The 288,358-nt window shown below is 40.4% G+C and overlaps 1 protein-coding gene and 2 long non-coding RNA genes across 3 annotated transcripts; all 3 read right to left on the bottom strand.

Annotated features, from left to right (window-relative positions):
- Positions 1-7,417: 7,417 nt before the first annotated feature.
- On the bottom strand, positions 7,418-40,267 carry LOC135315364 (uncharacterized). Its single transcript, XR_010374816.1, has 6 exons — positions 36,416-40,267; positions 29,051-29,158; positions 26,730-26,824; positions 23,847-23,963; positions 21,312-21,461; positions 7,418-8,024 (listed from the first exon to the last, which is right to left on the bottom strand). It is a non-coding gene; the product is annotated as an uncharacterized LOC135315364 (long non-coding RNA).
- Positions 40,268-63,118: 22,851 nt separating this feature from the next.
- Positions 63,119-213,692, bottom strand: LOC135315298 (uncharacterized). The gene is made up of 9 exons (XR_010374731.1): positions 213,509-213,692; positions 185,812-185,922; positions 169,871-169,949; positions 146,375-146,460; positions 125,294-125,393; positions 69,823-69,959; positions 67,166-67,218; positions 66,210-66,519; positions 63,119-63,221 (listed from the first exon to the last, which is right to left on the bottom strand). It is a non-coding gene; the product is annotated as an uncharacterized LOC135315298 (long non-coding RNA).
- On the bottom strand, positions 98,421-100,311 carry LOC135315297 (transcription factor SOX-3-like). Its single transcript, XM_064462727.1, has one exon. The coding sequence runs from the start codon at positions 100,056-100,058 to the stop codon at positions 99,102-99,104; it is 957 nt and encodes a 318-aa protein (XP_064318797.1). The 5' UTR covers positions 100,059-100,311; the 3' UTR covers positions 98,421-99,101.
- Positions 213,693-288,358: the final 74,666 nt, after the last annotated feature.

The raw sequence follows: 288,358 nt of genomic DNA on the forward strand, positions 1-288,358 counted from the left end.
AAAATTGGCCTTATCCACTCTTTATAATTTAAGCTGTTGAGGAGACCGATAGGGCCATACTTCGTATGTGTCCTTTTCAAGCGTTCACTTTTCATTAAGTAACTTTTTTTAGACAAAGAACTTTTCACAGGAAGATGAGAGGATCTGCCTGATGAAATATGGGCTCTCCCAATTCATATTAGATTCTCAAGCATCATTCAACAGCTCTAAATTGACTAATGGACATCACAGCAAATGGATTTCCACCTTAATCTTTAGTTCTTGTCTGAATGATATTAATACACATTGTTTATCACTAATGAGCTCTAGAATATGATGTTAACAGAAGCAATTAAGGCCCAGCATAACTGTCTGCAACACTGTGCTGGAGCTGAATATATGGCTAATGAATCACATCCATAGTTCTGTTCCAGTTTCCTCACTGCAAATTGTACTTCAGATGAGTTAAGCTCATCTTAGTTTCCAGGCTGTTGCCTTTATATTTAACTCTTGTGTGCGCAAAAGGTTGCTTATATAAGAAAGAACCAGACAGGTCTTTGGAAGAGCTAGCATAGGGGTTTTTATTTATCGTTCAGTGATAGCAGCTACCTTCAAAGACAGGTATCATGTTTAGACTACCTTTTCCCATACCAGGCATAGATTTAAACTTCTCCTAAAGTGTTTAAGTTCAGGAGCACAAAGCTTGATTCAGAGCACTGTTTAGCCAGGACTGTCAGACCCTGACTTCTTGTGCAGATAACCATGACAGAGAGGTCAGGCACATCAGGGTTCTTTTGCCTGCTTGAACCCCCACTCAAGGCAAAAGGATGTCTCTCTAAAATCTTTGGTGAAATTTTGACTTCAGGGAAACATTTACATGTCACGTGTGGCCACAAAAATTTAAAAGCTAAGACTGAGGTCAAGAAGGAAAGCAAAGTATGATGCTACTCGGATAATTTTTGTTTTGCACTGTTGCCCTGTCCCAGCAAAGGTTGGCCATCCCTGTCTTTAGTGGACTATATTAAACACTGAATTTTCAAGGTACATCAAAGCTGACTCAGCCCTGAAGAGGAAACAAAAGCTGCTACGTGGCAGCAACATTCCCAGACGCAAAGATGAGAATTCCTGAAAGGGTCCAGTTTAATGACTTGGTCCTACACTTGAAACTAGAGAATTTTTACTATTGACATCAGTAGGAACCTGTTGTAGATAAAGGTTAGCTTGAACCAGCTAAGCTTTTTCATATTCTGATACACTGAATAATCCACTCATCTAGTATTGAAGGCAAGTGAAGAAAACTGTAAGCATCAGACAACATGATCATCTGATCTCGTACTGTAAGAAATGGCTGAGACAAGCCAGTTTGAGTTTGCTTTTGTCACATATTTTGGCAGGAGGCTCAAAATCTACCTGAAGGTGCTCTGTCACTCCAAACTGAAAGAAAGTTAACAGCGATGAAACTGTTTCTGTTCATATGCTGTTTCTTGCTTCACTGCAACAGAGCTGGCATCCTACAACTGTGATTTTTTTTTCCCTCAGAATAAACAGTTTTGCCACTAGGCTCACCTGGCTGGCTTGGACTGATTGAAGACAATTTCTGTCTTCACCTACAGGTGTTATCATCACACCTACAAGCAGGCTCTGCACTTTGACATTTTTGATCTCTGACTGATACTTAGCACTGAATTAGTCAGCGGTTCCTTTTTTATTTTTAAGGAGTTATCTATCTAAGGACCAAGATCAAAGCAGCAAGAGCATCATTTCATTGTGTTGACTTGAATCGCAGTGTCACTTTAATTTGCAATCACTGAAGCACAACCTCACCAAAAGCAAAGGAAATACTGCAAGCAATTAGCCTGCGCTCAACTCAGTGCTGCAGGAGTCACGATGCTACAGCAGCCGTGCTACTGAGCTCTGGGATGTCCCCACCGCCCAGCAAAGCCTGCAGGTGAGGGTGTAGCTCTGAAATAACGGAGCTGTGTCACTGGCGAGGAGAAAGGGAGAGTTGCTTCGACATTTTAGAACAAAATGATCTGGAAAGTAACTCAAAGAAGTCAAGCTTGTGATATTTTTTGTTTGCTTGTTTGTTTTTGATATAAATAAATGGGAACTGAAAGAAGCTCATTTCATGCAAATTTTAACTTCAGTAAAAACAAGGTTATTGAGTAACTTCTGGGCTTACAAGGCTTCTTGGTTTACTCAGCAGCAGACTATGTATTTCCACTGGAAGAGATCAGAATAGAAGAACTGTGCTCTAAGTGTTGGAAAGAATGAACATTAATCGCCAGTTATGCACCACTTGTAATGGCACATGCACGGACGAGCTCCCTCTTCTCCACATCCAGCTTTCTTGTGCAGCTCCGTGACACAAGAAGCTGCATGGCTATCCTCCGGATTCTCCAAACCTGACTCAATAATGCAGATCTAAAGGGGGAGGGAGGGCAACACTCACAGACCTTTGCTGGCCAAAGCCCAGTATCAAATGGGCGGTCAGTTCCTTTTAGGGCCCCCAGCAGCACAGGCCTCCAGGACCATCCTCTAGTGCCTGGACAGTTCGTGCCTACACTGCCCTTGTGCTGAGCAGACACAGGTGATTCAGAACAGAGACGTCCCCAGGGCTTGTTTGCCCTGGGGCAGAGAGCTTGAACCCCTTTACAGATCACTGCACCTGGCAAGACCAGCTGCCGCCTCTATATTTACTGATACCTTAGAAAGTGCTGCAATACTTGCAACACCTACGTTTTCAAGATGCCAGAGACCGCGCACCAAACACCCCACGCCAGCCCTCGCCACTGGCGAGTGACCAGGTTTGCCAAAGCAGGGGAAGACACTGGTCCGAAGCAGGGACACCCAAAAAAAGTTAAAACTCCAAGCGACCGTGTGGCCGCCTCCTCCCAGCGGCACCCTGCCCATCTCCCTGCGGCCACGCACCCGCCTCCGCCCTGCCCGGGCCCCTTTGTGGGGGCCGGTTCTCAGGAGGGCCGGGGGGCGGCCATGGGTGCTATATTAGGCACCTGCGGCTCGCACAATGGGCTGTGGGTGCTCGGGGGAGAGACAGATTGATGTATTGTGTGCGGGGGAGGAGGGCTGTCACTTGAATCCATGTGAACCCGGGCTTTCGGGGCAAGGGAGATTGACAGCTTTTGTAGGTCGCAGCTCTCTTTCAAAGCTCTGCTTTATAGACAGTAGGTTAGGGGGCCCGGGCTTTCACTCCCATAATTCGAACAGGGCAATCATCAGCATTGAGAATTTCTTCTCTCTCTCTCTCTCTTTTTTTTTTTTAACCCCCCTTGTTATGCATTAAATGATTTCAGTGGAGGAATGTGCAGCATTAATTAGAATTGGTTAGCAGATACTAAGGGGAAAAGTTTCTTCACAACAACTATAGGAGGTGTCACTGCTACAAAGACGGTTTTGTTTTCGCTCTCCCCCACATTATCAGTGCAATATGTAAGGTAGCGATTCTTTTCATTTAAATTAAGTGGAAAGCTACTAAATCTTGTTTTATTCTCTAAAAAGAAAAAGGTCCTTAACACTTATCTTTTAACTTCTTTTATTTTGTAAGGTTAGTGTTTACTTTTGCTTTCAGTCCTCCCCATTAATCGGCCTGCAAAGATGTGTATCCAGTTTTGTGTATCATTTAGCTCTTACAATTATAGGCCAGTACAACTAATATATAAGGATTGTCTCCTGATTAAAGCAACAACGTTACCATTTAAAATCAAAGGCTTGTCTAGAAGGACACATTGAAATTCAGAAGTGTGGCTCCCTGTTCTCTGCAGGGATTTCCTAGTTTCTTTCAACGTTTCAAATAGAAGTTAAGCTAAAAGACGGGCTTGAGCATATAAAGTGAGAGCTTAGAAGAAACACTCATTAATATATTTATGTACTTTTAAAATTTCATTCCTTAAAAACTTTTCCCATCGACAACATGCAAAAAATACTAGTCCTGACAGAGTTTAAATATTTTCTCCCATCAAATGCACTCAATTATTTTATAAAAAATAATTAGAAAAATAATATTTTAAAAAAATTGAAGTGAGTTTTGGCATTTAACAATAGACACAATCCTATGTGCTACACCATAGGGTAATATCACATTCTTTTTTTTTCCATTTAAGGGTTTGAAATTTACCAAATTATACCACCATAAAACACCATCTCTTAAGACATGTAAAGCCAACTGCTGTCTCCAGAAGTAAATTACTAAGGCAACATGCACTGCAGATTCTCTTGCAAAAAATTCACCTGAAAAGTGGACATATTTATACTTTGCCCACAGTACCAGTCAGCAAAAGCCACCAGTGTTCTTTGTACCAGGGAAAGTATAATTCTTGCTTGTTCCCGCTGAGGGGGTGCTGGAAAGCCAGCCGCAGGCAGGCAGGACCAAGCAGGTATTCGAGAGAGGCAGCAGTTCTTCTCCTGCAGGGCAGGTTCCAGTGCCTAATTTTTGTCTGACCCACATACAGACAGTCTGGCCTATGCATTATATAGTCAAAACCACAGCCTGAAAAATAAGTTTTGTTATTCAGTATCTAGACCGTAATAAGCCTGATTTTATTTTCATCTCACTGATAAATCAGTGGTTACTAGTGAGAGACACGATGCTAAAGCTTGTTTTAACATAGCTCAGCGTTGGCATAACTTTAAGACCTGCATAAAGATGAGCTAAACAGAGCTTGTGCAAAGGAAGAGAGGATCAGTTTCTACTAGCCATGGGATGCAGTTTTCTAAGTAGAGATTTAACTAAGTAAAAGCCAATTAAATATTTCACCTTCTGGCTGGAGACTTTTCCCCACCATTAACAGGAGGAACAAGGATATTAAACATCTGACATTGTCTTGCAAGGAAAACTCCATTGGATATGAAGAGTTATTTTCCATAATGCAGAGGAAGGGAGAAGCAGGGTCTCTTCCCTTCCACCTCCCTAAAACTGCCAGTTCAGCTTCAGTGGCTGGGATGTAAGCCCTGGAGGCTGCACCATAGCAGCACTGAATGCTCTATCAGCAACAATTAATTAATTAATCAGGTGCCAATGCACAGAGGATTCCGGGCAGTCGAGCCGTTTGCTTCCTCAGACACAGAGCAGCACTTCTCTGGGGAGCTGAGGTCACTGCAAAGATTGGTTTTGAAGTAAGCCCCAGCCCTGGGGTTAGTCAAGGCAGCCCAAAGCTTTCTCAGCAGCAGCTCGCTCCCTGCACAGCACCAGCGCTGCACAGCAGGACCAGCTCGCTCGCTCCAGAGATGCAATACCACTGTGCAGGTCACTCTTGCCAAGTCTTCCTGTGTCTCCTGCATCCTGGCCCAAGGGCCGTCTCCTTTTTTTTATTTTTTTTTGGACCACAGTACCTCTCTCAGAATGATGCATCCCTCGTGCATGTAAATGAGAGGGGTCCAATTACACGCGAGGGAGAAAGGGTTTAATGAATCGTGAAAAAGCAAGGGTTGCATAGAAAAAGCCTCAATCCCAGTGCCCCCTCATCCCCCCACTTGGAAACGTGCGTTTCTCGTTTTTGAGAGCGACGAGAGAATGCAGAGGAGTGAACGGGAGAAACCCACAGCTGAATGAATACAACGCTTGTTTGCGTGCAGCCTGCACTTGAAACCGGTGATACGCACTTTTAAAGAAAAATAGTTAAGCAGAGAAGTTGTGTTCGTCTACAGCATAAACAAATGCAATTCACGATTGCAGACAACTCTATGTTCAAGTTCTCCCATCTGGAGCACGTTCCTCTCCTTACACTCCTTTCCTCTGTGTGTATACGTAAGGTCGTATATGAATCTAAAGGACAAAGAACAGGCAGAAGCTGGTTGTTATTTATGAGGTCCTGTAAAATACAGCCACAGGTTGCACAGCCTAAATTGTATGACTAACTTTCACACCTGGCTGACCCCGAAATCGGTTGTTTATCACTGGCTGTTTCAGGTGAATATGAATTAGACAGCATGGGATATCAGCAGCATTTTAAGGCAAACCACACTAAAACAATATTATTAAAATCAAATACAATTTCTTATGATTACATTTAAAACAGACATTATAGTACAGTGATTTGTAAATATTCTGGGACTCTTCAGAGGCCTTTTCCTTCTGCTGTTTGGGTATTTGTTTTCCTCTTTAGCAGGATTAATTATTAGTCACTGACTGTTGCTAAAACGACTTTAATATCTCAGATTATGGTGTAGGAAGAATTCCCAGCACCCTCAATGGGGATTACATAGCATTGTGGTCCCAAGTTGTGAAAAGAAACAGACATAAACACTTGAGCATGAAGATGGTCTCCTTTTCCCAGTGAGGGAATCACAAGTACTGAGCAATTACATCTCCAGCTGAAATGTAGCAGAGCTATTATCTGTTCAATATCTTTAAAATTTGGCCTCAGAGTTTCTTTCTTCATTTGGTCATAGAAATACCTGTGAAACTGCACATAGAAGTGACTTCTTATTAAGGTAGGATGCCACTAGAAAGAACAGCTTCCACAACAACATAAATAGGATAACTCCATGTGTGCACAACTTTACACAGGAGTATGAATAGCTTGTGGAGTTATACCAAGCCTTCTCCAATTTTTTACTAACTTGACCTAGAACCCTGCAGGCAACATGCATAAGCCAGCCAGTGCATAAATTCTAGCTTCTATGAGTGAATATTTCTCATTAGAAGCATGTGGAATAAAAAGAAAGACCTATTGCTTTGGTGTTGCACATTCTTAGTTATTTCTGCATAGGTGAAAGAGCCCTGGACCATTGCTGGGGATCCAGGATGCTGCTCTGGTTAGTTTAGCTACTGCTATGAATAGTGGAGCTAAACTCTATGACCTTAAAAAGAAGTTGCCACTACCCCAGTTGCTCCTTCAGCTTTGAGGCACTGAAGTGCTTCAAGCCAACACAAGCCCCTTGATGGTGAAGAGAAAATAGAAGTGGTGCACAAGAGATGCCTGCCTTTGTGTCTACTGATTTTTCTAATCTTCTAGTGATGCCTTTATTGGAATTTCCATCTGGCAGGGCTCTTGGATATGTTGTCAGCAGGGAGGACATGCTGGTCAGTAACCTCCGTGTCCTGGACACAAGTGCTTCCATCTGCACTACTGGAATCAGGAGGGAAGGAATGATGCCAGCACAGAGAGTAGCTGGAGCAGCCCAGCTCCTTTAGGAAAGGAAATAAAAGGAGCAATGTGGAAATACCACAGGGTAATAAGGGTTTGCCTGTCCCCATAGCCACAAAATCCATAAGCCTACACTCTGGGCTTTCCCAAAGGGACATCGTTGCTGAATCTTGTCAGGTTCATCTCCTGTCATTGGCTCAGATCAGTTATCCTGGCCTCTTCACAAATGTTCTAAAATCCTGAATTATTGACCACATTCACATAGATGAGTGCTATTCCCTGATCGGACTGAAAATGGATGAAAATTTATAAGAAATCAGATAGAAAAAACCAAACTGCTACTTTTGGACTTAAGAAAGAAAAAATTTTCAGTTTATTCAACTAATTTCATCCAAAGATGCTACAGAAAACATCCCAAAGAATACATGTGCTGTAGACCATATTTTCGTATAAATCACTTGTCCTTTAACTTTGGCCCACAGAACAACTCTGTCAGCCAGATAAATAAAACCTTGCTTGGAAACTAACATTTATAAAAGCACAGAGGGGAGAAGCATCATCTGAGATCCACAACTTTCAGAGACAGCTAAGGGCCTGTGCAAATCCTGTGCAGCCTTGCGTTGCTGTCTCCTTTGGTCACCTTTGCTGTGTCACCTTTGCTCGGTGTCATGAATATAGTGCTCCAAGACATCTTGTTCCGTAGTGTTTCTGAGCATCATTCTGTAATTTTTTGTCTGGCTGGGAGTTTTGCTGGTTTCAGGTGAGCGGGAGTGGTGGTGCAAGGGAAGCAGCGAGATTACGATCCTTCTGGCAAAGACAGCTCTTAGTTTGGCTCATCTGCATTGTTGAACCACCAATGCACTGCTTGTGTTTTGCTCCATACAGCTGCTCTCCAAAGCTGTCACCTACTTCATATGATCCTGGCTGTAGCACAAGAGCCTGGGGAAAATGCAAACTTTAGGTTGGGATTTCAGAATCCCTTCTTATGAATAAATCCAACTCCTTTACCCTTGAACTAGTAACCTTTATATCCATTATTATAAAACTATGTCATTCATATACAACTGTCTTAAGGAAAAGATGCATTCTGGAGCCCATAATTGGGATACATTTCATCATGGAAGACAGATAAACAAAATGTTTTCAGTTACCAATTTCATCAATAGGCAGCTAACATGTTACTAGCATGTTTTCATGAAGGACCAAACACCACTTGGGGTTGAAGGACAATTTTTACATTTGTTTTTCAGCAGGCTTTTTAGCTTAAGTTATTTAAGGTCAGTGCTTTCCTAATGCATTTTGGGATTATCTTGCTTTTTGTAAAGCAGTGCAGAAGAACAGTTCTTTAATATAGTATAAAAGTGAAAAATAAATATCAGTACTAAATACTAGGTCACTCATGAGACTCAAGAGACATCTTTTTTTTGTATGTTAACTTACTAAACCAAGATTAGTAAAAAGCACAAAAGCACATAAATGCTCCCTTCCCTTATCAGTGGTACACACCACTACCAGAAGGACCATTTTCTGCATCAAATCATAGACCTGCAGCCTTCGTTTCCCATCAGTTTTTTCCACACGACTCTTTCTCTTGTGCTTTTACCACATTACTATTTCTCCACTGCTCATGCATGGTAGATGCTGGGGTGGTGGTCAGTTGGGTTGGGACAGCTTTCATGGGTCATCAATTCAAAACCTCCTGGGAAGGTGGTGGTACCTTTCTAAGGTCTCTCCTCAGCAACGGGGTGGCAGGAGACCCATGGGGGCTAAGTTCTTGCTGCTGAAGCATACACAGCATTTCACACCAGAGCCTCTAACCAACCCCTTTTTGCCCCATTTACTTGCTAACTCAGTGTTAAGAGCATATACACCTTGCCTTGTTTGTCAGACCTCCTGTGTGTTTCTATGCATGACTGCTACAGAGAAGCATGGGCAGATGAGCCAAAGGGGAATGGCACAAGGTACAAGACACCAACAAGGGAAATAGCAAAGATCTATCTCAGTTTTGGTTCATGAGTTCTGGCACATGTGCCCTTAAGATTTAACTGCATGTGAGTTATTTTTTCAGTAATCAGTTCTGATTTTTACAACCCAGGATTTGAGACTCTGCACAAAAGCATTTGCTTTTATTACAATGGAAAACATACTAAAATACACTTTAACGTTGTTGTAGATTTTTTTTTTAATGGCAAAACATTAGGTAATTAGGGAAATCATGCACCATGCCATGTGGAGGCCACCTGACAAATACAACTTTGGTGGCCATGACCCTGGCCAGAGGAAGAAGGCTGTGATGTCACCTCATCCCCAAGTCCCAGTTTCACGGGTAGTATCTCTGAAAGGAATTGTCTAAAGGAGATTGTTCCTTATGAAAAGTTCACATGATGGAGTCTGAAGGGCTTGTTTCACTTGAAGCCCAGCAGGACAGAGCTGTTTGGAAAGAAGCATTCAGTGTGTTCTGTTTTGCTGAAAGCTGTCACAGTGAACAAGTACTTAGCAAACAGCATGAACAAGGATTTGAACTAGAAAACTAGCAGGGCCCTGACAACATTGTAATAGTGGGCTTGTCTGTTCAGAGCCTGTACAATGACGCATGGGGGCATGAGAAGGAAAACAGGAGAATTAGATTTTTGTATTTTTAATTTTTTTAAAATGTGACAGTTTATCATTTCTCTGAACCCGTCTGTATTATTGTGGTTGCCTTTGGCATCACGGGGAGGGAAAAGCATCCTGGCGAGAAGGGGCGCAGGGCAGAGGCACAGCGCACAGCCCAAAGGGTGAACTGGTTGATTAACTAACAGTCAGTTCTTTTCCTATTGTCCTGGTTTGTAATGTTTTTACTTCTGTTATGATGGGCTGACTGTTTAAGCTGTCGCTCTTTACATCTCTAATCCATATTTAGCAGTGAACAAAAGCTGTCTGAATCCCGGTCCAGACGGAAAGAGAACCTGCCACTCCACACCTTTGAAAACAAGGTGCTCTCAGCCAAGCACCTAGCTGCTGACACCTCACAGGTATAGGACACTAGCACCTGTTAAAGGGTCCCCTCCCTCTCCCATGTCATACAACAGACTACTGAAGGCAGCACAACATTAAGAGACATCTAATGAGTAGGAAATCAGGATAGGATAAACAAAAATTCTCCTTTTAGTTTTACATACTACAACCACATCCTTATTTCTAAAGCAAACCTCAAACACAAAATAATGACACCTTTCACCATGATTATGATGACAGTCATCTAGTTCGTGACAAGAAGAGTTTCAAAAGCTGTCATAAATAACTTTTTATTTATCACTTCTAACATGTTGTGCATTTTCCTAGACGTGGAAAGTCCCTAACTGGTGTCCGTCTTTGCTACAGAGGACTAACGGTCCCTTCTTCAGGTTGCCTTCTACTAAGCAATTTACACAAAACGCGTTTCCCTCCTTCCCTTTACAAGGGCAGAGGACATGCAATGTTTAACTGCAGAGCCCAGCACAGCACCCACCTCTTTCCTTACAGACTTCAGCAGGCTCAGGATGAAAAGCACTTTTCTAGCCTACTGGAAAGCCTGTCGACTTTATGAGTCCTGGGATCTGTTCCTGGACCTGCTGTTCATTCCCTTCACGTTCTCTGAAAACCTCTGAAAATGGCTGAAAACCTCTGGTAATGGTTTGTGGAAAGAGCACTGGTGGAAGAAAATAGAATGAAGAACCACCTGCTCTACCGAAGCTATTCCCGGAGAACCTGATCCTAGGAATACATTCACTGGTAAAATGGATGAGAGGCACTACTTCTCCATTCGTGGTCAGTTACAGTATTATTGTTTCTGTCTGTAAATCAGGATCTTAATTTATAAGGCCAATATACATTGCTTTAGAACTATTACAAAGATTATTTTGTCTGGCCTCCTGTCTCAGTGTGGCCCATAGTAAATCTTGGCATCTGAGGAATATCTTTAATCTGAGGCTTCCAAAACCTTAATGCTAACATTAAGGACTATCCAGAGTTGCAAAGACAGGAATGTTTTTTAGTAATTCACATCATTTCTGGGTAAGTTCTCCACTAAGCCCCTCACAACTCTGCTAAATGGCTAGGTTTAGAATAAGTGGTATTCCAGGGAATCCAGAATTGTGACCACCAAAGTGACAAGTCTGTGCTGGCTTTGTCCAGAACTCAGGAACATGTTTTACCACTTTTATGATACTGCAAATGTATTATTCTCTAACAATTGTGCGGGTGCCCAAGCAGGGGCACAGGCTGCCCAGGGAGGCTGTGGGGTCCCTTCCCGGGAGACATTCACCCCCCGCCTGGACGCGGCCCTGTGCCCCTGCTCTGGGGGTGCCTGCTCAGGCAGGGGGTTGGATGAGATGATCTCCAGAGGTCCCTTCCAACCCCTGCCATTCTGTGATTCTGTGAAACATGTAAACTGGGTATCAGGTGTTTCTTCAGGCTCAAAAATATCTTGTGGGATTGAACTTAGTCCAATGATACTCAAAGTTACTATCTCCCTCTGATATCCGCATCCTTTGATCCTGGTAACTGTATTATGAGTTTCTTATCACTATGAGTAAAACAGAGCTTTTTTCAGCAAAGGAAGTCTCTGTTGCAAGGAGACCAATTATGAACAAACTGTTCTCCCACTGATTTTTCTAACTGCACCCTGAACCAGATAGCAAGTTTTCATTATGAAAAAAAGAAGTGATCTTCCCCTCTTTTTCTTTGTTTTCCAGCCCAAATCTCTTATTTCAAGTATACTACAGTGCAGAAGTTTGAAAGAGAAAGGACTACGCTTTTTCAAAATTGCCAGCATTATTTAAGGACTTGTAAAACTTATAGCCCAAATGCCTACTCAGAATAGTTTTGCACAGAAGCCATTTTGCCCTACCTGCACTGTTCCTTGCAGCATTTGTAACACCACAAAGAGGACGGCAGCTACAGATCTGCTGCTAAAACTGTTACTGATCCATCTGCCTCCCTAGAAAATAACACCAGCAGCAGGATTTTATATCCTTGCAAATCATGGGAAAAATATATTGTTTCTCCCATTCTTCACCCCCACAGATAAACCATATTACTTGCCTTTAAGCTGTTCTCTTCCCAGGCTAGTCTATCTTTAACCCATGCACTGTTTGAAACTAAAATACAGAGCCCCTTTCATGCGGGTAGGGATGTGTTCCTGCCAGGTCCCAGTGTTCTAGGGAATTTGCCAGATCCCTCAATAATCTGATCCTCTGCCTGTTGGCTCCAATGTTCAGAGCTGGCTCTTTGGTCTGAGTTCTCCCAAAACAGGATCTCCATCCCCTCCCATATCATGCTTTCCCTTCTGCTGTCAGTAGGACTGTCAGCCCCTCCACCCTCCAGACAACATAGGGATAGGCAAGAATGAAGGATTTCTATTTGCAGAGTCCCATTTAAGTTTTCTGGTGCTTAGAGCACTGCAGTAAATGCATTGTGTTTTATTCCTACAGCACAAAATACCCTTCTTGGGGCTGCAGGAAGCCAGCAGAAGTGTCAGGAACGAGGAGAGGGAAAGTCATGTAAAAGATGACCCAAACAGGGACTGGGAGGGGACAAGGTACAGCTGTGCTGCACTATACAGTGTCACCAATCACTGTTAGACACACCTTGCCCTAGATGGGGAAGTCAGCTGTACATACCGGGCTTAATGGACAGAGATAAGTCTCCTACCCTCTAGGGTAGCTGCTTGGGTGAGAATTAGAATTTAGGCCAATTAATCATTATGAACATTTCTAACTAAACAGTCTATGCCAGCAAGACTGCAATAGTGCCAACCTGAGGGAGAGGAGGGAGGCTTCACCCTGTTTAGCTGTTATATCACGACATAGACACAGTGGCTGGAGAATATTGCTGCTCCAGACAGTTATTGGCCATCTGACAGACTTCCCTCGCAAGCTCTTGTTCCTTCTTCCAACCAAAATGAACAGATTTTGCAGAAAAGGAATGTAATTTTAAAAGCCCTGAGTTAATCAAATGCTTTAAAAACACAGTGCTTGTGATACAATGGATCAACTTTGTCCTGGGTGTCAGCCCATTCACTCCAACAAGCTTACACCAGAGATGAATTTGCCCTGGTGCCTTTGTCAATAAAATTCTGGATTAAAAGAGACCCTATGCAGAGCCGGTCCCAGAGGTAATTGCTAGTTAATCAGCCAATTAACTGACCCAACGAGTAGGAAAAGAGGAAGGGGGAGTAAGGGGGAAAACAAATCAGTCAAGGTATGGTAGAACGTAATTCTTTAGGAGTTAATATTAGAAACCTTTTCAAAGGGATTACAGCCTACCTTGACTCATTCCCCCTTCTTCTTTCCTTTTTCTCTTCTTCCCAATTTGTAATTGTTGGTTCCCCTAATTGGCTGATTAACTACTTATTACAGACAGACCTGGAGGTATGTGGATCCCGTTAGGCACGGAACTTGATTTCATCTAGTGAAGCAAGGCTGAATGCAGCAAAGCATCTGATTGGGACATTTTTCTCCTACCCAGGCTGATGGCATTTCATTTGAGAAGATTCTTTTTTACATTAGCTTCTATTTTATTTATTTAATACTACAAAGAAAGGGAAGGGGTTTTTTTAAGTCTGTTATGCAAACAAACATTTTTAGCCACAGAATCAGTATCCCTCAAACTAACCTATTTACTGTTCACTGATACATTATCAACACTATCAGGATATTTTAATGAATGAGCTGTTACAGCTGCTTGATGTTACAATAATAAGTAATGACAATAGAATTAGCCTCTATTTTCCTTTGATAGTGTTACCAGGCTGATTTCTACCAGCAGCAATCCAAGGAGATGTGTCCTAATGGTGAAAAGGGCAAGCTGAGAAAGTTACCCTGATTTCCTCTCCTTGGAGTTCTGTGGCAGAAAAGAGCAGAGCTCACCCTCGCGTTTGCTGGCTTCACATAAGATTTATGGTAGGTCAAAAGGGAGATACCAGTCTGTTTTGGTACATCCTGAAACAGCATAACCAAGGAGGAATTCAAAGTTGCTCTCTGAAGCTTCAAAGAGGAGTTTTGCTGCTTGTTCAACATAAAGCAAATCTTATAGCATCTCATTAATGCACTTTTTCCAGCATCATGTAGGCAGAGATGGAGCTGCTACCCTTAAAACAATGACATCATAGCTAGACAGGGCACTAAGTCTGACCTCTCTAAAACAATAGCTATCAATGCACGTGGCTGCACATACGCAGTCTATTTTCTAAAGCTGTTGGATTCTTTTGGTCACTCACTCTTCTGTGTAGATAGTGAATAATATTATTTTTCTCTCTTCATTGCTTGGGCAGCAGGACCCTGTGCAAAGCAGCAACTCCTCTGAGTGTGATTGTACAGGGATGTGGGCACAGAATGGGGTCCTAACGTAGCCTCTATTGCATAAGCCTCTTCTTCTAATTCCACTTCTCTCCTTCAGCTTCAGGAGAGAGTTTGGGATTTTAGTTCTATTTAATATTTGTGACGATTCATTCCTCCTACCCCTCTTTTCTCCCTTAGCAAAAGAGCAGGCTGAGCCTGGGCAGCCCATCCTCAACTGCATGTAAATCACAATCTGATTAGGAAGTGATATATTCATCTCTAACTCCTGCATAAAAGTTATTCAAGTATTTTGACAAAATAAGTGCTGTTTACTTTATACGTTTTCTGCTAATTCTAAAGATTTCTGCAAACCTAAAGGATCTCATGGAATTTACAGGCTTGTGACTTTGCTATTGAAAGTATAAAAGCATGCTAAATTAAGTTGATTTGCCTGTGAAAGAAACACGTCCATTATTCATGTCAGGGCCCTGTCACATCAAGTTGAGGGAGTGAAGAAAACCCTCTTTTTATCAACGTTTAGAAGCAAGGAAAAAACCAACCATTCAGGGACTGAATTTCAATTGGGAGAAAGTCAGTCTGAAAGCAAGGTTAAAAAAAAAAAAAAAAGTTGGGGACATGTCTAATGTTGGAAATCAGCAACGGGTGGGTTGATTTAACTTTGGCTGGAATCTTTCAAACAGAAAGCCAGGATGAAACTTAAATTAGCTAGTACACAGAGTCTCAATGTCTCTCGTGTAAATTTGTCAAAAGTAGTTAAGCTAATTTATATTTAAGTCTTTCCAGACCCCTTTTTTCTTGGTTGGTTCCAAATAATGATAAAAATTGTTGAATAGATAGAGTGTTGCATTTGTGTACTATTAATATTTTTATCCACTGGGGATCACATGATTTAATTCTTATTAGCAGACAACATGTAGGGTTTTTAAAGTCTGATTAGCTGACAGAAAAAAATGAAAAAAAGATTGGTTTCGATATGGCTGTTCTATGGCTGTGCGTATCTGTAACGGGGGGCCGACAGAATCAAAAATACTCAGGATGGTTTCCTGTCCACTGTAAGACACACCTATTACTACATGTAATGTAGCCAGAAAATCTGGGCTGATTTTTTGATGACATAGTGTGGTAGGTACAGACAAAATAAACGGCACATGTGTACATGCCATTTTTTAAATTAAAAAAAAAAAATAATTTGCAGTCTCCTAAACTGTTCCAACATATATAGTTAAAAGAGAAACTGTAAGGGGAATTGTTTTGTACACTGAAATTCTTCTCGTTGCCTGATGATAATTTCTCATGTCGCTTGCTTATTTAGCAAAACAAAAAGCTTACAGTTCCTTCTCACTACAGTTGTTTTTTATAAGCTTAAAACCAGCATGTTAAGTGGCATTTCACAGTCTTCTCCTTAAAGCCTAATTGGTTTAGACTGGACACCTTAGCGATATTCTTTGAAAGAAGCCCAGTTTTTATGTCGCTGACATTATTATACTGTACAAAGGGTAATTCAGCAACTTGTTTGCTTTAAATCATGTTTCTGGGTACCAGGCCTATACATCATTTCTGCATGAGATTTGTTTTCCTACCTTTTGTCTTTGCCTAACCTCGGAGCCCTTGGGTTAACATGTTTTCTGCCTTAAAGCTCTTATCTGAAAGACACTTTACCACCTCATCCAGGCACTCTCTCATGCTTCCCAACTTCAAAGTCTCAAGCTGGGAAAGCAAATCTAAGTCCCAAACGCTGGACTCTGTGGCTTCTATAGGACCCTCCGCTAAAGTTAAGTTCTTGTCTTTAATTGAATATTGCAGCCAGTGTAAATAGGAGTTAGTTTGGGGCAAGCTTGCCACAAAAGGAATTACTTAGTGGAGTGGCCGCATTGGGGTAAACAGAGAGGATAAAAAAAAAAGAAAAAAAAGAGAAAGAAAGAAGCCAGGGGTAAAAGAGAGAGGCATTGTACTGTGGAGGTAGCATCAAGACAAGGATTAATGGCTAGAGGAATTGTATTCTGTGTGCTTTCAGCAACATTACAATCTCCCAAAAGTAAGTGTTACTAATAAGCGGGCCACTAAAGAAAGGCTAGTCTATTAAGGGAAATGGAAAAATCAGGCTCTGTAAATAACAGAAGATTTTCATCTTCTGTAAAGACCAAGCAAAGTGTTGCTGATGTGTTTATTTTCAGTACTTAGCTATCAGCTAATCATCAGCTAATGAAGTTTGTTGTTTTATGGAGTTGACAAGTGATGGGAAGCGGTACATACATACCACACAGGTTACATCTTCTGCCAACTTCAGTTACTTCCATGTACCCACAATTTACTTATTTTATAGTATCTAGCTGGTAAGGAGAAACCCAGTCTGCGTTTCACTGTTGATATATTATCCTGATCTAATAGTGAAACCCAAGCAGCCACGCTGGAAGCGTGCCAGGCCCTAACACACCAGAACAGGGAGAGTAGTGGTGGTGGAAAGGAGGGCAGGATCCCTTTTGAATGCTCAAACCTCTGCTGCTCTGGGATTGTGGTGTTGATACAGGCTCACACAACATTATCAGATCTTCGCGGTAAGTCAAAAAGACACAGCAAGAGAAAGCGAGGAGAAGCCAGTGTGTTCCCCTCCTTTCTCCCACTCCCAGGAGTGGGGGTCAGTTGGTTTTTTTGCTTGTTGGACTCCCTGAAGCGGCTCAGTGAATGGTCAGACAAGCAGCAGCATTGGCAGAAGGAAGTGGATGAGAGGAAATAAGATCTCCCTTTTCAGTGGGAGCTACAGTTTTAGTCACTTAGCTGTGTTATGGAACTGAACCGAGACTTACTAAATTTGGGCTCAGTTCATAGTTCCTTTACTAACTCCCCAAGTCAACCCAAATATATTGTTTGATATCTTAATGATAGGATTCTCTGCCCACAAAACAGGAAGAATAACTTTTTGTTTTCTTCTAAATTCCTGACTTTTTCTATATAACCCCATGCACAGTATGGACATTGTCTTCATGGGAATCCATTCAGCAACTGTGATACATCCGTGTATTAAAATGATTACTATTAAAATGATTGCTTAAGCAAACATACTGACCTCTGTCTTGAGTAGATCACTTATGTCATGCGTCACATCACTCCATAACGATGGAAACAGTTCAGCTGTGGAAACCCTGGATATTCTCATAAGTAACAGTATGGATAATATCGGGCAATCAGACTGTTCCACTGCTATCAGTGCACCTACTGTTGGCTTTGTTGGTTTTTTTTGCTTTGTTTTGGGTTGGTTGGGTTTTTTTGATAATTCATAGTTCATCATATTCAAAAGGAAGTTTTGAATGGAAGCTAATGGAACCAGAGTCTAGTGGCAGTATAACTGAGTTTGTTAATACGTAATGCAGAATTACAGGAAACTAACGGGATTCAGTAAAATATATTTCACAAGGTTTTTTCGTGTTACATAAGCTATTTTTAATAAGATATAGAAGCTGTGACTTTAAGAGCGCTGCTGATACAAAACAGAATCCTGCTGTTTTAAAGTAGGAAATTGCATTTGTTTCTACTAATTTTTCAGTGGCTTACAAATTGCGTCGATTCAAAACTCTCTCAAAAGTTTCTGCAGTATGAATCCATTGGTTGTGTCTGTGAGAAACAGAGCAGATTAAAAATTCAAAATATATCCTAACTATCCACATAAACTAACTTAAAAATGCCATTATTTTTGAGAGTTTTAAAATTACTCAGCCAAGAATTCAGGAAGTCCTCTTTCAGTTTTTCCTCTTGGACTTTGATATTTGCATATTTTTTAACTTTTGTTTTTAATAGTATTTTCCTTTTTTTATTTACTGTTCTATGAAATAATTGAATTGGGCATAGTGTGAGACTCTTTCCATGGGTGCACAAACACAAATGCCATACCTTTTAAACTTGGACCAAAATGAAGTCAGAGAAAGAAAACACTTAGCTTGAGACACTGCCCATTTTTTATTCCACTTACAGTACACACTTGAGAAGTTTTCATGTTCATAACTCAATGTCTCCAGCGCACCATACCTCTTAAAGATATGCAAGTTCATTTCAGCATTTATCTGCTCTTTTCTCTTCAGGAGTTCGACTGTTTTTCCGCCTGATGGTTAGAATGAATTGAATATTTTGAACTCATCCATCAGATTTGGAAATGATCCCTGAATTGATGAGAGTGTTTAACAGTTAATTGAACATTTCTGTTGTGAACTTTCATTGTTTTGAAGTGCAAAAACACTGTGCCCAGGAATGTGGACAAAAAAAAAAGGGGGATCCACGGCACATTCTTGCACCACAAATATTTTTATCCTCTAGAGAGCAGCAGGCATTTAAATAACTGGGGCATCACTCTGGTCTCACTCTTGGATATGACGAGGAACAGTGATCTGAAAAGGACTTTCACAGGACCTGAGGGCTCCCATGTTCTGTAGCAGGAAGTAATTCCACATTTTTCAAATCCATGTTTTATTTGTGCTCGTCTCACACAGACTGACTTCCCCAAACATAGAGTTCAGCTGCCTACCTGCTACCCATGCCTATGCAGGACAGATGTTCCTAACAGCAGCCTGAAATGTTGGTCTGCCTGGCTGACACGCATTGGCAAATAGCTCATTACAGGTAAGTACAGGTACAACACACACATTCTGCAGCCGGCAAGGCTTTCCAAAGGGACCTATTGATGCCAGTAAATATTTAGTTGTTTATTAATGTAATGTAATCTGATATCCCACTGTCTTAGATGACACTGAAAATTCACACCTGCAACCAAGGAAACAACAAAGGAATCTGGATTTTTTCTTCCTCCTTGAAAGTCATGAAAAAGTCTTTCAGTTCAGTTTGCTCCATTATAGCACTTCAATTAAAGAGAAGTTATTTTTCTCCATTCTGAAACTCCACCGAATTGCTTTATTGTACTTCACCTTTCTTCTTTTCACTGACTTTTGTACAATTTTTTAAGAATAAGGCTTGAATTTCTCCTTCCATCTACGGCAAAACCTTAACTCAGTGTCACTGCTTCCTATCATCTATGGCACCCAGCAGGACATTAGCAGCATGTCCCACCTCCCAGACCACCTGTGCCAAACTCCACTGCCTCTTAACAAGGACCTCAAGACCACACTTTCCTCCTTGCGCCTCTCTTAGACCATGATGCTTTTCCACTGCAGAGCTGCCTACTCTGCTTCACTGACAAGCCTAATTCCCTAATTCCTCTTGACCGGCTCCCTTTATTTAGTAGCTTTATTTTTTTCAACACCAAGATCATTCCTCTGTGCTAGATGGTTAATTAACTCTCCTCCCAGGTTCTCCCGGCTCCCACGGTGCGAGAGGTCTGGCCTCAGTCCTGCAGCTCAGGCTAAGTAGTCACGTCCCCCATCCCTGTGAGGTGGAGGTCTGGGCTCAATTTCCTCTGGAAGATTTCAAAACAAAAAGATTTCTTTCTAAACTATATTTCTCCCCCACTGTGGGAAGCTGCTGAACATAGACTTTGTATTTCCAGGGAGGTTAACATTTTTTAGCATAAATTCTAATTCAGGACAAGCTCTGCTCAGCACCAACTGCATAAAAGGCACTTGGCCCAGGGCTTGCTGTGCATTTAAACCAGTGCTAACAGCCACATCCCCCTCTTCATCCTGGGTTCCTTGTTCCCCCTTCATGTATGCGCCTATGCCATGACAGCACAGGCATCTGTGCAGTTCTGTGATGAACCAAGCTGTGAAATTTATCCAGCTGAAAGAGGATTTGCTTTCGCTGGGCTACTTTTCAGCCAGTCTCAGTTGATGATGTGGCTCACAAGCACGGCAGCCAGACAAGAGGTGGAAAAGAGCAGCGGGGACAAAGGGTTGCTTTTCTGCAAGAGTCACTGCTGAATCTCTGCAGAGCACTCACCTCCTGAAGGATCAGCGTTAAACCAGGCATCCTCAGAGGTAACCGTGCTTATTATGGTCCTCATTTGCTTTCAGATGTTGCAAACACCAGTTGCAACAGATACAGCACAGGTATACCACTAGCAATTTGAAATTCATACACACGCAGATCAAACCATTCCCAGCCCCTGGAGTCCCTCCCATTACGTGCAGAGATCTGACGATGTTAGTTAATATCCTGGTGCAATGCACACGCATAAGTGCACAACAGCTCAAAACACCCCTTGGACAGCGTCAGAATAATTTCCAATACATTACCAATGAGAACAGACCCGTGCAAATAGGTAGGGGTAGTTTGGAGGGGATGAGATTCTGTAGTACAGCAATTTTCTGTAAGCTTGAAACACAAACATTCTCTTTATTGTACTGCAGTCAGCTCTATCTGGCTAAACTGTATGTCCCTCCAGGTGTTAGGAGGTCTTTCAAGTAAAAAAAAAAACGGTATTATTTTCGGATTTTCCCTATTGCCCATCCCCTTTTCTCTTCCTGATCTTCGCCAGGAGCAGCACCGCCCGAAGCCACCCCGCAGCGCTGGGCCGGGGGAACGGGCGCGTTGCCCCCCGCTCCCTCTGCTGTACCCGCGGCGGAAAAGCAAGCTCGGAGGCTGCCTCCTGCCTCGCATGACCTACTGTTTTCTTATCCTTCAGCACACGGGCTTGCTGGTGCCACTCCTCTAGCTATCTCATGTTTCAGTATGTATGGTTCTGTAAGGAACGTTTGGGGGATATTCAACCAGGATTTGATAAAATCACCAGAAATTTCATATCAGGTGTGTACATGCACATCCCTGGTTTGAATACATACACAAGCAGCGTAGAGAGCTTTAGCCTACCCGAGATGGTTGGCTAAATGTAGAGTTATCAACAGGGAAAGAAGCTTTTTAACCATGTTGAGATGTCTGTGGGAATCACATTTCCAGCTTCAGTGGGGTGAAGAGGAGGAGCACTTTGGAAAGACTTTGCCCAGTAAAGTCTGACTGACCAACTTACCGAGTCTTACTCTTGCTGCTTTATGCCCACGCTGGCTTATGGCTGAGACTGGAAACTCCTCAGAGCGGCGAATGCCCTCCAGCCCTTGGCACACCGGGCCTTTAAATCTGAGCTGCGTCTTTCATAGCACCAACAGCAAATAGAATGAGCCTTAAGTAAGGAGCAGAAGCAGAGATGGCAAGTTCATCAGTTGGAAGTGACAGAAAAAGGGAAAGACAAGGGTGGGAGGGAGTTTCTAATCAGTCACAGGCCAACAAAGATCGACTGAAGTGATGCAGCTGCACAAAAAGGCAAAGGTGAGCCCAGGACCCAGCTGGGGTGGGCTGTTCACTGGCTGTAGGGAGGGACTGATACCACCACACAGGGCACCACTGCAGCCTCAGCAGATATAAACATGCCAAGGCCTCTTTCAGAAAGTGGGATCCAACCTAAATCCAGTGCAAAGAAATTAGAAAATAAAAGCAGACAGCTTTATGCAAGGAGTTTAAAAGAACTTCCTGCAGATTAAAACTGAAAAAGGGTACAAATTGTTTTTTAAAGAGAAACCATGGGTAAAAATAAGGGAGAGCAAAGGCTACTTCAGCTGAAAGACAATCTGAGCAAACCCAGATTAACTGCTTGTGAAGAGTCACAGGGCGTAGGGAGCTAGCGCTCCATCCCCAGAGAAGCACCCTCATTTCCGTGGTCATTCATTCTTTCTCTTTTTCTGGCCCTAGGAGTTTTCACTCCTTTCTGCCCCTGGCACTGCTTCATTTGAAGCACTGAAGAGGAACCTTATCCAGAACAGCCTTTGGGCACAATTATGTTTGAAAACTTTCAGGATGAGGACCAGCTAAACCCAGGTATTGCATTTGTGTAAAGGCTGTGGCTGTAAGACATTGCCTGTGATCGTACGCAATGACACCAATATTTTCCAGCAGGTTTGAAACTGCACCAGAGAACCTAAAAACAGAGTATGGTGCTGCTCGGCATTGGTGACCGTCACAAGCGCACAACATCACAAGGGCAGAGCTTCTTACGCCGCATTGCTGGGTAGGGACACAGGTAGCATCAGCTTCAAGCATAATCTCGTAATGAAAAAAAAGCTAAGAGCAACAATTCCTCTCCATTTGCAGTTTCACAAATAATAATGAACAGATAAAGTCCAAGATGCTGGTTTACTCATGGTATCGTCAGTATTGGCATCCAAAAATAATGAATCCCACCATGAGGCTAGCTTAAAATTAATTCTTTCAAGGACTGCTTATAGAAATGATAAAGTTTGTATTCTTTTTTGAATCCTACTATTTCAAATACCAGTGTGTATTTTGGTGACAGGACCCAGCTTCCCTTTGCAATTGTGAATTGCTTTTAAAAAAATCTCTCGGAAAAATGCTTTGATTTCATAAGCCAGTTAACTCCTACAAGTTAACAGTAATTCTTCCCAAAATTAACACACAGCGCTTTATACCATATTGAATCTGGATACAATTTGTGAGCTAGTGATGCTAAAAACACATAACAAGAAAATCAATGCAATAATTAAAATTATAAGATTTTCATATTCAGACAGAGTGAGATTAGATGCTTTTAACTCCAACAGCTTCTCTGCTAGCGGGTCTAGAGCAGCGTGTAGGAAGAGGGCAGGAGGTGTTTTGCAAGGCTGCCTGGTAAATGCATTCCTGACACTGCTCTTCCTACCACCTAATGCAAGATACTGATGGGTGGTTATGACACAGTGGATGTGGGAATAAAGGACTTCTACGCATATCCAGGAGCTCCTATAATGACAGAGCTTCAAGTGCTGCAAATATTGTTCCAAGCCCCAGTGTTTTAACAGGCTGTTAGAGGTACTGATTACACAACAGACTACTTCAGATGCCCTTGAGATTCATATCATCTAACAAGATATGAGGCGCTGAGGGGCAGAGGGGCAGGGTTTACACAGTGATGCACTGCTCTATAGGGGCTATTGAGAGATTTGATGATATAAAGACTGTGAGCGGCTTTACAGATCATTTAATGAGAGCCTCAAAAGGTATTCTGTATCTTTATGCATATACAAATATTTACAGATCTTTTAAAGATCAAGACTGTCGTTATCAGTTTATGTGCTTATATATTGGCATTATCCAGTGTGACCTCAGGAAAGCCGATGCTCTGCAGTGGTAATGCGATGGTATGTTCAGCTCTGCTGGATCTCCATAGAGTGGGCCTGGAATGCATTGGTGAACAATACCCAGGACTGCACAGAGCAAAGAATGAAGGGCAGCAGAGTTTGATAACCACATTAAAGCACTACCAACATCTGTTCAAGCCAAAGACAACACTATCTCCAGGAATTAACCTTCTGAACCACTTAATCATTAACCTCCGTGGAGAGAAAGTTAGACAACAAGAGCCTATTTGTCAGTAGCCCCTCAGAGAGATGCGGCGAGCAATATTTTACTGAGAACAGCGTGAGAAGGGCTTGCCCAGCTTTATAAATTTTAAACACAGAATATATTTGTGTGGGAAACAAGGAGACAATAGATGTAAATAAACAGCTGATCCTACCTTGAAGACTTTGTTCATTTATCCTGTTTAAAGTGGCTTGACTGGTTTGTCCTGCATTCTGTAACAAGATTTCCTCTAAACAAGTCGAGATGGCTCAGCTCTTACTCTGGAATATTTCTGGTTGCGGAAAGATTTACAAACGTTACCATGGATGTTACAATTTTAAACTTGCACCCATTTCCCCAAGATTTCTACTGAAAAACAAATCAGGAACTATTGCTTTGCAAGAAGCAGTAGAGCTAGAGAAGCACAGCAGTTTTGTTTAATAATTGCTTATATATACTGTTTGACACGTGAGGTCGCCCATCAAGTTATTCTGCTATAACCCAGCCAAATGCCCTCCCTTCACATGATGATGGTTCTTAAGCATTTTGTTTCTTTTGGGTTTGATTTTGTTTTTTAAAGGAGGAAAGGCTTTGGTTTCTTCAAACTACAGTACCCCACATTTGTAGCAAAACTACACTATGGTGTATTGGGGCTGACAATTTATTTCTCTAGCCCTCACATAATCATTTACCAAGGGGGTGTAAAACACTGCTACATAAGAATGATGCTGTTTAACACCCACTTTGCACCAGCCTCAGTGGCCACACAAGGTGTAGGACAATGCATAACGAGGGCCCATATGTCTGCTTAGATATTGCCACAGTTGGAGGGGGCAAAAAGAAGAAAAAAATAAAAACGGTTGGGAAGATGACTGACTGAAGGACTGCAAACAGCAATCTGCTCTAAACCAGGAGTTATATAATAACAAAACTGGGTTATCCCAGGAACGGGCCAAGGTCTCAACCCATCCGTGCAGGGAACAGGAAGCAAGTTGCAAGGGAAAAACCACTTGATTAAAGTATATAGTCCAGGTGGCAGATTGGTCCCTACTGTCCACATGGGGTACTCCTGTCTGTCACTATTTAAATTGCCATACTTAAGAGAGAATTACGATGTCTCTGTTGGAGGCAAAAGGGATGATCTAACACCAAAGGATGAGAAAGGAAGATCTCAGCCACCTGGTATTTTTTCTGGGTTAGCTTTCTGTTGATCAGCAAATTGAAGTGACTCATTGCAGAGCCTCGTGTATGTCAGAGCCAGCGCAAGGACAACATGACACAATCAGGGACAGAGAACCCCTCTTTCACACAGCAGCAAGACCTTAAATCAGCTAAAACCACAACATATAACTTCCCCTTTATGTATCTGTTTACAAAGTGGACCAGTAACTTCAGCAAAAATCATCACTAATGCTTCAATTTTCAATAAATGGTACAATGTTAACACCCTTGGTAGAAAAAACATGGTTGAATGGGCATAGAAATTGAATTACCCACTCAGGTTAAGGGTCAGACTGAAGAAAGTGTGGACTGCATCTGGTCTGGAGGCACCATTCCTGCCTGTCTTCCCTTACCTGTGCCTGTCCAGACACAAGGCAGAGACACCACAGTCCAACAGTAACCTACATGTCACCTTAGGCGTGAATTATGCCCCACAGCTAACCTGACCTTAATAATTTCAGTGTGATTAGTGGTGTGCTGACAAAGGAAAAAAAAAAAAAAAAAGCATAATAATTACCTATTTTTAAATCAGTAAAAGGTAAACAGTGTCATCTCCCCAAAGACCATCCCATTTACAAACACACTGGGAAGATCCTCCTCTGGTCAAGACATCTTAAGGAAATGTTCCTCAGACAATTAATTTCTCCAGCAGAATTATTCATCATAGTCTATACTCACACACATTGATTTCTCAAGATTTATCATGGTAATTTAATCCTTACTGTTGGTGCTCTTCAGAGGCTGAGCTGCATAACTGGTTTTTAAACCACTGTCTACCGAGAAGACTAAACTGGAGCAGCAGACAAGGCACCCTCCTTTCACTTGGGTCACTGAGCTCATTAACGTTGATAATTAATTGGAGCTTTGTAGTCATCCCTTTGTACACCAACAAGCAAGTCACAGTAGCTGTAGCACCCCCTTCACCTGTGCACTCTTGCACAGACACCTGCTGCTCATAATTAAGATCCATTGCCCAAATTTACATATCCTGATTTCTATCACTCAGCTCCAAGAGACAAAGGAAAGCATTTATTGCAGGGAAATGACAGCTCAAATTATGCTTCTTGCACATGGCTCGCCTGGGCAGCTGCCTATGCTAAGGGGCTCTCATACGAAACACCAGAGTGTTTATATTTAAAAAGTATATGTTTGGCTTGAATTTAAATCAAAGCACGTGGTGATTTCCACCTTAGGGGGATAATAGTCTTTTCATTAGATAACAAGTGTCAAAAGATGCCATAAACTTCACGGCAGGCTTTGTTAAGGCTCGGTGCTACACAGAGCTCAGCAGTGAACTTGTAGGGTTCCCCCCTTCCCTCCCTGAACTGGATGTTCAAGTGTGTGCATCTGGTTTGGGAAGAGCAGGCGTCTCACAAACCACACAGTGACGACCTTACCCTTGGCTCACCTGTGAAGAGGAGGCTGACCCTTGCATCCGCAATTCAGCAAGGCTAATATGGCATGGGAGAGAGATCTACTGCGAAGGCAGTTGACAGTCTTCGAAAACACAGTAAAAAATGCCAGATATTCCTATACAGAGCAAATGGAGCATGCAGCTCCCACCGATACCTCAGAGGGACGCAACTTTTCACGTGCACAACTTTATTGCACTGGTAACATCACCTGTTCCTCAACTTTCTGAGTGATGCTAAAAACCAGAATGAATCTCCTAGTAATAGCTCAAGTTGTTCCTCACTGCATTTTTTCTCTAGGTTTATTAGGTTGCTGCAATGTCCCAGGGCAAGATTCAGTTTTAATTGGAAGCCTTTTAGAGTCTTCACTGGGTTTAAATCAGTCATCCAGACAATTAAAATTATTCAAAATCTGATTTACTCACACACCAAATGGAGGCTAATCCAGAACAGCTACCAGGGCAGAACTTCACTGTCAGTGGGATTTGGATTTACAGTTTGCTTCAGTTCATTTCCAAACCTGGAATTCACATTCAATCATGTTTTCAGCTCATATTCAAGAGAAGGAACGAAATTAACACTATGTAGAACACAGTAGAGTGAATACAGAGGGCCATAGGGTGACCTCAGTACAAATGTCAGTGTATAATGTCAATCCCGAGTGACCTGCAGGAAGTCCAAGGGGTGCAAAACCAGATCAACAGAGACCATAATCTGGATGAGTGTCATGATGCTCTGCCCCTGGTTTGCTCCTTAGCTGATGATCAAGAATGAAAATTGACTTTCATTTCCACTTCATTGTTTGCTCTGTGCTTTATTTACATTTTTATATGAGCTAATCTAACAAGCGATGGCTATGCTTTTTAAAGCACTGTCTCCAAATTCTCCTAGTTCTGCCTAGAAAAATGAGATGACATTCAAGACAGAGGACTCTTAAAAGTCTCATAGGGTGTCTCGGAGATACTTTCCATATCTCCCTTTGAGAAGTATTTTCCCTTTCACTTTTTCTTTAATTAAAAGAATAATCTAGACATAAGATGCATTTTTCTGTTTCTTGAACTTTGAAACAGATAGAGCTTGCTATTATTGGAGCTAGATACACCCGAGGTCTGATCCAGCTTGGCAGTTCCTCTTTTCATGACGAAAGCAAACATCCAGTTCTTGGCATCTGAAGAGCAAAGTTCCACACCAAGTTTCTTTCTTTAAGGGAATGTAAATAAATCTAACATTAAAATTACCTAAAATCCTGTCTGTTTCTGAAAATAATAAAGTGATAGATATTTGATTGCTTATATCTAAGAAAAACAGAAAAGATCCTAATTTCTAATGGAATTAACAGCAACCGAACTTCATTAAAAAAATTAAGACACTTTGGAACTAGACATGAAAATGGTACATTATTCCTTATCTGTGACATAACTTCAGAATACATCCATAGTAGTACCTGCTCAGCAGCCTGTGGCAAATGAAAAAGACAAAGGAAAACATTGCACTGGGAGTCATTAATTGAATTAATTAACCTAGTCACATTGTCATAAGAAGAATTTATCTGGCAACCAGCAGGAGCAGATCTCCAATCATTTCACCATGGCTTCTTCCACAGATTAACAATCACACAAGCCCCTGGCAGCTGGCTGTTAACATCGCAAATTATCAGAAATTAATTAGCCAAATGCTGTGCACCCATGTGGATATTTTTGTTTTCAAGTAAAGATTATGAAGCCCATAGCTCCTCTGATGATTTATTGAGAGAAAACATCATTGTTTAAACAAATAGGTTGCACAGTGGCTTTCTAATGAGAGAAAGAAAAAAAAAGGGGGGGGGGGGGGGGGAGAACTTACAGCAAACCATAGTAACAAAAGCCAAACACTTGTAAACAGGAATTAAACAATCCACTCTGAAAATAGGGACATACACAAATTAATTCAGAAAGGTCTTTTTTTTTTTTGAGAATAATAATAATAATTCCTTTTGCATACTTTTCAGAATAATTAAGGTTTTTGTTTCAACTTATTAAGCTGGGGTTCAACTATTTAGAAGTACTTCTGCAATAGCTTTGTTCACCCAGACAGCAATCACTATATCACATGTGAAAACCAGAATTTTAAGGAAACTGAAAGAGCAACATGAAGCTTAGCCTTAGCATTTTCTGCAACCTCTGGTCAGAGTAACAGGCAATGTAACTATAGCACTTTGGAAAGACTCCTTTGGATACTACAGTGCTTCTTAGGAGTAGTCAAGGACTTGTCTAAAATAAAGTTTTTATCTCCTTGTGATTTAAACAAAAGGAAAACAGATCCATTTTCACTAACGGGTTTCAACTGTCCTCTTCAAAATCTCTTTTACTTCCATCTGACAGTGCTTTATTTGTATGTTTTCTATTTAAACGAACATAGAAAACTCCAGCAAGGAGTTTTTAATCACACAAAACTGACACTTCACAATCAATTGGGAAGTGTAATGCATTTATATTTAACAGCCTACAATAATCCATGTTTTTGGAGGAGCGGGGTTTATAGAATGCAAGCAATAACACATTTAGCCCACGAACGCACAGATTCATCTGGACACAGAGCTGCTGTGAGGGTAAAAGTGTGTCAGGGGGAAAGAGAAGAGGAGAAAAGGAACATCAGAGTGGCAACTAACTTTCTTTGAGGATGTATGGAAACACAGGCGGCCAGGCGGGATGTTGCTGACACTCAATACTGAGGCTCTGTGAAGGCAATCACAGGTTTGAAATAGTACCTTGTAAAAGACCCCAAGGGAAACGTGACTGGCCAGGTTATCGTTCCAGGCTAATGTGATATTCATCCCGTTGGGAGCTGCAGGCTCACGGTCTCAGGTTTCCAGTCCCTGGGGGAAGAAGAGGCTGTGAGGGTCTGTCTGAGGACAAGGCAACTCTGTGAGCTGGGAAGGGGCCTCCTGCAGCAGGTACGGACGTGGAGCTGTCCAAACACAGCCGGGCAGTGCAGGGAGAAAGAATAGGTGATGCTCTCCCCTCTCTCAGTGAAAGCAAAAACATCTGGGCCCCTACCTGGGCCAAGCTATCCCCACCAGGCCTCCTAATCACAGGTAGGGCATGCCACAGACTCACAGCACTCATTTAGGCATGGCTGAAAATAAACCCTTTATTATGGGAAACTGGAGGTTTCCAGCATCTCATTCTATAGGGGAACAAAGTCTGCATCACAGAAACTCCTCTAAACCAGAATGCTCTGTGCCGATGCCTGTCCAAAAAATAGGGATGTTTGGAGCCAATCCATTGGCAAAGAAGGTAGCTGCCAACTTTGCTATTCCCTATTTGCCCAGCTAGCTGGCAGGTTACTTCCACACCAGGTATGAGTTAGGAAATGTGCTTATGTGCAGGCAGCTGAAAAGTCTTGCCTGGAAAACATGTAATGTCTAGAAACCTGAAGTCGTCAGACATCAACGCTTCCAGTGCTACTAAAGCAGTATTAAAAGACTGCTATTTTCTAGCATATTCCCATGCTTCTGCTAGTGGATGCACAGTTACTTGTTAACATGTGTAGTGTTCTAATTTTAAACAGCTGCTTCTCTTCCTAAGCTTGACAGGAGGCTTAAGGGATAAATACTGCAGAAGCAAAATAAAAGCCCGCTTCTTGAAAGCTGATACCTTAGCCAGGCTCAGTTTCTTGCTTCTTGAGAAGCTGCTTTATCACAGCATGAATCTTACTGTTGCGTGGCACAAAGCCATGTCACAAAGCATCAACTCAGGGACTTACAATTAAGCTCCAAACACATATTTATGCAACAAAAAAGGCAATAACTTGATTTTTTGAATATTGATTTCTCATTGCCTGGCTGTAGAAACCTGAACCTTATGCCTTTATGTCTATACATTATATCTTTATATAATGTACCTATATAATGTTCCTACCTATAAGCTGTTGCCTGCTTAACTTCACCAAAAAAGAATGAGGTGCTGGGAAAAGGCTACAAGGAATAAGATGGCTAAATAGAAAAACAGAAACTAGAACCTGTGTACTTAGTTATGGGATAATTTTCTTAGGACCTGAAAACTTCTACTGACAGCATACTAATTTTTTATTATTGACTACCATAAGCATTAAAATAACCAAGATCCAACCTGCCTAAACTCTTCAGATAATTTTTACTATTATATCTTATGGTGTTTGACTTCTTATAGACCCCTTTCAAGAATTTATCTTACAGGGCTGTCATAATGTCAAAACTACGTAACTCTTATAAATCAGTTTTTAAATAAAGCTACCAAATACCATTAAAAAAGAGAACACCATTGCAAAAACAAGCTGTAGCTGAACTCTTCTCAGCATAAAATTGTTGGACGTTTCCAATTATGCAGCACTTCAGGAGAACTGAAAAGCACATTAAGTATAAGGACGAGTACAAGGATTTACACTATTTTTTGTGCAACAGTGTGAGTGCATGGATGCTCAGGCAAAGAAGCAGCGGAAGAAGGCTGCATTTCATCCTGACAATAACTTTAGAAGCTCTGTGAAAATTCTGTGTATCATATCTTGAGCATGGTACTGAGCCAGAAGTAAAGAGAACAACCCCACTGTAAGAAGAGCCTTTTTCCTTAGGTCTATGAAACTCCTGGTTTTATATTTGTCAGTATTCTTGTGCCAGAACTATTTCATGTGAGCACTTTCAGGTAGAAGAAACCTTCCGCATGGATGATGCGCTGCGTATAAAGTTACATAGGTGTCTAATTTCAAAATTGTCAAAAGCCCTCGTGCATACGCGTGCCAGCGTGTTTGTCCTACGTTACAAACACACTTGTGATTTGTGTGACGAGTCTTGTGCCTCTTCAACTTCTCATATCCAAAGAGAAATAATGTTCCCAAAGTCTTTCACTGTGAAAAGACTGCAGGAACACTTTTTGTATAAGTTTTACTGTGCCCAGATGATGATAGCTTGTATTTTTTCTACATCAGAAAATCTTTCCATGTATTTTCCCTCCCCCTACCCGTTATAAAACATATGCTCCTCAGTGCAATGTAAAATAAAACATGGGAAAAGACAGCAGAATTTTCAGAAAAACATGTTTTTTGTTTTCTTGCACTTTCGTGAGTGACTTGTCATGTCAAATAGTGTCAGTCACATCTGATTAGGTGACTTTATGACTCCAAGACATAAAGCTTCATGACTGATGCACCTCGATGCAATGCACTGCAAGATGACTCACCCTCTGGGAAACTTAAAACAATGCACTTTTCAGAAAGCTTAACCCTTAAAGCTCGGAGTCAAATTCCACTAGCATGTTTCCATCACAGTGATATGATAGAGGGTGACCACTGACTTAAAGGTGTACAGAAGAAGCGTGGCTTTTTAGAAAGTGGACTGATTTAGTAAAGGGTCTGAAGAATATGCTGGTGAGTTTTTGACTCGTATTAACATGCCAGACAGTGCTCAATACCCCTTATAAAAATTGTTTTCAGTAAAACAATTTTCTTGATAAATCTAGAATATTTTGCTCAAGATTCACATGGAATAAACAAGACTGATCATTCCTTTGTATCATTTTTCCGGCCTCCTGGTTTGAAAAATGATGTATATGGGTCATACATTGCATCTCTACATTGAAGAATTACTAACAATAGTCTTATGCCTCTGCAAATACTGAGGCGCTACATTTGAAACAACAGCAGGCAGTTCACAGAGTAACAATTTACAAGTCATCATGGCTTTACCATAGCATTTTTTGCACCTAAATGAGATGTTCTGGTAAATTATTAATTGGATAATGAAAAATTTTGGGGGAGGTCATATTAATTGCTACCTATGGTTATTTCCCCCTTTTATTTAAACTCAGTGACAGGACAGAGATGCTCTAAGATATGTTTTTTGAGGAGAAACATTTTTCATGACATTTTGAAAGTAACTTACTGTTTATTTTATGCAGAAAAAAAAGACACACAAAGACACATAGTATTATTCATTACAGATTTCTGTTTTTTTCAACAAAAGCTAGTCCAGATATCTACTTGGATATAATCTAATAACACAGAAATAATTGTGCTGCATTAAAGTAATACAGGTGTTTTACCTTTAGATAGTAACACATTTCAACATTAGCTATTACCATATCATAAAGTAATATTATTTTCTTGCATTTCATGATTATTAGATCTAAAAAAAATATCACGGTTTATCTGCACACTCTTCATTTTAGCTCTTTTACCTATTTAAAAATAATCCACCAGTAAAGAAAATGGAACAGGTTGTAATGATATTATTTTGAGACTTTCATTAGCTGTATTAAACCATGTGGTGTCCGAACAAACAAGTAAGAAATGCTACAGCAGCACTTTGCCTTAGAGCTCATCGTGAGCCACGGACACCCTCCATCTGCCACTTTGGGCCTTTCTGCGAACTTTGGGAGGCTGGACCTCTCACTTGCTAAGAGCCAGCTCCCCAGGAGAGTCAAACAACACAACACTCACTAAAAACAGACAGTAGTAACGAGGAAGGCCCAAAGCTAATCAACATTGGTTTATCTACAGCTTACGCCGTCAGACTAACTCAAAATTAAATGTTTGTGTGCCAGCAGTTGATGAAAAGTGTTTGTACGTCTGTGAGGTTTCATGGGTGACTTCTTGATTAATAAAGAAGATCAATAAAAACCTAAATTACATGCATTAAATGGAATAAAAGCTGTTTAAATAATAGGTTTCCACATATAATTATAAACAGGAATCAGGTTTAACAGCTGTTTCAAGTGCAGGCCCTAAGGATCTGTTCTCTGCTACTTAATATTTCTATCAATGACTTGGGGCAAAAAACCAAACAAAAAAACATTACTGATAAAGAATACAGACTGGGGGAATGATAACTAAAGAAGATGAGACCAATAGTACAAAGTAAGACAGATGACTCAGTAAATTATGCACAATGAGCAACACATGTTTCAGTAGAGCCAAATATAAAATCACAAACCTGGAAATTAAGTATTCAGGCCACAAGAACAGGCTGAGGAATCTATCCGGGGGACAGCCAACTTTTAAAAAACTGGAGTGTGGACAAAAATTAGTCTCCTGCACAACAAAGTAACCAAGGGGGCCAGTGTAACCGTGGGGTATATAAGCAGCAGAATCTCAAGGAGCAGTAGGCTATATTACCTTCTTACCTGGTATTGGTACTACTGTTCCTGAAATCGTGCACCGTTCTGGCATTTACAATTCAAAAAATTATATTGGAGAATCCAAGAGTCCAGAGAAGGGGCACATGAATGAGCAAAGCACGCTTTGTGGTGAAAGACTCAAAGAGCTCAATCGGTTTAGCTCCTTTCAAAACAGATTATCTGACTCGATCATAGCCCCTACACAGTACGAAAGGAAGAGAATCTGACAGCTGATACTGATGTATTTTAGACAGAAGATGCAGTGGCTGGATATTGAAACTTGATAAATTCACGTTAACCACAAAGTTCAGATTTCACTCTGAAGCTGAGCTGGTAGAATAACAGAGTAAGTACAGAGAATCTGTAAATTTTTTTCCTTTATTGTGCATGGATGGTTCTGTAAAGACGATATTCTACTTGAAGCAGAAGTACAGACCTTGCATCAACAATTCATAGGGGAGTCCCACTTCTTAGGTTATTCAGGAAGTTAAGTTAGATGACTGCAGTCATCCCTGTTGACCTTCAAATCCATGACACTAGCTGAAGATTAGACCCTAAGTCTGGAAGAAAAAATAATGCTCACATTCAAGATAGCTAGCCACTAGAAACCACTTTAAGAACCATCTTTAGTGTGTATGTTATTGACCGTGAACTCTGGTTTGTCCCTTACAGCCATGAGTTGGCTAAAAAAATCCTAAGAAAAAGACTGACAGAACATTTTTGCCTCTACATGAGTTGCACAAAAGGCTCAAGAACAACTGTTCCCAGTGGGAAGGGAGAAACTGGAACAAGGGAATCTTATGAACCTTGTACTATTGATTAGCTGCTGTCAGCCAGGACAGTAGTAAATACTGATGGACCGCTGCCTATCACTGCTAGTCAAGGTTGCCGTGTGCACTGGTGTAGAAGAGACCAGAACCATATAACACTTCACTGAAGAGAGGAGAAGATTTATAAATGTATTTGCTGAGAAGTTGCATTGAGTTATTAAAATTCAATCCAATTTTTTCTAGCTGCAGAATTTATTTGGCTCTGCTGTGAGGACAGGATTGAAACCCAGCCGTTAGCAGCTTTCACTTGCATTTATTCTACTATACTAACATGAGAAGCGACTGGGAGTTACCCCAGCATCATGCCATCTGTATTAGTAAAGCCTGCTATAGCCTTATGATATCTGAAAGGAGACATTGACTGATTCAACTGTTCATTACTCCACTACATCAGTCTCTTATTTGGTTGCCTTCTTAAACTAGGAATAGGAAGACTGAGATGCTGTAAGCAGGCAGGCTCCTGTGCAACTCCAGCCTGAGTGCAAAAAGACACTGCATGATTAATTCCCACCTGCATCAAACACTCTTATCTTCTTCCCATTTCTTGTGCCCTCTCTCACTCACCTGGAACTGAACACTTCCCCTTTGTTTTATCTTATCTTGAAAACACGGAAATACCACAAGTTACATGTCAATATGACCTCTGTGAACTAGGAAAAAGCTGTCTAATGTAATGCCTTGTGGCTCCATTAAACCAATTAAAGATGCATCTTGAATTCTAGCAGTGTTGGGAAAAGAAAATATGCTTTAGGCTGTGAGTTTAAAAAATGTAAAGAGACCAGAGATAAAGACTTGTTCTTCTGCTCAGAGATACTTCGTAAGATGAGCTTACACAGGAATTTCCCAAAATTAGCTTTAAACTCTGTTTTTCCATTTATTGAATATTTCCACTTTCTATATATTTCATGGATTAAATTGAAAACATTAGTATTTTAGGCAAGCTGAAGGTTAACTGGGGAAATAAGAAGTAGTCTCTAACAAAATGGTTAGGAATTTTATTTCCATAGTTTAGGAATCAATGAAAAAACGAGCAAGATGAAATATTTGTATTTACGGGATTTTCTTTGCCTTATCAATGTACAAATTCCTTGCCCTGTGGAAGACTGGGGACTGAGTTTTACCTTTAGTTTTACTCTTATACTTCCATATGAGAGTATACTTTTTAACCAGAAAAAGTTAAGATATCTTAAATAATCTTCTAGGTCAGAGCAGATCCCTAGAGGTAAAATTAATGACCGGGCTTCCCACACTGATCATGCTGCAGCGTACAGCAGAGCAGATCCACTGTGGAGGAGCAAAGGCAGGATGCTGACTCTCTCTGAGGACATCTGAAAGGGTTGTGCAGTCCCTGGTCTGTGCAGAAAAAATTACAAAAGAGCTGTCTTGAATGTCCTGCCCTTCTGCAGTTGGTACTTACCTTTGAGTGGAATCGGCACCAGACTAATGCTGTCTGAAGCCAGGGATGGCCAAGTCTAAGGAGCCTTAAGCATCTCAAAGAAAGCTCTAATTTATCTCTGTGTTTGCTAGTAAGGGCACAAGTTTCCTTATATGTGGAGGGAAAAAGTCACTTTTCATTATAACATTAAACTAAGCAAAGTCAAACAGACCTTAAAAACTTCTCAAGGTATTTGGAGAATGGAGGAAGACCATGTTCCTGCACGAGACTTGCCCTACTGGTGTCCAGACTTGATCTGAAGACAGAGGACATTAGATATACGCCAGCTACATTAATACATTTTCACTGGATAAATTAATACAGAAATCTTTTCCACACACAACTGTTGCAGCATGATACACTCTTTTGGTTGGGGATGTCATCTAATTAAATAGATACGTTGGTATGATCTTTAGGATGTGTACCTATATAAATAGCTCTTATACATCAGACCAGTTTTTTTGCCCTTCCTATAGGGGAAAAGCTGCAGTGAATGCTTATAATGACATGTTTGGTCTTTGACTATAACAGCATAACGATACTGGGTTTTAGGAAAGCAGTGTAATTTCTAGGTGCACGTAGTACATCAGTGTCAGAGCAAGATTTGACAGAAAGTTACCTTTGACTATCTTCAACTTAAGTTGCCTTTTATTTCAGCCCAATTTATATCAGGAAGTCATTAGCAAAAATGTATAATGTAACAGGTATTTACAGTTTACCTGAAAATGTTTTGTATTTTTTTAATTTCCACACCACTGCTGAGGTCAAGAAGCTGCTTCCCTGTGGGTCTGTCTGACTGCAGAGAGGATCTGTAGTCCCTTCTCGGCTGCATCTGGAGATACCTGATCTTGGATGAAACGAACTGGTGAACTTTTGATAAATACTTTGGTAAGATGAGGTCTGAAGACCTGCCCTCAGGTGTGACAACAAGATGCTTCTGCAGATATCCCACAGAAATACAGATACTACTCTCCTTAGATGACACTAAACTAGAATTATATTTCACCAGCTTCATTGTCAGTCCCAGGGAAACATAAAACATTTACTACCCTGAATCCAGAGGGACAGCACTGGCAAATCCCCCACCTCATCCTGTCTGTGCAACGCAACTCTCTTCTGAGAGTGGAAAACAGTTCTGTTTCTACAGCCGGTGCAGCTAGTAAGGGATAGAAATAATTTCTCCATGGAAGACAGCTGGGGTGGAGCTCATCTGCTTGTAAATGAACTCAGATCAACATATCACAAGCCACAATCACTGCTTCTGGTCCCGGGCATCACTCTCAAATGATATCACATTAAAATGGGAGGGCCAGAGTCTTACATACACCATCTACCGTCATAGCTTAGCTACTTCATGAGTGTTAGCGGGAGCCGTCGCTGTGCGCTTCTGGCTTGGCTGGTTTGCATCCCATCTTAATGCTATTTACTCACGGTCCTGCTGTGAGCGTTATCAGCCGTGCATGGCCTAGTGGGCAGCCACTGTGTGTTGCTCTGTGCAGCTCTTCAGGTTTGACAAGGATGGATGTGAAAAGAAGTGGAATAGTAAGAAAATGCAGTGTACCAACATCAACAAAACCGACAGAAAATCTGGTAGCAAATGACTGCTTTTTGGTATTGCTCCTAGCTCGGACATTTTCTCTGAACAATAACAAGTCAATAAATCACAATAAGCCAGCTGGTAAAGTGTTTAACTAACTAAACCACTGAGCCTTATCTGTTAGCAGATAAGTGGGAACCAGATTAAGGAGATCACTAACTTTAAAGTCAGGTAGCATGGATAGGAGGGGCAAAAATAGATGTCGTGTTTTCTCTTTCCTCTGGATTAGCACAACAGCAAGGACATAGAAGCAACAAATTTCAGAAAAATGTTTTACTAAAAGAAAAGGATGCTCAACTCAGATTCTCAATCAAATGCTCTTTCACCAACACTTTCAAAGACCACCTAGTTTGCGCCAGACGTGCACAAAAAAGATGACATAAAAGCTACAGCCAGTGTAAAACACTGTGGGTAACAAAGAGTAAGTACGTTATAGGGTTTTCTGTATTTGTTCACTGTTTGAAGTTAAAATTTAACTGTTCTTCATGCTACAGAGGTAGCTCTGAGTAATCACTATTTAAGTTTTCTAAGACAAAACACATAGACTACCTTTCATAAAACTGTGTTCCATGAAGGATCATTGGTCTGGGAAAACATCGAAATGCTTCTCTAACATCAGTGGAAACAAAGCAAGGCTGCAACTATTCTGTACTACAACTTTTCATATATTCCAAAAACCTTTTGAAATGGGAGAATACATATCAGCATATAGGAAATTTTAGGGGAACATAAAATGCATTTAGCTGCTCTGCAGGATGAGTAATTTTACCAACATTTACTCTGAAGAAAAATGCAGGTATTACTTCCTCCTTCTCCCCCCACACCACACATGCAGTAGAGGAAATGTCTTGAGAAATTTACTTTAATATTGATATTTTTCTTGGAATAGAGTCCTTGTTACTAAGGCAGGACTCAGAGCACAGTAGCACATTACTGGGGCTGGAAGGTAAAGGCAGATTGATGTTTAACTTTGTGGTATGGTTTGTAAACTGGGAGAATGGAAATGTGAACCAAAATCAGGAAATGCTATTCCTGGTCATAGCAAAAGGTGGTGGCGTGTTGAGCCTCTTGCACGGGAGCAGCCGTGAGCGAGCGGTGCTGCAGGAGTTCAGCAATCCAGGGCCAGCCCCAGGGGGAGCATGAGGCACGCAGTTCTCTGACCTGCTTCTCACTTACTGCAGGCAGAGGGGAAAGGAGATGTCAGATATTCTTCTGTGGCGGCAGTGAAGCAAGACACCCTGAACAGCAGGCTTTTTGCGCTGGTCGGTGAGGAAGGGCAGGAGAGGAGCTAGGAGATGAGTAAGGTGGCAGCTACAAGTCATTCTGCAATTATTATTTAAGTGTTATAAATCTCCTCCACTGTTTTTCCCAGGTATGTCTGGGATTGTGTTTAGTCAAAGAACTTTTCATTTGCCAGCTAGAGGAGCCAGTGGCAAAAAGTTGGTAATGCCTTGCCTGACCCAGGCGAGCCTGCAGAGCATTCAGCAGATGCTACTTAGAGTGCATGTAATAATACTGCGTAACTGTTTCATGCTCCTGGGAAAACAGCCTTCGTCACATTCCCCTCACTCATTGCACACCATCTGCAATCAGGCCCCAGTTCTGGTTATTGACTCCTGCACACTGTGATTTCAGTGGACTTTTGCAGAGGGAAAGAGAAACAGGAGTTTAAGGATCAGAGCTTTACACTGTGAACTCCTGCGTTGGTCTTCTGTTGTCCTTAAATGCCTTTAGTGCACTTGAAGGTATCGAGAAATGACAGTTTCCCCTGGAAGGGGTGAATCACCAGAGGTGACAACAGAAGGGAAGTTCCACAGCTCAGCAAGGCTTTATATTAATCTGTTGGATGACCTCTCATCACAGCCCACAGTGCCCAGACATATTAGGGAACATTGATAACTGTGTCTCTTAGTGTGTGTTGTGTCTTGCAGGTCACTCAGAGATAGGGATTGGGTGGTTACCGCCTCATTGATGAGTTCTGCCTCTTCTTCCTCCTCCTCTTGTGATGGCCCTGCTTTGGAGTAGCCTGCCTCATCCACTTCTTCCTCCTTCCCCTTCTTAGTAGGAGTTTCTTCCCTTACTAAACAAAGTGACTTTTGTTTCTAATATTTCTTCTTGTGTATGGGGGTGACTGATACCGGCATGGGTTGGTTCTCTGGTTCACCTGTGGTGCCCGTTGCTGGGGTTGGAGTGGCCGCAGTGCCTGTCATTTTATTGTCAGATGCAGAGACCTTCTCTTCCACTTGAGGAACTGAATTGTGTTGAACAGGGCTCAGTAGGCATGGGCCAGGCCCCAGCATGATGTAGTGATTTGTGTCTCTCTGGAATTGCCAGGGTGACAGCATCTTTTTCCAAACATCTTACTAGTTTTTCAGGATTCTGCACTTGTTCAGGGGTGAAGTTCCAAAACTTCACTGCCCTAGGCACTTGCCCATACTACCCCACAGACCCTGTCACTCATAACTACCCAACCTTGGGGCAGATCTCTGGGTACTCTTAAATAGTTGTTTAACCTTAAATAAGACCTGAAACACATTCAGGAGACATAACAATAGGAACATGTTTGAACACCCCAAGGATGCTCAAAATTCTAAAAAGCCATTGTAACTAGCCTGAAGAAGGGGAAGGTGAAAGAGCAGGGGAAGTGGCTCTCCAAGGAGAAAAGGTAAAGAATATAATTAAGTTCCCCAGAGATGGTTCCCAAAGTGCAGAGATAGCTGCAATGCTAAGTACAAATATCACGTTAGTCTCATGACCAGTAATTTTATCATATCATAAGCCAGTGCTACCCAGTACAGCAAAATGGTAACCTTAATCCAGCCCCCAGAGGTGATAAGCAGCACAACAGGGAACATATACAGCAAGTAACATATTACACAACATAACCCTGAGAACAAGCACAACAACTGAGAGCAAATAAATCAACATCGCAACCGTAACCTAACCTAACCCTGAACGCATATAACAAATTTTTTTTAACACGCTCTGGTCATATCTGTTGTTATCTCAACCCTTTGAGCCCCACCTTGGGCACCAAAAAGGACTGTCATGGATCAAGCCAGCATGCAGCTAAACACCACACAGCTGTTCGCTCGCTCCCCCCACAGCGGGGTGGGAGAGAGAATCAGAAAAAAGGTAAAACTGTGGGTTGAGATAAAGACAATTTAGGAGGATGGAAAAGAAAGGAATAATAATAATAATGATACAAGAATACACAAAGCAAGTGATGCACAATGCAATTGCTCACCATGCACAGACCGATGCCCAGCCAGTTCCTGAGCAGCGGTCCTGCCCCTCCGACCAACCTCTGCAGTTGTTTTTTCAGTATGACATCACGTGTTATGGAACAGCCCTTTGGCCACTCTGGGTCAGCTGTCCTGGCTGAGTCCCATCCCAGATTCTTGTGTCCCTTCAGCCTCCTCACTGGCAGGGCAGGATGAGAAGCTGAAAAGTCCTTGCGTTAGTGTAAGCACTGCTCAGCAGCAACTAAAACATCAGTGTGTTACCAATTTTATTCTCATCCTAAATGCAAAACACAGCACTATACCAGCTACTAGGAAGAAAATTAACTCTATCCCAGCCAAAACCAGGACAGTGTGAAAACTGCATTTATCCTCAAGAAACAGGCAACACATTCCCATATTTTTCAGATTTCATCTTAATGTAATTGGATACAGAACCCAATGACTGTTGGATGAGGTACTCCCATAAGATTACACAAAATGAGCATCATATTCAGGGGACTGCTTCAAACTACATCATCCAGTGGTCTCTGTTTCTCTCTTTATCCTCTTGTGCTTCTCAACAATGGTATTTATCAAGTACTGCATGTGATGTTCAATATTACATACACTGAAGTTTTTATTTTTGGCAACAATCAACACATGCTTCTAGCTTTTACTGCTCTGTGATAGGCCAGGTAAGAGAGGTAGAAGCCAATCTGACAAGTGTGAAGTTATTTAAAAGACCTTATTTGCAATTATGAAACAAAGAGAGAAAAAAATCAATTTATATCAAACTCAATTAATATTGGATTTTCATAGCCCTATATTTCTAGAATTAATCTTATGACAGACTACTGTTGACTTTGTGTCTGGAAAGGTTTGGGAATGACTACATGATGGCACTTGTCTTCTAAAGCAGTGTTTTGATGTCTCCGGTTGAAAGCTATTTTTATCATCATGGCCTTGTAAATACACACATGTAAAACATCTAAGCCGTCAGAAATATTTTGTTTTAGAAATACTGCAATACATGATCCACCATCTCATCCAGAAATCACTTTCTTGTAATCAGTACTTTCTTTGTAATGCAGGTATTTATTTCCTACACATAGGAACAATCTTGCCTGTACCGCAAGTCACAAACATCCTCTAATGGTACCAGGCTCCCTAGATATTCCTGTTTCTCAGGGCTCTAACAATTTGGCTGCTCAAAGACAGCCAGTAATTTATATTACTACACAACAATAACCGAACAAAACCGAACAATAGTTCGGTTACTTAGTAGATCTACAACTCTTCTCATATCTGTAGATGGAGCATCCTTGCATCTATTCGGGTATATTCCCTCCTTATATTCTCTTCTGGGACAGCTGTTGCTTTGAATTCAAGGAAAAAAGAGAAATATAACCTGGGACATGTTGCTTAGAAGATTATCCCATTGACAAGTGGCACGACAGTATGTGCCTCCAGAATGAAAACTGAGTGTAGCTGACAGCCATATCATTCTATAGGTCATGAATTTTAATGAGTCTAGAGTTTGTGGCTAGTCTTAAAAGAGTTCAGTACAACTACACCAGTGCTTCCTTGCATTATAAGTTCTTAACATTTATTTCACCAGGGAAAAAAAGATACTTAAACAATATCATTTGGGTCCAGACTTCATCTTGTCCCATTACTGCTCGCTGCTTGTGCAATTAATTCAACGAAATCTTTTAGGAATATTTTAATGTATAGCTATGAGGAGAAACAAATACCCTTCTTGTATTTCATGACATAGTTTAAGAGGATCCTTTTTGGCTCACCGCATGCAAAACTCCTAGTGAAATCACAGAGAAAGGAACGCAAGATGTGGCACTTTGAGCTTTTTATTGTTCAAAAATCTCTCTGAAGCAAATACAATATGAAGTTCCAGAAAGTGACAAACTTCCTCTTTGGCTGATGTCATTCACCATTTTTCTTCTCCTTGCTTAGTCACAATTCTCTAACCACAGATTTTAAGTGTCTCACCTAATGTTTTCACAGATGCGGTTATTCGTAAGGACACTATTCATAATGACCAGTTTCAGCCAGAATACAGAGACGTCAGGAAATCACACAATTATTGTGTTTTGAGAAGCCTCTGATTTTCTGTGGGAAACCTGCAGATTCCTGAGAGGGCACTTAATTGGTGAGGTTAACTTTGGAGAGCAAAATCTGCCTTGACCAATTTTTCTGAAATAATTACTTAAGGCAATAGTTGCCTATACCTACGGTCTTAAGTCCAAATATGAATGAATGAAACAACTTTTAAAATCACTGAATTTTCATTATGACCAACAGGAGGATTCTAGCTTCTCTGAACCTTAGAAAACCTGAGCATTTATTAATTTTCCCAAATCCAGACTTAGAAACCTGATTTTAAGTGATTATATTTTGTAATACCTTGCTATACAGCTCACTGATTTAAGAATTAAGCCATGCTTAAGTTGTTACACTTCCCCTGACTTTAAAAAGTTAAGGCAAAATCTTTTTATTCTGTTCTACTTCTTGTTTTTCTCTCATCACAATATCAGACTGGAAAGCAATGGGGAGCCTAATTTCCTACATCTATCCAGATGGAAAGCATTGTAATAGTCTAAAAATACCCTGGACAAATTAATGCCTTCATTTTGTCCTGGTTTTGGAGGGGCTTCTGACTACTGTTGATTATATTCAGTATGAAAATACAAAGTTGTTTATTTTACAAATTGTAGCCCTTGTAAGACCTACGTACTGAATGCTAAGGTGCAGCGATTACACCTGCTAGTAAACGCTGAGGCACCTCTTTCTTGGCAGACAAAACCAAGAAAGCAGCTCATGAAGCCTAGCGTCATCCAAGCTGCACAGACAAGGGCAACAAACCAGCTCATTGCACCCAGGGGGAATCTGGATCTGCAATTAGACCTACATAGATAAAAATATTTCCTTTCTGACACGGCACTTGGTTTCAGCTGGAACTCCTCAACAGGTTGTGATTCACATTGTGAACATGGTTTTGTATGGACCCAGCAGAGAAGATCCTGAGTCATAAATAGGATTTCTGAGAGCTAAAATAATAGTCATAAATTCTGATCACAGCCACATAACAGCACCCAAATAACCTGGCCTAGAACTAGACATCATCATCCCACTGAGCTAGTAATCACTATACCTGGAAATGTGTGCTCAGCTCTGCTTTAAATCTTTCCTCTTTTAAAATAATCAATCATGTCACTTTGTTCATGTCAAGTACTGTTTTGCTTTCTTAATTTTATAACTTCTGAAAGCTATGGAGAAATCCTCCTGCCTGAGGAGGTAAAACAAACCAAAACTGGCATTCAGAAGTACATTCTACTTCTGTCAGGAAGGGCAGAGCCTGTGATATCAGGGCTATCGCACAAGTCTATCTTCAAGATCAGTTTGGCCCACAGAAAGGGAATATGTAACTTTAAAAATATTTTTACCTTAAAAAAAAAATCTACTAATCTAGGGAAAACATTTTTGTTAACGTTTACAAATCCAGCTTGCTTGCATTTACATTTTACTTGTAATGAATCACTAAAAGGATTAGGAAGGCAGTCAATCAACTAAGAGGAAGAGCAAAGTTTATGCAGACTATTTTTAGATTTGCAAGCCCCATCACGAGGAGGATCCCGGCTCTCAGAACAGCCAGAAAGTGACGCGGTTTTGCATGGTCTAGATATATTTTCAGGATGACTATTTCTCTCCAGCTTTGTAGAGAAAATCAATATCTTGTTTTCAGATGTGTAAATGTAGTCGTCTCTCTAAAGTGCCCCGGTCAGTTTACCACACGTTCAGCAGCTGCTTCTTTCCAGGCTATCCCACGATTCCCAGCCTATGAGGATTGACAAGGCAATGATAAACTAATGTGCCCCCTCAGCTCTGTGCGCAGCCCATTGTTCCGGCAGCTGAGACCCTCTGCTTCTATTTGCTTTCTCCCACATACATTATTCAACAGCCCAGGAAAAGGCCAAGAACCTCTTTCATTCAGGAATTCTGTATTAAAATAATCAATTTCAAACTGAAGCGGGGAAAGGAGGCTTGCTACAGGCGAGGCCTATTAATAAGCCACCAGTCTCTGCCATTTGCATTGGAATCATGCTATCATGAGGTAATAGATTATTATATTTCTTATCCATAAAAGGAAGAAGAAACCTAAGAATACCTCCCCTCTTTCTCAGCAAAAACATTAATTATAGCAACACCTTCCTGTTGTCCTATTTTGGCACTATTTCCGACGTAAGGACCTCATTTATGAGGGTCTACATAAAAGACTACATAGGCTACAACTTGATTTAGAAAGTCTTAGGGAGGGAAGGAGATTTATAGTTCCACAACAGACAGACAAGGTGGATGTTAATGATAAATTGAAACACTTTTTCTGAATGTTTCAGCAGAGGAACCAAAATCCATTATTCTATGCAAATGTTTTCCTGCCATTAGAACATATTCAGTCATGCCAAAAAGATGCCCAACGGTTATGCCATAAACCATATGACATTCGAGTGCAGTATTTCTCCTTACAGAAAGGGAACGTCGGAATAAAGGCAGGACAAGTCATTACTATTGCACATCATGATTTTTTCTGTGGCACATTTCGGGAAAATAAGACCACCGCCTTCAGAAAAAGTTAAAAGCGTCACTTCTACAGCCAAAGAGCTGCATCTCTTGCAAAGAAAAATCCTGCACAGAGGCATTTCTTTATATGGTATTAATTTGGTTTATTTATTGGGGCCGGTTTTGCTCACTCACCAGTTAAACTATCCTACTGCACTGTTGAGTTTTCAGCCTAACTTTTCCTCTCGCTTTTCTGGAGTCATACGCATTTGTGACAGCAGCATTTTTAATTTTCCACTCTTGACATCTTGCAGGTCAATAATATAAAAGAAACACTGATGTCAACATTAAGAAAGGACGGAAAAACTCAGGCCCGTGGCCATGGGTGTTAATGGGAGGCATCTTACTGACTACAAATGGTATTGACCATTGTCTCCTTCTGTAGTCGTGTTTTCCCTTCTTTTCTACCTGAAAAATCATGACAGCTCCTTGGTATGAATGTTCCACCACTATTTGAGGTTTCTGCTAACTAAGTATTGTCAGTATTCTTTAAAAATTATTGAAACCTGGTAAGACTTTGGTGAGGTAAACATTATATCTACTTTATCAGCAGCACCATCAGCCTAGTAAGCACATGAGTGGTGAGTGATTAACTAAAGCTGGTTGTGAACAAGCTCTGCTCAACTTCATTAAAGGGGAAAAGCTGCACAAACAGCAGTCCCGTAGTTTCCGCCCAGTATCTTGGCTGTGAAGTCAAAGTACCAAACTTTAGGCGCTGCTTTCAAAAGCCTGAACTTGCATCTCAGTGGGGAATAGCAAAACAAAGGAATTTGCCTCATTCTGATAGTAGACAGAGGATTTTTTACCAGTCTGTTCTGATGTTGGCACTGGATCTACACATTTAGAGACTGCTATCCTGACAGGAAAATCCAACAAATGTTTGATGTTGGAAACACAGTCTAAAGTGAAAAAGACTAAATGTCCTGGGATTTGTGCTCATGAGTCACTTCCAAAGCTCAAAATGCTCAGTGAGTGAATAAAACATTCCAGAAAGTGCCATGTACAGCATGAAGCATCCAGCTTCAATAAGCAGATGACTTTTTTGCCAGCGGATGAGCAGCGCCACGTAACTATTCAAACTTTTGTTTTGCGCTCGGGAGAGTTTCATTTCATAACCCTGCAAGAGATACGCATGAGACTCACCTAGAGATGAGCCAGTAAAGCACTTCACTGTGTCCAGATTTTCCATGGTCTGAATATACCAAACCCTCATGTTTTCACTGTGCCTAACAAACCAATCTCTCCTGCTTAGCATTTGTAGTTTTGAGGATAGGAAATCATTAAGAGGAAAGCGGTCAACTGCTACCTGCTTGGTGGGGAGTAAGAGAGCAGAACTTTGGATCTTACACCTTTGCACAAACTATTCGCTTGGCAGAGCTGACAGCAATTGGTAAGGAGGGAGAAGAACCAAGCTAGAGCAAATTAAAGGATACTCCAGTCCTTTCCACTACCAAGCCATGGTTTCAACGGGAAGGAAACTTGGGAGCACAAGCAGGAGGACTTGCAGCAGACTGACCAAGTCTGTGTAGCTGAAGCCTGCACTGCTATGCTGCCAGGTCTAGCAACACAGACAGAGTCTAGAACACTTGTACAGTGTGCATTTACCTGTATCACTCAAGACATGCTCATTTTCTCAAAGTCTACCTTTAAAAGAAAGCTATATTAAATTTTACCATGGCTTTTCTCTGTCAATACACCTTTAAGATTTACAAATATCTCATTTTTACTCTAAAAGAGCCTCAAATCCTGAAAATGTTACCAAGGGTTACAAAACTTTACTTCTGGTCCTAGCTACCCACCACAATTAAATCTCTGAAATTAATACTGATTATCTAAAATATAGAAGCAACCCTAAAATATTTCTAACGTAAACTAATTACATTTCCACAGCAAAGCTGGTCCATAGACAATAGCTGGTTTGCAATTCTTCCATACCAAATTTGCTCTCTAGAAATCTTCCAAATTAAATCCACCAGAGTAATAATGCAACTGAGGGTAGGAAAAATGTCAGGAAGTGAGACTGCCTTCCTTGCACAACTAAGGGTTTACAAGAGTGAGATATCTTGTAACAAGTGCAAAATCTTGTAGCTGCTGTAAAACAAACTCTGCTTTTTATTTCCTTCTATTGGAGTGATTCAAAATGTATATTGATAAAAAAAGAATAGAGTTCAAGACTCCATGCAGACAAACTATACAGTTCTTTTTCATAGATACGTTTACCTTTTATAAGTGTCTCACTAAGCTAAATGCTTTAGTAACTGTGGGCAGCTTTGGTTCCTCATTATTAGATCTTTGATGTAATTCTTCTCCAGTATTCAGCGTGTGAATTTATTCTGCAGTTTGCACTCAATGCTTGCAGTAAGCCCAACATGTACAAAGACAAAATGCTGTCAACATTTATCTGCTGCTTTACACATGCCTGGAGCAGAGCAAAAGGAAAGTGGCAACCATTTATATTCCTGAACTCAAAACAAGCTACATTCACTTGAGACAGTGCAGGATAAAAGACAGAGTAGCAGAGACAAAAAAGGAAACAGGAAGTGAAAGAGTAAGGAAAGGATAAGAATCAGAGACAAAAAAAAATGTAATCCAAAAACAGTTCAAAAAAGAAAGAAGGATAAAATGGAATGCATGGTCAAAGAGAGAAAGAAATCAAAACCTTAAAAATAAACTCAGACCTGTAACATACTGAGTTCTCCCAGGAACAAGCAGAGCTCCCCACCGCTACTAAGAGGAGCCCAGTGGCAGCAAAAAGGCAGGTCTGACCACTGCCAACCTGGGCGGCTGCAACCACCACCAGACACAGCACGCAAAGGCAGTAATTCACACCAAGTCCAGTGAGAGTCTCGGCTCCGTTCTGAACATATGAGCAGGGAGTAAGAAAGGAACGATTGTCTGCCAAATGGGCATGCACAAACTTACACAGAGGGAAAAAAATTGATTCTCAGACCTCTGAAAACCCACCAAATTGCACAGAAGATGCCCAGATATCTCTGCAGTATAAAGAAAACATTCAGGTAGAGTTAGGAGTGAGACTATCACAGTAATTTGAAGGATAAGCCATATGGTTCCTGTGTAACTATGGCTAGCTCAAAGCATACTTTTCCTTCGGAAATAGATACATCTATAGTAAAAATCCTAATGGGGATGTACAAGTTACTTTTGTTTTTCTGGAAAAGTGTTGAAACACGTTATTTCTGTAAGGTGAAAGCAAATATGTATTTTTAGAAAAACTCACCAATTCCAAATGCCGAGATTTTTACTTCTTGTTACACATTGTGACAAAGGTTTTGGACTCTCAGAACTTTTCCACAAGAAGAAATTTCATTTTTATTCCTATTCCATTTCCTCCTTCCTTAACAAACAGATTTATAAGAAAGGAAGAAATTAATACAGAAATCCTATGCACCGAACTCGCAGACGAGTTGAATTGCTAATTACGTCTTACAAACCAATCCCATAAGGTGCCAAATCCGCTAAAGTCATCCAGCAGCACTGGGGCTGGACAGTGCCCAGCACTTCGTTAGGAAGATCCTTGCCAGTATTGAAATGAGCTGCATTGTAATATTACATACTTGCTACTAGAAGTGATCCAGAGAAGGGCTAAGTGTTCTCAGCTCTGATTACCTCTCATTGGGAATTGAGAGCACTTGGCAAGATCCAGCCTTAAAGCTGTCTGGCACATTATCCTATTTCAGAGTGATTTATTTTAAATGAAAGCATATGGATAGAAAGTGTCAATGGTGCAATAGTGCTAATGTTAGGTGATGCACCCATCATACATGAGAAGAAATGTTGTCTCTCCAAGCAGAAGATAGCGATGCATATGCTTCTGTCAAGATCCTACACACATTCCCGATGAGCACATTTATGAGCTCCTATTATCATTAGTGGGAGGGGGATGGGGGGCGTCCATGGCTCTACGTGTTTTCTGTGCTAATCTGAGAGCTGGACCAAATCCCAGTACTTGGGTCACTCGTACACAGAGTTCTCATTGTGAATCGGGGGTAAAATGGCAGCCTCTCAGATGTGCTTTGAAACTATGCATTTTTTAAAACTTGTGTATGCATAAGCCTCTCATTTAATGAATGACTCCCTTTGTATTTACATGTTCCACCATCCACAGAACAAATAGGGTTTAGTCGTTTGAGAATGAAAACTTCTAGTCCTCAAGGGAGAGAAGGGAAAGGGGAAAAATAGTTGCAGGTATTCTATGGAAGTGGTAAAAAATCAATTAGACTCTTAGTTTTATGTCTTACCTGATCTTCAAGGCATTCTGTGGACACAAATGTATTCTTTCTTAAGTTACGTATTTCACAGGTTCAATCAGGAAAAAAAATCTGATATAAATGTAATTTATAAATGTAACTGAAACATATTGGTTTCAGTGCAGCTGAATTCAGTTCAAAAGTGGTCGAAAAAGTTATTTTAGGCTGCCCTGGATCATTATCCTAAATTAGAAGGGTCTTACCAGACCTGAAGGCCTCTTAATCTTATGCCTTTTTTAGTCGCTCCTTTAAATTCAGCTGATAAATGAAATATGTGAAATAATAAATAAATTAAAGATATATGGCAGAAATAATTTCAAAGGATTTAGCAGCCAAGATAGGGATGTACTGAAAGCAGCATTTTAAGTTGTCTTGATTTCCAAAAGGAAATAGTTATAAATTAGTTCTAGGGCACTCTGACTCATTTATAAGAGTGGTTCAAGAAACTCTTCAATATTAATTAGTAGCCTGTGAATTCAGCCTATGCAATTATGATGAGACAGTTCTTTGGGTATGAAAGAGCTAACTTATCATATTTTTGAATTCACCATCTATAAGCTTGAATATTTTTGTATTTCCATATTTCTCAAGTAGCACTTAATTTAATCTTATCCCCATTTCTTTCAATAAACCATTGTTGTGTCTCTTAAGCAGCACAGCTTCCTCCTCTAACTCATCTCCCCGTGAAATTGGTTTAATGAAGCAGAAAGGTATGAAGCATTAACAACACTGGAATTCATGTGGTAGCACTTCATTTTTCAGAGGCACTCACATTTCCTACCTAATTTATAAAATCAGCACACAAATGATTTTTATCACAGCCATTACATCAGTATAAATTACTGCCTTTTCTGTAACACGGCAGTTAGTCAAACTGTTGAAATTATATCTATTAGTCATAAAGAGGAGGAGGGGAAAAGAAAAACCTGTAGGAAAGATTTAGTGTAAAATAAGGACTGATAGCAGCCTTCTTGAAACACTAATATTAATTTACCAAATGAGCCCAAAGTGTGGATATTTTGCAAAGGAAAATTAAAAACATACAAAGTAAAGCAAATGGGTCAATTTGTAAGGAACCAAAAAGGAAACTCAGCAAACAAACTATGCTATATCAGAGGCAGTCAGAAATGCAATGAGGAAGAAGTTCCTCACATCCAAGAAGGCAAAACATGTCTCACTTCCAGTCATAGCCCCACATTCCTCCCAAGCTTTCCCATTCACATCATTGCTGCCGCAAGTGTTCGTTCTGCTTCTGTGCATGGTAGCTCCAAAATCATCGTTATCCTCCCAACTTTCTTCCACGTGCACCATTACCTACTTGCATCCTGGCTGTTCCTTTCCAGGCTAGGGGGAATCAGCCCCTACCACCCATGTTGCCACAAAGCAAAAATATAATGATGCTGGGAAAATCTTTTAGTGCTCTCTGCTTTCCCAGTGAGTATAAACTCCTTTTCTAGGACCTACATCCCAATTTGCAAAGTTTAGCCTGTAAGAAAATAAGTGCCCATTCTGCAGATGCATCACATACTTGAAAATACTTTGGTCTTGTACTGCTCTGTAAACAACACCTGTCTCTAGATCTGCTGCTGGTCTTACGAGTGTGCCCTGGGCCTCCTTTCCTGTTTGCTATTCTTCAAGCATGACTCCTTCCAGAATTGTTCTGTAAATTCACTGTTACCTGCTTTGTCAGATCTCTCCTCCAGATCTGCCTACGTGACATAGCCATCTGGTAGGGGGCAGGGAAAAGTTCAGCAGGAAATACTCTTTCAGAATAATGAAGATGCTCAAGAAAATCTACTCCTCCTATAACTTTTATTCTCACTCTCCTTTTTTCAATTATTTCCCCTTGATGTACTTCCTCCCTCAGATCGGATGGGAAATGCTTGGAGGCAGGAGCCATGCCTTCTGGTTTGTCCTCTCACAGCAGCAAACATAATAGGACACAAGGCTTCACAGACACTGCTTGATGTCATTGTCATTAGGGGCACCAAATAATAAAATCAGGTTAAAAAAAAAAATCTGAGCAACAGCATAAAACATGCGAGGTGCACACAGTTCAAGCCACCTTTCCCAGGTGTGTTTTCCCACATGTTTTGATCTCCTCCCGCTTACAGTTTTCATTAATTAACCTTTCCCTCTACATAACATCAGGGACTTTTTGCCTGGCTTTCTCTGTTTCCAGCAGACGTAATACTGATGTAGAAGTGTCTACTGATGGCACCTTGTGGCTAAACTAGAGAAATGCTTGGGAATAGGAACAAGCATGAAGTAAGCCACAAAAATATCAAGAAAAGGCTATAATGTGAAGAGCATATCCCTCCTTCCATAGTGACTGCTGCAAAAAGCAGTGCAACACCGTAAAGCTCCGCAGACTCCTCCTTGGCGAGGCACTGCAGAACCCTGCCTGCCGAGGGCACCAAGAGCTGCTCCCCCACATCCCCAGCCCCTCGCAGAGTCCAGGGATGCAAGCAGGGGACTTGGCCTAAAACCTCAGCCCAGCAGGAGGCAGGAGAAGGGGGAAGGGGCCTGAGGCTTGCACTAGGCGAAGTGAACTGGCAAATCCAACTGATCCAGTGTGTGTGAGGGGGAGAAAAGACCCAGGCTTTATCTGCTACCCAGAGCCCCTGTGAGTCCAACACCAGCTTTGTTGGGTGCCCTTCAACTCTGTAGAAGAGAAAGTCAGCCTGAACCCAGAGATAGGTTTCTGGTCTGCACTGGTCAGCAAAAACACTGCTGTCCATGGCAGCCCTTTCTGCATCCCTTCTGCATTGCAGTACCTGCGGCCATGGGCTGGGATGTAACCACTCTGAAAAGCTGATTGTATTGGAGAGACCCCAAATGCCTGCTGATCACAGTTTCTGGAGGCACACAGTGATGCATTTGGTCCATGTCCTTCTAGATTCTCCCCTAAAATCTCAGGTGTGGGTGGCTCATCCTAAATGAGTCCAGACCTGCAAGTCAGCTGCTAGTTTGCATGGTGTGACCACAGCCAGTGAGGTCACTGGGTCCCTACTGAGCAGTTCAGGCACAAGCCCTGATCAGGACAGCCATCAGCGAGGCACAGCCAAAGCTAAGCATATACCAGCGTTGGCTTTGTTGGTATTAATGCAATCATGTTCCCAGACACAGAAGTAGCTGACAGGATTCCCACAATGTGATGAGTAACAAAGGTGGGATTAAGAGACAAAAAAGGACACAGATATACCCTACAGATAAAGGATATTTGGCATCAAGCAGTGTCATGTGAGATATGTCCTAGGTAGAGCAACAAACCAGGGCGCTGTGTTAAGGTACAGACAGATGGGATACCTAAGCCAGCCAAAGGTCTCCTGAGAAATTCTGTGACCACATGAAGAAAGCGCGATGTTGTCCCAACCAGTAAGCAATAAGAAAGCTGGTTTCAAACAAGGCTGCCTCTCATTTACTGCATTTTCTCAGCTTTGGCTGAGTCCAATAATTTCTGTCCAACCAATCCAGTTATTTATCCTGCATGTCTGTCTAGGTCCTACTCTATTTTATATTATCTTTACTATGTCGTTAGCAAAATTCCCAGAAGTTTTGAAGTCATTTTAAGAGCTGGCTCCAGGTTTCTGCCCCCAACAGCTTTCAGTGTAAGTAAGCAGCATACCTATCACTTGGGAAGAGAAAGAGGAGTCCTCTGGTTTGCCCAAGATCACCCAACAGATCAGATCTCCTGCATTCCAGAGAAGAGACGGGAACGTGTAATTGCAAGATCTAAATACAAGTCCTCACTGTAGAGGCAAACCTCTATGATGGAAAACCAGGGAGGTTCATTTCAAGTGTGAAGGCCTGGAAACAAATCATGCTCAGCTGGGTATATGAAATCCTAAAAGAGTAACAAAAAAGGTGAAATTTGTCTTTGCCAGTGGACTTACGGATTCTCAGCAGACAAAGGTCTTCAGACCTAATCAAGTGTCATGCAAGATGTCAAATAAACTGCTCTACATGCCTTATATAAACACCCAGTGCAGAAGAAATTACCCTCACTCTCCATCCAGGGGTTGCTGCATCCATATTAAAAGCTAAAGAAGACTCTCAACAACCAAAACAGTTTATAAGTAGCCATAAAAAACAGACTGAAACTACTTTTGTGCCAGACCTCACCTGCAGCTGTATCACAATGTTGCAGTTTTTTGGGCTTTCCAATCCAGTCAAGACAAAAGAACTCTTTTTTACTGATTATAAAAAAACATAAAAGAACTTAATGAAAAAACATGCTATGGTATGAAAAGCAAAATGACAGACTAAGAAAGGAGATTCAGCAGTAGCTGGTGTAATTTTTTTAAAAAAACCATTGTTTTCCTTTCCTATAAAATGACTCTTTCTGCCATAAAACAGCTCTTGCTACTTTAGCACTACTTTTCGTCCTATCTCTACTTAATACTAAAAGCAAATAAATACCAACAGATAAAGAATAGGAGCCCCACATCAAGGAGAACTTTTACTGGAAAAGAAAGAAGAGTGAGAGATTCAACGAAGACCACAAAAGACTTCACTATTCCATATTACCTGGAAGATGCTCAGACACCACTGTGATAAGCAGCCTTACAAAAACTTGGGAAAGGATGATGGCTGAAACTGAAATAATTTTTTTTTCCAAGTAGGTGTTTTACAGCTTTTTTGAAATAGTAAAGCTAAAGGCTTGTCTTTACCTTTTTGTGTAAATAACTTCCTTTGCCTGGGGTGTTCATCATCAGTTTGACCTTAAAATGCATGGCAGCATTCTTAGCAATATTCAATCAATGGTAGGATTAAAGGTGAAATCAGTTACACAGAGGAAACCTACTGCTGTTTCACCAGTGTGGTGGCTCTAATCTCCCTCCGAGAGACTAACGATCATAACTGATTTACTTCTCTTCCCTGGGGAACAATTTTCTGTAGCCTGAAGCAATCAGGAAACAGACTGAATTGGCTTTAATACCCATCTGCCCTAGGGGGGAGAGACTGTGAAAAGCTACTAGGTTGTTTCTTCTTCATACTTGTAATTAAATAAACTATGACAAATTTGACAGGCAGAATTTCTAGCAGTACCAGTTGTCTTAAAACTTCCTACTCAGTGTGTAACTGATATATAGCAGCTATTCCCAAGCAGTACCGGAGAATATTTAAACATTAAGATCAGTGATCTGCACTCTGTGTCATGATTTAACCTACTGGCAATATAACTCAAATTTTCACACCTCCCAAGAGGCAAAAATAACTTTTTCAAGACTGTGAGACATGTTTAAGTACAAGTAGGTGGGGCTTGCTTTGATTTTTTTCCCCCTTAACTGGGATCTTCCTATTATTTCAAGAATGCTAGGCATGCAAATGAGATGGCATTGATGTAATGGAGGAACAAATCTTAGAAGTGGTACCCAAAAAGCTTTATATCAGAGGAGGACAACCTGGGACCATGAAAGCATTTTCATGTAGTTTAATATGAAAGTACATATTACTCACAGCTCAGTCAATAAACTTTTGTTACTATTACTTTTCAAAACCGTGCCAGAGACAAAGATGACAAGATTTTCTCTGACAAGCTTTCTGCAAATGAACACATTTCCCAGAGTTGTCATAACATAAAAATAATGACATTTTATAAATAAAACCAAGGTCTGTGTTTTATAGTGTATAGAAAGCATAGGAGAGAGAAAAGGGTTGCTGTGAGTACAGTCATTTGAATACATTTCTGTCTACCTTTCTTATCTGTACGTCCCAGCAAGAGGCATTTTTAAATACTGCATGGGGAAGGCAAGTGACCTCATGATTTTCCAGTTTAGTGTGTTAGAAATAGAGACATCTTTTTTCACATGAGCTTAGCTGAGACAGTTTACAGTCACAGACAATTCTGATTTTTTCATAGTTGTTTAACTAATTTTAGGCTTATTCATATATTACTGGAGGAAAGCAAAGAATTTAAGAAATGCTTTGTTTTCTCTGCCCAGACCTGTTGCCAAATGATACTGAGGCCTGACATCCTGGCATTGAGAGGTAAAAGAATTGCTACTATGCCTGCTAGGTGTTTTCAAAGCACAGTACCAACCCTCCAGCGGTGCAGAGGATGGTGTTGCTTACCCCTGTTTCACAGATGGACGAATAGACATGGAAATACAACCAAGGCTTTGTCAAAAACATGCACTGGTATTTCTGCCCAGCTAGAGGTAACTCCGCGATAACCTCCCAATAAGTGTCTACAAATCTGGTTATGACACCTTTGAAAAATAACCCGCATCAGCTGAGCCAAGCTTCCAAAAATCAGCATGACTGAAGAGTTCGCATATGAAAACATTTTAATCCTTTGTAGGACCAACGATGAGAAGCTGAATTATGTTTATCAATGTCAGAGGACAATACAGCAGAATTATCACCACGTCTTTGGCCCACACTACCTGCTGCATCCAGTTACTAAGGCAATAGGAAGGAGATGAGCCTGGTAATCAGCTATCTACAGGCTTTAGAATGAAACAGTCACCTATTACAACAAAACTACCCAAGTCTACTCAAAGCTCTGACGTTAGGATTGCTCTCTGTGAAGATCCATGGGCTGCTGCTCCTCAAAACATTTTCCAAAAAGCGTCAGTCACTGTGCAGCTACAGACTCTTAACAGCAATGTGCACAACTATCTGAAAAACAGAAATTCTGTGCTGTAACATGCACCAACAGGGTTGCACAGGACAGATCCTGCAAAAGAATCTTTTGTACTTCTCTGGTGCCTGAAAAAATGTGAAGACATCTGAGGGGCATCAGTCCTCAAGCTGTAATTAATTCCCAGTGCTATTATGCTGAATTATTCCCATCAAAGAAATAAAGGAGCTTAAATAAAACAAACAGCAAACAAGAACTGAAAGAGAAACTAAACACAGACAGGTCAGTAATTTTCCTAAGAGCTAAACATTTACCTGTGTGTGATTAAGAGTGATACAAAGAGCCAACAGTGAGTGCTAAAACCTACTACATGCTGAGATTGCTGATAGAGAAAATTATGCTGCAAACAAAATCTATTCTGACAGTTTTGCACTAAGAGTTGAAGAATTCAAATATATTCCAAGACTTATAGCCACCTTAAAAAAAATTAGTGTTAACATATAAAAAAACAGTCTTTTTTTAAAAAAAAAATTCGCATTTCCCGTATTTCTCTTCTGCACCTGCTTTTTATTGCAATAGCCACAGGCTGTAATAAGACAGCAGTGTGGCTTCAAGCCTTGATACAAAGGAAGCTCTGTCTGAGCCAGTTACTCATCCACATGACATGATAGCTCCCATTTCCTCCTCAGTCTTGCTTTCCCAGAGCAGTGACAGAAACCACATTGCAGAACTGTCAAGATCCTAAAACCTGATTGGTAAATGCCAATTACCTTGATTAGGTTTCCTAAAAAAAAAGGGGAAAAAAAGAGCAAGAGATGCGGACTGAAGATTTACCTGCTATGCTCCAACTTGATAAACTGGAATTCATGCGTATCTTGTCTGCTCGCAGATCCCACCCGGAGATCTGCTCAAAAAACATCGTTGTTTTACTTCAGCTAAGACAAATTGTACCCAGAATCAATCACTTACAATAAACTTCCCTGTTATTTTTAAGCAGAGGTTTGAACACCATGTTGTTCTGCAAATAATTATCTGTAAAAACAGGTAAATACCTGGATTTATTAAAATTTTTCCAAGGGAAACAAAAAACCGTCTGGGTGAGAAATTTAAAATCAGACTGAAATTCATACAAAACAGGAGGCAGACGAGAATAAGGCTGTTGGGCCTCTGAAATTCACAGAAGCCGGGGATGACCAGCATTTAGAAAGACCAAACACAAGTCTTTACCCTTCACCTGAAAGGATTTGCCAGTTCCTCTGAGGACCAACCCCACCACAACGTGCACACAGAGGCTGGTGTCCAACCCCCAGATCTATTTACTGGGCGGATAATGCCAGCATGGCGGTGACGAGGAGCTAAGGGAACCAGGTCAGAGAAGCGCAGCTGCTACCCTGGGGCACGACTCGTTACCCAGCACTATGGGTGCCCAGCGCCCCTTGCCTCCCTGAGCATAAGCGGGGAACAACGTTGTGCGGGACATAACGTAACACCATGGATGGACAGATGTGGCCTCACTGCTGCAGCGCTCAGTCCTGCTAAGTGCTCGGCGTGTCACCTTCCTGCTTGGTTACTGGGCAGGGCGTGAGAAGGAGCATCGACGTGCTTCAGCTGCTTCAGCGGAGCAACAGCGCACACATCCTGCGGCTTGGCTGGGAGGCGGGCAATAGTGGCAGGAATAATTTTTCAGTTTCTGGCCTGGGGATAGCCCTGGCTCGCGGGAGAAGGGGAAGGAGAGCACAAGGAAGGACGCTGGTTCTGGCTCTGTGGCACGCACTGGGAGCATTGAGGAAGGGAGGGTGGCACTGAAGATCTGTCCTTGCGCTGCAGACCACATTCTTCTACACGTGCAAGAATTAAATAATTCTGAAACGCCTTGAGCTGGCTGTGTTTTAACCCTCAGCTCAAAAAAATCCATGCTCTGCTACAACCGCCCTATATCTTGGTCTGCAATGCACCGTTAGCACGACATCACCATCATGACAGCAAAATCATACTTGCCCTGCTGTGACCTTACTCCGTGGGATGTATGGGTCTACAGACAGAGCCATGTGCAGTTCTAGACAGTTCTAGATTTCTTCCACATTTCTTATCAATTCTTCAGTGAGGTTATGGGAAGTCATTGACTGTCTGCACTCAATGGCTTTGGGTCTTAATGAAGATACAAATTACATCTTCATTACAGCTTCAAGCTCTGGCATCTCACTACAAATATTAAAAGTCCCAGCCTAAGTTAAACTGGGGCCTGGACTGTAACCCTGCACAGGCAAAGCAGCAGGAGCCAAAACCCTTTTGTATTCCAAGAAGACGTTTTCCTGTAGCAGCTGTAGCTGAGATTAAGGTAAGGGCCCATGTTAGCTGTGCAGTCTGGTAAATTATTGTGACGTGTATTTTCAAACAACCAATTTAACTGTAAGACTTATTACAGTTATGCACCACAGAGAGTACAAATTATCCCATCCCTCACATCAGTATGTCTCTCCTGACCCTCTCTTTTTCTTCTTTTAATTAATCACCTTTACTTTCTATGTCCCCCTGGTCCACCTGTGCAGCAGTGCTATGAACAAGCCAGAACTGCAGTTGTAAAAAGAAAGGGAACGTTTATCATTTTTATTTAGTTCTGTTGTGTAGCTTATTGTTGAACACAGAAAATAATTTTGTATAAAGAAGGGTTCTGGCTCATCAACTGAGAATAATCTAATTATTTTCCCTTCAATTACATTTAAAATAAATTGTTTTTGAGAGTCCTTGCAACCATTTTATCACCCACGCAACTCCCACTGTATGTCAGGATGCAGCAGACCAAACAGCTGGGGGTTTCTTTACCCACTGTCAACCTGCTTCAGAGACATTCTCCAGCACAGAAAAACACCAGACACCTGACTAGATGTGATTGTCCCCTGGGAAGAAGCACATACTAAAGCTTTGTCACCAGTGGTAAAATTTCAGCAAATTCTTCAAGACAGAAAGTCTAACAATGCCAGCGGTACCCAGCCTGCAGGGCAAAAGCTCCTCTCTTGTTCTCATAGATCACCAAGGAGTGATGCCTGGATATTACCAACGAAGATCGCTCAGTATGATTCATTCAGACTGGAAAAAATCTACAGTTGATCCAGTCTGATTCAGGGATCTTGCTAAGGGGCTGCTTTAACGCTCCAAGCCTCAACCCCTCCAAGCAGGCACATCAGAAATCTGGATCTGAATCCTCGCCTTGGCATCCCGGAATGCTGCTGAGTAACCTGACACTGAGGGTTGTGTCGGTCAGTCGTCATTTCACCCGAACTTCTGCTGTTACTGAGTAACACAAGCACTTTTATAGGACTTGAGCAAGAGGAAAATTAAACAGAAGATGAATATAAATAAAAATTATAGATTAAACCCCCTTTTCCTTCTGCAAAATATGATGTCAAAAATATTGCCACAATAACGTAATAGATATTCAGCTTTGTCATGGAGTTTTGGAGAACAAGCTTCTAAACTGCAACTGTGTGCTTTAAAAAAAGGAAAAAAAAGGTTAATTTTGCAACCTTTAAAATCCTGGAAACATCAAAAATTCCCTGTATGCATATCTCTCCATTTATAAAGGGTTAATGCTACAAAAACTCAGATATTTTCTCCAGTTCTCTCTACCTTTGGCAGATAAAACAGTGAGATAAGAAAGTTGTGATGTTCTTTTGACCTTCTGCCAAAGGTAAGGACCACCTGTCGATCTGAATTTCCCTTGCAAATCTGCTGGAGCTGCAATACTGAAACTGCACTGCTGGTGCCTGCTTTATCTCTGATTAGCCATCATTTGGGACAACTGTTCAACTGATGGAGCAAATGACTGCACTGAGCTGGCATTTCCTACCTCCCCATCACACAGCTGTTTAGAATAATATCTCAATGCAACTGAAATGCAGTTTTATTTCTCCTCTCTCATCCAATCCCAGAAGAACAAGAAAAAACTTTATACAAAGGTTTATTTTTATCTTATTGGAGAAGGATGTTGTATACTCTGATGAACAATACTAGGATTAAGGTAGTCTCAAAGAGGTGTTTGTGGCTCAGGATATACCCAGAGTGCTCAGAAAGGATGTTTCTCTCCAAAGGGCACAATATTGCCCAAGAATATAGATTTAGCCTGGTGGCAGGATTTCTCAGGGTTTTCCTGAATAGCTGCCAAAACCAGACCTAATGGTCTGCTGTCTGTATTAAATATCAGCTGGCGTTCCCCAGTTTTCCCTGGAGATGGCTGCATTTCCTGTGGCAGACAGAGCAATCCATGAGTACTGTCTGCCAGCCTTTGCTCCCTGAGAGTACCACACTGGGGTCGGCTTACTGGGGTGATTACAGGTATTACTTGTCACCTCCTCTCTCCTTCTCTTTATTTCCTTCTTTCACTAGAATATATCAGTTTAAAACAGACCTGATCCTTTGTTTACTGCAGTGTCCAGCCCTCACTGTGCGAGTGTGCTCAGACAAGCCTGCCTATTCTGCCGTTCCCACTAAGGTCAGCTTTACCTTTCTGCCGCAAACTCCTTCACTTCCCTGTCCATATTCTTTGCATGTGGCCCCAGATAACAGACTCTGGGAAAGCCGGCTGAATGTCTGGGGTGCCTCAAATTAATTATCTTGTCCTGTTTTGTTGGTACAGGCAAGTCTCTCCAGTCCGGGAAGACGTGCAAAGAAACTGTAGTGAGCTGTTCTGTTCTGTTCAAAAAAGAACAATTAAGCCTACCTTGAACTTGGCGGAGCCGATTCGCAGCGGAACTTCCAATCGTTGTAACAAAACTAAAAAATTCAATCTTAAATTGAAAGGTATCAGAAAGCATTGGAAGTGGGATCTGGAAAGAAGAACCCTGTACTCATCTGCCTGACCCAGTTAAGTAGCACACCAGTATATATCAGGAATGCATGCCTTCTATTATTTTTTTTTCCCAGAGGAAGAAATGACAAGACTTGAAACGCAGAGAGCTGGGTTCCGCACTTCAACTTAGTTGAGCGAGCTTAGATCGATACCAGGATGATTCTTCTGATCTGCATATCTGTCCCAATTATTTCTTATTCGTACGAACACAGTACCCATCAGCCCAGAGAAGCCAACAGGCCCATGTTGAGCTACTCACTAAAAAAAGCAGTAACTAAAACAGTGTTTCTTTCCTCAGTGATTTAAAAGTCAGCAATATTCAAACTGTAAGAATGAAATACACGTGCCAAAAAGAGATCAAAATATGCAAAGCACCTATTCCCTCTCCCCCACAAAATGTAGCCCCTTTGCCAGGTAGTTCAAGGTATTTGTATTAATATTTCATACTGACAACATCACTCTTGTACACAGACATACCATTCAACATCCTTCCAATTTTTGCTTTTCTTACTCTTATTTTACTACACTGACATCATGAACTGACATAAATAGCACCTCTCCAATGGACACAGGTAGCAGCTTCATACATGCCTGGGGCAGGGAACCGCTGGCAAGGTGATCCAAGGGGTGAAAGGACCCACATCTGCTATGTATCTGCTATAACCACCCACCACTGTGCATATCTATGGACGAGTGCTATAAAATGGTCAAATATTATTTAATAAAATCAGCTTCTACCCATGCAGGTGTTTAATAGCTACAATAATTTAGCAACCTTTTCTCCTGTTGATTCTCAGTATTAGTAAGATTTTTTTCTTAAAGAAAAAAAATTGTCACTTGGGAACATTAGAAATATTCAGAAGATTGCTTTACTTGCCGTATTCATGGTTTTAAAACCTTTTGCTCAAAACTTCCATTCATTCAGATGAAAATAAAATATTTCATTTTTAAGACAAGATATCACATAAATTAACTATGGAAAAAGCTCGGGGAAAAAAACACTTACGATGCTTTGAAATCACATAAACTGTGTTTTGGCTAGTACGGTCTCGTCCGTCACCCTTTCTTGCAACTGTTTAATGAACAAAGTAAATCTGTTCAAACCATGAGTCCCTGCTCTGTCAGACCTAAGCCCCGGTGTTTGCAAATACACATTTGACTGACAAGCCAATGAATGACATCCTCTTTCAAAAAATGTCCTTGTAAAAAAGAGAGAGGTGTGGTTTATAGATTTCTGATTTATGAATTAAATAGGACCCAGGAGCTATTTAAAAAAAAAAATCTCCATGGAAACTTGTATTTCACAAGATAAGCCTGTGAAAGAAAAGAGCAATGACAGCTTAAGAAGAGAAAATAATCTTAACAGATATAACCTCCTATAAAAAGTCTGCAAGACAAAATGAATGAAAAATTCCACTTAGAAAGCTGAAGCAAGCAGGCATTCGCTGCAAATGTTTTGCCAGAACCGAGATATTTTTAAAATAATTAGACTGAACTGGCAGCAGGTTGTACACACAGTGGAGGAGAAAGCCCCTAACCAAGCTGCAATAACCACCTGAAAGCTGTTTTCTGAGATGGTAAGTGGTCTCTGGTATGTCACTTCGATTAGAAAGTCACTTGTCAGAGCTACAGTGGCTGTGCATGAACACATGTAATGTACCCCAAGATAAAAGCTGGATTTCGGGGACTGAATTACAAGTGCTGGGCTGGAGCCCTGGCCATCAGGTGGCCACAGAGAAACGAGTGCAGGCATGTAAACCTTGCAGATACTCCTCAAACTATCCACACACCTTGTCCCACTGCAAAAGTGAATTTCACCTGCACAGTGCCTGGCCCTGGCAAGGTACCCTCTTCACCTTGAGGGATAACCAGGACACTGCCGCTTCCATGCAGAAACCCGCTCTGCACTGGTGGTTCTGAGGACACCACCTAAATTGCAAAACACATTATCAGCCTACCAATGTGTAAAAATAGTGTAAGCTTATCGTTACAGATTCACCATTTTTAACGCTTACCGCAACAGCGACGACAACAACAACAGTAATGATAATGGTGGCTGCCACTTCCTCTCCCTTTGGGAAAATCCACTCTGTTGCCAAAATTGTACTCCTTCCCACAGGGAGTACCCATTACCCTGGAAGCTGCCCATGGCTAGCTAGCCACAGGCTGCAGCGGCGTTTGCTGAGGTCAGTGGTAGTGTTGCACAAAACCCAAAACTCCCTATGCAGAATAAAAAGATAACACTGAAGGTACTTACCCAACTGCTGGTTTCCAGCACAAGACAGACGAGTGTGAATGAAGAGGTGGAAGGGTGAGAATTCACAGGCATTGGGACTCAGGGAGCCCAGCTCTTCAGGATATCCTCACTGCAAAATGGTAGGAAAGAACCTTAATTAACTACAAGCCTTAATGCATGGGCCCAACTGTGCACGCAAATCTCAGTCTGCGGAGTACACAGCATAAATGTTCGGTTGGGGGATACCTGGCAGCAAGCAGACTAAATGACAGGGGCAATCCATGGTACGATACACACTTATTCAGGAAGAAAGAGTTTGCTTTTATCAGAATGAAAGTCTGAGAACAGTACTGCATCCTAAGACATAAAATAACAGGATTAATTATGTTAAAAAATGAAATCTGGTTTTCCTGTTCAGGCAAATTTCCTTAATTACTCAAAATATCAGACAAAAATATTGCTCATTCGGGTCTCATCTCACGATGCATATGTGAACTGCGCATCTGGGGTCCTAACAACCATCGGTGTCAGGTGTTTGAGGAAGCTGTTGAGAGTTATTTAATAATTAATTATCCTAAATAGCACAAAGCAGCACGTCACAGTTGCCAGAATAGTTACAGTGCCACAGGAAGATGATAACATGGCTTTCAAACATTTTCTTGGAAAAGGGAAAGTACAGTTCTTTGATCCGTGTCTGCACTATTTTTGTCAATATCTCTACTGACCTTTATCACCCTCTGTTTGATTTCTAGATTTTACTGTACCCCAGGTGGTCGTTCTGAAACATAATATTAAGGCTGTAACAGGAAGAAATGAGAAGTGTGAATAAGTGCCAGGAAGTTGTCCCAAACTTTGGTGACTGTTCCACATCTGACACTGTCCGTATATTGTGAGATATTCTGAACTTATGAAAAGTAAATTGAGTCCCTCTGAGGCTGCAGAAATATACCATATTGTCCATCTATTGAAGCACAGCCAGAGTCTCACGTTAGCAACTGGCCATAAATCTGAAGTGACTCTAGCAAAAATAAAAGGAACTACTCCAGATTTCTTACAGAGAGGAGTTTTATCCTGTACCACATTTTTCCTTGATTTCAATTCAATTCCATTTCCTTGGCTCTGTTCTCACAGCTCATCACAGACGGTGAATTTGTCTAATCTTTTTCTTTACTAAAGAGTAAAAAGCCACTGAACTAGGGGCTACAGCTAACAATTGTCACTAGGATGTGACTGAAGGACTTCAAACATAGTATCTGTGAATGAAAGGTGAGATCTTAATTATTATAGCCCTTTACTATAAACTAGAAATGACCAGTGCAATTCTCTAATAGTTATCTGATATGCGTCAGTAATTTTAGATCATTAGGAAATGTTCCCTCCCTTTCCAGCCAGCAACACTGAAGCAGGTAATGCTAGGCACCCTTTTCGTCTAAAATGTGACACCAAGCAGCTAAATCTCACTATTGTGTTTATGTTACTTTTCCTTCTGTAAGAACTCCTAAAACTTCCTTGTATATTTTGGTTTTACCTTTTTTTCCCCTAGAATTGGTCTATCATAATTTTTGAACTTGGAATTAATTCCCTATTAAAATCTGGATTCAGACCAGTTAAGAGTCAAGCTTTGATCTTGGAAGATCACCTGCTTAGAGATGCAGGGTATTTGGTAGCTTTAGAAAGACTAGTGGTACATCCATTTTCAAGAACTTTGCATCTAACAAGCTAAAAAAACCTGAAACTAAGTTAACACAATTATTACAGCATATGTATTTAAGGCTTATGCTTTAGATAGCCAGACCATTTCAGAATAGCTCCTGTTGCTGATACCTTCCTCCTGTTGCACTACCTTCTGTGCGCTATGAATATTTTTGTTTGACTTGCTGGACTCAGAATCCTCGCCTTTCATCAGTACTTTCAGAAGGATACTCACCCCAACCCTTATTTTCCAATAACCCTCTCAAGCTGACCATTTGGCAGAGCCACATCCCACACTGACGGGCTGTATATTGTATCATGAGCAATACCTCACTGCTCCACCCCTGGTGTAACAGTGAGAGATTTCAAGGTGACATGGGTGAGCCCAGTGAATCCACACCTCCTCGTACACCGGCCCAACACATGGGTTGGTATGTAACGTAACACACCCCTCTCCTGACAGCCGGGCTCCTGAGGAGGAGGCCAGTGTTCCTGCTTAACTGCAGGACTTGTACAAATGGATTTTAAGGAGATGGAGAACTTAGTAAAAAAAAAGAAAAAAATACTGTGTGGGGTTCTTTTGATTTACAAGGGACAAGTTCCACTCTTCAAACACTGAATCTATGTGGAATGAGTTTTATGATGTGCCTGTTAATTATCAGATAAGTACTGAATAAATCTTTATCTTGCAGGAGTATTAAATGCTGCCATCGCCTAGCATGAATGATGGTGCAGGTCAGGCCTCAGTACTAATTGATCCAGCAAGGGATCCTTTGAAGAACTGAGGAGTTGCAGTAGCAGATGCATTTGTAAGTGGAGAGACAGAGCAGGGGCTCAGCTTTGGGCCTCTCTGCTTCCCGCATGGTTGTGTTTGCTGACTTCTGCTCCAGACAGGGGTACAGGAAGCCACAGAGCGAACTGTTTCAGGCCATGTGGCCTCTTCCAACTGCACATGTGCCACTTCAATGAAAACAACATCAGTTAGCAAAACCCTGTTATTTTCATTACTTAAGCTAACACAGCTTATTGAGACTAAAAGAAGAAATGCTCACACAAGCATTGATCAAAAAGGGCTACCAAACACTAAGCAGGGAAGGACAGATACAGGTTGAGAAAAGAAGGGAGGGTAACATCCCACATCTGGAATAGCTGGAAATGGAAGATGGGTCTCCACAGCACTGCTCCCATTGATCCTCTAAGTACAGGGATTGAAGGATTTTTTCCCCTAATTTTGTTACAGAAATCTCTTCTATTCAAATGAAATAATTATTCTCCTTGAAAAGCACAATTATCTGTTAATACATGGAATGCGAAGGGGATTCCAGTTCCCCTCCACATGTTCAGAATATCTTCAGCTCCTGCTTTCTGCACGAACACAGAAGTCTTGTCAAATTATGCCATATTAAAAGCGAGAGTCTTTTCTTACCTGGTTATTTCTAAGAGTCTTAGAGCCTTACTCATTAGCAAGACAGTAGGTACAATAGTGCTTCTGAAAGCAAATTCTTGGAGACTGAATTTACTGCTTTGTCACAGTCTGCAGGTTTGAATGTTGCTTTACAGGATGGTTTCCTTCCAAAGGGGCTGGTCGGAGCATTTTGATTTATGGATGCAACATCATTCATGGACTCGAGGCTAGCAGATTCAGTACTTTAAACTTGGGCTTCTCTCGAGATCTCTTTAGGTACTTCTATTGCCCCATCACAGTTGTATTAAAATGCTTTAGAAACACCTATAAACTGAAACAATGGCATCGGTTACCCTTTTTTCTTTCACACAAGAATATCTGGGGCAGACTTTAAGTTTTTTTTGTTGTTTCTACATGTATATGAGCAAATGCGAGAGCCCAGGAAGAAATGCTCAGGAAAATCCATTCACATATGACACAAGCCCAACCTGTCTTGTTTCCACAGCCCAGAAATCCCCACAGAGGTTTTCCTATCGCCTCCCATTTTACCACTGCGTCTTTGCAATAGAGCTGTCCTGGGGGAATGATGAAGCCAGTGCTGCAAAGGATTTTGAGAGTTAAGACAGAGACCTTGAACTGCACTTTGCATTAAAGAGTCAGTCCTCAGTGCAGAACATCAGGCTGATGTGCTCACGGTAATGAGTGTTGCTAAGCAAAGGGAGCTGATAGCTGTCTTTTGTACTGAAGTTTTCAGGATGTGTGGCCTCCCTGAATGGTCGGGAGGTCAGGAATGCATAGGTCATCCTGGTCAGACCCAGGCCCAATTGAATGGGATACCTCTTATGGCAGATGGAAAGGGAAAATTTGCTGCCATGGTTGTAGGCATCTGTAGCAGCAAGGAGTTCAAAAGGAGCACAAGGCTGCATATGGTCCTATCCCAGTCCCACGCTTCCCCACTTTAACCTCTAAACACTTACCTCTCCTTAAAGTATGCAGCAGAGGGATGTCTTGACTTGAAACAACCTCAGCCCTGCCAAATCAGATTTAACATAAGGTCAGCCAAGAAATCACGCTGTGAATAGGTGACAGAGGAGGCAGCAAACTGATCTAGTTCATGACTTGCTAGCTCTTTGTCTTTATTTGTTTCACCAATTCTCCCACTCTCTTCACACTTCAGAGGAGAGTGATTATGCCGAAGACAATCACAGAAGATGGCTGAGCCAACCTACAGACCTACTGGTACTGTAGTCCCAACGTCTCTGTTCCTATTCTCTGTCACACAGTCACGCCCCCCATCATCTGTGCTTGTTATAATGCTCACGTTTAGAAACCAGTTCAGTTCACTAAACTGAGAGAAAGCTACTGTCTTTTGGCACATTACTTTTCTACCAAAAGCACCCCCTCCCGGGTCAATAAATGACAGGACTGCAGAGCTGTAAGCAGAAGAGAAGGGTATGAGGATCAGGACATCCCCTTACCGCAGGGCTGAGAGTTTAAACTGTTCCTGAGCCCTGTGCCAGTGCCCAGGGCAGGAGCTCTCATCGCCAGAGAGCCATCTGAGCTCAGAGGGGCTTCCCTTGCTCAGTCTAAGAAAAAGGACTGACCCACTTCGGAATGCTTCCTTTACGCTCGTACAGCTTGGGAAATAGGACAGAAGAACGTGCACAGGGATCAATAATAGTCAAGTGCTACAGTGAGTCCATTAGGATCTGCCTATCCATCAGAGCCACAAGAGCTCTTTCTGTGCCTGGCTGTAGCCTGAGGCTTGGCTGAGATGGATCTGTGGCATCCACCCGGGCTCTTGGCTGGCTTGTTCAGAAAAGACAGCTCTTGGTGAAAGTTTCTAAGGCCAGCTCGTCTCCTCAGAGCACTAGTTTTCAGTCCTTGCTACCAGGATATTGCAATGCTTCAGGATTAGTGTCCTTCAGCAAAACATAATCCAAGATTATTAAAAGAGCAGCACAGAGCTGTGGCTCTTCTGCCCTTTGTAGTAAAAGAAGTACATAGGGGGTTTCTGGAGTAGGGGAGGCAACATTTTTTTTCTAGGAACTGGAAAAGGAGAGGTTTGAGTTCAGTGTGTGAGGCCTCCAGCTATGATACGCTCAATCACATTATCATTTTGAAGACTCACCTATGGGAAACCTATGAATACTTCAGAAAGAAGCCCGGTAGGAAGTCATCATCTGCACAAATGCCAAAGTCTCCCAAGGTGATGGATTGCTCCACCATTTCATCTAACATGACTCCTGTGAGCATCTCTGGTGACTTGAGGTGTGATATGGCAAGACAGCACCAGACAATGCCTTAGGGCTACGCTTCCTTGGCGTTTTGGGGAGCCACTCAGTTCGTGGATTTTTAAGATGTGTTCACACGCTGGTTTGGGGAGAGGACGTGAACAACACTGCCTGTACTGCTATTTCCAGTTTAACGCGAATAACTACAAATTTATTCTCCCATGGACTCAGACCCACGGGCAATAGTTTTAAAGAATGCAGATAATGAAGAATCCATTATACTGCTGGGTGAGTTATTTCATTGCTCTCCACTATTAAAGACATGCAATACTTGATGAGCATTTCTCCCTTCAAGACTTGGTTGTGATCTGCCCCAAAGCAGTGGGCAGGAGGGGGAGTATCACAGACTGTGGGGGCTTTTTGTTTGTTTTAGAGGGCGGTGATACCAGAAATAAATAAAGGGCCTGTAACACTAGTTGTAATAAACTTTAGAGCTGAAATCAAAATTTAAACCTAAACACACACATTTTTAATGCCAACTTGCAAGGGCAAGCAAAATAATTGCACCAATGTTACCAAAATTCCTACAGATTACATGTGGTCAGTTTTCTTCTTGCTCAGTATGCTGAAACACAGCAGGACAACTGCAGTAAAGAAAGGCAGGCACACATGTGCTGTCTTCTAGAAGAGTGTTCCCAGGGAAATCCACAGAGTTAGCGATTCTTGCAAAGTCAGAATTCAGAATAAAGCAGGAAGACTATGCTCGTCAGAACAACAATCTGTATTTGTGCAAATTATAAAACAGGGAGGGAAAGAAGATAAATAAGCTAATCTGTTGTAAACTGATTTTGACCCTGAAGGTGATCACAGGTACACAGCATTACGGCACTTTAAACTGTTTTATGCAAAGCTTTAAAAAGACCCAGCAACAAACAGAGCTTTTTTTTGTGTTTGCTAAACAAAGCATGAAAGAATAGTGACAAAAGTGGGAGGAGCCGAGTTTGTCCGGACAAAGCCAGGAGGAGGAGCCCTCATGCAATGGAAATGCAGTTCAGTGGTCCTGGATTGATATGCTCATCCTTTAAACCCCCAGGGCTGGGAGATCACAGGGCCTGAAAGTCCATCAAAGAGCACTTCTCTGCATTGATCCAGTCTGGAGCGGAAGGCTGGTGGGGGTCTGCTGTTCTGTATAAGGCTGCCTCCGAAGATAATCAGCTTTTCTTCCTTGGAAATTGGGGAATCCCAAACATCAATAAAGTGTTATTTCAAGTAAAACATCAGTCTAAACCTACAGAAGTCTGAACATGTGTGTGTGTTTTGTTGTGTGGGGTTTTTTAAGGAAAAAAAAAAGAAGGAAAAACCCCCGAGTATGTAACATTGGAGGAGGGTAAATATTCTACCTTGAAAGTGTACTCTTAATGCTTCAGCTGTTCTTTCCAACTTGTCAACAGCAGAACCCACAACAGAGGTCTTTAAAGCAGACTTACAAACTTTCCTATTTATGTTTGGATGCTCAAGCAGCACGGTAGCACCTGACCTAAAAAGAAAAAAAAATCTTAAAATCACTTTTACTCTTAAAAATTACTTTCACTCTCTCAACGACTTGTTAGGTTACCATGTACTAAGGCAGGCAATTACATGTCAGTTCAGCTTCTTGGTTTAAAACACTTTAGGTCTGGCAAAAGGGAAATTGGAAGCCTGGGGAATATTTAACACTGACAGCTAGCACTGTGACAGACTCACATGCACGTTATCTACAGCTTCCAGGTGATCAGCAGTTTGTGTGGAGAACCCCTGATCTACTTCTCACAGCTCTGTGTTTGGTTTGTTCCAAATTATACATCCAACAGACATATGTTAAAGGGCTGAACATGTATAAAGCAGAAGTGGGAGTAAAATCAGACAATCTAGCACTCTCCAGTGTAACTAGAAACTGAAAGTCATTAATCAGCAGTTCATTTGACACTGGAAACTGTTAGGATATTTTATTTATTCAAGGGGAGCAGTGTTGAACAAACAGAGGATGATACAGGCTTTTCCATCACAGCATGTGCAGTCTGACTTGATAAAACTTAGGAATATTTTAATATCATTAAACAGCTGCATTTGACTAAAATAAATGAAATGGCTGCCAAATCTCTGTACCCTAGAGATCCTGATCACCGGCAAAACAATCTGTGATGTCCTAGTATTTGAAACTATTTAAGGCGACCACAAGTATTGCAGAGAACTACAGTTACAATTACCTCCGAACATTACCTTTCTGAGAGTATAACCACAGAGAAGAGAAAGAACCGCAACCCAGTTTCTTCTAAATAGTCCATTTCATGATTTTTGAAATGAAAAAGGGTCGCAAAGGATGGGATTCTTCCAAAACACTCGGCACTGGTGTAGGGGACGTGTTACTGGGATTAGCAGGCCACCAATCTCAGGGTTTTGGAAATCAGACACACGCAAAGTACTTTGCTGAGCACATTTCAACCAAATTCTGTGCGAGCTAACAAATCCTGGGTATGTTAGAGATCTAAAAAATGAACAGTACAGTTCAAAGCTCTCTTGCCCTCAGAATACAGTTGTTGATTATTTCCCTTTCATTTTCCTCTCCTCCCTGCCCCCCCCCCCAAATCACACTACTAAAAATTACATAACTAAGAGTTTCTCCTTCTGTCACATACACACAGCCTAACTCTTAAGGGCTTTTTAAGGGTATTTACTGTTGAAGATAGTCTTATTCTGCGAGCTGATTAGCCAGCATTATTAACTATTTTTATTGCATCAATATCTATAGCCTTCAGAAGGTTTACTGATCTAGTCAGTATACAGAGTGGAAAATAGCTTCTATCTCAAGAGCTTAGTAATCTTTGGTTTCTTTTGCAGAGCAAATTTTAAAAATAGAATTTCACCATTTGAATTATACTGATTTATGTAGTGCAGATACACTCATTTATGCAGCAGTGGCAAACTAAACTGGAAAAGAAAAAAAAGGAATTCTTGTTCTGGTATAATCGCATCCACATAAGAAATCGAGTTAGTAAAATGAGACAAACAAGCACTCTATATGAAAAAGGTTACTGCTCATCAGTCTGCCCCCAAGCACCACTGCAACGCCATCTGCCAAAGGTCATCACCTCCTCAGCCCTTAGCAGCGCTACTCACACATTTGCTTCCAAAGATGTTTCAGTCAGAACAAGCCAGGTTAACCAGAACAGTTTAAACAGATTCAGGTTTGCTTAACCCAAAACTAACCTGGAGTTGTTCTTGTAAGCAGCTTTGCTGGTGAATGTGAGCAGTGGTAACCTCTGGAAAGTTATAAACACCTGGTAGCATCTCATACCAGCACAGCTGAACCTAGAGACACACACATTTGAATCCTAATTAAAGCCGTAGAGATATGTGGGTAGGTTTCCCAAAAAGACAAGCACATACCTACAGAGCCAGGTGGTTTGAGGCTGGATGGATTGAAACCCAAGACATAAATCTTGGAGGAAGGCAAACAGCAGTGATCCCTATTTCTTCTCTCTCAGATCATTTTCTCCTAGCAATTTTAGAGCCATCAGTCTAAGACAAGTGGCTGTAAGGAAGGTAACCGCAGAGATGGTTCTACAGCTTGTCCGAAAGACAAAAGCAGGTAATTGGGAGAAGCTGAAGTTAGGGAGGGTGATAAAAGGTAGGGGGTCAACTGTTTACATGGGATGATCTGGAAAAGGCTCTGATAAAAGCCATTAGAACAGCTGTTAAGGAAGGTAAACTTACCACAAGAGTTTTGACTTCCTAATAATCAATGCAGAAAATCAAACCAAGACATGTTACAGGGATAAAGCACTAAGAGAAACTGCTTACCGAGAGCTTGAAATGAAAAGAAATGCTGAAGAAAATGAAAAAACTAATGACTACTGTGCTTCTGTGAAGGACATGCCAATGACCAACACAGTCAGCTCAGTGTTGAAATGAGCTCAGTGTGAATTGATGTGCATATATGCAGGAGTACTTAAAGGTGCCAGGAGGCAGCAATAAGCACAGAGAGATTTTGTTCTGGTGTCTCCAGTGGAAGGCTTCCATAATATTCCCACACAGAAAGAACTCTGCTTGATGGGAGAAACCAAATCAAGGCACTTGCCATCATAATAGGAACATTAAAAAGATGCAAAACTAAAATAGCTGCTTTAACTTTTGTTAGACAGTTATCGTCACTGTGAGGATTTATTTGCGCACAGGACAGCATGGCAGCGTGCTATGGTTTTGTTCAGCACAGCGCTAGAGTTTGCGTTCGAGCCACAAGAGAGCAGATTTCCCTTCATTTCTATGGCTGCAAAGGAAACCTACAGCATCTGTAATCAGGGAAAAACTCTCGGTATAGGTGATGCCTCCTATAAGCATACTTGGCTATTTACATCGGTGCACCATTTTCACCATTTAGAGAACAAAATAAGTACTTGTGTTCATCACTTTTGACAAACAGTTCTGTGAAAGCCTCACTGCTCCTTGCTGCAATGCTCTGAAAAGAGGATGAGGAACCAAATTGTTTGTGATCTTGGGAGGTTTCTTTCAGCAGTTTTCCCATTTGCCGATTCACTGAGGTAGTAAGTGGGAGCTAGATGCTTCAGTTTCCATTACTGAGGGAGTGCAGGCGCTCATCACTACAAAGGCAGGCCTAACAGGGTCATACTTAAACAGTATTGACTTCAATGGGCTTTCGATCAGGCTGCTGTCATCTAGACATTTTATGTGAGGGAGCAATGCCCAGCTGCGTGCCGCAGTCCCAGTGGGCAGCACAAAGAGGAACATGCGAATATACTGAGAATTATAAGACAGTGGTTAAGTGGAAGAGAAAACTGAAAACTCAACCAAAGGGAAACAAACAGTATCCCATTTAAGTGCAAGTGTTAGTAAAAGTAAATGTACTAAATCTTTTTCTAAAGAAAGAGTATGTTTATTTTAAGTAGCCAAATCAAAACTGCCATGCCCACAGCTGGACAGAAATGAGTGCACTGGTAGACTTTTAGTGCTTCAAATGACACCACAATATTTAGTTATAACTAAGAACAGGCCCAAAGTTTGCAAGTTTAACCTTTGACTAAACACGCATACAGCATCCCATCTGCTTTGCACCAGTTTAGATATTCATGAAGCATGCAGCACGAAGTACTTTTCATTTTTGCTATGCTCGGTAAATTAGCCAGCAAGCAGGGATTAGACAATAACAGTAGATTCCTATTTGATGACTAGATTTGATCTGATGCATCTTTTCGTGTTTTGATCATTTGGGCTGAAGATAAGACGCACACAATTTGGTAGCTGGCAAAGTGGGATTTAATAAGACTCCTGTAAAACACAGCATGTATGCAAACAGCCCAGAGGATTAGACTCCACTTGCTTAGTTTAGAACTTGGTGCAGCCAACCTGAATAATCAAACGGAGGAACAAAAGTTGTGAATCCCCTCAATGCACTGCTTCATTAGGATCTCCTTACAAAAAAAGAAAATGGGACTCATCTGATCAGCCAGATTTTATGGCATCTGATTAGACCACCATTTTCTCAGCAGGTCCCCTTTCTTTAAACTGTTGACTATGGATGGCCTGCTGAATAGGATGAACTTTGGACCGCTAAATTGCAGCATTATGGTTATTTAGTGTAATTTATGAAAAAGAGAGAAGTCGTGATCACCTACTTCATATTGCTAATGATGTCTCCATTTATCAGAACAGGTATGAGTTTGGACCATCATTTTTGCCTTACAGTCACAGAACACTGTCCAATTAGATACCAAAAAAAATTATGTTTGCCAATGGGGCTGTACGAATACTAAATTAAGATCTAATAGTCCTTACATAATCATTTATTATTGTTGACTGTTTGCTGCCTTGCATTAAGTTCCACATCATCTCAGCATGTTTACTTCAAAGTTTCCTATTCATTCGGTATTTTCTATTTGCATTTTACTGCATCTAGTCTAAAAAATAAAAAGAAAAGGAAAGAAAAAAATCTGAACTTGTTTTTTCTGCTCCACATTGTTTCACCTAAACAGCAATTAAAACCATAACAGATTAAAAAGATTATATGAGAATTACATTATGGCGATTTCAGTGTGAAAGTGCCCTCACCCTGAAAGAAGAGAGATAAATTTCCAGTTACAGAAATTATCACTTTGTCTTTTTTCCCTAACAAATAAGAATGACAAACACTTTCCATAGAGGCAAATTTCTAAATTGCTGATTATTACAGGTAATGATCTATTCACTATGTCAGCTTCCTAGCCACTCTTAGAAGCTGGAGTTATGCAAGTTAGCAAGGAACTGTCAGGGAGGGGAGGGACACCACCAGTGGGTGATGTTACCAGGCAGAAGCCAATTACATAGGCATGACAGAAGAGTACATGAGGACTGACCACGTGTCCTGTCTCAGAGCCACGCAAACCACTGGAAGAGGTTCTTGCCTCCAGCCCCTCACAACTAGTTATATATTGCTAGCTGTGTAATAGCTGTATAGCTCTGTACTGGTAGCTGACACCTGCCCTGCTGCTGCCGGCATGAGGTTGTATGGGCACTTCTACTCCAGCCCCAGTGAGTCAGGTGGGCATAAACCCTAGGAACACATGGTCTTAAATCCAGCCAAGTTATTAGACTGAAAGAGGTTTGGGTAGACCAAGCATGCTGCCATGGGCAGACCGGAGGGGACCATGGCCTCTGGCAGAGCGTCCTCGGCAAGCAAGGGTGGGATTCCTTGGCATAGCTCAACCTCGAGCGGGAGGTCTGCCTAGAGCCTAATTCTGAATCCAACCTCAGGAAACACATTTTTCCTGCTACTTGTTAATAAATGGCCATGGGGATGTTGTTCTGGAATGACTAGGAACTAAATGTGCAATAATTATTCCAGCACCACTTCTGGGATAACAGTGGAAACACTTATTTTCTGTTCTGGTTTGAATCCATTTTGGAATAGTGAATGTGCTCATGCAATTCTTCTAAAAGAAGAATGTATTTTGTCAGCTTCCTCCTGCAGTCAAGTCACCGCATGGTTTATTTGGTGCCTTCTCTATAGATTTTCTGGTGTCACAACTCAGATTCAGTATCCCCACTAAGTCAAGTTTTTACATGGGTACTCACTAAGAGTCAGCAGCTTTCCCTAGAGCCCTCAGCAGGAGCCATTTGCCCTCTAGACTATTTTATTAGCATGCTGATTATTTCTGCAAGAGTATGGTGGGATTTTCCTGTGGGTCACAGTCCATATTTGCTGTCACAGAAACCTTGAAATCACTGTAGGCTGATAAATGCTCTGAATCTTTAGATTTTGATTATTAGAATCAAACAGTAGCAGATACTGTGAAACACCCCCAGAGCGCACTCAGGTGGAATGGAGAGAATAAGCAACAAGGATCTATCTGCCAACCCTACACCACAACACTACCCCTCAGAGGCAGCAGAGCTCATTACACGGGACTTGACCAGTGTAAGACCTCGAACAAATGAGAACTTCCATTTATTTCCCGCCCCAAGTTGCTGTTTCTCAGGGAAAGACTTTTTCTTAGATTTGCTACAGTTCAGATCCATGAAGCCACAAGTTGTTAACCAGCTGCAAAGTTATCAGCACAGCTCCAGCTACGCAACGTAGTCTTGTTCTTTGTACCCAACTGAGTTCCTAATTTGTCCTCCTTCTTACTCCATACATGTTGATAAAGCAGATTCTCAAGGCAAATGGTGAGAAGCTCTGTACAGGGTAATATTACATGGTGACACGTCTCCAATGTTATTCACTGTAATAGATACAACTTTCATCCAAGAACAACCTTGTAAATAAACGCCTGTCTTGTACAAAACGGCTGTTAGGAAAGACAAGAAGGGGTTTTCTCAAGCACCAAATGCAACTTTCTAACTGGCTCTGCCAAATGCGATGTTGATGCCTCCCATTTGCAGTTTGCTCAGTAATAACAAGTGGAAGGGAGGAAGCTAGAAGAAAGCCATTAGTTCAGCTGTCAATGTACGTAAGTGTCCACAGGTGTCATCGAGTGTGAAGAAGCAGGGGCAGCCATTTGACACAGCTGCCTCCATAGAAGAAATTTTTACAGCAGAGGCAGAATTTGTAAAATTGTACCAGTTCCCTGCCAGAATTCATCAGCTCCTGGGACGTGGTATCTTGGAATAAAAGATCCCCTGGCAAGTGAGTAGGCAGAAATCAAGGACAACTCTTGGGCAAGAGGAATAGGCAGCACACAGACCTTCACATCTTCTGCAATTGGCAGGAGATAGAGCTCCGCTGAAGCTCTTCAAGCCTCCTGCCATTGCAGTATTTGCATGGTGGTTTTTAAAGACCAGCATTGCTCTGCGTACAGAGAAGAGAAAACGTTCTAAAAGCTTCTCGTTGAACCTTCTACTGCTGTTTGTAGAAGAAATCTTCCACCTCAGTCATCACCTGCTTGTGTTGCACTGGTAGAGCCCTCAACAAGCTCAGCAGCCCTCTGCACAAAAAAGATGGTGTTGGTGGTGACATACATTACAAAGCTGAGGATGAAAGGCAAGCAAGGTTTAGAGGTAATTCATTCTCCGCGAATGAGTTTTTCAGGAAGCAGCTAAATGAAAGCATGACTGATCCTGGAGAACTTCTGTTCATGGAATCACAGTAGTATCACCAGATGGACCTTGGTGACAGGAACACAAACAGCAACTTTTTGACAGTTCTCACACCTGCACACATACACTATTTCCCATATAGTGCAGAATAAAGAAGTAAGGGGATCAAATACTTAGAAATGATCCTTGGTCCAGAAACAGATTTTGAGTTGTATCGTTTATATGGTATTGCTGATAAATGATTGACATTTAAAAAGCAGGTTTTCAAAATGGCTCAGATATGTTTCAGTAAGATTTCTTTTCTCCCCTGTGGAAAAATGCAATGTGTATTCTAACAATTATTACACCTTTATTCTGTGCATCAACTCTGTTTCTAAATGTCTGAACTGACAGCATGTCTGGTCACATGAGTCCAGTCAACAAATTTGGCTAACGGTAATGCTTTAGGACAAAATTATGAAAAAAATGACAAATTAGCAATGGCACCTAATCAATAAATGACACAATATGGAATCCATGAAGCTGATAATGCAACTTCACAATCCTCTCATTTCATAAAATAAATTACTAGAGCTAAACATGTGCAAGATGTTGTCTCATTTCCAGTTAGTTCTCCCCCAAACAATAATAAATGTATCTGGAATTATATAGATTATAGCTCTAAAACGATCAGTAACGCAGTATTTTCAGAACCTGGTTACTTTTAACCCTAAGACAGGCAGTAATAACTAGCCTACAAAGTGCCATTGCCTTAAGACACCCCTTGACGCAATACGGAGTGCTTCAGAAAAAGTTCCCGGATAGAATATTATCACTATACTGAGTGAAAACCAGGAAACCGCAACAGATCAGTTTGTCTTTGCTAAAGGAACTTCATAATTTCCCTACTTCACCTTGAAAATTACTACCACAGCACTGTCACTTTTGGAAGAACTGTTAAAATATTTCAAGATTTAACTGGCTTTCAGATAAATTTTGTCATTGCAGTCATATGCTATGTTAAAGTAGCTCGGTAATAATACTGTGAAGTCTGAAATTACTTACCTTTATTCTTACAACTAGCTTTGGTGACTTATCTAACCGCTGCAGGCTGACATTTCTCATGATGTGGTTTGCATAAAAAAAAGTTCATCTTCAAAAAATTATGAAGGAAATCTGTTTTATGATTTTGAAACGATCAGAGAGGAAGCTGAGTTAATCGCAGCAGAGAAATTACATTCAGGTGTCCCCCTTCTGCTATTTTCTGATCATTCAGAGCAAATCTAGATATAAAGAGCCCAAATCAGCCGTGTACATCACACATTAAGGGAAATGTGTTTTTTCAATTTACTTATCTGCAGAGTTACTGAAGGTACCCACCGCTCTGGTGGGTTGGCAGCAACGGAAGGACTCTAAAATAAACTCCTTAAACTTTCTTTAAAAAGCAGTTTGCAAAAATCAAATAGCACAGTGAAAACGTCCAACGCGCTAAATGCTGGCGTATTCAGAAGGACATTTTAAAATGGGACATTACAAAATGGGACTGTTAAGAACTCACTCAACTAATATCACTCATTATTTCCAGGAAAGGAGAAGTTGTTACACCAAAAGACAGTGTGTTTGTGAACACAGGTTAGACAATAAGACACAAAAGAAAGTTAAAAAAAAAAAAAAAAGAAGAAAAAAATAATAAGAAAAGCAAAGAAAAAGAACATGGGTCTCCTGCATTGCCTAAGTACTGGGCCACTAAAGCACCTGTCCGAGACGGAGGTACTCAAGTGCTGTTCCTGCCCCAGGCTCTGGCCAGTCAAGGACTTCACCCCTCTCCTTACTTATTGTTTGTAAAGTGCTCTCAGCTATTGAGGGAAAGCACTGTGCAACAGGCATATTTTTGCTGTTCCTCTCCCCGGTCTCTGACACACGCCCTCTCAGGCATTTCTCCTCTGTTACCTACAGTCTCTGGAAGAGGAAAGAAGGAACAGAGTTTTCAGCTCACAGAGTGATTAAGAGCCACCCATCGCTATATTTTCTTGTGACTGTGTTCGGGAATCAGCACATACTTTTGCATGAAAGCACATACAGTTGAAGGAAAACTACTACAAGAGCAGAGTCCTATATTGCCAGCACACCTTAATGTTGGCTTTGGTGAAGAATTTAAAACCTTGCTGTTTTGAATACAGCAGCAATTAATAAAAGTCTCTATTTTTCAATGTGTTTAACGGGTGAGAAGAAACATTTTATCTGAGGTAAAAACAAAGTGTGTGTTACCATGGCAAAAAGAAAGACTTGAAAAATAAATAAATAGAAGTTATTTCTTTAAAAGTTATTTTGAAACCCAAGAGACTTTGAAAACAGAAGAGTCTGCTAAAAAAGAATGCTGTAACGTCCTGATAAAGAAAAATAATGATGTTAACTCACATAGCCAAGACAGACCTGTTTGCAGCAAGGACTATACTTAACCCTGATCCTGAAAGGCCTTATGCATATGCCTGCCTTTACTGTTAAGAGTACTTATATTCGAAAGCAACAGGAAAAGGCATAGACAATAAATAGCTGAATAAAACATTTTCTTTTGCTTATCTTGAAGAACTGGCCAAACACATATATTGGTCTATTTTTAACCAAATCCCTTAAACACACAGTTCTGACTATTACACGTACCCCTGAAGCAGAGACCATCACAACTTCTCCAACCACACCTACAGGCATGATGATTTCATTGCTTTAAATCTGTGCTACACTAGAACAGTTCACACCACATTCCTTGCTCACAACCGCTCTCCTCTTGCACTCATAACTTGCCAGAGTTCATCCAGCTGAAAAATCATTCTGGAAGAAAAACATTAGTTTACAACAACATCAGCTCCTTGATCCTGGTGACCATAAGAACATTAGACATGGCACAAAGCAGAAGGCAGTACCTTTGGCTGCAGCTCAGACTTAGCATGAAACTGTACCCCAAGGCCTCCAAGTGCTACTGCCAAGCACTGCCATAGCATGAACATTCAGTCAATAAAATAGCATATATAATTAACAAAATGCCAGCTCAGCACTTGTGGGTGTTTGGCAGGAAGATATCATTCCTTCATGCTTGGACTCATACCGCCCAACATGTGCAATGATCTCCAGGTTAAGTAGCCGTAGTATGTTTTGGGTCAATTTATACACACCTCTGCATAGGACCTTAAACAAAACAAAAAAAAAAAGAAAAAAAAAAAGGGAGAAAAAACCCCAAACACCCAAAACCCCAAACTTCTTTCAATAGATTTTACTAACGCCTAGGAAAAAAAAATATAAATAATAAAGTGCCCTTCGTTTGCAAAAATACCAATTCAGTATGTGTCCAAATGCAGAGGGAAAATCTATATCCTTGGAAGAGACAGGTGAAAACTCTGCCCAAAGTCACCATGAAAAACTAGCTGTTACAAATACTGCAACAGTAGCTCGGCTAAATCCTCTACAAAGTATTTCTGTCTTTCCCATATGCTGCTGTTCAAGTAGTCCTAATTGTTGCTCTCTAAACAGACCTATGTTTGTGTATGTATGACTGGGAGAAGAGAGATTTGAAGTATGATTATTAACCCTTTGAAAATCTAACCTCTCCAAGAAGTCGTGTTTCAAGCCCCTGGGAGAAGACTCTCTCCAACCAAACATTCAGAACAAGGGAGGTGCAGAATATACCCCTAATTTATATTCATTACAATGAAATGTGTCTTTATCACCTCCCCTCACCTTAACGAAGGGTGAATTAAAAAATCTAATTGGGAGCTAAAAGTGCCAATGTTATTAAGCTGTCTGACTGGAAGTAAACCTGCACAGGGACAAAATACCTGCTAAAAGCAATGGGCTAGATCTGCAGCTCCTGATTGTGCTCAATGACTTATATCTCTGCTAAAGTAATGCCTACCTCCTACACAGTGCTTTCAAGCACTAAACACCTTATAACAGTTAGCATTGCTACAGAATACCAAAGATCAGGAAACTAAGGCATGAATGGATAAAAGAACTCCCAGAAAAAATCCTACACGTACTGCTATATATCAGGCTGGACAACCACACCAACCAAAAAGTCAATCCCACGTTTTTCCAGGTTAAAATTTTCAGTTAATCTTACAAAGAAGCACTTTTCTACCTTTAATACTATATGCAACACACTGAGTCCACTGTTCACCTATCTAGCAAAGTGCCACCCTATAACCAGAGTTATGGGCCTTCGCTTCTAGACAAGCCTATAATCCTTCTCCACATCACTTTAGAAATCTTGCGCCCTCACATTTTTTAGCGTTTGTATCAATCTCATGCTTTGGCCAATTTTGGCAATCACATAATTTTTGAGAGGTTTGGTTTTGTTCTTCTTGTGTCTCTGTGAAATTTCATTTTTAAATTATAATACATCAGGAGGCATCACTATGTTAAGACACTGTCCCCTCTGCAAGGAAGTGCAGGCGATGCCGGTGTGGAGAGCTGTGGCTGAGCAGCACTTTGCAAAAGTCTAGGCTATCATAAGAGGTCTCTTCTGACATAGCTCAGGGCAAAGCTAATCAGCCCTGATCAGCCCTAATCCAACCCCAGCATCCTTTTTTCCTATATACCCAGTCATATCCTTATTAATCCTGGGTAGAGGATTAATATGAATGTCTCTTTTCCGGAGAAGGGCCAGGGGAAAGATGTTTCAGGGTTACCTGGATATTGTCTGCTTATCATCAGGAGAGATGAAAGCAAACACGCTGCTTCCGAGCCTGCTCCACCCGCGGGTGGAAGAGCGCAGAGGAATGCGGTCCCCTCCCAGCAGCCAGACCGGGATGGGCCTCCACGGCTTCCCTGGCCAGCACCTTTCATGGGGACTCCACAGATCAGGGTGCGTCCCCTCCCCCATCTTCTGATCATCACAGATAACATAACACCAAGTACGTAGGAAGATGGCTTTAGGGCTCAGTAATGGTTTTATCACACTTGGAGGTCACAGGTTTGACACCTCACCCGGGCTGGCAGTGTCCCCTATGCCCAGTCAGCAGGGGAGAGTGGTGGATGGTCTGGTCTCCAGCCTGCGAGCTTTGGGGAAGCCTTGGCTCCTGCTGGAATTGTTCAGCCGGAGTCATTTATAAATGTGAAATTCACGTGAAATCATTCTCAACACCTCTCAGTTTTCGAAAACACATTTCTGCATGGCAGGCAACGTTACTAGAGCAGCATTATCTGCTTGCTTATTAGTAGTCCCTGGAAAGGTGTAGTCCCTGTTTGCTAGGGCAAAACTCACTATGCTCAGGGCACTGGCTGGGAAATGGGCTGGCACAGTGTGGGGCAGCAACCCCAGCGCACCGCAGCACAGGTGGCACAGCCACAAGAAAAGCAGCTGCTGAGCTCAAGCATCACACATTTTAAGGCAAGCTAAAAATCAGCCCATTTCCTTCTGAAATGCCACTCTACTGAGTACAGCAGCTCAGCAACCCATTCATGAGCTGCTGAGCTGCCTGGGCAACGTGGGTGGGGTGGACAGCTGGGAGTGGTAAACTGGTCCACTGCCTGCAGCTATGGATCCCCTTGTCAATCCCTTCACTTAAACAGCCATCAACGTGAGGCTGGCCTCCATTCATTCAGAGCCTGCCTGTAAATCCTTCTGAGCTGGAACATTTACGTCCAGATCGTGACTAAGCCTGATTCGCGCTTGTGCACATAAGGGCGAGATTTTAGCACCTTCCTCCTCGCTAGCGCCCCGAGCACAGAAGCCACAGGCTGGAAGAGCTCTCTGCTGTGACTGCCCGGGGGGCTGCACTAGTGACCTGGATGGGCGACAAGGCACCAACCCTGCTGCTCTCCATTGTCCACAACAATTTGCAGAAGCACCTTGGGCTCCTCTGGCCCAGGTTGCCTAGTCCTTAAAATTGGAATTACAAACCCAACTGCCTCCACAGAATTCCTTGAAAAGCACTATAGAGCTTAACAGTACTGGGGTTGCGGCCATTATCATATTGCACACAATATGATAATTTCTTGTTCTTGGGCCTTTGCGGCAACCAGCGGGAACGGGCTGCGCTGCACTGTGCGGAGCAGTTCAAAGTCACGTACTGAACCAATGGGATCTGCACCCAACTCCGTGATGGCAGCACCAGGCACCAATACTCACATGCACTGTGCTGCTGCCAGCTCTAAAAAGTTCCGTTCTGTGCTGTTCGTTTAGGGACTGCAAAAGGTGCTGTAAATCCCTAAGGGCTCTGATGCACAGTCCCCACTGGATTCAGCAGTGGAAGCTACGGAGGTGCTCCTTTCAAACACTGTGTAAATAGTCTGGGCTGTGACCAATAAAGCAGGACTAACGGTGGTTTATGCTGATAAACCAACCTGTGAATTACAGCAGTTCAGGAGCACATCCCTGCTGCAGTTCAGCTTTAGGCACCAGGTAATCTCAAGCAGAGGAACAGGAAAGGCAGCTGAACTGTCGGCAAGTCGCCAAGCGGCTGAAGAGGGTGTTCCCAAGGCCTGCGTGCCCCAGCTGCACTGCGGCTGAGCTTTTTAGGTACCGATACGGGTTACAGATTTGATCTATTGCTTGGCATCAGAGAGTCATCACAGAGAGTCAATATTTGTCAAATTAATTGCAATTATTCATCACTTAAACTGTCACAGGATAATAACTCCTTCCTATTTTTCATTACAATACTTAAAATTCACTTTCCACAGAAGCATCATTGTTTAGTGGATGTAAAGAAGAAAAAAAATAAAAACCTGACTTTAATGCTTTTTCTAAGCCAAATGGATTTTATTTATTTTACAGCATCCTTCCTAACACCTTCTTTAACACTTAAGACTGAAGTGTATATCAGTGACTGGTGCCTAATAAGTTAGCCACTAGTTGTATTCTCCAACATAAATGTAGGTCTCAGTCTTGCAGTTGTGTCTTTTCTGATATGTCAAAAACACTCATGGTATTTTAAATTCATTCCTCTTACACCTGCCATAATGGGCTTGGAAAGCAAGTCTCTCTTTCCCAGAAGGAAAAGGGGAATTTACTAGAGAAGGCTTAGAGCCTAAGAGAACATGGGTTTTATCTTTGGGGCAAGATAATAGAAGATGGGTGTGAAAATGTTTGGTATCCACCAAATACCCAGAAAACTAGAGAAGAATAATATTCAGCTTGGAAAAGATGGTCTGCGCGCTGAGTCTGGAAGGTAATAAGTAACTGTTCTAATTCAGCCCTGCAGCTCAAGGTAAAGGTTTTTGAAGATGAACTTTTAAATTACATAAATCGGTTCAGGGATGCCTCAACCTGTAGCCCAGCTCTCAAGGGTGAAAAACACATACATAACACCTGTAGAAGGAGGAAAAAAGTTAAGTGACCATCTTTGGTGGAAACAAGCATTCTATGCTCTATTGAAGAAGATTAATAAAATGCAGTCTATCAGAAACTACTACTTCAAGTAAATGCATATACTTAAACAGAGTTATCTTCTGTGCATTAACACACCCTCTCTTTATGCATTCAGGCTCTAACATTTTGCTTTATCATCTGTAAGCCTATGCAAAAGCTACGTATTTCTAATCTCTAGGGATCTCTTATCATTATCCAGGGATGTTGTAAGACTGGTAGGATCCTGGGCACCAGGGAGTACAGGTACTTGTGGCTGAACTCACTGAAGTCTGCACTGTGATTTGAAGTAATTCCTGGGTGGAATGTGATGTGGGAAACCAAAGCCTCTTAAGATATGAATGCAGATGCAGGATGCCATCCAACAGCTTCCAGTCCTGATGGCTCACTCATTTACTACGACTGATGGGGCATCTGGCATCCCTGAGGTTAACCCAGTGATAATTAGGGCTTTGTGCATTTGCTATCACCTTGTGTGATCTGCCATTTTAACTCAGAAGTGTTGAAATTCATCTAAGGGTGAAAAATAGCAAAACTCATGAGTTCTCTTATGAGCCTACTTCATACTGCTACTGTGCTTTTCGATCCTGTACTGTGAACCAGGCTGACCAGCAGCTACTATAGAATTGAAGAAGTGTTAGAAAAGTCACTTAAAAGCAATGTGCTCAGAGTCCCCTTTAACTTTAGATTTTTGGAGCTCTGTTAGCCCTGCACAGTCCCCTTTTCCCTTACAGCTACAGCTAACCATCTCCCATTTTTAGGTTTTTCCAGTTCTCTGTTTGGTTGATGGATCATTGACCTTCTTTTAGCCCACAGGATCAGAAAACAAAGAAGGAGGTGTGGTGCTGCGTAGCAGCACTTGGCCTTGGATTCAAAGGAGTCTTTCTATATGGCACGTTTCGCAGTATTTTCGTTCTCTCAAGTGAGGTAGCACACCAGAAGTACTCACCATCACATGGTGGATGGATAGCTGTCTCACTGTCAGAGAGGAAGAAAGCCTGAAAGACAGGAGACCTGCCAAGCAGTTGTGAGCAAACCATCATGGAGGTTTCAGGCTGATCTGAAGGGTTAAAAGTGCTCTCTTCAACAAAGATTTTGGATCCACTAACACGGGCTGCAAATACAACAAACTCAAAGACAAAGGCCATCATAATGCTTTCTCGAGAGTCCTGTTGGCTGCCAGAGTACTTACAGTTCTGTTCAACTGTCCTTCTACTAGAGACCTGAGCAAAGCTCTTCCTCGGCACTCTCTATTCACGTACCATGCAGCAGTCCTCGCTCACCGAGACACTGATAATGCTTCTTTAGCCAAGAAACTGCCATAACCACTTTTCACCTCCTCCAATTTAAGTCAGCAGCAACGGGTATAGGATGAGCTTTACTGCTCTGAAAAAAATCAGATTTAGCTAAAGAAAGGAAACCTCACTTCCGTAAGACTTTTTTTCTATTTATATTTTTAATAACAGCAGCATTTTAAGGCACTTTTTCCCTCCTTCTTTCCTGAAACAACCTACAAGTCTCACGTGTAAAAGGCACTTTTGGTGGTTTTGCAGAGTTCTCCTGGATGATATCGCAGCTGTAATCCTGTCACACTATAGGCCTTGGAAGTGAAACCTACAATAAATTTTTATTTCAGCCACACCTTTGTAAAACTAGTTATTCCACACTAAAGCGTATAACAGAGATCAAAATCTTGACCATTAGTGCTAGAAGCAACAAATCTCACGCAGATGACAACCTCTGGGTAGACTCTGCGTTGTGACCTACTGCTTACATAAGGCCATCCTAGTAAAGACGTAGAACATGCATGTGAATGTATGTAATTTCAATTATAGTACATGGTTTTATAATAAAGAATCTGGGCCACAATACAAAAACTATGTTCCCCACATATATTCCACCTCCATTCCCACGAGTGCCTATCAGTGCAGTAGCTGACCTCCCCCAGCCAATCTTTTCCAGGCACATCACCACTCAATTTAGCAACTCAAAACACAGCAGAGACGAGATGAAGAGATAAGCACCCAATCCTGCATTCCTCCCACACCCAGAACTCCCAGCCAGAGGGCAGATAAAGACAAGGGAGCTGACTCCCAAGAGCAGTTATGTTTTAAATTGCTCAAATAGTGTTGCTAAATTATTGTCACAGTATTTTAAGACTTTTGCAGGATGGGGTCTGAGTATGTGCTTTACTGTTTATCCCTCCGCATGTGCTTGTGTCCATTCCTGATGGTCCATTTAGTAACTGGCTTGCAGAAATATCTGATGTCAGTTGACTCCAGGCAGTACCCAAAGCAGACACAGAGAACAAATCCAATGCCCTTTGCTCACAAAAGCCCAGTTCACTATGTATTAAAGTCAGGTTGTATACTTTAAGCTTTAACGATGATGCAAACAAGCAGGCAGCCATTATGACGATATTTTATCTGGTTGTATGTGCAAGGAAAATGGATTCTAAACTGTAGGCTGTTCATTCAGAATGCACAATATAAAGCCACAGAATTTAACCGGGACATTTTGGTAGGATGCTGTACGGAAGGGTCACATAGAATGAAAAGGCTGAATAAATCCCATGGCCAATTACATGGTCACTGAATCATGAAAAGGCCAGGCTCCTGGAATTTTGCAGCTGCTAGTAGATTCAACGGATGCATCAAACCAGCAGCAAACTCAGCTACAAGTTACTCTTCTACAGAATTGATTTGAAACAAAATAAACTTACATCAAATCCCCACAATTTAGAAATTTTGCAAGGGAACACTGATAGACCTTAATTCCCATTATCTTTCCTTGTCTTAGGATTCATCTGTACACGTTACTGCAAAACACACAAAATGCCTTCTGTGTTTAATGAAAAACATGATACATGCTTCAAGAGATTATACTTTTAGTGAAATAAAGCCAACATTTAAGTGTGGTTGTTTACTGGGAGGAGAAAGGGTATCTTTAAATTAAAAATACTTGAGTGAATTGATATTGACTGTTTCTGAAGTTACACCTAGCTTGAGCACAAAGCACCTCCTGCAAATTACAAACACACACGGCCTCATCAGCACCAGGGAGGGCATGCGGATCCTTCAGATCTCCAAAGCCATCACTCAAAGCCTCCAAGGAGGCTCAGACAGGGCTGACTGGCTGAGCCATCCTCACACACTACTAGCTTGGCTGTCCCTAGGCAAGCTCTGGTAGTCCACACTGGGGAAAAATAGGAAACTACATGACTGTTTGCTCTCCCTCTACCATGGTGACAAAGCCCGTATGACACACCAAGATTACCAGCCCTCTGTCATAAGTAGTCCAGTGTATCTGAAACCATGATTAGTTTAAGCTAGTATGCAGTGGCTGAAGAGCTGGCATATACATCCTTCCCTCTGCAAGGCCAGTAACCTTTAGCAGAGGTGTAAGGAGAAAATCAGGAGCAATTCCCTCTTCAGCCTGCTGGAGCTCTTCTGGAGCCATCATCAACATAAGGAAATGCTGCAAACAGGACAATAATAAGCCCAGTTTTGAAATTTCTCTTCCAAGCAGCGGACAGAGCATCAGTCTGAGACAAGGGATGACTATTGGCTCTGCCACCACCATACTGGGTGCCCCTGGACCATTTTCCTAATGTAACTGAGTAGCACTGATTTCCTTTGCAAAGCGCGTTGAGATCTAACAGGGAAAACAACCCCAAAATTAGGAATTATTATCAAACCACAAGTTCTGCCCCAGTATAGCACTCCCAGGCTTCCGTAACGTTCAGGAGTGTACCTGATCACATATGTTTCAATCAGAGCAAATCAATTATTTTACAAACAACCAAGTGCTCGAGCTCAGACAAAGCCCGAGTTCAGGCAGGAGAAAAATACAGATAAACTTATTGGAAGCACAAGTCAAACTAACCAGCCTGTTAACTGCCAGTGGTGACTCATAGAAATTATGTGCAGAGAACAGCCATGAAACACTGATCTACCCTTCCTCCAACACAAGATTCTTCTCTGCAGTTCACAGGTATTTTGTCCAGTCCTGCTTTAACACCTGAAACGCTCTCCTGGAGAGAACCTTGTACATCTGACTTTTATTTTCCTGGCATTCCTTTGATAAAATCCTCCTTAAATCTAACCCATTTTTCCTGGTTGTGTCACAGGGCACCACCCGGCAGAACTAGTTTTTCTTTTTGCATCCTTCAGGTGTTATTCAGGTGTTATCCCTTCACTAGTCACCACATAGTCCCGCATATATCCACCTCTTTACATCTCTCCTGAGAATGTCTTCTAGACCTTTTGCCCTGAAGTAATTGTTTTAGCTGCAGTCTCAAACTTCTCCAACTGCTCTGTGTGACCAACAACGTGGCGCAGACATGCATGCTACATGCCAGGTACCAGCACACGGGAAGACTGCATCAACACCCTGGTCACCTTAGTTTTCTTTAATTGAAAGCACATACCTTCATGTACATCTGTACAGTGCCTCTATCCCAGCTATGACATCTGAGAGGTTCCATAAGAGCAAATGACAACTCATTACTGGATTGTGACACCTGCCATCTTCTCTACCTGCCAGCGAGGACATAAATCCACAGATCCCAAGGATCTCTGATATGCACGGCAACTTCTACATGATCTAAATCTTCATGATAAAAATAGTTTCCTAGCTTATTGGCTCTAAAGATACCTCGACACTGCAATCCTAACTAGTTCTTTGGTATTCAGCTGTCAGAATCATTAGCACTAGCTAGATGTTACCTTCGTTCTCCCTCTGACCTCAGGAGCCTGTAAATGTTGAAGTACTTACGGCCACTGAACTAGAAATGTTGTCAAACATTTAGCAGCTGAGCCTACTGACAAATATTCCAATCTGAAGACGCCATGATGCACTTTGCTGGACAAAGGGAATAAGAATATGCTCAGACAGATGTTTCACGTGAAGAAGTTGCTATTTTCAGTTTATGATTAGTCAAATTTTATGAGAGAACTATTACTAACATTCCTTTTCAGGTTACATTTAACAATGAAGATAAACAACGTTATCAAATAAAGAAGTGGGAATATGGCAGCACCATTTTGGGATAATATTGGGACTTGATAGTATATGTTTGTTTTCTGTATTACTTGATCCAAAGTTATTTAAGTAATTTTTATGTCCTATACTTTAGCAAAAGTTATTGCAGGAATACAAGGGAAGGTATATGAACACATGCATTTATGCATAATCTACTGATACTTCCTGTGCCAAAGGCTATATGCTCATATATGTATGCCATATGACACGTCCAAGTAATCACAGGACCTTCTTTTAGTAGTTTGTCTATTCTCACATCATCTGTTGTGGTCACAATGCTCCATACTGAGTTTTCTTAAGCTTTAAGACTGCAATGTGTCAGAGAAGATGCTGTAGGGGGAATCCGTTGACTGTACTGTGGCCAGGATACAATCCTGGTATACACTTAGATATTGTTATATACTTATGTATTTTAAGGTCAGAAGGGACCATTATGATCCTTTACCCTAACCCCCTGTGGCACAGCCGAGACTATTAAATTTTACCCAGCAGTTCCTGTGGAGGAGAGAATTATTCTCGCCTACTGCATAAGTGAACTCTACTGAGCCCAACAGCTTGTTATTCATACTGTAAGGCAAGCAGCACCTACCACAATTTGAGTGATGAAATAAATAATAATGCAGCCAACCAGAATGGGAGACAAACTAGAGAAATCCTCATCGAAATTCAGCAGATCTGGGCTAGCTCCTTCCCAAAGCTCCCCATTCTCCCCTTCACACAGAGATTTTAGGGACAAATGCCAGTAGATCTCTATTGTCCTTGTTCATTCATTAGCTGCAGCTGATTTTTCTGGTGTGTTCACACTTCAAGGTAAGGATAAGCTAGATTATGGCCACGTTGTGCATATTGAAAAAGTATCTCTGAGACTCAGAAAATCCAGATGTATTTTAAATACAAAATAACATTGCATTTTTTTCTTTACAGGTTTAAATAATCTTCAGAAGTGAAACATATATGTTTCAAGGTGATAAACTCCTTTCATCCCATTATCTTTGGGCCTTCCCCTTCCATCTCCATTATCATCCTCCTTTTTTACATCTAACCTCCCTGCCCAGCCTTCACTAAATGGACTCAGAAAAAAAACCTCTTGGTACTATTTGTCACAATGCCATTTTCTATATGCGTACTTCTCATGTCTGCAGCAAGAGAATAATATTTGTGATTAAATCATAAAAGCCTACTTTTAAATTGGCACTCTGTCTCTAGTCCTCCCTTCCACATGCACCACTGCAGATCATGAACACTGCCTTATAAGGCTTCAAAGAAAAGGAAAGGGTCTTGCTTTAGCTGGAACAATGCATTTCACAGAGCCACAGCTTTCACTTACCTCCCATGCTGTGGGTTACTGTTTGCTTTCCCACACTTCCCTTTGGGCTGCCAGTCTTTGGAGCTGGAATTAGGACAGGCACAAATGGTGATTAAACCTGCTTAGCTATATGAATGAGTGTGATCATCAAAATCACACCTAATGCTTTAGAAGTTGGGGAAAACAAGTCCTATTCCTCTGAAAAGCTTACAGTCTTACATGTGTTAAAATAAAAAGTGCTCAAAGACTATTTTTGCAACAAAATTTGTGATGCAATTTACTAAAAACACCTGCTCCCCCTTTGGAAGCATTCTTGTTTCTCATGAAGTAGGCAAAGTAAACCCAAATCTCCCTCCCACCTGAGCTGCTTAGTTTATAACTGACTTTCTTATCTCCCTGATGATGAAGGTCTGTTCCACTCGCTGCTTCTCTCCCCAGTGCTTCTATGGGCAAGCCAAGGTAGAAATCTTAAAACCTCCAACTGGCAGTGGTTCTTATTAGGAACTGTCTGGAAAATTCTCTCATGGGTTGGTAACAATGTCAGCCATCCCAGTTTTGAAACTCACTAAGGATGTTACCCTATGGATCACTTCTCATTCAAGGACGACATTCACCCAATTCCTCGTCACAAATCAAAGCGGCCAATCTAGCGCTGTAACCACAAGCATTTTCAGAGCACGTTAATACTCCCTTACTTCAGTATCAAGCTGTCCTTCTTTTGGCTTCCATCCAAATACAAACCCTGGCTTCACTTAGCAATGCTTTCAAGGCAGACTAGCTTGCCTGTAAGGGAACACAGGCAAAGGGACATTTCCTACCCATCTACCTACTTTGCACTGAAAACGAAGCAGGTCAAGCACCAAATGTCTGCCAGTTCCTTCCCAGCACCAGTTCTGGGCAGTATTTCCCATTAGTCCCCCTTCCTCCTCTTGAAGTCCTATACTGAGCCAGGTACAGAGGTGGTCAGCACCCAACTCTTGCAATATCATGGTGTCAGCAATACCTTCATGTCATGTCAGCAACTGGCTAGGAGCTACCAACAAGCCTCTGGTGTGAAGCTGCTTGGAACTACAATTTGATGAAAACTAGAGACCAGTAGTTCCGTTAGGAAAGGAGGGATTTTCCCATGATGAAATCTCAGTGTATGGAGAAATGAACTTTCTCAAGATGGTGTCTATCAGAGCGGTATCCTGAACTGGCATTCTGACAGCCCAGTGGAAACACCTTTGTTTCCACTTGTTGAAAAAGTAGGACTGCACGGTCAGTACTCCCCTCGGTGTGGAGGCTATGTTCATATCCAGTTTCTGAATCTCTGCAGGACTGAGGAGGGAGATGGAGCCAAGCTGAACCAGGGCACAGGAATCAGACATAGGACTGCAAAACCTCATCTAATCTTGTTCAGTGCTATTGAAATCTGCTTAGGCTGGCCTAAATTCTAGTTCTTTCTTGAATAATTGAAGAGAAACTGATTGTGGGAGAAGTTTCATGTAACAGGAAATCCAAACGATCTGCCAGATTTCGGCAGCGCTGTGCTTCTCCATGTAGGTCACAATTCTTCTCCTACGGTTAATTGGCCTGTCAGCTGTTGAATGACAAAGTAATCCCAGCGCAGAGATGGACAGTGCTCTGCTAGAGGCCAAAACAATCATGATTCCTACTCCAGAATCTCTCCAGCAGGAGCTCTTTCAATGCCGCCAGTCTAGATTATTAAATAATCTTTTTGTTATAGTGCTGCCTAAACAAAAACAACAACAAAAAATCCTTATTTGCTTTAATGATTAATCCAAAATTATTAGTGCCTGCTTACACAGGACTTTCAAGTCAAAACATCTTGTTCTTGGCTAGAATTATTTCCTTTGACACAAGTGCAGACTGAAATCTATGGAGAGAAGAAGAGTGGAAGAGTTATTGGAAAAGGAAGCAAAATACTTTCAAAAAGTTAGCCTCCTTACTTTCAGAATAGTTTAAAAAAAACTTTTGTTATAACACAGCATGCTCTGCACAAAATCAGCCAAGTCAGAAAAAAGTCAACTGTTCTTAGGACATTCCCCGAGAGAGAGAACGCAGACAGGGCTGACCCTTACAGCAGCAACTCATGTGGACCTGCTGAATGCCTGGAAAACTACACAGAGTCACCTGGATGCATACGTTGGGCGGTTTGTGTGCTCAGTTCCTTCGCTTCCTTTTACTTTAGGGGCATGACAATTAATTCAGTTACTATCCCAGCTCTGGTACGCTCATAAAAAATTCACACCTGTTTCACAAATGTTCACCTGTTTAACAGACTAAACTTTAAAAGAAAGGAACTTTTTGCTCAATAATGAAAGTATAACTGACTTTTTAAAAGGAATTCCTACTATGACAATTGTTCTTTACAGGCTGTAAAATTCACTGCCCAGTGAATCTTGAAAAAAAATAAAAACAGAATGATTTGGATTAAAATATCTTTTCTTAACTTTGTGGAAGCGAAGCTTTTCTGACTAGACAGCACAGTACAATGAAAATGAAATCAATGCCAAGTGCCTTATCCTGAACTCTGAATGGGCAAAGTTCCCATTGACTTTCAAGATTTCTTCCCTTGCAAATGCATTCAAGAACAGTTGTTACATGCACCTAAGGCACGTCCACCACTATGTTCTGTCTCTCCCCTTTGTGTCAAGTAGATGTATAGAATTTTTGAAATCAGCACAGCAAGCTGTGAATGATGATGCATGAAATGAATAAGCTGAGTCTAGTACAAAGAGGAAATCCTGAAGGCTTGGTGCAATCACTGCTATACTATTTCCTATGGCCTGTATAGAAAAGATGCATAATATTCTTCACGGAGACAAAGAAAAAGCTCACCAAGGCCAGAAGTCTCAATCAGAAGCCCCAGAAGTGATAAATGGCAGAAGCTCACAAGTTTTTAACATTGCTTAATTTCCCTCTTATTTCCTAGGCCCTTTCCCACTTATGCCTGACTCTTTCCAAGCTCTGGGCTGCTGTGCACGTGGAATATACACACAGCAGCTTGGGGCTCTGAGGACCTGGTTCGCTTTGCATTTCTTTGGAAGCAGCACAGCTTATACAGTAGTTTGTGTTTCACACTTCTCCCCATCAGCCGAGGTGAGTTTGCACCAATCCACCAGCATGTGAACTGTGATGGCCAAGGCACGGAAAAAGGTGTAGCGATTTCCAGAAGATCAACTGAGCAAACAGCTCTGGGGCAGTAATGTGTTAAAACCCCACAACTGCTTCCTCGTGTGGATGTGAACCAGAGACTTCAGTTACATTAGCACAAGCATTTTTAAACCAGGCCAAATCATGCTTAGATTGATTTAGCTCAATTTGATGTATTACCGAATAAAAGTAACCTGGCATAAATATGGTATAATTGAACTTAGCAAGAACAATAAAGATGAGCACCCTGAGCACAACGCTGACTGAAATAACGTTTAAGTGGTACACACTTTTTTTTTCAACCACAGAGGATTTATAAATACCTCTCTTTATGGATTTACTGTGACACACCCCCATTCTCTTGCTCTCACACACACACACCTGCTCACATGCATTGCAACCTCCCCTACTGCACTAAGTAGGTATAGATCGCATTTTAGAAACTGGAAGACTGAGATATAAAATAGATAAAGAGCTTCTGGGGATGGCTTGGGAGGAGACAAATTTGAAATCCTGTTTACCTGAGTAGCAACACAAAGAAGTTGGCTGTGAATCGCATTCACAGCTAAGAGAATTAATTCCTCAATCTGAGGACATTGTGTTGTGAAATATGTCACTGTGTTGCAATTATTATTATTAGTATTGCATCCAGTGGCATCAATAAAAAGTCACAATAAAGAAGCATATGGGACACCACCCTGTAAAACTTAATCTGCATTAACCACTAAATTACCCCGTGCAAACACATCTGCAATAACAGCTCTCTGCTCCCTCCTTGAGAAATCTTAGAAATGGATTCAAATTTTATCTCTTTCTCCTTAAGATTTCTGTGTTTTGTCACTCTGGGTTTACCACAGAAATAATGTGACTCTGCACCATGTAAAATAACTGGACTTGACTACAACAAATCTAGGATAAAGGTATAGAAAAGAAGCCATATCAAACTTCTCACTTGTGCAGGCATCGGGAATAGCAGCAACGTTCCAGTCCTGAACATTGCCTAGCTTCAGCTCTTCCGCTGTATTCATTCCTATGAAATAATTCTTTCTATTAACACTGAGAGATAGTTAGACTAGTTCCTATCGTTCTAATGTTCCTGAAAAGTATACTTTCTCAGTCTCATGTTTGATATAGGAAAGCTCTGATTTATAAATGCTTTCATAAAGTGTTTATGCTAATCACATGCTTTTTACTAAATCTAATATTAATCTCCTCTTATGGCAAAGAATATTAGATATACAAAAATGTGTGGTTTAAAAAATATTCTTAAAGTACCCACAATCAGATTCCCCTGCTAATTGTTAGCATTTATTCCCAACCAGGCTGTCTTGAAACTTTAACTTAAAATATTTCACTTACCAATTTTCGTTGAAATAATTTAACTCTGTAGCTCTTTGGTAGGAACCATCCAAATGTAACCCAATATGTTGGTTTTTGGCAGACTAACAGTAGCACCAAGTGTGATCTTCCACTCTTCCATTCGAGAAGGTGTTAACGCAAAAGCCTAAATATTGTCATTACACTCAAATGCTAACATTATTAACCTCTCCACAGCTGATGTTCGGTCTTTCTAAGGATAATGAATGCACTTGCTTCTATTCTAGATGTTCCAGAATAAGGATGTCGGTTTTTAACCGTGCAAATAGCTGCTAATTATTTTGTACATGCAACAACTCTGCATTTCACTTACAGCCCCATCTTGCAAAGTGCTGTGGATTTCTGAAGGGAAGGACCCTGTGCAGGCACATCTTCCACAGAGCCAGTGTCTCATACATAACTGTTTGTAACTTCACCTGCTCCTGGAGAATGTTAATGGCTCAATTCTGAATGCTCTCACACAAGCGGGAGTATGAAATCCCACACGGGCAGTGCTCAAAAGGCATTTAGATTTAATACATGCAGGATGTACATCTTTATCCAGAATAAACTGAAACGTTAAAAATTAAGCTCAGTACAAATAAAACATACCTTCATTAGTTCTAAAGGGAACACGTTTCTGCATTTATTTTTGAGGCAAATTTCTCGAGTCCAAGGCAAAGGATGTAACAGTGCCAGTGCTCTTTGGAAAAAAAGTTGTCTTTCAGGCAACGTGTCCCTCTGTGCTGTTGGCTCTCTGACGGATAACACCCTCGTGTCTGGGGAAGGGGCTGTATCTGTATTTGTACTTATCTACAGGGCTGGGTTCATTGGTTTCGGCTTGCGATGGGTCTCTCCCCCATCAAGTGGAGTATGCCTGTTTGCAACCCTTTCCACAAGCTCTGCCCACAACTTACGAACTTCAGGATAAAGTTCAGCCCCAGGAAGCTGAAAACTGCATGGAGGATTTTGTCTGGGCATCTCAAAATCAATAGCTCAGGAAAAGCATCCACAAGCCAAACCACAGAGAAGAGCTTGCAGAGAGAACAAGGTAGTTTATGCAGAGGCATCTCTCTGTGACCCCTCAAGGACTTGCTCACAAACTCTCCTTAGGCTCTGACTTATGGCAAACAAGGATGGCTTGAACTTAAATACATGCTACAAGCCTTTGAGGAACAATATTTATCCCCTTTCATGGCAGAGAATCCACTTCCAGAGAACTTAGATGAAGAGAACAACTACTTGATATGATGCAGCTGCAATTCAGCTCTGAAAATACCGGTACAGTCCCAGTGCTCAGCGCAGCTCATGCTCCGGAGCCCTCGCTTTTGCCGGGCTTGCAGCACACACCTGTCTGGGAGCGCTGAGGGAGGCCTGTTTCAGGGAACAGGTTCTTCACGCTTTCCCTCCCAGAGCTGTCCTGCGCTGCCTGTTCTGGAGAGCACTGGGGAGCAGTTTGACCCCCAGCTAGATGAAACGGGACCTGCTGCTGCCCCCCCCCCCCCCCCCGCGTATCTCCATGTACCATACCAACATCACAGGTCTTATCTCCTTCTCTCAGACCTGCGGGTTATGGGGCTGCTTCTCCCAGAGCTAACCGGCGCATCCCTACCTGAAGGGTGGCAGCGCAAACAGGAAAAGCAATGCCACAGGTTTGCCAGATTTCACCAGAAATGTTACGCTAGGAGTTGAGCTGAGACTATTAAACGCACTGAGTTCTCATATGCAAAGTGAGTCCCCCCAGTTCCCGCACGGCTGCTCCTGTGCGGGGGGGAGCGTGTGCGCTGCCAGGGGCTTTCCCCACGGAGCAGAGGGCAGATGGCCCCAAGGGCCTGTCTGTGCGGAGGACGGTGTGCGCGGCCCCGGCGCCTCTCCCCGGGTGGAGGAGCCGCAGCTGCTGCTCCCGGGACTCCCCCTTCCCCGGGGGCCGGGAGCCAGGCACCTCGCAACGGAGGAGGAGACTCTCGGTGTGGTTTGCAGAACATCGATTTTCCTCTTGAAAGGGCCGGAGGAAGGCCCTGACCGAGCCCGGCCGTGCTTCCCGGCGGCGAGCGAGGCGGGCGCTGCGGGACCGGGAGGCAGCGGGGCCCGCCGCGGAGGGCGGGAAGCGGCGGGGACGGGAGAGCGGGGAGCGCGGCTCCCACCGCCCCCGCAGAGGGGCGCGAAGCCTGCCCGAAGCCGCCGGTCACAGGGGGCGAGCAGCGCAGCGCCCATTAACCAAACCCGAACCGACCCCAAGCGCCCTCCCGTTCCCTTTCCTCCGTGCCAGGGCAGACAGCGAAAGGTTAGTCGACGCAAACGAGAGGCGGAGGCTCGAGCGGGGGTTGCGCTGCCCGGCTGCGGGGGCCGCCCGGCCCGGCGAGCTTCCAGCCCGGCCCGCGGCCCCGCCGGGAGGAGCCGGGGCGCGCCCGGGGCCGCGCCTTTCGCCGCCGGGCAGAGGGAGGGACGTCCCGCTCGGCCGGGGCTCCGGGGGGCTGCAGCTCCGCGGCGCCCTCAGAAATACCGCCAGCAATGACGCGGACCCCTAAAAAACGGGTGGGGGGAATGGGGTGGGGAAAGGAAAGTTGTCCAGACTAAAAACACACTCGTCAAACATACCGAAAAGATTCAATTATTTATTTCCTCTGGGGACTCCTGTAACCATTCATTTTTAATAGGGTCTAATTAAGACTTCCCCAACGGGTTTTAGTTTTGTAAATATTTCAGACGAGCTCCGGTTTCTAGGAAAATCCTCCAGGGCAAAAAGAAACAACCGCCGCGGCGCACACGTGTGACCCCTTCCCTCCCCGGCGGCCCGGGAGGCAACAAGTGGCCGGCGGCTGGGCCAGCGGCGGCGGCGGCTGCGCTCGCCCGGCCCGGGGCCGCTTTGCTGGAGCGGAAAAGCACGGCCAAGGCGCGCCCCTCTCCCCCGCCGCCCGCCGCGGGAACCGGCCGAAAAGCGGTGGCGGCGCCCGGGCTCTGCGGCGGGGCGGCGGGGCCGGGACCGCTGCGGAGGGAGCCCCGGGAAGGGGGGGGGGGGGTGTCCCCGGCTCCGCGCTCCCCGCCCCCGCAGAAACCGCCCGGAGACTGCCGACGTGCCCGATATAAAATTTATTGATCTCACTTCGTTTGGAAGAAGGAAGTAAACGAGAACGAGGGACAGGGAGCGGGAAGGGGCGTTTCGATGACTTCTTTTGGGGGGGAAGAAATCCGGTAAACAAAACTAAAACGTTTCTTCATCTGATATGTCAAAACATGGTTCACAGTAAAATTCACAAACCAATTTACATAAGTTTACAGCTTAAGAAAAACCAAGACACACAACTTACTATAAATAAAAGAAATGCGTTTGCGACCCGCACAGCTCTCTCCCACCTCCCCTTTTTTTAAGGAACAAAACCCTAAAGTTAAAAAGCCGTGAAAACTACAGATCGTTGGTAGAAACCAAGCGGGGCTCCGTAAGGTGGGAAAAACAAAACATTTAAGAAACCACAACAATGTGAACAACCGAGTTTAAAAACAAAAGCCCGCCGGTTTTTGGTTGTTTGGGTTTGTTTTTTTTTTTTTTCAATGTCATTGCAACGCTAGAAATCAAACTGGAAGATGCAAGATCTCTTAAAAACTTTTAAGCGAATAAAACAGCACCCAACCTAGCAGAAACCAGAAGAGAACTTGCCGTGGTTTAAAAACTTCACAGCGGCTTCTAGGAGGCAGGAGTTGTGATCTAATAAAATAACAGCTTGCTCGAATACGATTTCTTTGTACAAAAAAAAAAAAAAAAGACACAACTAACGGGTTTCCTTTTTAAAATTTCTCCAGAGTTAGTATCAAGTCTGCTAAGCCGAGCAACACTGCCGCACGTCCCGGTGCAGCCGGGGAGCGGTGGCGGGTTAGGGGTTAAGACGGGGAGCCGTCCGGAGCAGCCAAGTTTATATGTGAGTTAGTGGTACGGTACCATTCACGCCAGTCCCGGCACTCTGGTAGTGCTGGTGGACGCTGTGTAACCTGCTGCCCTGCAGGGCGGAAGGGTCTGTGGCATCCCCCCCCGGGGGCAGGTACATGCTGATCATATCCCGCAGGTCTCCCAGGCAGGCCCTCTGCGAGTGGGACGTGATGGCAGGAGGCGGCGAGCTGGGCTCGGATTTCACCACCGAGCCCATGGAGCCCAGGCTCATGGCCGTGGAGGGCTGCTGGCCGTAGGCGGCGGGGGACATGCTGTAGGTGGAGGCGGCGTTCATGTAGGTCTGGGCCGTGGACATCATGGGGCTGTACTGCAGGCCCGTCATGTCGTAGCGGTGCATCTGCTGCAGCTGGGGGCTGTTCATGCCCGGGTGCTGGCTGTAGCCCAGCTGGTCTTGCATCAGTGAGTACGCCCCGTTGGTCCAGCCGTTCATGTGGGCATAAGTGTCAATCCTCTGCCCCACCCCGACGGGGCTGCTCACCGCGTTGCCCCCCCCCGGGGCCAGCAGATTGCCGGGCAGCGAGTATTTGTCCTTCTTAAGCAAGGTCTTGGTCTTCCTTCGGGGCCGGTATTTGTAATCCGGATACTCCTTCATGTGCACGGCCCGCAGCCGCTTGGCCTCGTCGATGAAGGGCCGCTTCTCGGCGTCGCTCAGCAGCTTCCAGTCGGCCCCGAGGCGCTTGCTGATCTCCGAGTTGTGCATCTTGGGGTTCTCCTGGGCCATCTTCCGCCGCTGGCCCCGCGACCACACCATGAAGGCGTTCATGGGACGCTTCACCCGGTCCTGGTCCGAGCCGGCCCCCGCCCCGTTGCTGGCCCCGCCGCCTCCGCCGCCTTTGCCGTTGCTGACGGGAGCGGGGTTCCCCCCGGCGCTGCCCGGCGCGGGCTGCGGCGTCTTGATCTCAGTCTCCAGCATGCTGTACATGGCCGGAGCCGGCAAGAGGTGCGCCAGGGTGGCGGGCGGGCGGGCACCAGACCGGGGAGAGGAAGTTAAAAAAAAAAAAAATAATAAAAACAAGAAGGGAAAAGAACCTGCCTGGGCAGCTGCTGCGGGAAGAGGAAGTTTTTTCTGCCTGGCGGGCGGAGGCGCCGCTCCCGAGGTGCTGCTCCTGCGGCGGCGGTTGCGGAGCGGTGCGGAGCGCTTCCCGCGGGCAGCGCCAAGCGATGCGCGCACCAATCCCGGGGGTATTTGATTGACGGGCTATAAATGAGCGGGCGGCAGCCAATCAGCGAGCGGTTCCCGACAGCCCCGACGCCGGTAACTGACCGGCTGGGGGGAGCCAAAAAGTTGGTGTTTCGGGGCTGGTGGTGCCGGACACTCACCCCCCCACCCCCCACCCCCCAGGGCCCTGCACCTGGCCCCGGCCCAGGGCTGGCGGCGCAAGCGCCGGGCCGGGGCTGCGCGGTGCGGAGGGGCCGGCGGGGCTCCCGCGGCTGCCGGCCGCGCCGCGGGGAAGGAGCGGGCCGGGGCTGCCCCCGGGGCTGCGGGGAGGAGGAGCGGGGCGGGACGCTGCGAGCGGGAGCCGGGCGCTGGCCGGGCACAAAGAGATTTGGGGCACCCGGGGGGATGCGCAGCCCTGTGCCGAGCCCAGAGGAGCTGCGTGGAGACGGAGCGAGCCCGCGACGCAGGGACACCGCCCCGCAGGGGAGGAAGGCGGGGGACAGACTAAACTCTTCCACCTCCGAGCCCTCTCCTGGGGGAGGACCCGCACCGCCCTGCCGGGGCCGGGCACGGCGCGGCCGGGGGAGGCGGCGGGGCGGGGGCCGGAGGGGCCGGGCTGCCGGCGGCAGGGCGCTCCCGCCCGGGCCCACTTGAGTTTTTCCACTCGGCTGCCCCAAAGAGAGGCGGGAGGGGGCGGGGGATGGGGGTGGGGGCACGACACGGCGCTTGCAAAACCCCCAAGTTTCATGGCAACAGCAAAGTTTCGTCCATGTGAAAGAAAACTTTGGCGGAGGGCGTGTGAGTGCAGCGAGGCTCACTGGAGCTGTCAATCACGGGCTTCCCTTTCCGTCCCTTCCCTCCCCTTCCCCTTCCATCTTTCTTTCCTTCCTTCCTCCCGCGGAGGCACCTGCACGGGCAGGGCTGGCAGCGCCGCGGGCGCAGCCCTGCCTGCCTCGCCCGGTCCCGGCTCGGCCTCCCCCCGCGCCCCGCTCCAGCGCCCTCGGGGCAGCCGGGCGGTTCTCCCGGCCCCGGGAGGGGAGGCAAACCGAGCCCGCGGGCTGCTCGGAGCCGCGCTGGGAGAGCCCCGGGGCTGGACGAGGCGGGCAGCACCGCCGCTGTAGCTCTGAGCAAAGCGCCCCGGGCGCGCGTGGGGCGCCGGGGAGGGTCGGGGGGCTTGAGGCAGGGACGCGCCTGGGCAGCAGGTCCCGGCGAGGAGGGGTGCTGCCGGCGCAGCCCCCCGGCTTGGCCCCAAAGAGGAGACCGCGCGGCTAACGGCGGTAACCGGCAGCGGGGAGAGGACCTTCCCGGAGCGGGCAGCGCAAGCTGGGGCCGCCAGCCCGCGGCCGGGGGATGCCAAACGAGCCGCCCTAAAAGGGCGCTGGTGGTACTCGGGAAACAGCACAGCGTGGCGGTGGGCTCTTAGTTGAGTGGATCTGAGCACTGCTGGGATGTAGCAGTTTCAGGTGTCACTCGTTTTGTACGGATGTTTGGGTTTTTTTTTTGACAAAGTCATCTCTTGAACAAAGTTGAAGAGGAAACACACCCCACCTGCCGTGGTGCAGTCAGCACCTTGCCTTTGCTGCTGTTTGGTTTGCTGCTGGCGGGCCCTTGAGGGAAGTTAAGATTTTGCCTCCCGCGAGCACAGGGTGACGCGGAAGGTGGTGTTTCGGGCGGTATCACGCTAGAAAGAACAGTCCGGGCGCAGTTCGCTCGTAACTTTTGGAACATATTGGGAAAAGATTCAGACAGCTGTAATTAACCTCAAGCCAAATACTTTGTCCGCTCCAGTCGAGGCTTACGATGTGCCAGGCTGGGCTGGAAGCGGACTGATGTATGTCCCGATTAGGCTTTGAAATGATTTTATACAAACGTTTGTTGGAGGGACTGAAGACGCTTGCATGCAGCGAAAAATGAGGCGGTGTATGGAACGAGGGGATATGCTGAAAGCCCTGTGAACGGTATTCTCTTAGGTGTTTAAATAAATATCACAGCGTTAAATTTCAGGCTCTCACTTTGTCTCTCAGTTTGTCTTTGTGCTGCTTGAGACTCCAATTACATTTTTCCCCCAAGGTCCACGCCATTTAACAATTTAAGATCCATCTTATTTCAAAGCAAGGCAACATTTCTCTTAACATCGCTACCCTCCTTGTAGATGAACCGAACTCGACTGAGTAAAAAAGTATAGATTCGCGCATTCCACGCCTCACGGGTCCCTGTAACGCTCCCACTGTACTGGGGTTTCCGTGCCGCACGTGTCCTGAGAAATACCTAAAAACCTGGCTGACCTCCCTTTCCAGAGGAAGGGCGTTGCAGGGCCCGGCTGGTCGAGCCCCTCTCTCGGCACTGCCGATGGGCGCGCCTAGGAACCCCCGCAGGACTTCCTGAGCGATCTCGGCGCCCGAGCGGGGGGGCAGAGCCCAGCTCCCCTCCCGGCCGCTGGCGGAGCCCGGCGCCGTGCTCGGCCCCGGAGCCGCGCGTCCCGCCCGGCGGGGGAGCCGCGGCCGCGCCCGGGGGGCTCCTGCCCTGCGCCCGCCCCGCGGCGGCTCCTGCGGCCCCCGGGCTCCGGCCGGGCGCCCCCCGGGAGGGGCCGGGGCTGCGGCCTGGGGGGGGCCACTGGTGTGGGGCGGGGGAGCGAGGCTGGGAGCTGCTTCCAGCGCTGGCACCCACCCCTCCCGCAAATGAGAGCGGGGCCGGAGGGAGAAGTACCTCCTTCCCTCTCCCCGGTCCGAAAACTACAGCTCGCCGGTGGCGGAGAGGAGGCGAGGCAAGGCAAGCCCCGCTATACCGGCTGCTGCTCCCTAAAGTTACCTGCAGAGCGCTTTAAAGGGTCCGATCCCGCCGCCCCTCAGCGGCCACCAGCGAACTGGAGCCCCCGCCTGGAAGGGGACGCAGCCCGCAGAGCTGCTGCTCAGGAGGGAAGGGGCCGAAGGGTGAGGGGAGCCAGGCAGCGCCATAAGCGGGGCGGGGGGAGGCGGGAGCCGCAACCCTGGAGGCGTTTTCTTGAATTCATTCCCCGCCGGGAGCGGGGGAGAAGCCGTGCGGGGCCGGAGAGCCCCGTGTGCCCGATGGGGACCGCGGGACGCTCGGGGTTGTGTCAATACAGTTGTCAAAGGCAGAGAAGCCCACCTTTTTACCTTCGTTTCGGTGGCAAAGGAGCGTGAGGCGAACTGAGGAGTTCACAGCCCAGTCCAACTTGAACGCGAGAGAATCCCCACGGCTGCAAAGGCACATTTGAAAGGGACCGTCTGCTTCTTACCCAATCAGCGCTTAATAAGCAACAGCCATTAATATATGTTAATTGTAGCTCCACCGGAGCTTGGGGGAATCTTAGACCCGTGTCAGGGAGGATCGCCGGCTTTTAAAGAATAACGGTATGCACCAAACCGGCTTCGTTTAATCCTGTTATTAAAACCTCCCCACGGTCCCTACCCACACTCCCGACCCGGATCAGCGAGGGCTGGTCCTCGAAAGGAGCTGAGCTCCCCTTTTGTTTGGACCCTGCTGACCCTCCCAAGGATGATCCTCCGAAAATGCCCAGGCTTTTAGCGATGCTTAAGATGAAAGTTTACGTGCTTTTCTGATTGATCCTTCGAATCCACGTCCTCCCCCAGAAGTGGAAACGTGGTAACGTGACTGCTAAAATGGATCATTTCAGGCTGGTTCTCCAGTCCAAGGTCGTTAGGAGATTTTTTTTATTCCCCGTATAATACTCTCAGGTCAGAAAAAAAAAAACCACCAGCCCGAGACTGCCTGCGGGGCTGCCCGCCTCGCTGCGGGGCTGCCCGCCTCGCTGCGGGGCTGCCCGCCTCGCTGCGGGGCTGCCCGCCTCGCTGCGGGGCTGCCCGCCTCGCTGCGGGGCTGCCCGCCTCGCTGCGGGGCTGGCGCGGCCGGACCGAGCCTCCAGCCCCGCGAGAGGGAGAACAAATCACCGGTCGGGCGGAACGAGCCCCAGCGCCTCGCCGGGGGTTCCCCCGCGCCCCGCGGGCATCCGGGCGGCACTAGAGCCTGCAGCTGTCCCTGCTGCTCACCTACGCGGGAAAGGAAGGGATACTTTTGATGACATCATTAAAAATAGCAGTATTTAAGGACAAAAATCTTAAGCGCGCGGGTAAAACCCGGGCAGCGTCGTTTGGGTGCAGATCGATTCCTTTGAACTGAGCCTCCCAGCGCATTCAGGAGGCAGCGGCGAATGTTGGTTTTAATCACCTTTCCCCCCCAGCTGAACTTTTATTTGGCTTCTGACAACAATAGCGGGCTGCAAACAGACCCCTCGGAGCGCCCGCTGAATAGAGCCTTTTCGAGTCCGGATTGTTTCCACCGCCACAAAAAAACAACCAGTAGCTCCGTTTCTTAATTGGGTTGTTCCTGGCCCTCGCTCATTCAGGTGTTCGCGAGGAATTTGTTTATTAGCCCTTGACAAACAGCTCCTCCTGGCAATCGCCTCATGGGGTTGGCTTCGGCGGGAGCGGAGGGCTGGGGGGGGAGAGGGGGGCATTGCTAATAAGGGCGCTCTCCTTCTCCAAGTCACCAATTAACAGTGGTGCTGGGGACCACCAGCACAGGACAACTCGCCAGGGCTCGCTGCGGAGCCCCGAGGAAACGACAGACTTAGCTCGTGTGTTTTCACGCGAAAACACCGAGGAAAAACCGAGCACGCCGAGCGATGCTGAAGAGACGACGGCCGCGCCCCGCTGCAGGGCAGCCCGCGCCGAGCCTGCCGGGACTCTCTGTCTCAAGTAATCGGAACTTTCTGCAACTTCCCTCCGCTGTTACGGTACCAAGGGCGCAGCACCCCCGAAAGGGCTGTCAAGCGCTGGAGCAGGCTGCCCAGGGCAGGGACTGAGCCACCATCCCTGGAGGGGTTTAAAGGACGCGCAGACGTGGCGCTTAGGGACACGGCTGAGCGGTGGACTCGGCAGTGTCAGGCTTACGGTTGGACTCGATGGTCTTAAGGGTCTTTTCCAACCTAAACCAACCTATGGTTCTACGTTCTAAGGTTCGGCTCCCGCACGGCCCATCCCCCCGCCCCGCAGCACACCGCCCCGGGCATCGCCCAGCGCCCGCGTCGCTCGGTGCCCCTCGACCCCCGGTGCCCGCAGCGGCTGCCCCGGCCCCCCGAGGGAGCGCTCCCAGGGGGAGCAGCCCTGCGGGCTCGGCCGCCCCGCTGTGCCCTGCTGCCGCCGCGGCGGCCCGGGGACGCCGCCCGCCCCCCCCGCGGGAGGCGTCGGGGGGCAGCGAGCCCCCCCCCACGGCGAGGCGTCGGGGGGCAGCGAGCCCCCCCCCCCCACGGCGAGGCGTCGGGGGGCAGCGAGCCCCCCCCCCCCACGGCGAGGCGTGGCGGGGCCCGAGCGGGAGCAGCCCTGCCCGCAGCGTGCTCCTACGGGAGGCACCCGGCCGCCGCGGGCACCCCCTGCGTGCGCGGGGGGCAGTGGGGCTCCCCGAGAAAAAAGCCCTTTGCCCCGCGTCCCGGGCCGCCCGCAGCCGCCGGACGAGGGGCCTCCCCGGGCCGGGACCCCCGTGTCCCCCCTCGGGTACTTGTTGCGGTGCATTAATGACTCTTTCCCGGCGCTGGTGACAACTGAGACGTCGCCGCGCTCGTTCGTCAGGAAAAAAACCAAACCAAATCATCTCTGTTTTGCCCATTTAAAACTTCGTGAATCTTGTTTCCTATACAGATCCGGTAACCCACCTTATTTGCCGGTAATGATGGCTAGGCTCCTTTTTGTGAGCTAGATTAGAAATCGGACATTAATTGTAAAACTCTAACTTGCTAATTAGCTGCAAATAAAGTATTCATTAGTGGCAAATTAAAATCAAAACACACCTTATTTCTACTCTCTGACATACAATTTTGACGGCGCGTATTGTTTCAAACTACAGCCTGTATCACTGGCACAGTAAATTGAGATTCTGAAAGGATTCTCTCCAGGATAAATAATTAAAATATATTCTACTTTAATTGACATTATAGAGGACACAAATGAGGTTTTCCTTTTGGAAAGAAATAGCAGTTTCTAAATAAAGCTTTGCAGGCTGCAGAATGGAGGTTTCAACCAAATGAATAGTCATTACTACCTTTTCAATGATGTGGGCCTTTTGATCAGAAAAGAAATTAGCTCTAAAGGACAGACAATAGGAAGCCTGCCCTGCAATAGGAAGAAAATTAGATGGCTAAGGCTCTTAACAACACCTATTTCTATAAACCATGGAGCTTCTTGCTTTTCAATTACAGCTGTTCATTTCATATAAGGAAAGTGGAAAAACACAGGGGGAATATAAACTCTGTTGCACCAAAGAAGCCCAAGACAGGGCAGCCAGGCAGTCTTCCCATTTCCCTTTGTTTTTATCATAATCAGTTAACAAGTATTATATATTTTATAAAAGTAAAAGTATCCAGTATAGTGTTCTCTAGGTCAATCCAGCAGTCAAGATGGACTATACACTCAGTAAAGGAACTAGAAAACATGAGAAAATTTAAGTTAGGTGGTTGGGTGTTTCCACTGCACATCAAATAAAATAGTTTGCACACCCAGCTCATTTTTTGTGTTCACAGAAAACAAAACAAAACTGAAGAACTTGAGGAAAACAAGATACTGAATAGCACTCTGCTGTCTTTTGGTTATAGTAAAAAACTAACTCTAGTTCTTCTGAATTGAAATCAATGGTCTTTCATTACAGAGAGATTATTTCAGACCTGTTCTCCTCACATTACTTCTAACTCATATGTCTCAGTTATTGTAGAAATCATACTCTTACTTTCAAAATTTAAAATTAACTTCTTGTGTAATAATTTTAAAATATGGGTTCTCTTTTAAGTTATTTCGTTTGGACATTATTTGTGAACATTATTATTTCTCCTGAATATAAAACTAATATAAGTTTTCTTACGTATCTGAGACGGAATCATAAAAGCACACCTTTCTTCCTCCACCATTTCTCCCTAGCCATACTTGTATGATTAGGTGTAGCAAGTAGATGATAATTTGTTACTAGAGATGCAATACACTGTAACTGAAGTGATCTTTCTGTGGTCATCTGAACAGAAAGTAGTCACAAAGCTTTATTGTAAACAAGTCCTGTTCTCATAGTGACTCAGCTGGACTACAGAGATCTCTTTAACAAATAACATAAAATCACAGAGATTCCCCCTGGCCTTTTGTTTTACAAAATTAAATTTTCTTTCTTTCTTTCCTTCTTTCTTTCCTTCTTTCCTTCTTTCTTTCCTTCTTTCTTTCCTTCTTTCTTTCTTTCCTTCTTTCTTTCCTTCCTTCTTTCCTTCCTTCCTTCTTTCCTTCCTTCTTTCCTTCTTTCTTTCCTTCTTTCCTTCTTCTCTCTTTCTCTTTCTCTCTTTCTTTCTCTCCTTCTCTTTCTTTCTCTCTTTCTCCCTTCCTCCCTTCCTTCCCTTCCTCCTTTTCTCCCTTTTCTTTCTTTCTTTTCTTTCTCTCTTTTTATTTTCTTTCTTTCTTTCTTTCTTTCTTTCTTTCTTTCTTTCTTTCTTTCTTTCTTTCTTTCTTTCTTTCTTTCTTTCTTTCTTTCTTTCTTTCTTTCTTTCTTTCTTTCTTTCTTTCTTTCTTTCTTTCTTTCTTTCTTTCTTTCTTTCTTTCTTTCTTTCTTTCTTTCTTTTTCTTTCTTTCTTTCTCTCTTTCTTTCTCTTTCTTTCTCTCTTTCTTTCTCTCTTTCTCTTTCTCTTTCTCTCTTTCTCTCTTTCTCTCCTCTCTCTTTTCTTTCTTTTCTTCCATTTTTCCCTTTCTCTCTCTCTTCTTATTGTACTACTTATTTAGAAATAAGGCTACATGGCAAATTCAAAGGGGTGATCAAATATATATTAATTGTTTTTGCTTTGATAAGGTGTCTTATAATTATCCTTTTCACCCTCAAACAAGTAAGTGTTGAATAAAAATTACTTTCCTTGTTCAGAAAACTAAATCATATTTGTCTTCTACCTAGAAGTGATTTTAATATGAAATATGAATTGCAGCTTTTTATTCAGTGTCTGCATCCCCTTCACTCTGGCTTTGGCCTTGTGATATATAGGAATAAACAGTAAGAAACAGTTAAATCTGTTAAGAATTATCTCCCAACTCTGAAATTGGAGTCACTAATGTCAGTATTTGAAGTAATTTCCCTGCTTGAGGATAGTCAGAAGATTATGATGAATGCAAGCCTCCGCCTCACTTTTTACTGGGACAAAACTTCCATTTGCTTTGTAAGTTCTTAATTAAATTTTCATTTTATTTGAAATGATTTTGTCTGAGACAAGTTACCCAAACTAGCTAGTGGGAGAAACTTCCCCCCACGCAGACAGGCAGCTCAGGTGTCACTGAGACTTCTGCAATTCACAGTACAAAACCTACATAAAGATCTGCATCAGTGAGGAGATGAAGAACTTGGGAAAACCCAGTACTGGTTCTGCAATTTTCAGTCCAGACCTCACAGTGGTCTTTTACTTTGGATAGTATCTTCACTCCCTATAAACAAGTGGAGGGTAAAGAACTGTCTGCAGGAGAACAAGTGAATGTAAACTGACCTTGACTCTCAAAATCTGGAAATCTCACCTGAAATTGTTGAAGTATCAGAGCATCCAGATTATGGAACAAGGCCCTGTTAAGAATAGAGAAGTGGGAAGACTAAAGAGCTTTGAAAACTAGAGCGAACAGTTAGTGAGCGGGGCTATGTTGGAAGGGTTGGACATGACCAGATCTAAAAGACATCAATACTGTGTTAGAAGGGAGAGGTTTCAATCCTTTAGCCCTCCCTGTCCACCATGGAGAAGACATGGCTGGGCTTGACAGCAACTCACTCGACCTGAAGATCCTTTCTGCGCTTTTTTTTCCTGACATATATTGATAAATGTGGGCAATATGTGCTCCACAGCCTTTTGTAAAGCAAAAGTATGCTTATACATATACAATAGGTATAAAATAACAGAAATGGAACTCACTGAAGAATCAGTTACTATATGGACTGTTTTCATGGCACTAACACATTTCTGACCTGAACATGAGTCACTGTCGTGGTTCAGCCCCAGCTGGCCAACGAAGCACCACGCAGCCGCTCGCTCACTCCCCCCACCCCAGTGGGATGGGAGAGAGAATCGGAAGAGCAAAAGCAAAAAAAAAAGCTTGTGGGTTGAGATAAGAACTGTTTAATAATTAAAATAAAATAATAATGTTAATAATGATGATTAAGATAATAATAACAATAATGATAATATAATAAAAAGGAAAAGGGAAAAAGGGAAAAAACCAGAAATACAAATGATACAACCACTCACCACCCGCCGACCAGCACTGCTTGTCCCCAAGCCGCAATTGCTGCCTCCCCTTCCTGGCCAGCTCCTCCCAGTTACATGATATGGAATATCCCTTTAGCCAGTTTGAATCTGCTCTCTTAGCTGTGCCCCCTCCCCTCCCGGCTTCTTGTGCACCTGGCAGAGCATGGGAAGCTAGAAAAGTCCTTGACTATTATAAATACTACGCAGCAACAACTACAACATTGGTGTGTTATCAATATTATTCTCATACTAAGTCCAAAGCACAGCACTAGGCCAGCTGCAGTGAAGAAATTTAACTCTATCCCAGCTAAAACCATGACAGTCACAAATAACTACCCCATTTAATTTAATATTCAGCACTCATCGTCTCTTTCTATAATAGCTCAAATCAATTACCTGATATTGAAGGTATCTCCCAAGAACTGCTCAATTCCCAGTCTTGCTGAACAGTGCAAAGGCTCGTGACTAGCCACCATCAGAATTCTCTATTACTACAGTGACTGCCTAGGGTTACAATGGAGCATATGCTCAAGGTTCCTATTATCTATGTTAGTGGTCAAGCTCTCCATTGACTCTGTAGATAACACCTCTTCTCCTAGTAGGGCAAGTGCAGCTGGCCCTTGCAGAGGAAGAACTTATGCAATGATACAGAAGGACTTGTAAACGAGGTTTTCCAAGGCCATTTTTGAAACAGGTGGACCAGGCACACAATGTGCATCTGGAGGGACACCATGGATGTTGCTGCTTGTGCACCCATCACCTTTCTCATCTAAATAATCTGATCAAAGCCCAGTTCTCCTTGGTTGAGAGGCCATTTTGGTTCCACTATATTCCCTTTTGCAGACCTATCAGGAACATGTGCAGGGTAATTACTGGGACACGGTGCTCCATGGGACAGTGGTGAGGTACAGGAATGTAAGGTGATTCCGGGTGGATTAGACATTGGATCTGAATGTGGGTGAATCATTAAGGTTGGGAAAGACCTCTAGGATAATCAATTCCAACTGTCAACCCAACACCACCATGTCTCCTAAACCATGCCCTGAAGGGCTACAAGTTTTTTGAACACCTCCAGGAATGGTGACTCCACCACCTCTCTGGGCAGCGTGTAACAACAATTCCAAAAATCATGTTAGAAAAGAGAAAAAAAATCCACAAAATACAAACTAATTCTGAAAGAAGAAAAGAAAAGGCTACTCAGTGAGCGTAGGGTGGAGGGGAAAAGGGCATTTGGTAGGCAGTCCTCAGGCTACTACCTGAAGAACCCTGATAGGAAGTGAGGAAGAGGATGTTGTCTGATGCAGGAGCAGCTACAGGGGGAAAAGGCTTCGAAAGGGATAATTTAGTGGCAAAGAAGAGAAGCCAGATAGGAGACCATGCAGTCTGTAGGGCAGTTAATGTTCTCTGTGGCATGGTTGGTTTTCCTTCTGCTATCTTTTCCTTTTGTCAGCTGCCACTGTTTTCCTGCCCCGCCCCATTCACACTTTTGCAAAACAGCCATCAATATAAGGTTCAGTTTCTTTTTGAAAAGGATTCCATGACTCCTTGGAAAATAGTGTAATCTCACAAAACTGTCATACTCAACTTTGACTTTGATTTAACTTGATTTGAAGACTTCAGAAACAAGGCATATCTAAAGGGTGTCCAGTGAAGTGCTAGGATTAGAATTCAGAAGTATATTGTATAGAGGTTATTTAATCCATAGGATTGCCCAGTCCTATTTATTTATTAGAGGATATATGGATTGGAGCTGAAAAATAATTGTAGGTTTATAAGAAAACACTTGGTATTTATTATTTTAATCAGTGCTAATGCAGACTTGATTTCTGTATCTGGTTTCCAATTTCTATACACAAACTCCATAAAGACTCAATCCTGCACTATTTGCACACCAATGACACCCAGTAAAGCTAATGGAAAATTAGTGGAAGGTAGTTGTGTTGCATGGAAAAACCAGACTGCTCTCATCAACAGTGATGCTACTTCTCATTGCAGGTTCAGTTAAGCTAAACTGCATGAAGAATGGCAGTTAACTCACCCAAAGCACTGCAACATTCATATACAGTCTTTAAATAAAAATGAGGACCTTATTCTTCCATTCTCCAGATTCCATAAAATAAAATGAACACCAGGTTCTATTTTGATGCTTTTATAGCTCTTCCTGTCATGGTATTTGAATATATTACAATAATCACTGCAGTTTTTATTTAACAGCATTCCCTGTGAGGTGAGGAAGTACTAGCTTCATTTACAGATGAGAGATTCAGGCAGGCATAATAGCAGTGCACGAAAACTTTCTGAAAGAGACAGGAAGTATGTGGAGTCAGATCTCTTGGGCTAGATCAGATTAGCCCAGGGCTTGACCATCTTGCATATCTGCAGTAGATCGTGCCCATTGTGCTGGGTTTGGCTACTATCAAGAAAATTAACTCTATCCCAGCACACCCATAAATATTATAAGCTGAAAAGGACTCAAAGCAAACCTGAACTAATGGAAAGGGATCAGTCAGATCTACATTTTGTAACTCACTGGGAACAGTCCAAATGAAACACCAGGACAAAATAATCCAGAGAATGGAGAAAATGTTATCAATCCCATCTAAAGCTCTGCATATTTGTAACTTGGTTAAATAAAACGTAAAGAATATGTTTTGAATCAGCTGGGTACTGGCTAGAGTGGCATGGAAAATATTCTATTACAATAATTATAGCCAAAAAAAGATGAAACTTTCTGAAGAGTAAGAGTCGGCAAAAAACTATTTTTTTCAAGCTCATGCAGGACACAGTTAAGACAGATGGACTTGGCTCGCAGCTAGGAAGTCTACTGCAACAGAGAAAACCTACACCTTTGTGTACCAGCATAAATAGGAGTAGCAATCACATATCCCTCCTTAGCAGAGGTGCTGTGGCTCCAGCGCTGCTTGGTTAACGGGATCATTTCCTAACCCAGGCAAGGGCACTCTGCGCTTCCCACAGTGTTCAGGTGCTTCTCAAGTGCTGCCACAGGATACACAGCCACCAGGTAGAACAGTGTCATGTAAGGGAAAAGTGTTACTATTTTTCCTATTCAAACTAATCATAAACCATAGAACATATTTAAATTTACTGTGTTATTATTCCTTTGGATTCCCTTAATTTTAAGTGTCTGAGGAAATGAGAGCTACAGAGAAAAGATGCCTGTGCTGTTGTATAGCATGAAAATGCACAATCAGAATTAAGCAACAATCAAACTTCCCAGACTAATCATTTTCCATTGAGAAATGTTATACCATGACTGTAGATTAATCAAGTAAAGACGTGAGCTTGAACCAACTACACATTTTTAAGGTTTACTACCGTACGCTAGGGAAACCTGCACTCCTCCAGACTGAAGGCTGATGTGAGACCTGCTGGATTTACACAGGATTGACACTTACGCTGATAGATTTTACTTCAGAAATTTTGAAGATTAAGAGCAAAGTCAAGTTCCGCTGTTTGTGATGAGCGAACTTCCCGTTCAAAAAAGGACAAGACAGCACAGAGGGCATGAACTGGTTGAAAGAAACCGCTGTATTTCTGGGTCTTTGGGTCTGATCCCAGAGCGTTACAAAAGAAAATAACAACTATCTGGTAGGTGCTGCTGGCTTATGTACACTGAGCTGGAAATCCTCGGTTCTTTCAGTCTGTACTCATTTTTGCATCATTAACTCTTCAGTAATTTGCAGTTATAGCTCAGTCATCACGAACTGAATGTGGTAAGGGGATTGTACATAGCTCTCCTGCACATAAAGACCCCTCCAAGTTAAACTGCCAGGGAAGTGTGGATAAACAGGTCTTGCTTCTGACAATACCATTAGATTTGTGATGAAATGGAGGGCTTTTGAGTTGAAAGAAATGCTAATCGGGTACCTCTCCCTATAACTATGTTAACATCACACACATAAAAACCCAACATTTCCACATTCAAAATTACATCAGAAAAATTGTTGCTACAATATAAAGTAGCATTTAAGTTTTCCTTGTCACTTATCAGCTTCTGGCCTTGCTATCACTACATATTTGATATATATTGAGCTAATTAGACAACTAGCAACATGAGGACTTGAAGAAACACCTGACTCTGGGCTTATTGCCTAGAACAGAGCTGAAACTGTTATACTAATCACACGCCTGCCATTTCTGTCAGCTACTTGCTTGGAAAACAAGAGGGATTTTTTAAATTATGATTTTTACTTGTTATACTCATGGCTTGAGGCCAGGCCATGCATGTTCGCTCAATAAAATGCTTCAGAACCATGACGATTACAGTTTATATATCTCAAGGTCATGTAACACCTAAAAGATGATGATAACAGATACTTGTAACACATTGATCAAGCATAGGCTCTGGTTACACTGACTTTTAGTGCAGTCACTACTGTTTAGCTTTTCATGTTATGCCTGTCATGCTTCCAAAATTCTAGTGTTTACAGACTGATACAGGTATCAGTGTTACAGGTAGGACAAACATATGTACGTACACACCTATGCACATTGAGAGACACAGTTCACTGAGCAACTTAGAGCAAGAACAAGATGAAACTGAAAAATCTCTTTCTATTTTGTTTATGTGGTACTTGTCTGAGACTGAATCAGTATTCCCACTTAAATAACACTGAAGTTGCAGGCTAGGCACTATTGAGCAGAGACCCTAACTTATTAACGGCAGAGCATATTTTGTTCTGTCATTCTTTTCACCTGGAGTTAAGGTACCATTATATACAATTACCACTTTCCCAGTAAATTGTTCTGCAAACAAGTCAGTTTTCGTTATCATTTCTGAAGTCTGAGGCATATGAGTAGGACAAGTTTGAGAGGACTGGTTTGAATTATTCTCTCCTGCATTTCTGGGGAAAGGGTAGTTAAAGACAAACATGATCAAAATTATAAATGATAAGATATATAGTCTAGAAATGGTAAGATATATAGTCTTCAGGATAAATTATCTATTGATGTAAATTTTACAATGTCATTATGCCTTGACTTCACTGCCCCCACAATTTACAGCATAAGAAAATACAACCTACTATTTTTTTTAGAAAACAAATAAGTACTCCCTTTACTCCATCTTTATAAAATGTGCAGGAGAATGATAATTTAATTCACTGACATTAACACTGATGGTATGATTTTGCAAGGGGCTTCAACTAACTGATTAAAACTGGTTAAATTAACAGATGTCTCCACCTGCACATACCCTGCGGAGAATAGGACTCCATAACATGAAAAGAATAGTTAAAAAAAAAAAAAAAAGAAAAATACAAAGGTTGCACATAGCGTATTTTCACTTGCTTGGAATGAATTCTGTGTTACAGGAACATGTTTAGTGATGCTACTCCAACAAATAGACTAGTGCAATAGTGCAATATCATGTGCAATTGCTTCTTTCTAAAAAATAAGGTGTGTCCATGTAAGTGGAGGCCAGATAAATCACTATTAAAAATGTAAATGGCTGAACAAGAGCAGGGCTACACATAATAAAGTAAAACTATTTTAGTACAAATACCAGAGTGATATTACCACTAGATGGGATTTTTCTGTCTTCAAGACAGGCAACAGTATTTATAATCTGCATGTGAAATTGCCAGGATTGGGTGTGCACGGGGCATTAGCAGGTGTGAATGGCCAGCAAGGTAGCTGTCCATTTGCATGTGTGATGTTGATAAAGAGCCACACGAATTGAGCTCACATCTGCATATTCCTTACGCAGCAAGGGCAGTTGTGAGTACCAGACCTACAAGGTCCAACTGTAACACACCTAAAGTCATATTAAATTCTAAACCGGAAGTGTTGGTGCAAGCACAACGCTCACTAGGTTGCCAAAATGCATACTAGATTTTTTTTTTTATTGAAATGAGGCTACAGTTTACTGCCACCTTACATACTACTGATGGGCAAATGGGGTATAATGTATATCTGCACAGTTTGATAACAATTCAAGAAAGCTCAAATATGCATTCAGCCTAGACAAAGAACTCAATCCTGTTTGATAGGTAAATTACCTTTTTTGTTGTTGCTCTTTGAGAGAAAATACTATATTTTAGGACATTTCTCATATAGTGAAAATCAATTGCATGAAAACAATCATGTTTGGAATAGCATCATCCAGTTGTGTGGAAAAACATGAGCTGAACAGGAGCGTAGCCTCCTGACAAACAAGATTTCTGAGTGCTAGTTGAGATCAAGTAGCGAACAGTAACTAGTCTGAAACCTAGTAATGCTTCCGTGTGTTATGTAGTTAAAGGCTAACAGATACAAATGAAGTTAAAATGCTCGAAGTGTTTTGAGGGAATTTGACACAGAGCTTCCATGAACTTCACTCAATGTGGGGAGGTAGTAAGCACAAGACATTTGCTTGTAGCAGCAGACTACATAAAGGAACTCAATATAACTGGAATTATACTCACTCAGTTCTGAAAAAGTGAATAAAAATGCCATCTTGAATTCTCACTGCTTTTCAATCGCTTACTGTGTCCTAATTAACTTCACTCTTGAACTGTTGATCTTTTATTGCATTTTCTGATTTTTAGCTAACACAGCTCAGGGTCCTGCTCTGCTCTTCTTCTGAGAGTTAAATTTAAATAAGTTACTGGATGACATATATGCTGTAGTAGGTGTCATATTACTAGTAGCTTGATAAGCAGCCGTCTCTATTTTTATTATTTAGCGGGCCACTGAGATTATCTCAGGGAAGTAACTTCCTTTCCTCTCTGCTCACACAGTCTGTAGCATACTCCTATTGCTCTGTCACATGGGAATTTAACATTCTCGGTCTGACAGCACCTGTTTTCTTAGAAGTATTTACTGATCTTCAGTTCTGATCTCAGGATAGCAAGTGCCAGATTAAGAGCACTCTGATATGAGCGTAAATCCAATGATACTGCGTGATTACTGCTGAGTAACCTTACCATTATCTCAGTACCGCTGAAATCCAAACAGGAACTGTAATCTATTTTCTCTTTGAAATGGATCCAGATTTTCACTAAGAATATTACTCAAAACTACAGCAGGATTTAAGACAGGCCTTTTAGATAGGATTCTATATATCCTGAACCAGAGGCAAAATTTCAAGTAGGGAATCTGCAGACTGTTGTTATTTGAGAAGATCTAGCCCCGGCAATTCAGGCCGATGAGCCTCTTTCCCAGATTAACCCTGCAGAGACACACAGAGCAGCACTTGTGTCCCAGCTCTGGCCCTGTCTCTGGCACAGACTCACGCTCTGGTAAGGTAAACACAAGATGTGTTATGAAGGTTCAGACCCTTATGTCTGTTATTATGTGTTGATTTTTTTAAAAATCCATTAATAAATTGCCTTTAAGGAAAAAAAAAACATATTCCTCCTGAACAGTTATCAAACTGTAAATGAAGCTTAACAGTAAAATTCAGTTAAAAAAAGGACAAAAGTTGTACTTCATTTTCCTCAGGAGTCACAGTCCTTTTAAAGTCAGTACACTTCAGCTAGCTCTCTAAAGCCAGCAGTTATCTGTAAGAAAAGAGTAACTAAATTATAGGTGTTTCTTTATTCCACCATAAATTGACATGTTCTAACAAGACAGTTTGTTTGCTTTTATTGTTCAAAAGCCCCATAGCCTTTACTGTCTGCTCCTCCACTTGTCTTAAATGTTTGATTAAACACTGTGAGAATTGTCAGTATTGATAAACTCCTTTCCAGTACATTAAGCGCTCTAATCCTTTACATTCCTACTCTATCTCCATTGCCAAGTCAGTCAGCTTCCTTAGCGCTTGATTTTAGGCCAATATTTGCATTAGAAATGGTCTATAAATAAAAATTACAGCAATAGCAGGAAAAATTGTTTTTCTGCATCTGAGGAATTCTGACAGAAACAGTACGTGAAACGCTCTGCTTGTTCTTCTAGAATCACAGGAATTAAATAGCTAACTAGTGAGCTAATTAAAAGGGGTAATTAAACTCAGCACTTTTTTTCTAAATTTCTGAGTTTTCTAAATGCTTTAATTTAATGAGTGGCAGTGCTATTTATCTTTCCTTCACGAGCTTGAACTAAACAGGAGTTTTTTTGGTGTCTGTACCATATTTTGGATTAGACTGTGTGTTTATTGTGATAATTTAATAAACGAGGCTTCGAATCAGGAAGTTCAGAACTCGGTATGAACTCTGATGATTTTTGGCACTGTTAAGGTTGGCATTTTGTTTTTATTTTTTATTGCATTCCTTTCTTCATACAGCTCCAACATTGAAATTTATGTCTCAAATATAGAATATGTCAAAATCTATTTTTCAATGCAAAAGATATTTAATCTGGAATGCAATATTGCACAATTTGACTATGTTTCACTTTATTTCCTTTTTGCCTCTTTGAATTTTACTTGGGTGAATCGTGGGGGGCAGAAACACATTTTGGGGCAGCAGGGACATGCTGTAAATGATGTATATTTTTATCCGGATTACACAAACATAACGAAGTTTGGAACAATATAAATAATCAGCTAGATATCTGTGTTAGCTACACAATGTCGTGTAGCATATTTGTGAATGCTTCTTCAAATTCAGACTCATCTAATTTCATCCAAATCAGGAACTCTTATTACCATTTGTCTCTGGCCATACCTGTGAGCTATGTGAGACAGCATGGCTGTATCGTCCTTGCCGGCGCTTCACAAATTTCAACCAGCCAAGTGTTTGCCTGCGTATCTGTAGGAGGCTGGCAGAGAACTTCAGTATCTCCTCTTCTGTATTTTGTGAATGTAAAACTTCTGTAAACTCAAATAGGTAACTGGATGCAAAAAGTATTTGGTATTTCAATGCTAGTGCCATCTTAGGAAAGATATTCACAGAAGCTTAACATGTCTTTACCTTGTCACAACTGCTATGGAACCATGCCATTTCTAAATGAAATCACTGACTGCTTATATTTGTTCTCACCAAAGGCTGACCAAGTTCAGTATGTCATTTGCATGTTTCCCTATTTAAAAGATGATTTGGGAATGCCACATGCAACACAATGATTAACAGTGGTTAGCCAGGGCAAAAGTGTAAATACCAGGTCCTAACCCTGTTATCTTTCCACAGATATTGTTTCCAGGGACAGCAGCAGGTATTTTGCCTGAGTAAAGGCAGGAGGATCAGGCTCCTCAGTGCAATTTTATATGAAAATGAAGTGGATGAGGTATTTCTATCAGGCTCATTTAAAATAAAATAGGAGGGCTGCCTTTTGTCTGCACTGCTAATAAGAAAAATATGCTAGAATAGAAGGTAATTGTAATAAGGTATGTCCCCATTTTTCTCAATTTTGCCCAGTTTTCTTTGATATGATTATGGATGTCATATATAAATGGTATTTCTTCAGGGTGGATTTATTAATTTTGGAGATGTACATTCTTCTAGTACATATATAAGAATTGACCATTTATACATAGGGGAAGAGAAAGGGTAGAAAGACACACAGAAAACAGACGGTGTAGCAAAGAACATTGTGTCTGCAGCATTCTTCATAAATAACATGAATCACACAGAATTGCCAGAGATTATTTTAATGGCTCGACCCTTATGCTGTTATGGTAATTACAGGGAGGGTTTTAAGCCCCTCCAACAGGGAAATGATGCATTGAAATAGTAAAATTTTGTAATAAATTTCCATTGTTATTCAACATTCTTTGTCAGAACTTCGGGGATTAATAGTTCCAGTACTTTTTTCCTTCTGGAGAACCATAAACAGCGATTTAAAAAAACGCAGAAAACATGCTGCATATCTAAAATTGATGCAACTCTCATTGATTTCAGTGAAATGGTGCTGATTTACCCCAAATGAATTCCTGGCTCATCTTTTCTATATGTGGGAGAAAACTACTTCAGGATGAAAGGTTCCTGGATAGGCAGGGACATACTTCATGACAGTTAGGTCCATTTAAGTCCACTGTTTACCTGCTGGGTTAGGGAATCAGTTAAGGGTACATATGTCCAGAGTTTCTCAGTCTGTCTTTTCTTTCCTTGTGGAAATTCTGTCCAGGAAGGAAGGATTTGTGGAGTTAGCCTCTTTGTCTCTGGTTTCTGCACATCTGTCAGTTAGGATGGAGGAGCAGCAGGTATGTGAGTAAGCATGTCTTGTGCACACTGTATTTTGTGCCTGTGCACTGATTTCTGTCTGGAGAATCATGGAGACATCTTTGGCAACCCCAGTGATTCATAATGCCATTGTGAATTTTCTGGTTCAGAGTGAGATACTAAGCAACAGGTTTTCGGAATTATTTTGACCTTCTTATCTTCTGCAACAGGGATGAAGAAGTAGAAATAGTGACCACTGCCCCTGTTTTTGCTGTGAAGTGGCTGCTCCATCGGAATGGAGCTGTCCTCACTACATTCAACACCAAAGGCTGAACTCACTCAGACTTTTTTTCCATCAACTAGTAACTAAGTGCAATGCATCCTATTCATTTAAATGTAAAAACTCAGTGCTGCTTATCAAAGGGGGAGAGAATCTGGCTCCGGATAGCTGAGTATGCAGAAATAAATGGTCTGTTTGCAGAGCAAGTGGGCTAGCATGCAAGGTGCTGTCTGTGAATGATCTGACTGTAGATGTAGATTTTCCATAGGTGAGAGACAATAAGGCATCGACTACATGTAGAGTTGGTACCTTCTAGTTCTCGGTAAATTAATGCTCACTTGCTGCCTCTTGTAGACAAGCCCCAAGATAATTGTTCATACTAAAAAAGCTGTTCTTCCTTTAACAGGAATCTTCTATCTCTCTAAAGCAGGGTATTAAAGACAAATTAGATGGAAACCCTCAAAAGCTGCTAAACAGATGTAAACAAAAAACACCAGGGTATTTTATACACATGAAAATAATGATACAAGAGTTTTCCAAGTATGATAACATTACTCCTTCTATCATACTAAATTAATAACATCTCTCAAGCACCTGCCTGAACCAGAAATCTTTCCAAGAGACGAAGCATAACCTCTCTCATTAAATCAGCATTCAGAGGGCTAACTAGCAGATGCTGCTGACATGAACCCAAATGTAATCTCTTTAACCTTGTCCTGTGGGGAGCAGACAAGTCATGACCGAGTAATTCCAACTAAATTAGATTTTATGTGAAAGTGTATAATCTATATTAAATTTGATTAAAATGATTCACTGATTTGTGTTTGCTTTTAAAGGTCCTAATGTAGCCAAGGTGACCAGTTTTCAGTAATCTGTGTAATCAGATAAATTTATTTTTACATGCTTGGATAAAGATTTTTTTTATCCAGTAGATTTTTCTGTATTAATCATATTTCTCTTGAATATCCATGGATAGATTAGGTGTTTTCTGTTCAGATAGAGGCTCACTGTAATTCAGTTTTCATTGTGTTAATGAAGAAAACTGTGAAATCTAACTGTGGTGACTATAAAGATATGTGATGTAAAATATAAAAAACTAACTGCAAGAAGAGAATCATCAGGTCTTCAGCTGATCAGGACAATATCAAATGCAAAGGATTGTAAGACAGGTGATTCAGAAAGGTCGAGGGGAAAGACTTTTTTTCTGTTCTCCTATCCCCAAAACCCTGTTCAGTGGGAGGCTTTGCTCAGTGTAGACTCACCAAAGCAATAGGAGTGCAATTCTGCAGCTGCCTGTTTGTGTAGTGATAAATTTCCTGGGCATAACCCCTTCACATCCTCTTCCCCTACTGGGAGTTTATGCAAGTGGGATGAATCTTGGTCACTGACTTTATTACATTTTTAAATCTTAATTGAATACCGCTAGCATCAGTTAGTGACTGTGTTCTCAACACTAATCACAGTCTGCAATCAGCAAACAACATATAGGTACTATTTAAGAATTATTAAATTAACATGACAGTTTTATTTAATGTATAAAGTCAGGAGTTGCTGTGTGCTGAATGTAACAATTTCAGTGGGGAGATTATGGGCTCTCTACAAGAATTTCTTATTTTTTTAATAAGAAGCTACCTTTATCACTGTTTCTCTCAGGTATCTGGTGGGTTTTTTTGGTGTGTTTTTTTTTTTTCCTTGGACATCATATATTTCTGTAGTTTGAAGGCCATGCTACAAATCCACAGTTCTATAGTGAACAAGACTTACTACAAGGGTACAGGTCATCTTTAGAGACATCAATAGATTTGAAACAGTGCTTGTATAAAATGGCTTGAAGCTGCAAAAGGAAATTAAGATGTATTATCGGTGATGTTAACCAGGTGATACTGCTGTATAACCCTCATGTTAAATTTTGGGTTATGCATATATTAAACTGCTAACTACTCCAGGTAGCTACAGCACAATATTGGAATAAATCAAAGGGAATGAGGTGTTCAGTGTTCACTTGGCATTTTATTCCTTTAGGCTGCTCAGACTGTTTTCCCACTCTTAATTACCACTAGTACAGCTGTTAGCTCATTCTTCCTTATCACCTCAACAGACCCTTTGTAGACCAGATAGCTCACTAAGCCTGTTCCTCACCTATGGAGCAAAACACTTCAGTTCATATTCAATTTTAAGTGTGGGAATATCTTCACAGATTTACATGGGATTCTTCACAGGCTTAAAATTCAGCATGAATTTCTGTCCTTTTCTGGAGTGCAGCAGAGGAAAACTCCCCTCTTCCTCAAAGACTATGTCTGAAATCTACTCTGTAGTACTCATCAACTTGTTTAACCTATTCTCTCTCGAGACATCATCTCTGGTGTTAAAACTCTTCTGAATAGAATAAAAGCATGAGTCAGTGATCTGTTCCTCTGTTCCCTTCTCTACATTCTCCACTGGAAACAAAGCAAAGCTATTCCACCTCAGCATCTGCACTGGTTCTGAGCCAAGAGTTTTCTTTGTCCTTCTAGTCTTTATTGAGTGGGAGAACAGAAAACAACATAAATTGTTTCCCTTCTTTAGAGGATCACTCCTCAGTTTCTTCTTAATATAATGAAAAAAAGTGTCCTATCCTTCACCGATACCTTTTAAGCTTTGTGTTATTTTTCTAACTATAATTTTACTTACAACTTTTGTTGAACATTTGAAAAAACAAAAGTTCTAATTTTTGGATTTATTTCTACTAGACACAGAGTTGGTGGGAACTATCCATATTCAAAGATCTGACATTCAAAATAACCAAGACATGACTAGAAGAAAATGGAAACTATTCCATTTATAGACTTCTATACCATCTATCTATATTTTTGTTGTGCATGGAGCATTCATATTGGCTTATTAAATAACGAGGTTGCATTCTGTTTGTTTAATTTATAATGCCTTCTTTTTTTCACGCCTTGAGACAGCTGTCCTCCTCTTCAATTAAAATAACAGGATTGTAAATGTCAGTGCTATGACTTAGCAAAACTTACCTATGTGTTAAGTTTTAAATACATTAGTAAGCCCTAACTCAATGAGTGGAACTCAATTAAGCATGAGTGAAGTCGCTGGAGCAGCTCTGGTTTTGAAGGTGAGATAGAAAAGCTCTTTGGGGAATGAGGAAACAAGATCAGATGAGTGTTGTTCCAAGAAAGCTTATAATATCCTTTCAGTCATCTTCTCTTTCTCTACATTTTGCGTATGACAATCGCTCTTTCACTGGATCTTGATTAACTATCCCAAAACAACAGTACGGAAGAACCTGTGGCTCCTAAAAAGCAAGCAAGGGACAGCCTAGTAATCCCATTTATATTCATCCACATTAAAACTACAGTTATATGTATGGGAAGTTTGTAAGCAGAGAAGTTAACTCCTTTGCAGATTTGTGTTATATTTTTAAAAATTACTAGTCATTGTTACTATAAAGAATAGCTCTTTATTTTTCATATCTAAAAGATTGAACCCTTCACCATGATTAATGAAGTCTGGTTGTTATCTACTTTTGCAATAAAAAATGATATACAAAAGAAACAGTCTGAAAAAACACAAAGGTAAAATGCTAGCATGAACATTTGTAACGACACTGTTAATTAAAAGACTTAACTTATTAGTCTTTAAGTAGCAAAAAAAAGAGAAACAAACAAGTATAATTTGCTAGATTAATTTTATGTTCTGTTCTATTCAATCAAACTATACCTATAGTGAAAATGACAAATCTGAGTTGTCAGACTATGGATGATAAGAAAGATAAAGGTCATATATTTTAATGTCATAGAAGGTCTTATTAAAGGAACCCTAATTACATTAGGTATCCATGAAACATTAATTAAATACTGTCTGAAATAATTAGGTCCAAGTTACTGATGATTTAATTAAACTCAGTTTTTTATTTTATAAGAAAACTACAGGTCTGGTATCAGTCTGTTGGCAGGATAATTGATAACGTGTCAGAAGAGCAAAATAGTAACCTTGACCAGCTACGTCGGAAGGACACTACGGTGAGTGGGTTGTCCTACTTGCCACACCTCGTGGGAATGAAAACACACGGTGTGCTTGATTTATTTCAAAGCATGCAGAATTCAGAAGAAAGAGAAAGGTTTTGGCTCATATTCTCAACTTGGTAAACTGTCATAGCATATCAGATGGCAGTTCCTGACCTCTTGGTCCTGCTGAGATTCCTTGCAAATTTTGGTGAGGAATCTTTGCCTTATCAAGTAGGAGGACTTCTAGAACATAAGGCAGAAACACACCTAAAAGTCTGGTTTTACATATCTACCACATGCCCCCCAAAGCTGCAAACCCTTCTCCTATTCCCCTCTACAAGGAAAACGTGATTGTGTAAACAAGCTAACGACTCCTTTGCATACGAGGCCAGGCCAACTCCATGGTTATATATAGATAAAGAAAGCAAGACTGGGGGCAGATCAGCTGGCAAAGTGCTAACCTTTTAGAATGAGTGAAATATTGCATGAGTGAAATACCATCCCCTACTTAAACAAAACTGCCACAGAATATATGTGAGATTACCTGGAAAAAGAACCCAAAGAGTACTGGAAAGGCAAGAAATATGTATGGCAAGTTTGTATGTGGAGTGAAGCAGTGAAGCCATTTTGAGGAACAAGAGCCTTGTGCTGTCTATACCATGACTGGGAACACAGACTACATGGCATTACAGACACGCACTCTATGACTTGACTCTGAACACCCACATCCACTGGCAAGAGAGATCTAAACTCTTTTTTGCAAGCTGACCGGCTGATCTCAGACAAGTAAACCTCACACTTCAGTTTCTCCCCTTGTAAAATGAAAAGGAACGTCTTTATTTGCCTCAGAATTGTAAGGAGTACTTTCTAATGCCTGTAAGTGATACTGCTATAGAAAATTAACTTATCACTCTAAAACTAAAAAGATTGTTAAAAATTAAAAAACAGACCAGAAACCTCTCATAGTTTATATTGTACAGAGTAAAGCAGATTCAACTAAGGAACACCTATCTTATCCTCTTGATAAAGTGCTACGAGTTCTAGTGTCCACTGAAATCAACAGATCATTGAAGAGCCTAATATTTCACTATGTAAAAGTAATAAATTCTTAGAAAGCTAAAATTTCATCACAGCTATCACTGGCAGGATCGGGGCTTTTTTGACCACAGTCATCATTGTGACACCTAATGAACACCCATACTTTACAAGAGAGACATGAATAATTCCAAAGTGCTAAGGAAATGCTACAATATTGACTCAGTAACTAGTCAACCTCTTCATTTTTTGTTTAAGTTTTCCAATAAACTTAACAATTGACTCATCAGTTGGACACTTCTGGAAAGATGGTGTGTTTTATATATCATGTATGAAAAACATGACCGCTCTACTGGGCACTGTACCTTTTTGTTTGCTGCTGCTTCCACATCTTCCTCAAGATGTTAATGAAACTTTTCTCTTAGGCTTTCTCAGTCTTGAACCTGCTTTCATTAAAGATGAGGACTGAAACAACATAAAAAAAGTCTGTTTTTAAAATCAAAAGGAATTGTTGTTTTCTTTGTTTTTAAAGAAAGCTTTGTTCTAGTCATTCAAAAGACAAAAACAGAAGTTAAAGTTTCATTCTTTTCTTCTGCAAACTCTGCATGACATTGATTCCTAATTTATGATGTAAAATAGTCCTATATTTTACCCTGCCTGATTGCTTGTGCCACCTATGTAATGGTGTCTGTACAAAAGTCCTTAATGCTTTCTGGGAGAAGTAAAATTTTATTATGAAGTTTTTCATTAAATCCTCTTTGACAGGCACTGTTATAGTAATCAGTATAACAATGGTATGAATTAGCATCTGTATAATGTTTCAAAACTATTAAAGCTATAAACATACTAGGTAGCAATGAGCAATGTAGAAAGCAGACCTTCAATATTAATATACTGTTTCAAAAAATCCTGTTGTCACTGTTTAGTATCAGAGTACAGTTATTAAAATGAGAGTTTTTATTCCTAAAGTCTTAATTTCCACTGAAATAAATTGCCTTTTAACATGTTTTTGATACACTTTTAAAAACACAGAAATCTTTCATGTATTTGATAAGAATATAATTGTCTAAACACCTCCAAATAAGGAGTACATTACATACTTGCCAAAGAGGTTGCAATCTGTTAAACAGTGTATTGTATGCTGCTTTTTTGCTTTTGCAGATATACGCACACATATCCTGTAAGGTATTTAATGGTCATTGTTTGTCTGCAGACAGTATACAGACAAAGCAGACACAGGCACAGAAAAGCGTCCAGGATCTGGGACAAAGAGGCAAGCAGATGAATTAATGGGAAACTGATAAGACAGTGTCAAACAGGACGCTGTTCAATTCCTAGATATTCTACCCAGAAAGATAGTCCACATCTAAGTTTTATGTTGTCTGGTATATAAGGCCAGTCTTACTCCAGCACACATCCTCTGGAGTCTGATACGTAAGATTTTTTTCTCATACTGAGTAATATCAAACAGCTCCATGACCGCTGCTTCTCAGATCACCAGTCCAAATCAGTACTGTTTGAGTCCTTACTGATATTTGTTGCCCTTGTGAATTTGTCTTTACCTTTTTTTTACTGTAAAAAACATAAAAGATTTAAGTACAGAATATTAAATGTGATACATGGTGAAAGCACTAATGAATTTTTTATAGAAGATGATGGGCCAGGTCCTGCTCCCCTAATCTAGGCAAAAAACAGGCTGCAATGGAAATTCTGCCTCAGTTTCTCCAACAGGAGCAAGTGCTATACAGTACTATCCCTTTATGTCATTGTAGGAATCAAATTATTTAGGAAAATGATCTCTCAAATTAATCCTTTTCCAAGTGACATTAACTGTCAACAAATGAGATGGAGAATGAAAGGATAACAGCTGCTTGTGTTATACCTGTTTTGCCACCTGTTAACTGAAATGAATGAAAAAACTGAATACTGTTGGGGAATCCTTGGATTTCCTGAAAACAGTGTCTAGAAAATCAGCTTCCATTCAAAGACAGATTGGTGACTGAGTTTATAGAAGTTAAATTTCAAATATCCCATACGCAAAATAAAATTATATCAGACTGTGAAGGCTAACAACCAGTTGAAAAAAAAAATGTTTTAAATGGTTTTAGCACAACAAACTAGACAGAAACAAGCTTGCATATTGACAATAACATTGACAACATCTGTCCCTTGAAAATCCATAAGCTGTGTATATATTTGCAACATTTCTCCCCAGATATTTCTAAATCCTGCTTTTAGACTTTAAAAGCAATGCAGATCCAGTACGAATTTCTTTATGTGAGCAAAGATGCTCTGCTAGAGATGTCTCAGAGCACACAGCTACCCACAAAATTGTAAGAGTCTGCAAAACAACCTAGCAGAAGCAGATCTACAATTAACAAACAAATTTGACAAGGCAGTTGCTGGATCTTTACTTATTTTTACATTACAAGCACTTACCTGATGTCTCGTGCAATATGCTATAAAGATATTTCCTAAAAGATTTTGGCAAATGAATTATGTAGCTGAAATGTAATAACGAAGGTAGAAATTTGTCCTGTTATCAGTCATACACATTCAAGCAGAAACCCAGTGCAGCGCAGTAGATAGAACTATAAGCTCTGGGATCTTCTCATTCAACCAAGATTGCTTCATACAAAAGTTGACAATACACTACTGAAAGCCATTGTTGATATTCAACATTTTTTAAATAGCTGAACAGAATAGACAATAAGGCATGAAGGAAAACTTGGATAGGAGGCTGGCCTGGAGTCTGGGTTCAGAAAGGAAAAACCATTAAAAAAGGACAATAAATATGTGATTCTCATTTTTAATTGTCCTGTATGTGTCAATTAAGTGATCTTTACCATGCTGAAATTCCACCAGGTCTAAAGAAAGAATAAAAAAATGAACCACCATTTTTTTCATCTATTAAAGTCTAGGTGCAGTTTTAAATGTTGCCACTGAAAGACATATGCTTCCATGGTTCGCATGCACCATCCACTAATGTAAATTAAGGAATTTGCAAAATCACTGAAAGATCCTCCCATTAATTGTTAGACCCATCTGCTTAGCTGAGGAGATCATACATCTCAGTCATTATATCAGAAAAAGGGTTCATGTGAAATACTTTCTAAAATTATGAAAAATCAAGTATTTATATTTCCTGTTATTATCTCCTACCCCTCTGTTTTCTCAATTAGAAGAGATCAGACCGCTATGTCCACTACAGTCCCTGAAGAACTTCACACAATTTTAGAGATCTTACACATCTCAGATAATGGTTTATTTTAACAACTGCTTGTATTGTGTTGGTATTGTCTAAGGCCTCAGTGCCAATAGGGTAAAATTCTACTTTGTATAACTGAAAAACTGAATCAGTACGAGCAGATCTTTTTTCTACTGACACACCTGAAGCACCTTCTGTAGATCATATTAAAAAGACAGTGGCTAGCATCCAGTAAAGGATGAGTTTAAACAACTTTATTTATTGATAATCTAGATATTCCGGCAAAACATTCTACTTCACTCTGTGACTCAGAATTATGGCTGTCTCCAGCCCGGCTTTGGATTTCATTGTGTTCTGCTTCACCCATGCCATATTCAGTACTACTTTCTGCAATTTTATTTTTTTTTTAAATGGAGAATATTGTCAGATGATTTCAAGCCTGACCAAGCAGTTTAGGATGAACATTGGTAGAGTCATTTAGCAGGTTTTTTTGTGAACCCTTTTGTATTACCCACTAATTCTGATCATGAATCCAGAATGTGAACGTTAACTGCATTTTATAGTTCATCTTTCCCTTTTGTTTTCAGCTAGTCCACTTAGGTGAGCTACTAGAATTTAGACATTGCTTACATTATTTAGACTGCCTTGAAGGAAAGATATTACTTGGTTTGCCTATGCTATATCTGAGCTGCTTGTTGTAGGAAGTCTGAAAGTCCAGCTGGTCCAACACTTGGCACCAAGCATGTAAATTGTCCTCTTCGTCAGTCTGAATTCAGCTTGAAATCAGGCTTCCTACAAATACTGTCTGCCCCTGCAGCAAACCCATATTTGCCAGTGAGTATGACTAACGCAAGAACTGACCAACAGATGACTCTGAGCAGAGTGCCAGGGAAGGGACTCTGAGCAGGGAAGAGTGGGCTTGAGTACATCCTTCTAAAGGACTGTTACCTGGGTCCATCTTAAAATGTTTTCCCTAAAAACAAGTATCGAAAGGATTGAAAGGACAAATACTTTGCACTCCTGCAAAGCACAATGGGTACATCCCTTTCAATTTATGAGTCCTGTTCACAGGTCCTTCTAGGCAAGTCCTAGAAGACATTCCCCATTTTAGTTGTATTTGGCAAATGATCTATCCTGACTTTCTCTAGAAGCCACCATCAGACAGCAGAGTGGAGATGTATTGAATTTAAGCGGTTTTGGTTCAAAGTCCATTATGTGGCATCATTATTAACCAGGTTTCCTCTGACCTTGCAAACAGAAGCTGTGAACAGACATGGTCAAATCACTTAACCACAGAAAGCCAAGAGACTGGGAATGAAAACTACTGGGCCTTAACATCATTGCAGCTAGGAGTGTCTCAGCAGCTTATCTGCTAGATCCTTGGATGTTTGAATTTACAAACCAAGAACACAAAACAGATATAACTGCATTGGTCTTCATAAAGCTAACTCATTCTGGACAATCAAATCCTGCAATTAGCCCAGCCCACCATGAAATATATTTCTAAGTTAAAAAGAAACAAGTTTGATACCTTCTTTCACATCAGAAAGAAATCAAACAAGCACAGAGCATTTTGCTTTACAACTGGCCTTCAAGTCTAAGTCATACAAAGATACACATAGTTATTTCATTGACATTAGTTCCATTGATTTCAATTATCTAACTGATGTCAGTGGAAATGTTCATGTGCTTGCAATAGGTCTACAGGATTGGGTCTAAAACACCTAGAGATATGACATCTGTATTGAACACTATTGCCTTTTCCCTTGTTCCTATGAGTTTGCCAAAACAACTTTCAGCACAAAACCTAAAAATCAAATATAATATAATGTGCAATATCTCTTTAGATACCTTTCTTCCTTCTTGACACTTAAAATGATTTCTTTTCACTGTGATTTGTATTCTAAACAATTACATAAACTTTTAAGTTTCGCCAGGGCAGGAAATCTTCTAAATAGCTGTGGCAAGATCTTTTTATGCAGTAGTGCTCATATGAATAAATGCACCATAGGTTATACTCCAAAGGTATGTGAGAAGAAATAGAACATGAACCTGGGGCTCTTTAAACATCTTGTCCAAAACTATGAATCGCAGAGCACCTTAGCTTTCAAACAGGCAGAAGATTTGAATAAGGAAAGGAGTCCACCACTAGTTTTCCAGGTCAGGCTCCTCCTGTGTTATTACACAGATGCTATAGATACACTGTCTGTTTGAAATTTGTCTGTTCTTAAAAGGATAAGAAATTCTATTCTCAAACTCCCAGTGTTTCACCCAGTGGAATTCTAAAATTGTCGGTAATAATTCTGTAAATTATGTCTACATGAAAATTGCAGTTTTACCCTTCTGAAGGAAAGGATTATTTTACCACATAGTTCAGCGTTCATCCCTGAAAATCACTTACAAGGTTGCTCTTGGCAAATTCACAAACTGCAGTTGTCAGGACTATCATAAAGTTGTATGCAATGCCAATTTAACGATAACGTTACACTGGTTTTCTCTCTAGTCTTGCATGGAGCCTGTGAATTTGTGGGAAAGAGATATTCAATACCAATGTATTCATGAACAATGAACAAAATGACAGATCTGTGTTCTGGGGACATAACATACACCTTGTCCACATTTCATTTGGATCCTTTCAAATGACTGCCAATCCTGCTTCCAGATAAGTATAGAACATTACATGTATTCAGTAACTGTTTAAATTATTTTAAAGTTTTAGGTTACTACTTTAATTGCAAAGTCTTGATTTTCCTCTCTTCCTAAAGCCACGATATGAATTCTTCTCTCATTGTTATAATTTTCTGTGATATAAGCCTGCTATAATTCAGCACTCGACTGCGTTGAATCCCATTATGAAGTCTCATCTTATATCACAGAGAGTATATCTGAATATAAAACATAAAATGCTTAGCTTGTAAGGATATGGAGCTTGTCATCTCCTTAATTTGATCACTAAAGTGAAATTTTGGATAAAAAAGTTGGACTATAATGGCAAGATAATGCTAAATATCCAGATTTTTAAAATGAGTGACATACTATGCATTTCAGAGATAGAGATATGTGTGACCTTCACAGAAGTTAATTAAAATATGGAGAAAAAAAATCAACCTGCGTTTTCCTAGGAAGCTTGTATTTCAAATGTCCCTTACCCTAACTAATAGATGCGATAGTCCAATATGTCTGCTATTCCCCATACAAGGTCCCCTTTAATAATTTCCCTCCAGAGATTATCATAGTAAGGATGCCCTGTTGCTCAGATTTGTACATGTTTAAAGGTAATTCACTTTTACTGGTCCAGATGTGGCATTGGTTTAGACTTTGAACATTTTGTCTGTTTTCAAGTAATCCTGGGTAGATCTTAAATGAGACATTTGTGTTGACCTTGCAATACTATCTGATGATTTGGTTCCTTAATCCCACTACAGTAAATTTGCAGTAGTAAGTATAGAGACTCTTTGGTTTACTGAATTCTTTTTCAGGAGTAAGAACAAAGTGTTAGAAATAATGTAACACACAAATCAGAATGTGTTGTTTCCTTGATGGAATAACAGTAACTATAAGAAATCACAGACTGAAAGTCTTAAAGTAATACCAAAGAAACTCAGGAACAAGTTAATAAATCAATGTTTGCTTGCAATGCCTTTTCAAACTTGAAGCCAATTCTCGCACATTCATTGCTTACTAACTGTTCAGCAGCTAAAATAGGTTACTTGAAAAGGCACAGACCTATATGAAATGAAACTATCAGAGCTGGATAGGGAAATAACTTTCTCATTCTACAAAGTGTTTCAGTATTTCTCCAGATTTTACATTCTAGATTGGGGTGGAAAAAACACTGAATTCCTCCTCAACCCCCCAATCCCAGAACTTTGAAGCCTACTGCAGAAGCAACTCTCTGATATTAAGGCACCTACCTATGACACAGAAGACTAGGTCAAGCCTTTGTTCTTCTAGCCTGTTCCACCAGAGCTAATTGCCATAAGCACCATGCTACTAAGCAGTTAAGAGACATCATACTTTCATCTTTCTATTGGAGCTGTTTGACTTTGCAAACTAATTAAATATTCTTTCTGTAGGAACTAGAACGTAGATCTGCTGCAACTCAAGAGAATGACTTAAGCATGGCATGAATGACTCTTTATACTTTCACAAATCTAGTCCTCAGCTTGTTTCCTTCCATATTGTCTGTCCACAGTTGGCTGCTTTATCTGGATTATAAAGTGTGCAACACTTTAAACAGGGTAAACTAGGGGGAATCTATGATGCAGTAAACAGCAGCTTCATGGTCAGGCTGTAATTGTCAGGGTGGTGAAAGGTCTTAAGTCTGAATAGTCCAACAGTCTGTGACTATCTGCTGTTCCATCATATGTCATCTTAAACCTGAGAAGCCTTTTCCAGTGAAAGTCTTACAGAAGTGTTATGATCCTGTGAAAAGCTTTAGTTTCAATGAACTGACATTTTCTGATGAAAAACCATATTGTCTAAACATTCCTTGATAGCGCTGATGGGGTGTGTGTGTATATATACATAAAAGTTAAAAGATTTTCCATTGTTAGAAATCATATTTATAAAAATGATTACAAATCCATTTCAACTGAGGAAAGGTAGAAAATGCTAACAATGAGTGGCTAAATACTTGCTGCTCACATAAAAACACACCTTTTTTTCTAGCACAATTGTGGCGCACAAGACATGGAGGTGGGCTTGAGGGAAAAGATGCTATAAACAGTGGGCGCTTTTTTTTTGCAGTAAATTTTCATAAAAAATATCTACAAAAAGGCCGAGTTACCAGTGTTGGATATTACAATGTATTTGATTAATTTTTTCTTTTTTAATATAAAATTGTCAGATAATCTTGCCCTGTAAAAATACTACATTTTAAAATTCACCGTGGAGCTGTCAGGCACCCACAGCGTCTTAGAGCTAGGGCTGGTACCGAGCTTGTGCTCCTTGTCAAAATTTAATGAGACGACCAGTTCTAAAATAATTGAATTTTCATATCAGAGTGAACCAGGATTACTCAGACAATAAAAATGCTGAGTCCTGTACTGTTACTGGCAAATACCTTTTGCTTTGCTCATGAAATCAGTATGTAAATGTTCCGGGTTTGTATTTGAGGCATCTTATGCATTTAGAGTTGTAGTACTAGCAATAATTTCAAATGGTGCCGTTGATAAGTAGACGGGTGGTTTTTTTTTTTTATAATGTTCAAACTGTAATTTGTTTGGTGAATCAGGATAAGCATTTGGTTTATATTTTATATAAATGTTAATGCAGCTGCAGTTTAATTATGTTTCTTAACTTTTAGCATTTCAAAAGTAGAATTTGAAGACCACTCCATCAGATTGTCTTGCTTTCATGGCACACTTATTTGAGTACTGCCCCACTGACATATGGCTTTAAAAAAGTAGGACTGTCCAGAAAGTTAGTGCCTGCTACAGTGACAAACACGGGTGGAGTGGTGAGGAATGAAGAGTAGTAGAACGTTGTTGTGTGCATTCCTCAGCTTGCAGGTTAAAAGTCAGAGAGAAAAGGTCCCCATGAGAAGTACAAAAGGATGAAAAAAAAAAACCCTCAACCCAAAAAAGCCCCAAATTTGGGACTACCCACATAAATGCTTTAGGCAAATATAAAACATACTCCAGCACCACAGTGACTGGTACTACAGAAATGGCTAATGGAAATAACAGAATGGATTTGCAATACATTGTTTGGCTGAACATTACTCACAACTATTTATTTTCTTGTTTTCCAGAGGTTATTATGAGATATAAATCTTCAGGAACAGGGATAACCTAACTTTACAAACAGGCCAAATGTCTGTGACTTTCTTAGCAACACGAGTTTTACATGACTGCACAAAGTTGTGCTAAATCTTAAATGTGTGGCAAACACATATTTCACTAACTATATTTCACAAGGAAGAGCTACTGAACAACTCGCAGCACATAAAAGACCTGTGATCCATTATCACATTATGCTTTCTAGCACATATCTTCTTACCAAACACACCAACCTGTCATCATCATTAACACTTAAGGCAGAGATAATCAGCCACACACATAATTTTGTTTCCCTGACCAGCTCACTTAATTTAATAGCTATTCTTGTGTAGCTGCCCAGATATGCTACAGAAAATCTCTAATAAAAGAGAGAGGAATTTGGAAAATGCAATTCCAAACCCAAAAGGGTTTGTGAGATTAATTCCAATCTCTAATAAAAGATGAAGTGAAAAAAATCTTTGCTGTGACTGCTGTCCGACACCCTTCTCTCAGTCAGGGAGGAGACCGCATTGCTTGATGGGAGATGTAGTTTAATCCTGAACACTGAATTAAAACAATGAAGAAAGGCAGGAAAGTTGCAATCTGAAAGGAGAATAATCTATCTCCTGTGCTTTGCTTAAATACGGCAGAATGCTGGGGTGGAGATCTTGTAAGACCTGTAGGGACAGGTGAACACCTGAAATTTTTGTTATTGCTGTAATATTGGTTAGGAAAGTGATTATTAATAATGACATTAAAATCTGGAATTGTGCGTTCAAGTGTATTTGTTTTCTAGTCTGCAATCTTAACCGGATCATAGCCATGTGGTTGGTAGCTCCCTTTTTTAAAAAAAGACCTTCACCAATACTTCTGCAGATGAAGGCTACTTGATAATATTATTGAAGTCTTCTTTTCTATTAGCTGTGCATGAAGCCTCAAAGTTGCAGATAGTCCTGAAAACGGATTATGGCTTATTTTAATAATGAGTTGTTTGTATAGGGGTGCTCAATCTGCCTGCCAACTGACTGAGTAAAAGTTTGCCTTTTGCATGATGACCTTGAATATTTAATCAGAGAGAAGACTGCATGGATTTGGGGGAGGTATAGTTCTACCAAATCATAGTATGTAGAAAAGAAAAGAACTATGAGCCCAGAAAACTACATCTTGATCAGGCAATGCCCAACAGTCGTATAAAGTACGTGATAAAGTTATCGGTCGCCTGGTTTAAGCATGCAGAAGGTACCACTGGAAACATTCCCACAGATATTTCTTTCTTGTCCCAGTAGCTCCTGGAAGAGGTGACATAGCTGAGACTTTTGACTCAGTCATTTCCACATTTATTTTTTTGTTGTTCCTTGCTCTGCTTACTTAATATTGCTTTACTTAGATATAGTCTTGCTGCTCTACTGAAGGGGTTTATACGACTGGGTTCTTTTTTTGATGTGCAGAATAATAAACAGTGATTTCTCTACTTCACCTGGTGAGTTAGTTAATATCATGAATGGTAGACCAGAACTGGAAAAGAAGACTAAGAACTAGAAAAAAAAGCTCAGAAAAAGAAAGTTAGAAAACCTGAGAAACTGAATAAAGCAGTTATTCTTGTTTTATAACTTGCGGACAGTAAACCAAGAAGGAAAAACTACACTCAGCAAGTGTATAGAGGCCGTGAGCAGTCAGGCTACTGAACTTCAAGCTCTATAAATTACTCCCCTAAGGTAATAGCAGACACAGTAAAGCACTCCCATGTCCTAAAAGGAATGCCTACCTGAGATTACACATGCCAGGGAAAGGGGACAATATCTATGTAACTTATCTCTCTCAGATGAGGCTTCTCTACATCTAGAGGTCCTTCTTGTCCTGAGGGGCCCAAAACTGAACACAGAATTCAAGGTGCAGCCTCACCAGCGCCGAGTACAGGGGCATGATCCCTGCCCTGCTCCTGCTGGCCACACTATTCCTGACACAAGCCAGGATGCTGTTGGCCTCCTTGGCCACCTGGGCATGCTGCTGGCTCATGCTCAGCTGGCTGTCAGCCAACACCCCCAGGTCCTTTTCCACCCAGCAGCTTTCCAGCCACTCTTCCCCAAGCCTGTAGCGTTGCATGGGGTTGTTGTGACCCAAGTGCAGGACCTGGCACTTGGCCTCGTAGAAGCTCATAAAAGTAGCCTCGGCCCATTAATCCAGCCTGTCCAGATCCCTCTGCAGAGCCTTCCTGCCCTCGAGCAAATCAACACTCCCATCCAGCTTGGTGTCATCTGCAGACTTACTGAGGGTGCACTTGATCCCCTCATCCAGATCATTGATAAAGACATTAAATAGAACCTGCCCCAACACTGAGCCCTGGGTAACCCCGCTTGTGACCAGCGGCCAGCTGGATTTGACTCCATTCACCACAACTCTCTGGGATCCACCATCCAGCCAGTTTTTTACCCAGTGGAGTACACCTGTCCAAGCCATCAGCTGCCGGTTCTCTAGGAGAATGGTGTGGGAGACAGTGTCAAAACCTTTACTAAAGTCTAGGTACACAACATCCACAGCCTTTCCCTCATCCACTAAGCTGGTCACCTTGTCATAGAAGGTCATTGGGTTAGTAAAGCAGGACTTGCCTTTCCCAAACCCGTGCTGACTGCATCTGATCCCCTGGTTGTGCTGTACATGCTACATGATGGCACTGACAGTGATCTGCTCCATAACCTCCCCTGACACTGACGGCAGATCGACAGTTGTAACAGTGACTTAGGAAGACAAACACCATCATTCCCAATGTCCCCACCTTGCTTCTTCTTCCCCCAGCTCTATATGCTGAGCATGGCGCCATATGGTATGGAATATCCCGTTGGTCAGTTGGGGTCAGCTGTCCAGGCTGTGTCCCCTCCCAGCTCCTTGTGCACCCGGCAGAGCACGGGGAGCTGAAGAAGTCCTTGACCAGTGTAAGTGCTACTTAGCAACAACTACAACATCTCCACATTATCACCGCTGTTTCCAGCAAAACTCCAAAACACAGCGCCGTACTAGCTACTACGAAGAAATTTAACTCTATCCCAGCTGAAACCGGGACAATCCTCCTTCCAGCCCTTCTTGTAGGTGGGCATCACATTTGCTAACCTCCAGTCAACTGGGACCTCCCGTTAGCCAGGACTGCTGATAAATGGTGGAAAGTGGCTTGGTGAGCACTTCCAGCATCTCCCTCAGCACCCTTGGGTGGATCCCATCTGGCTCCATAGACTTGTGTGTGTCTAAGTGGTGTAGCAGGTCACTAACCATTTCCCCTTGGATTATGGGGGCTTCATTCTGCTCCCTTTCCACAGCCTTCCAGCTCAGAGGGCTTGGTACCCTGAGAAACACTGGTCTTACTATTAAAGACTGAGGCAAAGAAGGCATTAAGTACCTCAGCCTTTTCCTCCTCCTTTGTCACTATGTTTTGCCCTGCATCCAATAAAAGATGGAGATTCTCCTTACCCCGCCTTTTGTTGCTAATGTATTTATAGAAACTTTTTTATTGTCTTTTATGGCAGTAGCCAGATTAAGTTCTAGCTGGGCTTTGGTCTTTCTCATTTTCTCCCTGCATAAACTCATGACATCCTTGTAGTCCTCCTGAGTTGCCTGTCCCTTTGGAAGAAGGCTTCCAAAGGTCATAAACTCTCATTTTTTTCCTGACTTTCAGCCAAAGCGCTCTGTTCAGCCAGGATGGTCTTCCCTGCTGGCTCGTCTTCTGGCACATGAGGACAGCCTGCTCTTGTGCCTTTAAGATTTCCTTCTTGAAGAATGCCCAGCCTTCCTGGACTGCTTTGCCCTTCAGGACTGCCTCCCAAGGGACTCTGTCAACCAGACCCCCTAAACAGGCCAAAGTCTGCCCTCTGGAAGTTCAAGGTAGCAGCTCTACTAACCCCTTCTTACTTCTCCAGGAATTGAAACCTATCATTTTGTGGTTGCTATACCCAAGACTGTCTCTAACCATCACATCACCCAAAAGTCATTCTCTGTTTACAGACAACAGGAGGTCCAGTGGGGCACCTTCCCTAGTTGGCTCACTCACCAGCTGTGTCAGGAAGTTATCTTCCACACACTCCAGGAACCTCCTAGACTGTTTCCTCTCTGCTGTGTTGTATTGCCAGCAGATGTCCGGTAAGTTCAAGTCCCCCAACAGAACAAGGATAACTGATCATGATACTTCTGCCAGCTGCTTGTAGAATGCTTCATCTACATCTTCATCCTGGTTGGGTGGTCTATAACAGACTCCAAGCAGGATATCTGCCTTGTTGGCCTTCCCATCATCCTTACCCATAAGCACTCGACCTTATCATCACAATTGCTAAGCTCTATGCAATCAAAACATTCCCTAACATATAGAGCCACCCCACTGCCTCTCCTTCCTTGCCTATCCCTTCTGAAGAGCTTATAGCCACCCATTGCAGCACTCCAGTTGTGCGAGTCATCCCACCATGTCTCTGTGATGGCAGCTATGTCACAGTTTCCCCACTGGACAATGGCTTCCAGCTCTTCCTGTTCGTTGCCCATGCCGCGTGCGTTGGTGTAGATGCACTTCAGTTGGGTGATTGGTCCCATCATCTTTCCTGGAGGAGAAGCCCTAATTCCTACGTGACCATTCTCAGGTGCTTCCCTGGTTTCTAACACAACCATAACTTTTGCATCTTTGCTGCTGCACGGATCTCCATCCCCTACCTCCACTGAGATGGCAGACTGAAGGACCTTGGTAGCACACCATCCCTCAAACATTGGTGTGCTGCTCCCAGGCTTCTCTAGCAAGCCTGGTTTTATCCCTGTCCCCCTTCAAATCTAGTCTGAAGCTCTTTCAACAAGCCCTGCTACCAGTGACACCAGGCTCGGAGCCAGGTATTGATCTGCTGCCGCTTTCTGTTTCTCCCCTCACCATTTCCTGGAACCGGAAGGACGGAGGAGAGCTCCACTTGTGCTCCTGATCCCTTAACCTCTTGTCCCAAGGCCCTGAAGTCTCTCTTGATTGCCCTTGGACTTCTTGTTGCAACTTCATCAATGCCTGCCTGAAAAATCAATAATAGAGAATAATAATCTGAGGGCCGTAGCAGGGTTGGAAGCTTTCTCTTCACATCTTTAACCTGGGCCCCAGGCAGGCAGCAGACTTCCCTAGAAGTGGCTCTGGTGTGCATATTGGGCCTCTGTTCCCTTCAGAAGGGAGCCTCCTATGACAACGACCCATCTTTTTTTCTTCATGGAGGCAGTTTTGACACAGGGCGTAGGCCGACAACCTTAGCGACACCTCCAACCTAGGTGAACATCACCCTCATGATTGTTCGGTTCCACTTGCATTTAGTGAATTGGCTTTTGAAAATATGACTAAATTGTGATGTAACAGCTTAGAAAAGGTAGGTAAAAATCATTAAAGTATTACTAGAAATTTCAAATACTCTAGAGATTAAGAAAGCCACTTTTCAGCCTGATCCTAAAATTCAGTGTTGCTGTTTTTACTAATAATGCATCATTATACCTTCCCCTCCCCTTTTGCATTTATATTGGATTAACTTCTCTTAAAAGCAATACTGTAATAATATGTCATTTATATGTACACTTATGACCTTACTGTGGTTTTAGTGAAAGAATGCTCATTTATATGTATCAGTTGAAATATACATTTTTGTCCCACGACTAAAAAAGGTACAGACTCACTAATATGGTCTTTTAGCCCTAAAAGACTTTAATACCCCTTTTCCTTATCTTAGATCAACTTTATTATAATACAGTAATTACACAGAAAAAAAAGTAATGATCATAATGTCAGCCACATTTAACCTCCTTTGATCTCCCATGATTCTTTGCACTAAGGGCTCAAGGAAAGGCCTTCACTGACTTCTTGATAACTGAATGAGTGATTATCCTCCTTGTTAATGGGCAATGATATAGAAAACTCTTCCATATGTACAGAATATTCATGAGGGGGCTGCACAAGCTGAGATAAGACTATAAGATGCCACAAGCAATCACTTATAAGAACACTATGAAAAAATATTCATATTCAGGGACACCACTAGACTTGAGGTTTCTGGGTGAGGGAGGGCAGATCCACTGCCATCTAACTGACAGTGTCATCTGGAGAGAGGGCCTGCTTCTTGTGGCCTTCCCATGACTGAATTTTACTAGTTAAGTGCATTTGGCAACACATGGAACACGTGTGGTATTTTAGCTACCACATGTCAGAATGAGATTTACCTTCACCTGGAATCTTAGCTCCAAATGTGTGCAACCAACACAAAGCACAGACATTTGTTAATGACCAGCTGTGTAGCAGGCGCTGGAGTGGTTTTCTTTGGAAGAAGCTGGCATTGTCTGAACACCTGAAGGGCTGCCCGTTGTCTACGGGAGCTGAAGGTGAAGCAGTTGCATTTTCTTTTCCTGGGACTTCCCTCTCTTGGACTTGAAATGAGATCGTAGTTATGAGGCCCACCATACATGCACACACCCCTGAACCGGATGCATTTGTGAGGCATCAGCTGCTGGCGTGGCAGTATTTTCTCAGCCCATCTACGAACACCTAAGTGGTGGTAACAGACACTAAGCACAGATCAATGGTTTTCAAGAGGGGAATGTCAAAACTCATTGTTACGAAATGTTAACTGGAGCTACACTTGTCCATAGACTGCGGGTACCATAAAGGTGAATCTGAAGAAATTAGTTTTGTGCAGGTTCCTTTATTGTATGGAACTAATGGGCAACACATGGCCCAGCAGTCGCTAACTGATCGGGTAGCTTACCAGCTAACTTACCAATCTGCAGGGCAAGTAGCTTTACTTTCTTATTGCAGTTTGATACGGAACATTTTTTCCAAAATGAGATGGAAATTTTAACACTTGTAAATCTTTCCACATCCAAAATCTGAAAAATATGCAGTTTGGTTCAATCAAACCTTCAGGTGATTTTGAGATGTGTTATTTAATTTTTTATGTTAATGTTTCCTAATCTCTTTAAAAATTTTATTCCTTAAGAAATTTCTTAAGGAAAAGTTATTTGTGAAAAGAAATGGCATGTTGGTAACTGAAATTTCTTACCTAAGTATATTGAAACAGAAAATTCATATGTGTGAGCTCCTCTCAGTTTCTCTTTTAAAAAACTGATGTCTTCCTAGACAAATTGCATTTTGGAAAATAAACTGATGATGATGATTCTTACTAAAACAGCTCTTCTAACCACACAGAGCAAGAACTTCTTGCCCAGTAAACTTTTTGAAAAGTAATGAATTATGGTGACGGGAGATCTAGAATTCTGTGCTGTGTTTAATGGATGCTCCATTCTCTACTGTGGATCTTTCCATTCAAGGTCTTTTTGAATAGCAATACCGTATGTACTGAAATAACACATATAGCATGATCAGCTCAGCTAGGACCAGTCATGATCCACACTGGTTTGACAATAAGCTCACTTCCTTTAAACTGTCTTTCAGTGGAAAATAGGTTTCTTATTACGCAGACCTCTGTTGGTGAAAAATACCTTGTTTCTATGAGAAATTTTTGTCCATTAAAAAACTGATTTACCATAAACTCTTTTCACCAAACCAATATCTTTTGGGGAAAAAAAATACCAACCCCCCAAAATGGTTTCATTTCTAACAACCTTCTCTTCCACTAAAATAAAGCACTGAAGCTGAGTGCTTTAGTTGCTTGACAGCTTATTCTACCATGATGATTCTGTTAGCTTCCTGAAAATCGATACAAATGCCAACCAGTGAAACCAAATAAAACCTAGTTTGAATCTTAAGAGTTTTTTTCCCAACCTAAAACTAAACCCAAACTGATGACCTGAAGTTCTGTTGAACTCATATGAGACCTGAGCCAAAACAACATCAGCGACAGTCAAATCTGACATGAACTGAAAAATGCGCTGGTTTGACTTTCCAGCAGTTACAGATTGGTGGAAAGTAATGAGGAGATTCAAGTGGACAGGCAAAGCAATCCACTGGCACAGTGTAGGCATGAAGCCCAGATTAAAAAATGTGTAGTCATCAAATTGAAAGGCTTCTGCCTTTGCCTCTGAAAGTCACTGGGAGAGTGTCTGGGACAGGTACTGTATAGTGGTAGCTCCACCTGTATACCTCATATTTTGTATGCATCTTTATTCTAGCATTGTCATCAGAAGAAAACCACAAATTAGTACAGAAATCTTATATCCATTTTTGCACATCATACAGATATTCTGAAGAGTATGATGTTGTAGTTCAGAGATACGTGTACAGGTTGGCTCATGGAAGAGGCTGTGGATTTCTCAGTATACCAACTACCAAACACTGCACGACCTGTCCTGAGTGTGGGCAGTCCGTTAAAGCATTTCTGCAGAGGTTTCAGCTACACAGTTCCAGTGGCTCTGTATCTAGGGGCTACACGTGTCTGCACTGGCTGTATGCATATGAAGCAGGACCTGCTGGCTTTTGGTCCAGCACCAAAAAATATTTTGCTTTCTCTACACATGGGAAATACAGTTTCTTCTTATTTTCTGTATCAATAGAAATATAATTTTTGTAATTTCTAAAAAATTTACTAGATTTGAAAACTATTTCTGCCAAAACCCTTTATCTGCCTCCCTTCAGAAGTGCAGCAAATCCTAATATGATTTATTGAATGTCCTTGCTCCCGAAAGGCATTGTGGCTACTGAAATAATGAACTACTCAAAAGTCACATTTAATTTACTTCCAAAGAAACAAGCTAGCATTGCTCAAGGTTGCTGGGGAAACAGGAAAGCTGCTTTAGATCACTTTTCAGCAGAGAAGACTTGCTGATATTTTGCAATTTGCACATGTTCACCATAACTTTAACAATCTCTTATTTTCAGAAACCTATTTCTGGCTTTGTGTTAAATATTTGTCTTCATTCCCACAGCATGGCCTTGTTTTCAGCTGTGGATTCAGATTCAGAAATCTGACTTAAAAATAAGCTCTTTTATCAGAACTGTGTACATATTTCTTCTTTGGCGGCCCATTTGATCAAAGAATGCATCCAATTTCAGCCTAAGAGAAGCCCACAACAGGCATAAAAATCTCATTTCTTGGGTTTCTACAGTACCAAAGTTGTATGCAATTTCAGCTGATCAGACCCTTTCCAAAATCTTTTATTGGTCACTCTTAGACTTTCCTGATTTAAAGAAAAGTTCTAATAATTTCCAGAGTTGTAAAATTCAGTTACTGCATTCACTTACTGCTCTGCTATAAAGAAAAAGGAAATCACATTTAAAAGCAACATGCTCAATTCTGTTGAATTCTGCTAATCCTTCTACTGGGGATAAATCAGAACCCCCCTTTTCTGTAAGCTGCAGTATACAGATGTGATTTAACATGCACGAATCCTGTGCTACCGCATTCATTCCCAATTTACTGAAAGTTGCAGTGGTGACAGGAATGGACAAACAGAGGCTTATAAGGAAGCCTGTCTTTGACAGTAAGAGAAGCTAATATGCAGAGAAATCAGTTAGTTTTTGGTACAATTCATTTAGGTATAAAACTATGTTCTGCCTCACACAGTGGGGTCAATTATTTATAACAAGCTTAGAATTTACCAAGTACATGGCACAGCTAGGATTAGCTCTCAAGGCCTGCAATGCTCAGACCTGTGCTTATTGCTAGAAGAATGTTTTCTCACAAGACCCAGTTTTGTACAAGAGATCAATCTGCTAAAATCATATGATTTCATGGGTAGGAATAAAAGAGTTATCTATGCATTATTGTTTAATTATTACATTATTTACCTTTTAGAATCCCAGAATTACATCAAGCACAAATTAAGTTAAAACCAAAGAAAAATATTAGTGAAAATTAAAGTGTTTAAAATGGTTGATGGTATTGAGTCCAGATTGCTCTCAATTAGTCTTATAGAAACACAATTTAGAAAATAGCCTAAAACAAAAGATGCATATCTCTAATGTGGTGGCGGTACACATATGGCTTGGTTTTTTACAGATATTTAGGTAATAGGTGATGTATTTTGAAATATCTACCACATAATTTCCCAGTTTTGCTATCAACATGCTTTTGGTTCAGATGTTGGGCATAAAATTTCATCACTACTGTGTTTGCATTGTTTTGTTCATTAAATTTCCTACATACATCTCATGAAACTGCTTTTTGCATTCGTTACCTAATTGTATATTTTGAGACTTTTGGTGACATTCCATCAAGGCTTCAGCAAATTTTGCTCTATTTTAAACTCACTGTGTTTTAAAGCCACTGTAGCGATGTTTTCGACTGAATGCTGTATTTTATTTTCTTAACTCATAGTGCTATCATCCACTAGGATGAACTAAAGAGAGCAGAAAACAGAGAACTGTGAAAGGTAGGTAATCAGAAGGAAGAATGGGGGCAAGGGGAACAGCACAGTGGAGATTTGGACCATAGCAGGTTTGAATACAACAAAGGCAATAAATTAATAGAAATAATGAGGGATGAGAGGAAAAGTTTCTGAGCAACTGAAGATAAGGTAAAGGGCTTGTTGCAAAAAGACTAATCTTAGAAAAGAGTGTTTTACTTTCCACTGAAGTCCTGCCTGTAACCTTAACACAGGAATCCTGCTGCGCCCGAAAGGAAACAGGCCTGGGACTCAGCAGGAAATCTCTCTTGCTGCAGGGCATGCATACTTCTTCCTACTGCTGGGGAAGACAGGTAGACTGGCTGCCTCCCCTGAAAATGTGCCAGTGATGGGGAGCTCTGGAAACCTGTTGTATGCTGCTCAGAGTTCACTGATCATTCTTTTGCAAATGTAAATGTTGCTGTCCTCCAGCCTTGTGACAAGACATATTGCTGACATAATGGGCTACAAAACTGGAACATAAGAGGGTAGCCAAGCCAAATTTCAGAAAGAACTCTTGATGGCCGTTTACTGCACAATACTGACAAAATACCAACTAAAATTGGGAGGCCTTGGAATCAACTCAGGAATGATTCACTAACTAAAACTCACTAACAAGCACTTTATAATTCAAAGAATTTTATTCTTAGTATTGTAGTCTCTCTGGTGTTAAAATCCCAGAGAAGGAAGTGGGTTGTAACAGCGACAATATATTCCTATAGTTTGATGCCATTCTTCTTTGCTTAATTAATGTAAACAAGATTTTCTGGGGGAAAGGAAAACAAAAAAATGGGAAGATAGCTCATTAAGATCAGGAACTAATTAGGTCCAGTCAGTCCCAGAGCTGACCCATTGAGGGTCAACACTGCCACACCTTGGTTTATTACAGAGTAAAATTAATGCACCTTATATCGGTTGTGATTTTACTCAAGGTACCTGAGGTGTGTTACATATTGCAAGATAGAAAAAATAAGTGTTGGGAAATGGCCCTGGGGAGCATTGACCTGCAACCTCCAGCACAGCCACTTTTCATTCGTCACCAGGAAAAGTGAGTTGCTCCTGAGCCAGAAGAGAGTTTGGTCAGAAATGCATGTTGGGCTAGTGGCTGCAATGCAAGCACAAAAGTGAGCAGAAAAGGCTACTCTCACTTGACATGTCCTCTCTGAACAGCAGTTATAACCTTATTAATAAAGGTAATCAGCACATTTGTTTGCAAACATATGAAAAATTATGTACTAATACACCAGATGTGTGTAGGTTAGCAGTGTTAATCCATTTAGCCAGGTGCCAGTTGTTTTATTTGTGATGGATTAGAATATGATCATATCAGAAACACAAACTAAAGGAAATATTAGCTGAAATCCAGTCTTAAGAGTAGAAAGCTTTCACTCAGCTCCATTAGCTATCTTACATATTTCATCTTCCCCTTCCATTGTTTCTGAATAAAGACAATGCTCTAACTGAATGAGCAATTCAAACCTGGCTTGTGTTTTGAATAATCTGGCCACATGTCCCACATAGCTACATGTAATTTTCGAAAGAACAATTGAAAGGAGTAGTGCAAAAAAATGATTGCTTTTTGGCCACAACAGCAAGCAGTTCCACTAAGAAAAGTATTACTCTGACATCTGTAAGATAATATACCACACATATCTGAAAGATAAGCTTGCTTTCTTGAAGGAAAACCTCCTACAGCTGCCATTGCTCAGAAAAGAATGTCTGAGTTTTTGGTACAATACATCTGTGAGCAGCCAGCGCGGACTCCTCACACAAACAAAGGTGGGTAGTTAATCTTTTGCAACTCATCTGGAATACTGAGTTATTCTACTAGACTAATTTGGACTGAATAATAGTGTGGTCTGGCTGACCCTGGTCTCTTTTATGGCAGACTCTGTACAAACAGATAGGAGAAGAGTTCCTGATCCACAGAACTTCCAATAGAAAATAACCTAGAGGAAGAGACTCTAGAGAAGGAAAAACCAGATACACATATGCACAGTAAATCTTACCTAATAGAATACCTACTGTCTAGAACACACAGCCTCACAAAATTACTTTGTATATTCAGAATAGTTTTCACCCAAAACTTTCAGAACTGTGAACATTCTTTCCAGATTTTCATCTAGGAAAAGAGAGACAGAATTTAAGTGACTCACCAGAGGTCACAGACAGCTGAGAAAGACCTCACTGGTTGCTTTCTGGGTCCTTTTTTACCAGCATGGTCTTGATCATCCAGAGAGAGCTACAAGAAGTGAAACAAAAATGGAGATGTGAAAGGCTGTTCTAAGATGAAAACCAGAAGTTCCTAAGTATAGCTTGGTTATTAACTGATAGCTAATTTAGAGCATACTCATCTAATCCTACCTGACGAGTAAACACACTATTAACAGGAAACGTGATCTACTGGAGTAAACACAAGAACTTAGAACAGAATTAAGAGATTTCTGAGAAATCAGAGTTTTGTACCAGGAAACTCCACTTACCTACAGAATACTGTTAAAACACATTTGTGAAGTGCAGAATCCTTTGTGACATAAAGCTAAGCCTGTAGCCCTAAGAATTGCGCAACTATGAACAATTGCACTCACGACGGGGCAAAAATAGGTAATTTCTATCTATATATTATGTTATTGTAAAAACTAGCATAACTTGCATCTCTCTGGAAAGAAAACTAGGCATATGGTTTTTTGCTGTGTTGTACAGTTCATAGACAATGGAGTGGCCTACCATGAAAACACAGCAACGCAAAATGTTGCCTTGTGCCGAGAAGAAAAAAGAAGAAAAAGGACAAAATGATCATGGAAAGCATGAAATTCAAAGGGGAAAGTTATTTAATTGCATGGAAAAAGGAATATTAATACGGGGAAAAATGCTCTTCTGTAGAATTAAGAGGGTATAACAGATAATGGAAAATAATAACAATAAAAAAGCCATAAATTCTACTTGATAATGTCAGTTTAATTTAAAATGCTGCTAAATCTCCCAGTATACATTAGTGTGTATGTTAAGATTGGTGTGTTCATAAAGGCACTCCAACAGAAACACACAATGCAATGCTAATAGGGTTAGGTGCTCAGAATATAAGGTAACATAAGTGCTATTTGATGCAAGAGTTGCTAGGGAAGGCTATTTTTTTCTGTCTGTTAATTAAGTGAATTTAGTGCTTTTGAAAGGTGCCAGATTGACAGTCCTGAGTCTGAAGTCCTCTATTCATGGAGCAGCTAGAGCCCAGGCAGTAGCAGCAAAGCTTCCTCACGCTGCCCCTCAACCTTGACCTGGAGGGCTCACCTCCAGCGATGAGCCGGGCCAGCGGCTCAGTTTCCAAGCCTGTTCATTCTCTGGCCTCTCTGGGGAGGCTGCTGATAAAGGTGCTAATTAGGGCCAATTGTAACGGAGGGTTTTGTGCTGTGAACACCTGTCCATTAAGAGCTGAACTGGGAACACCAGCTTTTTTCACAGAGGGCACAGCACAGCCTCTAACAAGTGAGGATTTTTCAAGCACTACTGACCTAGGGCCAGAGCTGAGGTAGTATGTACAGGAAAGGCAGCTTAAGGATTGCACTAAATTTCACCCAACTCTTTTTTATGAGAGTAATGGGAAAAATAATTTTTTAAAGATGATGTCCATCCAACTGCTTTGATGACTCCTTTTCTAGACAGTTGACTCTCATTCTTCTTGACTTCTGCCTTTGAGATGGGCCTTCTTTCATGGCTATCAAACTATTTTAAGAAAACATTAATGACTCGGGGCAGAACCGAAGAAAGGCAAATTCAGCAAAGCAATTCACGCTAAGTCTGCTCTATATCTGGAGTGCTTGCACAACCGCCATTTCTCTCTGCCATACTATGGGGAAAGGGTATCAGTCTTGAAAAATGGAGGAGCAGGACGGGACTTGTTCATGAATAAAACACTTCAAATGACCAAGCTGACTTCTGCCTATTTTATGGATTGTTTAGGGGCAGAGGGTGGAATACAGCTTAGTTTCTGTGGAGGAATACTGACTTTCCCAGAATCAAACACAATATCGAAGTTAATGGATGACTGGATGCATGTAATGGTATTTCAGGTCATTTCTTATCAGTCTACTTTGATGCAGTTTTTATTCCTTACTGATGATAACCACTACCAATGTAGAAACAAAAATTCCCCGTGCCACCTAGCCTTTTGTAAGTTCTTCCCTTTACCTGATTTAGCACAGGAAAGTCAAATTAAAATCCCACTGTAAATAAATGGAGAACTAAGTTGAGGCATCTACAGCGACTAATATAGTGCAGTCCATTTTAAAATAAGAGATTCTTTAAATGTGTATATTTGGGGTTTTTTTCAGAAGAGGCTGACTTCAAGCTTTTATTGTCTTTCACCTCCTTCAAGGTGCAATAGAGAGATACAGCAGCTTAGTGTTCTTGACATTAGCAAAGAGGCTGAAAAAACATTATCAGGAAAGAGCCAATCTCCTCTAACAGTTGAATAGTACTCACACTGATGATAAAGGTTTGGGTGAAAGATGAAATGAAAGACGCCACTATAGCTGCTTGTAGCAAAACATGCTTTTCTGTAGCACTTTTGCCCCCTGTCTTAAGTGTTTATATTGAATGAATAGTTGGTGCTTTATGTGACTTTGTTGTTGAATGGAGCAATCTACTTAGCATGAACTTTTTGATGGCCTTACTTTCTGAAATGATGTGCAAAGGTTTCATGGATTATGCATTAGTCCCATTAACTTTACACTTGAAGATAACGTGGGCAGTGGCAGGGCTGATAAAGACTTAAGAGAGTGAGGCAGGCCACCACCAAAACCCCTAAGTTTTTGCTCACAGAAATAATTTGAAGTTCACCCGCAGTAATGTACCTCACCTAAGTGTAATATATGGCATCACATCTAATAAGGGAGATATTAAGTCACTTTGATGACTTCTTCAATTTTTCCTAACTCTCCTGCGAAAACTGGGGAATCTCCTCCTGATTGCTCTCCAGTGGTTTTAATCTGCAACAAGTAACCCCTGTACCTACACGTTCAAATAGTGACAATCATGCACCACATCTGCTTGCTCTCTTAGCGGATATAGCCCAAATCAGGCAGCCACACGTAGGACTTTGTACAGGGTTATGGGCTAAAGTATAAACTTGTGGTTTGAAATAGGTCTGTAGTTCATCAGTTTGGAGGTAACATTCGAATTCTTACACCTGAGCACGGCCAAACCCATATGTGCTTTTTAGAGGAATAAGGCCAAGATTTCAAAAGACGAGTGGTAGTTAGGAGTTCCTTAAAAACTGTGACACCCACATTAATGTTGCTTTAAAATATGTCCCTCTTCCCCTAGTTCTGATCACCACAAGAATAAGTATTAACACCAGTTCTTTTCCACCTTTTGTATTGAGGTTACAGTGGGGCATCATTCCAGGTTTTTGCTTATTTTCACTAAACAGAGAGCCCCATGGGAAGTGATCTGCAGCCAGAATGTTTGGGGTATTTAAAAATTCTAACTTTCATCTGAAAATTCAGCTGGAATCTTTTCTGGCCTGTGGGACAGAAAGCCAGGAAAACCACAGTCTTTCTCCAGAAGTTAAAACTCAAGAATACAGAAACAAAAAGGTGCATCCTCCCATTGCACAGAGTCCACCTCCTACCACCGATGCTCAACTTAGCAATCATCTCTAGGGCATTTTCACCCTCTAATGTTCTAGGTATTTTGACAGCATTCCTGGATCATGGGTTAAATTTTAGAGGAAACTGACACACAATATTTAGGACAGTGCCAGGAGATAATGAAGTGTTCATCATAGTAACTGGTCTTCATACAAAAAGCTGAGTAGTCTGGTGACAATTAAGAGCTATAGTGAAAATTAAGAGAGGCATTAAAGGATATCAATCCTATGAATACTGACATTGATATTTCTGCTGCCAGCTGACAAAAAGAAGTAATTAATTGTTATAGTAGAGAAGCTGATGAAGACACACACACAAACAGACGCACACACAAACAGACACAGACAGCCTGGAATGAAAAGGCAGCATATGCAGGACATGTCCTCTCTTTAAGGAGTCATTCTCAATACTAAAGCTGATTTGTTGAGGACAAAAGGAATGGTACAGATGAAGCAAGGTCAGAAAGGTGAGTAAAAATAAGACAGTTATTATGTCTTTTCTGAAAGCAGAAGCAGATTAGAAAATAGGTCAGGGAGTGCAGGAAAAATGTTATTTGTATTCTGTCAATTTGCAAAGGACATGCATATCTGAATGTAGCGAATTTGTAGTAACCTCTTATTCTGCTCCTAGGGAGTGATGTATTCCATATTATTTCTTATTATGACTAGTATTACAAAAGATTTTAAAAAAGATTTTCCTACTAAAATCAAAATCCTATTGTGATGGATGCTGCGCAAACAGTAGGAGAAAGATTCTGTTGCGAAGAGCCTGTGGGCTGTGGAAGACAGGCAAAGTAGGGGCACTGGCATGAGGAGGTGATGTGGCTTGTCAGGAGTCGTACAGCAAGGTGAAAAACAAAGTCTGTCTCCATGTCCCCAACCAGTGTCGTACCCAAGAAAGACATATGCACTTAACAGAGCCACTAAATATTGCATTTTTTTTCTGATGTCTCAAAATGGTTCCCTGATAACAGAAACTTTTTTAGCTATTTGGAAAATGGAAATTCTTGATCGTATCCGCTTCCTGCTATCTTGGTCTCAGCCTGCTTTCCTCAAGAATTAAATCTTAAGGTCATGTGCTGTCTGTGGAGGTGTGTGTGAGAGAGAAAAAGCTAGAGAAAAGCAATCAGTCAGTTCCCTTCCTCCTCTTGAAGTCCAAACAAATCTGACACAGTGGCAGAATTCTCAGATGTTCTGCATTTCTAAACTTTCACTGATGAAAACAGTCAGTGAAAAAAGAACACACCCTTTTCCCCATTGAGAGACCAGTCATCATTTCCCATCACCACTTTCATCTTTTACAGACCTCAAAGGTTTTCCACGGCATTTCACACTGGAAATGCAAGCAGAGATTCTACTGCTACTGGAACTACTTGTTCTTGTTCAGAATAATTGTTGCGACATGTGCACAGATACAGTTGATTTACAGCAGCCGATAAGGAACAACTACTAGAGATAAGCCTTAAACCAAATCCTCCCTTTAACATAGGAGGACAGAATGCTGAGGAGAAACAGCTGCAGTTACTAATATTACCTCTTCTTCCAAAGAGATGCATAGGGCTGAGCCAATCCTAAAATCACTGCTGACTCTCCATGCTACTCAATGTGGTATGTTCTAAGCGAAACACTGCTGACTCTACTCTGCTTCTGAATTCCTTTATGCAAACTGGTGTGACTGCAGCTCGCTCAGGGGAGCTGAGTGTCCTACCAGGCGAGCAGTGTAACGTAGTGTAATCAGGCTTCCAAAACAACACCAGAACCCTCAGAAGAGCCCCCAAATCTTAGACTGACACCATTCCCTTTCTGCCCATTTAAAGGTGGGGTTTTTTTACTTCTCTTTTCTACTCTAATGTTAATGCAGAAACTGGATGGACAGACAAAACCAACAACTACTTCTAACAACGAGGAGGAAACTGGGTAGTGAAGGAAAACTCTCAAGACCATGCCCATAAATATATTTTTAGTGCAAGAAGACCTCTTATACAAAAAGACTTGATCTAAAAAAACGACAAGCTATTTTCATTGCTTTAAAAATTCACCCCACAACATCTTTTCCTTAAAATGAAGTAACACATTTTAGGTATACATACAAGAAAATGAAAAAAAAGAAGTGCATTTCAAGTACTTTTTTTTTTTTCAAAAAAATAATCATGGTAAATATATTTTAACTTGATATGAATATTTGTGTGTTGACATTAGAAAGCAAAGCATTTCTGTAGTAAAAGACATGATCATGGTCTGATTTTTGAAGCAATATAAGGTTGTCTTAAGATTGCATTTTTCTTTAATGATATAAGGGAAACCTATATGCAACTAATTTTTACATACCTACAATGATTCATTAGACGACTTAAGAATTTTATTGGTTAGCTTTCAAGGACATTTAAAATGAGTTTTGCTTTGAAGAACTTATTGCCTTTCCCACACACTTCCTCTAAATTCCTGCAGCATGTAGGTGAAATGCTCCCTAGAATGGAGATTTCCTTGTGGATGTGCAGATTATTCTTCCTTAGTCTCAAATACCAATGACTGAAATCTTATCCTAAATAAGCAGCTGACATGTGTAACTAATTTTCAAAAGAACTTTCTTTAAGCTTATTACCAAAGCAACTGCTTTCATTCTTAAGATTTGAGCAATATAAGTACAGGTAATTTCTTTATTACCCAGCATAAAATCCTTTATTATCCTGTATACAAGTCAAAAATATAAGTCACTTCTAATACGTTCACAAAAACCGCTTCAGTGTTTTAGCACTGTATTTCTGATGAGCATCTGTTGTGGAACAACGTAGGAAAGAGTTTCCAATGTGTTGTACCTACCGTTAGACACATTCAAATTAATAACTTCTACTCTCAGCAAAATAATTCACCCACTGTCTAATCTGTAATAAAACATTTATCGTAGTTACAAACCCAAATTCTTGAGCTTCGGCTGTGCAGATTTTGGGTTTAATTTTTATTGGTATCCACGGCTTCTAACCTCTTCATGCAAGCTTTCAAAGGAGATAATCAAAGCAGCAGAAAACTAATCAAGACTGCAGCAGAACAAGTGCGCAGGCACAGTGTTTAGAATTTAACAGGCTTAATGATTAAAAAGTTCTGATGATGCAATGATTTGTCTCCATTGGAGATACAACTCTTAGGATCATTTCTGAACACAATTATTTATAAGCTTAATATTTAACATAGCCTTGAAATTAATTTTGCTCCCCTCAATACTTGCTGATGTTTAATTGTCATATGACTGTTTTATTTAACTGAAACATAACAACGACACTTTACAAACTTTAAGGTGGCTGTCTTTCTTTGCACCGGTTTACCCATAAATACTGCAGAGAAATGGAAATAGAAAGTCCCCTAAAATATAAACTACTGCTGTACAATGAAGTTATTAAAATTGTAGATACACAGCCCTCAGGTTAAGCTGCTCTATAATAACCGTAGCTGTATTCAGCAACTACAGAGGGACAGGATAATTTCTTTGGGAGGCAAAGACATTCCTGGGTGGAAATGAACGCAGAAAATTTCTCTGGCATAACACAGGGCAGCATATGAAGAGAATCCTAGCAGAACATTAATCTGAATAGAAAAATTAGTTTCAATACTTGAGGATATATACTATTATTCTCTGCTCCCTCACTTTCATTGGGAATAGCATTTTGTGAAAGACAATGCAGACTGAGTTGTTTTCTCAGAATCATAGAATGGTTTGGGTTGGAAGGGACCTTTAGAGCCATCTAGTCCAACCCCCCTGCAGTAAGCAGGGACATCTGCAACTAGATCAGGTTGCTCAGAGCCCCGTCCAGCCTGGCCTTGAATGTTTCCAGGGATGGGGCATCTACCACCTCCCTGGACAACTGTTCCAGTGCTTCACCACCCTCATTGTAAGAAATTTCTTTCATATACCTAGTCTGAATCTGTCCTCTTTTAGTTTAAAACCAATTCCCCTCGTCCTATTGCAACAGGTGCTGCTAAAAAGTTTGTCCCTGTCTTTCTTATAAGCCCCCTTTAAGTATTGCAAGGCTGCAGTGATGTCTCTCTGGAGCCTCCTCTATGCTGAACGACCCCAACTTTCTCAACCTTTCAGCACAGAAGAGGTGTTCTTCTTGTTCCCCTTGAAGCTCTCTGTGACACCTTGTGGTACACCTTGACATAATGATTTTATTTCTTAATGTGGGAAAAGGTTTCCTATGAAAAGTAACAAAAGAAAGCAACTAGAAAACATTGAGTAACTAGAACAAGGTTTGGACAGAAGATGTAGCTTAGAATAAAGTTGTTTAGGACAAAAAGGCAGGGGAGCTAAAAACTGGTGTTAATTTTTTTACTATTCATGCCTTGAGCCAAAATGGATGGAATTATGTATAAACATTCTTCATTTGATTTATCTGCTCAGCCATTTGACAGTGGGAGTCAAGGTAAATAGCGAAAATACTTTGTGAAAATAGCAGAAGATAACCTACCTTCTGCCCTCCCTTCTTTCCTTCCCTCCTTCCCTCTCTCTCTCTGGAACAGTCAAATTAGAGCTATTTACAGTTTCAGGACAGAACCAGACACATAGTGAATGCAGCCTCTGGAATCTTGTTTAATTAATATGTATGAAGTCCATTTCTCGTGGAAGTCCTGTAAGTGTTTCTTGCTGTCGTCATCCAGGCAAGGACAGTCCTTGAATATAGCACTGCGATTTAAAAGGTTTGGGAGATTTTTTCTTTTAATCTGTGGTTTTCTGAAATCAGCAACTGAAACATCTGGATGGTAGGAATCCACATGACCAAAAAAACCTGGGTATTTTACGTACTTGTCATATTCAAGGCCGCGGGATGGTAGAAAGGAATTTGCCTGAAAACTCACGCCATTGACCTTGGCAGCCAGGAGCTCCCCTTTCTGTTTGCTTATCTGAGGCTTTTCTACAGCAATTAGACACTGAATTATTGGAAAGTCATAAAGTGCTATGAGATTCACTGGGCAAGCAGTTTAATGGTAACAAACAGAACATGCATCAATAGTTGTGTTGTCTGAGGTAGGCTATTTTCTCAATCTAAACATATTTATGCAAACAATGCTCAAACCTGAACCCTCTCTTTTGTTGTTGGACCAGAGATCAGTCTGCTCCTGATTTAAAATGCATGGCTAAGTTTAAAACTTTAGTAAGTGCCAATCTCTGAATAATCCTTTAAGGATTATTGTAATTAAGGGTCTAATCCTTAGATGCTTCTTAATTTGTGTCCATTTTAAAATCGAGTGCCACTTCTTGCATCACAAAAGGGAGAAGAGGAGGTGAAAATGACAAAGGTTTAAACATTAACAGCCCTTCCTGTCACCTCATGCATCTGAGCAATACAAACAGGTGGAATATTTAAAACCAGGAGGCCATTAAAACCAAACCAAACCACAGAAACCCTACCCCCACAAAAAACCACACCTATGAAAACCAAGGGAGGTTTTAAACACTGAGAAAATGGTTGATGGTAAGAAACGTTCTGTGTGCAGATAAGGCAAATATGATTTAAGGACATACATTTTAAGCTGCCACCTCGTGAACCTTCTTTGCATGAACCCTCCCCGACAAGAAATTGTCCTTCTGCCCTATGAAGCCTGCCTTAAGAAAACATCAGTGATAGCAGCTTTTCTAATCACTCTAGCATTTATAGAGCCTTGTTTATCTCGTTAACATGGAAAGAACAATTTGGACAACCAGGCCAACCCAAGTTTTAAAATTCAGCAGAGCAGGAGATGTTAAAGTAACTGAACTAGTGATGCAAATGAGTGAAGACTCATGATCTAATTTAAAAACGTTTGAGATTCAAGACAGGTGCCATACCTATGGTGCACAATCAGTGAAATGAAGCAACGAGGTAGCATTGCTGGGCTACACCACCTGGCAGCAGTATCCTGCCTACACCTCTTAATCAGCTGTCATTGTTTAAAAAGAGTGGTCATTCTTTCTGCTTGCAGCAGTCCTGCTCTAAGCAATGTAAAGAAGGAGGCAGGAAAACCAAGACAATGCTGCTGGGCTTGGAAAGTTAAGCCTCTCTTCCCAATTTTGCTACTGACAATCTAGATCTTGGGCAAGACATAGACCTGTATGTCTGTTTCTGCATTTGTAAAATGAGAATGTTTACAAAGGAGTTAGGGGAAAAAAAACCACCCTAGGGATTGTTACGAGTCGAAGAAGAGTGAGAAACACAGTCCATGCAGCTGGTGCTGTGTTACAATTGTGTGAATGCACAGCACTGGAAGCTGTATAAGTCAGAATGGGGGCACAGCAAGGCTTGAAAACAGGGTGAAAAATCATTAGAAGGCATGTGAAAAAAGGCTCTCTCTTGTTTATACCCTTTGGAAACAGCAAATCCTTTTTTTTTTTCCTCCCTGAAACATATAAGTATTACAAAGATACTATGCTGGATTATTTGGCAAGCCTTCAGAGGCAGGTGTTGAACATGTAATTATCCTACAGACACCATAAGAATGATTGCTCCATGATACACATTTATCGTTAATCTAATATAGTTTACAGAGTTGGGGTTGGTTTTGGGGTTTTTTTTGTTTGTTTTTGTTTTGTTTTGTTTTTTCCCTGTGACAAATTACACTGTGCTTTATGGAAATGTAACATTTCGTATGAATGGCTGGGAGCAGCCATATTGCATAGTAATGAGCAAGACAAAGTAGCTCCACTCTTATTTGCAACTGGCTCAGACCTTTCCATTAGCAAATTAAAATCTGTTCAAATTTATTTACTAATATATTAGGAGAAGCTTCAGGCTAACCCCCGTTGACCCGTATTATACAGCAAACAACTGTAGCAGTGAAAATAATTAATAGAATGTATTGCACCTCCTGCTTGTTTCTCGATCACAAGCCGGGGTCAGCTGAATAGTGGGTTTGCCATCTGCATTCTGTTACAAGGCCACATTTACTTAAAAATTATCAATTATATTTTGAAATGACTTCCTTTAATTGAACTCTCTTTATTCAAGGCATCCTCTTATTTTTAAAGTTTCTGAAAGTGTGTACATGAGAAACTTTCCCTTTTCAAAACCAAAAAGTAACTTTCTGTATTACCTGTGCACGCAAATTAGTAAATACGCGACAACAGCTACTAGTTACATTAATACCCTACCAGTGCCATTCGGGTGGGACGTATTCCAATAAACTTTCCATTGTCTACTGCACTACTCTAATGAGCATGAAACATGACTGGTGCCCATTAAAAAGTTTGGTGTGTTACCTTCATTCAGAGAAACATGGGCTGCTAATGAGAATGCAACCTGCAATATGTGGGAGTCCATTTTACATGAACACACAAGAATGCTGTATGCTGCTAAGCTCTGCTTCCTTCATTACAAATGACGATGGTGAGTCTTTTCTCCTTTGAAAACAGTTACTTCTGAAGTTTTAATCTAATTTTTAAAGGAGAAGCTGATTTTGAGACATAGAATGATAAAAAAAAGTGGTGAGGAAAAAATACAGTTTCCAATTGCACAGCAAATGACTGAAATTTAGGTGCCAATAAAGTAAATGGTGGGCACATGTACATGCCTCCTTTATGTCAATTCAAATAACTCCTGTAAAAGCTGTCTATGGTGATCAGCTGGTAAGTCAGCCCTACACGAGTAATATTCTTAAGAAGGACGTCAACATGCCACTTTAACATGTCAGTGAAATATCTTTACATTTGTCTGCAAGGAGTCCCAGGGCTGAGTGGTGCTGAAGATGCCAAGTAACAGTGGCACAAAATACACACTCCACGCACATAGTTTTTGCTGGCTGAAACACAAACAGGGACATAGATAGTTGCAGTTTAAACCGTGAAAGAACACATCTGGGGATCTGCAGATCTGCACTGAGGGAAAACACCAGGTCAGTGCAGTGCCTGGATGTATGAATAAATTTGCATGTTCCTGGATATACTAATAAATTTCACACAATGAATGGAGGTCTATTTTATTATTATATGAATAAAGACAACCACGTCATTTGGGAAAACATACATTTCTGCACAATTTACTTAGTTTTTGACAACTTGTTTTTTGTTTAAAAGCAAACAACAAATAAATGTTCTAGAAAAAACACTAATCAATCGTTCAAATATGTTTAGAAAAAGAGACTGTTAAATAATTATCATAATTTATATTAAAAATGAGAAAATCTTCTCTAAAATAACCTGCAAATCTAGACTGACTAAGTATTTCTATTATAATGTATTTCATACATACAAATATGGGGATATGAGCGATTACGTATCACTGTTGACCTCTTGTGGTCACGTCGCACGATTGCACGCGAAAACGTAAGAGTAGCAAGAAAATCGCTGAAACGCTCCCCCTAACCTTAAAAGGAACAAACCTAATATAATTTCTGCAGCATAACAGTGGAATGTAAATTACAAAGTGTGTTTAAATAAGCTTAAACGGTTCAATATTAAAAATGATTCAACCATTAGAGTAAAATTTTTCGGTTTAGGAGGAGTTTTGAATGGAATATCTAGTTCAGGAGTTCCCAAACTTTTTGGACCGTAAGCGTTTGTCAATCTTTAAGATTTGTTGCAGATAATGGATGGAATATAATAAGCTTTATTTATTTGCAAATAAGGAAGCAAAAAAAAAAAAAAGGCAGCCGAGAACATCTTTTCTTAACTGAGAAGAAGCGGCGATGGGAAGGGAGCAGAGGCAGGTGTTAGGGAACAGATGCACAGACAGGCAAGGGACGCCCTGGCTGGCACTGCTGATAGTCGGTCTCTTACCGTATATTGGTGAGACTTCATGCGATAATTATACTGTAGTGATGAAAGTGAATTTCTGCTTCTACATCCATGGAGCCTAATCCAGTGCACAGCTTTATGTGTGAACCCAGTTACAGAAAGGCGTCCTCTTGCAGTGGAGTGCCGCTTTGCCGTCAGTGCAGCTACACTGCCAGAGCCCTTCCATGGAAATACAGTACATATTAGCAGAAAATGTTTCTATTGATCTATCTACCCTCCTTTCCTGAATTACATTCAGAAAGCATTATTTGTCAGCATATATTGATACTATATTGGTTTTTCATGCCTTCGTAGACTGTTACATCAGCTGGAGCACATGATTTCTTGTACCATGCAACAGCACAGCCATTCTAGTAGCCCTTGCTCATTTAGATGTGACATTACAAATCTCACTGCCAGCAGCCATGTCTTTTTCCAAAAAGGAAAAGAAACAACAACTTTAAAAAGGGATACAGTACAACATGATGATGTTCTTCTTCTCTATTAAGTATTTAGCTAACCAAGAAGTAACAATTAGCAGCAGCAGCAGCGGCAGTCAGCGATGTGGTGTGCAATTACTGCGCCCAAGGTCTCGTCTGGAGAGCAGTGAAACCAATAGTGATCTGTCCACTGATTTCAGCAGTCTGAGTCGAGTTCTATTGTGTTCGCTTATTTACATGGCAGCCTTCACCCCTCCAGAATGGCAAACACAGATAATTATTTACTTATCATTAGTATTATTATTGTGTTTGAACTTGTTAATTTCTTGAAACAAAGCTTGTGATGTTCAGTGTTTTGTTTTGAAGGGGAAAGGGGACAGAAGGAAGATGAGAAAAAAAAGAAGGAAGAAACAGATTACTTTCACTGATTAATTCAGCATTTAGGCTCCTTCACAGGAAAGACAACCTCAAGAAGCTGTTATTAAGAAATCATTCCATCTGAAAACTCTACAAGCTCTAACTTGTGCTAATGATCACTCAGAATACTACTACCAAGATAATTTCCCTGCCTGAGGATTTGATCACAGTGTCCTTGAAGAGGAACACATTTTGGCTGCTCTTCTTTTTAGCTGATACAACAAACCTCGTTTTTTTCATCATTTCAGATCAGGGCATTCTACGTTTCTGCTAGAACTGTGCCATAAATAAGAGCATTTCATCATTCCCTTCAAAGCCTCAATGACTGCACACATCTAATGTTAACCTTTAAGCTAAGGCTACTTATGGGTTTTTTATGGCCACTTCCTATACAAGTCTGTTCACATTACAGTTTTAAGGTTCATCTTTACCTTTGCAACACTCCAAACAATATACAGGATACACAGGGATAGGGATACTGAGGGTAAGGGAACTGTAGCACTGAGAAGCTACGTCACTTGACCAACTTCACAGAAGATTAAGGTCTTGACCAGTGCCTCTAACACTTGACGTTTGGACGGTCACCTGCCCAGCCATCCCTTCCTATTTGGTTCAGACAGGTTCCATTTCTTTTCCTTTTTTTTTTTTTTTTTTTAGAAAGCTTTCCTCTCTTCTCCTTCAAAACTGAAATCTAACATTGGTTAAGGCCTGAAGGGGTATGATAATAAAGGAAACAGGAAGAACTGGCAGAGTCTAATTGTCCTTACTTCTCAGAAGTAAGAAGCCTTACTGGGTTCTTGGGCTACCTAGTGAACTGATGCTCATTCAACCATTTACTTTGATAGGGTTCAGGAAATTATTGTAACTACCTTGCAATACCCAATTTATCTTTTTCAGCATGATACAAATGGTACAAAAAGAAAATTGCCCTCCTTGGAATTTACAGACTGCTTAGAGGCAGACAGTTGGTCCCTGATCCTACAGTGCCAGTGCCAGTTATAATGACAGAAGTCCTCTGGTTCTTATCTGCAATCCAATGAATACTTAAAATGCTACCAGTTTTTATACCAACATGCTGGCATACTGATGAAGGCAGATTATAAAGACAGAGAAAGGCAAAGACATGCCTGTCTGTGATTGCATAAACTATTCCATTTTGAAAAATACATTGATGTCAGCCTGTTCAAGGGAGAGTTTGCATGCATTTTGAACAGTTCACAGATCATCACCCTACAGCCCACATCTACATCTACAAAGTCCACTCAAGAACTTTGGAGAAAAAAATGAACCTGTTGATTGATCTGGCAGCAAATCACACCTGTAAGGCTACATTCTTTGAGCTTTCCAAGGGTCTGTCAATAAATTTTGTGTTTCTCATTGACACTCCAGCTTCCAAGCCCCTGGACCCATTTAAAAAACTGAAACATTTTAGAAGGGGTTTTCAGATGAAAAGTCAACATTCTGACTTTCTTCATCAGTGTGATAGCAAGAAAAAACTGAACTTCATGTTGTGTAAATCAACAGCTACCACCAACATGGGAGTGGAGGAGAGAACATTTTAGGTCTAGAATTCCTAGAAGGCTTTTAGTCTTGTTTTTAAGGACTTCTTAAATCATTGTAATTGGAAATAAAAATTGTAATGTTATTAAAAGAAGTGTTATACTGTGAACAGGATGGCGCAGATTGACAGAACAGAAGACTCTGCATTTAAGCATCAAAAGCAGACAGATTTTCAAAAAAGCTTAAAATAATGGCTACCCTTTAAGGGTGAGTCCTGTTGAAAATTGATTGTAAATGTCACCATGGGGCTACTGGATGAAGAAGCCTGTTAACAGTTAATGGCCATCAAGCATAAGAAAAAACTGCCTTTGTTACACAATTCGTATGACTCTGGATGGAACAGAATTTCTACTTAATACCCCTGTATTCAAATGTTCACTTAGGGCAGGGTCCTTAGACATACAGTGTCACAAGTGTGCCCTGGCTTTACACTACTGTCACATTACATATATACATTTGAAATAAGGTACTTGAAAAACATACCCATCTGTTTCTTTAAAAAGACAGCTGAACTTGCAGCTATTTTAATGTCTTACCTCCAAACAATTTTATTCTGGCTTAAAGCTTTCAGAAATCTGGTGGGTTTGATAAGCAGGAGCTATCATCTTATGATTTGTATGTTTTTGTTATTCTTCCCTACCCTAACTTTTGTGGAAGAATATCTCCCTAAGTTCTTTCAAGAAGCATGATTTTCACTGAAGAATTTTACTGTGAAATGAATTCAGGCTGGACAGATATATCATAACCCACTACCTGAAGATTTAATCACTTTGACCTGTGTATTACATCACCATCATTTTAAGTATCAGGATGTAAGAAAATCCTGGAAAAAAGGTGTACCTCTGCATTCTGTTCTGATATATTTTGATATATATTAGGAGTTAGTGAAATGGCACATGTAAAACTGCTATAAGTTGACATATCATCAGGCTCAGTAAGTCATTCGAATGCTGTTGGAAAAGTTTCAAGCTGTATTTTTAAGTGAAAGCTATTGGTACCTTCTAAGTACAGCTTAAGTAAGAGTCCAGCAGAGCCCAGTGCTGAACAGACATTTAGAACTCATCCTGGCATATTGTCTGCTTTCTCACTAGAGAAGTCAAAACCTGATATGGTAGTGAACATACGAAAGCAAGCAGCAATGCTTTTTTATTGTTATTAAAACAAATAAACAAAGCAGAAACTCCCTCCATCTCAATAATAGCAATTGGATTATCACTGAGAAAGCAAAATTCTGTTGAGCTACACATATTTTCTAAAAAGCTTTAAATTTGCACACCTATGCTAAGCAGGAGTGAGAACTGTGGGTGATACCTTGGGGTTATTCTCCCCTGCAACTTCATGTTCCTGCTAACTGGAACATTGTAAAGATAAAGCATTTTGCTGGAACCCTCCTCTCCAGCAGGGAAGTTGCAGTATCATCTGTAGTTACATAAGCAAGCAAGTCAATCCAACATTTCCCAACATTATTTTTAAAGTAAGGCTCTTCTACTAGTCACAACTTTGATCCCGGTTTCACTTGTGCAAGCTACCCTTCTCCTTTTTCTCTGCCTAGACTCATTTTGCTTGACATGTGCTTATGTACTGCTTTCCTCATAAAATCCATAGTACATTTAGTAATTGCATTTAGAATGACCTTGGACTCAATGCCAATGCTGAATTTGTTTAAGTAGGCTCTTACTCCTATGAAGCGCCTATAAGATGAGAGCAAAGGTGGCATCTGTGCTTAGGTCCACCTGTTCAGGTATAATTGCAATAGTCCTGTTAACATTCTGACAAGACTGCATGATAACTATATACTTACTAGAAGAAACACAACAAGCGAACTCCACACAGCAGTGGAAGAGTGATCTCCACAAACCTAGTAACAAAAGCTGTGCTAAACCCGGCTGGCTTTGCATCACTGTTCATATAAAGAAAAAGATTCTGACTGGCCAAGTGAATAAAACAGGAGCTCTTGGGAACATTGAGATATTATTACTGAAAGTTAAAAAAAATTCTCTAGATATTTGCTTCCTAAGAAAGACTCTATAACTAAGACCACATCTGTATATTATTATTTTAATTTTCTTAGCAGTACTGTTAAGCTTGTAAGCTGGGGTTCAAATATCTCTACCTACTACATATCTCTATATATGCATACACCAGGCACTTGTGAATATGATTCTTTCCATGTCTTTTGAGTGGGTAGGTTCACTTGAGATGCTTTCTATGTTGCGTTTTTTTCTGGAGTAAGAAGTGTAACTACATACTGATAAATCAAATGAAGAGGCAGAGCACTGATCACAACCAACCATTGGAAGACTCATGGTAGACTAGAGAGAACTGACAATATTCCCTGTCTTCATCAGAACTGGGAACATTCCTTCAGAATTGCGTAATAGGCATATCTGCAATGGTATACTCAAAGAAAAATGCAGGAAATAGATTTTACCCACTTCAATTCAAGCAGTACGTCAAGACTACAAAACTTCTCAGTGCCATTAATGAATTCAGAACAGAAGTGCAAAGGCTATTGCAATATAGACAATGCTTATAATATAGTCTCCACCTAATCACAGAATCACAGAATGGCAGGGGTTGGAAGGGACCTCTGGAGATCATCTTGTCCAACCCCCTGCTTGAGCAGGCACACCCAGGGCAGGGGCACAGGACCGTGTCCAGGTGGGGTGTGAATGTCTCCCGGGAAGGGACTCCACAGCCTCCCTGGGCAGCCTGTGCCACTGCTCTGGCACCCGCACAGGAAAGAAGATTTTTCTCATGTTTAGCTGGAACTTGCTGTGTTCCAACTTGTGCCCGTTGTCCCTTGGCCTGTCATTGGGCACTAATGAAAAGAGCCTGGTCCCATTGTCCTGACACCCACCCTTTAGATATTTATAGGTATTTATGAAGTCCCCCCTCATTCTTCTCTTCTCCAGGCTGAACAAACCCAGGTCTCTCAGCCTTTCCTCATAAGGGAGATGCTCCAGCCCCCTGATCATCTTGGTAGCTCTCCGCTGGACTTGCTCAAGGAGTTCCACATCCTTCTTAAACTGGGGGGGGGCTAATGGCTAATGGAGCTCAGGGACAGGATTCAGGTATCTGCTACATTCTTTTGAGTTGCTTAAGGCTCCTAAACTTGACAAGAAGTATTCAGCTAAGTTAGAATTTCCTTACATTTCAGGTATACTCTTGGTAGGAGTTAAAGCCTGGCCACATGGCTTACTAACCTTACAGCACAGAGGAGGTGGCATGGTAGAGCTATGGTATTATGACATTCTTAGCTAGAGTGATTTTCTTCGGGAGTTGCTGGCCCATGTAAAGATACTGTCCAGACTGCTTTGGTCTTATTTAAAGCTGAGCTAGAAGAGCCAGTTTAACCCCCATCACAGGAAAGCATGGCATTATTTGGATCTTTTTATTTAAAGATGCAAATAAGCATATTGTCTGTTAATATAGAGTATGCCACAGTGAACCAAAAACTGAACTATGCCTGTTAAAAACTTCACACATTGCTTTTGTCTCTTTTTCTTTGTCCGGTGTTTTATTATATAAGTTTCTACATCTATGTGACAAGCCTATCTTACCATTACTGGAACTGAATCAGCACTACTGTCGGTAACTTTGGGAGACCGATATGGATTCATTCCAAGGAGAATCTTGAAATATTGATCACTTGTTAAATGTATCAGCATGTTTCATGCTTAAAATATTCAAAATAATCTAAATACTCCCTTTTCTACTTATCTTTCCCATAAAAAAATCAGCTGCTATGTTTAATGTGATGTGTAATTGCCTTTTACCCCTCTCCTCAAAAAGATGGCAGGGGCCTTAATGACAATTTATCCGAGATTGATTATATACCACCCTTGCTGAAAGCTTATTTGGAGAATATGACTTCTTTTCATGACAGGTATCATAAAAAACTGCAAACCTTTGCTCCAGTGGTCTGATCTCCTGAGCAAGAGATGAGGCTCTAAATTCTAAATGAGGCCTCCATGGGCCTGGGAGCTGTCATGTCCTGCAAATTCTATAGTGAAAGTCCATTAGAAAGAGACATAATGACATAAATCGGGATTATCCCATTCGTGGCCTATGGGACATCTATCACTCCTGAAGTTGTAAAAGGATGAGAACATGCCTGTGATTTTCGATCACTAAAGTGTTCTCTGGGATCTTTAACTGAAAAATTTTCATTACAGAGGAGACTTTGGACACTTTTCAGTTGGCTTCTCACTATTTCTTACAGTCCCAGGACTACCTCCAGTGTACACTAGAAACATTGTTGACACTTGCTGCCCCTTCTTCATGGTAGCTGCACAGCAGCTTACAAACTATTGCCAACCTGCAGCACTGTAGTGCAGTGGGTTATTCTGGAGGTGGGCTGAGGACAATATGCCAAGCATGCAAGTCTCTGCTGTCCCTTGCAACTCTAATGTCTGTATAGGGAAGTGAGTTCTGAGCTTAGGTAGAAATCTAAGCAGAGCTCTAAGTAGGAGATTTGGGGCTTTAAGATTTTGTAGCGATGCGATCCCAACCTCCTGAACTTTAGGCAGAAAATGACACAGCAGGAATCAAGTGAAGGATATTGGAAGTTTTAGATGGTGCGTGGTTTCTAACTGAGCAGGTTAAATAACCTTTTACTCTCTGTCTTCGAGTAATAAGCACATATGTTCTAACCAGACAAGTACAAAGTTTCTCTAGAAGCACTTGGGAGTTGAAGTGAATGCAAACCTGGCAGGAATATACCAGAAGAGTTTGGAAAATGATTAACAATTTTTGTTGGAGTCCAACATCCATTTTCAAGGCTGGCTGAAGAGTGTTCTAGGCATGTCATAAGCATTTACAGGAGTTAGAAAAAGTTTTTGACATAATTTGGAGAAAGAAAGTGCATTAAGGATTTTTTCCTTTAAATACATGTGGTAGACCAACCTATCTTCATTATCAGATATAGGATGAATCTGGCCTGACAAATTAACCTTAAGCTAGCCTATGTGATTTTCTCCTAATGAAAGAGAAAATTGTTGCCATTGGAAGTGTCCCCCATTTCACATCTCCTCTGAATACCTGTCAGTTTTGGCTTGCCTGAAAGAACCTCATTAGAATGCCATCCGAATTCCATGGAGGGGACCAGTGGAGATAACCAGAGTCAGACACAGCCCAGTGATTGCGAGGCAAGTCCGTAGGGACGAGGCAGGCCTGAGGGCAGGCCGGGAAGTCAGCCTGTGGGTCGTGCTGTGGGTGCAGATCAGCGAGGCCCATGGCCAGGCACAGGTCTGGCTGTGGCACGGCTGGAGCTGTAGCGCAGGCAGCGGTCAAGCACTAAAGCCTCAGTTTAAGTTCAGCTGCCCTGGGAAGGGTGTCCACCCCTTGCTGAGGTCTCTTGCAGGGCTATCTGAGTGCACCCTCTCCAAGGCCAGCCAAGGCAGGAAGGGTAGCCCTCAGCTGTGCTAATGTAAAGTTTGCCCTGAGCTCAGGCAGCCAAGCCTCCGGGAGTGGAGGTGCTCTCAGGGATAGATAAATGTGGGGAAATCAGTAATTGTTTCAGTCAGATTCCATTCAAAATTTGGAATTCCAGAGAGGCCAAACATAACAAATGATTCCTCCTTCAGTCTTTAACAAGGGAGCTTAATCTTGAAATTATTACCCTGGCCAGGAAAGATGGCTCTGGCCAGCAATCAATTGCACTGCCTGCCCATCGATTTTCCTCCAAGTAAAAATAATCTTTGATGTTTTCATTAGAGGATCAAGGTTGCAACATCTCACTGTATAAGGAATCCAGAACACCTGAAGGATGAGACAAGCTAAATCCACACTGTATTAAAGCTCTTGACTTGAAATATTCTCAGCTTTTCACTGATTTCAGCTGAAAAGTAAAAATTAAACAGAAATTGGAAGCATAAACACTGCTTTCTTAACAATGGTTCAATGGGGTGCAAGCAACTTGCAGTCAGTGGAGGGCCTCATGGAGAAGAGCAGTACAAATCCAGGACCTCGCTACACTATCAGAAGTAGAAACACTGTACAAGCCTACATTTTATTTTTCATCCCTCATTTATGGACTGGTTTTATTGTCTTTGAAATGGAGATGAAGGAAAATAAGAAACACCTACTACACTGTCATCTTTTTCCTAGAGTGTAACTTAGCAGCTTACTTTAACAGGAGCCTATTCTGGGCAATTTTGATTTCAGCTCACGCAGGAATGGATATCTGAGATTCATGCTTTGATTCAATGATGCTTGCTGCTGGATTTGGGCCTAGCACATTTATTCATTATCCTAGACTTTTTGCAGTTGATGATCCAAAAATATACCCTAAACACTAAATCCTGGTTAATAAATACTCTGAACTACACAATATAGTGAAGCCAGGCATGGGAAAATTATTTTGCTTATAATCAGAGATGCAGAATTAAAGTAAGAAGATTCCCCACAGCATTTAATTCCTATGATAAAATAGAAGTTGAAGAAAAAAAGGGAAAAAAAGCCTTAGTTATCTGTGAAACATATCCTGGCCCTTCTCTAACACCCCATTTGGTCAAGGTATTAGATGTTTCAGTTTCATATTCCAAGGTGTATTTTCTTGCTTACATATATTATTCTGTACACAGGAAGCAGAATCCATTACAAATTTAGTAAGCTTCAGCTCCAGCTCAGAAGAATTCATTTTTTTTCTCTTCTTACAAAGCCTTGCTTGCACCCAGCTGGGCCACTGCTGAGATACCACATATTTGATCACCACAGTTCAGAAAGTCTCCCTCCTAATGAGTGTGCGTATCTTGTCCGTAGCACGGATCTTCAGCCACAGCCACTTTATAGAGGCACATCCAAATGCTGTAGATATTTAAATACTACTTCTGCAACACAGATTCAAAGCCAGACAAATTCAATATGAACTCGAATATCAGTTTGAGACGGACACAGGTTATCATCTGAGGCCAAGTTATAGGCAAACCTCCTACTCATCTCCCCTCCTGAAGAGTAAAAAGAACACTTGTACTGACAGGACTTTTCTTAATGTGAAGTTGCGATTAGGAATCCCTAAATCACAAGACCACAGGCATAAGCCACTATATCCATCTATGCTCCAATAATACATAGTGCCTTTAAACAACTGAATACACATCTGTATTATTAAATATCTAAAGTTACCAACTCTTAAAAAGCTAGGTGTTTTCAAACTTAAAAGTGCCCAGTTATAATTTAACAGCTTGTTATGCACATTAAATTAGATTCAACAGATCATATCTCAGGGCTGCAATTTAATTCATATTTATTTTCTTTCAGAGGAGCTGCAACACGGTATAGCCATATGCACATGAACAGTACTGCCTTTTGGGCCTTATTACAAATGCTGGCTTTGCATTCTTGGGAGAGTGCCTGACACTCTCTTATAATTTCAGCTCTTGCGTACAGTATTTTTGCTGCTCCAGGGACCCGCTGTCTTCCATTTTCTGTAATAAGGACAGCAAGAAGCTACAGGTCTATATACCATAAGGAGCATATTGTATATACATAATTCTGATTAACAGTAATGATAGAAGTTGTATTTTTTTAACTGCCACAGAAGTCTATATTCACCTCACCTTCCTTGGCATGATATAGTACTTCTGCTAGAGAGCTTACTGCCTTATTTCCGTTTGAACAAAAACAATTCCAAGGTACAGAGTTTCTGTGTCAAGTTGTATTTTGGCATACTATATTAGCTGGATGTCACAAATCATGGGGACAAGTCATTATTATAGGACAAGCGAGAACATGGGACAAGTGAGTGCACATTTCAGTTTGAAGAGATGATAAAAAACCTGTGGCTTCACTGCAATGGAAAAATTTATTTTCCCTGGACAAAGTAACCTATTTTGGGCAAAGACGACATTGTTCATAGCACATAATATGTAAATTCAAATGCTTTGCTTGAGGTTGTACCAGATGGTAAGCGGTTTCAGAACATTTCTTGCAAGTACCTTTTGATTTCCTGTTTGCAGACTACCTTATTTGAATGTTGTCACATGAATTAATGATATCGAAATAACACAGCAATCTATAACACAACCAGCATTGTTGCAGGTATATGAAAACAAAGGTATTACTTGAAAAGCAAAGGAATATTCCATACAATATGGCAAAAATATCACTAAGTAAAAAAAATGAAGTAAAAAATACAACTGCAATATGTGATGCTGTATCTGGTATCCCCATTTTATCTATCGAAATACTTAATGTTTTCTCTGGCCCGCCACAAGCTCAGTAGTCATATATCACCTGTTTCAACCATCTACGACCTCTCTACTACATGCTGTGAATAGCATCTAGCACTGGCCTAGTAGCTGGTTCTCCCTGTGGGGGATGATGAAGAAGCAAACAGGAATCCTCTCCTAAAGAAATGAACGTAATCCTTAACTGATTTAAAGAAATTTAACTGTGGCAATTCACAAATATGACACTAGATGGCAAGTTATGATTGCATTAGGCATCTAATCTTAAAACTGTAGCAAGGTAGTCAATAGGAACAATCAAATTGCAATCACTGGGACGGGGAAGGTGCATCTACAAGAACCATTTATGAAATCTAATGTTCCTTTTCTCAAGACAGAAAGTAGTTTTGAAACTATTTCCTTTCTCTGCCTTTAAACTTGGTGGGGTTCTCTGACACACAAGGGTCATTTCCCCTAGTAGTTTCCATTTTCTTTGTTTTAAATAGCAAAAATAAAGAAAATTGAGAGCAATTTCTCTGCTTCTGAAATATATTCAAAATAGTTTGGAAACTAACTGTTCAATTAGAAAGTTTATTATTTCCTTTTGTAGAAGGACGCGTGAGTCAAAAGCTAGAAACTAACAATTGTATTCAGGAGTAAGAAAACAAGAATAATCCTACCTCTCCATTGCCGTTCCTTGTCTGATTCTTATATGATCATTCTTACCAGTGGAGGGAATCTGTTCAGTTCTGGCCAATTCTGAAATGATGACCCAGCAGGTAAAATGCTTTAGAATTTAAGAGAGAAATCCCCTATAAAAATGTGACGTAATATGATTACAGAATAAAGACAATTTTTATAAATCCTATAAAGCTAATATGTCAACAGGAAATGGGCTAGATTCTGCACCATATTAAGACAAGTCTTGACTGAAACAGTAAAAGTCAACTAAATAAACAATATAAACATCAAGCCAAAATTTCTTGGTAGGGAAGAAATGTGTATAGACAACAAAGAAAAGCAAAACTGATTTTTAAGAGTTTCTACACAAAGATCTTCGTTCAACAACTAGAATTTGGGCAGAATTATCAAAAGTTCTTAGCTTACACCTAGCCAGCAAATGCACTCCTGACTTCCCAAAATTCTCTTCTGATGCTCAGTCCGCAGGAGATACTGTGGGAAATGGCAAGTGCTACTTGCTTTTTAAATAAATAAATAAATAAATAAATAAAATTACCTCTGTTCCATGAGCACATTATTTCAAAATTCTGGTCCTGAACTCCCTTGTTTAAAAATAGAATTAGAGGAACTAAACATTTCCAACAGTCTGAGAAAGGAAATGTTATTCTTTCAGTCTGAAGACACCCTTTGAGTGTCTGAACTATGAAGAAAAGAAAATTCTTTTTGGAAGACGGAGTCTTTCTGCCATTCCAGTTGCCAACCAAACAGAAGAAAATGCTTTTCATTTCTTCTAAAATTTCATTTGTTTCTGTACGATGGTTAAAAGTTCAGGAAGACTGAGGGAAGGTGGTGTGAATAGATGCTAAGTCAACCACTATGTTGTCCTGCATTAAATAAATTCAAACTAAGTGCTTTGCTACCACCTGTATGCTAAAACAAGTACTAAACAAATGTCTATGTTGCACAGAATTACATATAGCCATACTTACCCGTACAAAGTGAGCAGAAATACTACCAAATCACAATTCTCTAATCCCACAGTTAGTGTGTGCAGTAAGGTGACGATCAGATTCAGAACACCGACTTACATAAGCAGCTCACATTTACTTGCTTTTTCACATTACAAAAATCCTGTTTTATGGCTTTGCTGGTGATCTCAACAAAAGTCAATTGAACAAAAGTCAATCCAATTCACCAAAAAGGCACAATGCAGTAATTGCCTCCATATATGCCTCACCTATTACATAGGCAGGGAGGTTTCTGTTGAACTGGCATGAGGAAGACTAGAAAAGCATAAGGTACAGCCTCTTCAGTGGTCCCAGAGGGCAGAATACAACCGTACGTGCTGTTGATCCCTTTCATAGATGACTGAATTTTTTTCTGCTATGATGTTCCTGACAACTCTAGAAAAATACGCTTTTTGGCCATGTTACACAGTGACATCTGCAGTTTGATTGCCTGTCTCTGGGATTAAATCTATCCAAGCTGAGCATACAAACCCATCTTTCTGTCTATTTTTGGACATTACATAGACTGATAAGTTCACTCAATTTATTGGAAGAACGAGATATTTGCAGAAGCTGTCCAATGCATAGAGATGCTCTGCCTGACAAAGGTGTCATTGCTTTGCAGAAAATTGGATACTTGTTTGAGAATAATTCCTAAAAGCTACATGGTATACAGAGCATAGACCACATTCCTCTACAATAACACATGAAAAAATAGTGCATGTCAAAAAGGCATGTTTTAATTTATATATATATAAAAATATAAATTAAATAAGAAAATTATTTATTATTATATATATATATAAATTAAAAAATAAAATCAATCACAAAGAGCACAGTTACAAGTTGAACAAGACAAAGTCATTTTTGATTAAAAATCAAAACACTGAAATCAGCAAAGTTAAGGCAAGATGCCTATGAATGAATTTAAGGATGAGGTCAAGAAAACGTCATGTTTAAAAGCACTTGAGTGGATGAAGGCTGTAAAGAAGAGTTTCTCCTTCAAGCACTCAGGCCACTATGGAAAACAGCCCTTACAGACAAATAATTAAAACAAAATTGAAGCATGCATACACCATGTCCCAGACAAGTCTAGAGAAAGCAGTAATAGGAAATATTAAATCACTTTTATTTACTTCAGCAGTCGCTAATGACACCTGAGTGAAGTCTCAAATTCTTCAAAAGTATCCTAAGAAGTTACCTTATACAACAAATAACTGATGGAAGAAGTGCTACTCATGAATATATTTTAGCTGGAGAATTCAACTTCTCTCTAATATTCAGACAGTTCACCATAACTTTACTCTTGAATGTTTTTAACAGATTAGCCAGTCTGAAAGGTCATTTCAGTTTCATTAGAAACTGAATTCAAGAGATTAAAAAATAACAGCATAAATTCCTACAAAAGTAGCTGAATTTCACTTTCAGTTATCAACTAATGTAGGGCCAAATTACTCTCTATCATCAAAACAGGGATTCCAGCAGCAAAACAGAGGATGAAGTACAGTCCAGTCATAAAGACATTAACTAGTATTTGTAAAATGAATTCAAGACTTCGTTCCCAGACTGTCATGGGCTGTTGCTAGACCTCTTGTGCCCAAATCCTTCACCCATGGAAAGGAAGCAGCTCTATTTCAAAGATTCAGAAATACCACTGTTGAAAGGAAAGGCAAGGAAGGAGAGAGTACATGTAAAGACTTGGAAGTAGCAGGTGTCCAGGTGAGGAATCAAGAGTGAAACCCTGGTTACATTAAAGCCTCAGTGAATTCTGGCTTCAACTCTATGGCTTTCAAGATTTTGTTTGCCTGTGATGTGACCGACCTCTCCCAAAGTTTGTCTTGTGTTTGTGTGCTGCTTTTTCCTTAGGTAAGATCTTTGCAGTATATCATGTCTGTTAGGATGCATTAGCACCTAACAATGAGAAAGCACCTCGAACTGCTGAAGCCATGCTTCTCTAGAAAGGAATAACATTTTCTACACTCTGTGAGTCTGAGTGACAGACAGTATCATGGTACAATGCATCTGTTCATGAACACGTACATCATTTATATCCAACCCTTCCTCTTCCAGCAAGTTAACTGACTCAGTGACTAAACAGTAATACAAGACCTCTGTGACAGTGACAAGTGGTAATAACCAGCCTGCTGAGCGCCTTTCCCACGTGCAATTCTATGCTTGTTTATGAACAAAACTACATCTTCAATACAACCCCATTGCTGCTAGCTTATCTGAGATAAACCTTGAAGGCCAAATAGAAGTAAATCAGCAGAGAATGTAGCTCTGGTTTTGGAAAAATAGAGGTGTCTTTCTGGCTTTATTCAAATCCATAACTGTCAAATCAGCTTCAACAGAACCAGGATTTTACTAAGTGCTCCACTTCAAATGTCTTAAACCATCAACTGCTCACAGGAAGTTGAGTTGCCGGTGGTCTGTTTAGCTTACTGTGAAGAGACAGGGTGAGTTAGCAGAGTATGTGCTCCGAAGTGCTAAAGAAGGTAAAATTATTAACTTATTCATGATTTGCCAACTTCTTGCTTCCTTGTATTCTGGTTTCTATTTACAGCATGAAATGCCGCACTTTTGTGTGTTTATATGCTTATAATATACATTCACAGAAATTAACATATGCAAGCCTTTTTTCCATGGAGATCTGAATAATGTGCAGTTAGGTTCAGTTAACCAGTCCTCTCTGCTCAAACACCGATGCTCTGAAGTATACCAGAAACCAACGCCAATCCTGAGAGCTGCCAGGGCAGCAGGGAAACCCAGTCCAAAGGGGAATAAAGCTACCTGTGGTGTGCTCTTCCAAAACCCTGGTCCAACACCAAAGCTTATCAAGGGGATTCTTCCCTCAAATATTATATTTGAAGACGTGACAATGGCACCACTGCTGTAAAACATCAGAATTTCTAACAGTGTAAGTACAGTCTCGACTCAAGTCTTTGCTGCCTTTTGTACTGTCACCACTAAGGATAAACTCCACCCAAAGAAGCCGGCCCACATCCCACTGGATATGTACTGCGCTCAGGTTAACGTAAGGTTTGAGTTGACTAATAAGATTTGCACCCATTTTATGTGTACATCGATTACACTTCTGCTTTAAGACCTGTAACAATTATTCAGTAATTAATATTAAAAGAACGTGATAATTTTTCCACACTGATCAATTTGTTTTTTATCACTTGAATCAAATAAGCAGTTTAAGCTTGAATTGCCTGTGCTTGCTTTAAAACAAAGCAACAAATCAAGTGAAGTTTTGTGTCAAAAGCTGTCTACATATGAAACAAAATCAACAGCAAAAAAAATGTCTGAATCATGAACGTCTGCAAAGTATCAGAAAATAACCGGAGCACAGCTGTCTGAACAATAAAGAAGTGACCAGCAAAAATTGAATTATTTATCAACAAACTGATAAACAACCTACAATGAAGGCTGAGACTCCACACATGCCCAGTTTTGCAAGAAGGGTTCATAGTGGCCAATTAATTCAACAAATAGGTAAGCGTAAGATTTTTTGGTTTAAGAGAATTCTATTATTCTCTTCTTAGAGTGAAATTAATGGAACTTCTTTATTAAAGTCTGGTTTCTTAGCCCATACCCATACCACCACAGAGAACTCAAGTCCTTATTTATTATTATGAAAACAAATAAGCTGAAAACAAAATAATCTGTGAGATAAGAATAGCAATCACAGAAATAAATGTTTCTATTACATCTGTATTGTTTTTTAAGAATATATCATGACAGCATTATGTATAAAGAAAATGACTTCCATATCCTAACTCAGTGGTTACAGTGAGAAGTGCAGAACATGTCTCACAACTTATTGCCTTATATACATGTTATATATTTAAAAAACTCCATACTCTTCCAATTTCTGAATTAGTAATAAGTACTTTTATTTAGTTATAAGAAAGAAAAACCTAAGTTTTATGAACAGATAACATTAAAATATCATTACATTTAATCCCAAATGCTAAGAAAAATTCCCTTGAGACACTTAACTTCAAAATTTGTTTACAGCTGTTGAATACAATTTGAAGATACTAACTTTCAACCCTGAAAAAACCCCTCACTTTTTATGGAAATTAAACTTTCATGGATTTAAAATCCAATTTAAATATTCATGACAAATATGCTTCTTATTTAGGGAGAAATGCATGCATTAGAAAACACACTGATTCAATTCAATGTAGTTTTAATGGAAACAGGTAAACACTTGATTAGTGGCCAGTTAGTATCTGTTTCAATTTACATTAAAACCACGTCTTCTCTTTGAACTCAAGGTCTACCTCACTTAACTTTCTGTTGCTTGACAAAAATAATTTTAGTATTGTTATGCCATTGCTAATGACTTTCAGAAGAATCTTATCACACATTCTCACACGGGGTTTATAACTTTAATGTTAAAAAAGAAGTTAAATGCAAAACAGTGAAGAAAAATATTTATTTTTTGCTACATAATTTATTTTAAAATAATTCACCTTACACTATTGGCAAGTTTCCGTTAAGTTCTTGGTTCAGAAATATCTCTTGCTTTTTCTGAAAGCCTGGTTTAACATGTGAGATTTGCAGAAAACAGACATTTAATAACGATGAATTTAACACGGTGCTTTTCAGCCCCAGCCATGCAGCACGTGAACCATGCCAACCAGCCAGGAATCCACCTGAGTCTGTGAATAGTGTGTCAATCACGACTGTCATTAATTTACTGCATATATCAGAAATAACCAGACACCTCAATAAAAGGATTTGGCAAAAGGAAATTCAAGTCAAGAAACACTTTAGAGTCATCACTCAAAGACTCAGCAGAGCAGAGTTAACTGGGTGAAAACATATTTGCATGTAACCCCTTGCGCTGGTACAGTCTGCATCAAGGAGTGCTCGTCTACCCAAGCAAATGACACGGACTTCTACTTGACATGAAGAATCAGAAAATGGGCAACCAACCTCTGTGTCATTTTCTTGTTTGTGTCCAAACATTCTCTGTGCCCAGAACCAGTTGGGAAGTAAATCATAAATGTTCTTGTTTTGAGACAACGTGTACAATTTTAAAGTGCTTTTGCCAGACTGAAGTAAAATACGTCATGCAGAAAGTTATTGAGGCTGAACTCCATACCTTGTTCTGATATTTATCTTACAGTTACATGCATTATTCCTTCATCAAGAGAAAGCCAGAACAAGAAAGAAAGCACTTAAAATGCAGTAAGAATCCTGGTCTGGTAATCAACAGAAAGGTAACACTGTGCAGTAGCAGAGTATGCTTCAGTAGTGGTACCTTTCCAAACAGGCTTCCAGGGTACTTGAAGATGTGAAGATTAAAAAAAAAGAAAGCACTGATGAAATATATAAAGGAGGAGAAGCTAATCTTATAAATGCAGATTTCAGTGAGGTTTTTTGTCTTTATATATCTACAAAATAAAGTCTTCATAAAAATAAATCTTAGTACCTGTAACTCAGGTCTGCTTTTCCTTAAGAAGGGAGAAGAAATCATGACTAGTCAACTGTTCCCATACAAAACATATCTCAGTATTTCAGACTTTGAAATGATTGGTATACACACTTTCTATCCTCTAGAAGTTGAGAAATATTTCATTAAAAATAGATCTACTTAGAAGCAGCACTAGTTCTATCCATCTATAATAGCTCAGATCTTTTTGTGATAATGGAAATATAATAAACCTAATTAACATTCATCTAACGATAGTTACTAAATGGTGTCAGTCAAGTACAAAAAGACATCTAGCTGGCTATCCCTTTTAGGAACACATAATGTAACCATCACCATCACAACATGTAAATTATGCACATGGACATTTCACAAAAGACTAGAACTCCAGGAGAATTTTCAGGTTCAGAGAGTTTGGGGGTTATTACAGTGCACTCCCTCAGCTTGATGATGCAAGTGCTTGTGGTAGTGTTTCAGGGTCAGAAAAGTGATGAGATACTCATGCATAGTTATACAGAGCTTCCAGGAGAAAATTAAATCGAGACCTTGTAATATCCAACAAATGCTTTATTAATGCCTGGCATCATATTTTCTCAGGTTTAAACTGAACTTTTGTCTTTCCAAACTCTTGGGACTTAGTTCGTTTAAAGACACTTGCTCCTCGCTATAAAAGCAAATCAACCCGTAATACGCAGAAGACTAGAAAGCCCTCCAGGCAGTTAACTGAAGTGACTGCTACTTTAACTTTTAAGTGGTGGAGTTAAAACAGAGACTGAGAGGTTAAAATAGTTGAGTAACCCTTGAAGAAAGCTTTTTTAAATGTAAATCTCATATGATTTTCATACCTATTACATTGTTCAGTGCTGAAGTGTATTTTTGATTCATCTAGAAATTGCTCATACAACACAAAAGGGCTCCTGGGCTAGCCTTTTCTCATTTGGGGGATTAAGGCTTTTTGTAGAGGCCTACTGAAGAAAAACTTGCCAAGGAACAAAGAGCTAACTCTGCATTTTCAAACAAATCAGGCTGCAGTGTGTGCCCAGTGCATGAAAAACAAGAAGTGGGAAAAGATATGTGTGACATCTAGCTTACTTCCACCCCACTGCAAGCCTTCAGCGCGGTGCCGCGGGAACAGATATGCACTGTATTATGATGGCCATGCTGAAACATTCAGTGAAAAAGCATCAGTGGTGTTAGATGTCAGTCCAGGAAATTTGTCTCTTAAATGAGTACCAAATGCAGCACTACTGGGTAGCACAATGTACGCAGCACTGCTGTACTGTGAGGTCCTTTAGGGGGGAACAAGCTGTTCTCCTGGAAAAGCCACAGCAGTCAAGTACAGCAGGGTGTTGCTGCAGCAAGGGAAGGTAGGCAGGGAGAAATAAGGTGGGAACTGAGCTGACTCTTAGGTTTAAAACATTCCATATGTCAAATCTGATCTCTTCTCCATTGTTTCAGTCTGGTAAAAAGATTAAATAATTTCTATTAGCAGGTCTTTGGTCAAAGAAATCAGTAAAACATGACAAAACATCACTGTACCAAAAGGATGGACACAGAGACCTCCTTTATGTTCCCAGGCTAAGAAGTTGTATCAGAGGTGATCACCATGATTTCCTTGGGGTTTTTGTTTGTTTGGGTATGTTTTGTTTGTTTATTAAGAAAATCTTGATCTGGCTTTTTCATAAAACCTATGGTTAGCATTCAGTAGAACAATAAAATATCGAGTTTATTCGGTTTTTAATGACTACAGCCTACATACAGTACACATCCCTGAACAATGTTTTACTTGTATGCTTTGCTATTCACATCAAGCCCTCTGAAAGGACCGGAGGAAGATTTCTTAGGATATGGATTGCATTAGGCTGACACACAGAGAGGAGTACAGGGAAGGTTAACTGAACCCTTCCTGGAGTTTAAGTTGTCTGCTTAGAAATTCCTTCCAAAACTGTTCTGAGAAGTTGTTATTTTCCTTCACATACCTTTTTACCACTTCTATATCCATGCAAGGAATGGATTCCATAAATCTTTAGACAATCACAGTCTCTGGCTAGAAGAAGAAATGGATCTGAAGTGTATTCATAGAATCACAGAATCACAGGATGGTTTGGGTTGGAAGGGACCATTAGAGGCCATCTAGTCCAAACCCCCTGCAGTGAGCAGGGACATCTTCAACTAGATCAGGTTGCTCAGAGCCCCGTCCAACCTGACCTTGAATGTTTCCAGGGATGGGACCTCCCTGGGATGGGACCTACCTCTCTGGGCAACCTGGGCCAGTGTTTCACCACCTTCATTGTAAAAAATTTCTTCCTTACATCCAGTCTAAATCTACCCTCCTTTAGTTTAAAACCATCCCCCTTGTCCTGTCACAACAGGCCTTGCTAAAGAGATTGCCCCTGTCTTTCCTATAGTCCCCCTTTAAGTACTGAAAGGCTGCAATAAGGTCTCCCCACAGCCTTCTCTTGGGCCCAATATCGATCCCTGGGGGACCCCACTAGTGACAGGTTGCCACTTGGAAAAAGAGCTATTTACCACCACCCTTTGGGTGCGGCCTGTCAGCCAATTCCCCACCCACTGCAGAGACCACTCGTCTAGGCCATAACACATCCCTTTCTCCAGGAGGCACTGATTTATGAAGTAATTGTCATTGTGTCTGAGTGGGACCAAAACCTAATTTGTAAATAAAATTTTCTGTTCCCCTTCATTTGCTGAAAAATATGTAAAGCTGCATCACTGCTCATTACCCTGCTCATTATCCTGCTCTACTCAGCGCTTGTCAGGCCACACCTGGAGTCCTGTGTACGGTTCTGGTCCCCCCTGTACAAAAAGGATGTGGGCAGGCTGGAAGGGGTCCAGAGAAGGGCCACCAAGATGATCACAGGACTGGGAAGCTGCCATACGAGGATAGGTGGGGAGAGCTGGGTTTGTTCAGCCTTGAGAAAAGGAGGCTCAGAGGGGATCTCATCCCCATGTACCAGTACTTAAGGGGCAGCTGCAAAGAAGATGGAGACTCCCTTTTTACAAGGAGTCCCATGGAGAGGACAAGGGCGAATGGACACAAGTTGCTCTTGGGGAGATTCCCATTGGACACGAGGAAAATTTTTCACAGTGAGGACAGTCACCATTGGAATAATCTCCCCAGGGAAGGGGTTGGCTCGGCCACGTTGGACACCTTCAAGAGTCGTCTGGACAGGGTGCTGGGCCATCTTGTCTAGACTGTGCTCTGCCTAGAAAGGTTGGACTAGATGATCCCTGAGGTCCCCTCCAACCTGGGGTTCCTGTTTTGTTTTATACAATATGTTTAAGAATGCAAAGAAAATGGTAGTCGCACATGCTATCTGTTAGGACCAAAATGAAGCATCACAGTTTTCAGTAGTGTATGAACACAGAATGGTAACGGCACTCAAAGTGAAGTAATGGGGCTGGACTTCACTTACATGTCAGGAGCCCTGCCTTGTTTCCACAGGCACTATACCAAGTAAAATTCAATAAGGCAGAACCGGACTGTAGAGCCACCCAGTCAAACTCATGATGCACTATAACACAAGCAGAGATGTACCAGATCACCACAGAGTGCAAGGAGAATAAAACAGAAGATTTTTGCGTCCAGCTGGGACTGTTGGGGAGAAGCTGACAAACTTAAATAAAAATGTGTCAAGCTTTATCTTGTAGTTTTGACGGAACCCTTATGAAATAATTTCACAGATGAAGTATGTTCCCTGCTAGATTCACTACTGCAGGTCAAGCACACAGTGCTCCCTTCTTGTGTGTGTAGAAAAATATGAAGAGCAAACTGGCCTCAGCCATTTGTGTCACAGATATTCATGCTCTCTGAGAAGGTGACTGAACATAGGTACCTACCTGTATTTCAAGATGTTACGATCCATACTTTATTCTGTGACATGATCCTCATTATCTGCACAGAATCTGAGACAGTGATCCAACTTCATACTATCAGCTTAAACTGGTAACTCTCAAAATTGACTCATCTGCGTTTCAGTTATATAGAAAGTTAACTAACAATCCTGCAACTACTGCAGCAATTGCTGACACTGAAGAGCAGTACTAAGAAAAATGTCTAATATATTTCTAGTTTATCTTAAAGCTGGAAAAAATGAGAAGAGGTAGCATCCTAGAACAAATGGGTTCTCCATGGTCAGCAGCAAGACTTATTTGGGATCACTGTTAACTACAAATAATTACTTAGACCACAGAATTATTCAGTGATGTTGAAACACATTTTCATCATAGAAGTGATAAAAAGGTTAACCTAATTATTTTTATTGCAAAAATATCTGAAACAAGACTTGTGGCAGAATTAAACCTGAGGAACATTCAAAACATAGGCATTCAACTCAATCTCCTTTATCAACACTTAACACATGAACAATTATGTCATCCTGGAATTCCTTCAAAATCCCTCTGGTTAAAATGGCACACTTAGTTAAGCTAAAATGGCATTACTGGCTACTTGCAGCAAGCCATACTGTTTCAAGCATTGAATTATCAACTCAAAACTAAACACTGGAAAGAAAGGAGGAACACACGTAACTGGATTCTAGGATGAAAAGAACAGTAGTCAATGTAAGATGTCTGATTGGCTTCGGTGAGTAGTAAGTAGGTCAGACCTGATAGTGCCTGATCATGTCTGTAATACAGGGCATAAAAAAATCTATATCAACTAACCCACAAAAATGCAAGTGATACTCAGGGATGACAGGGAAAGCAGAACTGATTGCAAGAAAGATGCACACAGTCAAGCATAGAGAAAAACACAGTGTATGGTACATGGAACTTGTAATTAATATTATGTTCAACATTGGTATTAATGTTAATAAAATATTTGCCAAGTGGATGTAAAATACAGTGATAACCTGTGTTTACAAGAGTAAAATATTTTAGGAGAAGAATTCTGTATCATCTGTGGAAACTGTAGAAGATTGTCAGGGTTATGGAGGGAAAGGAGAAAACATTTGTGGTAATTAATCCTAGTAAGTAACCGTGCCTGAAGGATTTGCAATTCCCTGTCTTGAGATATGAGATCAGATCTTTTTGTCCCTGGGCCACACTTGATTAAAAAAATACACAACAAAATCACACAAACAAAAAATGCTTCAATGTTCTCTGAAGAACTGTAATTGATTTAGAAGAACAGTAACATGTAATTATGATGCTTTGACTTTACAGCATCTCAACAGCCAGATCATGAAAGACGGTATAAATATATGTTTTGCGCACCTGCAGAAGCCAGACTATCGTGGGTGAAATCACAAAGAAATCTTAAAGTAGGCAGGATATATCTAAATATTTGAACTGTCTAGTTAAAACCAAGGTCATCTTTCTGTTTGGCTGCTCCTGTACTGTCAGGCATAGAAGATTTGACTGAGCAAGTTTTAGCCTCAGGAGCAGAACCCTAAATGTTTTATATTTCACTGCATATACCCTTCCCTTCCCTTCCCCGCCGCCCCCCACCCCTTTCTACTGTGGCTTGGTTTTGGGTTGGTTTGTTTGTTTGTTTTTACTGTGCATGTGAGTTGTGGAACCTTTCTGTTTAGGACTCTGGATACACGTATAACACAAAGAATAATAAGTTTTAGCATCAGCTATCAAATTCTTATTTAATCTGTAAGATTCAAAATTCAACAATGAGACAAGTCTTCCATTTTGTCAGAAATCAATATCTAATTTACCTTAGAAGTATTTCAGAAGCAGAATTCATTGGAAGTTATCACTAGAGTGGGTATCTGTGCTAACTCATTCACAGCTTGTAACTCAAAAATCTATTTTAAAGATATGTTCTGCAGTAGAAAATATTACACACAAATGAGCTCGTTACAAATAGCCAACACTTTCCTCAAATCAACAGAAATATTTCATTTCATTAGCAGCTCTCATCTCAGAGGGATCGTCTTGTCTGGGCATTAATTACAATGCCCTTTCTGCAAATGAATTCAGATTTCATGTGCTCTGGGGCAGGGAACGCATACTTTTCACTTAAAATAATGTAGCAACTACGGCATGTCACTGCAATATAAATAAATGCAGGATAGCATTTTTATTACAGACACATATAAGAACATGCATGAATTTTTAAAATCCTTGGTGCTAGAAACTGTAGGGAATACTTAGGTTTGACATTCCCTACCTCTTAGAAGGTTACACTATTAGTTTAAAACAAGACACCAAAGAGCGGGAGGAAAGTTTACTGTTTCCTTGTAAGTCCACTTTTGCTTTCTTGCAAGACAGATCATCAGATATTGGCTTGTACTTAAACAACTTGATATTTAACACAAGCAACAAGGCATTGCCTTGCACCAGATTTGGTTTGGATCATGACGAAAACAGAAACTTGTTAGACAGAACCAGTTGTGTGCCTTTCCTTGCAAATTCTTTCACAGAAAACTTCAAAATGCCTAGGTGTTCTTTACGAAATGCAAACAGTATAAAGAAATGGTTCAGCTGGAGGTTTCTCTATGATTGGGGATAAAAACTGTAGCATAAAACTGTGTACAATCCCTACTTCCCACTGCCTACCAGCATGTTGGAGATGGCCCAAAATTTGGAGGATGACCAGTCATGCAACATTTCAGTCCTAAAGACACGGGATGAACAGACCCAGTAGCAGCTCTAATTTAAATCCATAAAGTGACGACCTTCTACTAATTCTAAGAACTAGTTTTGAATACACTGCATATTACTACAAATGTTTTACTTACTGAAGACATGTTGCTAACTCTGACTCAAGCCCTTGCTCAGTTTCAGGAATTATATTATTATCTACATCGATATAATTTCAAGTAGTCAGAAAAAATAAATGATTTAGATATATTTATATCATTATCATAGACCTCTGCAAAACCAGTTTCAAAGGAATGATTTCTTTATAAAATGCTTAAACATGCTGTAAGAAAGCAGAACTGTGGACAGCACAAGACATTGCAGACAGGCTGTTCTGTGAGACCCCTGCAGCAGTTACGCTAGTTTGAGACACCTGTACAGAGATTCTGCATTGCTGTATAATCATGGACTGGGTGAACGCTGGATGTCAGAATAGTCTTTGTGACTGCAAGAAATCTATGCATTATGCAGTTCAGGCAAAGCAAGGTCTCACAGAGGTGCACTCCAGCCATCAGGACACTCTCGCTGTATTGTTCCAGGTCTTGTGAACACATCAGGTAGTCAACAAGACCTCACTGAAGTAGTAGAGAATGACCCAAATATCAGGACATCAAGCCAAGTACATGGGAGGTGGGAAACTGAGATGTGGTATCTGCTTCTGTGACTAAAGGAAGTGGAACACTACCAATAGGAGACAGTGGGCAGAGGGTATCATAATTCCCAAAGTCCAAAGTACTCATACCCTGAGAACTATACTGGAACAAAGGGATAATTGTTTTAATCCACGAGGAAGCAAAAGAAGTTGAGCTTGGATTGCTTTCATACAGCACCAGAGATGTATGGCTTTAATTGCTTTAACAGAAAGTGGAATCTCAACTTCATTTCTATGAATCTATTTATTTATTTTCTTTACTTTTTTATAAGTGCCTGAAAATAAAACGCTACATTTCAGGTCAAATGGACTGTTTCACATTTGAGTGAGATGAAATTTCATCTTGTTTATTTGAAAATAGTTCTGGATCCTGTACAGTATTGCAGCAAGCAGAAATGATGTATGTCTTTTTTTCCAAAGAGAATTTCACAGATATGGAGAACCCTCATGATCCAGATAATATACAGTCAGAGAGTGTACATGTACGTGTAGAGAACAGAAGGTTTTTATCTACAGGATTTAAATTTCAGATTTCCAGAGCTTGCCAAAATTCTTGCTTGGGTTTAAGACAGAAAATGTTAATTTCCTAGAAAAAACCCTTAAAAACTCTAAAAAGTTTAATGTAAAAATATTTGTATTCCTAATCAACGTTTATGTCAAACAAAATAATTTAAAACGGCAACAGAAGTGCCATTGAAAAAGTGTTGAGACAAAAATATTGCAACATAGTCAAAGCTCTCAAAAGGGACATCAGACTGATTGTGTAGCTGAGCAAGCTGGTATGCTCTGTGCTAATTAAGACATAGCAGTTTACATTCGAGTTGTTGTGCTGGGACCAGTGTGATAATTTAACTGCTTCACTTCTGAAGATATTTTATTTGTTTCATTAAAGTGTGAAAATAAGATGTGTTACGTAGCAATCAGATGAGTATTTCAAAGATCTAATAATTTGTTATGACTTGTTTTTTCATGCATCCCTAAGTCATATGTCTGTATTTAAAAATAGAAAAATCTATCACTATCTTCCAAAAGGATTATGAACTTCTTAGTAGATATTTGTTATTACTTATCATTAGTTATTTCCAAAGTAAACCCCAATGATGCAATCTTAGTTAAAATAAAATATTCTTGACTCCCCAAATTAATCTTATCAATACCCAGAGAAGAACTTACAGATTTTCTGTATTTGATGCTTGGGTATGTGCTCTCTTGAAGATATAAAATCATAACCAGTCTTAGCCACAAGGTGACACTTTAGGACTGCTGGAAAGATACTATCACCTTGGCAAAATAAAATAATTTTGACACTGGAATGAATTGAGCCAATTATCATGTACACAGCAAGTGGGAAATTGGTCTAAGTCTTTTCTGAAGGGGATTGATTGCTTGGCTGCTAAGAGGCAGGAAGCCAAGTGGTGTATTGACCTGTAAGAAGAGGAAAGGAACTCAGAAAATTTTTATTGAGGGATCTACCTTCCTGTTATCAAAGCCATAAACCAAGTTTATTTATGGAGATGAAAACCAAATCAGAACAGTGTGCATAACTTGAAAAGCTTGCATTTTCAAGCAGGAGACATCCAAATTAGGCACTTAGAAGAGGCAACATGAAGTAAATATGAATGTGTAGCTGGAAATAAACCACTCATCCAACAAGTCTATAGATCACTGACGCCTGTTTCAGTAACTGTTCTCTAATAGGTGAGGGGATGTCATTTTACAGTGTGCTCAGCGGACAGCTCTGCAATAAGCTGTACAATCAATATTGGGGTCTAATTGCAGTTGTTATTAGAAATTTTTTATTCAATACTAACCACTCTTTCTAGAAAGCCACCAATTCTTAGCAAGTCTTTGATATAATAATTTGTTAAAACCCCAACCTTTCTATAACAAAGATATTGCCATAAATATAGAGCACAAAAATACATGCATTTCAAAGCAACAAAACACCAACCCCACTTGAGAACACTCCTGTGATTCTTTTTCATGTCTCTTCCAGACCTTTAAATCCTTTCCCCAAATGATGTTTCTCAGGGATGCCAACAATAGGCAAAACTTTATACACTTGAAATAAGACACTATGCTTACGACACTTAAAACAAGTGCACTAGCCCCAGGTGAAGAGGGAATCTGGTAGGGCCAGTCAAGCAAATTGAACTAGAGTTCACCTACCTCTGTCAGTGATCTGACAAGCAATTCCGGAGCACAGTATTTGCTTACCTTAGTTGAAGAAGTCAGATACTGAGTGACCTCATGTAGCTTCTTGAAGAAAAGATGGATATAATTTTCTTGTTTGTTCATCTCTTACATTCTATGGAGTTGATTGCCCTGCTGAGATAGGTAAAGAGAGAAAAAGACTTAGGACTTTCCTGGGTATTATTGTACTGCATCAGAAAGCACAGTGCAAACCTATCCCAAGTATTTTTCCTAAAGTCCCAGCACCTGTAAGTCAGTGGCTGATAAAGTAAGAAGTCAATACTTCGCTTTATAAAAATCTGAGCATTCACGAAAAACCAAAACCAAACTCAACAATAAGTTTCTTGGGTATGGAGAAAAGGCTAAAAACCATAGCATATATTCTCTATAAATTTGACAGATTCCTAGACTTTTAGACACTTTTTTTTTCCTGTTAGTTTTAGTACATTCTCATCTATTAGAAAAGTTTCCTTTTCCTACTGATTTTATCCTTTCCACTCAACAGCTACTGATTTTCTTTTTTGCCCCATTTCCTACAGGGAATAGGCTATCATGGTAGGCTTTTGTTTGTTTATGTACCTTTGTATTATTAATAAGCATTGGGAAGAGTGTTTGTTACTTAAGCTCCCTCTGCTGGCTTTCCAGCAGCAGAAACACCACAATGAAAGTTTTTTCTCTTGCATTCCTTTTTTATTAGGCTTAGAGCTGGAAAACTGCTGTTGCTAAACTTAGAGAGCACTTCCTCCACAAAAGAAGTGCAGGGGACTCAGGATACTAATGTATTAGAGAACCTACTGGAACTAGGGACAGTAGTATCATGTAGAAAATATACTTAGGTAAGTCTGTACTTACTGCCTTCAGCTTCAGGCAATGTACCCACAAGCCAAGAAATGCATTTCCTTACACCCTTTCTCGCCTGCTTAGGGTTTAATACCATTTGTGTTATTTGTCAGTCAAAATCTGTCTCATACCTCATACCACAGAATATATTAGGCAAAAAAAAAATTAGGGAAAGCTTTCTGAGTTTTGAATATTTTACCCCCACCATTGCAAAATAGTGCAACATAGTGCACAATACATACTTCGAATATTTAGGTCTTCACTAAGCCTTTACGTAGACTTTGTAGTTTTTCAGATTTAAGTGAGCACAGCTGCTCACAATTTGAGAGTACGTCTTTATAGAAAAATCACATTTTCAGCTGCTCATCTGCAAACTTATCTTCACAGCTTGTGGCAAAACCTAACCTATGACCCCTTTGGATGATGCACCCTATGGCTAGCAGAAAGCTGACTCCCTATATTTCCAAGCTTTTTAATTATTCACAGTCCCAAGAAAATGTAGGCACTGTCCTGCCTTGAAGTCTCCAAGAACATTCTTCATCTACGATCTTTGAGCGATACTCACTCTAATTCAGGCATGTCAGTTAAATGAACTCCGGTTGGGCATGCAGTCCCATTAGGCGCAATGACAGATGAGCTCCTCCGAAGACTGAGTTAGACTTTTTTTACCCCCCATAATTCCAAAGGGAGCCTGACATGATTACTCTTCCATTTTAGGTATTTCATCAGGCTAGTCCAATCTCATTCTACTTGTCTGTTCGGCATCTAAGCCTATGGTAAAATCAAGAGTCTCTGATTTAGAAAAATTCCATTTCAAGGCTGGATATGATAAATCACCGCAAAAGCTCTAGAAGGCTTCTAAAACATACATTCTTGCAGAAATAAGGAGTAATATCCTTCTCCATTCAAGTCCTTAGTAGAATGCCAGTGTAGTTTCAAAAAGATCAGAATTTTATCTTAATATGCACTTTGAAACTACATGATTCTTTTTGCTATGCTGTATTTTATTTGAAAGACAAATTAGTTGCTGGCTTTTCATTGCAATCTCAAAAGGTATAGCATTCCTTGTCTTCATCCCTGTAGGACACTAATGCGTGAAATACTTTCCTTGGTTTGAAAGCAAAAAGACAAGCAAGCAAACAACTGCCCCCTGCAAAGCCAAGCAAAAATTCTCATTCTACACTTGAGTCATGTATTCATTAGTAAAGCACATAAAAACCTATTAAATGAGTTTGGGGAAATATTTTTTTTACTGATAAAGCTTTTTAATCAAGCAATTGACAAAAAAAATGCTACCAATTATGATCACTACAATTACTTTCTAATTTCTATATGCCACAGTTTTCTGAAAAGGTCAGCTATCACCTCCCTTTGCAGGCCGTCACTGACACAGGTAAAAAGAAAATTCACAAGTTCCTCCTTACATTTAGTAAAAGGGTATTAGGAAGAGTAAATCTGTAAGAAGAATGATAACAGTCTGGAATACCTTGTAGGCCAAACCCTTATAAATTTTGTTTTGTAATGAGTGATGTTAATAATTAAAAAAGTAATGTCTTGACTTGTAATTTATTTTAGCATGATGGTAGTCTAATTCCTTATATGGGAATCTCGTTCAAGAGTAACAACACTAATGTTAATTTTATCTACAAACTATCCCCCAAAATGAAAAAGAGCTTTATTAGTTACACAGTGGAATTCCTGCTCCCATCCATTCAGCTATGTCAGGATTAGAGCACAATTGTGCTGAGCTCCTCTTTACAGATAAATGCTTTGGAATAGGAAGTGAGGAATATACAACATCTGCCTAAGAGGATGAAGACATTCTAGGTAATCTGGAAGTTAACAAAAATCTTGGTGCTGAAACCAGTGGTCTGTCAAAAGGACATGTTTATAAATCAGGTGACAAGTGACCAAGATTTCAGCTAGAAAGCAGCGTGTTCATACCACATCAATCCCCTCTGCCATGCTAGGGCACTGACACAATCTTATACACCTCAGCACGATTTCTTTCTTTTGCACTATATCTTTAGAGATCGTATTTTCAGTTAGGACAAGGCATGGTTCTGTTCACCGTAGCAGAAATGACACAGACTGGACTTGGCAAGTATTGATAGGCTTTGCTTAATCAACACAGTGTCTAGGATTCTTCTGCTGAGAAAAGAGGTGCCCCAGGAAATCTACATAGTGGGGAAAGGACCCGTTAAGCTAGTCTGTAAAATTAACAGGCAGTAGATTTTAAAACAATTAAAAGTTGTAATTAAAAGTATTTTTCACATTAAGCTTAAATTGTGTGTGTTGTGGAAGTCAACAGGAATTGATGCATTAAAAAGGACAACAGAAATTCATGAAAGAATATACTTCAATTGCTACTAAACATTACGGTCCACCAACAGCTTCCAGCTATCAAAATCCCTGTACTTTCCATTGGTGCGGGTGAGGAAGACTTACCCAAGAAATAATCTAACTTGCTCTGTTTCCTGTAGCTCTCGTTCCATCATAATCTACTGGCTACTAGCAGAGAAATGTGTGGGATGAGATGCAACTTCGGTTTGAACTAGTGTACCTATCATTATGCAAGCCACCTATTGATTTGTTTGCCTGTAACAAATCTTCTGTTTTCCTTCATTCTGTATACTGTTTGAATAAAAATACCTCCTGCAGCCTTCCAAACCTATAGACAGTAGATCATATTCTGGGGCATTGGTTAAGTCATTTGGATAGTTCAGTTCCTCATTACATAATTAAGTATTCAAAAGAAAAGTCCACTTTCACAGCCACAGGAAACTATCAATGTAGGTATATGCCTACAGTCATTTCTCTCAGAATTTATAGGACAGAACAGAGAAAGGAAGGGAAAATTAAGGCACTTCACCTAAGCACAGTAATAAATTTGAGATAGCCAGTCAGAACCAGTGTTTTATATAGATCATGTATACTGTGTCAAAGTACAGACCTTATCCATAAAAGCAAATTATTTCAAAGACACAGTGGGAGAAAACAACCATAGTATTGTGTAAAATTGTTTTGTGAATACCTCCCCCCAGGGAAAGGGAACAAGACTGCAAATTATCAAATGAAACTATTGGATTAAAGGACCGGGTCAAGAGAGGTAAGTATGTTCACACTTTACCACAGATACTAGAAAAATAATCTCCATCCATTCTACAATATCCTAGGTACATCTGGAGAAACTGTATTACAAGCAGCCAGTCTTAGGTGGGGAAATATACTGGAAGAGTACGACAGGGGAAAGAAGCCATTTTTATATACTTTTAGAATTCATGTAAGCTTGCATTAAAAATGTAAAAATAAACCTAAAAGTAAAACTGGGTTGTGGACAATGGCAATCCACAGACTAGAGATCTGTGTGTGGTCCTAGGGCCATGATTTCACTGCAATTACAGACACATGGAGGGACAGCTCGCATGACTGGAATGCTGTCATGGATAGTTACATACTTTTTAGGAAAGACAGCCCACCAAGGCGAGGTGGGGGAGTTGCTCTTTATGTGAGGGAGCAACCTGAATGTATTGAGCTTTGCCTAGGGGTAGAAGAAAAATGAATTGAGAGCTTATGGGTAAAATCAAGGGGCAAGCAAATATGGGTGACGCTGTTGTGGGCATTTGCTACAGGCCACCTGATCAGGAAGAGGAAGTCATCAAGGCCTTCTACAGATGACTGGAAGTAGCCTCACAATCACAGGCCCTGGGTCTCATGAGGGACTTCAACCACCCTGATATTTGCTGGGAAAGCAATATGGCGAGGTGTGCGCAATCCAGGAGGCTCCTGCAGAGCACCAAGGATAACTTTTTGACACAGGTGGTGGAGGAGCCAACGGGGTGAGAGGTGCTGCTGCACCTTATACTAATAAATAAAGAAGGTCTGGTTGAGGATGTGAGGGTTGCGGGTAGCCTTGGCTGCAGTGACCATGAGATGGTGGAGTTCAGGATCCTGTGTGGTAGAAGCAGGGTGACATGTAGGATTACAACCCTGGACTTCAGGAGAGCCAACTTTGGCCTCTTCAAAGACCTGCTTGGAGGAATCCCATGGGTTAGGGCTCTAGCAGGTTGGGGAGGATTGAGTTAGAGATCATTCAGGCAAACTGGATCCTCACAAATCCATGGGCCCCGATGGGATGCACCCATGAGTGTTGAGGGAGCTGGTGGATGTTGCTGCTAAGCCACTCTCCATCATCTTTGAATGGTCATGGAGGACAGGAGAGGTGCCCGAGGACAGGAGGGTAGCCAACGTCACTCCAGTCTTCAAAAAGGGCAAGAAGGAGGACCCATGAAACTATAGGCCAGTCAGCCTCACCTCTATCCCTGGAAAGGTGATGGAGCAGTTCATCCTGGAGGTCATCTCCAGGCATGCAGAGGAAAAGAAGGTTATGTGAAGTGGTCAACATGGATTCACCAAGGGAATATCATGCTTGATCAACCTGATAGCCTTCTATGATGGTGTGACTGGCTGGGTCAATGAAGGGAGAGCAGGGGATGTTGTTTACCTCAACTTCAGCATGACTTTTGACACTGTCTCCCATAACATCCTCATAGGTAAGCTTAGGAAGTGTGGGTTAGATGAGTGGGCAGTGCAGTGGATTGAGAATTGGCTGAACGGCAGAGCTCAGAGGGTCATGATCAATGGAGAAGAGTCTGGTTGGAGGCCTGTCACTAGCAGTGTTCCCCAGGGGTCTGGGCTGGGTCCAGTCCTGTTCAATATATTCATCAATGACCTGGGCCAAGGTACAGAGTGTAACCTCAGCGAGTTTGCTGACGATACAAAGCTGGGAGGGGTGGCTGATACACCAGAAGGCTGTGCTGCCATGCAACGAGACCTGGACAAGCTGGAGAGCTGGGCCAAGGGGAACCTGGTGAAATTCAACCAGGTCAAGTGCAAGGTGCTGCCCCTGGGGAGGAACAATCCCATGCACCAGGACAGGTTGGGGGCTGACCTGCTGGAAAGCAGCTCTGCTAAGGACCTTGGAGTGCTGGTGGACAGCAGGTTGACCCTGAGCCAGCATCGTGCCCCTGTGGTTAAGAAGGGGGCATTAAAAGGAGTGTGGCCAGCATGTCAAGAGAGGTCATCCTCTCCCTTTACTCTGCCCTAGTGAGGCCACGTCTGGAGTACTGCATCCAGTTTGGGGCTCCCCAGTTTAAGAAAGACAGGGAACTACTGGAGAGGGTCCAGTGGAGAGATACCAAGATGATCAGGGGGCTGGAGCATCTCCCTTATGAGGAAAGGCTGAGAGACCTGGGTTTGTTCAGCCTGGAGAAGAGAAGACTGAGGGGGGATTTCATCAATACCTATAAATACCTATAAATATCTAAAGGGTGAGTGTCAAGAGGATGGGGCCAGACTCCTTTCAGTGGTGCCCAATGCCAGGACAAGGGGCAATGGGCACAAGTTGGAACCCAGGAAGTTCCACCTAAACATGAGAAAAATCTACTTTGAGGGTGCCAGAGCAGTGGAACAGGCTGCCCCAAGAGCTTATGGAGTCTCCTTCCCTGGAGACATTCAAAACTTGCCTGGACGCAGTCCTGTGCCCCCTGCCCTGGGTGTGCCTGCTCCAGCAGGGGGGTTGGACAAGACGATCTCCAGAGATCCCTTCCAACCCCTACCATTCTGTGATTCTGTAATCCAGTCAACCACCTCCATCAGTTATGACCCCTATCATGCAGTTCACAGTAATTATTTAGTATTTTTGCAAAAGCCAGGAGAATCCACGCAGATCATCTTTTCTTCCTCCTGCATAAGCAGATGCTATAAAATTACATGCAATAAGCTCTATGTCAAGCCATAACTTCTACTTGGTCCACAGTGTTTCAAAACCAATTGTAATAATAATAGTTCAAAGCAATCTTTGCTACATGTTTAAATAATAATAAAAAACCACTTATTTTCCTGTAAGACTGTGAATTCTGCTTCAGCTGTTCTACCAGGACATTAAGGCTATTTATTCCCTCTGCCCCCTGCTCCAGGAAAATCTAAGAATCTTTAAAAAAATATTTAGAATCTGCAAATAAACAAACAAGAACATATGCTCATAAGAAGAACATAACATTCATCTTGATTCACAATCTCATCACCTGATTTATATTAACTCTACAGCTGTACTAGAAGGATTTGGAATAATTCAGAGCACATTGCTGAGACGTGATTATTAATTCTATGACACAAAAGCACCTTGAAGGTCCTTGTGAAAACTAAGAAGGGTTAAACAGACACATTGACAAAAAGGGATGTATAAGAGGTTAAAATTCACAGGAAATAAAGAATGTGATTATTTTGGTATTTGGTTTATATTTCATTTAAGTTCATCAAAACGACTGCCTGAAGACTTATTCTCCTGAGAAAAAGAGAAATATTCCCAGTTCATTTCTGTCATTGGTAAATAATCTTTTATAGAATCATAGAATCATTAAGGTTGGAAAAGACCTCTAGGATCATCAAGTCCAACCGTACAACCCAACACTACCATGTCTCCTAAACCATGCCCTGAAGTACCACATCTACACATCTTTTAAACACCTCCACGGATGGTGACTCCACCACCTCTCTGGGCAGCCGGTTCCAATGCCTGACCACTCTGTCAGTGAAGAAATCTTTCCTAATATCCAATCTAAACATCCCTTGATGCAACCTGAAGCCATTTCCTCTCGTTCTATCGCTAGTAACCTGGAAGAAGAGACGAACCCCCACCTCACTACAACCTCCTTTCAGGGAGTTGTAGAGAGCAATAAGGTCCCCCCTCAGCCTCTTCTTCTCCAGGCTAAACAACCCCAGTTCCCTCAGCTGCTCCTCATAAGACCTGCTCTCCACACCCTTCACCAGCTTTGTTGCCCTTCTCTGGACACGCTCCAGCACCTCAATGTCTTTATTGTCCTGAGGGGCCCAAAACTGAACCCAGCATTCAAGGTGGGGCCTCACCAGTGCCGAGCACAGGGGCACGATCCCTGCCCTGCTCCTGCTGGCCACGCGATTCCTCATATAAGCCAGGATGCTGTTGTCCTTCTTGGCCACCTGGGCACACTGCTGGACCAACACCCCCAGGGCCTTCTGTGCCGGGCAGCTCTCCAGCCACTCTTCCCCAAGCCTGTAGTGTTGCCTGGGGTTTTTGTGACCAAAGTGCAGGACCTGGCACTTGGCCTTGTTAAAATTCCCTCTCCAGGAATTTAAGGAAATGACAACAGCATTCCCAGTTGCTTTGCTGAAAGGATAAAGAATAGGCAGAGGGTTCCTAGTGCTCTTTCCCTATTTTAGACAGACATCCTATCTCTCGACCCTTCCCTGCCTCCTTTCCCCTTTTCTTAAAAGTGCTATTTTATGGTAAGATATCTAGGGCTAAACTCATCACCTGGCCAAAACCAGTGGAAGTTTTTCCCATTTATTTGAATAGCAGCTAAATAATTTGGATAATGAACTAGTTCCTTTAAGTATGACAACCAGGCTGGGCATCCAATAAATGGGCTAGTGTTTCTGCTAAACTAATGTTATTTCCCATCAGTTTCATCAGGCCAATTTTTCATTATATGACAGTTGCATATAAAACAGTCTTATTAATATGCCTGGATTTTGACACAATCACAAAACAAAGATATTTAAAAAATAACACACAAAGTGTTGTATGGATCATCACAGAAGTCAGGGATGCACTGGGAAGAACAAGACAGCCTTGGCTTCAGGTCCTTCTGACATCAAGAACTCTGATCTGACTGCATTGCTTTTCAGAATTCCCACAAGCCTGTTTTTAGCCACAGTAAACAGTTGCTGAAGCCTTAATGAACCATATGTTCAGGATGGCAAATGTGCCACTCTAAGAAAAGTGGTAGATTCATTTACATTTTTCAAAACTCCACAATCAGTTCATTCTTCACAGTAAATTGTCAAATGTAAATGTTTCTTTCCAAGAATAAAAATGAAATTTGTTTTTTATTGTACATTTCATGTTGAAGCAGAGCCTTGAACTAGCATTACTCGAAGCACTGGGGTTACAAGCATTTCAGGATTTATTCTGGGCTGGAATGGGTGGCTCAAGGCAATTCCAGATCAATGATTATATAGTTCTTGGTACTGCCATAAAAGGCTCCTTCTGTCATACACATATGACTGTCATAGTGTTTCCAGCAGAAACTCAATATTGAATCTCTTCCTGAACAAAATTTTTCTCCTGTTTCACTTTTCTAGTTAGAAATAATGACAGAGAATGTGAGGAATATTTTTTCAAACTATGAATCTGGAGTATTTGTCTTATCAGGATATTTTAGCCATGTCCATAAGCATGGTGATTATTCATCAATATCTTACACTATTTCAGAGGTAGCACAAAGTAGTCCAAGAGACAGAGTCTCTTTCTAGTCCTACTACTGATGCCCTTCATTTATGTTTTCTATTCATGTTGTATTTGCTTTTTGTGTTTATCTATTTTTCTATTTATCCTGTAAATCCCTCAGAGTAGGTACAATCTCTTAATCTATTTGTACAGTGCCTAGCACACTGAGATTAGTGCCTAAAGTAACAATAATAATGATTTCCAGTGGTTGCTATATATCAGAATCAATTTTAAGGCTTCCAGCAGAGGTCACAATTGCTCAGCATTTCCCAAGACCACTTTTACATATAGGAAAGCAATTTCTGAAATCAAAGCTACAAACTAGCATAACTAAGACTTCACTGCAACAAAACATGCAATAGGTTATTTATTGGTAAGGAAAAAAAGATCTACTAAATTAATAATTGCCTCATATTTTGGGAAGCTAATGAAGTAGTTTCGGTCTCTTACAAAAATAAATTGTCATAAAAGATGAAGTCTCTGAACTAAAGCAAACCATTTAATAGATTAACGGCATATCAGCAGTAATTTGTTTATGAAAAGGATACTTGTATTAGAGAAGATGGCTTTGATTTATGAAAAGTTAACAGTTTCACTGTTGCCAACAAAAAGTTACTTATTGTTTAAACTCTGGATTTTCGTATTTGCTAACAGCAGTTTCTGGATCCCTCTACTGTACTGTATACCTGCTTTGATTCATACAAAGTTAAGAGTCTCACTATTACTGGAAGAAAAAGGTAATCCTTTCTGCAGTAGAAAGAAAAAAATCCCATAATTACAAAGTGAAATCATAAAATGGCATCAGGGTTTGTTGGAGAGTCAAAAAACCCCAGTGCAGGCAAAGGGATTCCAGCTGAGCCAGTGGAAAGTGTTGGGCTAAAGCAAGATGGGAAGGAAAAACATCTTGGTGAAGAGCAGCAGGGGCTAAAGTGGGGAATTAAAATGAAGGACAAAGAAAAGTGAAGTAACATGAATTGAGCTATTGAATCTCATTCTACATCACATTAAGTCACACAGACCACAAAATACCTATCCTGACAGTCTCCTCCAATTGTGCCTCCTCAGCTTGGCCTCTACCACTTCTTTTTGCTTTGGAATCTCAGAGTAGCTGTGACCCAAGGCTGTTTGCATCTCCCACTCCACATACGAGTTCACCTCCTTGTCAGATACTGCTTCTGTTGACGTTTTCTCCCACCTTCTTTTAACTCTCATATTAATCTCCTACTTCTTTTAAGTGTCTCTTTTTTTCCTAAGTTCTCAAATTCTTCAGCCAATCTGCTTACAGCCCATTTGTTCTTTGGCTTGGTCTCCTGTTTCTTCTTTTTCTTTTCATCATAACAATGCTTTTACTTTGGAATATCAGTGGTCATCCTTTAAAACTCTCAGTGTCCTTCTCCTGATATCTTACACTTGATTCTCAACCCTGTATCAAGGCTCTTGCTCACTATAGATTTAGCCGTTCATGCAGCTATTGTGTCAGTAAAGTATTTGCTCTGAATTTTCCCGCATAGTCTCTGGCTACCACCCTGACCATCATTTCTCCTGTCATCCCTCTACCATTCTCTTCTTGCTGACTTCCTGGCACATCAATAGTTTCCACTTCCACTCCAACTTATTTAGTGGCTTTACAATGCTCATCTCTCTCCTGTTTTTAATGATTTGTTCAGTCCTTGCAATATAGTTTTAAGTTTTATTTATGCATAATTCTAAAGAAAACAGCAAGGCAGATATTTCTGGTCTCAGTGTGTGACAGTCCCCATAAAATGATATTATAATAGCAGCAGGATGAAAGACCGAGGGACACTGTCCCTGAGTGTAAGGTCAGTAGAAGGTAATGAGAGCTATGGAGGTTTCAAAAAAGTCCTGCCTCTCTGCATTTTATTTTCAAAATAGTTGAAGACTTTAAGTGAATGAAATGTATTGAATAGCGATGTGATGAAATTCATACCACCAAAGTTAATTCCTTTCTTCATGTCAGCACCACAAGGCAAGCTTCAATTTTAATCCTGGCCAGCAACAAAGGGATAATTATGTGCACACCTGCCACAGCAAAGGTAAAGTACCTGCCAAGCTCTTTTTGATATTACAATACATTGGGGAAAAACAAAGTATAACCACATTTTATTATGCATCTATTTATCAAAAATCTGTCAAGCACATCTACTGTACCAGGTTGCAGACTTGAAAGGTAAGAACAAAGACTGTTTGTTTTGGGTAAAGTAGTCTGCAGACTAACTCTATTGCTGTACTTAACAAACAACTTACATTGTCTGCAAGGGCAAGAGGAAAAAAACCACCCATCAGCTCTGAATGAGATTTATTTTATCATTTTGAAGTTTCTTGAACCCAGTTTACGAAGTGATTTAGTCTACTATTATTTATTCAGTCCTCTCCCAAAGACTATCAGTTATAGTAAACTGCATAAAACTGTTTGGATTTTTCTTCCATTTCCTTTATGGATTGCTATTTGAAGTGTATACAGAAACTTTTTTAGGTATTAATTCAATGAAAACAGAGATAAGCCCAAATCAAACTAACCACTACTACGTTCCTAGGTCTATAAAATACTGTTAAAAAGTTTAAGAGAAAATTCTGAAAGACACCAGATTATTATTAGGTCAGTCACAAAGTTTATTATCATTTCTCAGGCACCTTGTGGTAGTACTTTGCCTACTAATTTGCCTACCTATTCACAGTATTTGCATGTATTTGTAGGTGTAATCATCTTAAAAATGAGTAATAAAATACCTCTCTCTACACTCTCACTGCCTCAGATACAGGTAGTTTTTGAAATCTTTTGTCTACATTAAATGAAGTGAGAGAATGAACTTGTTAGTCTTAGGCCTTGCACTCTGCTTCTCAGCATTCAGATCTGTGGTCAGCAACACAGAGAAGTTTTTTGAATTGTGGAACACTATTGAGAACCATGCTTTCAAACTCTCTGAGATCCAGATTTCAAAAATTTCCCTTATTGCAACCATTTACATAATATACAGATTCAGAGATTTTTCAGATACAATTGACAAAGGCCTAGACCAAAGCTGAAAGAATATACTTGCCTAAATATAGGCAAATTACAGGCAGGCAGGGTCATGGGGTCCATATGCTGTTTATGAATGTAGGCACTGGGATCAGTCAAAGAAAAAAAGAATCTTTGAACTCCCAGTTTTAGTTCAGACATGACAAAACAGTTTCTGGGTTGCCTGACCATTTTCTGCCTGCGCTTCCTGACTGCTGGCATCACCTTTGATTTCACTTAATTATACCATTAGCTAAATTATTTGTGCCATGCTAAAATTCACTAAATACCTCAGAAGTTCTCTGGAGAGAACAGATTGCTGTCTTTAAAGTTTGAACACATTAGGCCAGAACCTTTATTAAAGCCTGACAATGATGGGTTGCAGTTAGCTCAGTAACCACAGTGCAGGTACAGCCTCATAGACACTACCAGCTCAACGCCACGAGTTCACTCAGCACTGCTGAACTCTCAGTAGCATTCAGCACCACTATTCTGAGAGATAGAAAGTTAAGATAAAAAAATTGATAAATAATGTGGGCTTGGGCCAAAAAGCTGTGGATTCTCTTATCCACCCACAGCAATGTAAAAACCTTAGCATGCACAGATCTCTTAGAGCTATCTGACATGTGACTGTCAGCAAGCCAGCAATGGCCCTAATATCAACCGTACCACTGTGGTTCCCTCTTATATCATAACATTCTGTCAGTGCCAAAGCCACCAGTAATACACAGTTGCCAGCATTGCCCTTCTTACTGTATCTAGCAGAGCCTGTCTAGCATCTCTTACCATCTCATCTGTATACTCTGGGATCCTAACTGGAATAATTTATAGTTTCTTATTACCTGAACACCCAATAAATCTGGATATATCCAGAATCATTGTGTTATATTCTAAATATGTAATATATATCTAAATGTGTAATATATGTATCTAAATATGTAATATATATCTAAATGTGTAAGATATTCTAAATCAATGCTAGGAGGAAAAAAAAAAAGTCAAGGAAATAAATTTTTAAATATAGATGAAAACAAAGCCCATAGCATGTTTAAGGATTATAGTTTGCTCTACTGGCTAATCAATCCTAATATGCTGAAAAACACCCTGGGATAAACAGCTCACTGGGCAGTGCCTAATTGAAATTTTCAGGACAGCTGTTCTGGAGCTGGATACTGAAGGTAACAGAACTGGTAGAATTAATCAAGTTTTGATCACCTCTATTCATTTGTGCTTACATTTTTATTTTGTAGAGAGCCCATCCTACCTTATATTTCACCCCTTGGAAAACTTCAACTATATTAAGCTCCCTACACAGATCAGTCAAATCTTTTCCTTACAGATGAACCAGAAAATCAGCCAAAACTCATTTGGAGTTAATGATAAATGTTCTCACACAGATCATGAGTAGCAGTTATCATACAGGTCTTAAAAGCAACACAAGACTTTCTACCACAAAATCTATTCCCCCACTTCAAGAGCATCACGATATACAACAAAATACAAGTTATTACTTGCAAGAATTATTTTGCATAATATATGAAAAATATTGTTTCTCTTTGAAAACTATTCTAACACTAACTTGAAAATGTCAACTATAAATGTCTCATTGTGTTCATGCCTGTTAGTGGAGTGAAGACACAGGAGTCTTCACTGGAATAGGAGGGTGTGCTCTGATAGTGCAACAGAATTCTCACTGGAGAATTACATGTAAAGATAGGATTTTTACAAGATCTCACGTTTTCTCCCTCGAGGTCTCCCTCTCCTTGTTGCTTCCCCCAGCAGTGCAGCTTAACAACTATTCAGGCAGTTATTTAAAAGCACAAACCAGCCTCAGGCACAAATTTCCTAAGAACGAAGTTTTTAGACTTCAGGAGAAAGCAGTTTCTTTGAGGTGTTAGCCTGTACATCAGTTGCTCTAGAAAAGAATAAATTTTTGCTTGTGCAAGTGCAAGGTTATATCTGTGATGCAAGATCCAGGGAGACAGGTAATAATAATAATGACACATGAGAATCCTCATGCATTCTACATTGCTGGAATATATCCACTCTGGGTGAGTCGGACGGATGATTTTTGCCCAGTCTATATTTCTTTAAAGCCGCATCTGAGGGGGTCCAATTCTAGTCATGTTGCAAACTGCTGTAATACGGATTCTCAAATTTAAGCAAGGAAAGAGTGCTTTATTTAGCAATAACAGCAACAGCAGAGTGAGAGGGAGCAACTGCACATTCACACATCAAGTAATTTGATGACCTTCAAATGCACAGATTTTGATCTAGAAAACAATGAAAGAAAGTGAATGGATAGAATACAAGTGCTGCTTATCGCTAAAGCTTAGAAGGAGAAAGAAACCTTGCTCTCAGGTGACTCCAAGCACTGCTGGCCCCATTATCTTTTGAGCTGCTAAACAAAACCCGAGAGGACATGAGATCTCAGCGGAAGAAAACTCCAAAACAAAAATCAGCAGCCTGGGCACAGCCTAAATAAAGTATTACCAGCATAACATAGATCATTCTGCAGTGAATATTCTTACAGCACATACCTCACAGAGGATGCTCATTCCTCATTGCTACATAGTGCATAGTCCCATAGGAGGCAAGATGACAGATGAAAGACTCCTAAAACTCATAGTGTACTCTGTGTAGGGACAGCAAATCACAAAAATTCTTGGCATGTTCTCTCTACAGAGCATGGTAGTATAGGTTGTTGAGTAGTATAATATATAGGGTATATATACTCTATAGTATAGATAGGTTGAATCTTGGAGCTTTTAATAGCCTGAATCCAATCCAAACACAAATGCTGAAATGCCTTAAACATGGACAGAATTTAACCTTCAAAGCAGAGAATCGGATGAAACTGTAGCAGCAGGTTGCGCTCTTGCCCAATGAAAGAAGGTATCATGACAGTGGGCATCGCTGCCAGTAGTCTGTACATACTTCATGTAGAGAAATACAAAAAAACCCGTTTGTTTATGTTGTTTTGGCCTGAGAAACAATTCTGACCATGTGGCATTCAGGTGTAGAAAGAATTACTGATTAATCTCTCTGATAGACAGTCTAGATAGTCATGATTAGCCAAATTAAATACCCAAGCCTGCTGTCTGAAAACATCTATTATTGGAACTTAGATGGAACTGGGGAGCTTATTTCTTACAAGGGATTAGAACTGCAAGTGAATCTGCAAGGGTACGTTTGTGAGACAGGCTAAAAAAAGCCTTGTTACTCATTGCAAACAGAAAAAACACAGCTGATTGGAGGAAAAATAATCATTTCATCCCAGTGATAAAAAACAGTCCTATTGATTTTTTCAAATGGTGACACCTGGTTTGATTTCCTAATTAAAAGGAAAAAGTCCATTTAAAACAGGAGATAAATCATAGCATTTTAAGACAAAATGTTGAAAAATAGCTTCTAATTTTCACCTATAGTTTAACATTCATTAGCAATTATGGTGAAAATGATTGAGTGATTATACTTGGAAGCCAGGCCGCCAAATTCCACCCATTGCTTATGGTGAGAACTGAAAGCACGATGAGGAGCTGGAACACTTAGCCCTGAATGTTTATTATGTTTAAATATATTCTTGTGCAATAGTGGCTATATATTTGTGTGGATACAGGTATAATTTGATGAATTTTGCAAACAGGTATTTGTAAATGTATATGTACATTTGCATATGTATGTATTTTTCTGTATCTCTATATATGTATACACATACACACAAAGTCACTCAGAGACATTATATGAAATACTGTGGTGGTGCAGTGCTCCCCCCCAGCCCACTCTGAGGTCTCAGGATAAGCCCTGCTGTGCTGTTATCTTAGTCACAAGTGCAGTGACTTGGGCACCAGGCACTCTCTGGCTACACCTGGGTCATCTGCTGCCTGAATGGTACATCAGGACCTGCCCTGAGATACCAGGATAAGCCACACATCCTTTGGGAAAACTCCCATTGTGCTGTTCTCTTGGTCACAAGTGCAGTGACTTGGGTGCCAGGCACCCCCTGGCCATACCTGGGCCATCTGCTGCCAGAATTTTGTACCAGAATGACCCAGCACAAACCGTGGCCGGAATGGGAAATACTGCCCAAAGCCAATCATCTCGAGATCCTATAACTAGGGATCCAAAAGCGAGACCTTTGGAGCTCTCCGGGACCGCAGTGGGCTGCGTGACCCAGCATCCCCCCCTGGGCTGGGACACCTCTCGGCAGATTTTGTGACAATTGAAGGGTCGGCCATCAATGATTTTACAAAGACTCAAAGGCCTGGTTTTACGAGGTTCATGGACCGTCTGTTGATGAATGCCAGCACATAACAGCGAGTAATTCATGAAACTCACAAAAAGGGAAATTTTAATCACAGGTTAACCTCTGTGTGTGTGCGTGTGTGCACGAGCACGCAATTTGATTTAAACTTTTTATCTGCCTGTGTGCGTGCGTGCAATTTGATTTAGAGTTATTTGTCAGTCTGTGTATGTACGTGATTTGATTTAAACCCCATCTGTGCGTATAACCCTGCTGTAAGTTTCGGGTGACCCTTGCCCTCCTCAAATAGTTAACTAAGTCGCTATTTTGATTGTAAGAAATTTCATTGACGCGCTCTTTAAATTGGCCAATGCTTAAGAATGATACAGCCTAACTTTGTGATCTATTTCAAAACTATTAAAAAATCCTGAATTGCTGCTAGACCAAAACTGTGTAAAAAAATCTTATTCCGCAGCAAATACCAAAGCTCTGTGCTCAGTTGTCAGTCCAATACCGCCACTCTGAACAGATTGCCGTAGCCCCAGAGTGAGAACATCAGCTTACCTACACTGAACCATAACGTGCTTAAACAATGACTTGAAGTGATGAGGGTAATTTTCTCTCCGAATGCACATTCAGCTACGTGTCTACCAAGACTGTCTTTTGAGTTGTGTTTCTTCTATTTTAGCTTTCCTGTTAAGGTCCAAACTGAGATCACCATCCAGCTGACAGTTAATGACAAATGGATAGCTATCTATAAGCATTACATGGAAAAATAGTTTTTCAGATATATGGACAAGTGAGAAAACTAAACTTTATTCCTTGTCTAGCTAATGAATACTTATTTTAAGTTTATAGGTGGATTCTGGAACAGCATTTGTTTTGGTAGTGCCAAAACCATGGGAGGCAAATTGAATTGAATATAATAGGTAAGAAAATACAAGAATAAAACATAGGAAGTCTGCAATGGACAGATACCTCAATCCTGCAGAATCCAGTAAAGTGGAATGATCAGCTCATAAAATCCCTTTATAAGATCTGATTTCTAAAGCAAAACATTATTTCAGTTTTAAACAAGAAAAAGAGATAAGATAGATTTAGATAGACAGTTACACGTTATTTCCAGCTCCAATATCATGCTAAAATTCTCTGTTGAAGAAAATATCTACACTGGAATAAGCCTGAAAATGTCTTTAAGAGCTAAGCTGGTAAGAGGTAAGACTATCTAGCAAGGCTTAATAAGGCCACAGGTATTGCAGCAGGGGATAAAGGTGGTTTGGTCTAACTGGAACAAGAGAACCGATGAGAATATTGCTGTGAAAAATATGATCTTTATTAGACTTAAATATTAAGAATACTTAAGCAATAAAAGGGTTTGGCCTTTATTTATATTGCAGCCAAACAAAAAAAAGCTCTCCATTTTAGAAACAGTTTTAACTTTTTTTTTTAACTACATCAAAAGGCAAAAAAGAGTAGAATGAAAGTAAAACATTTTATAAACAGACATTGCAAAGCATGACATCACATAACAGAAGAACCTTTTAGTAATTTAAAGAGTATAAACATAAAAGCCAGGGGAAGCTTTTAAAAGCTTCATTTAAAATATATATTTGGAATACTTCAGTAATGATTCCACCTGAATACTAATAAGAGACAAGAGCTAAAAGGTATGTTTACTAAATGGATACATTGATCATTGAACTTTACACAGCATTAAATTTTAATGACCTTCAATGATTTGAGAAGCTTTGGTTGTTTATGTAAGGACTCTAAAAAACCCATGGATTTACATTTACGGACTGCTTATCTCTTCATAAACAACAGCATATTAAAAAGAAAATGAACAAAACCAGAAAAACTACCTCTGATGAACACTAACAGCCATCTTGTATAAGCTAGTAAATGCATCAAAACCGAGATGGTAAACTATTTCTCTCCTGCTCTGTTCAGAGTGAAGGAAACAAAGCATAGTTTTAAAGGGGTCTATGTCTGTTACTTTTACCTACACTTTGTTTACAGTGAAACCTAAAGGCCTCATGAAGGTTTGCTGTCTAAACGTTGGGTAATGAGCAAAGCAAAGAGCACTAAAATGCTTACAGTCTGCCATTAGGATAGCAGAGCAAACACAAAGTATATTGACCATAAAGAATGCTGAGGATTGAAATAGTCACATCTCAACATTAGTCCAATTAGCAACTCAAGGTTTGCTGCTGAGAAATGTGGGTTCTTGATTTTTAGAGTGAATATTCCAAGATTTTACTCATTCTAAAGGTGGAACTGTCCAGTTTTTTTCAGCATAGTCAGGTATGGCCACACTCTTTGTTATAGTTCCCCGAAACCTCTCCTACAGCTGTAAAGAACTTTGATTAAGCATCCCACCTATAATGGGAAGAAGAAAACTAACTTTGTAGTCAGACTTATACAATATTTTAAAAATCCTTCTTTGAATATTGCAGCATGGTTTTTGCTATTCTGCTACCCAGTTAATTTTGTTGCTTGCACTTTTCCTGTGCAGAGGTGAATTTGTCCTGGTGAAGTACACATGTATATCCATTTAAAGGGCCAGACCTCTCAGCTAGTTATTTGAAACAGCCAGTTCATGAAAAAAATTGAATAACAACAAAAAATCAAGAGGTGGTAAGGTTGTTTGGTTTTTCAGTTTGTTTGTTTGTTTAAGATAAGGAGCAGTGGGGAGACTAGAGACTTATCCAAAATCCTTATGATGCTGGGTTTCATCTCAGACAGTCTATACCTGGAATGACTTCTACTTCTGTCCTCTGCTACCAACATCACACTTAAGGCCACAACTGGGCTTTCTTCCTGGGGTTTATTAGGTGCTTTATACAGCCTGGACCTCTAAACAGAGATAGCTGCTCATACTACCAGTATTCGGTTCAGCCTTGTGGCACGCACCTTGACTGTGAGCTGCAAATGGAAGAATCTGCTGTGTAAAAATTTATTTTTGAAACACTATTGGCTAAAATAGTGTAACTTCGTCAGCCAAAAATGCTTGACTACAGACAACAAACATAAACAACGAAAGTGTGACGCGATTACAGTTCCAACAGATACCATTCCTCTAGTGTGGCAGTTGAACTGCTTTTTCTTTCTCTTGAAGACCCTTAGACAGACTCTGACAGGGCGATGACTTTATTTACCCTAAAGACATTCTGCAAATTACAATTAAAATGACATCTATTGTTGGGATTGCAGGTTCAAACTGCACAGCTTTTTAAAATCGTACACCAACAGCCTCCATTTAAAATAAAGCAGTCCTTTCAAAAATGTAGAATTTTTTTAATGTACTGCAACATAATTGCTCCTTTTAGAAAGATAAACCATCAATACAACTTTGAAAAAAAATCCATGGATTTAAATGCTTCTAGACTGCATATATAAATGCAAAGAACAAACAGATAAACTAGCAGCATTGTACACTAGTTACCTGATGCAGAAATACTTACCCAAATAATCCACTGAATTCAGAGAGATTATTTGGGAAAAAATAGTACTTTTTATATTAACAAGGGTCTAGAGATTCCTAGAGCTGATACATGCCATTTTGCAAAAATTAGCAAGCCACCATCACAGACATTAATGAGGCCCACCCGCAGCAAAACTGAATTAAAAAGTCTTATGAAAGTGCTGAATACCTATATTTTTCTTTAATATCCAACCTTTAATACAGGAATATTATCTATATTGCTATTACAGGTAATATTATGCAAATAAAAATTTAAAAATGTGCAAATGAACAAGTTGTATCAGATTTTTAAAAAAGATAATTCAGCAAAAATGAAGTTTCTAATGAAAATAATAAAATAAGATGCTGATATTTAGTTTTATAATTGAACTTTAAGACAAAAATTGCACTTATTGTTCTAACAACACTCTGCATTTTCTGGTGAAGTTAAATAAAGATATTTCAAATGAGGTGGAATTTTATAAAATCAGTTCTTCTCATTGCCACAAACAGAGTAGGAAATTAATCTATTTTAAATTTGTGCTCAGAATGCTTTCCTTGCATTCCTCCTCCTGTATGGGAAATATTCTGTTTCTGTTTAACCAGTAATGAAAGCTTAAAATTGGTTTACTTAAAAAACCCAACCCAAACTGTCAACTAAAAGTGTTCTTCTCAACTGACCTTACACTAGAAGTCAGAAAGAATTTGAAAGGTAGGCATTTAAAAACTTGTAAATGGACATAAAATTTTTGAAAGCCCCAAGTTAGCTGCAGAAGTGGGAATGATGTCGCTGTCATAGTATAGTGAATAACAAAAGCAATTTGCAATGGATTCATTGTAAATAATCTGCAATATTGCTATTGCCATGAAACTTTATTCTTGAATAAGTTTTTCCTAAAGAGAACAATGCAAGGTTGTACACAGGCTGCAGAGGAAATGTGGCTCTAGTCTGAGCTCTCAAGCATAGGCAAATTTTTTTATACATAGGATCATAGATTAACTACTTAATATATTTCTTAAACCAGTATTACATGAAATGGTAGGGCAACAAAGCTGGAAATTGGCTGTATATTGCTGGAAGTATATTGCTTTATTCTACCACTGCACAAACCCCTTTTAATAAAACAAGGATTTTAGCTATAAAGTTCAGCGTGTGACATGAACTACCTCAAACTTCAGAGATGTTAAAATCTAAATTTATCTATTTTATTTTAGAAAACTATGAGGAAAAATAAATCTCCAGAGGAGCTGTAGGAGAGCTTCTATGAATGAGGTGTGAAGACAGCTACAGAATTTGGAAGTCAGTCAAATGCACTTTGGACAGTGATAGGAATGCAGAAACACTTTTTTCCTCAGTGCAAAACTGAGCTGCACCGCTAACCTGTTATTCCCTTAGAGAGTCGGTGCTACCTAGAGCTGTTGGCAGGCTATGAAAACATAATACAATATTCTTAACTATCTTTGCAAGATTCTAATATCTGGAGATAGAAAAAATATAAATATTTGTTGATGTAATGGATCACAAATTCGAATAATTTCCATGGCAACCTCTTTAGTCTTCATTCAAGAAAGGTTGCCAACATGTTTTGGTTGCTCCTTGTTTAAAATGCAACCTGCTACATGGTAGCGCATGTTACCATTTCTCCCATGTCCTCTGCAAAAAAAATAAAATCCAACGTCTTCAGTAAGTCATGTCAAAAGCATATAAAAAAGTGCAAAAAAACTTACAAAACCATCATATACACAACTAACTGCAGAAAATGTGTTTACAAAAATAGCGCGTATAAAATGTGTTCTGCATTTTATTTGGAATTTTGTTTGGGGGAGTTGATCATACATAAAAAAGGAACAACACGTGCTTTGTCACTTGGAGTATCTTTTCTTCACACTCTTAAAGAGGTTTGCTCACTGATGAAGATCCTAGCACCGAAACATTGCCTTTTAGGTCCCTTTTGTGCACTGCACACAGGGCAGCAGTGAGATGAGAAGATGCCACATGTCCTGAAATGAAACTCTCTGTTACTTGAAGAAATTACAGAGTTGCTAAGCTGGAGCTACTTTCTCACATGATGAATACAGGAGAGACTGGTCCATCCAGGCTGCTGAGAATGTGAAACTTGTATGAAAAATCCCCGGCACCGCTTGCCACCACAGAGCATCACAGATATCAGCACGTGCGTCCCCGAGTAGGCATGCCCTGTCAAACGGCCAAAAGTCCCGTGCCTTTGGCAGGGAGGAGTAGGTAGCCCTGGAACCTGCACACGGCTCTGCTGCAACTGCATACCTACTCTGAGCCAGATGCACAGATGGTTAAATCACTAGAAGCTGTCCTCAGGAGCGAGGCCACTGCCCTGAACTCTTCTTACTCCTTTTATGTCCCTAGCTATGGTTGGAATGTAAATAGATCTAAGTGCTCTCCGGGCTGACTTCTTTACGGTATTATAAAGTGCTTTTGTTTTCGTTGGAAAATTCCTGGTACTGCTCATAAAGTGCTTTAACTGCTTCAGCAATACAAGTTATGTCTCAAAACACGAAGGGCTGTGAAAGTGGCCAAACAGAACATGAAGCTGCTTTGCAACCTAAGAGGTGCATGGAGCTTCCTGAGCATTGCTACTTGCCTTACCGTACCAAGCACAGACATAGAGGCAGGTACAGGCACAGGTTCAGGTTATGAGCTGCCATTCCCTTACAGATTCCTGCTTGTGTTAAGAATCCAGGCTAGAGTTTAATGGTTTTAATTTCCAACACCACTACGCTGCTTTTGGATGAAAGGCTATCCCACACAGAGTTTGTTAAGTGGTATAGCAACCATTTATTTTTAACCTCGTTTCTTGAAATGTCCATGATTAATTGTGATTTAACCTTACAGTGAGGTACAAAGTTACATAACATCCAGTCATCTTACTGGGATTACAAATGCTTTACTTCTCTCAAGATTAAAAATTTGGTTAGAAAAACCTAGCAAAGATTCACTTAAACATGAACTAATATGCTTATCTTTGAGTCTCAGTATTTATGTTAGGTGAGAGGATAAATTATTCAGCTTTAAGACAGGGTGATGATGTATAAAATGCACTTGGATTGATAGTGCTACTCGAACAAGTGGAAAGACCGTATCTTGGCAGGTGTCGATGGTACTGCCTCCAACACTAAGAAGATATGAAGGAGGAACACATGGTAAAACAGTGGCTGTCGCACTTTCTTCTTAGAGATACCAGCATTTAAGAAAGATTAATGGACCAAACTCAGCAGAGTTTATCCCCAGGTTCTCTGGGCTTAAAGCAATGACCCATAGTTGGAAGTGATCCAATACGCATGATTTTTCTCTCTGCTTTTCCTGTGTACAGGTATTGGGAATTTACACATACGCCAAGATGAATGCTAACAATGACATTTGCTAATTGTATTGGTTCTCTAGTGGATTTTTCCTTTGGGAAAAATTATGATTTACAGAAAAAGATATGCCAGACCACTATCTTCCTGTTACACAATAATAAAAAGGCAGATTTTTTTTTTTAACTTTATAGTCAAGTACAGGTCAACAAAATAACGAAAATTTCAAGCAGGTTTTACATTAGAGTTTGTCGTTATGTTGCTAAAGGCAAAAGGAAATGTAATTTCTGTAACTTTGCACAGCAAGATGCAAGCAACGTGAATAGAGCAACAGGTATAAATAAGCATCTCAGGTGCAAAAAGAACACACCAACTGTGTGCTACTGTGAAACAAAAACTAGTAATCTCAGTTGAAACTACGCAGCATGCAGAGCTGGAACATTCAGAAACAATTTGGCATCACAACACAAGACAGCTTGCTTTACAGTCAAAGCAAGATTAGAACATTTCCTGAACTTTTATTAAAAAGGAATGTTTCAACCTAAAGCTGATTAAAACAGTTCTTGCTTAAGCTTTCCATGACAAAACTGCAATTCTGTTGGCCTGGTTGGGCTCAGTCCTGACTGATACATGATGCTTTGACAGCAGAGAGAATCAGAAGGCATCAAATTATAATACACAAAGACTATTGTGGCAACACTTCCTGACCAAAAGATATTATCTTTTTCAAAGAGCGTATGTGGATTTCACACACATCTTGGTTATTGATGAAAAAAGTTGATTTAAGCAACCAGGCATCTTTATTTTAAAAAAGTTTTATTTCTAACAGATGTGTTGTCACCAAAATTTCTTGCTAGTATCTTCCTGATTTGAATGGTAGTCTATGCAATTTATATGTAGAGAGATCTGTATACCAAACAGTCCATTACCTTTATTTTCTTATTGGCAAATAAATAAGCATTATGAAACCTTTTTTTCCTCTCCAATTTCCATGCAAGTACCTTTGTTTGAGAAACAAATCTGAATGCGCATAATCTTAGCTGCTAATGCTGTGAGAAAGACTCCATTGATACAAGAAGAGTATCACATTAGGACAGAGGTCTTCCACACGCATTCAGAACCAGTTAGGACCTTGACAACTGTAGTTTCTATGTCAGTTTTGAGATATAACTCAGAAACTTCCTGAAACCTCTTTATCATTGACACTAAAAACGTCTAGCTGGAACGAAATGATGCTTTCAGTTTAAACAGCCAGCCTGAGGTCGCAGATAGGCTCTGTAATCAGTAAGAAAAGGGGCAAAGCGGTTACAGGCACTGTATATGCATTGCAACAGCGTGACTGTGCTTAACAATATGTTGTGTTACAACAACTGGCGCCACGAGTGTTGTTTCATCACTATATTAAGCACAGCAACATGAGCTAAACATAGGAGAGAAGAAAAATGCTATGTTTTTGTAAGTTCCGAGTTCCATTTTCATAACTGCTTTGCAGGTTATTTTCTCAGTTACCCACAAATAAGTACCACAATTGAAGAGATGCAGAATTTCTGCAGACCTAAACAGGACAACATGGCAACTACGAGTACAACTTAACACCTAGGAAGTTATTTACTCAGTTGTAAAAAAACAAACAAACCCCAAAACAAACCAACCGGGAGGAAGAGAATGCTCCTTTCTGTAATTAGAAGGCAGAAAGCAACGAGAACTCTCCAGTGCAAAATTTTATCTCAGTAGTTTTTCAATAGCATTTGATGCAGGTATAGTATTTGTATATGTATTAATACATTTCAGTAAGGATTTATTGATATTCTAGAAAATAATTGGACACATCAAGAGAAATATTTTAAATTTATTTGTGAATCTACCTATTTATCTCATAAGATTTCAGAGTACATCTGGTGTTGTTCCAACATTAATTGCAGTCTACAAGCTATAAAGCAATCTTATTTATTTATTTAACAGAAAATCAGCCATTTGCACACACTATTCAGAGGCATGTGAGGCAGCTTAGCATAATGAGAGCCAGAGGTCTGATGGTTTTATACCCATATCTGTGTACATCTACATTGTTTCTGATATAGCCAAAGCTGTTAATATGCTATAGTTGCTATTCACATTAATACAAAGGTACACTAAATCATAACCTTATTTAATGATTTTTAACATTACGCTTTTGTCCTTGAATTGGAAAATATCTCTCCTTTTTCCAGCAGTAAATTTCCTTTACCTTTAAATGCCTGATTAAAGCATTTCCCAAAATTTTTTTTTCCATGCTTAGAGCAAACAAATTATACAACAGTATTTACCATTAACAATAAAAGTTAGGTAATAAACTTTCTATTAATATCACAAATAATTTCTGGTTTTAGATCCACAGAAAAATATGAATTACTGAAAATGAGTTTCCACTAACAAACTGTAAAAAATTCACCAAATCAAACCCACTGTAGTGAAACAGTTAACACAACTCTACCAGCTGCGTGGTTACAAGTAGGAGCTATGAATTTTAGCTCCATTTCATGGCCCAGGAGCCCACGAAAGACTTCATAGAATCACAGAATCATAGAATGGTTTGGGTCAGAAGGGACCTTTAGAGGCCATCTAGTCCAACCCCCCTGCAGTGAGCAGGGTCATCTTCAACCAGATCAGGTCGCTCAGAGCCCCGTCCAACCTGACCTGGAATGTTTCCAGGGATGGGGCATCGACCACCTCTCTGGGCAACCTGGGCCGGTGTTTCACCACCCTCGTTGTAAAAATTTCTTCCTTATATCCAGTCTAAATCTACCCTCCTTTAGTTTAAAACCATCACCCCTTGTCCTGTCACAACAGGCCTTGCTAAAGAGGTTGCCCCATCCTTCCTGTAGTCCCCCTTTAAGTACTGAAAGGCCACAATCAGGTCTCCCCGCAGCCTTCCCTTCTCCAGGCTGAACAACCCCAACTCTCCCAGCCTGTCCTCGCAGCAGAGCTGCTCCAGCCCTCAGGTCATTTTTGTGGCCTCCTCTGGACCCGCTCCAACAGGTCCATGTCCCTCCTGTGCTGAGGGCTCCAGAGCTGGACGCAGCACCCCAGATGGAGTCTCACCAGAGCAGAATCACCTCCCTCAACCTGCTCTTGATGCAGCCCAGGATACGGTTGGCCTTCTGGGCTGCGAGTGCACATTGCTGGGTTATGTCCAGCTTTTCATGCACCAGTACCCCCGAGTCCTTCTCCGCGGGGCTGCTCTCAATCCCTTCATCCCCCAGCCTGTACTGATACTGGGGTTGCCCCGACCCAGGTGCAGGACCTTGCACTTTGCCTCTTGAACTCATCAGGTTCTCACAGGCCTCTACAACCTTGTAGACTTCTACATCTCATCATAGTACATTCTAAATTTCAGCCACTGAGCTTTCAAAAATCGCAACCCAAAGCACAAGCAGAGGAAACCCTGAGAGCAAGTATAGTAAAAACATCAGATCTTTACCAGAACAGGGAAGGTAATTCAAAAGATACAGGCCAAATTCTGGCTTTGTTAATCATGCACAAAATATAAGTATGAAAGAAAAACACAAAGATTTGCCAAACCTACTCATAAAACTTTCTGTCCCCAACCTGAGATTCAAACATATCACAGTGCACCAGCAGAATCAGTCAGGCTCTAAGTAAACTCTCTGTGTCTCCCTCTACATTATCTATTTTGTCAAAACATTATGGGTAAGTGTTTCTACATAATGTTTCCTTTCACAGATGTGATTGCAAAATAATTAGTAGCAACAATTCTTAGACTAACATATTTAGATGATATTAAAATAAACACAGGCATGCCTAATGCTGTTGTTGGATTTATTTATCCACATAATTTTGCTGGTAAATAAGATTAATTAGTTTACAGCACTTATACACTGCTATGAGACAGTTCTGGAAACAACTCAGGGTAACAGCTAATCCCAGCGCTACATCTTCTCAAAACCAGTCACGAGCCATACCAAAGCATTCCAACCGCCCAGGCTTCTTCAATGGTTTATCGGTTAATTACTCATTTTACCAGGAGCAGGGGTACGGCCGGAAGGCCCGAGCAGGCCTCGCAATCACGCTCGCCACCACAGACGCTCCCAACCAGCTCACACCTCATCTTCGGGGTCCTGCCCCGCCCCGGCGCGCCGCCCCGCGCTTCCTCAGCTACCCAGGCTCCGCCCCGCGACCCCGGCCCAGGAGCACAACAGGCGTGGAGCCCACCGTGCCCCTGGTCTGGCAGCCACCGCTTCCCAGCCTGCCGTGCAGACGGCGCCCGGGCGGGCAGCGGGCCGCCTCGGGGCCGCGGCTCCTCGGCAGGCGCCGCTGCGCGGCCAAGCGAGGGCCAGCCTGAGGTAGGCTCCGTACCCCCACCAGCTTTTTGCCTGGGCAGCTAAACCAGGTATAAATCGGTGCCGATTTCTCTGGGCTGGCTCTAAGTAGGCGCTACTGCCAACCTGATACGAGGACCACAAGATCCCATTAACAGAAGAGACGGTCTCGTACCTTCTCGCTTTCTTGCTTAGGCGTGAGGAGTGAGCACGCTGCCACCGACCGCCACCCGCCCCGCGGCCTGCCCTCCCTGGGCAGTGGCTGACGAGCTCTTTCGGCACAGGCTGAGCGACGGTGGAGCCCCTCGCGCCCCTGCCGCGGAACGCGTGGCCGGGGCCTGGCCGGGCCGGGGCCTGGCCGGGGCCGGGCGGCGGGAAGCCGAGCGAGCCGCGCAGCCGGGCCTGCCCCACCCGCCGCGCCGCTCCCCGCTCGGTTTCGAGGGAGGGCTCTTAACCCCTCTGTGTTTTATTAGAGCCCGGGGAGGGAAACTCCGCCAAAGCCCAGCAAACCGATTACCTCTCTGTATTTGACCCAGCAGTTTTGGCTGGGAGAATAAGCAGCAAAAAAGAATAATATAATAAATATAATAATAAATAGTGAAGCCGTGTTATTATGGTACACGTGGCTTGGTTGGGGAGAGCGGAATAGGAGTATTATGAGGTTTAATTTTGTTCCAGCCCGGTGATTTTCCTAAAAAGCTAAATGAGAAGATGAAGACCACCTGTTTCAGAAATGGCTGGCTCGTGACTTTGCTGTTAGCCTTGGACAACATGGTGCTTTCGCTCGCTTTCAATCCAGTGTGCGCCCTTCAGGTGGGGCCAAAATCAGGTAAATTAGCTAATCTTTTGTAGGCTTTTAAATGTTGTATTTTTTAATGTTGGAATATGTGTGCCTCTGCATCGTTTTCCGGGATCAGTATATGCTTTTGGAACAGGTGAGTTTAATATTGCAATAAATAGTGTACCTTAGGCTATTTCTTTCATAATTCCTACTTTGAGCTTAGAAAATACTGTACAAAATAATTGGATATTTAACAAGTATCATTCGGTTGGGCTCAATTTTGTTTGCTTTTGGTGACTATTTAAAGTACTGAGCTTTATTAGTATAAATACTTTGGAAAGTGAATTTTCGACTTAAACAAGTAACAGCTAGCAAAAGCAAAGCTTAAATTTACAAACGTAAACATTTATCCAGGGAGCATTTCTGTATACATATAATTGGCTTACAAATAACAATGTATATTGTTTAACTATAACTGTTTGTACATTAAATGCAAATATTACCTACAGAAATAAATCTGTTTCTGAATTTTGACAAGAGAAAAGCTACATTTCAAATAAATCATCCATGGTGTGTGATTCACTCAAACTCTGATGTTAACTTAACCTTGAGTTGCTTTTATTGTGATCTAGAGAAATTATTCCTATGCCCTCTACAAACACAGTAGGGCTTGGAAATGTCACTACTCCTGCTTCATCTCTGAACTCTTCTCTGGCATTTCCACTTAAAGAGAAACTGTAGCAGATATTCAGGAGCACATTTACACTTATTTTGTATAAAACCAAAATAGCCCAGTTTCCACATTATGAGGACCACAGTCTTTGTACTAGTTCTATTTTATTTTTCTGAAGCTAGTAAAAATTGAAATTTAGAAAGTGGTGTTAGGCACTGTGCCTTCAATATAGTTAAACTGTATTATTACACTGATTCATTAAAGTGTCTACATTTTATCTTCTCTTCACTTTGACCCTCCACCCACATTTTAATTCTGAGACAAGCACTGGATGTGTTGCATAATACATCACATAGGCAAGAGGTCTTATATTTTAAACAGCTTAATGCAGCTGTTGGTTTTACTTTATAAACCAGAGCAAATATGCAGGACATTGTTATATTGATCCTTCCTTTTACAGTCAGCTAATCTTAACTTTAGTTTCTTTTATTTACTTTACTGTTATTAGTATGTTACCCGTATTTTTAAGAGGGATTTCAATGGTCAGCTGTCATGTTTTTGTGATATGATATTTCGAAGAACTTTGTTTAGAATTGCACGTATCAGTAAAGCATTTTATGCTTGTTTATTTTCAGGTCTACAATTTGTATTATGTCTGAGCTGCATGTTGAACTAATATTTGAGTAGTATCTAAATTGTATGGGTAACTCCTGATTTCTTTTTTTACTCTTTTTTTTTTTCCTAAGATTCTTAGCCCACTTAAAACTTGTAATGGAATTGGTTGTTCTGCAATTTCTGTTTTGGAATTCTGTCTTGCCCTTTTGATTATCTGAATGAACAATGTGTCTCTGAAGATCTGATAAATTTTCAGATACTAGTTACTAGGTAAATGCCAGGATGAATCTCATACCTTCTTAAATGATTTTTATATGATATGTAAGTATTTTAGCATCCATTTATATGCAGATAATGTTGTTCACTACTGAGATCCTCATTAAGTAACACTTCATCTGTTTTTATAAGATGATTTTGTTAGTTTAGAAAGAAATATCAGCAACATGCCAGACAAATATCTAGGTATAGAATGCACAGTTTAGGACAGTGGAATTTCTCTACTGAACTTGAAAGAGTCATGTTGATTTGATGTCTCAGTACTAATACATATATATATCTATATGAGAAAGGACCCATGTTTTAATATTTTCCCTTAAACTTCCCTCTACTAGTTATCTTCTGTTATTTTGTAAAATTTTGTCTTTTTAGCTGATCAATGAAATTTCTGGTGACATACTTTACCTGAAGGAGGGCCGCCTTATTTTACCTGAATCACAATCAAGTTGAAGTTCTAGGTTGTGTCATTTACCAGAAAACAGCAAATTATGGGTTAGCACTGGTTGCTTAACTGTTTTTCATACACCTTGAGCTCAGTTATAATGAGAAGATTTGTATATCGAAAGCTTAATTTACTAATTAATCCCTGTTAACTTTACACCAAGCTTGAACTACTTTTTGTTATTGTTTTTCAGATAATGGTTTAGATCACTTTAAGATTAGGAACAGTATCAGTGTCTTCACTTTGCAATTGTTATTTTTGATACTGCAAAAAAAATTATAGATACAGTAATACAGATACATATATTATATGAATGTATACTACATACATATATCAAAATATACATACGTAATATAGATACAGTTATTGACTAATTTATGCAATGCAGTTCACTGGCTTAAGTTAGGTTAGAAGGAGAATCTATTAGAAAAATCTCTTCCTTTTTATGCATTTCATTAGATTTAAATAGTATTTAGGTATGCAAAGTAACTGGGAAAGGGAAAGAAGAGAGTCTTTTCAACCATTCGCAAAGTTTCAAGATGCCCATAGGATGGTCATTCTGCAATTGCAGATTTAGAATTCTGTGATGACAAACTATCAAAATAAAGGATTCAAGGTATTTTTTCACTCCATATTGGACAGAAATGTGGCTTTGTTCAAGTGTTTGTGGCTTATTGTACAATGGGGCAAAGCCAGCTTGAGTTCCTGGCTGAGCTGAAATGAGGGCAGCCACTCACTGAACTGGAGTGGGAATTTTAGTTTGGCATTGCCACCTCACAGGCTGTTGGCACAGGCGTTGCAAAAACTTTTTCTCAAAAAATGTTTCTAATAACAAACCAGCTAACACTGCTGAAATACTTTAGCATCGGCTGAACAGCATATGCATATCTTTAGTTTTTTGAGGTATCACAAGAAGCTCTAGTTCTAAATGTTTATGAAATAAATAATTGTTTTTTTTTCATGGTGAAACTACTTTAATGAATTGCTTTAAATTCATGTAGTAAGACTATTTTTTTCGGCGCCATGCAGCTAAAACTCAGGAAAGGTTCATCTGGACAGATTCTGCTCGTCTTCTTCAATAATTCATACAGATGTTACTGAGAACAAAATTTTCCCATCAGTTGGAAGTCTCATAACATTATTGCCATTGATATGTAGGAATAATTTTTAAATGTGTCCTCTTTTTATCAAACAAACTCAGTGTAGTGTTCTGCTATTGTGATATTAGTAATTAACATAAAAATAAATTGCAGTACGGGATGTGAGTTTTGAGTCTTAATTTATCCCTACTCAGCCTATAGTTGGAACAAACTCTGTGAAATTTCCTGTATTAACTTATTGCTACTGTTTAAGCACAAGGTGAGTTACAGCTGAACATTACCAGAAAATTACTGATCTAATCTGGGATACTTTGTAAATTCCAGTCACTCATGCTGAGGAATGATGAATAAAGGAGGAAAGCGGCACACAGAGTCCATGGGATTTTCAGGAGAGAAAACCCAACAACATTGTTTTGTCTTCTTTAGTAGTACCAGGGAGTGGAAGAGAATTTAGAGAAAAATGTTGGCCCAGAAGCTGATGGGTACGAACTGGCTAGAAATTAGGAGAGTTCTGCACATCAGAAAATGAGGTTCATCGCAGGGCAGCAGGTTTGGGAGGAAGAAACTTGTTTTTAACACAGGACTTGCTATAAGTATTGTTGCCCATGTTTGGCTGTACTGCATCAAAATATTATTTAACTGTAATGCAATATCACCATTTGAAACCTTAGTTGTGTTTCGTGTTGAGTGGTAACATGATATTAATGAGTAGAATATTTGAAGCAGACCAGGATACATTCTGGCTACTTTTCCTCGGAATGAATTGCTGGTTCCTTTTGTATAGCTTAACATTACTTGACCTTCCTGTACTCCCATTAATGTAGTGCTTGTACTTAAAGCATAGGAAAATGTTCAAAAAGCTCGCCTGAAACTATTACAACAAAGTAATTAAAAGTAACACCAGATGAGCTGAAATCTATCCTACTCATTGACCATGAAGTTACAGGTTGTTCATTGATATGAGTAACCGCAGCAGACGGGGTGCTTTTCCTCTGTCTCGGGAAAAGGGCAGCCTGATGAGGCTGAGTGTGACTAGAACAGCTCAGGGTTATGTTATTAATTTAACTATACTAGATACTTCTGCTTGTGATAAGATGGTCCATTTATGGAAACTGCTGGTTCCCTTTTGACTTTGATGGTGTCAAGTTGACCACACTTCTAATTTATCCACTGTATGATTAATTGTATGTTGTTCTGAGAACAGCAGTAATGTAATGCACCTGAAGCTGCTCTGCTTTATTTAATTGGTGATTATGAGATTGCTTATCAAAAAAACATAAAGCAGTTTTTCTAAAGAAGAGCTATCCGTTTCAAGGTAAATATCTTTCCATGCAGTTAGTGTAGAATAGAAGCAAGGTCACTTAGAACAGCAAGTCTGGGTGGCCCTGTCTCTCCGACTGTTAAATCTTGGCTGAAATATATGCTGTCAGCCACTGAGATTAATAGTTCCATTTGCTGTTCAGTATATTTGAGAAATTCCTATTATTAACGTAATTTGGGAAGAATTTAAACTTCTCAAGGCCTTTTCTTAAGAGTCTTATCTGTATGTGTGATGGTAGGGTTCTTTTTAACATCTTGTAAAAGGCAAAATAATGTGGCAAATTTATCTCAGTAGAATTGTGCTCAGAAATATCTGATTGACATATTTCTCATTCAATAATTATTCCTTATAGCTCTATTTGCTTTCACTTTACTTGCTTTAATTAAAAAAAATTAACTGGAGATGAGAGATACGTTAAGACTTGTTTTGGAATTTGTAATATTCCCATTATTCTTGGTGAGTCATACATAATTTTCCTCATTAAGCAGAAATATGATTTTGTGTCACTAGTAGTTTTAAAGCAGTGTATGTCTTGCCTTTGGGTGTTCTGATAGATATTGTACAACTGCAATATATCAGCAAAGTTTCTCATGTCTCATTTTAATGGGACAATGTCAATCTCTGTATACAGTTTTTATCTCAAGCAGGAGGCATGCGTGCTGAAACTTTAAATGTTTACATCCTTATATGCTGGTGTAACGGGTGGTGGTTGTATCACAGACCAAATTGCTGTGCTTCAGTCTTCTGGTCAGTATGAGCACAAGACAATCTTTTAGTTGTCATTCTAGTGAATTCCTTTAAATCTGTAATAAATGCATTATTACATGGTAGGCTATAAGATTAAAATCTCATTAAGAGTTAAATTTTCTGATATTATTCAGTAATCTTGTATACCAAAACAGCAGGTAAAAAGGGTAGTTTGGATTTTCTTTATGTGCAAAACAAATATAATGTATTCTGGCATTCATGGTGAGTTTTACATGAATATGCAACACAGTGCTATTCAGGTATTTCAGTTACAGTCCCCGGTATGCTGGGCAAAACGGGATAAGCAGGCTATAAGGAGATACAGCCCGTATATGCCACTTAGATTTTCCAATCTTTTTTTGTTCTTTAAGAAATTAAACTCTTGATGAGAGTAAAGATGACTTAACAAAGGGTGCAGAATAGGAGTGGCTTGGTCTCTGACCTTTGTGTGGTATTTTGGGAATATATTGTCTGGGATAATCTGTCAACACATTTTGGGATATCTGTTGTGACTCTGGTCTTACAGCATGAACACAAACGTGCTTAAAATGTTAATAAAATAAATGCAGCTTTGAGTGTTTGAGTGTCTATTCTGCAAGGTCCCAAGAGTATTTAACTTTTGCTCTGGGCAGGGGAAAGGAACATTTAATGCCAAAAAAAAAGGAAAAAAAAAATGCAGTATATTTTGTATAATTAGTAAGCTTCAGAGCTGTAACTCAAAATTTACACAGCATACTGGTAGTAGCAATGCTGGTGGAAGGAGAAACTAGTATCCTGTTGGTTAACACACTGCTTGGTGAAGAACTGTTCCTAAGTCTTGTGTATTTTAGTCTTTGACAAGTTGTATTCATAAAGCAAGCTACAAATTTGCAGTGAGTATTACAGTGGAATTCAGTAACGTATCCTAATTCTTTTGGGTTGGGTATTGGCCTTTGAGCAAGATAGAAACTAGGACTGAAATAATAGAGAATATACTTCATTTTGGGTTTGTTTCTGGTTTTGGATTACTTGCATTATGACAGCATGCAAGAATTACTCCCAGTGTAGATCTGTAAATGGTACGTTGCTGCGGTGTGACTCATTTAATTCAAAGACGATAGGACTCCTACAAACATTGCCATAGAAATGCCTGTTTCTCTCTACTCGCTGCAAGGCTCACCTAGGTAACTAATTCCTACATAAATACCTGCAGAGTGTTATGTGGATGCAGACAGGGTACTTTCTGTGGGTGAAGTATGTGGATTGTAGAAACCCATGTCTCGACAAGGACCTATGATTTTAGGCAAATGTTTTCAGGTGACACTGGCGCTGTTTGTGTGCTGATGGGCAGGTAACGGTAAGATCCTCTTGCTGATAGCGCTGGTGACAGAATTTAGACTACAGTTTTGGACTTTGAAGAGTAACATGTTTTTTAGATAGGACTTGCTGAAAAATTATTTAAATACTAAATGCACCAAACTTCAGGTTAAAAAAAAATGTATACTAATTGTGTGTTTGAATAACAGTGTGGATAAACACACTGGAGGTTTGCATGTGGATCTCTAGAAAAGTAACTATCTGCACGTGTACTCAAGTACCTATTCTACATCTGCTAAATGGACCACATGAAACGGTTGTGCTACTCTTCAAATACTTTTTTTTTTAATTAAAGGTTCTACGTGGTGGTATTTCACAGGGAAACTAAAAAGCTGTATGCAGTGGCAACAAAAATTATTAAAAATAAAACCCAAACAACAAAACTGTTTCATGAACTGTGACAATATAGTATAATTTAAAAGGTAGCAGGTCAGGCACTGGTTTACATTTTGACTGTTCATGACTGTTCAGCTTATTTTAGGGGTTTGGGGATTTTTGGGGATAATACCTTGATTCTATTATTTCAAGTAACCTTCCTGCACTGCTAGAGGAAATAGGCTTGACTGATTCCCGACTTCAGCATAACCTTTTGAATCCCATAATATTCCCCAATTACTCCTACTATGTCAGGTAATGAAGTGGAGCTTTGTCTTGGTTTTTTTATTGTGGGAATAACCAACAACAAAAAATTCCCCTAGTTGTTTTTTAGAAATACCGTTGCCTTTTGTTTTCAGCCTCCATAAAGTGTAGAAGTGCATATAGTTTGCAGGCAGCCTCTTGTGATGACTCTAGAATGGGGCTGCTGTCACAGCAGTTGGATTTTACGTGTTTTGGTTAAATTTGCTAATATATAGGCAAACATTTAAGAAGCGAGTTCTTACTCAGTTGACTGGAATGCATGGGTCTCCACATCTGTCTGGAAAAAGCTTCCCCCGCGCCCGAAGCATCCTTGTCACTTCCTTGTTGTTCCATGTGCATCTGTGAAATGCTAAACCAGCTTTTGGGGAACCTTATTTGTGCTGTCTCTTGACTTCTGTTTTTGCTAGGACTACTTTTTACCCGCCTGATACTTTCCCAGGCTACAAGGGGAAACTGCCTCTTTATATCAGAGTCTGCATATTTCCCAAGCTTAGTAATATTTCAAGGAAGCCCTGAAATAATAACTTGCTGTTAATACTGTTAACACATAATGAATATTTCATACCAAGATGAACATGGGTTCTGAATCTAAAAGACCGTGTAGTCCCAAACTTTAAATTAGGAAATGAAAGATATTTAAATTATATTGAAGAAGGCTCTGATTAACAGCCATTAGCATTAAACTTGGCATTTTATTAAAAACACTTGAAATGTGCTCAGTAAGAAGTGCTGTATCTTCCTAGAAGTATTTCTGTATACATTTGTCTTCTCCTTTATGCAGTGATCTGCTGAAACGTTTTATGGAGAATTGTCTAAGTATCTACATAGTCTTCACAGTGTCAGGATGACAACGATGCCTCTCGCAGTGACTGTTTTACCTGGTGCACTCATAGCTGGTTTTTGAAATACTTGAAGTTCATGATTCTGTGGGGAACTTTGTGCCAAGGTTGTACAGAATTTACAATGCACTCTCCAAAACCTATCCCTGTGCAACTCATTTTATACTTTTCTTGCTTTCAGAAAACTTAATTAAGTTTAGAGTAGGCTCACTGTCCCTGTTTGAAGGAAGGGTTGTCTTTAAACTTATGCCCACCATTTGCGGCCTCTGAGAGGCATAACTTGGTAAAACCAGTCCTCTGCCTGCTCCCTGTTTAGTAACTCAGGGCAGAGAAACAAACAGACCATGTGGTATCTCTTAAGCCTTATTGTCCTGGACCTAGACCTGAGTGAGGTAACATGGATTGTGATCTACACCTTAACTGTGGCAAGGCACAGTTTACAAATATGTCTTTTAAGGCAACAATCTTTAAAAGTACATGTATGCTTGTGAAGGACGAGAATAAAAGCCCTTAGGAATGGGAAAACAAATTGCTGGTGTATCACCCTGTAATAGAACCAGTTTTATTTGTTATCTAAGTTGATGTAGCAGGTCTGCTAAATTTCATACCGGACCCTCTTGATTTTTCAGGGGTATTTCATGGCTTAGAAGCTCATCAGGCAAAGTTTTTCTTGGGGGGACGGAGCAGGACAATATAACGTTAATTAAACCATCAGTCGTATGAATTCATAAAGTTGTCTGTCATGTATATTCATAGGGTTGGGTGTATTCGAGTTGTCTTCAAGTGTTATTTAATTTTGCTACTCTTCCTACCTATTATGGGATTTGCCTACATATAGCAAAATGACAGCTGGTATTCTGGAGGGAGAAAGGTTTTATCAGCTTTGTTAGGGATGTGAGCTTTTATGCATAGACAAGTAAGCTGATTGCAAAATTTTTGTCCTCTCACCCCTTCAAAGATAATGCTGTATTTAGGATGCCCATGCTTTTGAAAGTGTAAGTAGTGGTTAAGATTGCAAAAAGCTCTTGGAAGATGGGAACTTTTGTTTCACGCATGTGTTCCAAAGTAGAGTCCTTATATTTGCTGAAAAAGATAATTGGGGTGAAAGTGAAATAACGTATTTTTGAAATAAAGCTAATCTGGAAATGTAAAAGGTAAAGTTTATTTGGACTTGCGTATTTGTGGACGATATATCTATGAAGGAAAATGTACCAGTTTGTCTAATTTAACGGCTTCTTTTGGCATATTAACATTAACTTTATTTTTTTTAAATCCTCAAATATCCCTATACTAGAATGACTTTTTGTTTGGTTGTGCTGCAAGATTAGAACAATAGAATTTGAGAGGTCGTCAGATTAATGTTTTGTAAAAGATGCAATTTTTTTCAGACATGATTTACAAAGCTTATGTACTTTGAAAAAAATGGTATTGCCATGCCATTCCAGGTACTTTCTAGAATAGTATTAAATCCCTCATTTTTTTCAGATCTTCTTATTCTTGTTTCTGGAAGCTGCAACAGCTGATAAAATGTGCCTTATGTTTTTTTTGTATCCTGTATTTAAAATGAGCTGTTAGTTATCAAACTATTTCACTAGAATAATTTCTGTTGCAGAAGCAGATACGCTGTTATTAGGCTTCTTTTTATATGTTAAGTATTCTCCACTGGGAGTTGGGTGCCTCTTGCAAGCACTGGGTGCCTCTGCTTCCACTGAAGAATTTTAATATGAGTGTCCCAGCACTTTGCAGACCAACGTATTATTTGGCTAGAAGGTTCTTCACCCCTCCTCTGCAACTGTTGCTTGAACGCTGATGTTTGTCCTTAATGAGGTTTTTTTTTTTCTAAGTACTCTTAGCAAGCTCACATGTACATTACAGAAATTATTCTTGCACTGAAATGCTAGCACTGTGCTCAGATCTAATTCGTAATAGTTTTCTAGTACTGTGGAATTATGAGCCTACCTTTAGATGCAACTTCTAAAAAAACCAGTATGCCTTCCTCCCAGTAATGATTGCTTATCTTGCTCTGCAGCACTGAGACATGTTTCTTAGAATCATAGAATGGCTTGGGTTGGAGGGGCTTCAAAGACTGTGTAGTTCCAATCCCCCCTGCCATGGGCAGGGACACCTTCCACTAGACTGGATTGCTCAAAGCCCCACCCAACCTGGCCTTGAACACTTCCAGGGTTGATGGGGCATCCACAACTTCTCTGGGGAACCTGTTCCAGTGCCTCACCACACTCCTAGTGAAGAATTTCTTCCATGTATCTAATCTAAATCTACCCTGTTTCAGTTTAAAGCCATTACCCCTTGTCCTATTACTACAAACCTGTGTAAAAATCTCTCTCCAGCTTTCTTGTAGGCCCTGTTTAAGTACTGGAAAGCTGCTTAAGGTATCCCCTCAGCCTCCTTTTCTCCAGGCTAAAGAACCCTATTTCCCTCAGCTGTTCCTCTTTAGACTTGTTTTCTAGACACTTCATCAGCTTTATTGCTCTTCTTTCCACGTGCTTCAGCAGCTCAATGTCCTTCTTGTCCTGAGGGGCCCAAAACTGAATGCAGGATTTGAGGTGCGGCCTCACCAGTGCCGAGCACAGGGGCACCATCACTGCCCTGCTCCTGCTGGCCACACTGTTGCTGATTCAAGCCAGAATGCTGTTGGCCTCCTTGGCCACCTGGGCACTGCTGGCTCATGCTCAGCCGGCTGTCAGCCAGCACCCCCAGGGCCTTCTCTGCCGGGCAGCTTCCCGGCCACTCTGCCCCAGGCCTGTAGTGTTTGCCTGGGGCTGTTGTGACCAAAGTGCAGGCCCTGGCACTTGGCGTTGTAGAAGCTCATACAACTGGCCTCGGCCCATTGATCCAGCCTGTCCAGATCCCTCTGCAGAGCCTTCCTACCCTTGGGCAGATCAACACTCCCATCCAGCTTGGTGTCATCTGCAGACTTACTGAGGGTGCACTCGATCCCCTCATCCAGATCATTGATAAAGATATTGAACAGAACTGGCCCCAACACTGAGCCCTGGGTAACCCTGCTTGTGACTGGCTGCCAGCTGGATTTAACTGCTTTTACCACAACTCTCTGGGCTTGGCCATTCAGCCAGTTTTTTTACCCCAAAACTCTCTTCATGCCAAATGCCAACTATTTTGTAGAAGAATTTATGACTATGCACTGTTAGTTTGTACAATACATTTTAGTCATACAAAATACTTTACAAAACAAGGAAGCTCAAACCACTGGTAAGTAGATATTTTACCTCTTTCAAGGTTTACTTACTTGGACTCCAGTATTTGAAGTATTATTTAATATTCTTTAGGTGCAAACTTAAGAACTGGGAAGAAGCTGGCTCTAGAGTTTTGTAGTGTTGCATGAGAATAAAATTGGGTTGTCTTAGGTTTGGATGAGAAGGAAGAGGAGGGAGAGAGTGTGACTAAAAATAGATAGAAGGATAGTTGTTGAGACTTAATGGTGGAATGTAGGAGATGCAGGTCCAAGACCATGGCTTGAGTCAAAATGTAACAGAATTGAATCCAAATGTAATGAATTTCATCACCCTCAAACTTTTATGCTCTCCTTTTAGCCACTTTGGAGCCAATATTTGTCCCTTTCTCACACTTAAATTTTTTTTAATGAATGCTGAATCAATGGCGTTAAGTAAAGATTACACCTTTGTACTTTAGAAATACTGGCCAATAAAAGACCAGACTTTTCAGTTGCACACAGAATTAGTTGACAAAAGTAAGGTATATTTTTGGAGCGGTTCTGAAAACCACTGTGGCGTACCGAAATGGAAGCCAAGTTTCCTCACCATCAAAAGCAAAATACAGAAAAATTATCTTAAGGAGTAAGTGAAGCTTTATTAAACACCTTTGTCAGAGGTCTCCATCAAACATAGAACTGGCCCAATCATTGGAAGGTATTGGGTAGCTTGCATAGGTACAGCAAAGGCATATTCTGCATATACTACAGATTTTCTGTAGTAGAAATATTCTAGTGCATTTGTGATGTAAAGAAATTAGCCTCTCCTCATAAATATGGCTACTACAGTCTTTTCTGCTTGGTGTGCAGGCTTATTGGGGAAGAAAAATTTGCTGTGGTTCAGAGGTATGGGTTTTTCTGTCTTTCACATCATGCTGGTTTCTACTGTAAGTACCTGCTCTAAAGCTACCTAGATGTGGAAAAATTCAAGTGGCCTTACCATGATGAACAGACCCACAAAGTAATATGGAGAACCTAATATTCTACATATCACAAATAAGGGGATCTTGATGCATCAATGAAAGATAAAAGGAAAAATGCTTCTCTTGGATTAATTTTAAATTAAAATTGGAGAAAGTCATGATAAAGACAAATGTTGTAGTTTAATCCCAGCTGGCAACTAAGCCCCACGCAGCCACTCGCTCAACTCCCCTGCAGTGGGATGGGGAGAGAATCAGAAGAGTGAAAGTGAGAAAACTCATGGGTTGAGTTAAAGATAGTTTAATAAGTAAAGCAAAAGCTGTGCGTGGAAGCAAAGCAAAACAAGGAATTCATTCACTCCTTCCCATGGGCAGGCAGGTGTTCAGCTGTCTCCAGGAGAGCAGGGCTCTGTCACACATAATGGTGACTTGGGAAGACAAACGCCATCACTCCAAACGTCCCCCCCTTCCTTCTTTTTCCCCCAGATCTATATGCTGAGCGTGGCACCATATGGTATGGAATATCCCGTTGGTCAGTTGGGGTCAGCTGTCCCAGCTGTGTCTCCTTCCAGCTTCTGTGCACCCCCAGCCCCTCGCTGGTGGGGTGGGGTGACGGGCAGAAAAGGCCTTGACTCGGTGTAGGCACTGCTCAGCTGTAACTAAAGCATCTCTCTATTATCAACACTGTTTGCAGCACAAACCCAAAACACAGCCCTATACCAGCTACTGTGAAGAAAAATAACTCTACCCCAGCCAAAACCAGCACAACAAGGGAAGGTTTTAAGAATATGCAAGTGGAGAGTTGCATCTGAGGATTACTGTTTGTCATTTTCTGATGAGTCATAACAAGTCATTGTTTTCATGTAGGATGGACAGGTGATATTTTACCTTTACAAGTAGTGCGTAAGATCTTACAGACTCAACAGATTATGCTGAATAAAGCGTCAACTTTAGTATTTATTTGAAGATGCCTAGCGTTATCTGTAGGTATAAACTGTATAAAGGTATTTAGATGAGTTTGTCTTGATTTCATTGGGAATGACTCAAATTCAATAAAGAGAAAAGTAATGCAATCTTTTTATTGCCACATTTACCCACATAGTGATTGTAAAATTTTATTTATAGTTTTTAGAAGTTGACAAATATACTCCTTAGGTGAACAAGAAGTAATGAAATCTATTTCAGAGATACACACTAAAATGTTGCCTGGTTTTGCTAGTGGTGAGATTACTGAGCATTGGAACTGAAGGCAGCAAAGTAAATATTTCACATTAGGTGTCAAGTAGATAAATGAAAATTCAAATTAAACCTGTTAGCAGTGTTTCAACTTCAGAAAGTCCCCATACAGTAGTGAGGTATTGTTATTGCTTTGATATTCTGTATGAAAAATAACATCCTTTGGAGACTAACTTAATATTCATATGGCTGGGACTATTAAATGGGAATTGGCCTAGTAAGTTTTGGTGGGGGATGGCTGGTGAAAATTATTCTGTAAGTAGATGTTCTTGTCCAATGAAATAAATAAAGCTCTATATATGAGCTAATCAATTTGTTCTATATTATTTAAAAGCATTGCATTGTTGATAAATCCCCTCCCCCGATGCTTTCCTTGTGAATACAATGCAGCTATGAAAACTAGGCTGAGTCTTTAAGTGGAAAACTTTCTATTCTCATGAAGACCTTTGTGTAGCATAGAAATATAACATACAGTATTAAAACGACAGTAATGCTAGTAAACCGGGTTAAACAGAAAATCCCTCAAAAGTAAAGAACCAACAGAAATGTTATTGCACAAATACTTTATTTGAAGACTACAATAATTTTTGTCTAAGTTTTATTTAGAGAGCATATTATAGTACATTCTCCTGCAATGACAAACAAAAAGCTGTGAGTTTAATTCATTCTTTAGGAACAGCAGTTTTGTGCATCTTGATTTAAGAGGAGAGACTCATCTGTTTCCATGAATTATGGAAGTTTGAGTTGCTTCTTTTAAAATCTTGGCTGCAAATAGAACTGGCAGTTTATTGAGGCCAAAGTGTAGTTTCTGCTCGCTGTTGATAAGAGGGGGTTTGGCAGCACATGTGATCTGATAGGGTGAGGACAGACTGAATGTCAGGACCTTAATGTGAAGAATGGTATCAAGTCATTGAAAGTAATGGTTTGCAAAAATTTCATTTGGTTACTTCCAGTGTGGTTCATTTTCTGCCATCTGCTCTAAGACATCAAAACAATAAGATGAAACATGAAATTATCTGCATACCTCATTTGCATAATGAGAATGTAGATGTAGTTTTGCTGGCTAGCCTTTCAGTCTGTTGTTTAACTTGTCACTGGCCAGTTCATACAATGTTAGCACATGACTGAAATACAAATCAAACCTGGAAACTCAGAGCTAAAGGTAAATAGCTTTGCAGAAGGTGAAGAGGGACATTTTCAAACATGCCATGTTTTGCTTCTTTTGGTTTGATCAAATAATCCACTTTGTAACAACTTAATTTCCCATACTTCAAAAAAGTCTAGTTTATATAAAAGATACATTGTCAGTCTGTCACAGAGAGTTAAACAGTTTGCAGGGGTTGCCCAGTGAGATTAGCCGAGAGCAGAGATATTGTCAGCAAGCCTATTCACCATCACCGGAAAGCAAGGCTCTAGAGCAAGCTAAAACTTGTTCATCAGACCACCTGGGGCCTGGAATTGTCAGAGGTTAGTTGTAACAGAGGAGATTAGCTAATGTCAGTCAAGAAACACACTTGCTGGTGCCTGGAGGTAGGCTGGAGTCATGATCACAAGGTATTTTTGTTTGACTTGCTTGCTGTTTACTTGCTTAAAGAAGAAAAAAATCCAAGAGATCTTTATCCCTTTTGGCTGTCAAAAAAAATAGAGTGGGAAATGGAAATTCTTGTATCATTTCTCAAAATTGCTTAACACCCTGTGGTTGCAGCTGTGGATCCAGGTAGTCAAAGAATAGATATGTTTTAACCCTTACACTGCCTTGTTCATGCATCTGTGCACTGTTATTTTGTTCTAACTCCCCTAGAGTAGTAGTAAGTTTGAAATGCTAAAGGTATACTTAGCTAATTTAAAAAGAAAACGTTTGGTTTTAAGATAATTTTGCTTGTTGCCAATCTGTTTTCAAGCCAAGTATTTTGATGGTAGGGTAGTGATAGCCTGGTAAGCTGTGCACCACAAGGTGGCACTGATGGTGTGTGATGGTTGTCTCATTTGAGACTTGATTTAGGTATCTCTTTCTGGAAATCCGATCACATGCAAAAGGCCTGAACTAAATAACTCCCTTTGACCTCCCTGGGAAATACCTGTATTGTGCAACAGGCAAATAGACCGAGATGTGCATGCGTTGTCACATAATGAATGAAACTACAGTATGAGCGATCCCAGCACATTCTTAGCTGGATGCGTGACTGCCGAAGTGCACATGGAGAGGTTAGTGGGGTATCTGTAAAGGGGGAGATCTGGACTTCAGTCTTAGTAGCTTTCAGATATGCTTCTGAGGTAATGGTTTCTTTACTGATTTTGGAGATTATGAAGAAAGCCTTATGAGTCACCATTCTTATTTTTTTGCTGGAAATGGAAATGGAAAAAAGGATACTTTGACTCACTTTTGATTAAGAGGCTGATGGACAGGGTCTTCAGACTTGTATCCCCTTTGGTCACTTTCCGAGTGCAAGACTGAACCAGTTAACATCATACTTTCAGATATATAGGGCACAATGTGTTTGAATTACTTTCTCTTTTAATCGTATTTCATTTTATTGTTTGGATTTCTCCCTACAAGTTCATATGGGGAAATACAAAACAGTCTTGTATTCTTCTTCAGTAATCTCATTTTCATCTCCAGCATGTTTCCTTGTATTAGGATCAGAGAAGAGCTCACAATGTAGGAATGGTTTGTACTTGACCTTTAAAAATGTTTCTTTAAAGAAGAGCTGCCAGTATCCTGAGACAGCTTGCTTCCAGTTCTTATTTACTGAGAACTGCCTTCCTGAAATGCAAATTTTTATTGTGGTGTTATTTTCACTGTCAGTTTTTAGCGGTGTAATGTATTACTACTTCATGATCACTGTCATCCAAGTTACCTTCCACTTCGACATCCTTAACCTGTTCCTTGCACTTGGTGTGACATCAAGAGGGCTTTCCTTTTCACCATCATCTGTGTCAATAAACAGGCACCTGTGGGATTCAAGACTCTGCTGACTAGTTACTGTCATGCTGTATTGCTTATCCATCAGCTACATCTGTAGTTAAAATTCCTTGTTATTGTCAGGCCTTGTAGAAAAGACCCTGCCCACCAGATTTATCTGATTGTAGGATCTGCTGTATACGCTCACCATTGATTGTATCTGTGACCTTTTCCTATTTTCTCCCCTAGTTAGTGATTTTCAACTGGTACAAATCATTCTCTATAAACCAGACCTCAGGGTAAACATATACCTCTCTGTCATGCAGTTTCTCTGTTCAGCTCTGGGGAGACCTTATTGTGGCCTTTCAGTGTATAAAGGGGGCTTATAAGAAAGACTGAGACAGATATTTTACCAGGGCCTGTACTGGCAGGACAATGGGGAGTGGTGTTATATGGAAAGCAGGTAGATTGATTTGGATATAGGGAAGAAATTTTTTTATGATGAGGGTGGTGAAACACAGGAACAGGTTGCCTGGAGGTGTTGTGGATGCCAACAACACTGGAATTGTTCAAGGTCAGGTTAGGCGGAGATTTGAGCAACCTGGTCTAGTTGAAGATGTCCCTGCCCATGACTGGAAGGTTGGACTAAATGGTCTTTAAACATCCCTTCCAACCCAAACCATTCTGTGATTCTATGATATTGTTTGCTTAATAAAATAGCTGAGGGATGCATCCATGAAGTCTTAAACTGTGTTAGACCAGTAAGAGGGTTTCTTAAATATTTATTTTTGCTTTTTTTCTTTTTCTGAAGTATCAGGCCTTATACATTTACTTGCTCTGCAGTAAGTGTAATGCATGTTTTGTGGAAAATGTGTACGCATATTTATGAAGATCTGCATATGTTGCTGAAAAGAATTAATTTTAATTGCTGCAGGTCAGAGGAACTGGTATAATGCATTTCGGGTAGTAAAGCAACATGAGACTTTTTTGCTGACCTAATAAAATGCAATTTGAGAAAGAATGAGTCCAATAAAAGGTTCAGAATTATATGGTGATTTTTTTCCCCACCTGCTTTGTAACTTTAAAAAAAATGTTAATTATTGTGCTGATATGAAGGAGGGACAGAAGATTGTTTCCCATATGGTAATGGGAGAAGTCTGAGGAGAGAGGGAGACGCCTTTTGTATCCTTCCCTGCGTTAAGACCATAGAGCAGTCCTTGCCTGTGACTACTTGGGAAAAATTCTTCCAAGTGGTCCTCTGGCAGGGCTACACAGAGGGGGAAAAAAAGCAACATAATGGGGTTGTTCTGGGCCTGGTGATGTGCTACAATGGTCTTTTAGATCTTTGTGAGGAAGGCATAGTCTTGCTTGAATGTGGCAGCCCCAGAGGGATCTCCCCGGCATTTTAGCTCCATGTTTTCTTTTCCGAAGCATTCCTTAGAAGCTTGTAAGTATATACAGGTCTTGGATTTAGATTGTATTTGTTGTAAACTTACACATGGTTAGAAAATACTTTTTGATAAAATGCAGAGGATGTTTCTAAACTGAACTGAGCTCCAAAGTCCTTACAGCTAGTACTTACCACACTTATAATAGTATTGCTTTCATGTGTTGGAGTAGGGAACTATGACTTCAGAAAAACAATAAAATTCTGCTGAGATTTTTAAACCTCATAATTAATGAGGAAAATACTAGATATTCATGTCCTAGAAATATTGTACCTGGGCATTTTACAAACATCATCATCTTCAAAGCTGGTTAACTGTTGTGTGCTGTTTTCTTTAGTGACAAGCATATTTTCAGACTTACACAAGAAAATGTATAAGACCTGTGTGATGAGAATTAATCCAAATGCTGAAGATTTAAGGCTTAATTATAATTCTGTTCCAAGGCAATGGACTGTGTGAACTGCTATGACTAAACTGTACTGTGTAAACACTGCATATTGATGGAGTTTGCTTGTCAACCCCAGTGGCATTTCCGTGCACTAAGCTTGTTGTTCTGTCAGCCAAGTGCATCATGGGAAAAGATGAGTATCTCAAGGGAATGTGATCTGCATTTTTAAGAAGAAAGTCAACCTCAAAGGTGCCACAGAAGGACTGTAACACAGATTGCTTTGCTCAAGAGATAGCTGGTTTATTGGCTGTAAATTTTGCATGCTTCTTGGGTGATGACATACATTTATGTTGCTAAAACTTTGAACATTTTTATGTTTCATTGCTGATGAAAAGATTGGTAAAAGTTCTTCGTGCAGTATTATAGCATAGCAAACGGTCACTAAGTCCAAAGGATTCTGAAAATTTACATTGCTATTCCAATATTTTTGTTCTCAAACTTTAGATTTGTGTGTAATGTATTTCTTCCAAATAAAAAAAATAACACTCACAACAGGTATTTGTTGCACAGTGTGTACAACAGCAAACAAGATTAAAACAGACAAAGAAAAGGAAGTAAGTCTTGAGCAAACTTCTGGTTGCAAGTTAGAATGCTAGATTATCTTCAGAATAAAAAAGAAAGGGCAAGTCAGGTCAGGTTGTCATCAAAAATAGTTCAGCGCTAAAGGTTGATGAGGTAGAATGATAGAGGAATAGAAATAGACAAGAATGATATTAAGATACTTGCCTAGGAAAAGAAAAACCTAATATAACAGCTACTTAATTTGGTGACAAAAATTCTTTTAAACTCAGTTGGAGGTAGAAGGACAAATGTGTGTTTTTAGGCGTGTGCTGAAGGGAAGTAATCTGTCTTTTCCAGTGCACTTGATGATGAATGCAAGAAGGTACCTCTGAATACAGCTGAGTACTTTGGATCTGTGAAGTTGTTAGTTTTTTTGGCCTTTCAGTTTTTCTCCTAATAACTATTACTTAATTTTTCAACTTTACCTCAGGACATTCTTCAATGATGTGTTTTCATGTAAAACACTAAAGTTTCTAAAGAAGCAGCAGAGATGTTTTGCCTCTTGACTAGTGTTTATGCTGCAGAAGGGCAATTACACTGGGAATATTTTTGTCAAAATTTTGTACCTTTAGTGTAACAGATACAACAGTGTCTGATTTTGCTTCTTTCCAAGTTGATGGGAGTTTTGTAATTGCTTTTGCTATTGGGAACAGAACTGGGCCAGGCATTTTGAGCTGTAAATATAATTGGCGTTTTGAAAATAGAGGTACTGTTAAATTGCAGTGCTGGCAGTGGATTATCCCACATTGAACAGGTTTCACTTCAGTTTCATTATGTGTAGGCTAGTCATTTTAATTCAAGATTTCTATGTGTGTGGGAAGCCTAATATATTATGTTTTTTACATAGTCCTGTATATAAGTTAATGGAATTATGGGACTCCCTTAATGCTTCAATAAATATGCCAAATGTCTGTAGCAACCTGCTGTTCACTGTGCCCAGATTGCTTCTTTGTAAGTAGGTATCAATCTTCAGTACTTGCTGCTTTCAACCTCTCCTAGTCTCTGATCAGGATCCATCTGTTCGACTGTATTTGGTAGCGTGGGTTTTTATGATATATATAGGCTTCAGAAATGTTAATCTCCAAGTGGTGCCTGATTCCTACTGTGTTGTGTTTGTCAGCATAATAGTTTCAAATTGTGAAGAGATAAAGTCATGCAATTCCAAGTAACAAAGTGTTTTGTTGCTTGGTTCCATTTACATAGTCAGGCTGGGCTGGTTGTGAGAACAAATTTTGACCCTTTTATCAGTTATATCTTTATGCACCTTAAAAAAACCCACTTGTCTTTATTGTGAGTCACTGAATAAAGCTGAAATGTTGCTTCTATATGGATATTGAATATTGAAGTACAAGACTAGATGCATCCTGAAAAAATAATTTATTTGATTTTTAGACTTTGTGTCTTTTTCTTTGGTCTTTACCTTCTTCCAGCAGTACTCGACCATGTCTGTGAAAATGTGAAAAGTGTGGGAAATCTAAAGACAGCACATGGATTCATAACCTTACAGAATTTATTTACAAATATAATTTTGTATCAAATTAATTGATGAAGCATCAGTTCAAATTTAGATAACATATTATTGGTGTACCAGGTGGCTAAACATACTAGTTCTTCTGGAAATAGTTTTACAGTTGTATTTGTGATCTACTGCCTGCCACAACAGTATAGCTGTGACCTGATCTCATATGCTTATGATAACAGAAGGCAATATCATCTGGAAATAGGCAAATGGTACGCGTGACTGAGTTTGACACTGTCAGCATCCGTGCTTTGAGTCATGGTTCATATACATTAAAGTACATTAATTGAATAATGACACTGAAATGGCAAGACTACAGGTGTCTGACAGTTTGCGGCTGTATGGATTTCACCATAGAAGTGAGCAGGCCCAAATGGAACCCAGGAACGGCCATGTTAAATAGAATGCCTGACATTTGCTCTGTTACGGAAATGGTTTACAAGTAAGGTTTTTATTGTGAAAAATTATATTAAGAATCACTATTTTTGAAATTCATATGAACAATTAAAAAAACTTATAAAGAAAAAATTACCTTGGTGCATTTGAATGCCAAGTAAGATACATGCCTATATACTGAAGGATTCCAGAATATAACATTTAGTGATTCAGATTAGATTAAACAATGTTAAGCATTCACTTAGTGCTCTGAATGGTCAGATACCTGGTCTGGATATCCTTAGCAAGTCTGAGGCTATAAATTAATCATGAAGCTTTGTAATAAATTGACTTTTTTTTTTCTTCCACTGAATTATGCAAATCAGAATAAAATTGAAATTCTAAATGGTATATAGACTTACATATTTTATTTGCATATTCTAAATGTTTTTGCGTTAAAAATGAATATTTTATATTCACATATTCCTTATAAATAACATCTATGACTTGATTAATAGCATACATAAAAGATCCTAAATGCACTGCGGGACTGCCATATCGATGGAAGGAACTAGCCATGAATTACACTTTTTGCAATTTTACAATGTTGTATAACTTTGTAGGGGTGTGGTTTCTTTTGCCGTTCACAAAATATCATTACGAAAGGTGTGAATGCTTTTTTCCTAACAAATGAACAGAACGGTATTACTGTAGACACACTGAACAGGGTCGGACTTTCCGTCTGTTTGACTGAGAGCTTGCCCCATTGTGAATGGACAGTTTGCTGCAGGTGTTCAGCACCCTGGGGCCAAAGAGAAGCAGTAGCTCTGCTGTGACCGGTTGCTTCCTCCGCTGGTGGGTGACGAGCCCTGAACTGGTCTGAGCTCCTCAGTTTTGGGTTCTCTATGCACACAAGGCACTGCAACTGCGTTAAGGGCTCTGACTGTTTATTCACATCATCAGCTACTTTATTTTTCTTATCAGTCATAAAACCTTTTCAGTTCCTTCATCTGCTTCACCATAAACTTCTGTTTCAGGGACTTACATTTTTTATAAATTATTTTACAACACTAGAATTTGAAATGGCTGCTTCAGCTGATAGGTTCTGCTCTTGGGACAATAATTCTGTAGATAATGTATATTTTTTTAAAGTTTAGTCATAGCCTTGGTGTCTTTGTGGCTTTTGTGAATTTGTCAGAGCAGTAGCTTTATTTTGAAAGGCGTTTTTCAATAAGAATGAAGAATTGAAAAGAATTTTTCAACATTGAAATGTTAACTTTTATTTTTGGTACTACTAAAATCCACCTTATGTTGTTTATCCAAGAACTATTTTGATAAGCATTTTTAGGCCTCTACAAATAGTTACAGTTAGAAAAAACAGTAGAGCTAACCAAGGTGAAAAGGACAGAAGGATGTAAACAGAACACAAACTAAAGAAAAACAAAGCAAAAAACCATCCCTCCCCCAAACCACAAGGATGTTGTTTTCATACTTTCATTTTAATTTTCAGTCTCTACTTCATCTCACACTGAAAAATTTTTAATGTAAATTTTTTAACCCTCTTGTCACAACTGCACATTTAGATGTAATAAATGTATATAACACACACAAAGGTTACAGGAAAATAATTTCTTTAATGCTTTTGCTGTGGTGCAGGTGAATATATACTATCTAAGTCTATACACAATATATGCAAGCTGGAAGAGTGCTGACTGGGGCAGAAGTTGGCTAGCTTTTACACCCCTAGCATTTCTCATGTTTATCTCGGTCTTGACTTGCAGCAATTCTATTCCTTCTGTATTTTTAAGTCATGGTGTTTTGCCAATATGTGCTACTCTGTTTAACATGAATAAAGAGGACTTGGGATTAAGACTACCTTATGAGGATGAGTGTAAAATAAAGAGCAGTTTTTCAGAGTTGTTTCCTGTAGGTACACCAGGTTTTTTATATTATTTACATCCTGGCGAGTGGTATCAAAAACTCTTCTTATACTTTTTGGTGCAATAAACCTCTCCCTTGGATTGCAGTATACATTCAGGTATTATGTGAGTCAGAGGTGAGGTTTCTGTTCTGTATCTCTGTGTCCTAGATTGTGTCTGACTTTTTTTAGTTGTAACATATCTGCTAGTGAACACTTCTCTTAAAAGGATTTTTTTACCTGGTAATCTTATTTATGAATGAGTCATTCAAGTCAGGAGAAGAAAGCTGCAGACTTTATTTAGATGGAGGACAAAAATATAATTCTTCTATGTTGGACTGTCTCAGTCCGTACATCATAACTTGTATTTGCTCAGCTATTTCAAAGGAGGATCTCAAAACATTTTAGAAAAGACAGTTAAGCTCAATCCTTGGAGAACTAGAACTATAACTGGCATATAGTTATAGAACTATAACTAGAACTATAACTGACATACACCTGTCAATTTGTAAATTCTGCTCTCGTTCACCTGTGGTCTTTAAAATGTACCACAGCCACCAGACATTTTGGCCAACATACTAGAAAACAGAAACACGCATACCCATCACACTAAAATCCATGTCACTGTGAATGGGAAAGATAATTTTATAATTTCTTTGCTAATAAGAAATCGTGGTGGTAAATAGCTCCTTTTCCAGGTGGCAACCTGTCACTAGTGGAGTCCCCCAGGGAACAATATTGGGCCCAAAGTTATTCAACACCTTCATAAGTGATCTGGATAACAGCATCAAGTGTAGCCTGATGAAGTTTGCAGATGACACCAAATCGAGTGGGGAAGTAGACACTCCAGAAGGGAGAGCTGCTCTGCAGGAAGATCTGGATAGGCTGGAAGATTGGGCCAACAAGAACCTTATGAAGTTCAACAAGGAGAAATGCAAGGTCATGCACCTGGGAAAACATAATCCGGGAGTGCAGCACAGACTAGGATGCACCTGGCTGGAGAGCAGCTCTGTGGAAAGGGACCTGGGGGTCCTGGTGGGGGGAAAGCTCACCATGAGTGAACAGTGTGCTGCTGCGGCCAAGAAGGCCAACAGGATGCTGGGTTGCATCAAAAAGGGCATCGCCAGCAGAGATAAAGAAGTCATTATCCTGCTCTACTCAGCGCTTGGCAGGCCACACCTGGAGTACTGTGTACAGTTCTGGTCCCTGCTGTACAAAAAGGATGTGGACAGGCTGGAAGGGGTCCAGAGAAGGGCCACCAAGATGATCAGAGGACTGGGAAGCTGCCATATGAGGATAGGCGGGGAGAGCTGGGTTTGTTCAGCCTTGAGAAAAGGAGGCTCAGAGGGGATCTCATCACCATGTACCCTACTTAAAGGGTAGCTACAAAGAAGATGGAGACTCCCTTTTTACAAGGAGTCCCATGGAGAGGACAAGGGCGAATGGACCCAAGTTGCTCTTGGGGAGATTCCCATTGGACACGAGGAAAATTTTTCACAGTGAGGACAGTCACCATTGGAATAATCTCCCCAGGGAAGGGGTTGGCTCGGCCACGTTGGACACCTTCAAGAGTCGTCTGGACAGGGTGCTGGGCCATCTTGTCTAGACTGTGCTCTGCCTAGAAAGGTTGGACTAGATGATCCCTGAGGTCCCCTCCAACCTGGGGTTCTGATTCCTGTTTTGTTTTATACAATATGTTTAAGAATGCAAAGAAAATGGTAGTCGCACATGCTATCTGTTAGGACCAAAATGAAGCATCACAGTTTTCAGTAGTGTATGAACACAGAATGGTAACGGCACTCAAAGTGAAGTAATGGGGCTGGACTTCACTTACATGTCAGGAGCCCTGCCTTGTTTCCACAGGCACTATACCAAGTAAAATTCAATAAGGCAGAACCGGACTGTAGAGCCACCCAGTCAAACTCATGATGCACTATAACACAAGCAGAGATGTACCAGATCACCACAGAGTGCAAGGAGAATAAAACAGAAGATTTTTGCGTCCAGCTGGGACTGTTGGGGAGAAGCTGACAAACTTAAATAAAAATGTGTCAAGCTTTATCTTGTAGTTTTGACGGAACCCTTATGAAATAATTTCACAAATGAAGTATGTTCCCTGCTAGATTCACTACTGAAGGTCAAGCACACAGTGCTCCCTTCTTGTGTGTGTAGAAAAATATGAAGGGCAAACTGGCCTCAGCCATTTGTGTCACAGATATTCATGCTCTCTGAGAAGGTGACTGAACATAGGTACCTACCTGTATTTCAAGATGTTACGATCCATACTTTATTCTGTGACATGATCCTCATTATCTGCACAGAATCTGAGACAGTGATCCAACTGTCTTGGAAGGCTGTGCTCTTCCTAGAAAGCTTGGACTAGATGATCTCTGAGGTCCCTTCCAGTTTGTAATTCTGTGAATAAATAAGGCATAATTTTTGTTTTCCAAGTTACCCAGAAAAAAACCCTTGCATTCTCTTTTCAGTTTCCAATATGTAACTTGCTATGTACAGAATTTTCACTGTGTCAACAAAGAAGTAATTTTCTTTTAAAAGATGTGTGATAAATCAAGCAGAGGCAATGAAGACAGTTGTGTGGCACCCTGTATTACATGTGGTGTCAGGCTAATGGTCTCTGGACCTCAGGAATCTGTGAATCCAGGGAGCTCCAGTGGAGATAGTAATGTAGTCCAGTCAATGAGAGCTTAAACGCAGTGTCATTAAAGCCACTGTTCAAGTATAATAGGGAGCATAATGTGGAAGATGCAGGTCATGTTAGAAATAGGAAGGTGCTTCTTGGTAGTACTCTAATTATTTGCTAAGGAGAAAGAATTAGTACAAATAATGGGAAACAACCAACTAGATGCAGAAGCAGCTATTTTTCTTCTTCATGGTAGGGTCAACTGTCAAACTGAGCAGGGACAATCCTGGTCCATTAGGAACTGCGTAGCATTGCTTTCAGTAGTGCCAGGGAGATATACCTTCATATGTAGCAAGTATGCTGTATTTTCCAAGTGAGGGTAGTCTAAGCTTTAGCCTGAAGAAAACTTATGAACTCTGGAATATCTAGTCTTTAGAGTAGGTGCGTGTGATGGAAACAGACACTTCCATTGTGGTAGCGTGCACCATGATCAGAAGCCCCTTCGAAGATGTGCTTGTGACAGTGGTGAGCTGCTGAAGAAGCATTCATCAAGGACTGTTTCTGCTGGAGGGATGCATGACTGCAGTCAGCTGCAGCCAGCAACCATTACCGGTGTCCGTACCCTGAACTGAACTGAAATTGTCAATTTAATCTTCCTGTGCCCAAAGTGAAGGAGAAAGGTTTCTTAAAGTAGCAGGAAATGAGCCAAATTCTGCTTATCTCAAGGTCAGTAGCAAAGCTGCCTTTGCTGATCAAATCAAGAAGATACCTGTTTTTTCTAGAAAGAATATAAAATATGTGAACCTTTGTGTGCCATGCTAGAAATCTGCTGCGTTCTGCCATTGCTACCAGTTATTCTTACTGCCTCTGGTTAAAATTTCCTTTGTAAGGACATTTGACCTCTCTCTGCCATGATAGCATTTCTTGCACTTTCCTTTGAAGCATCAGACTCTGGCTGTTCAGAGGAATAGGATTCTGCCAGAAAAGTGCCAATCTAATATTGCAATTCTTGCATCCCATTTATAAAATGGGAGTAGGGTCAAACTATAAATTAATTGGAAATTTTGTGTCAGTCTTTATAATACATTCTTAATTATTTAAGAAAAAAAAGTCAAGCTAGTATTTGGGAATTAATTTTATTTACTAGACTTCCTGTAAAAGTAGAATAGGGCACACAATTGTATTTGAATTGCACAGGAACTTTTTTTCCCAACCTATGAGCAAGTGCTGATGGCAACTGAATAGCTCTGCATCACGAACTGCTAAAATATGATGCTGAAAACCAAAATCAGATATATATTTCCGTGTGCTGTTTTTAGGATGATTTTTCTAAAATAGCAAAATTACATATGCCTTGTACAGTGGCATAGACAAAAAACACTTTGAGCACTTTTAATCCTGACATATAGAGGGAAGATGATAAAGAACGCACGAAAGATTATGCCTGACATTCTCACGAGCTTTTAAAAAAACATGCAGAAAAGCAAGCTTGTGTGGGCTGAGTGCTTAGGTAAAGCATGCCTGAAATTTGCTTGAGACTTAGCAAGAAATTCTCTTTTTGTATGGGGAATTTCCACTAATAACACCAGGTAAAGTCACTGCACTTCGTGATGGTTGCCTTAATTTTCCCTAACATAACAGAAGGAAGGTTACCTGAGGAACATATAAAGTTTAGCTCTGCTTTGCCCGTTCTGTCACTTGAAGGAGCCTACTGTCTGTACAGCAAAATCCTATCAGGCTTGCTCTTGAGCAAAGAATTGAATCAAGATTGGTTCTCTGTGGCTATACATCCCCGCTGTCTCTAATCAGAGCTGAAGCAAAATGGAAATGAAGACCCAAGTTAAACACCACAGTGTCAGTGTGATTTGGGGAAAATGTATCAATACACAGCATGTATTGATGGAAATTTCCATCCTCAGCACAGGGCTCTGCATTTGTCGTTGATCCAACATGAGATTCCTCTCAGCCCAGAACTGCAGTTTCTCAAGGTCACCAGCTTATCAAGCACTCCTCCCAGTTTGTTCCTATGAGCCACATCTCCAGGTCTGACAGACTACTTCAATCTACAGTAAAATACGGGTCCAGTGTATTGATGTAGATCCCAGCTGTGGGGACCCTACTTTTTCTCAGTTGCAATGACTATGTGTAGTTCAGACCTCTGAGAGTTGCACTTCCTCTGCAGATACTCTGAATACAGCAAATCCTGGGCCGCTTTGTCCAATTTTTTTTTTTGATTCTGCTAATGCCAACAGCTGTAGGATGACTTTCTTCCCCCTGACAGCCCAATTCAAAGATGCAGTGACCGTTACGTGGTTTTATGACACTCTAGGCAAGCCAGCTGATACCTAGAGAAAACCCTGTAAGCTTCTCCCTTGCTTCTGCTGTTTTGCCTTGAGACCCACCAAGTGGCAGCAGGGGGACTGAGCCCTGGTGCTTTGCATGACGTCAGTCCATGTTCTGCGTGATCCTGTGCGGTCAGCAGATCCTGTACACATTACTGTATGTGAGCATACATTATTAGTAGCTGTGTGCTAAGCAATGCACATCAAAGGGAAATATAAACTATACTAGAGTCTCTGCCATCAGTGAGTTTGTCAGTTTATCCACTGTAATCTTTTCTCTTCAAAAAGAGAAGGTGATAAAGAAAAGCAAAACTTTTTCTATGAGATTGAAAAGTTGTCACACGCTGTTCAGATGAACAATGTGTTTAGTGGATGTTATGTTCTGGTCTTACTGAGCAAAACCATGCAGTTACCTTCACTAGCTAGCTTGTTAAATTTTGGCTCTTTTAATAACTGTTCTCTTATCTCCTGCATTCAGTGGTTAATGATATTTCTACAAGAAAAACTGCTCCTCAGTCTTCAAAACAATTTTACAGTACTGTGCTCATCAACACTAAAAACTCAATGTGAGTCACTGTACTTAAAAGATACTGAGATGGAGAAGTAAAACAATAACAAGTGGAAATTAAAAGCTGTAGAAGTACACAATGTCTTTTTTAATAGCTCTGAGGGATGATGTGGTTATGTAGCAATGAAAAGTTACAGCTTCTCATTCTTTTTATATGAGACAGTGAAATTGCATCTGGAATTTCAGAGCAAAGAGTGGAGCACTTCCACATTTCAGAGACGCCATATTTTACCTCTCCTCCACCTCAGTAGCTACTTTTTCTGTAGGTTGGTAGTTCATAGGATATATTAGGTTCCTGTGGGAGCTCAGGCGTGGTTTTTAGAGGAATTTAAGAGGTTTAGGTACTGCAGCTCTAAACTGCTTTGGAACACTTAGTTAACTCACAGCTCAACGTTGAGGACTGGGTCATATGTTTTCCAAAATTTATCCCAGTGCTCTGACATACCTGATACCAGAGCTTTTCAACCACACCATAAGAACAGTTCCTTCCAGAACCACATGGTTACCACATTGTCTTGTTTCCTGTCTGATGGAAGAGGGGCAATGAAAGAGCTCAAGGGAATACAGAGAATTTTCTTGTGTTTCTACCACTTAGAGTACTATGAATCTGGAAACGGGATTTTGGACTTAGAGTGATGAGAAATAACCTAGCTGTGATGGACTCTATGCCAGCTTTCCTTTGAGACTGGGAGTAGTGATAGCCACACTATAAAATGTGTTTTGTATTGAGGAACTCAAGAGTTAACATTGCAGTCTTGAGAAAATAGTTTAGAGAGTCGTTAATAACATAAAAGAAGGGCTTCTGGGGATTTTAATTTGTATTATTCTTTAGCATCTTTCCATTGGGCCATTGTTCACATCTAGTGTGAAACCAGCTGAAACCAATTTGAGTGATCTCATTCCATTTGCCAGTGGCTGTCGTCTCAAAGGCAACCACTGTAGTATCCTGTTGTCAGCTTCAACTGAGAGGCCAGTGAGTTAATGAGAGAGACTGAAACACCTTCTGATCCAGACAGGTGGCCTTTCCAAATCAGGCAGAACTGGCAGAACAGCATAGCGAAGCTCGAAGCTTGACTTTCCACTGCCTGCAGCTGGAACGCTTTGGTATCCAGAGCTGTCAGTCCAGAATCTTTCATGAGCTCTGAGTTTACTTTAGAATATAGAAGAAGGAGCAAGGACTGCAAAGCTCAAGTTGTCTGTGCTGATTGACTTATTTGAGTTTTTGTATGCAGCTTGAAGAAACCAGCCATTTCTGAATATGCATGTGTTTTATCTAAACACCATAAGATTTTGCTGACCTGTGCAGTGTTGATATTTCTAACCTAATTTGTATGTGTTTCTCTGTGCAGTGCTTGTTTTAGTTGTAGGAAAATGGCTAGATGCTGCTGAGTCAGTGCAGCTGGGATAATGAGTGACCTACTTTTTTTGTCTCATTGGGATATCCATGCATTATTGGAAGAAAAAATTAATTGCTAAAGATAATCCTTTCCACAGTAAAGTCAACATGGAAAATCACTTCACCTACCACTATCTTTTCTTTCCCTTTGCATGATATTTGTCCCTAAATCCAGCCATAAAGCAGCCTACAGCAATAATACTAGGAACAGTACTAGCTGAGAAAAATATTAAAGTAGCGTTCATGTGTAACAACTGTGCAGCCCAAGGTCATACAGCAAGTACTCAGAGAACCAAAACATGGGCTGCAGCAAGCTACATTTGGTAAATTTTGCAGTGGAATGGTGAAGATGTGAAAAGTCTTTATTCATTCAGACTGTGCTATCATCTTTTAATAAAAGCTGTTCACTTTTAAAATGGGCTGTAATCTTGTGTCTTACAGGGAGCAATAATCTTTTTTGTTCACTGAGCTTTCTCAACTCTCTGACCCACAGCATTGTGGTTACAGCATCCTACAGTGTCCTCTCCTTTTGTCACTTGAGCTATAAAGATGTGTCCTCCCTACTTACCTTTGAGCTGTTGAGCTATGTGAAAATGAAGGAGCCTTCCTGAGGGAGCAGAATAAGGGTTAGTAGGGACAAACCCAATGAGATGAGGGCAGTAAAGAAGCAATCTAAATCTACTTATGTAAGATTCAAAAGGAAGAGCAAGAAGAATGACAGCCCAAGGGTCAATGGGCACAAGTTGGAACCCAGGAAGTTCCACCTAAACATGAGAAAAAACTCCTTTCCTGTGCGGGTGCCAGAGCAGGGGCACAGGCTGCCCAGGGAGGCTGTGGAGTCCCTTCCCGGGAGACATTCACACCCCACCTGGACGCGGTCCTGTGCCCCTGCTCTGGGTGTGCCTGCTCAAGCAGGGGGTGGGGCAAGATGATCTCCAGAGGTCCCTTCCAATCCCCACCATTCTGTGATTCTGTGAAGGATGTACATCTTTGGACATTGTCGTAGGGTGCTGGGCTGGCTGCTGTAGGCATGTGAACAGCTGGTGGGCCAGGGGTGTGCTTCCTCCTCAGTTCTTTCACTTTAGCTGTGCTCTGTGAGATGCCAACGAGGAAACTGCTGAAGGTGAGGTGGGTAGAGTTTTAGTCCCACTAAACACTACCAAAGTCACTGGACTTGCTGGTTTCCTTGCACATCTGTGAGCCATCAGTAATTGCATGGAGAAATGCCCTGTTTGATGGGCTGGGCAGTCACTGCTGATGGGTAGCATGAAAAATCAGAGAGTAGTTTCTCATTAACTGAGAACGTCTACTGCCTTTTGTAAAATAAGTGTTTTAGTAATTTTTATTTGGGAGACCTTTTGATCAAATTTGCGCTAAGAACATTCCCTCTAGTTATTGACCTAGCCCTAGTGGGCCTTCCTAGCATCAAAAACTATCTTCATTTATTGGGACTTTATCTGTACAAGGGCTGAGTGTTTCGAGTTATTGTTAGCCATAGTAGGGGAAAGCAGTCAGCACTATCGTAAATGGTTTTGTATCAGGACAAAATAATATTGCCAGAATCTGAAAGCATTCCTGTAAATCCTTCAGCACAATCAGCCTGAAACTGAGAACAAAAACCACAGTGATGTTCAGAAAGCTGTCGGGCCAGGTTTTATTTGCAGTATAAACCCTGTTGGTCAAGGACTTCCTACCTAAGAATACCAGGCAATGGGCCCAATTTCCACTCTCAAACAAAATCAGTTCCCACTTTTCTTGTGTAGCAAAGGTGGATGCAAAAGCACTAAAAGTTCTGGAACTTGCACAAACCTCCTCAGAAATCATTTAATGAAAGGACAGACTTATAAGGTAAAATACTATATGCTAGATATTTAGAGGGGTTCCAAGAACAGCAATGAGTTCTCAAACCCTTTCTAAATATTAATTTTCAATATTTTGCTTTCAGTAGGTAGCTAGGATTGAGTAGAAGTCTGGTTAGTTTCTAGTCCCCTTTGAGGTGAGATTCATAAAGTAAATTCCGTAATAGTCAGACCCTGCTGCATGTCTGTTTTCTGTTTGTTTATTTTAGGCAGGAGATTACTGCCTGTTGGCCAGAAATCACAAACTAGGTGGATTCTGTTCTGGATAAAAATATTGTTCTCTTGCCTTAACCAGTCCTTGTATTATATCTCTCAAAATAATAAATATGAACATTTGTAATCTATTTACTAAGATAGTGTGGTGGGTTGACCCTGGCTAGGTGCCAAATGCCCACCAAAGCTGCTCTATCACTCCCCTCCTCAGCTGGACAGAGGAGAGAAAATATAATGAAAGGCTCATGGGTTGAGATAAGGACAGGGAGAGATCACTCACCAATTACAATCACAGGCAAAACAGACTCGACCTGAGGAAATTAGTTTAATTTAGTACCAATCAAATTGGAGTAGGGTAATGAGAAATAAAAACAAATCTTAAAACACCTTCACCCCACCCCTCCCTTCTTCCTGGACACAACTTCACTCCTGATTTCTCTACCTCCTTCCCCTCAGCGGTGCAGGGGTCAGGGAATGGGGGTTGTGGTCAGTTCATCACACGTCGTCTCTGCTGCTCCTTCCTCCTTAGTGGGGGACTCCTTATACTCTTCCCCTGCTTCCACATGAGGTCCCTCCCACAGGAGCCAGTCCTCCAGGAACTTCTCCAACGTGGGTCCTTCCCAAGGGCTGCAGTTCTTCATGAACTGCTCCAGCGTGGGTCCCCCACAGGGTCACAAGTCCTGCCAGCAAAGCTGCTCCAGCACAGCCTCCTCCCTCCATGGGTCCACAGCTCTTGCCAGGAGCCGGCTCCAGGCCTGACTTCCCACAGGGTCAGAGCCTCCTTTGGGCATCCACCTGCTCCAATGTGGGGTCCTCCATGGGCTGCAGGTGGATATCTGCTCCACCATAGACCTCCCTGGGATGCAGGGGGACAGCCTGCCTCACCATGGTCTTCCCCACAGGCTGCAGGGGAATCTCTGCTCTGGCACCTGGAGCACCTGCTCCCCTCCTTCTTCACTGACCTTTGCGTCTGCAGGGTTGTTCCTCTCACATATTCTTACCCCTTTCTTCAGCTGCACTTGCTGTTGTGCAGCTTCTTTTTTTTCTCCTTTCTTAAATACACTATCCCAGAGGCACTACTGCTGGCACTGATTGGCTCAACTTTGGCCAGCATTGGGTCCGTCTTGGAGCTGGCTGGCATGGGCTCTGTTGGATATGGGGGAAGCTTCTCACAGAAGCCACCCCTTTAGCTGTCCTGCTTCCAGAACCTTGCCATGAAACCCAAAACCCAATACAGATAGGTTAAAAAAAAAAAGAAGAAAGGACAATGTCTAGGATATGTCTTGAAAGGCCATTTGGTCTCTTCATCTGCAGGCAGGAGTTAGTGGATATGTAAATAATTCCTGATAGATGTTTACTGAATTTGTTCTTAAAAGTACTGGTAGGAGAAATTCTGCAGTGACCAGCCACTCTAGTCCGATGATTTACCAACCTTACCTGTTGAAAGCTTATCTTAATGTTCAATATAAATCTTCTTGTTTCAATTTAAATGTGTTATTTTATTCCATTAACCCAAGTATTAAGGAGAACATTTCCCTTCCTTTCTGCAGTGAATTAATAATATGGCAAACTGTTTTGGTTCAGTCGTCTGTAAACTGTCTCATTGCTTGTAGTAAGGTCATGGTTTTTTAGAAAATATTTTCTTTTTTCCTTTGTGACAATATAATGTTGTTAATTGATGTTCAGTTGTCAATGCTGTTGTCTTGTCAACACTTGGTAACTTGGTTTTGATTGGGGGATTCCAGTGGAAGTCCCATGTTGACCCTGCAAAACTCATTAGGTGAGGCCAGAGGAAAGGATGGTCTGCAGCGGACAGGTTCAGTTCCTGTGTCCCCAAGAACTTTTATATGGGTTTAAAAAAAGATCTGCCTTGGAGGAAAAATTCAATAATGTAATTAAGGTACTGAGAAGGAATGATTTAGGGGCCCTACTAGACATGATAGAAAGCAGGTATTTCAATTCAGAAAGTTGAATCTGTCTGCTCTTGATATTACTGGTCAGAGATGATTATCTACCCCCCATAAAAACACCCCAAGGGTTCATGCTAATGGTAAACCCTTAAAAAGGGCATTCTTGATTTGTGTATCTGTTTTTGAGGCAGATGTGACTTAACAAATTGTGTGTTTCTTAGCCTTGGAACAATAATTTACAATAAAAGATCATTAAACACCTCATGAAAAATGTGGGGAAAAAAACAATTGTAGAAATTGCAAGGAGAAATGAGGCACTATTTTACCCAAAATAATAAGTAAAACCTGCAAAGATGTATGCAAAAAAATCTTGATTCTTATCTGCATGTCTTTTATATACTGGCTTTAAGGTAAAATACCATGTTCCATTATCTATGGTATGTGTAGAAGTGTTGCAACAAATCAAAGTTATTTCAGTAAAGTATGCCTGAAATCAGGGTGATGTAACTTTTAGGGTTCATGAAGTTACACATTCATGAACCCACAATACCTAATTTTGCTGGAATTTACTACTTTCCGAGAGTTTTTGTGGCTGGGTGGAGCTGTTTCAGCAAAGTGACTCACCTACTGCAGTGCTGGTAGGATGGAGCACCAAGATTTAGCATAGCTTGGTGGTGGTGATAGATAGGCCATCAATTTGGGGTTGTCTACACTGGGTGCACCCTTAGATTAATTCCTAAACTAACCCTGGGATAGCAGCCAGGACTTCATAGCAAACTCTGGTTTCATGCAGAGATACTGGCTTCGATCCTAGAAAAAGTTTACTGTATCCAGTATACCCAACGCGCTTCCCCAGGGCAGCGCCATCCTGACAGTGTTATGTCTCCAGTTCTGGAATGAGGTTTATGTTAGAATTAGCTGAGATATCACAGCATGGTGCATCCTTGCACAGTGTTAAAATATCCTTTACATGCAACCCTGGCTGACTATCTGTGCAGTTAGATCCCTGCACCAATCAGCCAAGGGAGCAAGCTTGTAAGCTGGCATGGAATTTAGCACTATGGAAGAGATGCCATCAAAATGAAAAAATGAGTGGCCAAAGCACAGCAGTTTATGTGGAAATGTGGGCATGAAAATTAAATAGATGGCAGCCATGTTACTGCTTAAGACACCCTAGTACCCTGTTTTTCTAGAGTTCATAAAAAAATATAAATTAATGATGCCAGCTGCCTGCATGGAACATATTTCTGGTATTTGCTGTGTAACAGTGTCTTTCCTATATAGTTACCCAGTGCCCAATTCTATGGGCAGAGCCCTGTGTTCCTGCCAGACTACCAGAATGCAGCATCTGCTCCTCTCCTGCCAGCAGAGTCTGGCAGTAAAACCAGTGTGTCTGGCACAGGAGGATCGGTGCAGATTTTCTTCCCTGTGTGGAACAGGTTTACCTGCTGGTCTGGAGACTCCTAGGCTGTGCCCCCTCATTCTGGGATCTGCATGGATGAAAGTAAAGAGGCTGCTGCTCATCCATTCTTCTAGCAGATGTAATTTCGTGGGTTTTAGCAACTTAAAGCATCTCTTAGGCTGTTTGAATTTATGCCTATGTAAGGTGGTCCCAGGGCTACTGGGGTAGAGAGTGCTGAGATTTGTGAACTACCCTTCCTGGCTCATGCTGTGATCTCTATGATGTTATGTGAGTCTTTCTCCTGAAAAGCTTTATGTGGGTAAGGAGCCACAGCCGTCTCTGTTCCTATTACTGATTCAATTGGCCTCTTTTCACTGTGTTCTGATTGTCCTTTCTATAGTGGGAAAGGAGCAGATACATGTTTCTTTATCTGTACAGACAATTTAACTGATACTACACTTCAACGTTGCATATTAAAGTCACAGAGATGGTTTATTTAGCAAAACAGTAAAGCATTCATAATTAGTCTCCCTCACAGGAGAAATGACAGAACCATACAATTTAACATAAATCTTCAGCTAACTCTAGACATATGTAAAGTTGCTTATTACTATTAGTTTTGCTTTTCTACAGTCCAGTCATTTTATTCATTCTCCTCTGAGACTTCTGCCTGCAATTTTTTTTCTAAACTCTGCATTAGATATTCTATTTCAGTGCAGTTCCAAAAATTCTGCATTTTTTATTCTAAACAATGTTACAGATGTACTGACAAGGGTTGTTGGACACTGCTTCATTTGGAAGATTTAAACATCTTGTAAGTGAGCCATCTTCCCATGCTAGGGTTGGACAAATTATGATCAGAAAGAAAAACACTTGTTATTCATATGATAGAGCATATTTCCATTTTAAATACATGCATATATTGAATAATTAGACGTCAGTATTCATCTTCTGTTCATTTCCCCACCCCCAAACAAACTTGCTCTTGCAAGCCTGGACCTGCAAAGCTGTAACATTTAGTAGTATTTGGAAAATATTGCTGATATTTTTGTTTGAATGCTGCTCAAGATTTCACTTGGACTGTATGCTGGTGGATTAATGTGGTAACAGGAATGTATGCACACATCAAGTGTGTAAAATAAATGACAGGTAGATAAACAGAAAGGACTTTTTGAGTTTTTGGAACGTGAATAGTTCACATCATCTGAAAGTGTTAATGATCCTCCCCAGACCTTTCTGAGAAAAAGCTAGCGTTTTAAAAACACAGCCAGAATTCTGCGTAAGGAGAAAATTTTAAAACTGACCCAGGTGAGGGAAATGACTTGAAGTGACATTAGGTTCTTTATGCCTGAGGGGTATTTTAATCCTATCAGGAGCTAATATATATTACGGATGCATATGAGGAAAGAAAAGATAATTTTGGATAGTGACTGCTCATGGTGAACTCTTGATGACTTCAGTTAAATCAGTCACCCTTTATAAAGGATAAATCTAGTGAATGTATGTTTTTTCCCCTTATACTTTTACAGACCTATTTACAACATTTAAGGTCAGTACAACATAAAATTATCCTGCTTCTATGTAAAATACTTTTAGTTCCTGTCTCTTCATGTATTTGCAAGAGAAATTCTTGTTTGCTTTATTAGTTTCTGAACCTTGTCCTTTTTTCCGTTATATTTTTTCCTATTTGCAAGCATCTTCTTTCAGTAATAGTTTGAAATCGGATGCATTTGTATTTTCAAGAGCAGCTGCAATGCAGTCTATTTAAATGCATTGCAAAGCATGTTTGGCATAATTGCAAAGAAAACATTGTACAATTGCAAGATATTTAATTTAATTTTAATCAGAATACTGGCAATACAGCCATGGTGAAGTGTAACCATGAGGTGCTCTGATGGTGGAAACATGTCATTATATACGCTGATTTTTTTCTCAAAAATGATAGATATAACAGTTACCAAACAACTAGAGATTAATCATGTCAGTAGCAGTCTCTGGGTGCTATAAAAGTGCATTTCCTCCTAAATTTTATTACTTTGGACACTGTTAATTGAAACATTAGACTTGTCTCTGATATATGTTTACCTAACATTGTTAAAAGTAACACACAAGATAACTGAAGCCTTGATCGTTAAGAAGTGCTTTTTATTTTGGTTCTTTCACTTTTCCATGTGCATCTGTTGTACACTTTGGGATTTTTTTTTGACTTATGTTAAAATGTTCCTTTAGGCCTTTCAATTTCAGTTCTTCAAGAGGATAAAACAACTTTTTAAATCTCTCTAGCTGTACATGAAACTGTCCATTTGTCCAAACAAAAGCCCCAGTTTAGGTATGTGTTACATTTTTTGGTGTTGCAGAAATTTAACACTTTCATTAAAAGTGAGATCTGCTTAGCAGAGAAGATTTAATTAGAATGAAGAAAATATATAATTAAATAATCTGATCTGAAACTTGCCTACTTAAAATACATCTCATGCCCTCTGGTATCACTAGAATTCCAGCCTCAGTAAAAGAGGAATCTGTACCGAGGCTGAAGGAAATCTGTCACACTTTTAAGACAGGGTCTGTTTGCAAAGCTATGGGCAATTTGATGGATTTATTATAGTAGTTCTTGCAAATCATACTGTTACATGCATAAACTAGTTATAATTCCAGCTATTAGAGCCATTCTTGCAGTAAAAAAATCTTTGCATTTCTCCGAGTTTGTGTCTTACTAGGGAAGAAAAGCTTGAGGGCTCTTGATTGTTTTCCTTCTGTCACAGACAACCATGCTATGTGATCTCTTTCATGTGCCAGTTAAGTCCTGCCTTGCCATGGAAAGGCTGTTGAAATACTTTTTTCCAGAGCATTAGATGTTTTCTTACTTATAGAAGGGATTTATAAGGGAGAATTTCAGAAAAAGCTTCCAGGCTTGTGAATCTCATCCTGATTGCAAACTTACATTCTTGATTGTTGAGATATTCAGAATAGTATTACTCAAAATCAACTTCATCTATTATTTAGGAATTGACAGGACCCACATTTCTTCGCTGCGTTTTATTGGGTCAGGTGAAGAGCTAGAACTTTTAGTTACAGAGACTGAGAGGCAGAAACTCTTAAGGGTTGGTAGCGTATCTGCATTTGTCTTTGGAGTTTCCAGTGTCATTCAGCAGAAGCTAGTTGAGGAGGCTGTAGGCAATTCTGTGAAGTGATGAGGCAGAATTTGACCAGGAAATACTCAGAATTAAATAGGAAGGAATGACCAGTGTATAAATCCAAAGAAATGTTATGCAGTTTAACAAAGTGTAACCATCCCATTTGTTGTGTCTGAAGATGTACTTTGTGCACCTTTTCCTGTACAGCAAAACAACAGGATGGTTGATGCATTAGCTGCTGCAAGAGCTGATGTCATTTGCTTCCTGGAAGGAAAATATCAAAGCAGTAATTAAAACTCTATTTTAAAACATTTTCAATAGCTTTGTTTTTGATATAAGTGTGAATCTACTTTCACTAAGAATCAAAAATGCTTATTTTGACATCATTGCTTGTATCTTGTAGAAGAGTTGCAATGTGAGTCACTATGTTCAGTTCTTTTATTGTGGGCCCATCGGTCAGCGCATGATGCATTACAGTCGGTCGTCTTTGGGAAAGGAGAACCTTACCTGAATGAATACCTATATGCAAGATGTATAGTTTCCTAGGGAGTCTGGTCTTTCAAAGAGAATGGGAACACAAGGCAGCAGACTTGTAAATTCCAAATATCATTTTAGTATTTCCAAAGATAAGTGTTTCAGTGTGATGTTCCTCCTTTTAGTAAAAGGTCAATATTGCAGAAAATGCTGAATTTCAGTTGCAGTTTGAATGCCCTTAGCCTTATCAGTGTATGCTATGCCTGGTGTTGGCTGGCATAGCTCACGTTAACATGATGATGACTGATGTGCGTTAGGTGGTGCTCATATAAGCAGCTCTGCCAGCTGAAGGTAATGATGGGTCTTGACATCAGGTGGGAAGGGTAACTTCTTCAGCAGACACAGCAGCTACTGGAATAGAGCTAATGAACAAAGGTCTGTCTCCCAGTATCCTGGTATGTTGTTGCTGTTTCCTTTTCAAGGCATTGACTATTACAACTAAACTCTTCTTTTAGTTGTTTTGGGGAGAGGTATTGTCTTGGAGTGATCGGTGTTTTTCAAACATGGCATATTTAAATGTGATTACCATGTTTGTGCTCTTCTTGCTAGTGAGGAATTTAATCAAAATCAGCAAGTGTTTAGCATTCTGCTGTTCCATAAATTGTTGGCAGCAATTCAGAGGTCTTACAGTGCAACTGGGAAAATTGAAGGTGTTGAACGACTAAGAGAAGAGCAAGGATAACTCAGCCAGTAGTCTCCTTGAGAATACAGAGAAAATGTGTAGGAAAAAAGCCATGTAGATAGTGGGTTATACTATGTAAGTATAATTCTGTGCTGAATTACATTCCAGAATAAATAACCCACATCTGCTTCATGGTGTTTGTAGTTTGGTGTGACCACAGCTGCATCTAGATGTTTAAAATTCTGATATTATTTTTACATGGATAGAGCAATCTTTAAATTGGGTAACTATGTAAGCAGATTGAATGGATCAGTTCTATTTTACAAGACAGATTGGTTTGCAGTTTAAGATTTTTTGGGATAATGTGTCATCTATATATGTACTGTGATTACTTCATTAAAGATACTGATGACTTAAAAAGCTTGATATCCTTTTGCTTATATTTGTCTATATAATTTATATTAAAATCTGCTTTGTATTTTTCTTCTGGAGACTTTAGTATATCTAGATAATGTTACAATAGCTGACTTCTATTCATGCTTTTCTGCTTTTTTTAGTGAAAGATGCTATCCAATCTAAACTACTGAATGTTTTATCCAAGTAGCTGCTTCATTTTTACAGGATATCATCATCTAAGGCCAATAAAATTGTGAAAGAAACAGTCAATACGGCTGTTGGGGTCATGACTTTATGCAATACTTTCACTTGAACAATTGAATTTATGCTATATTTTAAGTAGCTTTGTGAGTCATGATACGGTTTGGAATTTAAATCAGCTTATCCCTGAATTTTTACTCAAAGTTATGTAATGTCTTAAGTTACATGAAAAGCTAATAAGTAATTAATCTATTTCGCACGTGTAAATGTCTAGGTGAAGTACAGTGATTTGTGAAGTACTTACAACAAACAATATTTTACAACAATAAAATAATTAAATGAAAATGTACCTCCTTTATGTAGTTCATCAGGGATTTTGTAGTATGCTTTTAATTGCATACAGTTACTAATGGGAGGGGGGTTCTAATTTGTTATTTTGTTGTTATTTAATGGTTGTGGTTTTTGGCTTAGATTCTGCAGATGTGCTTCTGGTTGATCAGGTTTTAGTTAAAACAGTTCAAAGCTACAGGCGGATCAGGTGAATATCTGAGTGATATTCTGTGGAGTGAGGAAGTGCAAACTTTGTGTTTCTCATGGAAATCAGGAGAAGATCAGAGTAAGAACTGTCCTGGACAAAAAGAATAAGCAAATATAGGAGCCATTTAATCTTTTCATTAGCCTGGGAAGTCCAGCATGAAACTTTAAAGCCCTGTTCAGAGCTGGTTGTGTTCATAGCTGCAGGGTAGTTGTGCTGTGTGATCAGCTCTCTGCCTTGCTAGACCTTCTGGATAGTAGGAGATCCACCTTAGTTCTTACAGAAACAGGGGAACTAGGGTGGAGATGCCTCTTTGCAGCTCTAGGGGTGACAAACTGTCTCCTCAGATGAGAATATGGTCTGGGAAGAATGAATGTAGGGGCCTTTAAGACATATCAAAAAGTATGGGTGAAAAAGAAGCGTCATGGAAGGATTGTCACAAGATGGATTTTATAACTGTGGCTGTTTACGCCTTCTAAGTAGAAGAGTCTTTGAGCACTCTGGTCTTTTTTTCTATGCACTAAGTACACATCCACCCAATTCTGTAAAAATTACTTTTTTGAGTTGGAGCCAAAAACCAGCTGCACAAAATCATTTGCTCCACTGTTGTGCTTATACTGGGCACAATGCAAGTGCCTTTCAAAGCAAAAGCATCCTAATTACCCAGAGAACCTCTTGTGTGACTCTTCTGCTGGGTGACAGAAGTAGGTACCTAGGCATCCCTGTCTCCACTGTGCAAACTAGGGGATTATTTTAGATATAATTCTTTAAACCCCTGTCCTTTCTGGGTCCTCTTAAGCATTTAGTTTCCAGTCTATACAGTAAAAATATTTTCTGATGTTTTTCACTTCTGTGATCACCTCGCCACTGGTTCCTCTCAGTTATCAATGCTTCTGGCATTTTGTTGGGAGGTGCAGCCGTACTTCTTTCTGCCTAGCCATATGGTATGAGCCCTTATCACTGGCTTAAGACAGTGGAAGGGCAATCACCTTCATGCTTCCATCCTTCAGTAAATCCACTCTCATTTATGTTGTGTCTCTGTTCCTGCCATGGTCACATTTCTCCCACACAATACTGCAGCTCTCTTTAGGAGTGCGTTTCCTTTTTGTTTCCCATTTGTGTTCTACCCTCTTCTTGCCTTTTTAATACTTTTGTTTTTCTTTCTTGTTTGTACTACTGTTTCTGTGTAGAATGGTATGCACTTCTTGGTCCTCACTAATACATTTCTCTTTTGGTCTTCAAGTATTCTGCCCAAGGTCTCATTTTGCTGCTGAGTGCTTTAGTCTTGGTACTCCGGTGTGCTTAAGCATATGCCCAACTTTAAGCAAAAGTAGTTAAACTATGAAAATTTAAACATGTTTTCACACGCTTTTCCCAATTCAGAATGCATGGTACATTTAATGTTTTCCTGAATGGGAGGCTAAAAGGTTTATAATGAATGAATGAAAGAACATGAAGGTTTATAAATTTCATTAAATCTTTAATGAAAATTGAGCGCATATCTATAACATGGATGTTCTTAAGTGCTTTCCTATGCAGAGGTGTTTTACCCTTATTTTAATTTCTTTCCAACAAGAAATATATTTTTGATTTTCTAATTACCTGCAGTAACTGACCAGGAAAACATAGAGGGTGTTATACTAGTGCACTTGCCTATTTTCTCATTAGGCAGTCATCTATTCATCATTCTCAGATTCTGTAGGCAAGATTTTCCTGCTGAGTATATACAAGGGTAACCTATACTTACACAGAACTGTCAGCTAAGCTTTAGTTATAGCATTAATTTGTTGTTGGATGCTGTTCCTGAATTGCCCTTGTTAAACTGACTGTGTGTATGTATTTAATTCTCTGTTTCTTTTGGTGATGGAAAAGGGCATTTGAAAAAGAGAGGCCAAAACTATAAAACTAATACTTAAAATGTGATTTAAAAATAGTTTTATTACATGTTATTTTATGTATATTTTATATAGACAATTATTACTCCTCTAACCCCCCAGTTTTTGGAATACTTTGCTTTACTTCCCTGAAAATATTTGTTTATGGACGGCAGAAAAATCAAAATAAGTTGGTACTATTGTGATAGAATTCATGAAAAATGTAAGGTGCAGAATCCTCAAAATATTTCTGCTTGATTTGCTTTGAAAAGCTTGCTTGTCTGAGTAGAATGACTGAAAAACGGTATTGTACAGAAAAAACCCTCTTATGAATGCCTAAAATTTTTGAAGTTATTTTTGAATAGATTGATTCATATTCATATTAGCTTCCTGCCAGATGGAGGGAATTTACGGTAAATCAGTTTTTGGCAGGAAAGAATAAAAAAACCGAACAACATCTGCTTATATATAAAAGTTGTCCTATTCTTTCTCTGTATTGGTGGGGCACATTACCTATCCAAAGAAAGTTTTATTATGAATAAATTGTGGAATCTTAAAGCTTACAATGATGAGGAGGTATTTGTGTTTTCAAAGAGGTTGACAACAGAGCATGTTTATATAGTGTAAGCAGCACGCTTCGAATAATACATAGATGCTGAACATCAATGGCTGTATCAATTGAGTTTCTGTTCCAGCAGTGGGTCTTGGTACAGGAAAAGCCTTACAGTTGCCAGAAGTTATTTTAGGCTGTGATCTTGCAGACACGTCTATGTAGGCAAACTCATCAAAGTCAAACATTCCACATCCACAAAGAAGGAAGGCTCATGGCTATGCAAAATCCTAATAGCCTCCTTTTGACCCATACAAACCAAGCTATTCTATGGTCCTATTAATATTTCTGTTCATAAGCTCATGCTTTGTTTTATAAATGGGATATTGGAGTGCTCAGATATTAGGTCAATATATTTGGCTGCTGCTTTGTAACGACCTTACAGTGATGGGTGTGCCTGAGTTTTAAATGAGCAATTTGTTTATACTATTGACTCTTTTAATGCACATTAAAAGAGAAAGCTCACGCCCTCTCAGTGTCATTGATGTCTGAAGTACTGGCTCAAAACTGCTGAAGTCAGAGGTTGGATGACTAAAGTGGGAGTTAACAGCGTACTTCAGGTATGAATAGATAACCCAACAATCCTTCAGTAACTGCAATTCAAGATCAACAGTAGCTGGAAGCTACAGGCAATTGAGAAGGCAGAGTCATATGATACTTCTCACACCTAACTTCATTTACCAAAAATACCATGCTGTTCTTTTCTACCAAGACATCTCTAAGTAGAAGTAGAGGTAGAACAGTAACTTTATTCTGCCCTATCAAGTTTAGAGATAAAGCATACACTTGGAATGTTGGTAACACATTTACTAAAAAAAGTTTAAAAAGCCAATTGTCTCTTATTTCTACTTCTCCTTACAGGAATTTTTTTTTAATACTGTCATTTGTGTTGAGGAAGAATCTAGTCTGTATCCTTTCCATCAAGGTGACCACTAGGAAACTGCCCTTGATAAGGCATAGCATGAGTCTAATCCTCACGGCATAGTTAGTCTCCCATGGTCAGCCAAGATTTATACACACTGTCTTTTACTACACCAATTAATGTAGGAGGATAAAGTAGAGAAGCTTTTGGGCATACCAGCTTTCTATCAAGAGCGAAAGGTGTGTTAATAATTTAACCAGCTTAGCAGCTGGCACCTGCAAATCCTCTTCACCCAAAGGTTAGTCATCTTAGGGAGCTTCTTCTGTATTCACGATTTCTTTCTGTTATCTAGAATGGCTTTAAAGGCCCCAGAGAAATCCTGCTTTTCCTGAAGGAGGGAGCTAAAGACCTCACTCTATTTTCTTCTTCCTTTCTCCTGCATCTTTTTTTTCAGTATCTTAAAAGTTATTTATCATATTTATAGGAAAGTGAGCATCGTTTTCTTAGTTTTCTGTGATTCGTGCAATAATTCAGAAGGTTATGTTGCTTCCTTTCTTCCTTAGCTTTCCCTGTTTATGTATCCATTGTGTTCTAAACTTACATCACATTCAGAGCTATGGGCTTAAAACATTTCTTTCTGCTTACAGACCCTTTAGAACACTGTGCTGTAACTGTATAAATTTCATTTGATGAGAAGAATTATGCATGTAAGCTCATTAATACACAACTTCCATTTCTTTGTGAGATTTAAATAGAATGTAAACATCTGTAGCAGATTTAAGATTGAAATTTTTCCTCCTCCTATTATTTGAGAAATTCTATCATCATGACCTAGAATACCAACATATTGATGCCCCCAGGTTCAGAATGGAATAATGTCAGATATTTTATTGGCAAATCTGCTGGGAGATAGGAAAAAAGGACTATTTTTCAGACACCCCCTGACAAAGGGACTTAGCATTAGCACTGTTTTGTCCTTGACCAAAAAAAAATGCCAAGGTAAGAATCTTGACGTTGACAATCAGAAATGGCTGATGAATGAAGTCTGAAGTAATACAGTCATTAAATTACATTTTCTCATTTCTGAATGTATATGTATAATACTTTTGTGCTTCTTAGGTATTAGTCAAAATGTGCTAATGTAATTTGAAAATTACACTGGGAAAAATGCATATTTTAAAATAATTCCTACACTCTATTAGTGGCTCATATGCAGAAATTGTAGGTGTTTTATAAAATGACTCTATTTTGGAGACTACATTTGAACTTGTAAGTGAATTAAAATGAAAAGATTAGGCCATGAATGAATATTTAACTTATTCTGTAAAATAGAACTCTGTTAAGCAGCATTATACAGTAACCATTTAGCATGAAATTCAGTGGATTTAAACAGGTAAAACATAATAGGGTTGCAGCAAGAAAAGACCATGACTATCGGAGATGAACCACAAAATTTCTGTTAACTCCCAACACTGAAGGAAAGTGATAATCAAGTAGAAAATGAAATTGTTTGTTACTTTGTTCTTCAAACAAATTGCTTTGCAGGCTAAGACCCTGTGTCTTGTAAATACTTAGACATCTGCTGAGCAGGGGTGTTCCACTTGATGCCATTTGGATGCTGTAGAGGAGCAGAGCTAAATAGGGAGTCTAGTGTTTGTGGAATCATGCCATCTGAAACAGAATGTGTTCTGCAATTTTTCCTTATAGGTTTAAAGCCTAGTCCTGCAAGATCCACACATACAAGCCTCACATCAACTCTTCAGGAATATTTGCTTCATTTTAGAGAGGTTAACTGAAACTACTTCAAATACGTAGGTTTTTAAGGCACAACAGAAAGAGCTAGACAATGCTTTTCTCATCCATCACGTATCATAACTTTAATAATCTCAAAGATATAAATTTTATTTACATTTTATGATGGTGAAGTGGAGATAGTCAAATGACTACCCTAGAGCACCTACTACACCCGAAGAAGATCCAAGAGCAGAGTCTGTGTCTCTTGACTTCCAGTGTGGTGGTGTTTCCTTTAGGGCCAGTTCTCTTCCCGTTTCTCAGCCAGGTCTTGAACTTCTCTGTACCCCTTTCTTTAAAAAAAAAAAAAGCGTTGAAACAGAACTTGCACTTAAATACTACAGGGGATTGTTTTAATCCTTCTTAGGGACAAGAGAGTCCCCCAGGGACTATGTCCAAGTACCCAGTGCAATCAGACTCCTAAATAGATTTCCACTCTCACAGCATATAATTCTGACCAAAAAAAGACAAGGGGAGGAAGCCAGGGACGGACCTTCCAGGTGATAGGACTAATAATTGTGTGTGTCTCTGAACAGTAGCTTTTCACTGAGGAGCAAGACACTCTAGGCTGTGCAGTAATTTTTTAATGCTCTATCAGGGAACATAAAAGAAGTCACTGACCTTGAATATCTTTATGATTGTATTCAAGGAAATGAAAATTAGTTGATACAAATATTAAGAGACAATAATTAGATAAAATATAATTTAATGCTTGGAAGAATTCTAAAATTTATTTTTAAGTTACTAATGGTGTAAAATGTCAATTGCTTTTCACAACTGTGCATTTTTGTACAATTCATGTTTAAGAAATGTAATATATACATCGCATACGGTAATTCCGATCTTCCTTCAGCAAAATGCTGGAGCACACTGGCACTTAAACTGAGAGATGATTCACTGACATCAGGGCAATTATTTGCCTAAAAGATCTGTGAGAATTTATTTATTATAAATTTGTTTACAGTGGCAAGAGCAAGTGGCAAGATTCTGCAGTTAAGTTTACAGCCCTCTTGCATTCTAACTACTCTTTCAAACGTTGTTTGCTTTTTCAGACTCTCTCTCCTTCTACTTGAAAGAGAAATAATGAGTAAAGCCAAGTCATTTTGGGGCATGATGGAAATGGAACAAAGCAAACGGCTTTTCATGGGCTTTAACAATGAAAGGCTGATGAACCAAGTTGCTGGGGATTGATTGGCAAACACTGGGAAGAATCCTTTGTTGTCCATTATTGACATACTGGTTGGCTAGGCTCGCTTATGAACCTCTGCAATTTTGTTCTCAGTGTCTGCAACAGTATTTTATTAAGCATTTGAAAAGATAAGTGAAGGAACAGTTTGAACCGTGAGCATATTTACCTACTCTCTGAAGTGTCCTGGAGAAAATCTGAGCAGGGGGACTGCAGAAATATTCTTGCATATTTGAGTAAATCCTCTTTGAAGAAGGTCTGAAAACATGCAGAGGCGGTCAGTACGCAGGTATGTGGGGTTTCTTATGCTAGAGGAGCACTGGAGGGAGGTCCTGGTATTAGGATAGGCAAAGAAGTTGGAACTGAAGTTTTCTATTCAAAATACAATTAAAAATAAGTTAGTTTTATCTTAGTACATATTTAAAATTAAAACATCAAAAAACCTCAGTATTCCCCTTAAGTTTTCTTTCTTTTCTTTTAAACAGTGTCTGGGTCAAATTCATTGGTGTTACAGAAGTAAAATTCGGGGGGAAAAAATCATCTTAGTGCCTTACTTATATAAATGTATTGGAAAACTGAGTTCAGTAAATGTCACTGTTTTCTCTCCTGCATTTTTATTCTTATCCCTAAATGTTCATTGAGAGAATAAGCATGCCATAAGCAGATGCATAAATATATGGGATGCTGCTTAACAAGTAGTTTTTTTATAATCTTGCTTTCTTAATTTGACATAAGTATGGGAAAGTTTGCACCATGTCTTGTGTCACAACTTATATGAAAATAAGAATCAAATCAGCTGACTCTTAGGAGACACAGAAAATTATTAAGTGGTAATAATAATAACAAACCAATATTTTGGCCTTCCACATCCCCAGGGTATACAATTATTAATATGAATTGATTAAGCTTAGTAACAACAGCAGGGTGAATAGTGCAAAACACTTTCCGTTAATGTTAATGTGAATGTTAAGTGAACCTATTTCATGTGTCTTTGTGCTCATTCCTGAGTTCTTGTGCACAGACTGGGCTTTGGCCAGGGTAAATGCTCACAGGAAAAAAGAACATTAATCCTAGATATTTTAGCACTTATGAACAACATAAATTTGCTTCCCAACAGAAATTCCAATACTAAGAACCATGTTTATCTCGTTTTATAGTTATCTCCTTAGGAAAGTTGATGTCTAATTTGAAAAACAAACAAAAAACCCCCAAACCTCCACCTGTGGCAGAAACTTCATAAGATCACATAATGTATGGGTGTCAGAAACTAAGGGATCTGTCCGTTCTGATGCCAAATAAGTGACTTTAAACAGGGAGGTGCTTTTCTTTGCATTGTTCTTCTTAGTGTGTCTTCCCAGGAGTTACAGTAGAGAGACTTAACCAAGACAAAAAAAATCACAGAATCACAGGTTGGAAGGGACCTCAGGGATCACCTAGTCCAACCTTTCTAGGCAGAGCAGAGTCTAGACAAGATGGCCCAGCACCCTGTCCAGACGACTCTTGAAGGTGTCCAACGTGGCCGAGTCAACCCCTTCCCTGGGGAGATTATTCCAATGGTGACTGTCCTCACTGTGAAAAATTTTCCTCGTGTCCAATGGGAATCTCCCCAAGAGCAACTTGGGTCCATTCGCCCTCGTCCTCTCCATGTGATTCCTTGTAGAAAGGGAACCTCCATCTTCTTTGTAGCTACCCTTTAAGTAGGGTACATGGTGATGAGATCCCCTCTGAGCCTCCTTTTCTCAAGGCTGAACAAACCCAGCTCTCCCCGCCTATCCTCGTATGGCAGCTTCCCAGTCCTCTGATCATCTTGGTGGCCCTTCTCTGGACCCCTTCCAGCCTGTCCACATCCTTTTTGTACAGGGGGGACCAGAACTGTACACAGTACTCCAGGTGTGGCCTGACAAGCGCTGAGTAGAGCAGGATAATGACTTCTTTATCTCTGCTGGCGATGCCCTTTTTGATGCACCCCATCATCCTGTTGGCCTTCTTGGCTGCAGCAGCACACTGTTCGCTCATGCTGAGCTTTCCCCCCACCAGGACCCCCAGGTCCCTTTCCACAGAGCTGCTCTCCAGCCAGGTGCATCCTAGTCTGTGCTGCACTCCCGGATTATGTTTTCCCAGGTGCATGACCTTGCACTTCTCCTTGTTGAACTTCATAAGGTTCTTGTTGGCCCGCTCTTCCAGCCTATCCAGATCTTCCTGCAGAGCAGCTCTCCCTTCTGGAGTGTCTACTTCCCCACTCGATCTGGTATCATCCGCAAACTTCATCAGACTACACTTGATGCTGTTATCCAGATCACTTATGAAGGTGTTGAATAACTTTGGGCCCAATATTGTTCCCTGGGGAACTCCACTAGCGACAGGCTGCCACTTGGAAAAGGAGCTATTTACCAGCACCCTTTGGGTGCGGCCTGCCAGCCAGTTCCCCACCCACGGCACAGACCATTTGTCTAGGCCATAACGCATCAATTTCTCCAGGAGGAGGCTGTGGGGGACCGTATCAAAGGCCTTGGAGAAGTCCAGGTAGACAATGTCCACCAGGCAAGTCGCTTTTTCATAGAAGGCCACCAGGTCTGTCAAGCATGACCTGTCCTTAGTGAACCCACGTTGGCTTTTCCCAATCATGTGCTCCGTTTGACTTGTGATGGCCCTCACTTTCCATAACTTTCCCAGGAATTGAAGTAAGGCTGATGGGCCTGTAGTTACCCCGATCCTCCCTTGAGCCCTTCTTGTAGATAGGGGTAACATTTGCCTTCCTCCAGTCCTCTGGGACATCCCCCGTTCTCGACAACTTCTTGAAGATTATGGAGAGTGGCCTTACAGTGATGTCAGCCAGCTCTCTCAACACCCTCGGGTGGATGGCATCAGGGGCCATCGATTTGTAGGGGTCAAGCTCCCATAATAATTCACGTACTAACTCTTCCTTCACTGATGGTGGGTCGGTGTTTGGATCAACTGGCAATTTTGTTCCCAAAGCCTGTGACCCGACAGTCCTGGTAAAGACAGAAGTGGAGAAAGCCACTAGCAGAAGCAAGAGAATCATGGTGTTATAATAGAAAACTATTCATTTTGGTATAATTTGTGACTTAATTCAGAGAAACTCTCTACTGGTCTTAAATTTTTCATGGTTCTGAAAGTTTTACAGAAAACTTTGTTATGCTTTCTGCATTTTTGTGAACTAAGCAAGTTTTGTCTTCATTATATTTCCATTTTGAAAGGATACAATAAAAGTGTAAAAATCACGAAATGAAGGAGTTGTGAACCATTCAAGTGATTTTGCTCAGGAAGAAAAGATATCAATAAAATGTTTGATTTTATTTTCTTTAGCAGAATGACATGCATTTAAATGTGAGAAAACTTCTGTAGAAACTCAATCACTAGTTTGTTTCCCTGTTCTTTTGCCATGAATACAGTATTGAATCTTTGAATGGTTCTTTAATTTCATGTCTTAGAATTATTTTAAACCACTGCTATTCCCTTCACCATCACTAGCCTTGTTATCTTCTTTTGAATACACAGTCATTATTGGGATATTTTACAGAAAAATATTGTCTTAATTTAAGGCAGATTTTGCCATGTCTGTACTTCTCCCTGATCCAAGGTTGAAGAAAAGTGTGGAAAAAGGTAGGTAAGAAACAAAAGAATACTTTAGCTGATCATAAAGATGTCCTGTGAACATCAGGACGTACATATAGCTGTTACGCATCCTATGCCATCTGGCTCCTCCAGTGCCTAGACTCAGTAGCCCACTGGGCATTGTCTAGTGGGGGGAAAGGGTGAGCCAGACAGTGATGTTCTGCTTAATGTGATCCTCTCAAATTGGAGTCTTTCATATAACTTTTTGACATGTAGAAATTTTCTCCAGCAAAAGTTAACATTCAATAACAAAAGAACACACCATGTCCCCAGCAATTTAAACCCACATCAGAAACCTTCTACTTTATACGGTGAAGGAATTCATGCCCAGCAGTGGCTTTGTATTCCTGCGAAATATTTTTATTACACTTTAATGGTGATAGTAGAGGAGTTGCAAAGTGTTAGCAGAGAGAGACTGAACCTTCAGAAACAATTACAAGTGAGATATTTTAAGCAACAGTCCCTACTATTACTGTGCATTCTCCAGCACCTGAGAGAGACAGAAATCACCATAAATGTAAGGGAAGGAACAGTCTTGCTTTAGCAGGATGTTGAGGCATTGACATCTGAGTCTCACAGTGCATTTAGAGAATGGTGGTGAGCGGTCACATCAGTCTTCCAACTGCAGTATGGCTTCAAAAGTCTCTCAGAGAACCTGGTAAAATCTGAAAGGACAGTTGGCATCACTTTTCCAGAATGTCCTACTTACATGCCATTAGGGCGGAGAACTCACAGGTCTGTCGGAAAGTGTCTGGTGTGGGAGTGAAACTCTGTTTTTTTTTCTGGTGAAAAAGACCTTTCTCACAGTATATTCAATTCTGTTGCTTGCTTTTAAAATAAACCTATGGAATGTAAGTGGAAGAGGTTGATTTATGCCTTATCTTTATCAGATATACAAAGAACTTGTGCATCTTCACTCTGTACACATTTTGAGCAACAGACAGTTTTGTTCCTTTATTATTGCTGTGTTACATGAGTATTGCAAACCACATTGCCAGTAATAAAATGTTAAAAGCTTGCCAAAATCATTAGGTTCTATACACTTATTATTAGACTGAAGGAGTGCTGCATGTTCATGACCAGCTGCTTTTCGAAATGTAGTAATGCGCTACAGAGGCACGGTGCTGAATCCAGTAAGCTTGCTGAAAAGATAATATCGTTTGTCTTGTAAAGAATCACAGATTGGAAGAAACATTTTCAATTCAATTATGGGTTCCAACCTCAATTACTTTAAGACTATTTCTTGGTAATTTATGGAGTTGTTCACAGACAAATATTCTTACACATAATTACTTTTCATTTGATGATAAACAGAGGAAGCAAACCCAATATGGTCCAAGTCTTGCATGCGTATAAACCAGCTGGTAAATACACATTACTCTCGGAATACCTGCTTACCCATGGGTTCAGGAACGGTATGTCTGTAATGTCACTTCCAGAATAAGAAAATCTTTCCTCTGGATGACTAGTCTGTAATCCTGCATCTTTGGGGACCAGCACTGTCAGCTTTGACAACTCCGCGATGGCAGCAGTTCCTGTGTCACTAGGTAGAAAAATGAACAGCAAAACCTCTACTGTACTGCTCATCCACCCAGGACTGATCGCATAACTATCAGTGAATGGTGAAGTTGCACTGCTCATTTCCTACCTTGCTGGAGGAAAATTAAAGTTTTATACTTTTACATATGCTTGTATAGAAGGTATTAGAAAGGCCAGGGGAAAAAATTGTTCTGTTTCAACAATAGCAGGAAGGGGTTTCTGTGAAGTTCCCCTCTGAGACCCCTTCTCTGATCACCCCATTTCTAGATGGAGCTTGTTCTGTCTGAAACTAAATGGCATTTGGATCTTCCAAAAACCATCTGGATTCCTATGTTTTTTCACTGACCCCTGCGCTGCTGTGCCTCTTTCCATGTCCATTGATGTTATTGTCCTCGCCAGTGAGGCAGGGTTCCTGAACTTAAAAGCAGATTCCTGTGGGGGAGCAAAGGATCTGGAAACTATGATGCTGATACAGTAGTATCTTCAGAGTCTGGTTAAATTGTTTCTGTGATGGGTTGGCTAAATTGTGAATATGGGTAGTTTTCCATCTTTTTCTTCTTTAATTTTTATACCTTTCAGCATTTTTTGCTTTCCTTTTAAATTTTTCCTCCTTTTTATCTTGTTCTTTCTATTTTTCTGATAGCATCTGCACTTTTCTGTGGAGTTTATCCTCTGGCTGGATTCTGCATGGTGGTGAAGTAACTAAGGGTAAAGCGCTCTCTAGATTATCTGAGCTAGAAGTTGATAAAACTAAAATGTGCACTGGCAACATCCACTCTATTACTAAAACATTGTTTAAAAAGTGTTGTTGAGAAAATCAAAGAAGCTTCAATGTGATACTCCTTTATGAATGAGGTGTTAAAAAAAACCCCAGCAAACCCCAACCAAACAACAACCAAACAAAAAACCACAACCCTTCTAAACACTTTCTTTGTGTTCCCCTCATCTACAGTAACAATAATAATAATAATAAAAAAATGCAATTTACAGGCACATTTGAGACACGTGATGGAATATCTTGCCAGTTTGGACGACATGGAATAATAGACCAGTAAAGCATTCTATCTTGCCAAAAGTCTTTCTAGGTACTTTTTGTATGTCTAATTCCATAACTGATATATGTGTGTACTGATGTTTAAACAGAGCGTCAGTTGATGTTGGCATTAGCGTAGAAAATCCTGAAGATTGGGATTTTCAACTGTTTTGAATTTGACTTTGCTACTGTAGTGTTCCCATTAGCTTTTGTGTCGCACTTCTTTTCTCTTTATAGTTTTTTGTTAGCTTTTGTCATTTAATGCCAGTAGGGATTTAAAATTATTATTAAAAAGCCTTTTTATTAGGCTTTGTGATGTTATCCTGGACAGTAGTCAACATCTGTAACAGTAGTCAGATTTGTTTTTCTGCAAATCATTAAAGAGCTCCATACTTAATGTTTTTCTCCCAGCTGGTTCTGTGTATCGCTACAGTTGGGTCTATGTGCAGAATGCTGTGTTAAGCAGTTGTCTCTTCAGAATAATTAGTTCCATTAATTTCTTCTATTCATATTTTATGAAGTATTACAGTTTTGTTAGAATAATAATTAGTAGTGTTGTTTTCTAGCGTGCATGTCATCTGCCCTTTCACTAGAAATATTCACAAAAATATATTATTTTCATCAAAGAGGAAGAAACTACTAAAAGATTGGGACCACATTAGGGAAGAATAAGAAGTAAACTGAGATGTTTGGAGAGCTCTCAATGTGATTTCTGAACGGTGAAATAGAACTGCCTACGACAAGTCATGTAGTTCCTGGTAGCATAAGAATTGCCATGTCGCTATTCAGTGTACTGCTGGTCTCAAGGAAAGGCAACACACATATGAAACGGGGCTGATGCATTTCTGGTTTTATGCCAGCATATTGCCCCGATCTAGTGGAATTTTTCTGAATTTGACTTAGAAATTTTACCAGAATCAAGGCCAGAGTTGTTATGGTGGCTCTTGCCCTTTGCAAAAAAGTAGCTTTGGATGTCTCCTGATGTATTAAAGGGCATTAGAATGGGATTAATAAAATTTCTATTTATAGACATGAATTAAGTCAAAGTCCTCTCAAGTGAATATCTTGTTTTTTAAGTCAGTAGGAGCTCAGTGCTGCTTGTCAGTCCTTTTGGAAATCATTCCCATGGTGAATATGGGTAGCCATACTCAAGTGTCTGATATGCACCATAGCACCTATGTAATAATTTAATTCTCATAAAATCAAATGGTTTTACTCACAGGTTTTTCATTTATATCCATTGCTGGACTGGAAACAGGTGTGTATCATATCTGACAAGATCAACCTCTGAGTGGGAAACTTGGATGGAAATTTCCCAGGCAACAAATTATCCTAAAAACCAAGCCCTCTTTGCTCTTTGCCTCCCCTACAAGACCTAAAGGAACTCATACAAATGACTCACGTATGTCACTATGGATGACAAGCATCATTCTCAGATATCTGAACTACACTGTAGCAGATTTGGTACCCACTGCTCAAGAGTTTGGGAAGGCAGCATGTGGTGTCTGTGCAGTATAACAGCTCTTCTGGTGCTCCAGCCCCCTTCCATATGCAGAGGAGCCATTAGCTCTTTTGTGAAAGGCTACTTACTGTCACAGGTGGGAGCTTTCAGAAGAGATGCAGTAAGCCTGCTTAGCATCCCACTTGCAGGAAATCAGAGCCATGCTTTGCGGTAAGTGTTAATGCCTCTGCGCTTCTCTAAGTTTGAAAGTCAATACTGAAGAGTCATAACATGGATAAAGCATTATAGGACAAGTGGCTTATCATATATATAATGAATAATGCACTGGGCTTGACTGAATATCTGTAATAGCGCCGCTTACGTTTTTAAAATACATTTTTAAAACAGTGTAGTAATAACCATAAAAGGTCGTCTTCACCTCAGCGATAAAGACTACACTGCTGCAATACATTTTTGTGACATAAGCCATATTTCTCCACTTAGATTTATTAGTGTGAAGAAAATTGCTCTTCTGAAAAACAAGTAATACAGACACATTATTACTGTAGCAAAAGGTGTTATTAATCCACATACTGCATCTCCAGTTGCATGGATTCTGTTTATTATCTGTGAAAGGAACATGACCTTAGCTTTCTCTAGGCAGTACCGCTGTTTTATGATGAGAAGTTTCTCGCTCTTTCTTTTCGAGGGATACTTTGATGTTTTGATGTATTTTTAGAGGGGCTCAGTGTACAGAAGTAGAGGTGCATGTTCATACAGCTTTCTGTATTTTTCCTTCTAAACTTTCTTTGCGGACTTAAAAGAAATAAACAAAACCAAATGAGGAAGTCATTGTGTGTGGTACAGAGTTGGAGAGGAAGAGTTAAGGAGGCAGCTGTAAGACCTGCCTGAAAAACAGCTTTGAAATCCCAAGCAGAGGTTTAGTGCAATCACAAAAGTGAAGTTGGCTCAATGTGTACGTTGTGTATTTGTCTCTCTCTCTCTGTGTTGTTATATTTAGTATTGCCTTTATACTAACAGAAACCGTAAGAGATGTAAACTGGGTTTGTAACAGTAAAATACTAGCAATAAATCATTATAAATGGTGCAGTAATTTACCCTGCCTTTGTGACGTTGCTACAAATGGTTGCTTTTCATTCAAAATATTTTTAATACTCCTGCAATAAAAAATGTAAGTGAAGACTTTTTAGTTCAGGATCTGAAAAGCATATTAAAACATGTAATAATGAAAGTAAACTGTTTTTTTCAAACTATAAAAATAATAAAAACAAAGCTAATGTAATTCCTGTAGTATCTTTCTCTGTGAACTTCAGTTTCTTTACACCAGGTAACCAAACTAGTTTGTATTCATTCTCATTGAATTTCTTTACAATGCTTAAATAATAGTTTGTGAGGAACAAAGTCAATTCACCCATGTGCGCTTCCCTGTGAAGTGTCACCTTAAGTTAAGAGCAGAGTACCAGGTCACCTGTCTGTGTGGATAAAATCTGTCATGTATTGCCCCCGATAGGAAGATCCAGTGGTTAATTTGTTCGTGCTAGTGAAAGTCTATCAAGCAGCTGTAGCTGTCATTGCTTATTGTGGTCAAACAAGCCTGCTTATGGTATATCTCTAAAACAAGAGAGCAATTTCAGAGGTTTACTTTATTATAAACTAGTATGCAGTTGCCTGAGGTCAGCTTTCGTATTTCTCCTTTTTTTCTTTTGCTAACTAACTGAATCAGTTATTAGGCGTCTGTATATTCAGAAACCTAATTTCAACCAAATCATCATCATCTGCTAGCTCATTAGATCAGCAGATAGCTATTTTTATTTTCATATAGGAAGATTCAGAGTTTGCAACTTATGTTTTTTCGGAGTGGCTTTTATTCACTTGGGTATCCTGACTCAGCACAAAATACTATGTATTCACTTCCAATGTGTAAGCAAGACTAAAACTTGAATAGGCTGAGGGGGTGAGATGTGAAATCTTCTTTAGAATGTAATAGCTGTTGTACTAAAATAAAATGCAGCACCTGCAGAAATCCCATAGTAAGGACCCCGCCGATGACTGTCACCACACATAGCATATAGAGATGTAAAGTCCCACCATGGCACTAAGGAAAAGCCAGATGCCTGTGAGGATCCCCGAGTTGTGTTCGTCTCAGAGCAGGGAAGAAGGATGAGAAAGAGGGAGAGAATTTCCATTTCCTTACTTGTCTTCTGCAAGGTGATGGCATCTCCTATCTCCTGCTGTAGAAGGCTGGGAAGCCTGTGGTGGCCCCGCTACACGCCGCCCCTTTGGCTGCCCTAGCGTAGCTGCGCTAACTGCTGTGCTGTCCCAGCGCCCTCAGGGGCTGTAGGCTGCACCCCTTCCCAGTCGGAGTGCCGGTGCGCCCTATGGCTGTCCCTCAGCTATAGCACTTAGGGCAGAGCTGTGCTTTGTTACACTCCCATGAGCACCAACAGCTTATTTCAAGGCCAAGAACCCTGTCAAAGGCCACCCAGAGAATGCTGTACAGTTGCTAATAGTCACACATAGCATGTGGCTGACAAATCATTTCAGTCACTTTAGCTGCATGTACACTATCTCAGATGCTGGTTTGCTTGATACGTTATTGGGACATAAATAAAACATGATTGTTGTGACTCCTGAGCACACTGCATTTTGCATGTTTCCCTTGGCGTTCACCTCTCATCAAAAATTTCAGGTGTGCTGACTTTGGGTCACAAACCACTTGCTTCCAAATCATCAGTAATCTGCCTGTTGTTATAAAAATCTTTTTCCTGCACTGGCTGCTTTTAGTTATAGACCCGTTGGTAGCCTTTCATGTACCTGTAAGATTTTGAACATCCCTTCTTGTCATAGTTTTCACATTTGGTTAACTCTTGTCTTGTTAAGAGTTTGTCTGGATTTGAGCACGAGCAGACTGATTGCTGTATTGGCTGTTTGGCAGGTTTCTTCTAAAGGTGTTCTGATTTATGGAATACTCAGGGATATTTATTCTTATTTTGGTGCTGTAAGTTCACATGGTTTTATTACATGTGTAACTATATATTTTGATGAAGGGACAAACAGGTGTTCATAGATCGTTCTGTATTCCCATTCTATTTGATGCTGTAGTCTCTATCTTGAAGTCTCTGTTTTAGTGCTTAGCTGTTAAATCCTCAGAGTAAACTTAATATTTGGCACAAGTTTCCCTTTTTGATTCAGCCATTTGTATAAATTTATGAAAAATGGTAATTATTGTGTAGAATATTTTTGCTTCTGAAGTCAGTTAAGACTGTCCCTGTTATGGAGTTCTGGAGAAAGACATTTTAAAACCTATCGAAAAAAGCTAATGTCTGTTGAACATAGCAGGCTGTAATCTGAGGTACACTACACGTTATTTAGAGTTCTGTGGACAGATGTTCATTCATATTACCTAAAGATTTGTTACCAATGCTTCTGGAGGTTATCTGTTGGCTTTAGAACCATCATATTTTCCAGTACATTTATGCATTCATGCGCATACACACGTGCACACACACAGAGACATAATTTAGTAGAAGTTTGTGCCTTTTATTTGATAAAATTTTCTTATTTTTGACACCCAAGACTAAAATACCCTTGAATAGGAATACAATACAGGAAAGGTTTCTATGAGGCAATTTTCTGCCAGTGCAGGGCTGTTACAGTGATTTTCCTCCACCTCTTTCAAAGATGTTCTAATTAATAACCTTATTTTGTATAGAGACTACCATAATTTTTATTCCTCTCTTCCTCATATGTGTTGTGTACAGAATGAAAATATACTAGAATATACCTTCCTACTGTAAGAAATAGAGTTGTGGAATAAGTGTGGGAGTAGGAATTACCTCTTCAGGTTCGTTTTTGCAGAGCACTTCCAAAAAAGTATGTAATTAGTTGATTTTATTTGCATTAATCTACTTCACTAATAAATCACATATTATCAATAATTAAGAATATCACATGATTTTCCTTCGGTCAGATGTATAGGTAGTTTTCCTATAGGATTTGTTGAAAACAAGTGTAGTTTAAAATTGTGTACTAAAGTATAGTTTTGACAGAATAACTTTTCTTGCAACAAAGAGAAAGTCTCTTCCCCAAAAGAAAGTTAAAAAAACTCCCAAGCAAGACCTTTTAATAATGATCAAATAAACAAGTATGCAGGTGTTGTTGCTCTGAGACAGGATATTTGCTGTTATAATCGTGCCAGAAAATATCATGACAGTTTATTTCGCAGCTCATATGAACAAATAATAATGACATTAAGTCACAATGGAGGGCTATGTTAGTGCAAGATTATTATCCGAGAGTGAACGCTGTCGCAGTCTTTTAATGCTGTAGGTTAAAGGAAACGGAAGCAGATTCTATCCTGCTTCCACCAAATTATTTTAGGAAGGATTCCTAGCTCTATTTACCTTTAATATTGCAGATGTTTTAAGTTTTTTAAAAAATCTTTTCAGTGATGTCTAGATTTTTATTTCTTCCTTCCTTTAGGAATGAAATAGTGTTCATTTATGGAGTGTGGCTGTTGCTTTTGCCTGAACTGTGCTGGTCAGATGAAGCCACTTAGAGGGTTGAATCATATGCCTGAGCTAGTATTGAGCAATGGTTTACTGAGATTTGGTCAGCTTTTTGGTCAGCCTTCTTCACATTAGATTTATTAATCATGAGAAAAAATTATTTAGAGTTCAGTTCCTCTAAAGATATCCCTTGCTGCTCCTGGCTTCGCGTCGTTTTGCACTAGTGTGTCTTGCAATCACAGCCTTTCTGCAGGATGCCTGTTGCCCAGATACCAAGTCTGCCAGTGCTTAAGTTAAACGATAGGGTGAAATTATACGCGGGCTGGTAGGGATGCAGCTGTTCACACTTATTTTCTGCAGTCTGGAGAGAAAATTGCTCCACAGATAAATTTTGCTAAGTATAAAACATACAGGATCAAAATATTCACAAACAAGCCCCTAATGCCTTTCTTTGAAGTGAAACTGTCTGAATTCTTTATTTTTAGTCTTATGTGGCATAATTGACTGAGAGAAGTAATACCACATCTACTCTCGTAATTAAAATTAGGTAACATTTTTAATATTAATAGTTTCCCTATTTTTATGACAGACCTGTTAAATAGGATAAAAACCTTATTAAGACTTGTTTTTGCTTGATAACAATGCATGACTATAATTGACTTTTGTTTGATCCAAGGTTTCTCTAAATTAAAAAGAACAGAGTATCAGATAAAAATTAAATCGCAGAAATGTGTATTTCATAATCCTTTTTGAAATGCAAATAAGTTATGAAACATATTTCTTATATGTTCTGAAGTTATGTTTCTTATTTATAAAGATTTCCCATTATTGCCTTCAATTAAAAATTAACTTATCAAGGATAACCTCTATGTTTTTGATATAATGATTGATAAATCTTATCCTTTCATTAAGATGAATGAAGCCTTCCCTAAAAAATGTAACAGTGCCAGATGGTGTCTAAGAGGAAAAAACAGTGCTTTTGACTTATAATTTTAACACAGACACACAATACAAATTAGCAGCAAAAGGGAAAAAAATCAAATTTGCCTTTCCCCTTCCCCAAAATATGTTGTATTTGTTGCATGGATCTGAGGTAAGAGTAAATTAAAATAGTCTCTGTTGTCTTATTTTGTGCCAATAAAGTTAATCAACGACTCCAATGGCAATAATTTTCTGTCTAGTCGAGACTGTTTTTAAGAAACCTCACTCACTTAATTTTGATGCAGTGAAAAGAATATACTTTGTTCTCCCCCCACCGAAATATGTGGGAATACTACCATAGCTTGGGTGGCACCCACAGTATGATTTGTGACTTCAGTCTTTTGGGCTATGTTTCTATGTATGTTGCAACTAACTTGTAGGGGACAACCACCCTCAGCCGTGGCGCCTGCTTCTCACGTTTGTCACGGAAGGTCTGAGCAGCACAGATACATTTGTAGTCTCTGGTGGGGTTACGCTCTCTGATCACTGTGTGTTCTGCAGCTGTAAGTGAAAATCCACAGGAGGTAACCTTGATTTGGTGTTTCTGGCTACATCTAAAAGCATTAGCCAGGGAATTTATATTGTAGAAGAGAGCTTGTGGGAGTGTAAAGTTGGTGGCAGAAATAAATATAATCTCAACAACAGATAGTGTGTAGTATGGCATACGTCTGTTAACCCAGGTTGACATATTTTCAACTCCAGAATTCCTGTCAAAGGAGAAAGAAGATATCACATGGCAAATAACATTATTGTCCAATCCATACCTGTCCAGTTGTGTAATTTTTGCCAGAATCACATCCAGAAGATAAGTTATAATAGTTGCATAGCAGAGCAAAAATGGGTAAAGCCAAATACAAAGACTACCTTAAGAAAAAGCAAGGGCATAATAGAAGAATAGCTATTGGCCTTACTGCAGTGCTTTATATGTCCAAATCCTTATTTCCTCTTACTTTGTGTTTCTGAAAATGCCTCGCTTTGGTTCTTATCCTCTGAAGCTTCCAGCAAGCCTTCTCAGCTTGTCCGAACTGCTAATGTTAATGTAGCAATGCAAGTGGTCAGTGCCAGCCTAGTTTGGCATCCGTTTGCATCTATCTATATAAGCAAACTCATTTTGCACATGAAAAATGCATGCTCTCGGCTACTGAAATTTCTTTTATCCACATGCCATTTTTCTCTTTACAGATACCATCAAATCATTATAGTTCTTCAAAATTCTGAAATACGTGTAACTCAGTTTTCCCCATCAAAGGCATGAGCCTCTTTTCCGTTTGTAGTATCGGTTCTGTCTATATGGTGCCCTGATTTCCTAGAAGCTTTGGTATGAAAATGAGGACTCCAGTTCTTGCCCATTCCCCAGTGCCTTCCCCTGAAAATGGGATCTTTTCAAAGGCTTGGGAAATGGCAAAGTACACACAGACATTTTTTTTTGAGCATCTTAAAACAGCGTTTGCTTCTCAGTCTGCAACTTCACATTGATTAGATGGTAGATTTTCCAGGTTAACTCCTGACCACTAAAGCACTTTTGTTCTCTCCCATGCTGTTGGGAGATTTATTGATTTAATTGAAGGAGTTCTTACTAGAGTTTTTCCGCTGTACATGTGTCTCCTCCTCCTTAAGTTGTTCACGTTACCCATTTTTATAATCCTCTGGGCTATGACTGTTTTTACCAGAGGTTATGAGTTAAAACAAAGGCTCAACCACTCCTCAAGAATCTACTTCTGATTAACTTGACTTTAACTTATGTTTAACAATAGATCAATTCCACCTGTGCCTATGCTACGTGGGGACTTTCCCTGGCAATGTAGATAGCTTAGTCACAAGAATAGGAAGGTAATTTCATTCAAAGGAAGCAGAAATAGGTCATTTTAACAATGCAGTGGCAGCTTTGCGTCATATTTACTTTGGAGCTTTGTATGACTGTGAGATATTTTTTTTTCTCCTGTCAGTTATTTCTGCAAATTAATAAAGCACAAGTTAATAAAACTAATGAAATATGAAGATGGCATTAACCCAATACAGACTTCTCTGTTGTTGCAGGGGCATAGTAAAAAAACCAGAGTGCTTTTGTGTTAGGCCAGACCATGGAATTGCTCAAAAGTTGTTTGCTGTTCCTCAAGGTGATATTCCAGGTTATGTGAAGGTTTTGACATGGCAATGCAGGATCTGTGGCAGCAGTCAAGAACTTGTAGAAAAGTACAGATGCTGTTTGCTGACTGTTCTGTGCAACATTTGAAATAATACTGGCTAATTTTGAGACTCCACATTTTTGTTCTTATTATAGAAATCTTCAGCAATTTGCAGTTTAGCAAAATTGCCGACTGCAGTGATAAATAATAGCATATGGGTTTATGCATATACAGAAAACACCCGTGCATTGCATATGCAGCATAATACAACTCCTATCATCTCCATTACGTTAGCATTGCAGAGAGGCCGAAACTTGCTATGCTGCCAAGAGTTTACACAGTTTTATTGAAATAACAGAAACTGTGCATCTGAAATTTTAAGAAATCCCTGAGTTTTTCTGCCTCAGATGTGTCTGTTGTTTCTTCTTCATATTCCAAACAAGTCATAAGAAGAGAACTTGGATTACCGTTACTAGGGCACTATTTTTTCTTGCAACTATGGTTCAGTACATCTGTCCAGTTTTATTTCAGACAGCAAAAATGTTTTTTTAAAATCTGGTCCCCTTGTCCCCCGGCTGGGAGAAAAACAGGGCAGGACACAGTTTTTTCCTGTTGTGTATATTTATGAAAAATATGAAAAAAATCTAATGGAACAGAATAGCTGAAGGCAATAATTGGCTCTGACAGTTGCAAACTTACCCAAGAATCACAAGAGACATTTCTGTGTAGCACTTTAATATTTTTAATTCCCATTGCTAAAAAAAAAGAAAAAAAGAAAAAGAAAAGGTGCTCTGTCGTGTAAATGCATGTTATTGATATGTTTTAGTAAAGAACAAAAGTGATTCAACAGGAAAATACATTTATTGTTGTAAACCTTCATCAAAGGAAAATTGAAGTATAGAGAAATGCATCACAATAGCCAACCAATATCAAGAGTGAAATCACACAATATTGATTTCTAAACCTCTGCCAGACGGCTTCCGGTGAATCCCTGCAATGACGTTTAAAGTACTTCCCTTACTATCTCTCTGCCCCAGCCAGGAGCTGCTGGCTCCCCTGCAGAGCTGGCGGCCGAGATGCTTGGCTATGTTAGCCCATGATCACAGGTCATAGGTTAAATCACCAATGGAGACAAACATGAGCTGAGGCACTGGATTGGAGTATCTGATGGATTAGTACCTAACCCCTTCCTCCAGGTCCAGGAAGAGGGTTGGGAAGGCAGATGAAGACAGAATGATCTTAATCTCTCGCAGATTCACTGCAGTTTATGGAGCAGGACTCACAGTATTACATTCTCTGGCTGTGATGCACAGGATGAATTTACGTTAATTTAGTGTCCTCGGAAACTGTCTAAATCTTTTCTGTGAATGTGTGATGTGCCTTAGTGGCCCCATTAGGGAATCTGGGAAAAAATGCTTTGTTTAAAAAACTTAACTGCTGTAGATTTTCCAACGCCAAATTGGTTTCTATTTAAAGAAAATCCTTATATAAATAAATAGGGGTGAAACTAATAGATCATACAGAATGTTCATATAACCCGGGGTTATCTTGAACACTGTCAGTACTGTGATACACAGGCAAAAGAGCAAGTGTAAGCAGGTATTGGTGCTCTCCCACACTACTTTTGCAGCCCCTGTGTGTGCCGCAGACCTTACTGACCTAGAAGTGGCGTGATTAGAAATGAGGGATTTTTATGCCATGAATTTTCTCAGTTGGTTCTTGAAGTTGAGTGAACATTTAACTTCAGCATCCTGCAGCAGAACGTTTCAAGGCTTAAATGTGATTGGAAGAATTATTTCTTTTTTATTTTGTTTTCTTTTATAGATGTCTAGCCCTCTATGGCATTTCTTAAATACTGCGTCACACTAGCTATCCTCCAGCCCTCTGGTACAGAGGCAGATTCAAGTGGGAGGTTACACACTGTAGCTGTAGTTTATTTATTTTCTATTAAGTTACTTTGGATTGCTGGGTAAATACCATCTGGTTTGGCAATTTGTTACTGTTCATTTGTTCTGTAAGCTCTTCACTTTAATATTTCTATTTGAGGTAAATCCTTCGGGGTGTTACCTTGAAGTAACATTCTCAGCATGAATACCTCCCCAGATCTCCGGTGGTGAACATGGCCTTGTCTTTCAAGGACGTGTCATCATCAGATCACCCTACATAGCCCATGGCAGCTTTCCTAATTAATGTATTTTTAAAAAGTTTTATGTTTAGTTTTCATGCCTTCTCCAAACCCTTCATTTGTTTTATTGTGATTTTACATATAACTTGCTAAAATTTGTTTCTCGTATGGAGAAGACCTCAGTTTTTCACAGGGTCTTTATTACTTCAGAAAAACTTCATGTATCATGGTGATTAATAGTGTCAGGTATTTTTTCCCCTCAGTTTTTTTCTTAGTAGTTTATATGTATATATTCTGACCCTCTAACGCAGAGTTTTCAAATACCTCCTGATAGTCTCCTGATACCTGCAAATGAGAAGTAAAAAGAGATTCTCAATGGTGACTGTGAATCCTGCAAAAAATGCATTCATATTCCAAATATCACAAGTTTTTTCAGTGAGACACACTTTTGGTAGGTGCAGGAACTTAAGTTCATCTTCTATCCTTATGATGCAATCTTGTCCATCAAACTCACTTTGTAACTTAGCTGGACATAGAAATGTGTACGTCAAACCCAGAACTATCAAGAAAAGCATTAAGACCAATGGACACCATCGTTCAAAATATATCCAATTACAGCAACTTTAAAGAAGGCAAGAAGCCGGTTAGAATCCACAAGAGACTTGGAGAAGTGGTAGGATTTTCCTATTTGCTTGCTAGTATAAATGCAGAACGTGCACAACAGCACTATGTACCTTAATCTATAATCACCGTTAAAATGCCTGTCAACCTACTTGCGCTTTTACTTTTCTGACAATCATTTACGGTAAAGAGGGTAACTACATCTATTCTTTTTTATGTCTGCAAATCATTGTAAATGCAACGTCTTACTCTTATAACGGATATACTTCTGTATCTCGCAGTTATGAAATTACTGTTTTATTTGCATTTTCAATTTGCTATACTAATCATACCTTCATTTCAAATCTACCAGTTACAATTTCTTTCTCTTCTATTGTCAGTTACAATTTCATTCTCTTCTTATTGTAATGAGCCCTATAATCATGAGAATTTTATGTCTTTAAGATGCCCTTCACCTTGGTTTACTTTGCCACTCATTTATTCATAGGTATTCTTGGCTCATCATGTGTGTCTCTGGCCTGCATTTACTTTTCTTCATCCTCTTCTGGTTTCTTAAGAGATATGTCTGGAACAAGAAACATTTAAGAATAAATCAATGCTTTAAAAGAAGGTAATTCAAATTTTGACAAAATGTTTTTTAGTTTACCTCATCTTGGACCTAAGCCTTATGTATCCTCACAAAACTCACTCACTCATATAAGTCTTATATTTCAAATTATTATTAAGGGATCCAAATAGGAAGTTTCCCAGAGCCATAGATATAAGTAGGTATAAGACCAGGAACTACAAGTTAGTGGAACGACCTCTAGAGCTGACTGCCTGGATAAAAATAATCTGAAAGCAGCATAGAATGGAATCTGTTCAACCATTTGACAGCACAGTGCAGTGAGATCCCTAAGCCCAGAGTTGCAAAGAAAGCTCAAGGCCTTGAAGGTAGTTTCTTCATAGCTTCCTCCAGGGGTAGGTGTGCGGAGAGTGAGGAGTCAGTCAATAGCTCTATGGTCTTGTAAACTAATGGGGGTGGGCTATGTTTATAAGTTAATAGAAAGTCTGTAGATGGTAGCTCACAGCAAAGTGTAAGACACATGAAAACTAAAGGTGTAAATGGATCATTTGTTACTTTAAAATCACTTTCTCCAGCTAATTATCAAAACCTCACAAACACCACCACTTCACTGCTAACAGGCAGTGAGTCATTATGTTCCTCATCACAGGTTCTCAAAGGGACAAAAGGCAAGTGCCCAGGGCTCATTACGGTTTCATCCTATGTGATTATTGTACCAATGATCCTATGGCTGTTTCCAGTCTTACAGGCTGGGTTCGACCCTGGCTTACACAGAGACACCAGGTCCAAATATCTCTGGTCTCTGGTATGCTTTCCTATGAGTTACAGCTAGAGGTACGGTTAGAGAAGTGAAAACCAGGGTCTGTCAAGAAGCCAATGTTCTGAAATTGCATTGGCAGGCTAGAAGAGAACTAAATATCTGGCTTCTAATCAGGAGTAGCAGATCTGAGCTGCTAGTCCAATGAGTTTATTTATCCGTTTGAGTAGACTGGCTTATTAGACTGCTCTGAGCAGGAAACTGCCTTATCTTACCAGGGTTGGATGCCATTCTCGTGATTCAGTGAAGGAGAAATGTGTGAGTTTGGTGAGGATACAAATCATTACACAAAGATTAAAGGAAATGCTCTCAAAACTAACAAAAAGTGTAGGACTTGTTGTTCATTGCGTTGCATTTTTTTATTCCATCTCTTTAAACTTCAGAGGAAGACAAGCAATCATTTCACTTGTAAATATTCCCTACAAAAATTTCTGTTAACACTGTATGCAAAGGTCTGATGTTTGCACTGTGCTGTTTACTCTTGAGTATTACTCACAGTAATGTGGATATCTGAGGCTCCAATCCAGCAAACATTTGCTCTTACAACTTCCCTGTTGCTTGAGACTGGTGTCAGACATACTATCTTGGATATATCATGGTCAACAATGCTGATGAGCAGAATGCTTGTCACCATGCCACCCGTCGGGTCTGAAGGAAGAAATATATTTGTATTTGAAACCTTAATCTGATTCTGTGGAAATGATCCAGGTTATTTTAAACACTTTCAGTTGTTGTTGCTCTGTTTTCAATTCAGGTATATTTGGAAGAATCGGTTTAGGGATCATTCTTGGCTATGCCAGCAGGCTGGGGGAGAATTAACCCCTCATGGAGAAACATGCAAGTTGTTTATAGATGTCTGAAGAATGGTCTGGGTTTCTAATTTTATACTCCAGAGCGGCATGTGTGATAAATCTGTCATTTGAGGATTTTTATTTGTCATTTTAATTCTTCCTTTTGAAAAATTCGATTGGTTTATGCTTGATACTCAAAAGGAAACCCCAAAAAGCACTTGTGCTGTTTGTGCTATTAACTACAAGTTGTCGATAGACCGAAGTCAAGAGGTAGAAGACAATTCCAGTTTCTACACTGTACTATAAAACTCAGTAATTCTCTTTAGGATGGTGAGTTTATCAACAAGGTTATTGCTGAATACTTTTAACAGCTTGTTTGAAGAGATCTCTGACAGCAAGAAAATTGTACACCATAGCAAAAAAAGCTTTAGATGATTTAGTGTCAAGGACAGTATCCCACATATTTCTGAAGGTGTCAGCAAGTAACTGACTACAAGTTTCCAAAAGGTTGCTATACTCCATATTGAGCATTAAAGTGGCTGCTAACTGACAGCAGTGGTTCACTGTGCTGTTCATCAAAAGGGATTATGCAAGGGAGTGACATCTTTAGTGCAGTCAGCGAAGTTTGTGAAAACATTACCTTGAAGAAGCTGTTTTTCAGTGACCATTAGTGGTGCACTGAAAGCGGTTTGTGATTTGTTTTTGTTCAGGGAGTGAAGCATCCAGTGTCCAGGTTCACTGACTCTTTGCTAAGAGGCACTTTGTCTCAAAGACAGTAGCAAGAATTTGGAGAATGTCCTGGAAATGGTTGCCAAAACTGTAAATTGAACTGTGGCCTGAGTGCTGAGCTGCTGCCAGTTCCGGGCACTACTTGATGAAGATCAGTCACAGTACTTAACTTTGCTATTATACAATGTCATATGGCTTAACATGAAGAGGAATTTGATGGGTGTGTAACATGGCTTGATGAGATAAGTTCTTTTTTTAAAATAAAGGTTGGAAATCATTATTAACTGAAGAAATGGTAGGTTTTTGCCAGTCTCTGTTTTACCATAATGATATCATAATGTCTAAAGTCATCAGTAGTTTGAACTTTAGGAAAATACCCAGGGAAATATTTCAATAATGTAATGGATCCATTCTTTAGAACCTTGAGAGCTGATGATTAAACAGTCTCTAACTTTGAGGTTTGTGCTGCGGATTTTTATCAGAAAGTGCTGGGAATAGGGAAGCCTGGCTAAAGAATTCTTATTTACAAGATTATATATTTTGTCATTTCCCCCCAAAGATGTAACATTTCTCGTAACATTTCTTGTAACATTTCTGTTTTGCTCAAACTGAATGAATTCATTTTTGAGAGAGTTAAATTTCTGAAAGGCAAGCTGAAAATTCTGAAAAGCAATTTCCTATCCTAGATGTGCAACTCAGTACAAATCAGTGTAAAAGGTGGAACCGCAGAGCTTTCAGTTAAAGAAAATTGTTTTTTGCTTCCTGTTCATGTGTTGTGAGGTGGTTTATGACTGTCAGGCTGCACTTCTTGGATTACCCTTGCTCTAACTGCTTTCCTCAGTGTTTAACTTCGTCAAACTGAGCTTTCAGTAGCGTGTCAATAACAAGCAGAGAACTAGGTTTATCTGTCAGAAAAACACAGGAGATTTTTTTCAAGTGAAGTCTTCAGTGAAATGTGAGCAGGATGGAGGATGGTGTCTTCTGAATGTGCTGTTGCCGGTTTAATTTGGTTACTCCAATGGTTTCTCCAAACCACAGAAATAGTTGTTACTTAGAAAGTTTACATTCATAGTGCTAAAGGTTATTTGTTTCATTTGGACAGGATTCAGAACCTGTTTTCCAAATGGCTGCTTTGTTCTGCACACTACTACATACTCCCCAGTAGTGCCATCATATGTACTTTCAAAAGGGAAGTTATTTTCAGATGTAGCAAACTATGTTGGAGTAATGAAACCCAGGACTTAAGACTGGTTGGATGTATAAGCCTGTAGACCGTGACATATTTCTTATATAAGATGACATACAACTACTTAAGGAACTCTTGGTTTACTAACTTGCTCGTATTTTGAGAAGTGGTAATTAGTTTATAAACAGATTATAGAGTGGCAGTGGTGTCTAGTAGATTTTGTTCTGCCCTCTAGCTTACGTATTTTTGTATCATACATTTTTTTCTGAAGTAGAGATGCTTTACTATAACATGGAAATTTGCCAACATTGCTCCCACTGATGAAGAGGGAGATGCACTGCAATTTAGCAACTACCAGACTTTTTCTGACCCAGATTTTATGCGTATAAATAATTGAACATCTGGTAAATGAACATATCTGTCCTTTCTGCTGCTTTTTATAATATAATACATTGTTACCATTTTTTGGCTGCAGCTAGTAAACCAAATTGTATCCTGAGCTACCTGCAATAATGGGTATTGCTTCTATATTTAGTCTGGTGAAGGGGCACTAGAGTGAGAGTTAGAAAAGCAGGACTTCCTACGTCATCTCTGCCTCTGTTATTATGGACAAGTAATTTTACCTCTTCTTTTTTCCTCCAGCCTTTGTCTCTCTTGGCACAACAGCTGTATCTTACTATGCTCTTAAATTTTGGAATGTGTTTTGACATACATAATACGGTAGGGCATATTCTATCTAAAAAAGGGCTAATGAACTGATTTGAGTAAAAATATCTGTGCCTTGTTACACCCATGACAGGGGTAAGGGGGGCTGGAGCAGGTGTTTAAAGTGTGAAATGCTGTTCAATAAAGGCTTAACCATTCTGGGTTTGGTGGGGATTTTTGTTTGGTTTTGGGGTTCTTTTTTTTTTTTTTTTTTTTTTTTTTTCATTCATTATAGCTGTCCTCCACGTCCCGTGTGGCTCATCACCCTTCCCAGCTAAAGGTTTCCAGCTCCTCACAGCTTGTTTTTAGGAGTCCTTCCTTTTCCAAATGAACCAGAATGAGCCTGCTCAGCTGGAGGGCTGTGGTATAGTCCAAGTGAGCTAATGTGGCCATCTGCACCTTCCCTGGTTAGAAGCCGCAACTCGGCTATTTCTGGCACAGCACGTGTAAGGCGCCGGGTCAGCCTGCCCGCCTCGCTGCCTGGCTGCCCGGCCTCCACAGGGCCCAGAGCCGAGGGCTGAGAATCAGTTCCCCTTGTCTTTAGCCTCCTCCTGCACAGATGTGTCTTTTCACTAAACGGGACTTTGGTTTTACTTATTAATTGATCATTGATTTTAGCATATTAATTTCTTAATCATTAGAATATATGACAGAGGACAGAATTTTAGGATTATCATCCCCATGCAGCTCTCTCTAGCGGCAGTTTTCACGTGGCGCGCAGCACTGTCGCATTGCCGCCACGTGGCACTAGGACAGTGTCGCGCTGGGCTAGCACAAGTGAGTGAAGACCGTTCAGAAGGATCTAGTGTCACAGCGTCTTATGTTCTTCCATCTGATATTGTCAGTTGTTACCAAGTCAGGTATATGAAGAGTTGTTTACGCGTGGTAATAGCACTAAACAAAATCATGGGTGAATTTTATGGGTAAAATTATACAATGAACACAGCATATTTTAAGAACATTAAGGCAGTTCTAGAAGATAATTCAGACTGCATTCTATACTGTGAAGACAGATCATTCCTTAAGTATTACGGAGGAGATTAAATATTATAAGTGGCCTTTACAGCCAGTAAATATAATCTCTCAATGTGTAAATTGATGTTATAGCTCTGTAAAAGCACTGTTTTTCCAGCTCACATCTTTGTGTATAAGAAAGAAGATTCTCATTTAAGTGTTACAGTAAAAGAATGTTTGAAGTATTCAGCTATTACTTCCTTAGGCAACTCATATATTACCTGAGTAATGCAAATTGGTTTACTGTTTGATTAGCAGAAATGTAAGCAATATACCAAGAAGGGAAAGAATTCTATAATTATTATCATTGTAAAGCACATTATGTCAAATTGCATTCAGCAAAGAGCCTATTATTCTACACACTGTGCCCTTGAAAATAAATGCCAAATATATCTGAAACATATGAACAAATCTGAAAGCTAATATGGACCTAATCCAGAGGCTACTGAAGCAAATGGAAAGATCCCCACTGACTCCAATGGGCTTTGGCTGAGGGCCAGCGAAAGTAGCATTCAAGTTACCAAAGAGTAAAGCTGCTAAAATGCTATTGGAAATTTTTCTTGTCATTTGCTAAGCTTTATGGGAGAGACATCAGCTGTCTGGATTCTTGCAACAGAAAGCATATATTTGGAATGTCCGTCTGCTGCTATTCAGATTATTTATATGTGCAGAGAAGTGACCATCTGTAATGCCGTTATGTAGGATATAGCTTTTATTTGCAGCTCAAGAGGAATCTGTGGAACCACAAGATGGTTATTGCTGTAACAAAAATTAATAGAGGTGTCAAAGTAACAGAACAACTGTTATTGGCAAATACCCGTAAATGAGCCCAGACTCTATGGAGAGTGCAATTCTTTTTGATTTTGTGTTTTTTTTTTCTTTTTCTTTCAAATTTAATGTCACTAGACTGTTTAGAGGCCTTTTTTTCAGTACCTTAAAACATGTCTGCTGTTGTGCTAAAGATTTGATACGTTGAAATTTAGTTTTCTATGTGTCATTTCTCTGTCTCCTGTCCCTAAATATGTCCTGTGACAATGATAATACCTGCAGGTGCTCATCCTTAGTATGTGACAGACATGCATATCTTGCTGATGGAAATTCTACCTAGTTCGTGCTGAATCAGCTCTATTTTGGAAGTCAGGTGGAAAGGTTTCCAATTTCATTGCTAGTTACTCTTCTCACCTGACTAATTGGCCAGGTTTGTTGACTGTAGTTTAGTGACAGCCTATTTTGAAAATACTAGTAATACTAGTTATTTGTTTGATATTAGGCTTGGTATTAGGCAGTATTTGAAGTGGTAGTAAATCTCTTGTAACTTCTGAGCTTTACTATGCATTCAGAACAGGGACTTCTAAAGAGTGGTTGCATAAAATAAACTCTTACTGAACAAATTTTTTGACTGAAAGTAAGTTTTAGTGAGCAATGCAACCCTGTTAAATACAAGCTCTTTGTTTACCCTGAAATGTAAATTGGGCTTGTCAATAGGCTAAACAGAACTATATGAAGAAGCCTTTATTTAAGTTAAACTCGGACAACATGCTAATCAAGTTTTGTTTAGCTTTTGGATTTTCTTATGTTTTTGCAAATCCTCATTTATGGCCAGCTATCATAATAAGACACCTCAGAGTCAAGCATGTATTTATTTCAGAACAGGCTGTTCAAACATCCTTGTACTATACATAAGGAAAGATGGAAAAATGGTTTATTCCACCACAGTGGAAGAAGGTATAGTATAACCATGGTAGAAATAAATAATAATGATTTAATTATAACCCTTTAGAATTACAATTTTTAAATTGTAGGAGGATTTTTATATTGCTTCAAGATTGTCTATTTGTATTTTTTTTTCTGGGGTGTTTCTTCTCACTGTATAAAACGGAGGGCCCTTTTCCTGTATTTATCAGCTGAGTAAACCATGGATTTTCTTACTAATACACAGCTGCTTTCAAATCCGTGGATAAGCCATGGATCACTTCGTCTTGGGGCCTACACTTTTACATTGCTATGTTTTTTCCAATTCAGTTGGAAAAGAAAATATTTAGGACATTATACCCAAGTTCTGCCAACAGTCCAACCTCCAACCTGTTGGGGTGCTGAAAAAGCAAATCTGAATACAATGCCAGGTGCAGAAGCTTGTGTGGAGTATCATTACCTGATAAATAATTTTTTAAGGTTTACTTGGTGCTTTGAAATAAAAAATACCCACCTTGCTTATGAAAAACTCACTATACTGTATAAGCAAGGCATACATTAAATAAAGTTGGGGTTTTTTCCATTTGTTTGTGTATTGAGATTGATGTACTGACAAATCCCAGCAAGCAGAGTGCTTTATGTGTGGGGTTTGAGAAATCGGTAATCAGGGCTGGTGCTAATCAAGAATGTTGCTTCTGATAGCTCTGGGCATAGGAATTCGCTGCGCTACCTGCAAATGTTATAAACAAGGATACGTAAGCAATGGTGAGAACAGAGGGAATTGGATGATTTGCTAGGCTAGACTCATCCAAACAAAATATACTGCAGTAGAGCCAAACGAAAAGTTGTAACCACAGGAACAGGGAATCCCAGTCAGATTTACAGGTTATAAGAAGCAGTGACTCTGTGAAGGATGCAAGCTCAATACCACTTAAACTCATGCAAGAAAGGGCTATCTGTACAAAAGGAGAGTAGCTACAGTAAAATAGGGGTGAGGGCATGGTTTATCTCTGCATGAAAGATATTGGGGAAACTGGTGTTGGAATTCTGCCTCCAAGCTGATGAGTGGTTCTGCTAAAAGAAGGTGCAGGAAAAGTTGAGAAGGTACAGACATCTACAGAATAGCAAGGCTAGAGAAAATAATACATGCTTATATATTATTTTAATATAAAAATAACCATATTTGTATGGTTAGACTTAGAAGACCTTTACCTAGTTGAGTGAAAAAAAAACGCCAAACAGCTCCTTTAGAGAAAGAGTATTATGAAAAAAAGTAATAATTCTCCATTCTTCAGTGTCTCCAAAACAAATGGACGCCTTCCTGAAAGAGGCCTTTTGGACAAATAATTTTTGGGGTTTTTTTGTTATATCTGGATTGAAACTTGGTTTTTAATTTACAGGAAGCTAGTTTAGATATCCTAAAGACACCTGAAGACATCTCTGATCTTAATCTGAAGGTTAGTGAGGAAATTAAAGTTACAAAGTAACGCATTCTTTCTCAGCTCATCAGTAATTCGGAGAAAGAACATTGGAAGACAGCCATGTTGAGAGTCCATGGAAATAAACTGGGCCACTCAAAGTATTGGAGTTATTGTTTCAGGTTGTTCTTAGGATCAGGTTGGCCTTGTTTTCTGCAGATTGTACTGAATTCCATTTTTTCTGCCCAGAACCATAACGGTCAGGAAACTGCTTCTTCTTTTTCAAATCAAGGTTCTGAAGAACATAATGACAACCTCCAGCTGAAAAGGGCAGTTCATTGAATTCCATTCTATTATACCTGAATCTAGTAAATGTTGCAAGTTCCCATTTCCTTCTCAAAGTACTTTTTATTCCTAATGTTTTGCAAGAACAGTAGGCAGCAGCATGTACTACTACAGGAACGTATATTAAATGTGCTGGTATCAACACTGATCTAGTTCAGTAATCAATGGCCCAGCCCTAGCAAAGACACTTTACATCAGTGGTTACAGAGGGATCATGAAATTAGGTACTTAGAAATCAAACCTGGATTTTACATTAGTGTTTCCCCTCAAGCCTATACTTGCCTATGTGT

Source organism: Phalacrocorax carbo, chromosome 11 (genome assembly GCF_963921805.1).
Source record: "Phalacrocorax carbo chromosome 11, bPhaCar2.1, whole genome shotgun sequence".
Taxonomy (NCBI): Eukaryota; Metazoa; Chordata; class Aves; order Suliformes; family Phalacrocoracidae; genus Phalacrocorax; species Phalacrocorax carbo.

Coding starts and splice junctions, on each gene's coding strand:
- LOC135315297 (XM_064462727.1), bottom strand. CDS start 100,058: ATGTACAGCATGCTGGAGACTGAGATCAAGACGCCGCAGCCCGCGCCG.